Consider the following 263,049-nt stretch of genomic DNA (forward strand, 5'->3'; position numbering starts at 1 on the left):
AAACAACAACCAACACAAATAACCCAACCACCAGTCCTCTTTCTCAAGGAACTCAGTCTTAAAAAGAAGAAAACATACAAACAACTTTGTGCAAACAATAGGAAATGTGCAAACAATACATTGGGGAAAGTTTCAGAGGGAAGGCATTAAGAATTAAGGAGGACTGGAATAGACTTCTTGCAGAAGGTAGGACTTTAGCTGAAATTTAGAGGAAACTGAGAATTGGGGATAAGGAAGAGAGGGTTCCAGCCAAGGAAAACCCTCCAAGAAAAGGTTTGTGAAGGGAGGGGAGAAGAATAAAGATGGTAGATTAGGGGCAACCCAGATGGAATCTCAATATTCCCTTTCAAATAATTTTAAGATAATGCCTCAAATCAAATTTTGAAGTGGCAGGGTCAACAAAGGTCAGGGTGAAACATTTCTTAAGAAAACTTAAGTCAATAGGAGAAGTATGTGACAAAGAGGTGGAGGCCTGAGTCTATACATGCAGTGGTAGCAACAGTGGCCCTAGCAGCAGCAGATTCTGGAATTCTTAGCCCAAAGACATTCTGGGTCACAATTCTGGGGCAGAGAGCAGCACTGGGTAGGGGCATCTAGTCACAAGGAGGCAGGCAAAGAGAAGGCTGGCACTTGTGGCCACAGTGTTCTAAGGACCATTCCTAGGTAAGATCACAGTACAGACAAGGAAAGGAGTGACATTTCTCTACAGATAACACCACCTTGGACACACTTCTCATTATATGGTCAAAGTATTTAAGCTTCAGCTTCAATATTTGATCTGGTGAATAGCCTGAATTAATTTTTTTTAAGTTTTAACTGATTTTACTTCCTTATTTTCTAAGGGAAAATAAGCAACACAATTCAAAAGGCTTCATTTAAAACTACTCTGAATTCAATAAAACATCTATAAAATATTCTACAGAAGAAAAAAAAAGCATTTATATGAGCAAAATTTTCCCTCAGACAAAATCCTTCCTCCTTAAATTTAAGCTTTAGGTTCTTATTTAATTCTCAGTAGAAATGGAAAGAAACTGGTAATCAGTTTCTATACAGTCTTTTCTATACATAAAGACATTTATTCAATAACTCTTCAACCTTTTTTTCTCCACAATAAATCACACTAATTCCATTAACTTTTCTTATAGGACATACTTATTAACTTTTTTATCATTATAGTTATCTCTGAACTATTTTCTGGCTCATTTTCTGAACACATTAATCAAGACACCATAAAGGTCAACAATGAGCCAACATTATCTCCTTCCCCTATAACCTTCCTACTAAAGCTTCTTATTGGAACTCCTGGTGTCTTGCACAGTGTCACGGCCCAAAATTCAACAGTAGATAACAATAGTCTTAATTGTAGGCCTTCTAGCAACTAGTTTTTCTTGAGCATCAAATACCCATCCAAAACTGAATTTTTCCCATTAGTTTGGACTTTGTGGAAGTATGTCCAATAGTTAGAAAGATGCCATACTTTGTGATTTCTGAATAGCTCTCCTTTCCCAAGCTTTAACCTTAATTCTGCACTTAATAATTACAAAACTTTGGGCATATCACTTAACTAAAATGGACTTCAATTTCCTCATCTGTAAAGTCAGGTGTTTAAACTAATTAGCCTCTAAGATTCTTTCCAATTCTAAATTTATGACCCTGTAATCTGCTAATCCTTTCCCATTTTTCTCTAGTAGAAGGTAAGCTTCTTAAAGCAGTGACTATCTTGCTTTTGTATCTTTATCCTTAACAACTCTCCTAGCATCCAGCACATATTAGATGCTTGGCACTTAATAAATGTTTATTCATTGATTCTGGTATTGAATTTGAAAAAAATTATTGCTTTGATTTTTCACATCTTGAAGGGAAGCCATATAATTATAGCCCTTGGATGAAATGAATATTTGCATAAAACTCTCCCTATTGATAGAAATTGCTTATTCAAGCTCCTATTCACATGGCATTGGATTAAAGGAGAGATACTGGTTTTCTGGCTTTCAATTTTTAGAAAGTAAGCACAATGTGCCAGATTCTCTTCAGGTATCAGGAGAGGGGAAAATTACCAGAAGAAGTCAACTGGGCTTCTCTATGTGTTGGCTTTTCAAGAATCTTTCTCTGGTTGGCTAAGATGACAGGAACAAATAATGATGAATGTTGGAGGGGATGTGAGAAAACTGGGACACTGATACATTGTTGGTGGAGTTGTGAAAGAATCCAGCCATTCTATGGTTGGGTAAATTGTGGTATATGAAGGTTATGGAATATTATTGCTCGGTAAGAAATGACCAGCAGGAGGAATATAGAGAGGCCTGGAGAGACTTAAATCAACTGATGCTGAGTGAAATGAGCAGAACCAGAAGATCACTGTACACTTCAACAACAATACTGTATGGGGATGTATTCTGATGGAAGTGGAAATCTTCAACATAAAGAAGATCCAACTCACTTCCAGTTGATCAATGATGGACAGGGGTAGCTGCACCCAGAGAAGAAACACTGGGAGGGGAATGAAAATTGTTAGCACTAATATCTGTCTGCCCAGGTTGCATGTACCTTCGGATTCTAATGTTTATTGTGCAACAAGAAAATGATATTCGCACACATGTATTGTACCTAGACTATATGGTAACACATGTAAAATGTATGGTATTGCCTGTCGTCGGGGGGAGGGAATAGAGGGAGGGGGGGTAATTTGGAAAAATGAATACAAGGGATAATATTATAATATATATATATATATATATATAATAAAAAATAAAAATAAAAAAAAAAAAAAAAAAAAAAAAAAAAAAAAGAATCCAGCCATTCTGGAGAGCAATTTGGAACTATGCCCAAAAAGTTGTCAAACTGTGCATACCCTTTGACCCAGCATTGCTGTTATTGGGATTATATCCCAAAGAAATACTAAAGAGTGGAAAGGGACCTGTATGTGACAAAATGTTTGTGGCAGCTCTTTTTGTTGTAGCTAGAAACTGGAAGTTGAATGGATGTCCATCAATTGGAGAATGGTTGGGTAAATTGTGGTATATGAAGGTTATGGAATATTATTGCTCTGTAAGAAATGACCAGCAGGAGGAATACAGAGAGGCCTGGAGAGACTTAAATCAACTGTTGCTGAGTGAAATGAGCAGAACCAGAAGATCACTATACACTTCAACAACAATACTGTATGAGGATGTATTCTGATGGAAGTGGAAATCTTCAACATAAAGAAGATCCAACTCACTTCCAGTTGATCAATGATGGACAGAAATAACTACACCCAGAGAAGGAACACTGGGAAGTGAATGTAAACTGTTAGCACTACTGTCTATCTACCCAGGTTACTTATACCTTCGGAATCCAATACTTAATGTGCAACAAGAAAATGGTATTTACACACATATATTGGATCTAGGTTATATTGTAACATATATAAAATGTATGGGATTTCCTGTCATCAAGGGGAGGGGATAATTTGGAAAAATGAATAAAAAAAAAAAAAAAAAAGAATCTTTCTCTGGCAGAATGACTTTTCTTTCATAGCTAGAAGCCAAAAGACCAAGATTCTGCCTTCAATTTTTTTACCCCTATCAGCAGAAGCATTGCTTGCCTGATTTCAACACCACAGGAACAAAATACCCCTGGTGTCTGGTCTCTCTCCCCCACTTTTCCTGCCTCCTTTTTTTTAAGCGTCTTATTTTCAAAACACATGCATAGTTTTCAACATTCACCCCTGCAAAACCTTGTATTCCAAAATTTTTTCTCCCTTCCCCCTCACCCTCTCCCCTAATCACCTGCCTCCTTTTTTTTGTATCATTTCCTCTTTTAGATTGTAAACTCTTTTAGGGCAGGGATTGTTTTTCTTTTTATTAATTGTATCCCCAGCACTTAGCACAATACCTAACATGTAGTAGGAGTTTAATAAGTGTTCATAGCATTGGAATCATTGATTTGTTCTCTTTTTCCTGGTTCAAGTAGGGAAAACAAACTATAAGCTTCTGAATGAGGAGAGAGAACTTCACCTGAGCTGGCATGTGGCCTGTGAATCTGGGTCTCTGTTCTTTGCCTCTTTCCGTTTTTTCTTCCTTACTCTTAAATGAAAGAATATCCAACTAAGCTATGATTTATCAAGCTTTAAAAGGATAGTAGAACATGTGCAAAAATGTTTGTGGCAGCCCTTTTTGTAGTGGCAAGAAACTGGAAACTGAGTGAATGCTCATTAGTTGGAGGATGGCTGAATAAGTTATGGTATATGAATATTATGGAATATTATTGTTCTATAAGAAACAATCAAGAGGACGATTTCAGAGAAGTCTGGAAAGACTTACATGAACTGATGCTAAGTGAAATGAGCAGAATCAGGAGATCACTGTACATGGCAACAGCAATATTATTTGACAATCAGTTCTGATGGACTTGGCTCTTTCCAAACATGAGATGATTGGGGCTAGTTCCAACCATCTTGTGATGAAGAGAGCCATCTACACCCAGAGAGAGGACTATGGGAACTGAGTGTGGATCACAATATAACATTATCATTCTTTTTGCTGTTGTTCACTTGCATTTTGTTTTTTTATTCATTTTCTTTCCTTTTTGATCTGATTTTTCTTATGTAGCAAGATAAGTTTATAAATATGTATACATATAATAGAACTAAAATATATTTTAACATGTATAATGTATATTGGATTGAGTGCCACCTAGGGGAGGGAGAAGGAAGGGACAGTTTGGAACACAAGACTAGGCAAGAGTCAATGTTGAAAAATTATCTGTGTATATGTTTTGAAAATAAAAAGCTTTAATATATAGATGATAGGATAGGATAGGATAGGATAGGATAGAATAGGATAGGATAGGATAGGATAGCATAGGATAGCATAGGATAGGATAGGATAGCATAGGATAGCATAGGATAGGATAGGAGAGTGAACCACCAGAGATGTGGGAACTAAAGTCCATGCCAGATTTTGTAAACAGCCAAGCAAACAAGCAAAATCCTGGCATAACAGTAGACTAAAGTCAGCCAAGAAGGAGCAATAGCACTAGTTGTCCTGTCTTGAGAAAATTATGCATCTTAATAGGGGAAGCTACTTAGTAGAAAACTGCTTTAAGTTTAAACCCACCTTCTCCAAAGGCTACAATGGCATAGGGAAGAGTGGGCCCCTGAGTGTGAGGCTAGGAATGTTTGTATTTCTATTTTCACTTATCTTTTTGGCAAACATTCTTTTGTAAAAACTATTAATATTGTTTAAATGGCACTTGAGGTACTGATTACTGGAAGGTAAGAGAGATACCATGGCTGGCAATTGATATTGAGATAGGGGCTTGAGTTGATGACAAAAAGTTACTCATGACCCCTTGAGATCTCTGAAGGGGAGATATGCCCTTGCTTGGGAATCCTGCTGCTCAATAATAATAAAAATTGGGATAAGGAAACTAGTGTCTTTAAAGGCTATGAACAGTCATTTTAAACAAGTCTTCTTGTCATCATTCTTCTTAGATATTTATCATAAACAAGTTCAAGGAGTTCCTTAATCCTCTAAGATTCTCCAACTTCATATTATCTATCACTTCATTTGCTAAACTAAAGCTTAATTCTGGTGGCAACTCCAAAAAAAAGATATCAAATCCACTGTATTTGCCATAACCATTGCAATCAGGTTGCAACTGTTAACTGCTGAGAAAGACTAAGGAGATTGTAGCAGCTCTAGGGAGATATAAACTACCATTTGTTAGCCTAAAAAAAAAAAACCCAAAACCTTTGAACTCCAGGGAACAGTACACATTGTTCCACAAAGCTAAAAAGGCTTAGTTTTTAAAAAGTAATAAATGGTGAGGGTTTTTTTTTTTTTTTAATAAGGCAGGCATTGCCCAATCACATCAATCTCAGGCATCTTTTCCTGTGAGAGTGGTAAAAGTAGGGCTGCATTAACATTATCTAGTCAGACCAGAGGAAAAAAAGTTATTGAATTTGAGGAAAGGATGATCAATAATCATGAGAGCTTGTCTTTATGTGCTTAGCAGTAAACTAATTCCTGTAGTAGTATGCCATTAAATGCTTCCTGGAGACCTTTAAAAAAAAAAATCTTCCCGATTCTAAAGTTAGTTGAGATTTCATGGTAGAGATTGTCTCTGTAGAATTTGACCTTTGCACTGCTAATGGATGGCAGCAGGTAGGGGAAGGGGATTTTCCATCAGCTGTAGCATCAGGCAGCAAGATCTTTGTCTAGTGGGAAATCCTAAATCCAACAATTTGAGAGAATTCAGGACACAGCAGAGTTGCATGCAGTAGGGAGCAGAAACATACGTGCAGAAAGATCCAGTATTCAAGGGAGGAAACAGCTTTAAAGAGCAAACTTCTGATAGCAGAGAAGAAAGCTAACTGATGTTAAAGGATAAAAAGCCCCCAAAGTTAAAAGTAAGATGCAGAGGAGCAGAGCCAGGAAATGACCCACCCATCAGAGACACTGCTCTGGCTGTGGTGAGAAGAGACCAGCATAGAAGAGGAGCAGGATTCTAAGAAAAAGGACTTTGGAACCCTACAGTAACAGAGGCATGGATTGTATGTAGTCACACATGTTCCATGCAGGTGTGCTTCATTGCCAATACATTCTAAATCTGTGTCCTATCTTTTACACAAGTAACAAATGTATGTACTGAAGAATGTATTCCAGATTTTGTAAAGAGGATGAGTATTTGGAGCTATTCTTGTTACTGTGCCATCTTAGTAAAATTTAACCTTTGTTTTGTGTTTACTGTGGACTTTTAAAATTAAGTGCACTGGTAGGGGTATGTGAACTATGTAGTTTTAGGATTGTGGGCTCATAACTTACCACTTCCATACATTCTGCTTTTTACTTATACCTTGGTAATCTAATATTTATCCAACATCACTCCCATATGGTAAGTAGTACAAGTATTAAAATATCTCTAATTTACATAAAAGAAAGACCAAGGTTAAAAAAAAAAAGTTAAGGGACTTGTTCAAAGACACATATATTAGTGTCAAAACCAGGATTTCAACTCTCTCTTTATACCAAATCCAGTACTTTACTCCTTTAATACTGCTTTTCTCCTTCCCTCTCTCTGTCTCTGTCTGTTTCTATTTCTCTCTTTCTCTGTCTCTCTCTTTCTCTCTTCCTATTCCTCCCTCCCTCCCTCTTTTCCTTGCATCATTTGTTAAAATCCTATCCACACTTTAAAAATTGATACCTCTTCTATGAAGCTTTCTTTAATCTCACCAGCTAATAAAATCCTTTTGTCCCTTTTGACTATATTTTGATGTGTATATCTATCATTATGCATTATGATTACCTGTACATCTCATTCCCCTTCTACAGTGCTTTCCAAAATATTTGAGTTCTGTATTCCTGTTGATTAAAAAAATTAACATATATATCAAACATATATGTATGCACTCATTTATTTATAAATTATATGTATATGATTTTAAATTCAATTTATTTAAATACTTAGTTTTAATGGATGTCATTGCTAAAAAAAAAAGTTGTATCACAAAAATTCATAGCTTCATATGGAAGAAATGCACAAATACTCATTAAATCAATACAACTTTTTTTCAATCTCATCTACCAATTATGTAATGGAAGTTTTTGTTGAAGTTGGCCTACTAATGTCTTCTCTGACATTGGTCAATTATTCTTAAAAACAAACCCAAAGCAGTCACTTAATACTTCCTAGCTGTGTGATCCTGGGCGAGTCACAACCCCAATTGCCTCATCAAAAAATCAAAAAAACAACAAAGATATTGGTTGCATTTTAACATTGTTTAACAAATGAGCTCAAACTTACTGAAATTCTTAATTTGAAAGATTTTTTAAATGGTTAGAAAATTATGTTTCTTGTTTTGAAAGGTTTTTAAGTTGGTTAGAAAATTCTGTTTCTGGGATTTTAAAATATGCATATGAGACTTCTTACAGGTGATACATCATTTTTGGCAATAAAATTACATAATGATGTCAATACTTACAAACATCTATTTTCAAAAAGCTTTTTTGATAACATGGGCTTCTTTCAAAAAACAATTACTTTCTCATTGGGTATTAAAATGTCACCTTTTTTTCTACTTTCTAAAATATGTAGGAAACTAACAAATATGCTAACACCAGAAATTATTCCCCAGTAGATAAACAGAATATGAAGTTTTCAAAAGAATTACAGCCTGTTAAGGTAGGAAAAGGAAGAAAATGGTGGGATATTTTAGTAATTGTATTAAAGTAAAAAAATTGCAAACTACAATAATTGTATAAATATATATGCATCCATTAGATTCAACATATATTTCTACCATGTGTAACATATATTGGACTACTTGCCATCTAGGGGAAGGTGTGGGGGAAGGGAGGGAAAATTGGAACACAAAGTTTTGCAAAGGCTAATGTTGAAGAATTGTCTATGAATATGTTTTGAAAAGAAAAGCTTTAATAAAAAAATTGCAAACTATTAACAAAAGATTGCTCTAATTCATTATTAATAAGCAAAATGCAATTCAAAACAACTGAATTTTCAGTTAACATACAGCAATTTAGCAAAGATGACAAAAGATGTGAATGGTAAATTTTGTAAAGGTCATGGAAAGATAGGCATACTAAAACTATTTATGAATCTATGAATTAGTCCATTCCAGAAAGTAATTTGGTATCATGCTAAGACAATGATTAATATATACACATCTTCTGATTTAGAGCTTCCACTACTAAGCATTTACCCCCAGAATGTCAAAGAAAGAAAGTGTCCATATACATCAAAATGTTTATAGCAGCGCTTTTGTGTGATGGCAAAGTGCTGGAAACAAAATAGATGCTCATTGATTGCAGAATGGCTGAAGAGATTGTGGTATATGAATGTGAAGGAATATTACTGTACTGTAAGAAACAATGAATATGAAAAAATGGGAGGAATGAGAATACTTACACAAACTTATGCAAAGGGAAATAAGAAGAACCAGCAAGACAACATAAATGATGACTGCAACAATGTAAATATTAAAACAGCAAAGTATCAAATCTAAATGCAGCATAATAATATGACCAAATCTGGCTCCCCCAGATGGATATAGATAGGGAACATTGTACCTGATTATTTACTTTACTTACCTGATTACTGTATTTGATTAAAGTTAGTTACTTTTATTGAACTGCTTTTTTATTCTTTTTTCCTATTTTATTCCTTGTTTTAAAGAATGGTTTTCTGTGTAAAGGAGGGAGAGAGAGACAGATTGGGAAAAGAAAGTAATATATAAAAAAGGATGTCAAAAATTGTAAATAGTAATTGCTAGCATTTACATATAATCTTAAGATCTGCAAAACACTTTAAGAATACTATCTCCAGGATACAAAATAAACCCACATAAATCATCAGCATTCTTATATATCACTAACAAAATCCAACAGAGCTACAAAGAGAAATTCCATTTAGTAACTATTTATAGTATAGAATATTTAGGAATCTATCTGCCAAGGGAAAATCAGAAACTATATGAGCAAAACTAAAAAACACTTTCTACACAAATAAAGTCAGATATAACCAATTGGAAAAATATTAAATGCTCTTGGATTAGGTGAGCAAATATAATAAAGATGACAATACTACATAAACTAATCTATTTATTTAGCGCTATACCAATCAGATTCCCAAAAAATCATTTTAATGACCTAGAAAAAATAACAACAAAGTTCATATGGAAAAACAAAAGGTCAAGAATTTTAAGGGAATTAATGAAAAAAAAAAATCAAATGAAGGTGGCCTAGCTGTGTCAGATCTAAAATTATATTATAAAGCAGTGGTTACCGAAACCATTTGGTATTGGCTAAGAAATAGACTAGTTGATCAGTGGAATAGGTTAGGTCCAAAGGAAAAAGCAGCCAATAACTTCAATAATCTAGTGTTTGACAAAAGACCCCAGTTTTTGAGATAAGAACTCACTGTTTGACAAAATTTGCTGGGAAAATTGGAAATTAGTATGGCAGAAACTAGGCATTGACCCACACTTAACACCATACACCAAGCTCAGGTCAAAATGGGTTCATGACCTAGGCATATGAGATTATAAATAAATTAGAAGAACATAGGATAGTTTACCTCTCAGACCTGTGGAAAAGGAAGGAATTCATGATCAAAGAAGAATTAGAGGTCATTATTGATCACAAAATAGAAAAATTTGATTATATCAAATTAAAAAGTTTTTGTACAAACAATACTAATGCAGACAAGATTAGAAGGGAAGTAATAAACTGGGAAAATATTTTTACAGTCAAAGGTTCTGATAAAGGCCTCATTTATAATATACATATATAGAGAATTGACTCTAATTTATAAGAAATCAAGCCATTCTCCAATTGATAAATGGTCAAAAGATATGAACAGACAATTCTCAGACAAAGAAATTGAAACTATTTCTAGTCATATGAAAAGATACTCCAAGTCATTATTAATCGGAGAAATGCAAATTAAGACAATTCTGAGATACCACTACACACCTGTCAGATTGGCTAGAATGACAGGGAAAGATAATACAGAATGTTGGAGGGAATGTGGGAAAATTGGGACATGATACATTGTTGGTGGAATTGTGAACAGATCCAACCATTCTGGAGAGCAATTTGGAACTATGCTCAAAGAGTTATCAAACTGTGCATACCCTTGATCCAGCAGTGTTACTACTGGGTTTATATCCAAAGAGATTTTTAAAAAGGGAAAGGGACCTATATGTGCAAGAATGTTTGTGGCAGCCCTCTTTGCAGTGGCCAGAAACTGGAAGCTGAGTGGATGCCCATCAATTGGAGAATGGCTGAATAATATGAATATTATGGAATATTATTGCTCTGTAAGAAATGACAGGAGGATTTCGGAAAGGCTTGGAGAGACTTACATGAACTGCTGCTGAGTGAAATGAGAAGGACAAGGAGATTGTTATATATTTCAACAATAAGACTATATGATGATCAATTCTGATGGACGAGGCCCTCTCCAACAATGAGATGAGCCAAATCAGTTCCAATAGAGTAGTAATGAACTGAACCAGCTACACCCAGGGAAAGAATTCTGGGAGTTGACTATGAATCACTACATAGAATTCCCAATCCCTATATTTTTGTCTGCCTACATTTTTGACTTCCTTTATAGGCTAATTGTACACTGTTTCAAAGTCCAATTCTTTCTGTACAGCAAAATAACTGTTTGGACATGCATACATATCTTATATTTAACTTATACTTTCACATATTTAACATGTATTGGTTAACCTGCCATCTGGGGGAAGGGATGGGGGGAAAGAGGGGAAAAGTTGAAACAAAGGTTTTGCAATTGTCAATGATGGAAAATTACCTATGCATAAAATTTTTGTAAAATTAATTAATTAATTAATTAGTTAAAAAAAAAAAAAAAAAAAAAAGAATACTATCTCATTCTGTCCTTACAACCTCCTGGGAAGCAGATGCTCATTTTTATAGATGAGGAAACTGAGGTTGTTAAATGACTTCCTCAGTCTTGGGACGAACTAAGAGTAGATTTGAATTCAGTTCTTCCTGGCTCAAGGACAAATAAACTATCTACTGTTCCAACTAGCTTCCAATTTCATCTTTATCTTGAAGGTACCAATTAACTCTGTGTGTGTGTGTGTGTGTGTGTGTGTGTGTGTGTGTGTTTAAAATGTCTCCTTGGTAGGTATGTGACTGAAAGCTACTTGTCCACACATTAACAAGTCAGGAAATTTGAGGTAAAAATTCTTTTTGTAACAGAAGAATATGTAACATCTTTAAGATCAATACCTCTGTTATTCTGCTAAAATACATATATACTTAAAAATGTTTGGAGTAAAGGGCGTTGTTTTTTTTTTTTTGTTTGGTTTTTGTTTGTTTGTTTGGTTTTGGCTTGTTTGCTTTGGTAGCCCTTGCAAAAAAATATTTCACTATAAAATCTTTGCATTACTCTAATACTTAAACTTCAAGTATTTTTTAATACTTGAATTTTGAATATGTTTGTGCTGTACATTACATGTCTTCTCACATATTTTTCATACATACATATATAATTCACACTAAATTAATTTCATGAGTTTGAGGATTCAGTTTAGTTTATAGGTGTCAAAACTAAGAAGTTGAATCACTCAAACAGATCTGTGATTTCATCAATTTAGAAGTTTCCTATAGCGATCAATCCATAAATCATTCGAGAAGCATCTGTTATGCATCAGATACTATGCTAGGTCAAAAATGAAACTGTCCCTGACCTCAAGGAGCTTACATTTTTTGCAGAAGACAGCAGCCATATACATAAATAAATACATGTAACCTGCCTTTAGAGCAGAGAGACTTTGAGAATGGGCTTCCTCACTTTTGGAGAAAAAAAATAAAAAGATGTTACATCTAGGAGACATCAGAGCTGGACAAGCAGAAAGAAAGTACTTAAAGGCTAACTGTGGAAATTATCAACTACAAAGAGAGATAAGCCATGAAATCTATACTGATCATGTGCTATGATATATCAGTAAGGAAATTGAAGGGAGTAGGACAGGAAGTGCTTAATTGTGAGAATTAAGTGACTCCATTTGTGAGTCAATTCTGGACCTAACTCAGTTCCCTTTCTGTTCCAGTAAGAACCTAATCCAAATTCTGTCTTGTGAATTCAGCTGTGGAAATTGGGAGAAAACTTCATATTATTTGAACCTCTCCTTGCATGGGTAGGAAACTGCTGTTTAGAGAACCTTGACCAAGGATCTGTATTATTCTGACCAGAAATCTATTCAGACTGAAAGATGGATGCAAGGAGTTTTCTCACAATTAGACATTTTAAACAACCCATATATCTTATCTGAAAACTGGCCCCATCAATTATAATTTCCATGTTTCTTTCTATGAATTCAAGGAATTGCACCTGTTTTCTTTCCTCTTTCCAACTTGAAAAGTTCCCACTTTCCTCCAATTAGAAATCAGATTACTTAATATATTGTTTTTAGTTAATTAATCTTCCTTCAGGAATTGGAATTTGAATGGATGCCCATCAACTGGGGAATGGACTGAATAAATTATAGTATATGAATGTAAGGAGTACTATTGTTCTATAAGAAATGATGAGCAGGCTGATTTCAGAAAAGCCTGGAAAGACTTAAAAAGACTGATGCTGAGTGAAGTAAGCAAAACCAGGAGAACATTGTATATAGTAAAAGCAAGATGGTGTAGAGATTAGCTATGACAGACTTAGGTCTTCTCAGCAAAACAGTGATTCAAGACAAATCCAGTAGACTTGGAATGGAAAATGCCATCTGCATCTGGAGGAAAAATCATGGAGATTGCATGAGAATTGAAGCAGACTATTTTCACCTTTTTTTTCTTTCTCCTGTTTTTTCTTTTTTGTATTGATTTTTTGAAAACATGACCAATATGGAAATATATTTAAAATAATTGTACATCTACAACCTATATCAAATTGCTTGCTATCTTGAAGAGAGGAGAGGGGAGAAAAGGAAAAAGAGAGAAAAAAACTTGGAAGTCAAAATCCTACAAAAATGATGTTGAAAACTATTTTTACATGTAATTGGAAAAAATAAATTATTAAGTGAAAAAATGATTAATTAGCCTTATTTTATTGTTTTAATGTATGAAAGTCTGCGTCTGTCTCTAATTGGGATCCAACTCCAAGCTAAGGAAAAGTAAGAAAGCAATTCTTGATTGTTTGGAGAGAGAAGTGGTAAGGCAACTGGTAATTTAATTCAATGAATTTCAGTTCAATTCAACAAACATTTAATAAGCACTAGGTCCAAAAACTGGCAAAAGACTTTAAGTGACTTGCTTTTAAGGAATTTATGAGCCAGTGGGCTGGAGAATAGAGGTGAGTAGATAGCAAAATCTGGAAGTCTTGCATCTTATAGGAAATATGGTAATTAGTGATTCTTTGCTCATCCAAATGATGAAAGTATTTACCTGGTAAAAGAAGTGAAGCTAGAAGGGCCCAAACCACCATCACAAGGGAAAGGGTTTGAGAATTGAAATGGAGCAATCTCTAGATTTCTTCTGGTAATAGTACAGCTAGAAAAAAGGATATAGTATCAATCCAAGAGGGAGGAAAGGAAGGGGAAGGAAAAACTTAAAGGAAGAGCTTTATCTGAGGCAGTGATGGGACAGTGCACCTACTTAGAAGAGTTATTATGAGGATTTTATAAAATAATACTTGTAAAGAGTTTACTTAGCTTGGTATCTAACTAACTAAACCCTATGTAGTAAATGTTTCTTTCTTTTCCCTTCACTTTTGAATACCTGGCTTTCATTCTCAGAAGGTTGGGTTTAAGGGAAAGGTATTCCCATGAGTAAGGAGGTTGTGAAAGAAAACTCCAGCTCTATAAAGAAAGGAGTTCCCTACATCTTCTGTACAGCATCCCTTTGGCTTGCTTTGCTCACTAACGCCACTTGCTGCCTACATACAGTATAGCTACAAAATAAATATAAGATAATTTGGGTAGGGGAGGGGTCAGTTTTGGGAACCCCAGAAGAATTAGGAAAAGTGGAGAGTTAGTTCTGGAGAAAGTAAAGGATTTTAGGAAGCTGAGGGGAGTAGGGAGAGCTTTCCAGGTATGAGAGCCAAAGTGTCATATGTGTAAAATAGCAAGAAAACTATTTTGGATAAACCAAAAAATACAGGAAAGAGAACAAAATAAAATAAAGTTGGAAAAATAGATCTAGGTTGTGAAGAACCTTCATTTCTTTTTTTAAATAAAAAGTTTAAAAACTTTTTAATAATGGCTTTTTATTTTCAAAATAAATGCAAAGATAGTTTTCAACATTCACCCTTGCAAAACCTTGTTTTCCAAATTTTTCTCCCTCCTTTCTCCCTACCTCCCACCCCTAGAGAGCAAGTAATACAATATAGGTTAAACATGTGCAATTCTTCTAAACATATTTCCACATTTATCATGCTGCAATAGAAGAATCAGATCAAAAGGGAGAAAAAAATGAGAAAGAAAAAAAAGCAAGCAAACAACAAAAAAAAGGTGAAGATGCTATAGTAGTGGTCCACATTAAATTCACACAGCCCTCTTTCTGGATACAAATGGCTCTTTCCATCACAAGTCTATTGGAACTAACATGAATTACCTCATTGTTGAAAATAGCCACGTCTATCAGAGTTGATCATCCCATAATCTTGTTGCTATGTACAATGTTTTCTTGGATCAACTCAATTCATTTAGCATCAATTCACATAAATGTCTCCAGGCCTTTCTGAAATCATCCTGCTGTTCATTTCTTATAGAACAATAATATTCCATTACATTAATACTTATTCAACTATTCCCCAAATGATGGACATCCATTTGATTTCCATGAAACTTCAATTTTAAGAAAAGAAACATACTTTTGATCATAGAGTCAACAGGGACCCAGAAATTTATCAAATAAGAGAATGACATAGTCAGACTTACTCTTTAGGAAAATGACTTTAGCATCTTTATGGAGCTAGACTGAAAAATGAAGAAACTCAAAGCCTATAGACCAATTAGGAGGCTGTTAAAGTAGTCTAGATAAAAAGTGCTGTGGGATTGAGTTAGGATAATGGCTGTTTAAGTAGAAAGAAGGGAAAAAAACTAAGGAATTGTAGAAATTAAAACGATGTATTTTGTCAATGAATTGGTTATGAGTAGAAAGAATCTAGGATGTGAATATGGATAATTGCAAAGCTGAAGATGACTGACAGTAACTGGAAAATTTACAAATGTGGTAGGTTATGGGAAAAAACAAATAAGTATTGTACGAAACAGAAAACTTCAGTCATGTAAATCTTCATAATCCCATTTGAGGTTTTCTTGTGAAAGATATGGAAATGATTCACTATTTCCTTCTTCAATTCATTTTATAAATGAGGAAACTGAGGCAAACAGGGTGAAGTAAGTGTCTGAGGCCAGATTTGAATTTAGGAAGGTGAGTCTTTTTAACTCCAGGGCTAACATTCTATCTTCTGTGCCACCTAATTATTCAGCAATCCTTTCATACCTGCTAATCCTTTATCATTCCCTCCCTCTCACAAAAATTATAGGGGAAGGAATAGGCTTGCTCACCCACTGCTTCTGGATTACTCAGAGCCAGCTGAAGTATGCCTGCCTCAGCCATGTTATAATCTGGAGGTGGGATATTGTGATCAAAATAAGGCAAACTGAGGCACAAAGTTCTGAACACAATCAATTTATTAATAAAGCTCTAATTTACCAATTAATTGCATCTCATCTTCTTCAGTAAAGTTAAGATCACAAATGGAGAGTGATGACAGTTTTTGGGGAATACAGAACAAAGAAGAGAACTTTGTTGATGGGGAACAAGTTATGATTTGTTGAAAGGGCTCAATTTTGCATATTAGTGACTATTACCCTATTAAACTTTAAACTGCATGAAAGCAGAAATTGTGTCTTAAATAATAATACCATGCATTTTATGGCATTTTAAAATTTTCAAAGTGCTTAACAAATACTATTTCAATCCTGGGGTAGAGATTATTATTCCCATTTTATAAATGAGGAAACAGAAGCAAACACAGATTAAGTGATTTGCCCAGACTCAGATAGCTAGTAAGGGTCTGAGCCTAGATCTAAAGTCCTAATGATTTCAGGTCCAGCAGTCTAACTACTAATCCACCAAACAAAATGATATGCATATAGTAGGTGGTTAATAAATTTAACTTTAAAAACACAAAACTTCCTTATAAATTACAAATCAAATACTACATCGTGTAGATTGTTATTGCTGACCTATGTGAATACTGTGTCCACCTGAGGTAGGATGAAATATATTTTGAATAACACTAATTTTCTTGTGTTATGCCCTGGTCTTCTTCACTATGTGAAATAGGCAACTTTTAGGCTACTTGGCTGGGGAAGAAATTATTCTGATCAACTAATTCATGCTTCCAACTTTTATGATGTAAACTTTTTTTATTGTTTATTAGACATAGTTCTTGTACTCTGTCCTAGTTAGAATACCAAGGAAAGAAGACATTTGCAACTTCACTGTACTATCCACCTCCCTAAGGAAATTTCCTAGAATTAGACTATCCAAGTGGAAGGGAACTCAGAATCAAGCTCCTTTATTTTACAAATGTAATGGTTACACAATATCTCTAGCTCAGCTACAGAAGAAGACAGGAATAGTGAGATATTTGAAAAATAAAACATATTTAAAAAAACAACAATACATCATGGTGTTATAGAATGAGCACTGGACCAGTTAAAAGACTAATATTGTTGGAATTTACATAGCATTTTAAGATTAATAAAGTCTGAGATATAAATAGATAGGAACATCTATCCATCCATCCATATATATATATATAGAAAGAAAATGAGAGAACATACATGAATATATCTTTATAACTTATGTTTATAATTACCCTCTAAGTAGCTCTCACAAAAAAATCAATATTCCCATTTTAGTTAGAGGTGTGAAAAAATTGACCTTCAAAGAGACTTAATGATGTGACCAGAGTGATGCTGAGCCAGCTCAAACTGGCTTGAAAAACCCAATTATTAAATTTCCAATGTGAGCATTCACAACTCAGATATGGCCAGTATTTGATTTGTTGCTTTATTAATTGTTTAAACTTTTAAAAAATGATGAGAAAATGTTAATAATGCAGATTAAAGACCAGGGCATTGTGTGTATCTACATTTTCCCCCAGTGATCAATGGATGTGGTTCTTTTCAACAGTGAGGTGGGAACTGAATGTGGATTACAAAATAATATTCTCACCTTTTTTTGTTGTTGTTTGCTTACATTTTGTTTTTTTTCTTTCTTTTTTCCCTTTTTGATCTGATTTTTCTTGTGCAGCATGATAAATGTGGAAATATGTATAGAAGAATGTATAAAAGAATTAAATATGTCTAACTTATATTGGATTACTTACCATCGAGAGAAGGGAGAAAAAAATTGAAACACAAGGCTTTACAAGGCTGAATGTTGAAATGTATATGTTTTGGAAATAAAAAGCTCTAATTAAAAAAAAAAAAAAAAAAAAAAAGGAAAGAAAGTCTTAGCCAGCTAACCTTAAGCAACTTTTAGAAATAGAGATATTTACTAAAGTGTACAAGAGAAACAATTCTTACAAAACATTTTTTGAAAAGTTGAATAAAACTTTTCCTGATTCTAAACCCAGGGCTTGAGAAATTCTGTCCTTCTTTTTTTGACCCACGTTGAAGACCTGCTGGACAGGTCAGAGTAGGATTGTAGATTTAGTGTTAGAAGGGTCCTTCACACTTGAAGGATTTGAATTTAAGAACGCTTCAGAAAGGACAAGGACTAAGCTGCATTCAACTGGTGTAATGTATGCACATGCCCTAGAGATGTATAGCAGGGCAGAGCCAAGATGATAGAGCAAAGCCAGGATACTGCCTGAGCTCTCTCTAGAAAACTTCAGAGTTTTTGATTATGCCAGACCAAGCATCTGAATGGATTTTGGAGTGATAGAACCCACAAACATCCAGAATGAAATAATTTTCCAGCTTAAGATACTTTGGAAGGACTTCAGAAAAGATCTATCTCATTTGGAAAGGAGGGGAACATGGCCGGCAGCCCAGGTAGTATGGGGAATCCAATGGGAGACTCAGCCAAAGTATAGCAGTGTTGGCCACTCTTTCCTGGTTCAGAGGACCAGTGGCTTAGCAGACCATTGTGAGCTCTCCAACACAATCATAGAAGGCAAATTGGGAACCCCAATAGGCATAATTATGCATAATAGGCAGGACTAAGCCAGGTCAACCCAGTGCAGTGGGGAAGCCTGCAGCACTGCTGACCCCAGTGTAGAAAGTCAATGAGAACCCCATGTTCTCCTGCAAAAACAGCTTGGGACAATCTCCACTGTACCCCAGAAACAGAACTCAAATTTCAAAAATGAGCAGAAAAGCAAAAAGAGTCTGCCTCATAAAAAGCTACTATGGTGACAAGGAAGATAAGAACACACACCTAGATGAGGACAGCAAATGGCAAAATGCCTACATGTGAAGCCTCAAAGTAGGATATGATCTGCTCTCAAGCTCAAAAGGGCCTCTTGGAAGAGTTCAAAAAGAATTTTAAAAATCAAGTAAGAGAGATAGAAGAAAATGGGGAAAAGAAATGAGAGCTATGCAGGAGAATTAAGAAAGTTTTTTGAGAAAGCCAACAGGTTGGAAAAGGAAGCAGAGAAATTAATCGAAGAAAACAACTCCTTAAAAAAATGAATTGGTGAAGAGGAGATAGATAGCAATGATTATCAATGTGCTCTAGAGAAGCCAGCTTAGTTGAGCAGCAATTCATCCATAACTTAAGTCTGCAAGTAAATTTATTGAAAACTTCCCAGAAAAAGAAAGGACTCCAGCAGTTCCAGAGTTGTGAACTAGCTTGACCACATATATTTTTTACACATGTGCCTCCCTACCACAGTACTGCAAGCTTGAATATACCCTATTCCCATCCTCCCTCTAGACTATATCTATGAGAGAGTATGCCCCAGAGTTTTTTAGGAGAGGAATGTTTTATAACTGCTACTTTTACTATATTATTTGATTAAATGTTTTACTAAAAAAATGAATCTTCTGGCTGATTGCTAAGAGGCAGCACATCAGTAGAGGCTCAAGAGTTACCCACCTATAGTATTATTATCCCAAAGAGAGACTCCTAGGGATATTCTAAGGAGTAAGAAGAGCTACCACTTTGGGGACCCAACTTGACATTAGTGCCAGTGCAAGTTGGGGAAGTGGAGGAAAGAAGAGGACTGTTATAGCAACATAAAGAGTAAAGAAGATCAGGGAAAAATCAGATAAAATGCTCTAAGAGGAAGAGAGCACTAACAGGAAAAGCAGTCTTCAAAGGCTTCATGAAGATGCTACCTGAGCTGATTTAGTAAAGTAGAGGTGATTTTTTTTTTTTATTGTTGTTTGCTTGCATTTTGTTTTTTTTTCTCTTTTTTTTTTCCTTTTTGATTTGATTTTTTCTTGTGTACCATAATAATTGTAGAAATATGTATAGAATAATTGCACATGTTTAACAAATTAATTTACTTACCCTCTAGGGGAAAGATAGGGAGAAAGGAAGGAAAAACATTGGACACAATGTTTTGCAAAGGTGAATGTTGAAAATTATGCATATGTGTTGAAAATAAACAGCTTTAATTTAAAAAAAAAAGTAAAGTAGAGGTGAGAGGGGAATAAATGTAGGCCTTTGAATTGGTTCAAAGGTGGGAAATGGAATGTCAACATCAGTAAGATTTTGGGTGGAATATAGAATTTATGAAATTATCTAGTATAAGTCTAGAAAGTCTAGAGAGGGAGCCAAAGTCTTAGATGCTAACCTAAGGAGTATTTTAGTCTAAGAGGCCATGGAACCATGGAAGATTTTGGAACAGAGGAGTAATAAGTTCAGACATGTACCTTAGTTTGATGGGAGTAAACACAGGATAAGCAACTAATTCCATTTGGTTTTGATTTTGTAATTAAGTAACTGTTATGTGAGGTTTTTTTGTGATAAATACTTGAGAGTATAGTTTGACAATGATGTGTCCCCCAAATCTGCTAAACAACTACTAATGATATGTCCCCTAGATTTGATATACAATTACTAATAATCTATTTCTTTCAAATATGGCAAACAACTAATAAACATTTGCTAATGATGTTAGGAAACTAAAGCTTTCCTTTCATCACAAGCTTAGTTTGTCAATCTCCAAAAGAATTTAAATGTAATGCCCTTAGTGAGAATTTAAAAATTCCACAGAGATCTCTGTCATCAGATTGCTTCTGGGTAGACACTATAACTGACTCCTGTTTCCCACATTTACTTAAGAGAAGTACATATTAATGGAGGGTTGCCAGAATTCCATATTGTAGGAATAGAGAGGGAATGCTGATTATGATATATACTTTCTTTCTTCCTTATTCAAAATTTGTAATAATTTATTTAACATTTTCTCCATTTACATTTAAAACTTTTTTTTAACATTTCCTTTTAAAATGTTTGAGTTCCAGATTCTTTCTCTTATCCCTACCCCCAGCCTTCATTAAAAAACCGCATTTGAAGCTATGCAAGCATTTCCATAAAAGTCATTTGTGGAATAAAACATAGATCTCAGAGAGAGAGAGAGAGAGAGAGAGAGAGAGAGAGAGAGAGAGAGAGAGAGAGAGAGAGAGAGAGACAGAGAGAGAGAGACAGAGAGAGACAGAGACAGAGAGAGAGAGAGAGAGAGAGAAAGAGAAAGAGAGAGAGACAGACAGAAAGAGAGAGAGAGAAAGAGAGAGAGAGAGAGAGAGAGAGAGAGAGAGAGAGAGAGAGAGAGAGAGAGAGAACACAAATGGTTCAATTTGTTATTCAGTCACAATCAGTTCTTTCTCTATGTATGGATAGCATTTTTCACCCTAAATCTGCCAGAATAGTCTTAGATCTCAGCAATAACTGAGAATAGCAGTCTTTTACAGTTGATCATCCCACAATATTGCTATTATTTTATACATAGTACATTTCACTTTGCTTGAGTTCATGGAGGACTTTCCAGGTGTTTTTTTTTAAAGAGCATCTTGATCATTATTTCCCATAGAACAATAATATTCCATGACAATCACAAACTCCAATTTATTCAGCCATTTCTCAATTGAAGGGCATCCCCTCAATTTCCAATTTTTTGTTCTGAAAAGAGAGCTGCTATAAACATTTCCATACATATAGGCCCCTTTCCTTTCCCTTCAATTTCCTGTGGTATTTTTAGGTCAAAGGATAAGCATGAATTTATAGCCCTTTGGGCATCGAACATATCTTTTGATAATTTATAAATTGAAGCATGGCTCATTTTTTTAAAATAAATTTGACTCAGTTCTCTCTGTGTTCAAGAAATGAAGCCTTATGAGAGAAACTTGCTTCAAATTATTTATATAATTACTATTGCTAACTATATTTTCCTCCATTTATTCTATTCTCTCTCTTCTTTCACCCTTTTCCTCCTCAAAAGTGTCTTGCTACTGACCACTCCCTCCCAATATATCCTCTCTTTTATCACCCTTTCTCTTTCCTGTATCCCATTTCCCTCCTATTTTCCTACAGAATAAGATAGATTTCTATACCCATATTGAATTTGTGTTATTTCCATTTTGATTTAGTTCTGACGAGAGTTTAGATTCATCCATTCCTCCTTCCTTCCCCCCTTTCCCCTCCATTATAAAAGTTTTTTCTTGCCTTTTTTTGTGCCAAATAATTTACACCATTCCACTTCTCCCTTTCTCTTTCTCCTAGTACATTCCTTTCTTACCCCTTAATTTCATCATTTAAAAATATTATCCCTTCATATTCAACTCACACTTGTGCCCCCATTTATATATACTTTTTCAAACTGCCACAATAACAAGAAAGTTTTAATAAATTACAAGTATCATCTTCCCATGTAGAAATGTAAACAGATCAATTTTATTGCCCATTATGATATTACTTTCCTGATTACCTCCTTATGTTTCTCCTGAGTCCTACACTTGAAAATCAAATTTTCTCTTCAGCTTTGGTCCTCTCATCATGAATGCTTGAAAATCTTCTATTTCATTGAATATCCATCTTTTCCCCTCAAGAATTATACTCAAGTTTTGCTAGGTAGATGATTATTGGTTGTAATCCAAGCTCCACTGCTCTCAGTAATATCTTATTATAAACCCTCCAATCCTTGCTCCACTCTATTTGAATTGCTTTTTTTCTGGATGCTTGCAATATTTTCTCCTTGATCTAGGAGTTCCAGAATTTAGCTATTATGTTCCTGGGAGTTTTCATTTTGGAATCTCTTTCAGGAGGTGATTGATGGCTTCTTCCCATTTCTGTTTTACAGTCTAGTCGTAGAATATCAGGACAGTTTTCCTTGATAATTTCTTGAAAGATGATGTCCAGGATCTTTTTTTGATCATGACTTTCAGGTAGACCACTAATTTTAAATTTATTTCTGTTGGATCTGTTTTCCAGATCAGTTGTTTTTCCAATGAGATATTTCACATGGATTTTTTCTTTTTTTGGTTTGTGGTTTTGTTTTCATTTGGAGGAGGGTGTATTGATTTCTCATAAAATCATAAGCTTTCATTTCAGCAATTCTAATTTTTAAGGAATTATTTTCCTCAGTGAGCTTTGGTACCTCCTTTCTTAATTGGCCAATTTTACTTTTTAAGGCATTCTTCTCCTCATTAGCTTTTTTGCATTTCCTTTTGTACCACTCTCAATTATTTTCCTAATTTTTCCTCTCTTTCTCTCTCTCTTACTTGATTTTCAAAATCCCTTCTGAGCTCTTCCATAGTCTGAGACCAATTCTTATTTTTCTAGAAGGCTTTGGATGTAGGAGCTTTGACTTTGTTATCTTTTTCTGAATGTGTGATTTGATCCTCCTTATCAGCATAGTAATTTTCTATGGTCAAAAACTTTTTTTGTTGTCTGCTCATCTTCCTAGCCTATTACTCAGCTTTTAACTCTTTGTTAAAGTAGGGCTCTGTTTCCAGTATGAAGAGTACATTGTCCCAAGCTTTAAGAGTTTTGTGCAGCTGTTTTCAAAAATCCTTCTAGGACCTGAGTACACTCTTTTCTGCCCTGGAATTGTTAAGAAGTGTTCCTGCCCTACTGTAGCTTTTAGAGCAAGAGAGTCCTATGTTGCTTGCACTGGGGCCAGGGCTGCACTGGCATGGCTTGCATTGGAATTATATGTTGGACTCCTTCCAAATCCTCTTTGGAGTCTCTGGGCTGAGAGGTCAGAAAACCACCAATGCTGACATTAACTCAGAGGTCTCTAGACTTATTCCTGATTTATTATAAGACCTAGTGGGCTAAAGCAAGTGAATCCTGCCTTCCTGGGCTGCACTGGACTAGAATTGCATATGAGACTCCCACCCTGATGTCACAGACCTTTTCTAAGTTTTCTTCAGCTGGAAAATCTTTTATTCCTTCTTTCGCTCTATACATTGTTTAAAGTCGCTATTTAAAGGAATTTAGAGTGGTTAGGGAAAGAGGCTCCAATCATGATATAAACTTTCTAAGACCTTTAGGGGTTAGGTTAGTGGTTTGTTCCTAAAGGGGTTGATATTTTTTATTATTTATTTAAATACAGCCATTAATTATAATGTTCTGGCTAGCTCTCTGGAGGTCCTCCAAATGGGCCTTGGTTTCAGCAGAAAAATCACCACAAGAATAGTCAGGAATAAAGTCCAAAGTTTTTATTATCTCCTTCACAGTCTGTCTCCTTCACCTGGGGCCAGGTTAGCTTTCTGGGGGACTTTTAGATGGGTCTTGGTCTCAGTGGAGAAATGCAGAAGGCAGGAGAGCCACCAGGATAGTGAGAGATGGAATGTCTCTCTTCCAGTCTTTGTTGGCTCTTATATACTTTATTGTAAGCACACCATCATAGGTGTCAATCTTGTAGAATAGGTGACAGTATGTAGAAGTATACGAAGTACTAAGTACATGTAAACTAGAGAATCGTTATCTTAATTCCACTAAATTAATATTTTGTTGTTATAGGATTAAATCAATTATACTGAGCCTTAAGTATACTGTTTCAGAGTTCCTGCCCTTTACAATTAATAACATTTGATTATATTCATTGAGAAGTATAAGCAACAGTGTGCTGATAAATAACTAGTTCTCCACATAAAAAAAGAAAGAAAAACTTTATCCTTTTCAGAGTTCCTGCCCTTTACAATTAATAACATTTGATTATATTCATTGAGAAGTATAAGCAACAGTGTGCTGATAAATAACTAGTTCTCCACATAAAAAAAAGAAAGAAAGAAATACTTTATCCAGGACATACTTTTAAGTTTAGTTCTGCATTTTAAACACTTTCTTCATCACTTTCTTAAGATTAGACAGTCAATAAATCAATCTCATAAAGTGATAAATCAATCTCAATAAATCTTCTCTCCTTCCCAACTCCTGACTTCACATTTGGGGACTTTAACACACATATTGGCTCTCCCTCAAACATTCTAAGCATTTATTCACTTTCTAGGATCTGTTCTTCCACTCTACCTGAACCACAGAAAGATGGTCATATCCTTTAATTGCCACCCTTCACAAGTATACCTACTCCATGTTCAAGGATTCTGAAATCCCCTCATGAGGCCATAATTTATTGACTCCACCTCTTCCTTTGTCAGCTCTCTCCCAGACCATCACTCCTACACTAGACACTTCCCCCCCCCCTTCCTAACCTCTTGATGAATCATTTCAACTCTTTTTATAAATTATCCTCTTTTTATAAATCCCTAACCTTGTCAAGCCTCAGGCTAGAAACACTCTCACCATTTACCACCAACACTACTATATTTGAAGTAGTAGGAGTACCCATCAAAATGTAACTAAAGGTTCAAGGCACTTTCTAGATAATTACTCTTGAAAAGTCTGTCAGGATCACTAGCTAAAGGAAAGAAATAGATACTTAAAAGAGGGAGTGAACATTGATTCTCTACTTATTAGGTTCTTGTGTTTGAAATTACCATTAACTGACAGTGGTGGGAAATGGGAAAAAGAAATCCATTTATGTAGCCCCTTACTGAAAGTACTAGAGAGAAAGAGTTCCTAAATCATACATACAGAGAAGAAAAAGAAGATTGAAAAACAGAAGACAAAATCACTCCTTTTAAGGTCTACTGATGAAGGTCTTTTTGGCTCAGTTGTGAAGCACTGACATTCTGAAAGAAGGAATTTCTGCACATAGAACCCAACTAGAAACTTCTAATTGTACATATCTTTTGTTAAGAGGTTCTCTCAAAAAAAAAAAAAAAAAAAAAAAAAAAAAAAAAAAGCAAGAGATAATATGTTACCAAAAAGGACCCAGTTCCAAGGATATCACGTGTGGCCTTAGAAGGCATGCTCTATGAAATATCCATTGGCTAGAGGTGATAGGGGACGGGGTTCCTTGATTAAATCCTTTACACAGAGATCATTGATGAATCAGAGAAGGACATTTCTGTAGAATAAATAAGAGGGGTCAGAACCCAGCCTACAAGGACCTGAGAAATGAGTAGGTGATGAATGAGCAGATAGAAAGTAGGAGTTTGGCAGTAAAAGGAAGGATAATTTGGGGGTAGGGAGTGGGGAAGATAACAGAATCTAGTGAAAGTTTTTTAAGTATGAGAGGCACCTGAGAATGTTTTTAAGCAACTAGAAACTAGCAAGTTGACAGGGAGAGTGAAGATCAAGAAGGAATCATCAATTGGAAAAACTGCTAGGAATTCTAGAATGGAATTGGAACATTCAAAAATAGAAGTCTTAGTCTTTTGAACAGAAAGGATAAGATTACTCTCTGGGCCTGGAATAAAAGAAGTCAGGTAAAGATGTAGAAAAAGATTGAAGTGAGACATAGGAGAAATGAGGGAGCTCATGACAGTTACCCTTGATTTTTCATAAAGAAGCAAGGTCATCTGGTAAGAAGTGGGATTGCATTGGGGGCTTAAGAGAAGTTTTAGAACACTTCACATGGGCTGTGAGGTAAAGAGTCAATAAGAGAATAATAAAAGGATTATAGTGAGAGCTTCCTGGAGATTCAATTAGCTAGCATGAAATATAAGATAAATCATAGCTCACTTCAATCTATGCAACGGAGTCTTTCCTTGTTAGGAAATACCTTTTTATAAGGGCTTGTAGAGATCTGGCTTCAGTTAGGAAGGCCTGAGTACAAGTTCTAATTGTGAAACAAACTATTCACACAGATATCACATTTGATATTTGGGTTTCTAAGACTAAATTGCAGAGTTGGGGCTAATCTAAATTGGCAGAGCAAATTTCTTAAAGTCATAAAATCATAGACAGTTTCAAAAAAAAGACATTAATGTGAGTTTGATATGGATTCTAGATATATTTTTCTTCTTAGGTGCTTCCATTGCTTGGAAATAAGATAGCTACAAAATGTAAGTTTTAATAGCATAGTTATGCTATATCTTTTTAAATGGAAAAGAACAACAATAAATTAACCTATTATTATGATCCAGAAATTTTGGCCAGTTCTATCCAACATATCTCAAAGTAAAAAGCTGACAATTATCTTCCCCCCTCCCCACAGTTTTCTTCTTTTTTTGCAATTAGCAAGCATTTTTTAATAATCTTGCCACTCCCCCACCCCCAATTAAAAAGAAAAAGAAAGGAAAAAGTCAAGCAAAATAAATTCCCAAATTAGCATGTCCGGAAATGTATATTTCATTCTACATTTTGAGTCTATCACTCCTCTGTGAGAAGGTAGCTAGATAGTATGCTTTATTATTAGTCCTACTATTAAGCTTACTACTAGTAGTACAATAAGTACCACTGGGTTAATGAATATGCACAATTTAGTGAGTTTTTTCAGCATAGTTCAAAATTGCTTTCTAGAATGACTGGACTATTTAACAACTCCACAACATCATGTTCAACATTGTCAATTCCATCATAGTGCATTTATGTGCCTGTTTTCAGATAGCCCTTCTAATATTTGTCATTTTTTTTGTCATCTTTGCCAATTCAATGGATATTTAGTCGATGGAACCACTGAGTTGTTGGAATTTGCATTTCTCTTATTATTAATGATTTGGGACTTTTTTTTCATATGGTTATTGATAGCTTGATTCTTCTTTTGAAAATTGGTAATTACCTTTTCCCCACAACTCTGCTTTCCCACCTGACTTCACTGCTTCTGCCTACCATCATTCATTTAAACATCTATGTTTGAAATCTTGATATTATTTTGAACTCTTCTTATTCTTCACTCATATTGAATCAGGTACTAAGTCAATGTTTACCTTTGCTATAACACATCTTCCCTTCCTTTTTTATTCCTATTGTCATTATCCTGGTATGAGCCTTCATTACCATTGTTTGAAATACCACAACTGTCTTCAATCTTTTTACCTTAATTCTCTCCTCTTTTAAACTATCCTTCATATTGTTGCTGGATATATTTTCCTTATTTCATGAATGATAGAATGGCACATTTGGAAAAAAAATTCACAGACTGCTATTTCAACTTGTCCGGAACCAGTAGTCATCCAAGTTTTGTTTGAGAGAGAACCTGTTATCTCAAGAAGCAGTCTATGACACTTTTGGATATCTGTGATTGTTAGGGCCAACAAGTACTTAGTATCATCAACAAAGAGATAGATCCGAAGCCCTGGGAATGGCAGTACCCCCTGAGATCAGGGGCTGCTGCTTCCAGCTCAGCCCTCACAGCCATCCTCCAGGGAGGGGGCTAGTCATTCCAACTAGTACCAACCAACTACCATGCACAGGGTAGATAAGCCAGTTTAGCTGAAGCAATAAGACATGCTAAAGGAGAGATAGGAGGCAGCATTTACTAGGCAAGTTAAACCACCTCACTATTGCCACATTGACTATCATCCCCCCTCAGACTCTGATGGAGGCAGCCCAAGACCTTGAACCCTTTGGAATAGCAAAATTAAAGCAAGTATCCAGCCATGATTCTTGGAAGCAACCTCTGAGGGTCTAGCGGGGTAACTGCTCCTATAAAGGGTATAGACATAACTTTTGAAGCCTCCCAAAAGAAAGTTCTTGCCACCAAAGCCCTTGGTATTGTCAAATAGTTTAACATGTTCTGATGCTGAATCTGAAGAGGGCCCTTTCTATCCGACTTGCAGCTAAAACTTTCCATATTCATTTTTTTCCCCACTAGAATGTAAACTCCTTGAGAGCAGACAATAGCTTACTTTGCATCCCCAATGTGCAACATTTTGCATGTGGAAAGTACTTAATAAATGCTTCATTCATTTACTCATTAGATAATTTTTCCTAACATTATGCTCAAATCTGGCTCTTTTCTCCCCAATGCTCTCAATATTCTTTCTAGGATCAAAGGGAACAAGTCTAATTCTTCTATAATAGAATGAAATGTAGATATGATGTGTTCCACAAGATTTTTCTCTTCCAGACCAAATTTTCCTAAATCCTTAACTGATTCTCATGGAATTTTCTCTCAATGCCTTTCACCATCCAGCTTTCCCTCTTCTAGATGCCTTCCAATTGATCTATAAAATTCCTTAAATGTAGTGCTGAGATCTGAATAAAATATTTCAGTGTGGTCTGATCAGAACAGAACACAGTACAAAGACTTACATGGTCCTGAACTTAGACCTCTCATGATGCAGCCTTAGACTGCAGTGGAATATGTTTGACTGCAGGTATATTTTTTGATTCATATTTACCTTGTAGCCAAATCAGACCCTACAGCATTTTCAGATGACTATTTTCTAACCATATTTTCTTTTCTGTATTTAAGTTGTTTTTTTTTTTTTTTTAACAATCTAAGACTTTATATTTTATCCTTATTAAATTTTATTTTATCAAATTCAGCCAAAAAGAGCCCAGTGCTGGCTTGTGGGGATATTTTTGGATCTTAACTCTGTCATATACCACATTAACTATCCCAACAAGCTGTGTGTCATTTGTGAATTTGATTCATTGGAAAAAATGTTAAAAAAAAAAAAGAAAGAAAGAAAGGAAGGAAGGAAGGAAGGAAGGAAGGAAGGAAGGAAGGAAGGAAGGAAGGAAGGAAGGAAGGAAGGAAGGAAGGAAGGAAGGAAGGAAGGAAGGAAGGAAGGAAGGAAGGAAGGAAGGAAGGAAGGAAGGAAGGAAGCCAAACATGGATTCCTAGATCTCTGAACCAGAAACATTAGGCATTTCTTTCAGTACTCTGAGAAATCATTTGATTACTAAATCTGGTTACTACAATTCACTAGGAGTAGTCAGATGCTTTTACTATCTCCCCCATTAGCCATTTTTGTTCTGTTGTTTCTGCCCAAAGTAGGAGGAAATCAGAAGCAGAGATGAACATCCCATCTTCTTTCCCGTACCCCTTGTTACTGGCCCATCTCCCTTTCTACATTAAAATCCATTTTAAATTCTTAACACATAGTAGTATCTATATAATAAGCAGTCAAATTAAAAAAAGAAAAATTTTGATGGTGTTAGATTTCCAGATAGTATTAATTTCTCATCTAATAAGTTGTAATTCATTAAAATCTTTTACTTAATAATAATAATTTGGCACATTAAGGTTTGCAAAGCACTTTACAAATATCTTATTTGATCTTCCTATAACCTGAGATGTGGGCAGTCTTATCCTTATTTTACAGAAGAAGCAATTGGCTTGCTCAAGGTCAGGCAGCTAGATTAACTGTCTCAGCCTGGACAGAACCTCGTGTTTTCCTGATTCCAGATCCAGGAATACCTTCTCTCTCTTCCTTCCTTTATTCTTTTCTTTCTTTTTCTCCCAGATCCTTCCCTCTCTCATCCAGACTAGGCCAATGGTAACTCTCAGGCTGACTACTGCTGTTTCACTTCAGAACTGGGCTGGTTTGCCTCTCCTTTGGCAGCCTGGTGGCATCGGGCTTCTGGAAGGTCACAATGTTACTGCCATATTGAAGTGTGGACTGGCTTTGGCCTTAGTACTACAGTTCAAACCTCCCAATTCAAGTTATTCACCAGCCTCCTTATCCACCAATTCTTAGCAAGGATTACAGGAGTATGACATCATGTTTGGCAGGAACCAGCCTCTAACCTGTGGGTGGCTGGAGCCGAATAGAGCAGGCTGGAGACAGGAGAGTCAGGAATCAAACAGAAATTTAATTTCAGAGTGAGGAAAATGGCTTGCAAGCCAGAACACAAGTGCCAGAGCTCTACCCCAATGGAGGGGATTGGAGGCAGTGTGGGGAAATCTCCATACATATACCTAGTGCTACACAGTGAGCTATGGCCCTGACATCGAGGGTAACAGCAACAATGAGACAAGTTTGATTGACAGCAGAGCTTCATGATTGGAACATGGGTACTACAGGAACTAGTGTGAAAAAATTCTGGAATTTCTCTGTGGCGCAAATCATCCAGAGAGAACTAATGCCAAGTAAAGTAATTAGAGCCAAAAAAAATAATGTATACAGCCTCTAAGGATATAAAGAACCACCAAGAAAAAATTGGACAGTGAACGCTGCAAAATTACAAAGGACAAGGCCATCGCCAAAGAAAAAAATATATGAAGACAAGCACTGATGCTTCTTTGCATATTGCAAAATGGTATATTATATGAATTTTTAGATTTTTTTCTAATATATTGTTGAGCTTGGTTTTTTTTTCCTCTTTTTTTTTTTTTTTAAAACGAGATGGCAGGGAAGGGTTGTAGGGAAAAATTCTGGGAAAACTTACGCAGTGTAAAAACAAACGATTTCCCTAAAACAAGTTTTGTAAAAAAAAAAAAAAAAATTGGTGTAAAAGGGATTTAACAAGGAAAGGTTTATTGAGGAAGGAATGGAACTGAGTCTCGAAGGGGGTTCTAGGATTTTTTCCCCAAAGCAATGGATTTAAAATGTATTTCTAGCTCCCACCAGCACAAAACAAATCACTACTCTGTTTTGCAGCAGTGAGCAAGAATTTAAAGCACAACTCTTTCTGGAAGCGTCTGATTAGGAGACCAAGACATGAACTTCCAAAACCCCAGTTTTACACTAAAGCCACAAAACAAGGTAAAATGAACAATAATAAATAAATAGGCCTCTATATAGTGCTTTGACCATGTTCTCATTTGATTCTCACAACCCAGGGATGTAAGCGCTGTTACTATTATCCCTGTTTCACAGATAAAGAAAATGACGTAATCTGAGATGAAGTATTTTGCTAGTAAGCATCCTGGGATAAATTTGAACTCAGAGCTTCCCGCCTCCAGTTCTGTGATCTGAGCAGGCTAATGCCCTCAGACAGAGCACAGCCGGTTCGAAGGCGTGACCAAGTTGCGCAGACTCGGGAGACAAGCATAGGGCCTTTTCTGCGCCCGCGCATTGCTAGCTCACTGAGAAGCCCCACCCCTTATCCAAGCCCCTCCCCCGGGCTCGCTCGCTCGCGGTGCGCGGCTAGGAACAAGCCAGACTCCTTCCGGCCCCTGCTCTCTAGCTCGCGCCGGGTCCTCCTCCTTCCGCCCCACGTGGTTTGTCCGGTGTTGCACCCCGGCGGTCTGCGCCCTGCGCGCAGCGCTTCCTAAGATATCCACACAGGCTCGTCCCGACTCTTTGGCCATGGGAAACCCAAAGAGAAAAGCCCTTTCGGAAGCGAGCAAGGCCTCCTCGGCCGGTCCTGCGAAAAGGCCTCGCGGGGAAGATTTCACCGGGCAGCAATTTAAGGCACAGCTCAAAGACCCTCAAACTATGGTGTCAGGTACGCATCCCACGCTGCGGGATCGGGGGTCAGGGGTTAAAGGTCGGGGGAGGGGCGGAGCTCCAGCGGGCACGTGGGGCCGATTCCTGTTAGTTTCTGTGATACCTCTCCACGTGTGCGTCCTCTCTTGGGGCAATTCTAACATGCTGTTCCAAGTGACACCTTTGAAGCTCACTCCCGCGGTTGTTTCCTCATTTATAAAATTACGGAATACAGTTAGATTTTCTCCGAGGCCTCTTTTAGTTTCCGGATCTCGCGTCTGCTCATCCTCACCCAGCTGTCACATTGATGTTAAAAACCCAGATTGTATAGTTTCGCTCTCATAGTCAGTGAACGCCATCTTAATCCCCTCCTTATACCCTGAAGTACAGTCACCCCGCTTCCTCTCCTAGGCCCGCGGGCCAGGCTGAGGACGTTTATTCCGCTTGCCGGGTTATGGCAAATGGGCTGAGGGGCGGAGACAGTGTGAGATTTTGTTTTTACTCTAGTCGGGCCCTCCAACAGTCTGAGGGACAGTGAACAGGCCCCTATTTAAAAAGTTTGAGGACCGCTTCATCTCCCACCTCTGGGGATTTTCCCCTGGCTTTCCCTCATGCCGTGAACTCTCCTCTCGGCTTCTCTAGCTTTCTTCAACTCCATCCTAAAGTTCCACCTTCTAGAAGCCATATATATTCTTCCTTAATCTTAGTCCCTTCCCTTTGAGATTAATCCCATTTATTCTTCGTCTCTTGTTTGCACATAATTGTTAGCGTGTTTTTGCCCTTTGTATCCTCAGTGACTGGCACTTAGTAGGTGCTTAATACATTCTTGATAACTTGACAACTCTTGATAGTTATGATTTATTAGCATACTACAGCAAAAATTAGGACTTGATTAAAAAATATATTTAATAGGACCTTCATATAGTTGGAAAAAAAAAGTTTGCCTTTCATTTTAATGACCATCACTTAGAGCAGAAGCCCTGCATTTGAGGAGTTTATTTAATTAAATTCAGAGAACTTAGAGCTGGAGGAGACTTTGGAGATTGTCTGGTATGATATTTCCTTCCAGAAATTCTCAGGGCAGTGAACCAGAGTTAAATCTGGTGCTGTGATTCAAAACCAACTTCTCCCTTCAAATCTGGTGCCCTTTCCCTGTCCCACACTTAAGAATTTACACGATAAATCTAGGTTAAGATTTTAATAAACACTTCCTAGCTTTTTAATCCTGGACACTTCACTTTACCTTTCCAATTTGTAAAATGGGGAATAGATGTGCTACTACCTCAAAAGTTTTGGAGAAGAAATTTTATTAAGACCAAGCCATAGTTTGTCATTAGCCAAGTCTTTTTGGTTTTTGGATAACTCTAATTGTTACTCACAAATATTAATGTAGCAAATATATATATGAATTTTACATTTTATGGTATTCACATTTACAAATACAATATTTAATATATTTAACATATCATAAAATGTCTAGTATTTCAAACTATGAGATACTCCATTACTTCAAGCATTTGTGATTTCTTCTGTAGCTATATAATTGCCATCAATGGAAATAGCAACTCCATTATGTGGACTTAGTAAAAAGATTTTCGGAATTTCTGTGGCCGAAAATTTCCTTTTTTTTTTTTTTTTTCTTTGTAAATTTTTTTTTAATTTTTTAAAATTAATTTTATAATTATAACTTTTTTTTTTACAGTATATATGCATGGGTAATTTTTTACAACATTGTCCCTTGCACTCCCTTCTGTTCCGAATTTTCCCCTCCTTCCCTCCACCCCCTTCCCTAGATGGCAGGCATTCCCATACGTGTTAAATGTATTATAGTATATCCTAAATACAATATATATGTGCAGAACCGAATTTCTTTTTGTTGTTTTTGCAAAGGAAGAATTGGAATCAGAAGGTAAAAATAACCTGGGAAGAAAAACAAAAATGCAAATAGTTTACACTCATTTCCCAGTGTTCCTTTTCTGGGTGTAGCTGATTCTGTCCATCATTGATCAATTTGATCTGAATTAGCTCTTCTCTATGTTCCATCCTCATACAGTATCATTGTTGAAGTGTATAATGATCTCCTGATTCTGCACATTTCACTCAGCATCAGTTCAAGTAAGTCTCTCCAAACCTCTCTGTATTCCTCCTGCTGGTCATTTCTTACAGAGCAATAATATTCCATAACATTCATATACCATAATTTACCCAACCATTCTCCAATTGATGGACATCCATTCATTTTCCAGTTTCTAGCCACTACAAAAAGAGCTGCCACAAACATTTTGGCACATACAGATTCCTTTCCCTTCTTTAGTATTTCCTTGGGATATAAGCCCAGTAGTAGCACTGCTAGATCAAAGGGTATACACAGTTTGATAACTTTTCGGGCATAATTCCAGATTGCTCTCCAGAATGGTTGGATTCTTTCACAACTCCACCAACAATGCATCAGTGTCCCAGTTTTTTCTGTGGCTGAAAATTTCACTGGTCCATGGTCAACCTAATGATGAGCTTCTCCAGACAATTCAACTGGTTCTTAAATGATAGACATAGGAATTAGGCTCTAACTTAAAGCCTTTCCAGTTTGGTAGGACATATCAATGCTTAAATAAATAAGTAGTAGCAGCAGCAATATTAGTAGCAGCCAACATTTCTATAACATGAACTATTTTCCTGGTACTGTGCTGAGTACTTTACAAATATTATCTCATTTGATCCTTACAACAACCCTGAGAGTCAGGTGCTATTATTATTTCAGTTTTACAATTGAGGAAACTGAGACAAACAGGGATTTAATGACTTGCCCAGGATCACATAGCTAGTCAGTGGCTGGATTTGAAATTAGGTGTTTCTGACTTCTGGCTCAGTGATCTACCTAGTAGATTACCTTGTAATCTACCTAGCTGTTCAGTAAATTCCACTAGGCTTTGAAATTCCAAGATTATCTCCAAGCCAGAATGATGCATTGGACTATCATGTTAGTAGATTATACCGTAGTACCTCAAAATAATTCTTTTTTTTTTTTTTTACTTTTCATTTTATTTTATAATTATAACTTTTTTTTTGACAGTACATATGCATGGGTAATTTTTTACAACATTATCCCTTGCACTTACTTCTATTCAGATTTTTTCCCTTCCTCCCCCAACCCCGTCCCCCAGATGGCAAGCAGTCTTATGTTAAATATATTACAGTATATTCTAGATACAATATATGTGTGTAGAACCGAATTTTTTGTTGCACAGGAAGAATTGGATTCAGAAGGTAAAAATAACAGTTTACACTCATTTCCCAGTGTTCCTTTTCTGGATGTAGCTGATAATGTCCATCATTAATCAATTGGAATTGGATTAGCTCTTCTCTATGTTGAAGAAATCCACTTCCATCAGCATACATCCTCGTACAGTATCATTGTTGAAGTGTATAATGATCTTCTGGTTCTGCTCGTTTCACTCAGCATCAGTTGATGTAAGTCTCTCCAAGCCTCTCTGTATTTCTCCTGTTGATCATTTCTTATAGAACAATAATATTCCATAACATTCATATACCATAGTTTACCCAACCATTCTCCAATTGATGGACATCCATTCATCTTCCAGCTTCTAGCCACTATGAAAAGGGCTGCCACAAACATTTTGGCACATACAGGTCCCTTTCCCTTCTTTAGTAGTTCCTTGGGGTATAAGCCCAGTAGTAGTATGGCTGGGTCAAAGGGTATGCACATTTTGATAACTTTTTGGGCATAATTCCAGATTGCTCTCCAGAATGGTTGGATTCTTTCACAACTCCACCAACAATGTATCAGTGTCCCAGTTTTCCCACAGCCTCTCCAACATTCATCGTTATTTGTTCCTGTCATCTTAGCCAATCTGACAGGTGTGTAATGATACCTCAGAGTTGTCTTAATTTGCATTTCTCTGATCAATAGTGATTTGGAACACTCTTTCATATGAGTGGAAATAGTTTTAATTTCATCATCTGAAAATTGTCTGTTCATATCCTTTGATCAAAATAATTCTGAAGTAGGCAATGACAGCAATAATTATAACAGTAGCTGATATTTATATAGCCTTTTATGATTTTAAGTCAGGAAACATTTATTAAGCACTTACTATGTTCCAGTCACTTATAAAAACAATTACCTACAAGCATTACCTTACTTGATTCAGTCTTTCAGAAGCTTTTATTAAAAAGATTCACTATGTGCCAGGCACTGTGCAAGGTCCTAGGGGTACAAAGATAAAGGAAATAACTTTTGCCCTTGAAGAGCTTACATCTTATAACTGCAAATTGGATAATAGTGCCTATATTATATCCTTTATTGAATAGATAATGAATTTGAGACTCAGAAGTAAAGTGACTGCCCCACATCATATAGTTTATAAGTGACAGCTAGGATTTGAACCTGTGTCTTGACTGAAGTCCAGTGCTCTTTCTGCTCTGCTATGTTATATTTGCTTGGTGGTTATTACAATTTTTTCCATTATGAACTTTTTGGTTAAATTTTGTTTTAATTTGTAAGATATTGGAAAGCTGCCCCAGGCAGACCTGAATTCAAATACTACCCCTGCAAATTACTGGCTGTGTGTCCCTGTTCAAGTCACTTAACCTCTCAGTGCATTGGGCTATTATTCCATAACACTATTTGTTTCAAGCAAGTCGAAACACTTATTGGTAGAGGAATTAATTGAACATTATTAGATTGTAATTTCAAGAAGGCAAGAGTTGTCTTATTTATATCTCCAGCACTTAGCTTAGTTTGTGCCACATAATAGGTGCTTAATAAATATTTACTGATTGATTGAAATATGTGGTAAATACCAATGCTAGAACTATTCCAATCTATGTCTCATTCCTTTATTTCCTCTCCACTTCTCTCAGTAAGAACTCAGATATCCTCAATGAAGTCAGTCATGGATTATACTTTCTGTCCCCTGAATTTGACCTTTCATCTCTCCCTTATGTGCTCACATAAAAGCTGTTGTCATTGCCTGAACGTGACCTCATCTCACCTTTGCCTTTTGAAATCTTTGAAGCCTTCTCTTAGTTGCTGCTTCCTCTAAGAATCCTTCACTGACAAGCCTTCTCATTCTTCTTCAAGTGTGTGTGGTATTTTCTTATAGACTCCAAGCCTCTTGAATTGGAACTGGAACTGTTTTGGTTTCTTTCTTTCTTTTTTTTTTCTGAGGCTAGGGTCACACAGCTAGGAAGTGTTAAGTGTCTGAGACCAAATTTGAACTCTGGTCCTCCTGAATTCAAGGCTGGTGCTCTATCCACTGCGCCACCTAGCTGCCCCGGTTTCTTATTTTTAATCTCCAGCATACAACACAGTACCTTGTGTTTAATAATAATGTTTATTGAAATGACTTGAGGAATAGAAAAAAAGATGAAGACTGTTTTTCTTCCCTTTTCCCATGGCTCCCAATAGTCTTCTGTTTTTCAGAATCAGTTTTGGTACTTTGTTTGGATTTACTCACCACTCAAAGTTCTCCATAATTCAGTATTGCCCTTCTTTCCTCACTTTGCTTCCAGATGGATTTTTTTTCCCCCTCATAATTTCTTAGCTGGGGAAAGCACTTTGAGTAGACTTAGTAACACTAATATGTAAATGACTAGGTAATCAAATTGTAGGATCTTAGAACTAGAAGTTAATCTAAGCAGTCAACTAGTGTTATATAGTTTATCACTTTTTATAGGTGAACAAATAAAAGCCAGGGAGGTTAAATAACTTGCTGTGAAGTATTTTGTGTTTTTGAAGAGGAGATTCCTGTTAATCCACATACCTCTTAATTGGCAGGATTTCAGACAGTGTTAGAAAATGAAAGGGAAAAACTCAGATTAAGTGGGAGAAAATACTAAGGTTCTCAGATGTCTAACTTGCTAAGTCAGCACCTCCAAATTGTCTCCAATTTTTATACCTTTCTCCCTTTACTTTTGAATCTGCAGATTGCCCCAAACCCCCACTCCCCCTCCCCACTCCCATATTTGACTCCCAGGGCAAAAGTAGCTCTGGTGAGGTGGGAAGAGGAAAGGGAGAAGTATCAGTATATAGTTAACTGAGTAAAAGGTTACTTCTGTTAATGCCTACGTGTAACTTTTATTTCAGCTTTGGAAACTTTTGTCTCCATTGCCAAAATGTTACCACAAACTGGACTATATGATGTCGTGGAAGGATATATAAAAATTTCTGTTGAGTGCTCAGAAATTTTCCAACTTCTAAGTGGAGAAAAAAGAACTGAACATGAAGTAAGTTTCATTTAAACATTCATTACAAAGGAAAAATGATCTATCCTGTCGTCAGAGTTGGTATATGAAGAATAGGAACTGTATGTATCTAGTAAGACGTGATTTTTATTGTTATCCTTGTGGTTTCTAAAATCCATCTTTTTTTATTAAGATGTTTAAAAAATATTTTATTGATGCCCCTTTCTGTCCCAACTATCTTCAGATATACTCCTCTTCCCAGCAAACTTTGCCTAGTAACATTGTTAAAGTCAAAAACAACCAACACACTGACGGTGTATGGCAGCAGATGCCACATTTCATAACCTCGTTCCCTCTCTCTTTGATGAAAGGAGCATAACCCATTTCCTCATCTCGGACCGTTCTTGGTCATTGTAGTACAGAATGGCCTTTTTAATTTTGTCATTGTTCCCATTTCCATTTTTGTAGTTATTGTGTATATTATTTCCTTCTCTATGCTTACATTATCCTGAACTGATTCATATAAATCTTTGTTTCACTGAATTTGTATTCATAGTTTCTTATTGAACAGAATTATCCCATTGTACTCATATACCCATTTTTTTTAATCCTTTGCTATGATTTTTAAAAATGTTATTAATATGTTTGTCTATATGGGACTTTTTTTTTTCTAAATGCCCTAGGAGTGGAATCTCTGGGCCAAAATATATGAACATTTTAGTCAACTTTTTTTTTTTTTTTTTTTTTTTTTTTTTTTTTTTTTTTTTAAGCACAGTTCTAAATTGTTTTCTGGAATAGTTGGACCTATTCATCAATATCAATAGTGTATCATTTTGCCTATCTTTCTGTATATCCTCCAACATTAACTTTTTTTTTAACCTTTTTTTCATCTTTGTCAATTTGCTAAATGTGAAGTAAAACCTCAGAGTTGTTTTTGATGAAGCACTCTTTTATATGTCTGTTAATAGTTTGTAATTGTGTTGAGAGCTGTTTGTTTATATCCTTTGATTACCTAGGGATATTCATGTCTTTTTGAAAGAATTCTAATGGTGAATAGTTATTTATAGTGCTGAATATAATTTAGTGAAATAGCATTTTATTAAAGGTAGCTTTGAATATGATTAGTCATCAATACAGGAGACAAAAGACAGTTAAAGATGAGAACAGATTTAAAAAAAAAAAAACTAACAATAGTCCACAGATTTCAGAAATAGGTAGAGTTGACTTTGGTCTTTGCAGGATTTTATATAGTTGAAAATTTGGTTTTGAGATCCTTGGTAAACCATTTGAAATCTTGAGTATTTGTAAGAATCTTTAGTCATTAAGATATTAGAAGACAATAAGAAACAGTTATAATTAAGGGGGATTTATTTTTTTCTTTAGAAAGGAAAGAATGAAATTTGTGAAATGCTTAATTTTATCTTTTTCAGAGGATATTAATTTTTAAAACTTTAGAAGCCATATTACTGCGAACAGCAGGTGATCTTTCTCATTTTCATGTTGTGGGAACTAACATCATGAAAAAAGTTATGACTAGCCATATGAAACTGATTTATGAATCACTAAATGCTTCAAACTACAAGTAAGTCATTGTCCATGTATCTCACTTGTTTTTAACTTTTGTTTTTGCTGTTAACAAGGATCTTTTGCCTTCAGACTTTTCTAGTAAAAAATCTATTTGTCATTTTAGTTGACTGTACTTAGTACCATTCTGTTAAGTACTTTGATGGTACAACAAATAACAGCTTATATTTTGGTCAGGGAAACATGTTTATGTGAGATTATTTCTGAATTAAGCCAGTATCCAATAAGTATACAGCATCAAAAAACATCAAAAAAGTATGTCAGAGAAAGTATACAGCCTATAAAGTTGAAAACTGGAGTAGTGTGGGAATAGAAAAAACATGGTACTATCATTAGAAGGCCTGGGTTTGAGTTTCAACTTTTTGCTCTCCCTCTTTGACCTTGAGCAACTTCTTTCATCATTTTGGGCCTTTATTTCCTCATCTGCAAAATAAGTGGTAGATTAAATCATTTTTAAAGTTCCTTTTCACTCTGACAGTGTAAGGTCCTATAATATTAGTCATGTAATTGTTATCATACAATTATTATATATAGTATTGTCCTCTTAGGAAATACATGCTATCAAGAGATATTTTTTCTTTTTTTCTCCCAAATGCAGAAATAATGCATATGATTATTTACATAAGGTTCATATACTCATTTTTAAAATCTCATGGCAGTGAATCATTATAATTGTGTCTTTTAGCACTTTTGTCCTCAGTTTCCCTAAAAGCAGGAGTTTCTGTTTATAGGTATTTTAGAGACAGAAGGAATTTTAGATTTGGGGTCCAAACACATCATTTTTTAGATGAGAACGTTTAGGGTTACAGAAGAGTCACACAATTGGTAATTAGAACCAGTATTTGAAACTAGGTAGATATCAGATACAATGATATTTCAGTTATACTACTTTATCTCCCTGTGAATATCCCTTTTTTCTCTAAGCATATAATGTCTTCTCCTTTTTTCCCCCATTTCTCCTTTGGAGACCTCTCCCCTCTGATACCATTGCCATCCTGGTTCTGACCCTTATTGCCTCTCTTCTGGACCATTGTGGTGGCCTTCTAATAAGTCTACTTACTTTAGGTCTTCTCATTTCAGTCCCTCTTAAATTCTGCCGTCAAAGTAATTTTACCTTAAGTTTAAATTTGACCATGTAAACTTCATTTCAACATTCAACATTCTCCATTCTTTCTAAGATCAAATATGAAATTTTCTGGCATTTAAAACTCTTCATAGCTTGACCCCTTTCTACTTTTCCAGTCTTCTTATTCTGTGATCTGTGATCATGTGATAGGCTATACCCTGTATCTGGAATTCTTTTCCCTCTTCATTCTTGCCTCTTTCAAGTTTCAGCTAAAATTCTTTCTTCCTGTCCTAGGGACTAATTTTTTGCTTTTCTTTGTATCCTCAGTACTTAGGATAGTGCCTGGCACACAGTTTCTGCTTAGTAAATTTTTATTATTTAACTGATTAGCTGATAATATTAATGTACCTTGCACATGGAAGAGTTGTTCTTACTGTAAAATCATATATATATAAACGTTATTTTGAATTAACTTTATATTTTCTTTTACTGTACACACAGAATGAGTCAAACCTGTTTGAACCTTATGTCAGCTATGGTGGCGCAGGGTCCAGATGCTGCCAGGGATTTCTATAGCCGATTTGACTTCAACAAAAATTCATTGTATGGTTTGGTGAAAATAAGAAGTCCAAAGGTAAAGAACATTTAACTTCTCTTTTAAAATTCTATTTGGTTATTCCACAGTTTTCTTAAAAATACTTACTTTCCTTTCTCTTGTTTTTATTTTCCTCTGTTTTAAACTAAAATGTAAGAAGTAGTATGAAAAAGGTGTATTTTGTGAATATGGGGGTTATTCGGGTGTTTGAGAATGGAGTCTAATCTGGTGATTTAATTTTCACACTGAAACCAAATGAGGCACACACTCATGGATCATTCAATAGTCAACAAAAGAAGATTTACTTAATCTTATCTAGAGAAGAATCAATAAGGACAGACATTGAGAATTTTTTGAATTGATTTAGCTGAGATGATATCCCATCTCAATCTACCAGCCAGCCATCTCAGAGCCTCTCTAGCTCTTTTGGGCCACTTTGTCCTCAGGCAGTAAAGTGCTACCCATAGTATAAGTTTCCCTGAGGAAACCAAGTCTCAAGGAATATCTTTATACCTTTTAAAGAAAAAGTAGCTTCACTTGCATGAGTAAAAGATTTGTGCTACCTAGGAAGTGAATTGTGGGTTAGGTTGAATTATTTTTTTTTCCAAGTAACAGAAAAAATAATTTTTTTTCAAAATCACCTTTTTCCCTTTCTTCCTTGGTCAGAAATAAATGTTAAATATTGTAGAATGTGTGCTTGATAAACTAAAACTCACTCCTAACCAGTATTAAGCTTGAAATAATAGAATGGATGAATAAACTTTGTCTAACCTAATTTGACCAATCCCAAATTAACAAAAGAGAGATATTAAAGTAAAGGAAGAGCCAGCTTCATTTTGAAGACATATTGGGAAGAGAAAATTCTATTTGTGGCAGATGGAAAAATGCATCTCTACTAGGCAAGTTCTCTTAGCCTGGTAAATGGCTAAATGGGGAGTGAAGCATGGTTCTGGGATGATTAGATATAGAATGGTTTAGATGAGATTTCACACATACTCACCAATCAGAGCTCAGTCCTAGGATAGAAATCTTAAAACTAAATGAATTAATTCTTTCAGATGTACTTCAGATTTCCATGCCCTTAGACATTATTTCTGAATTTATACACTCTCTGCTTATATGCAGTTCCATTTAAAACACCTACCCACACAAACTAGATGGTAAGCAGAAGGGAAAAAGAAAGAAAAGGGTTTGGTTTTGTTGTCAGTATGCATAAAGGAAGTGGTAGCAGTGAAGGATATGTAATTAGGGACCTTGTGAGGGCAGATCTTAGAATCTAGAGAGTTAAGCTAGCTTGGTATCTCAAATCACACTTTAGAAATCTTTAAGGTTTAGTTTACAATGTTACAGGGTAAAGAGTTGATCGCACTGCTAAGTGAAATGAATTGAACCAGGAAATCATTATACAGGGTAACAAGAAGATTATAAAATGATCAATTTTGATGGACATGGCCCTCTTCAACAATGAAAGGATTCAAACCAGTTCCAATTATTTAGTGGTAAAGAGAGCCATCTACACCCAGAGGGAGAACCATGGGAACAGAGTGTGGAACACAATATAGCATTTTCACTCTTTCTGTTGTTTGTCTGCTTTTTATTTTGCTTCTCTCTGGTTTTGTTTTGTTTTGTTTTTACTAGTCTGATTTGATTTTTTTTTTTTTGTGGCATGATGATTCTATAAATATATATATATATGTGCATATGTTGGATTTAACATATTTCTACCATGTTTAACATATATTGGACTACTTGTCATCTAGGAGAGGGAGTGGGAGAAGGGGGTGGGGAAATTGGAAAACAAGGTTTTGCAAGGGCTAATGTTGAAGAATTGTCCATGCATATGTTTTGAAAAATAAAAAGCTTTAATAAAGAAAAAAAAAAGAGTTGATCATACTCATTTTTAGCCTCTAACGGCTCCTCAGCTTGCTGCTTTACTCATCATGTTTATTCTTACCATCTTTTTGATTACTAAAATTAAAACACTTCTCAATAATTAGCTTGAAGCCTTTCCTAAGATTATTAAATATTAAACATGATATTATTAAATGCTAATATTAAACAAATTGAAGAAATTTGTTGTTATAAACATATATGCATACATATGGGGATAATAATATTTATATATACATATGTAAATGCAGATATACTAATTCTTCTAATCTTATTTACTGAAATTTTTGAGAGCCATTCTTCTCACTTCTGCAGTAGATATCAGAGCCTTGTATTGTCCCAGTCTGTATTTTCCGAGGTCCTTCTACTTTCTTCTTTGGGTATGTTCTTTGAGGATCAAGGATGGCTCAGTCTAGGGATATAGCAAAATTCTAAGCAGTCTGATCATTTCCTTCCTGGACTGAGCTTTCCAGACTCTAGATTTTGGTTTTTGGTCCTAGGCAACACATTACAAACTTGCTTCTGCATGGTAATCAAAGAGGACAGTTGGTGGCTCCAGTCCCTTTTAACTTACTGATAGGACCTACATATTTAGAGTGATAGAACTTTAGACCCCTAGGTTCCTTAACCCTTGCTCTGATCACTCAGCCCTGATCTGAGTCCTAGATACAGCTCTTTGTTATGATAGCGCTACCAGCCTTTCTTGGTCTGTGCTAGTGAGTTGAAGCTAAAATTGTTCTGACTATAAAGATGCTGGTCTATCCCTGGTCTTTGCCCTGGAGATGAAACCAGAATCCTACTTGTATGTCAGAGCTTCAGACCTGCAGTTTCAGCCTAGAATCTGGGATCCTGCTTGGCCTACCCCCGTTCCATAGTTTTAGCCCTGGTTACTTGCCTATGAGTTGATTTTATGATCTTGTCCTAGAAAAATGACCTATTGTGGTTTCTCTTTGGATTTCTCTGATCGATACTTGGTTTGGTGCCCTACTTAAAATTTTTTTTTTGTTGGAAGCATTCTTCTTTGATTCTTCAACTCTACTTTTTTTTGCTGGTTTTTCTTCAAACAGTTTTATTTATAGATGACATATTCTGTAGTTCCATTATTGTTTTCCTCTTTGCGTTTTGATTTATTCTTGTTGTTGCTATATAATATTATTGCTGAATATGAAGGATGGTGCCAGTGGTGGTTGATCTTGATTATATATTAGCCAATACATTTTAGATTTTCTTTGCAATGGAATGACTTCAAAAGCCAAGGGTTCCTTTATAGGAAAGGCAAATTTGGAAGCTAATGTCCATGGAAGATCACTGACCCTCTACTCTTCTTTCTAGCTCAGAGAATGTGCCATAGCATGTGGTGAAGAGTTATTATTCACTTAGCAGGAAGAAATGATTTCTTTTCCTGAAGTAAGCAAGTTACTTTTTAGAAAGATGATTTTCTTCTGTGGAAATTTTTAGAGCTTATTTTCTTTTATGGAAATCAGTCCCTTTAATCCTAGGTAGAATAAGACCCTTGGAAATCATAACTTCAGAGAAGGTTTTCGTGATGTTCATTATGTGCAAGTTTATGTTTTTTGTTTGCAGCTATTAAATAGTTTTAATTATGGTTGATGGGTTCTGCCCAAGGGAGATAGCAAGTGTGAATGATGGGTTTATAAGAAGGCTATAAAACTATTTCAGATGGCTCCATTTCACATATCCTGTCTCCAATGGAATTTCTGTTTTTAAATAGAAAACATGAAATTGAACATTTTTATTATTTAGTGAGGATATTCATCAGGCATACATATTAGCAACAGATTATTTAAGTGCTTTTTTTCATTTGCCAAATTGGTTTCTTTCATCTTCCAAGTGTTCTGAAAGCTTCAAGTAAACTCTCTCCAAATCTTTCTTAGTGAGTATTAAAAGTAGATAAAGATTTACAGCAAATTTTTTAAAACCTTGTTATTTCAACTAGAAGGAACTATCTCTAGTTTATTTGACCAAATACTTCTTTATTCTTTTTAGGATTTCTCTTAGATTTAAAATTTTTCAAATACTAATGTATTATTCATTTATCATTGCATTTAGAAGTAGAAGGAACTTTAAAGATCAGCTAGGCCAGGTGTACCTTTCATTGTAATCATGAGTGCTGATTCATATTTAGCTTACAGTCCACTATAATTCTGACATCTTTTTTAGGTGAATTGCTATCTAGTCATCTTCCTACATCATGTGTTTGTGAAGCTGATTTTTTTTGTATATTCAAACATACATACACATACACACACATACACATATATATCGGTGCTTTAAAGTTCTTATTGCACAATATAATATTGTAAGGCTTAGAATGAAGAAATCTGAGCTCTAGACTAGTTCAGAAACTTTTTATTTTTGTGACTCTGGGTAAGTCACCCACCTTTTCTGCACTTCAATGCCTTTATTTTTGAAAAGGGTAATTCAAATACTGTTATCCCTACCTTTAGGGCTTTTGTGAGAAAATTGCTTTGTGTATCTTTAAAAAGCCCTATAACTGTGACCTATAGTTTTATAGATTATGAAGTAGATTATGAATAATCTAGAGAGAAGGAACTACATTTTTTTTCTCTTTCTAACCCTTCACAGTAACTCTTACTATATTGTTGTGTTCAGAATTGTAAGCCATGACATTGGCCAGCCTTTTCTTCAGCCAGCTTTAAGAACTTTGTAATTTAGCCTGGTGAACATTGATTTCTTTCATCTTGTGTCATTTGGAATTATCTTGGATCATTTTATTGATCAGAGCACCTAAGTCTTTCACAGTTGATCATCACTACAGCAAAGCTGTTGTTGTGTACAATGATCTCCTGGTTCTTCTCATTTCACTTTGTATCAGCTCATGTAAATCCTGCCATGTTTTCTTCTGAAACCACTCCTCTTGTTATTTCCCACAACACACTAGTACTTCATCACAATCATATGCCATAATTTGTTCAGCTTTTTCCCAATTGATGAGCATCCCAGAATTTTTATTATTTTTGCCACTACAAAAAGAGCTGCTGGGAATATTTTTGTACATATAGTTCCTTTTCCTTTGATCTCTTTGGGACATAGATTTAGTAGTGGTATTGCTGGATCAAAGAATGCAAAGGTTTAAAGCTTTTGGGGTCTAGTTCCAAATTGTTCTCCAGAATGGTTTTACCAGTTCACTACTTTATCAACAGTTCATTAATGTTAACTAATTTTTTTTCCTTATCCCCTCTAATCTTTGTCATTTCTGATAGATGTGAGATAGTACTTTAGTGTTGTTTGAATTTACCTTTCTCTAATCAATAATGATTTAGAGCATTTTTTCATATAACTACAGATAACTTTGATTTTTTTCTTCTTTTTTATGGATGAGTTCATCCAATTCATGTTCATGGTTATGATGACTATGTATTTTCCTCCATTCCATTATCTTCTGTTTCTTTCTCTCTCTCTTTTCTTTTTTATCTTGTCCTTCCTCGAAAAATCTATTTTGCTTCTAACTACTGCCTTCTTAATCTGCCCTCCCCTTTATTACCTCCTTTCCCACCCCTTCCCACCTGTCCATATCTCTTATCCCTTTCCTCTTCTATTTCCCTATTGGATAAGTCACATTTCTATATGCAACTGAGTGTGTGTGTGTGTGTGTGTGTATAGATATATACGTGTATATGTATATGCATGTATCTAAATAGATGTGTATGTATTCATGTATTTTTAATTTCTTTCAACCAGTTCTTTCAATCATTAGTTTCTTTTTTTTCTTTCAGATAAACTATTATCTTCCATACCCTCATTTTCCCCTCCATTGTGAAAGTTCTTCCTTATGCCACCCTTTTTATGTGAGAAAAATTTCCTCATTCTATCTCCCCCTTCCACCTTCTCCCACTACATCCCTCTTTCTCATCCCTTCATTTTTTTTTGGAGAACATTCCGACATAATCAACTCATTCACTTGCTCTCTATGTAATTTGTCCTAGAATGATAAAGTTCTCAGGAGTTCCAAATATCATCTTCCCATATAGTTCCCATAGGAATATAAATATTTTCACCATATTAAATCCTTTAAGATTTCTCTTTTATGTTGAACTTTTATACTTCTTGAGTTTTTAGTTTGTCAAATTTTCTATTCGGCTCTGGTCTTTTTATCAGGAATGCTTGAAAGTCTTCTATTTCATTAAATGTTCTTTTTTTTTTTTTTTTTTCCCTCCTTGAAGGATTATGTTGTTTTGTTGAGTAGGTTATTCTTAGTTTCATATTCTAAGCCCTCTGCTCCTTTAATATGGAAGCTGCTAAATCTTCTGTGATCCTGTGACTTCATGATATCTGCATTGTTTCTTTCTGCTCCATAAGGAGTTCTTCTGTGAGTTCTTTTACCATTAAGCCGATTCTGTTTTTTAAGATGTTATTTTTTTCAGTAATTTTTTTGTGCCTCTTTTTACTAGCCTGTTAATTCTATTTTCATAACTTTCTTGATTCATTCTCATTTCTTTCCCTAATTTCTCCCCTCCTCCCCATTTATGTCTCTTTAACTCTTTCAGGAATTCTTGCTGGATTTTGGTCCAAATAGCATTTTTCTTTGTGACTTCCTAGTGGTTTCACATTAATTTCTTTTTTTTTTTTCCTCCATCTTCCCTGTCACCATAGTAGCTTTTTATGGTCAAGTTCTTTTGTTGCACATTTTCCTAATCTGTCTTGACTTTGAACTTTATGTTTAAGGTGGATTCTGTCATTTGGTGATAGGATAGCCACTGTTCCAAGCATTGGACTTTTTCAAGTTGCTTTTTTCAGAACTAGTTCTGAAGTTCTGCTGATTTTTAGAATTTTCAAGGTGGTATAGTCCACGGAGAGAAACACTTGTTGCTCCCCTGGCCTACAATCCAGTCTTTACCCAGAAATGACCCTTACGTTGTTGTTGTTGTTGTTGTTGTTGTTGTTGTTGTTGTTGTTGTTGTTGTTGTTGTTGTTCTTCTTCTTCTTCTTCTTCTTCTTTCTTCTTCTTCTTTCTTCTTCTTCTTCTTCTTTCTTCTTCTTCTTCTTCTTCTTCTTCTTCTTCTTCTTCTTCTTCTTCTTCTTCTTCTTCTTCTTCTTCTTCTTCTTCTTCTTCTTCTTCTTCTTCTTCTTCTTTCTTCTCTTTTTTTTTTTTTTTTTTTTTTTTTTTTAAACCAGAAGCATATAACGTTTAATGTCAGAGACCAAAGGGCTTTAGAACATGGAATGTCAGAGCCAGAAAGGATCTTAGACCAAGGGACCTTATAACATGGAATTCTGGAGCTAGGAATTAAGGTGATAGACTTACTGGATTACTTGCCATCTAAGTGATGGGGTAGAGTGTGGGGTGGGGGGTAGAGGGATTGGAACACAAGATTTTGCAAGGATCAATGTTGAAAAATTATCCCTGCATATGTTTTGAAAATAAAAAGCTTTAATAGAAAATAAATAAATAAAAGAAAAAATATAGACTGTTAAAACTAAAGGAAAATTAGAATATGAGCTTATTGTATCTGAACTATAGGGACTTTAGAATATAAAATGTTAGAGCTAGAATTCGATTCTATTCAGCAATTATTTTTCCAAGGCCCCTAAGTTTTATGGCATTTGGCTGGATACTAGGCTTACAAAGACAAAAATAACACAATCCTTGCTCTTTAGGAGTTTATATTCTCTTGGGGGTGGGGTTGTGTGAAAGTGATTACAATATAATACAACACAAATAAATAATAGTATAAGGGAAAATGACTGACTTTCATGGAAGAGGTACTTGAGCACAGCTTTGAGGGACCCTTGCTTTCTTGTAGTTGACAGTACCAGTTCTCCTCTTGGCTCTGGAACAAGAACCAGGTCCCCTGCTGTCCTACACCCACAAGTACAAAAAATCTTCTTGACTTTAAAGCAACAGGGCCCTTGCTTCCTTATGAACAACAAGCAGTATTCTTTCTGCCATGTACTCAGTATCAACAAAATATCCCTTATAATTTCTTTCTGACCAATTGTGTTTGTCCCATCCCACCCCCAACAATTTTTCTTTTCTCTCATTTGCCTATCTCTATAGTTATGCTACTACTTCTATATTCCATGATCTTTCAAATTACACTAATAGAGTTTCAGCAAACACATCTGCCACTTCCTTTCAGTGCCTAAGAAGCTAGTACATCTGAGCTAGGTGACTTGCATTCATCAAAAGAAAGTAGATGTTTTTGTTCTCGTTTTACTTTTTTCAATGTCAGCTTCCTGTGAATCTTTTTTATTCTGCTGTTCTTATGCAGTGATCATTCTCCTTGGTAGAGAAAATAGAAGTAAGAGTAAAAGTTGGTAAACTCTGCCTTCTCCTTGTTGTCTTTTATTAGTCTCATCCACCTATCTATATAGGTCCTACCCATCTATCTTCCTTTTCTTCCAACAAATACGCTATTGTCATTTAGCATTCCTGACTGTTTTCACAGGATTGTGATTTGTTACCTCCCCTTTTTTAATCTTCTCTGCATTTTTTTTTTCAAAATTTGTGTAATTAGATTTCCTCTGTATCCATAGTTTTGATTTCTTAGTCAAGACTTTGTAAGCATTGGCATCATATTGAAGTTTTCTTTTGACTGTCATTTGTGCCCACAAGAATCACAAGGTGGATATACCAAGATAAGATCAAAATGGGTCCATGATTTAGGCATAAAGAATGAGATAATAAATAGATTAGAGAAACAGAGAATAGTCTACCTCTCAGACCTGTGGAGGAGGAAGGAATTTATGACCAGAGGAGAACTAGAGATCATTATTGATCACAAAATAGAAGATTTCGATTACATCAAACTAAAAAGTTTCTGTACAAACAATACTAATGCAAACAGGATTAGAAGGGAAGTAACAAATTGGGAAAATATTTTTAAAGTTAAAGGTTCTGACAAAGGTTTCATTTCCAAAATATATAGAGAACTGACCCTAATTTATAAGAAATCAAACCATTCTCCAATTGATAAATGGTCAAAGGATATGAACAGACAATTCTCCGATGATGAAATTGAAATTATATCCACTCATATGAAAGAGTGTTCCAAATCACTACTGATCAGAGAAATGCAAATTAAGACAACTCTGAGATACCACTACACACCTGTCAGATTGGCTAAGATGACAGGAACAAATAATGATGAATGTTGGAGGGGATGTGGGAAAACTGGGACACTAATACATTGCTGGTGGAGTTGTGAAAGAATCCAGCCATTCTGGAGAGCAATTTGGAACTATGCCCAAAAAGTTATCAAACTGTGCATACCCTTTGATCCAGCAGTGCTACTACTGGGCTTATATCCCAAAGAAATACTAAAGAGCAGAAAGGGACCTGTATGTGCCAAAATGTTTGTGGCAGCTCTTTTTGTAGTGGCTAGAAACTGGAAGGTGAATGGATGTCCATCAATTGGAGAATGGTTGGGTAAATTATGGTATATGAAGGTTATGGAATATTATTGCTCTGTAAGAAATGACCAGCAGGAGGAATACAGAGAGGCTTAGAGAGACTTACATCAACTGATGCTGAGTGAAATGAATAGAACCAGAAGATCGCTGTACACTTCAGTGTTGTATGAAGATGTATTCTGATGGAAGTGGAAATCTTCAACATAAAGAAGATCCAACTCACTTCCAGCTGATCAATGATGGACAGAAATAACTACACCCAGAGAAGGAACACTGGGAAGTGAATGTAAATTGTTAGCACTACTGTCTATCTACCCAGGTTACTTATACCTTCGGAATCCAATACTTAATGTGCAACAAGAAAATGGTATTTACACACATATATTGTATCTAGGTTATATTGTAACATATGTAAAATGTATGGGATTTCCTGTTATCAAGGGGAGGGAGTAGAGGGAGGGAGGGGATAATTTGGAAAAATGAATACAAGGGATAATATTATTTTAAAAAATTACTCATGCATATATAATGTGAAAAAAAATTAAAAAAAAAAAAAAAAAGAATCACAAGGTGGATAGTTGTCATTTATTTTGGTAAGTTCTCTGTTAGTCTTGAATACATGTCCTGGAAGGACATCTGATGATCACTGAGTCAGAGAATCATTTATTGCTACTATTGTTCTTACTCCAACTGTACCAAGTAATCTCTTATTAGATCGTTTGATGATGTTCATGATGTTCTATGTACCTAAAAATTAGTGCTCGCCGCAAGTGCCTAGTTTCTCCTTGTTGAAAATATATATGCTAAATTTGACTGATTAAATGCTTTTAACAACCTATATCATGTATGCTGTTTGTTCACATGTATTTATATAATATCTGTTGGATGTAAAAAAACTAATAATAGTATAAATCTTTTCAGAATGATAACATTCAGAAGGAGGGAAATCTACTAGTATTTATTGTATTCATGTGCAAGGTAGATGTACCATGCACATGTCTTTTGCTAAAAGCCTGTTGGAGCACAAATTATGACAGATCCTAAATTAGAAGAAAAGCTTTTGGTAAAACCTAACCATAGATCTTCAGTTGGGCCTTGAGTTGAGCCCAACTAAGTTTGGAGAGATTTAGCACCAAAAGGTTGCCATATGTAATGATTTATTTTTTTGGCCATAGCAATACATGAAAACCTGGAGGTATTGTGAACTGTGTTTTTAGAAGTACCTGTGCTGATCAAACCCTGCATTATCAACATTTTAAAATTATATCCATGTACCTATGTATGTAACATATCTCTTTCCTTTTCCAATAGGGGCTGCCAGATGTTCGATTGGCATATATCCAGTTTGCCCTTTCCTTTTTAATTGCTGGTGATGATAATACCATAGCACGAGTGTTGGAGTTGAAAGGTATTCATGTATTCATGTATTTCTAAGGGAAGGATGTTAATACTTTTGGGAAAAAACTCATTTGAATAGCTTTGATTAGAAAAAAAGAACTAGAGTTACCAGCTACTATTTATAAAAACATAAAAGAAGCTTTTGTTGCGTTAATAGCATTGACCAAAAATAACAGTGGTATATTAAAGTCTTACTATCTGGAATGTTGAGAGATGACCTAACAAAGAACAAACAAATACCTTCCATAGTTTGGAAGCAAAGATGTCTTTGTGGCTTTCACAAGTACTGCTTGCATGACTTTCCCTAGTGCTGATGTTTAAAAAACTGAAACTCAGGTAATTGTGCTGTTAAGACCATTGTGCTGCTTATTAGAACTAAAAATAAACTTTTTAGAAACCTGTTTCATGTGAATTGAGTACTATCTGGTTGCCTCCCTTTGTCTAAGAATGAGCAAAATTTGAGACTCATTCCTTTATTGTTTCTTGGGCTGGGCAGACTTGAAGCTTTTGACTTAGAAGCAGCACAGGGCTACTACCGTCTCAGAAATAGGCTTCACCTTTGACCCAGTCTATACTTCCTGAACAAGCAGGGCCTGGTATGAGACTCTAGCCTATTTGCATCTCTAGTCCTCCTCATCCTCCCCGAGGAACCAGAGGGGAAGTTGCAGGACAAGAGACCTCCTGGAACCTTGAACTAGACCTGAAATGTGATGATGATTTGTGGGTCAGGGGGACCTCTTCAGCCTGAGGGATTGTTGAATTATCTATGGAGTGTGAAAGGAGAATGCTAGTGCTATAATGTTAACAGGAAGCTCCTTTTTTTGTAAAACTTGAGCCCAAAATATATATATTTTTTCTTTAAAAGGAGATGCTACATTGTTTATCCTAGTTGTCTATTCCTATTATCCTAACATTTTTGTCTAAATCATCACTTTATCAGGAAAAGAGGAATCTTTTTTCAGCTTTCTTTATTTCAGAAAGTCTTTAAAATTTTTTTAAATTTTATTTATTTATTTATTTACAAAGCATATGCATGGGTAATTTTTCCAATATTGACTCTTGCAAAACCTTTTATTCCAAATTTTCCTCACCTTACCCCCATCCCCTCTCCTAATGGGCAGGTAGTCCAATACATGTTAAATATGTTGAAATACATGTTAAATCCAACATATGTATACATATTTATACAATTATCTTGCTGCACAAGCAAAATCAGATCAAGAAGGAAGGAAAATAAAAATTGAGAAAGAAAACAAAATGCAAACAAATAACGACAGAGAATGAGAATGCTATGTTGTGTTCCACACTCTATTCCCATGGTTCTCTTTGGGTGTAGATGGCTTTCTTCATCACTGAACAAGTGGAACTGGTTTGAATCCTCTCATTGTTGAAGAGAGCCATGTTCATCAGAATTGATCATCGTATAGTCTTGTTTCCATGTATGATGATCTCCTCATTCTGGTCATTTCACTTTGCACCAATTCATGTAGGTTTCTCCAGGCCTCTCTGAACTCACCCTGCTGGTTGTTTCTTACAGAACAATAATATTCCATAACATTCATATACTCTAACTTATAAAGCCATTCTCCAGTTGATGGGCATCCACTCAGTTTCCAGTTTCATGCCACTTTACAAAAAGGGCTGTCACAAATATTTTTGCACATGTGGGTCCCTTTCCCTCATTTAAGATCTCTTTGGGATATAATCCCAGTAGAAAAATTGCTGGGTCAAAGGTTATGCACAGCATGCTAGCTTTTTGAGCAAAGTTTCAGATTGCTCTCCAGAAGGGTTGGATCTGTTCACAATTCCACCAACAATGTATCAGTGTCCCAGTTTTCCCACATCCCCTCCAACATTCATCATTATCTTTTGCTGTCATCTTAGCCAATCTGACAGGTGTGTAGTGGTATCTTAGAGTTGTCTTAATTTGCATTTCTCTGATTATTAGTGACCTTTTCATGTGATTACATATAGTTTTAATTTCTTCATCTGAAAATTGTCTGTTCATATCCTTTGACCATTTATCAATTGGAGAATGGCTTGAACTATTACAAATCTGAATCAATTCTCTATATATTTTAGAAATGAGGCCTTTATCAGATCCTTTGGATGTAAAAAGAAAGTCCTTAAATTGAATTTAACCTTTGACAATTTTGTTTTCAGAATTCCTCCCTGTCATTTTTGCGACAGGCTTGAAGGAAGACAGAATTTCTACTATCAATCTTTTGTTGTCCACCCTGAAAACCAAGGTGTGTTTTAATAGAGAAAACATTTTCCAAATGAGGAAAATTATAAAATATAATTCCATTGATGATCTTGTTCATTAATTTTTAGTTTGTCTAGAATAAGTTCTCAAACTTTTTTTTTTAGTCTCTAGACCCCTTCATTCTCTTAGAAATCAAGGACCTCAAAGGGGTTTTGTTTATATGCATTATATAAATATAAGTAACATCTCAAATGGGGCAGCTAGGTGGCGCAGTGGATGGAGTGCCAGACCTGGAGCTCAAATCTGGCCTTGAATTCTAACTGTATGATCCTGGGCAAATCACTTACTCTTGTTTGCCTCAGTTTCCTCATCTGTAAAATGGGCTGGAAAAGGAAATGGCAAACTACTCCAGTGTCTTTGCATAGAAAACCCGAAATTGGATCACAAAGAGTCAGACATAACTAAAAGAAGACTGAAAAACAACAAAAACATCTCAATATTGTTATGAAAAAAGTTTTGATGTTATGGACTGACTATAGATTATAGTTCAGGGTGAGAATTTTTGTTCATGTACAAATTCTGGAGCTATACAGCTGTAAAAATTCTAACCCAACCCTTCTTAATTCCCTGACATACATATGTTATACACTTTGTGTTCTTACCCAGTGGGATATTAGTAATAATGGAGTTAAAAAGGGAAAAAAAAAAGTAGTCTGAGCTCTAAAGTATATAAGTATGTTTTGATTTCATAATAAATTGGATATATTTTGTCTGATAAAATAGTAGTTTGGACATTTTCAAAAATTTTGTCTTTTAAAAATAATAGCAATTTAAAAAAAATAAGTCAAGTTTCACATACTTTGCATTACTTTGCTTTATTACTCTTAGGTGATTCACAATGTTGGTGTTACAAAGACTCAGAAAGTTCGTTTCTTTACTGGATATTTGTTAAATAATGTGGCTTCTCTCTATCGTTGGAATGGAATTGCTGATGTCAGCACAGAAAATATCAAGGTACAGTAGTAACTTTGGAATTAAGATTTTAGTGTCATTTTTATGTTTTGAAAAATGAAATTAGGTATTACTTAAAAATTCTAGCATGCTTTTTTGACTCTTTTACATTGATACTTTCCCTTGGCTAGTAATAAGATAACAGGATACTATTTTTTTCATTGCAGAAAAAGTTTTTCTTTTGGACAAATAATTTCATGCTTAACCCTCAAATGATTGGCCAGTGCATTTTGGTCTTACAGAATTACTCAAAACTTATTCTGCTCCTTTTTTTCTTACACTGTTGTTTTCTACTATGGCTAACTTCCATCCACATTTTTGAAGATTTCCTGATCCCTGCTTCTAAGTTCTTAAGTTATAGGACATAAAATTTGTTATCTAATGCTTTATTGATAGGATTATTAACAGTTCTGTACTTAAAATGACCAAAGATATATAATACTTTGTTCAGTTTTACTTTATTTATATGCTCTTGAAGTTAAACATAGCTAAAGAAGTGAAAATTTTATATTCAAATTTCTTTGTAGAACTTTTAAATTAAATCTTAAGATATTCAATAATCCTACCTTCCTTTTATAATAGTGATTTGCATGTGTTCTCTTTTAAAAATACTGTTAGGAAAAATTAAAAAAAATACTTTGTTGTTCAAAAAGACTCATAATAGAAAAGGCCATCCACAACCTTAAGAATTGAAGAATCCAAAGGCATCTTGAAGCAGTTTTCACTTGGTTTTATGAGGTTTTTTCTCTTTTGTTCTGTTTTTTCCTTCTTGTTCTGTTTTTTCCTTCATAATGTGACTGATGTAGAAATGTTTTACATGGTTGCACATATATAGCCTATATCGGATTATTTGCCATATTTTGGGTGGGAGAAGGAAAAAAATTGGGAACTCAGAATTTTTTAAAAAATGAGTATTGAAAATTGTATTTACATGTAATTGGAAAAAATACTTCTAAGTTAAAAACAAAACAAAACAAAGTAAAAATATTTTGTGGGTTTGGAAAGATTATTTGACTCTCTTGCATGCCAGAAAACTTCAGGTACTTAATAAAACACTCCTAAGTGTGGAATCTTATTTATGAGTAAAATAAATTTGATATGTTAAAGAGGTATTAAACTTGTTTTAGAGTAAAAAATGCCATTTAACTTGTCTTTTAACAAAAATTCTGTCCTAATTATGTCACACTTTGAGATAAAATGTATATATTTAGAAAATTTGTTTTTGTCTATTTTATCCTCTAGTCATTGAATGTTTTGGTTTTCTCCTTTCTCTTTTTTCTGTTCCCCCCCCCCCCCCCATTCCTCCCCTTTTCTTCCTCCCTAATAGCCTACTGAAGAAGCAGGCAAGACCATGGTAAGGGAACTGGTTCACAACTTCTTAATGGATCTTTGCTGTTCTCTGAAGCATGGCATTAACTTCTATGATGCATCTTTTGGTACTCTGGGAAGGTAAAACTCAATATGGTTATATATATATAGTAGTCTGTATTGTTTAGAAGCCATTATATATGTGAAAAACAGTAAATTCAGTTAATTACAGAATTTTAGGATTCAGAGAGACCTTAGAAGTTATATTGTCTTTCCTCTTTTAATTTTTCCTTCCAAACCAGGAAACTGCCCAAAGAGATTTTTATTGAGTTTTTATGAAGATATTCAAGGGTAGATTATACCTGTAATAACTTAAATTGGAATCCCATTTGCTCTAGTTGCTATCAACTGAATCCTGTGCGTTTTGAAGCAAAGTAGTATATATATATATATATATATATAATTATGGGAACCTGTGTCATTCTTGGAACTAGATGTCCTAAGGAAGCTGGGTTGCGTTTTATGAATTCATTCTTCTCTTAGTAGACTGAGATTAGCCTGGAGGGAAGCAGAGCTCAAAAACTACAATGAAATGACTCAGACCCTTCTTGAGTCCTTTGAACTAATCTGAATTACAATCAAGTATCTGGTGGCAAATAAATGTGTCCATGACACACTTTTAAGTTTAATCTGCATTATTAACATTTTCATAAGTCTAGAAATCAACAAAACAATAAATTATTCTATGGTTTTTAGCTTTGCTAATTTTCAAAGGGTTAAAGTTCACAGTGAAAATTTAAAAATTGGCTCTTGTGAGTTGGTATGAGCTGGTTCCAACACAATCCCTTAGATAAGGCAACAAAGTTCAGGTGAAGTGACTTATCCTCCCTTTATTGTTTCCTCAGAATCAACTTGGGAGGCACATTAATTTTGAAAGTAGTTTCCTAAGATGTTGATTGAACCATGTAATTCAATTTACCTTCTTTTTAAAGTATTCATTACTGCTGAAATTTTAAAAAGTTGATATCTCGTGATTTTTCCTGGTTTATGAGAAGCATGTTAAAATATTGTCAATAAATATAATAAAATAAAGGTGTATACATTGTATATATTATTAGCACATATGTATATATACATACTAATCTATAAGTATATGTAATATATGTGTATAGACATGTAAACATATTTATTAAATTTGATATTCTCTATAGTATCGGTCATATAAAATTAATTTTCAGACAAAGTGATGAATGGAGGAAAGAGAAAGAAAATTCCTAAAATTTATTGGCTACAACTTTGTCTGCATCTCATTTTCCATATTATTATCATTAGTACTTTTTATTCTGATTTTCATCCCACTGAAAAATTTATTTTAATTGGAAGTTTGCTTGGTTTAGGATAAAATCTACTCCTTCAAATATTTGTTTCTTGATTTAGTCTCAGCATTTCCAAACCTAGACTAAGAAATTTCTTAAAATCTAAGTTGTACCATGCTACAAGCTTTTTAGAAATTATTTTGGGTAAAATGACATATTTTAGACATCTTATTTAGTGCTTTAAAAACTTTCTTGTAGAGTTAGAATAGTGTTTTTCTTCTCTAACCTTTTCTGATCTGATTTGAGTACTTATTTAGAACAATCCAGATGTGAAAGAGAAAAAAGAAGCAGAAATAGTTTTTTAATACGTCTTTGGAGGGAATAAGGGAGAAGAATAAGGAGAAAAACAAAACAGGAGATCAGTTTTCATCTATGCAGATGTAGTAAAAATAAGATTTAAAAACCCCAAAAGAATTGAAGGTGTTTTTTTTGTTGTTTTTGTTTTTTAATATTTTAATAGTTTTTATTTACCAGGTATATGCATGGGTAATTTTACAACATTGACAATTGCCAAATCTTTTGTTCTAATTTTTCCCCTCCTCCCCTTGACCAATACATGTTAAATATGTTAGAGTATAAATTAAATACAATATATATATATATACATGTCCAAACAGTTGTTTTGCTGTATAAAAAGAATCTGACTTTGAAATAGTGTACAATTAGCCTGTGAAGGAAATCTAAAATGCAGGCGGACAAAATTAGAGGGATTGGGAGGAATTGAAGTTTAGACTAGTCTAAATTCCCCCATGCTGTAGTGTTGGTTTTCTTTACTCCTACAGGGGAATTGGCATTTATTATACTAATCACTGGCTTATTATTGGAGTTTTTGGAAATTTTTACACAGACCTGATGGTTTCCCCCCCCCCCCCCCATTATTTATCAGAGGAGGGAACTTGACTCTCTTGAACTTCTTACTGGGTTTGAAGACAGCAGCGGATGATGACTTGGTGGCTGAACTTGTAGTGAACATCCTAAAAGTATGCCCAGACTTACTTACAAAGTACTTTAAGGAGGTGACCTATTCCTTTGTTCCAAGGATGAAGTCGGCTTGGTTAAACAATATCAGGCTACTAAGGAAGGTAAGGAAAAGAATGAAATGGAGATGAAGAGTAACATGTTTTATTTCTTACTACACCTCTAGTGTGGAGCACTTAGAATTATTGTATTTGTATGTACATAAATTCAATGTGTTCAAATAATCCAGAATGTCCTCCAACTTCCCCCGCTTTGCTTACCAAGCAGATGCAGCCCATCAGCACAGAAGATATGGAGGGTGCCCCATCATGCTGAGGAACCTGTGATAACTTAACAAAATTTCAGTGGATATGGGTGTTTTTCTTCCTCTTTTAACCTTTAATTGTTTAAATTATACTGACCCTTTTGAGATACTCCATGTAATCCTTAAGAAAGGGAGACCTTGAAATGTTTCATAAGTAGTCAGTGGTAAGTGCCACAGGGAATCAATCACAGCATTAATGGAAAGTTCCTGGATTAGCAGGAAATTCATGCTGAGGATGTTATATTTTTTGAGAAGTTTGCTTCAGGGTCTCCAGTGCTGGTGTGTGTGATGGATGGCACAGAAAGACTGTACAGGATGTGATTCTTAATCTTTTTGTGTGTGTGTGTGTCAGAAACTGCACTATCATACACATATCTCTGATAGGTAGGTAGGTGAATTAGTTCTGTTTCGGCACTTCTAGTAACTCTCATAAAGGCAAGTCAGAGTTCTCATTGTTCTTCCTTCTGTGCACCCAAATCTGTGTTTGTATCTTCCATTGTTTGGTCTTTGTTTTGTCCTACAGAGTAGCACAGAAAAAAAAAAAGTTGACCTTTAATATTGTAATTATTGCTTTTTTTTTTTTTTTTTTTTTTTTGAGGCTGGGGTTAAGTGACTTGCTCAGGGTCACACAGCTAGTTAGTGTTAAGTGTCTGAGATCAGATTTGAACTCGGGTCCTCCTGAATTCAGGGCTGGTGCTCTATCCACTGCACCACCTACCTGCCCCTAATTGACACCGTAATGGTGTCATCATTCAATATTGATACATAGAATTAACCTCAGCATTTATTCTTAGCTCAGGCATTACCTAAATGTTATTTTTTCTACAGATTTATGAGGCTCAGCCAGAGATTTCCCCAGCATTTAAAACTAAAGAGTTTATACCCTTGACTAGATTGCTTTCCATGGTCATGGTGACAACAGTACCCAGCGTGTGCAACAAAATCATGTTTACTCAAGGATTAAAAGTAAGGTGATTTTATTGCTGTTAATCTAAATAGAAATTGTATAACTTTTGAAAGTAATATGTTGGCTATATTTATTTCTGTCAATTCATTGTTAGGTTACTAGGAAGGAAATCTTACTTAAAATACTATACTTCCTTACAGCAAACCATAATTTCATTTGTATGGGCACTACTGCTTATGCAGGTGCAGCTTCTCCACATTTTAGTAAAGTATTTGATGAGTTCCTATGTCCAGCTCTCTAGTCACGAGTCTTTCCAGATTTAGCAGAATTGGTTTTTGGAGGACAAATCATTCAGTGGGGAAACAGTTGCGTTATAATCATGTTGGCTCCTTTGAATGAGATTGTGAGTTTAAAATTTCTTTTGGTACTTTTCCAGCATGTGGTCTGGAAGCGGGTAATGGGAAGAGGCAGATAGGGGTTGTAGGGGCACCAATCAAAAGGGACTTTTGTTCTGTTTGCCAAATAAGTGAAATTAGGACTCAGATTGTTTGCCTTGTTCTTTGTGGGAGACAATATTTTATCCTAGAGCCTGGCATGAAAATATGTTTGTAAGGAATTTGTCAGATACCTCCTTCCTCCTTTATAGGCAGAACTTGGAAGAGGATTTGAAGTTTCTAAAAAAGTTTGATCTTGCTGGCAGTGTATACTCCCTTGTAAGATCTTTATTCTGACTGTCTCAGACAGTTAAGATTAATTTTATACCCTAAATACCTACTGCTAAAATTGCAAGCAGTACTATGAATGGTACCCTTCCTTATATAGATGACCCATTTCTCAAGATTCTTGCAGTCATCATATGAGTGAATGTTAGCGGCTATGGATATTTTTTTACCTTCTGCTTTTTGACATCTCTTACCATGTGCAATTAAGGGAGGAAGCCTGATCCATAAGCAACAAATGAGAAGTCTGCTTTGTCCTTCTCATACTTGTTTTTTCTTGATTGGGCTTTAAAAAGAATTGGAACCTTTATATATTTGTCATTTCTTTTTTTGAAAACAAGATTTATAGCAGTTGGCTCATCATCTTGCTTTAATTTAGTTTAGGTTGTGAATTTAAAGTTTTATTGGGTCCCTTAATCTTTCTGCTTTTGATGTAATTAAAAGGCAAAATTTTTGTTATTAATTAACATAATATATAGTGTATACCTTATATGTGATACAATGAAATCCCAGTTAATTGTAATGCTTAGAAAACAGAATTTTTTCTTTTTTGGAATGTTGTTACTATAACCAGATGACCATTTTTATTTAAACTTTTGTCAAAAGTATTTCCACTTTCTGTTTTCCTGTTTTGATAAGTATATGTCTAAAGGATTTGAGAGACTTGCAGTGTATTAAGACCATCACTTTGTACATGTTTGATTATCATAAGAAATTGTAGCAAAGTATGATGAATAATTTCTGACTCCATGACTTATCCATGAAGTTATTTCTTAAAATAAATATCTAATATGAACTTGATGTTTTGACACTTGTGTATTTATAAATAAAGTGCCCCCCCCCAAAAAAAAATTCTAGTTGGGAAGGTTCTAACTAATGCAGCTTTATTACTCTATGATAAAGCACATTGTATCAAGAACATCATTGGCACATGGGCAATCCATATCACATGACTCCAGAAAAAGTCTGTCTTGTAACCTAAACTCTTTCAGTAATTTTCCCTTCAAGGGAGAAAAAAAATCATTGATTGATGACCCTGGGATAGTCCTCTAAAGGATCCTTGAGTTCTAAAAGTCTTATATTTTATCTTGGGTTCTATTAGTTAGATTCCACCTTGTGAATTTACAGTTTATGTGTCTTATAAAGAAGTGTCATTGATTGACCTTTTTCTCTTTCGTTCTTCTCAGTTGGAAAACAAATCAGTAAATCACACAATTTTATCACTTATTTCCACAATTTTGAAGAGAGCATTAAAAAACATTGATCATTGTCTCAATAAGGATGTGTGGCAGGAGTCAAGCATCTATACTCCTGTGATGATGGAGGAATTTGTGCATATGTACAGAGAAGCTGTGAGCAAGGTAAGAAAGGAAGCAGTGTGGTTCTTTCCAAAGTAATTTTAAAACACAGATGTGAATAGCAGGTAGCTATGTAGCAGCAGCTGGTAAAGGTAGGTAAGTTGTCCTGAGTGAAAAACACCAGAAAACCAGAACAGGGAAAAGCCTAGAGATGGAAGGTCTTACATAGCAAGAAGTGCAAGACACAGAGTCCCATTGTTGGATTTAAGCTCCCAGCTTTGTGATTATGGGCAAGTCATGGAACCAGCTGCAACATCTTCAGTTTCTTTTAGCTTCTACCAATGGAATACAAGTATCCAAATACTTCTAAAAATAAAGTCTAAAAAAAATTTGATGGATTATATAGTTTGCATTTTAAAAGTATATATTAATTTTAAAGTGACAATGGTGTAATGGATAAAGAACCACCCTTATGGTGAGGAAACCATTTAACGTATACTAGCTATGACCTTCATTTCTTCTGAAATTCCCTAAGATTAATGTGCAGAGCAGCTCCTTATCTGCATTGATAGAGAGAATATTTCCAGTGGGAATTCCTTATACTAGTAAATCCCAGGTATGTTCTTTGTATCTTCTTCTTTCCACATTTTGTTTTGGTTCTTTCTGAATTTATTTTTGTGTGTATTTATCTGAGTCTTATCTCTCCTATTTTTACAAATGTAGTTGGGGTCAGTAAATATATTGTTTTGGTTTTACTTTTTTCACTTTGTGTCATTTGTTGTGTCTTGCCATTGTGTTTCTCAAATATTTGTTGTTTTTTCCAGTGCAGTAATATTCCATTTCATTCAGATACCTCTGTTTGTTCTACTGTTTTCCAGTAATTTGACACATGTTTTCAGTTTTTTAACTTATAAATTATTTTGCTGACAATATACTCATAAAGCTTTTCAAATGAGTCAGTAATAAAGAAGGGCAAGATCTAGAAATGAGTAGGATCAATTTTATGGTTCATGTGACATGATTTCATATTGCTTTCCAATAAGATTGTACTAATTCATAACTCTGCTAGCTATATAATTTGTATCATACTTTCACGTTATATACATTATCTCACTTGAACTTCACTATTTCTCTGTTTTTATTGTTCAGTCATATCTGATTCATTATCCCTTTTGAGGTTTACTTGGCAAAGTTACTAAAGTGGTTTGCCATTTCCTTCTAGATCATTTGACAGATGAGAAAATTGAGTCAAACAGGGTTAAGTGATTTGCTTGTGGTCACATAGCAAGTAAGTGTCCTAGGTCAGAGTTGAACTCAAGAAGATGAATCTTCTGATTCTCAGCTTGACTCTTTATCCACTGTACCGTTTAGACTTTCTTATGTCATACAGCTACTAAGTATCATAAGCAGAATGGCAACCTGATCTTGCTGTCCAGTACTCTATTGCCCTAAATCACACTTCTTCAGAGTGGACCTGTTCTGTTACACGGAGCCAGGAATAGTCAGGCCACCTGCCTCAAAGGGTTGTTATCAGTGTTGTGGAGAAAGTGCTTTATAGACCCTTAAAATGCCATAGAAGTGTGAGCTATTAGTATTCTTTACCCAGGGATTATGCTGAATGTACTAAAGTCTGAGAAAGTGGTATGAACATCAGATCAGCTTTTTTCATGTATAGTTTAGAAACATAGGTGGTCTTTCATCAGATTATCCACAGGTTCTGTGTTAAAAATTCATTTTTAAGTGAATCATTTAAAATTCATAGCCTGTTCACAGGACAAAATAGTCAATAACTATGGTAATCTAGTGTTTGACAGGCCCAAAGTCCCCAGTTTTTAGGATAAGAACTCAATATTTGACAAAAACTGCTAGGAAATTTGGAAACTAGTATAGCAGAAACTTGGCATTGACCCACACCTAACACCATATACAAGATAAGGTCAAAATGGGTTCATGATCTAGACATAAAGAATGAGATGATAAATACATTAGAAGAACACAGGATGGTTTTATCTTTCAGTTCTGTGAAGAAGGAAGAAATTTGTGACCAAAGAAAAACTAGAGATCATTATTGATCACAAAATAGAAAATTTTGATTATATTAAATTAAAAAGATTTTGTACAAACAAAACCGATGCAAACAAGATTAGAAGGGAAGCAATAAATTGGGAAAGCATTTTTACATTCAAAGGTTCTAATAAAGGCCTCTTTTATTAGAACCTTTGAATGTAAAAATGTAAAAATAGAGAATTAACTCAAATTTATAAAAATTCAAGCCATTCTCCAATTGATAAATGATCAAAAGCTATTAACAAACAATTTTCAGATGAAGAAATTGAAACTATTTGTAGTCATATGAAAAGGTGCTCCAAATCACTATTGATCAGAGAGATGTAAATTAAGACAACTCTGAGATGCCACTACACACCTGTCAGATTGGCTAAGATGACAGGAAAAGATAATGACGAATATTGGAGGGGATGTGGGAAAACTGGTACACTGATACATTGTTGGTGGAATTGTGAACAGATCCAACCCTTCTGGAGAGCAATCTGAAACTTTGCTCAAAAAGCTAGCACGCTGTGCATAACCTTTGACCCAGCAGTGTTTCTATTGGGCTTATATCCCAAAGAGATCTTCAAGGAGGGAAAGGAACCCACATGTGCAAAAATGTTTGTGGCAACCTTTTTTGTAGTGGCTAGAAACTGGAAACTGAGTAGATGTCCATCAATTGGAAAATAGTTGCATAATTTATAGTATATAAAATGTTATGGAATATTGAAATGACCAACAGAATGATTTCAGAGAGTCCTGGAGCGACTTACATAAACTGATGCTAAGTGAAATGAGCAGAACCAGGAGATCATTATGCAAGGCCACAAGACTGTACAATGATCAGTTCTGAAGGACGTAGCTCTCTCCAATAGTGAGATGATTCAAACCAGTTCCAATTGTTCAGTGATGAAGAGAGCCATATACACTCAGAGAGAGAGCTGTGGGAACTGAATGTGGACCATAACATAACATTTTCACGTTGTTTGATGTTTGCTTGCATTTTGTTTTCCTTCTCAGGTTTTCTTTCTAGATCTATTTTTTCTTGTGTAGCAAGATAACTGTATGTATGTGTGTGTATATATATATTGGATTTAACATATTTTACATATTTAACATGTATTGGATTACTTGCCACCTAGGAGAGGGGGGTAGGGGGAAGAAGGGAAAAAATTTGGAACAGAAAGTTTTTCAAGGGTCAATGTTGAAAAATTACTCTTGCATATGTTTTGTAAATAAAAAGCTTTAATAAAATAAAATTCATAGCCCATTTTCTTGAGGGAACTTCAAAGTATTTTCCTAGAGAAACAATATTATAAATGGTGGTTCAGTATTTTTATAAATCTTATAGAGGAAAAAGACCATAATGAAGACAAATCCACCCAGAACATAGATTCCTTGGAACATGGCAGAAAGGGGCTCCTTGTTGGCACTCTTGAATTTTTGTTTTAGTCTTTGCTCCACTGTGATGAATGAAAATTCTGAGAGAAAAATTAATGGTTTTATTAATTATGGTTAGGAAATAATAAAATGATGGTTCTTGGCTCTCTTTCGTAAACCAAAGTCCTCCCTCAGGGAACATTCAAGGATTTAAGAACTTTGGAAAAGGGGATATACCTGAGGATGGAAATCAACTCTAATTGGTTAACAATCAATGAGGGCATACACATTAATGATGAGGTGGGCAGAAAATTTTCATTTCTTTCTGATGAGAATGAGACCAGAACATGGGATTCAACTTCCAGCAATCTGGACAAAATAACCTACCCATATTATGCTAACTGATTTTCCCCTTCATAAGCTTCATAAGATCATCTTAAATTCTAATGAAGATCTTAAGGAAAGATATTTATTTCTTCAGAGCAAGATCTTGACTAGACTGGATTCTATTTGTTAAGACCTAGTTGAGAAGGGTCCCACTCAAGATCAAAAATCATGTTCCCTGGGAATTTGGGCAGTTTCAACTATCAGCAATGTCCTTTTAGAAACTGGCTGAATAACCTACAGGAGTTGGTTTCATATGAGGAAATAGAAAGGGAAAAGCTTAATCTTAATAACTGGTTATTTGTATATGAGAAAAATAATCATTTCTCTCATCATCCTAGCTGTGATGAGAAGGGAGGTTTAGAGAATTTGTGTTGACTCTTTCCTTTTTCTATACAGCTTTTGCCAGATCTGAACAATATTGTATGTGTGTGGCAATCACTTGGAAAGCAAAAAACAGATGAAGATGGTGGGTTAGGAAAGAAAAATTCACTTGAAGATGAGAAAACTGAAACTATAGAAATAGACCACAAACATGGTGAGTGTATGTATGGATTCTTCAAGTACATGCAAATGACTTGGTTTTTTACCTTTTGGAAAAAACAAAAAATCTAGGAAAATATAGTGTAGTATTAAACATATTCTAATTAAAAGACAGAGTAAATCCAGCTATTTCTGGATTTTGTAAATGGATGTTATATATTATTTTTCAATTTTGGGAGGAGAAAAAATAAGGAATAGGTTACATGACAGTTTTATCTTGAATCATCTGCATTGAAACATTAATTTTCATAAGTTATTTATTTCAAAGAAATACATAAAAAATAGCTAGCTGTTTTCCTGTCTAAGAATTTGGCTTGTAAAATTTAGTTTAACATTTACTCTTTATCAGGAAAAACTATAAATACCTCATTCAACTCACATACCTTCAGTTACCAAATCTTGCCATTTTTATCTTTACAAAATTTCATGTATATATCTCAATACTCAACAGCTACCATCTTAATTCAGCCCCCCATCACTTCTCTTCTGGACTATTTCAGTAGTCTCCTAGTTGGTCTTTCTGCCTTAAAATTCTCTCCATTCCAATTCCTCTTCCATATAACACTAAAGTGTTTTTCTAAGACTCATGTCTGATTGTGTCAATCATTTCTCTTCCCTCTCCCCCAATTCCAAACTTAAATTACATTAAATTACAGTGGTTCCCTATTAGCTATAGGATAAAAAATAATTCTTCTCTTTGGGATTTAAGTGTCTTTACCATTTGGCCCCTTCTTACCTTTCCAGTGTTCTTTCACATTATTTTTCTTCCATAAACTCTGCAATTCAGCTATTTGGGTCTGCTCACTGATCCAAACACAGTGTATTCCATTCCTATCTCTGTACTGTCTTTCTCCAATACCTGGAATGTACTTCCTCCTCCCCTATTTATTATGCCTTCCTTCAAGACTCATTTTCAGCTCTATCTCCTTTGTGATGCTTTTCCTGATTCTTCTCAATTGCTGTAGTATCTCAAAATTACCATTGTTCATTGTTTATATAGTTATATATGTATATGTTACTTGCCTTATTAGAATGCAAGTTTTTTGAGAATATGGTCTGTTTCACTTCTCTCTGTATCCCCAACACAGTATCTGGTTCATAGAAGTAAGCATTTGATAAATGCTTTTTGATTGCTATACTGTGATGACTCTTGACCCATCTGCTAACCCCTGTACAGCCCAGCACAATCTGGCTCCCCACAGCTGTACTCTGAACAAAATTCTGTTGCTGTTTTATGTATCTTTTCTTTTTTTAACAATGGTACAGTTTTATATGATTAATGATGAAACTTGTTTTAATTAATATTTGAAGAAATTTTTTTCTCTCTAGGTCTTAGCAACATTATAAAAATGAGTATTTTATTGGTATTAGAATTGATATGATTACTAAAGTGTAACTGATTAAAAGAAAAAAATGACTGTTCTCTAATTTATTTTGGTCTTATTTGACTTAGATGATGCAAAAACAACTCTTTTGAAGGCTATTTTACTTCAGGTCATTTGTCTTTATCAGATGGTTGTTCCCCATGTTGTCATTCAATGTACATTTGACTTCAGCAAGCTTCTAAAAGGTATGTCTGAGATGATTACAGTTATTCCTTAGTTATCTATGCCTCCAGCATTGAGCAGTACTGCAAATAGTCCAGAAGAGTAGGCAAATTTCTTGATGTGCTTTGATATGAATTATATATTTTTTCCCTCTAACAAATTTGTCTTCTTGACTATATTTACCTAGCTAAATATTAAATAAGCGTGTCTTCCTTTCCCTATGAAGGGTTGATGAAGGGTTATTGTTATTACAGAAATATTCCTGGGAGTGTTGAGATATTTGTTATGGATGATACGCAGATGGATCTACAAAAGTATATTGTAAATCCTCTGTGAATTTATCTGAAATCCAGGCCAACTTGCTCAGTAGATAAAAGTTCATTAGGAAGATAGACTACTAGCTGTTATATTTTGTTCTTTTTCAGCATAACAATACACAAAAGGGACAAAAATGCATATGTGTCAGTCCTGTGAAATTCCATTCCTCTTTTGCCATGATAATGCAAGAAAAGTAGTGAATGATCATCAGATCTTAGACCATTTATGAGTATTAATTTAACTTCCGGTACATTTAACCTGTGATCTTGTTCTGATGACCAAGTTGACAATATTGGAGGAATTTGAACTATATGTTGTTTTTATGCCCTAAATGTAAATGAAATCAATAGATCCAAAGAAGTGTCAAATGAATGTTGGCTTTCACTTTCTCCTCATGGTTTGGGGACTTGATTGCTTCAGGTGCTGAGAAGCAAACAGATATTATCATAGCATACTGATCCTTTTTTGCCTTATAGTATTCTGATGAAAATAACAAGACCACTGCTTATTAACTACCATTCATTGAACTGGATAAAATAGAGAGCTTTTAGAAAACTTGATAAAATTCTGTTCCCTTCAGTTATCATATACTTTGATATTTGATAACTTAATTTTGAAAATCTTGCAGGAGGATGGGAAAAAGCTAGATTGGAGAGTTTGTGAAGGCTGGTGGCCTCAGGAAGATCACTTTGACAGTAAAATGGAGGATGATTTAGAGTAGAATAGATCTGTGGCAGAGAGATCAATGAATAGACTATTGGAACAGTCTGGCCATGAGGTAATGAGGGCATGCACCAGGGTAGTCAATCAATTATCTCCCATCCCAGAATATTTCTAGATGTATTGTGACATGATTATCAAGTATGCAGGCTTAAATGGAAAATAGTTAATTGAAAAGTTGAAAAAAGATTCAGATTAGAATAGTCCACACTTGAGGTAGTAATATGCTACAATAGTGGTAGCTTTGGGAATGGTCAGCAAAGGGCGAAAACAAGATACTGGGAAAGAAGAATCAAAAGAACCATGAGTGACTGAATGTAGGGAGTGAAACAGAATTACTGTAGGAATCAAAGATGCTACCATATAATACTGATTGCTTAGCTTCCTTTTCTTTTGTGAAAACCAAGTCTTTTGTCTTGTTCATCTAACTGTAGGAATTAGAATCATCTGAATTAGTTCATCTACTGTGGTAGCAGCTGCTATCTTCAGAAATTTCTAACATAGCTATTCTCCCAAGAATCATTTTTTTTTTTCTTCAAACTCTAGGTATCATTTCAGAAGAGGGATTTCAAGAGGAAGTTCCTCCTGTCCTTCAGTACTATATTCTGAAAGTGGCCCTGGAATTGCCTGTCAGCAAATTTGCCTGGTTAAAAGGACAGGTGGGGCCAGTTGTCTATTGTCAATCATATAATTTCATAGTCTAAAATTGATATAATGTATCATAAATCTTATGTAGGTGCTAACTAGATATATTTCTAAAAGAAACATGAATTTTTATAGGGAGTAGAAGAGTGAAGAAAATGTTGGTTGAAGTTGAACAATATATCAACCATATTGTTTAGAAGTTTATGTCCAGATCTATGAAAAGAAAAACCATCTTGTGTGCTTAATGGCAACATGAACTATGAAATTTGTCTTCAGGCATTTTGCCTATTAAGTTCAAGGGGTTTGTGATATAATTGAACAAGAAATAGAACATATTTTTAGTGATCCATAATGTCATTGTGGTACATACTCTTCAGTGACAATGGTAACTCATACTTTCTTATTCAGTATAACTCTTGTCCTTGCCCTCCTATTACAGTTCTTATGGAAGAAAGACCTTCTAGATCCTGTGACATTGTATGGACAGTAGTGGACCATATAGGCTGTCTGATATTTATTAATCCATCAATATTACTGCCATGACCAGAGCACTACCTTTCTAGTCTTATACATCTTTGATGTTATCTTTTATGATCTTTTTGCATAATTATTTATGGTAATTTGATCTAGTTTGCTCATAGCTATTATGTATCTCTGTTTCCCTTGAATTGATCTGCAGTTTAACTCTTCAAAGACTGACATTTCATATTATATCTATAATTAACTATAGTATAAAGTAGAACTTGATACGTCCAAAAGAGAGGGCCATATAAAATTCTGTGAGAAGTCTGAGAAAAGACAATTAATTCACTTGCAGCTTGGGGATTGGGACAGCATAATGGGAATGAGGTTACCTCCATTGGAACTTGAAAGAAAGTATAGGGGGTAGCTAGATGGTGCAGTGGATAGAGCACCAACCCTGAAGTCAGAAGGATTGATCTCAGACAGTTAACACTTCCTAGCTGTGTGACCCTGGCCAAGTCACTTAACCCCAATTCCTCAGCAAAAAAAAAAAAGAAAGAAAGAAAGAAAGCAGAGATGAGGAGGAAGAAATGAGCCCATTTTGGGCATGAGACTAGTAGGAGAGAAGGTGTAAAGAGTGACAAAAGGTAGATTGAAAAGGGATAAGTGAGTGGTCCTGTAGGGAGAAAAAAAGTACATGAAAAGGCATCCCCTAAGAGAAGGCTAGAATGGTAGGTTGAAGCTATAGTGTCAATGAAATCATGGACTTTTGGATATAGAGGAAGACTTTTTCTAGTTCAACTCCCTTGTTTTATAGTTGAGGACACAGATTATTACTTGTTAGGATCACATGAATAGTAATTATGAGGCATATTCAGAATTCTAATCTAAGTCTTCTATTTACTTCTAAATTTACTACTTTTTCTGCTGTACCATGTGAAGGTTCTTGAATTTCAAAATTACAAGTTTATGTTTTACTCAGTAGACAGTAGGGAGTCCCTACGAATGACTATAAAAACAAATTTAATTTTAATTGTTATGTGGTAATGTCTATCAGAATCAACAATGTGGAAATAATATCAGATACAGTATTTTTAAGTAATCTCCAAAAATACTTGAGAATGGTATGGCATTTTGACTCCTAAATATACAGATACTTGGGTTTAACTTCTTGAGGCTTACCTTCATTGTAATAGAATTCACACACCAAGGATATTAAGCCATAGGTTTTCAATTCTTTGCTATTAGGAAAGAGCTGTTTATATATTTTATATAAACATATTATAGCCATTATTGTATAGTATATTACATAACAAATATTTTGTGTTTATATATGTGTATATATGTATATTTGTACAAACGAGTCTTGTTTTCTCTTGCTTTAAACACTTTGGGATTTAGATATAGTAGTGATATCACTGGGTCAAAGAATATGCACAGTTTAGTGACTTTTTCAAATTTCTCTCCAAAATGGATAGGCCAATTCACAGGTTCACCATTGGTTCTTTAATATATATGTTTCTTATCTTCCTTCCTTTGCTTCTCTTCTTTTACTTCTTTCTCTCTAGCATTTGGGGTTAAGTGACCTGGGTCTTAACCTTGGTCAAGTGACTTTGCCGATCTGATGGGTGATAGATAAAACCTCAGAGTTGCTTTAATTATAATTTCTTTAATTACCAATTCTTTCAAATAAGTGAATAAACATTTTTAAGTGTTTATTTATATGCATATATTTATGTATATATATACATATATACATACATATATACACATATATATATATATATATATGTTCCTGTGCTAAGCACTGGAGATACAAAGAAAGGAAAAAATAGTCTTCTTCAAGGTATTTAAAGCTTACTGATGGTGACAACATACAGGCAACTATATACAAATAAGATGCATTGAGATGTATTTGAGACAATCTGCTTTATGTTGATAAAGCACTAGCTTTAGTTGGGGGCTGAGAAAAGTTTCTAGAAAATGAGATTTTACCTGAGACTTGTAGGAAACAAAAAGGGAGAGATGAAGAGGGAGAGCATTCCAGCTGCTGGAAATGTAGGGAACCAGGAGATGTAAGGTCTTGTGGGAGCAACAGCTTGGAGGGGAGGATATGTTGAGTTTAGCATCTGTCTATTAGACATTCAATTTAAAATATACAATGGGCATTTGGAAATACAAGACTGGAGGTTAGAATAGAAATTAGAACTGGGCAAGAGGATCTTAGAATTATATGTGCAGAGATGATAATTTATCCATAAGACATGATGAAGTCTTTAAGTTATTTAAAGAGAAGAGAAGACAGCCCAATACATTCACTCACTTTAAGAAGGCATGTGATGCTCTAACACAGGAAACTGAGAAAGAGTCGCCAGGAGAGAGGAACATATAGACCTAGAGGGAAGAGACTGATGGACAGTGTCAGAGGTTGCAGAGGTCAGGAAGAGTGAAGGGGAGAAAGGGTCAATTTTGCAATCAAGAGATCACTGGTAACTTGAGAAAGAGCAGTTTTAATTGAATGATGAGGTCAAAAGATAGGAGAGGATTTAGAAGATAATGGAAGGAAAGGAAGCAGAGACATTAATCACACATAACTTTTTCTTTTTTTTTTTTTTTTTAATTCATTTTTCCAAATTATCCCCTCCCTCCTCCACTCCCTCCCCCCGATGGCAGGTAATCCCATACATTTTACATGTGTTACAATATAACCTAGATACAATATATGTGTATTTTCTTATTGCACATTAATTATTAGCTTCCGAAGGTATAAGTAACCTGGGTAGATAGACAGTAGTGCTAACAATTTACATTCGCTTCCCAGTGTTCCTTCTCTGGGTATAGTTATTTCTGTCCATCATTGATCAACTGGAAGTGAGTTGGATCTTCTCACACATAACTTTTTCAAGGTGTTTAGCCATGAAAGGAAGGATTGATATAGAAGGACAGTAGAGATAAATGGATCAGTTTTTATCAAATGTGGATTCTTACTCTAGTTGTTAAAGTTTATTTTGTTTCTGTATGTGTATCTAATCTAAGCCACTGAAAAATCTATATCTTATTGCTTTGATTACTACTGTTTTTCATTATGTAGTTTGAGATCTGATAGTGCTAAAACCCCTTCTTTCCTAGTATTTTTTTCATTATTCCTCTTGACATTCTTGACCTTTTAGGCTTTCAAATTTCTTTCTTTTTTTCTTTTTTTTTTTTTCCCTAATTCTCTAAAGTAATCCTTTTATATTTTTATTCCTATGGCCCTGAATAAATCAATTTAACTAGTATTGCTATTGTTATTATTTAGGCTTGATCTATTTTCATTATTTTTATTGAGTCCTCATTTCATTCCTTCTACGCCTTCTTCCTCTTTTCATCTTTTAGCATTTGCTTTTCTTTGCCTTTTCCTTCTCTTTTAAATTTAAGACTCTTACAAATTTATACTTTTCTTCCAACTTCAATCTCTGACTTTGAACTTCCAAAACTCTCCAAATTACTTTCTCATTTTTCTTCAATTTCTGTCTTTCCATTTCTTTCTATAGAAATTAGATGTGTAATGAATCAATCATAAATCAATACATTAGGAAGAATCCTTGGCATTGTCAATTGATTTTCCTTACCCTCTACATATCCAATGCTACTTGCTTCCTCACTTTGCTTGGCAGAACTCTGTTCAGCTTTACATTTTGAAGTGTTGCTTTCTCACAAATAAAAGCCACAGTGAATCTTGAGTTTAAAAATGCAGACTTGGCAATTTTTTTGGTCAGAAATCAATAATGGACAATGCTTCTCTTTCATGAGTGATCTTCCCTTGTGGGTTATTTCAAAAGGAATAAATTATATCTAAAATGCCCTATCCCTGTTTCCTTTAGGAAAGTCCAAATGGTGGAGAAAGATCTGTGTTTTATTTGCTGATGAAAATGTTTGTGACAAGTAAACACTCACAACTTAAAGCATCAACAAAACTATTGATTACAAAGGTAAGTATTTCCCATTGTTTTATATTCAAAGTAGTATATTTCATCACATATTTGCTTCTAGGTTTTAAAGCTTCTGTTGTCTTTAAACTTAAAAATATGATTTTTTGTTGTATGTCTCAGTTTTAACTTACATGCTCTTTGTAAGGACTGTTTAATGATTCATAGGAATACTCTTTCTATATTCCAGAAACTCCTAGGTCTTTGATGAAGGCACTAAATTAAGATGATTTCAGCTGTTATGAAAGGCATCATGGAATAATAGATAGGCTTTTAGCCTTGGCATCATAAATATCTGAGTTCAAATTCTGCCTTTAACTTTAACCAGCTGTGTGACCCCTAGCAAATCATTTTATCTTTATGGCTTAGACAGCTTACTAGAACTTATCTATTAAGGCATAAATAGATTTTAATTTGCACTAGTAGAGGAAATTTAAAAACTGGAACTTTCTTAGGCTTACGGACTTGCAGATCCTTCCTATTTACCTTTTTCTCTGACACATTTTCTATAAATCAACATAATGATATCTATCTTGTTCCTTAAGTAGGGTTCTTTAAGTATAGTTTAATAACTAGTTCTCTGAGGGAAAATGTGTACATAATGCACTTTTCTGTTTAATTTCTATTACTGACATTTTTTCTATCACTTTTTTAAGGTAATCAAAACAACCAGTCAACCCTTGGTTTATTAGTATATATTAGTAGGGTTGGTTGATTTCTGATGTGTAAATGCTTGTTCTCAAAATTCAACAAATGTTTTTCAGAAACAGGTTAAAGTTGGTTCTAGCACACTTCTGGCTTTAACATTTGCAAAATACTTTATTATTTCACTTAATCTTTACAACTGTTCATAAGATAAGTGCTATAACTGTAATTATCTCTTTTTTATATTTAAAGAAATTGAGACTTAGAGAAGTTAATTGTCTTACCCATGAGCACATAGCTAGGGAGGGTCTCAAAGAGAATTTGAACCTAGGAATTCCTGACTCCCAGTTCCAGCACTCGATCTACTATGTTACCTAGCTGCCTCAAAGGTGAGCTTCAGCCCAATCCAGAATTCCCGCTTTCTTTTGGTTTAGACCGCAGGTGGTCTTGCCATCCCTGACTTTTCAGGGAAGTGAGAACCCCAAAAAGGAGGTGATCATGCCCCCCTGACTTCTCAGGAGGGGAGATGAAAGCACTAAAAAGGAGATAATCACGCCCTCCCTGATATCTCAGGAAGGGAGATGAAAAGCACCAAAGAGAAGTGGGGATTTGCTAGCGGGTTTCTGGGTTGAAGGGCCTTATTAGAGACAAGTATGCACAAACCCATCAGCATGGGAATTATTACACAAGCACATAGCAATAACGCAGAGGCTATTAGTGATGACTCTCCCCACAGTCAGTGCAGACTCAATGTGGTGTAACAAACAGAAATTGTACATGCAAGTAGTGATATAACAAACAATATAAATCAACATGGTATTGTAAGAGATTTCCAGAAGTCCTAGAAGGAGGGTATGTAAGCAACAGTCACACGTACACCTTCTTCAGCAACCAAGAGATAGTCCAAAACCAATCTATTGTCCATTGCTTCACGTATTAGGGAATCCAATGATCCCCGCAAGTTTTTGAAGTCCCACATCAGTCTTTTTATATGTTAGGGAATCCAATGATCCCTACAGGTTTTGAAGTCTTGCAACAGTCTTATGATGCCTCAGAGAATCCAATGATTCCTGAGGACTTTCAGTCCTGCAACAATCTTATGATGTCTCAGAGAATCCAATGATTTCTGAGAATTTCAAACGTCTTTATTCTTGATCTTTCACAGTCAAGGTCAGGGGATTAGGCCTACCTACCTCACACACACCTTCCTCCCTCAAACGCCAAGAGAGACTGAGTCAGCTTCTGCGTCTTACTTCCACTTCCTCCTCCTCTTCCTTCCCCACACGTCACTACCCCCTCTTTGTCCCACCAATCAAGTCAGCACAGAACAGCTTGGGAGGGTCAACCTTCAAACAAGTTAATAGGGAACTGTCCAATTGGCAATTAGTCTCACATGCTTCATTATCCAAGTGCATTGCTCAGTTCTAGCCCTTTACATCAATGAAATATCAAAATTTTCAATCTGAATTAATAGGTTTTTGCTGTGTTATACACAGTATTTGTTGCTTTGTTTTTTATTGTCATAAGAACCCATGCTGTAGTTCCACTTTAGTGGTGAGACTTCTCTGGGTTCTGAGATAGTCTTGACTTGTCTTAGATTCTGTTCTGTGATACATAGATTCTATTATAAATCATCACTGTGGTACCATGATTGGATCAGAACAAATAGAGAGGTCAAAACATGCATTCTTTTCTATTCAGTCCCTATTTTAAAAATATTGAAGTTAACCCCTATTTGATTTGCACTCATTATTTATGCTTATTCAGTGATTTTTTTAATTTATCTTTAATACATATTGCTTTAGGAATCATGATAGGAGAGAAAAATTAGAGCAAAAAGAGAAAAAAAAAACATGGGAAAGATTTAAAAAAAAAAAAAACAGAAAGAAGTGAACATAGCATGTGTTGATTTACATTCAGTCTCCATAGTTCTTTTTCTGGATGCAGATGGCATTTTCTGTTCAAAGTCTATTGGGATTGCTTTGAATGACTGATAAGAACCAAATATTTCATAATTGATCATTGCACATTCTTGCTATTATTGTTGAGAGATGTGAGGTGATACCTGAGAGTTGTTTTTTAATTTGTATTTCTCTTGGATTTCATCTTTCTGACAGATTTTGCGTGACACTGGAGTATTTGAATACACATGGAAAGAGCTAGAACTATGGTTGGAGCAATTAGATAACACGGCAGAAGATGGAAAAGAAGTTGTGATTCAGTTTTTGGAATGTGTAAGACTTTATTTCATATCTCTAAATGTGAAAGGAGACTGAACAAGGATTTTTTTTTTTAACTTTTTCAATTAAAACTTTTATTTTTTTAAAGTAGCTTTTAAATGAAGATTTTGAATTTTGGTTTAAAAATTTGTTTCTGTAATGTAACAAAATTTAGATTTTCTTCATGGTGCTACTTGATTATTTTAAGTATCAGGAAGGCATTATTAAGCTTGCTGAAAATGCCCTAAAGGCATTATAGCTTAAAGGCAGGATAGCTTAAAAAGTCAATGGTGTAACAAATGGGAAACAGTATTAACCTGTCTGGGTCAATGACTTTTAGGCACATCTTGGTCCACTTGAAAGCTCTATTCATTCAATGAGTTAGTGATATTATAGTCTTTAAAATGGTATAGTATTTGAAGTTTCCACAGATATTTAAAAAAAAAAAAAAAAAAAAAAAAAAAAAAAAAAAAAAAAAGGAAAAAACTGCAAGTTGTTTTCATTAGTAGAAAGAAATATTTTTAGGAATTAATCCTTGCTTGCAAGCATTAATACTTTTTATATATATCTATATAACCAATGGTAAAGACTTGTTTTTTTGTCTTTGATGTACAGGTTTTGTTGCAATTGGTAACAAATCCCTATTCATATACAGACAAGGCAGCAGATTTTGTTCAGGAAGCTAGTACACTGCAAGCTACTATGATGAAGCAAGATGCTGATAATGTTAGCATACCTGTATCCCACATTGATGGTATGTACTCATGTGTCACTCTTGTCCTCTGGCTTTAATCCAAGATTTTAGAGCTCAAATTGCAGAAAGCTCTTGTAGAGCAAAAAAAAGAGAAATTTAATGATTTTTGGCATTTTCCTTAAAGGTATATGTTAATTATAGTAAACTTGAGGAATATCATAGTGTAATGCAAAGTATACTTGATTTGTGGTAGAGTCCTGGGTTTAAATCTTCATTCATCTCCTTAAGCTTATATGGCCTTAGGCAAGCCATATAACCTCTTGGGATTCCACTTTTCTCATCTTTAAAAATGATAGGATTTTAGGATTTGATGATTGCTTTAGATCTTAGTTTGTAATCCTGTGTCATAACTGGCAAAGCCATAACTTTTCCAGATATAGATTCAGTTAATGTTAGAAATGAAATAAATGCTTTTTTTTTTGTTATTTTTATCATAAAATTTAATAGCAAATACAAGTTCTTTGTATTATTTGGTAGTCACTTTAATTTGTTGGAGAGGTATATTGATATGATGGAGGAAATGCCTAGTGAGGAAACTCAATCTGTCAGTTCAGATTGGCAGTCATTCTGCATCTTTGAATCTTAGACAGTTATTTAGGATGCTGACAAGTTTAGTAAGTTACAGTGTGTCGGAAGCAGAATGTGAACTTAAGTCTCTTTGACCCCAAAGCCAACTCTAGCCATTACTTCATGTTTATTTTTGTTTTGTCATTTTTCTCCCCCAGAGTCTCTTCTGTGAATTTCAGATTAGAGAAAGCTTATGTTATCTGCTCAAATAAATATCATGTATTTTATTAGTCATGGGCTTTTTTTTTTTTTTTTAATTTATTTAACCAAAAGCAATTTTCTCTCTTTTGTTACCCCACCCTTTGCCAAAATGAGGAAAAAAAAACAAAAAACCCAACCTTTTAAACAAAATGTTTGGTCAAACAAAACAAATTCCTACATTGGTTACATCAGAAAAACAATGTCTTACTTTACTATCTTTTGGTCAGATAGTAACACTGTTTTATCATTATTCCTCTAGTATTATAGTTAGTCATTATTTTGATCAAAGTTTTTAATGATTTTTCAAAATGATTTATTTTTTACATTGTTGTTATTATTGTATAAACTATTCTGGTTTTGCTCAATTCATTCTTCATTAGTTCATATAAGTTCCCAGTTGCCTCTGAGACAGTCCCCTTTATTACTCCATATGGCACAATATAGTAATAATCCATTATATTCATATGTTATAATGTATTCATTCATTCTCTACTTGATGCACACTCCCTTAGTTTGTAGTTCTTTTCTATTAGAAAAAGAGCCACTATAAATATTTTTGTGTATAAGGGTTGTTTTTCTCTTGTTTTGATTTTTTTAGGAAACAATACTAGTAGTATTGTTGCTGAGTCTAAGGATATGACTAGTTCAGTGACTTCTTGAACATAGTTCCATATTGCTTTCCAGAACTTCCAGTTACCTCATAATTCTACCAGCAATGTATTAATGTGTCTGTTTTCTCATAACTCCTCTGGTATTTGTCATTTTTCTTTTATTGTCAGCTTTGACAATCGGATGGGTGTAAGATGGGGCATCAGAATTGCTTTAATTAGGAAAATAATCTCTTATTATAGTGGATGAAGTATTGTATCGAGTTTTTCTTCTTTCCTGTTCCCAAACAGTTATTGTTTGCATTCTCTTATTCATACTTCTCATGGAACTGTTTGGATTTTAGTCCTGTAGCTGTGTTTATTTGGATTTGATAATTTCTTGTAGACATCCTGGATATGGTGGATGTCCTCATGGAGGACAGTGAAGGCTTAGATGAAGAAGTTGGTTTCTCTTTAAATGAAGATATGATTCTGCTGACATTCCCATTCAGTGCCATAGTTCCTACAGCTCTGGACAGCAGGAATAAATTACTTTTTGAGAATGGAAATGATTCAGGTACCTTTTTATTTTCTTCATGTTAGCTGCTTAACAGTGGCTGTGTCTTTGTAGGTTAATATGTTAATAATAATATCACATTTGTATACACCCCAATTAACTTCATGCTATAACATAGCATGTTAACACAGTTCAAATGTGGTCATATAGCACAGTTCATTTATTGCTAGGGACAATTTAGTTCTGGAAATAGAGTTCAGACTTCCTCAGCTGATATTCCCTATAGTTTATAAATTTCTACACCCATGTAACATGTACAAGATGAATATATATGACTTGTGCTTCGCTTCATGTGTCCAGGGGTCTCAGTTTCTTTTCCATAAGGAACTGGAATCTGTAAATATAGTGACTATTTAAAGATAGTTGTTTAGCATCTAATCTATTTAAAAAAAGAAGCAGTGATATCCACGCTCATTTCCTTTTTTGATTAAGTTATATTAGACTGATTGGTGTGTTTGGAAGCCATAAGTAATAATAATGATAATAGTCTGCATTTAAAAAACAACAACAGACTTTGTGGTTTGCAAAACACTTGCTTGTGTTATCTCACTTGAATTTCACGACAATCTTGTTAAATAATTTCTCATCATTACCTAATTTTACAGAGGAAGAAACTATGACTGTAAGAAAGATTAGTTAAATGATTTGTTCAGGGTTGCACAGCTAGTGTACGAGGCAAGATTCAACTTGATGTCTTCCTGAAACTAGCACTCTAATTTTCTAGCTTCATCTAGTAGATGATTTATTTCAGGAAATGTTTTACACTATCTTGTTAATGCTGGTTTGATAATGGGTAATTTGAACAAATCATATTAAATGAGTAGTTTTTAGGGGTGTGTCACCTAACCACATTTGAACTATGTTGAACATGCTATGTTTCAGAATGAAGTTAATTTGGGTGTATAAGTATGTGATGGAAATTGAATTGATTAGTCACAGGCTCTATTGGACAAACATCCTAAATGTGTTATTACCTTTGTAGGCAAAAGCATAGTGGAATATCTGATAGCCGTTCTGACAGACCTTCTACATACACAGCGAGATCCTTTGGCTCTTTGTCTGATGCTTCAGTCTTATGACAGTTTACAACTTTCAAGTACATCTTTGTGTGCTCGACTTTACCAGTTTAACAGATACTACAGCCTGTGGATACCTGAGCAAGCCAGAGAAACTTTGGTGAGACTTAACCTGCAATTATTTTATTGTATTTAATTTAACTGCTTGGTAGTGAAATTTATGTTCTATCCTAAAATGTATGCAGATACTCTTATTTCTTGTATGCTACATATATGGTTGCAATAAAACTATATTGTATCCCACTTGCTTAAGAACCAAATAGTATGCTTATTTTGTAGGTGATGAAAACAAGTCACAGATTCATTAAAAATATAATGAAATGAAATTCACTACTCCCCACTAATAATCGTCACTTTAATACCACTGCAGTTTAGAACAGAGGTTCTTAACCTGGGGCCCATAGATAATCAGGGAGTCCATGAACTTGTATAAATAAAAATAGTTGTATCTTTATGTTGATTAACTTTTAATTAAAATTAAAATTTCCTTTAGTAATTTAAAAACATTCTGAAAAGGTATCCATAATCTTTACCAGACTACCAAAGGGATCCATGACACAAAAAAGTTTAAGAATCCCTTGTTTATAAGATTAGGATTTTAAAAAAAATTTTTTTTTGTTTTGTTTTTTTTAACAAATATAAGTTTGGATTAAACTTCTCAAAGAAGACTAATATGTTGTTGCATCATCTGAGTTTAATAGTTCCACACAGCTGCTGAAAGACAAACAGCAGAATCCTGCTAAAATTGAGGAACTGAAAAAAGAAAGAATTGATTCTCTTCTCTAGTTAAGGATTAACTCTTTGTAATGTGATGCTATAATATCAACTCAGATCATGTATCTTTCAGAACACTTGCCATTCATCATTATAAGTTTTTAGATAGATGGGTTTGTTTATTAAAATTGTGAAAGTATTCCAAAAAATCTGTGCATTTAGGGCATTGAATTAAGCCCTTTTGTAGATTCATAATGGCTAAATTACTCAGTATAAGCAAACAGCTAAATAAATGGAGGTATCAGTAGCAAGTGGAGGTTCTCAAAGGTGTTCTATAAATACTTTTGTCAGGTTTCCACTAAATTTATGTTATTACTTTTCATGAGAGTCAGGAAATCACATCCATAGTATCTTTATAGAACAGTCTTGGGAAGTAGAAATTTATTAATTACGAATTGATTAGATTTAACAACTTCAGAATTCATCTTTATTCCATTTTTCTCTTATTCTATGCAACATATTAAAATTAAGGATTACTGATTTCTTCTTTTTTTTCTTTTTTTGCTGAGATAATTGGGGGTAAGTGACTTGCCCAGGATCACACAGCTAGGAAGTATTAAGTGTCTGAGGTTAGATTTGAGTTCAGGTCCTCCTGACTTCAGGGCTAATGCTCTATCCACTGTGCCACCTAGCTGCCTCTTGCTGATTTCTTTTAAAGGCATAGTAGTTGTAAATTCTGTGACCGTTGTTCCTATAGTGTTTTAAATATTCCTGGAACAATGTATAATTAAGTATGTAATTATAATGTTACCACATTAATTTTAGTTTATTCATTATAATAAAATACCTATAATTATAGTAATACGAAAGCTTGATGTACTAATGCGTTACCACAATTACACTTTAGAAGGATATTCACATTGATCAGTTTAAAAGTTTGGGATTTAGTCTTTGTTTCCTTTTTGATTTTTTTTCCTTTTGTTTTTGCTGTTTTTCCAAAGGAATTTCAAGCTACCAGACCCACTGAGGCATCACTTGTGGTTGGCTCTGCCTTTTCCACCTTATTAACAGATACCTATGAGAGGGGAGTTACCCTCCTCTTAGAAGAGAATATCCAGGGAAAACTGAGAGAAAGGATTGCTCAGCTCCCAATGCAGAAGGTGCTGCTCTCTGTGAAGCAGGTGATGCTGTATCTTACAACCACTGTGGAAAACTTTGCCAAGGTAAAGCTGCTTTTCTTTACACTATTTTTTTCACCAACTTTCTGAGGAATGAATGTTTTGGGTAAGCTAGAATTGTGCTAATTTGTATCCTTTGGGGGGGAAAAATGTTTCCTCAAGGATTGTTCAGGCACAATGAATTGATTCATATAATCACTGAATTTTAGAGCCAGAATTAAGTTTAATCTAACCTCTTGATTTTACAAAGAGAGCTTATGTGCTTTTTATCTGTGATATATTTCATCCCTTTCCACTGTCTTCCAATAGCATGTAAGCTGCTTGAAAGAAGGATTCTTTTTTATTCATAGCCTTAGTGCCTGTCAGGCACATAGTAATTGCTTAATACTTGCTGATTGATTGAAGTCTTCTGACTCATAAATTGATGTTTTTGACTGTGCCTGTCCATCCTACTTATTGATGTCCATCCTACTTACTGATAATATCACTCAACAAACATTAGTGCCTGGTGTATGTAGAACACTGTGCTGAATACTACATAATAAACAAGAGACCAAAGCCAGACCCTAGAGAAGGAAGGGTGGTGGTGATTATCTCTCAGAAGGGGGTCTTACTTCATTGGCATTGATGGATAGTTCCCCAGATGGCAGAGACCCAAGTTCAAAGGCCAAGATTTGGCTAGGCCTGATGTGCCATTGTTGAAATTGTCACAGATAACAGGGCCAGGTAATTCCCAGTGTCCTAGTTTATTGGTTATTAAGTGTTTCTTACCCATTGTCTGACAGTCATCTTACTAGATCACAGCTTCTTAAACTGTGAGTTGCATAACTGAATGTGGGGGGTTGTGAAAAATTTGACAACCAGTAAAAGTTTTCTGAATGCAGTGACCAAAAATTAATTCAAAATCAAACATGTAATGAATCCGATGCGTTTCTGACAGCATTTGCCTGTGGTACATTGTATGACTTCACTGCAGCTTTGGATCTGAACATACAACATGTGCACTTTGCAACTTCAAGATGGAGTTATGTAAAAATTTCTTGGATGGAAAGGAGTTGCAAATGGAAAAAGTTTAATAAGCTTTCTGCTAGTTACTTGAAATTAGGCTGCAGTCATAAAATTGACATTTGGGAAGAATAAATTCAACTGGTAGCATTGTGTCTTTTCAGTGGCTGTCCCATGCCTAGAATGCTCTCCTCCTTCTTCATCTTCTAGCTTCCCTTCATATATATATATGAGGTCTTTCCCAGTCTTTCTTCTCACTCCCCAATTCCTAGTACCTTCCCTTCTGATATTACCTTCTATTTGTACTATATATATTTTGTGTGTATAATTTTTGCATCCCTAATATTTAGATATAATAAGCTTTTAATAAATACTTATTGTCTCTTTCTCAGTGTCTCATCTTCTTTCCTGAGCTGATCTTTCAGTAGATTCCTGAAGGATAAACAAAATTGATCCCAGTTTCTCAGGCTAGGACAAGAAATCAAGTTCTTAAGTTAATTGTGGATCACAAAGAGACCTATCTCTAGTTTTTCCAATTTTTTTTTTTTACCCCATTACTTCTGTGGTTAACATTTACTTAGTTTGGATTTTAAATTATACCTTTTTTCTCCTTTTAGGCAAAATAATTTTTTGAAATTAGTATTACATATTAAGAGGATTTGAGCCCCTCTTGCTCATTATTTTCTAGTATATCTAAAAGGCAGTTATGTTTTTTTTATTCCATAGCTTGGTAAAAGTTCAGGTCCTGCTTTGCTTCAGCTCTTCATGAATTTGCTCAGTCACCTGTTGAACCATTGTTATCATTTGGACACATGTAACCAGCAAAAATGTGAAGCTGCTCAGGCTGAATCTGCAATCTTTTTGGATGAGGAGTCTTTGGCCACACTGGAATTAGCCAATGATAAGGTAGTGATGTTCTTGAGATTTTACCCCATGAAAGCAATTTTTCTCTTGTGACAGGTGAAATGAGCATCTTTAGAAAATTAATTAGAAAGTGGGTTTTTTTCCTAATTGTTGCAACTTGAATTGAAGAAACTTTCTAGAACTGTTGCCCTGAGAAGACAAATAAAATTATTGTTCTCTTTGTTATTCATTAATTGGTTCTACATAGACTCCACCTCAAGATTTACAGTTGATTGGGTCTAAGAAGCAAACTTACATCTCATTTCACAATTTAATAAGATCTGGGCCTTCTGCATATCACTTAATTGACGTTCTGAAAGTATTTATTACAATAACATTTGCTACTACATAACTGTCAAAATTCTATTCTATAATCATTCTCTTGTTTATAGCTAGAAATTTATTTTTAGGTATTTGAATTTCTCTCTTTCCTTGGAAATAAGGAAGGAAAGAAAATTGCTTCTCTCTATGAGACTAAGTGTAACTCCATTTGATAGGAATAACTTTTAGCAAGACTGCTTAAACAGTCGCATCATTCTATTTATTTATTTATTTATTTGGCTTAATAGTGTCTATTCAGCCATACAGACGAAATAAACTTGAAAATCGTCAGCATAGAGATGACAATTAAATTCATGGCAGTTGATGAGATCACCAAGTAAAGTGGTATAAAGGGGAGGGAAAGCAGAACCATTTGGGAGACCCTTTCAACATATCTACTTAGAAGGTACGATCTGAAAGAAGATTCCACAAAAGAGACTGAAAAAGAGATGTCAGAATGCTAGGAAGAGCAAAAAGGCCAGCTTAGCTGTACTACAGACTTCTTATAGGGATAAGAAGTGATGGCAAATGAAGCTGGAAAAATAGACCGGGGATAGGTTAGGAAAGTTTTATCTCAGGGACAATATGGAGTTAGTGGAATTAACTGGAATTTATTGAGTCATATTGGTCAGATCTATGCTTAAAGAAAATAGCTTAGGCTGCCATGGAGATGAAAGATTGAACTAGATCTGAGACAGGGAATCTAGTTAGGATGCTGCCACAGTAGTCTCAAGAGGTATCGGGGACAGACCTAAGTTGGTAGCTCTAGAGATAGATGTCAAAGACATATACATAAAGGTCACATATTGGCAGCTCATTGGAGCGAGGAATTGAGGATAATACAGACTTGAAATTCTGAAAGAGTTGTCCTGGCCTTGACAGAACCAGAGAAGTCTGGAAAAGGAGTAGGATCATGTGGGAAAGACAGTTCATTCTTTTTTTGACATATTGAGCTTGAGATGAATCACATGCATCCTATTTGAAATGTGCAGTAGTCAGCTGGTATAACAGAACTAGAATTCAAGAGGTAGCCTCAGCTCATCAATAGAAGTGTTCCCTTTTCTACTTGAATTCTAGACTATTATCAGAGGTATATAGTTTTTCTTTCAGTTTGTACTATTCCTTCCCTGTCTTAGCTTTCTTTGATTTTATTTGTATAAAAGCTTTTCAGTTTCATATAATCAAAATTGCCTATTTTATTGTAATTTCCTTTGTGATAAATTTTTAATCCCAGACTGACTTCCCATTGACATAGCCTACTTGAGACTACTTATCACTTCATCGTATTAGGAAATACAAACTTATTTCAGTATGATCTAGTATGGGTAGAAGAGTAGATATGTTGAAAATTAAATAGAAATTTAAATTATTTAATTTTATTCATTGTTTTGCATGAGATGTTTTATTGCTCCATTACAGTCATTCAAATCATTGAGAATGACTGGAACTGGAACTGACATGAGAGGTCATCATTTATAAAAGAGGAACTGAAGCTGACATCCCATAAATGACATGTTCACGGTCATCCAACTAGTAGGAATCAGGAAGGCTTTTATGACCGTGTCTTCTAATTCCAGAGCCAATGCTGTTTCTGTTGTGCTCTACAATAGTGAACCTGTGCAAGATGAAAGGGACCTAGGCCAGTAGTCTTCTCCTAAATCCTACTGTTTGTGAATTAAAGAATTTGTATTCATTCAGTAGCATTTAGCACAAGCATTTATTCAGTACATTGTGATGCATAAATAACTGGGTAAATGATACCTGGTCACTTTCCTCAAATATTGCTTACAGTATTATTCAGAAATAAAATGTCTTCATAGAAGAAAAGGATGGATAGTGTTTCAGAAAGCAGAGTTGAGAAGGCATTTGGGCATAGCTCCTTATGATATGGATAAAAATAGAAAAACATGTGGATAGGAGCATATAAAGTATATCAGTAAAGTAGTGAGCTCTTTGAAGAGAGCTTCAAGGATATGACTAAGGTGGTTGGACTTTATTTGGGAGGCAGTAGGGGACCATTATAGGTTCTTGGACAGAGAAATGAAGAACTACTTAATTAACTGATCAGATTTTTATATATTATTATAATATGTACTCTATTTCAGACTCTGGAAGACGTGTTGATAATAATCTTTAGACACCCCACGTTGGAGAGCTGGTACTTAGCGCTGGAGCAGCAGACACTTCCCTCACATAACCTCAATCCAATCCTTGTAAAGCTTTTAGCAACTCATTTCAATGCTGGGGTCCTCTCACTCCTGAAAGTGAGTGCCCCAATTCTGCAGGAAATGCAACGTATGGACATCCTTTCTAAGTATTTAGAAGCCATTACCAAGAGTGTCTTGAAAGAACTACACACCCTGAAGAAGACAGATCCTCCCACTGCATATGAAAAACCTTCAGCTCAGCTGGAAGCTTTGTACCAACTACATCTCTACATGGATGGAACCCAGCTTAGGGACATTATGCTTGCACTCCTGGCTCTTCCCAAATCAACCCTTTTGGGTCAGGAATCTAAGAAATCTCACCAAAAAGAAAAACATCTGAGCTTTTTAGGGGAAATCCTCAAACAGATCACTGAATCCTACCAGGAACAACCCCAGCAAGGAGAATTACTGTTGTCTTTAGAATACGTGAAGGGAATGAGTATCCTATTACCTGTGTTGGTCATTGAAGAATTAGAAACTGTGTTCTTCCAAGCTTTACAGAAAGAGCCAGTTCTGGTCCATGTAGTTGAGTTAGATTTATTGACTTACTGTCTAAATCGGAGGACAGAAACTTCTCTTTCTATTGTAGCTTTGTTGATTCAGCAAAGTAGTACTCACCTGCTACACTTTGAGTTGTGGTGCTTACAGGGCCTAGGGCCCTGCCTTCCAGAAAACTTCAGCCTCTTTCTTCCACTTATCCATACCTATTTACAGTCTCGTATGCACGGAGACTTTACACGTCCTTCCAAAGGTAAACCACATTCCTGGATTGGTTGGGAAATAATTTAAATTTAAAATTCCAAGTCTTTAAACTTTTAGATTATAGCGTAACATGATCCTTATTCTAAATGAACTTTTAAAGTAGAAGTTCTTAGCCCCTGGGGTCCCTTGATCCCCTATATAATGATTAAAGGCAGGGGGAACCCATGAACTTTGATGGGAAAAATCACATCTTTATTTTTACTATGTTCTAACTAATATTTGGCATTTCTCTTATTATTTAAAAACGTTATCCTAAGAAAGGAGTTTTTGTGATTTTTTTGAGTTCTATACATGTTCCTAGATGTCCCATGAATTGGTATGAGAACAAGAGGATAAAGGGTCAATGCCAGGGAAACCATGTTTCTTTTTGCCTGTACTCTTATAGAAAATCAATGTCTGTTCTTCAGCTATCCCAGCTTTTATGGCAATTTCTAGTTGATAGGAAAAGTCAGGCCTTAATATAGACAAGCCCTATGCTCTATGTCCTCAGCCCCCTTCCCCTAAGTATCCTGTGGTCTTCCACTTGGTTCTAAGAACAAGTAAATAGGGAGGTTGTGTTTTATGGTAGAATTTAATCTGCCTTTGATATTCTCTAACTTGTTAGGTGAATAGTTTGAATTATTTTGTCTCTATATAGCAACAGATTAGTTAAACACTTAATAAATAAGTGTCTGTCGATCAACCCTTTGTCATTTTTAAAATGTGTTTTTCTTTTCAAGCTGGCTGATGTCTATTTTTACTTTTTATCCTTCTGTCACCCTATAGTTTTTCAAGAACAAATCAAATTATTTTAGGCTGAAGGGATACTTAGAGATCAATCATGATCATCTTAGTAGCATAAGATTTTTACTATTAGTAAGCCTGAAAGTATACTTTTTTTGTTCTGAAAGGGCAAGTAGGGGGAGAGGTGATGGGGAGGAGCTTGAGTTAACAAGCTGTACTTGACTTTTTTTTTTTTTTTTTTCTTCATGTTTATATCTGCCTCAGTGTCTAGAAATGTCATGAATGTGTTGAGAAAGGTCCTGTGGAGAGAGCTTCAAAACAGTCTTTTAGGAGATGTTCCTCAGCATTTTGGGATTCAAGAAGAGGTCCTTTCTAAATTGATTCCATATTCAAGAGCAAAGGAACTTCGACTTCTCATTGACAAGCTGCCCAGTATTCTTCAAAAGCCAGAGAAATCGAAGAGGTAAGATAAACATCAATGATGGCCCATCAAAAAGACCTTTTGTTTTAAAAACTGAAGTGGCCCCCAAAAAAGGGAATGCAAGTGAAGAGTTTAGGGGAGGGAATGGGAGGAAGAGTTGAACAGTATGAAAATAAATTTTTAGAGTATTTCTTCACTCTAAGGCTACATGCATGCATCCTTGTTAGATAGGCTAGGGAGAAATTTAGAATAAGTTGGCCTCCATGACCTGAGTTACTTCTGTGGAGAAGACTCACATTAGCATCTTTATTCATGAATGCTTTAATGCTGACTTGCTGCCTGTAGTTTTATGACTCTGTCCAGGCACAATTTATTTTTATTTATTTACTTATTTTGGAATATATTCATTATTTTTTATTTATTTAATTTTTACAAAAATTTTATGCGTAAGTAATTTTTCAGCATTGACCGTTGCAAAAACTTTTGTTCCAACTTTTCCCCTCCTTCCTCCCACCCCTTCCCCCAGATGGCAGGTCGACCAATACATGTTAAATATGTTAAAGTATAATTTAAATACAATATGTATACATGTCCAAACAGTTATTTTGCTGTACAAAAAGAATTGGACTTTGAAACAGTGTACAGTTAGCCTGTGAAGGAAATTAAAAATGCAGGTAGACAAAAATAGAGGGATTGGGAATTCTATGTAGTGGTTCATAGTCATCTCCCAGAGTTCTTTCCCTGGGTGTAGCTGCTTCAGTTCATTACTGCTCTATTGGAACTGATTTGGTTCATCTCATTGTTGAAGAGGGCCTCGTCCATCAGAATTGATCATCATATAGTATTGTTGTTGACATATATAATGATCTCCTGGTCCAGGTACAATTTATTGAGAATTCACACACACAAAAACAAAGAAATAAAGATACTTGTTAAGTATCTATGTGAAGGAGCAGCTAGGTGATGCAGTGGATAGAGCACCAGCCCTGAAGTCAGGAGGATCTGAGTTCAAATCTGGTCTTAGACACTTAACACTTCACACTTCCTTGTTGTGTGACCTTGAGCAAGTCACTTAACCCCAATTGCCTCAGCAAAAAAAAAAAAAAAAGTATCTAAGTGAAAGCCATCTTTTTAGCCACTTAGGGAATTATAATGAAGTATATACCATGATTCCTGCTCTCAGGGAACTTGGAATCTAGTTGATCATGTAAGACAGTGTGAGAAAAGAACTGTTAGTTTAACATTTTGGGAAGAAATAATCCCTCATTGGAGTGAAAAGTAACCCTTTTACTCCTCCCTAATTTACCCCTCTCAATAGCAATAGACCCTCACCCCCCTCCCTGATCACCATCATTTTATACATATCCTCCTTTAGATTGTAAGTTCCATAAGAGCAGGGACTATGTCAGTTTGTATTTATATGCCCAAGTGGTTAGCAGGAGGCTTGATGCATATAATAAATGCTTTTCATTCAATTCTTTCTCTCCTTAAGCTTCTAATACCATCCCTTCCTATACTCATACCTGAACATTTCACTTCCTACTTTCCCAAAAAAAGTTGGGTTGGGTTGGCAATTGTAGTTATTGTAGATTGGCCAGAGTTTTTGTACTTGACTTCTAGAATGCAATGGTGCTGCTATCTCTATCTTTTTCTTTTTTAAATCCCATCCTTAAATGTGGTATTCTTGTGTTTGTTTATTTGGGGTTTTTTTAAGAATGAAAGAGAACATGTTATCTCTGGGTATTTTTAGCCCAATGTAGTTATTATGACTATACTGGTGTTCTCTGGAGCCTATTTTAAACACTTGTGAATTATAAGTATAAAATTCTTTCAGCCTCTAGTTCTTAACATAATTCACATTTGTTGCAGCTGGATTGTATCAGATGCCATATCATTAGTACTGGAAAAATCTGTGGAAGAGCTGGGTGTTTGGAAAAAGACTTTGTTGGGGTCATGTATAAAATGGCTAATAGCTTCATACAGCAGTAGTAACAAAGAAGAAAATACCCAGGATGCAGAGAAGTCTATGTTGTCGCGATTTAATGAATTATTGGTGAGTTCCTTTTCCTTTCATAATTTTATAACTTTTATTACAATTTATATTTTTATTAAATTTAAAGTAATTATCATACTTATTGCTGTAATGTTAATATTAATATAATTGTATTTAATTATATTATATATAATTATGATAAATATATTATTTAATTATATTAATTATATGTTAAATTTAATTTAATTTATAATTTTTATGATTTTATAATTTTACATGTCAGTTTTTACTTTGAACACAATTTTCTTCTTAAATTGTCTGTCATGATACAGATACAGAATTATACATGTATCATGTATGGATTTTTGCCCAAAATGAAATCCCAACCCAAACTTTAGTTAAGTGATATACTATGAACATTTGTTGAAGAACATCCATATACATCCTAACCTATCAGTGAGCTCCGAAGGAGATTGGGACTGAAGAGTGGTAGAAATCTAGCATTATTGTTGCCCTTAGTTCCTCTTCCTCCCCCCCCCCCCCCCCCACCAAAAGAAGAGTTAATTAAAAAGAAATTATGCAGAGAAAAACAGAAGGAATTTTGAAAGAAAACATTGACATGCAGAACATTCATTCTTGTAAACTTTTAAAAAGCAAATTGTATGTAATAGAAATATATGAAAATGATAATTGGACTTTTTTATATTAAATGTAATTTTTTAAAAAGCCATTCAAAAGAAAATTTCAAGTGTTTTTCAAGGACACTAATTACATAAAATCACAACAGATCAGATTAAGTGGCAAGCAACTTCAAGATTAATATTATATGTTTTAGGGCATTTAAGTACTTGGAATTGCTGGCTTTTGAAAATGAGAACTTTGGAAACGCAAAAATTAAAGAGCAAAGAATTAAGAGAAATACTCAGATCATACAGATATTTAATGACATTAAATTTAATCTAATAGATATTAACTGCAAAGAAAAATGATGCTTTTTTACTTCAGAATAATCGAGTAATCTTTGTTTTCCATTCTTATGAAAAAACACTATATTTACTAAATGATAGCATTAGTTATTCATCATGTGACAGCACTTAGAGGGAATTATGAAGGTCTAACTGGTTTTATAGTTTTTCTACTTAGAATGTACTGTCATGGTATTTTCTATTACTGTACTTAACCATCATAGAAGTTGGATTGGTTAAGAGAAGCACCATGGAAATACTGTTTCTATCCTGATCTAACTTCTTGATATTCACAGAAACCTGTCTTGCCATTTGATAGAGCATTGCATGAAGATATCTGCCATTCTTAGTTATGTGATCCTTATTTGTCTTTTATTAAAAATTGCTTGTATTATACTCCTTTGTTTAGATGGTAGCATTTTTTTTAAATTGTCATTTCAGACAGATGTGAGATGATAACCTCAAAGTTTTAATTTTCATTTCTCTAATTATTAGTGATTTAGAGCATTTTTTATGCCTATAGTTAGCTCTTGTGAAAACTGCCTGTTCATATCCTTTCAGAATAATTTCAGAAATTGTTCAATTGAATAACTGAGGTATGACTTCTGTAAATTTGATTCCATTCTTTAAATATTTGAGAAATGATATTTTTATAAGAAATTTTCTCTAAATGATTAGTATGTATTTCTCTGCATCATATTCCCCACCCTGTTTATCACACAATCTTCTTTCACTGTCCCTTGTCAAGTGTTTTGCTTCTGACTTTTAACTTCCTCATTCACTCTCTCTTCTGTCAGTACCACCCTCGTTTTCTCTTTCATTATGAAAGTTCTTTCGTATTAGATAATTTACCTTTTCCCCTTCTCCCAGTGTATATGCTTTTTTCAAACTCTTTAATTAAAATAATCATCCCATCATATTCAACCCATACCTCTAACTTCTATTTTAGTAGTTATAATGATCTTTTTCCCATGTAGGAATGTAAACAGTTTAACTTTATTAAATTCCTTATGATTTCTCTTTCCTGTTTACCTTTTTATGCTTCTCCTTAAGTTTTGTGATTGTTAAATTTCCTATTTAGCTTTGATCTTTTCATCAGGAATTCTTGAAATTTCTCTATTTAACTTTATGTCCATTTTTTTTTTCTCCTGAAAAAATACTTAGTTTTGTTAAATAAATGATTCTTGGGGCAGCTAGGTGGCGCAGTGGATAGAGCACCAGCTCGGGAGGACCCGAGTTCAAATTTGATCTCAGACACTTAACACTTTCCCAGCTGTGTGACCCTGGGCAAGTCACTTAACCCCAGCCCAAGGTGGGGGGGATAAATGATTCTTAGTTATAATCTTATCTTTTTTGCCCTCCACAATATCATAATTTAAGCCTTTGATTCTTTTTTTTTTTTTTTTTTTTTTTTTCCCCTGGGATTAAGTGACTTGCTCAGGGTCACACAACTAGGACGTGTTAAGTGTCTGAGACCAGATTTGAACTCAGGTCCTCCCAAATTCAGGGCTGGTGCTCTATCCACTGCGCCACCTAGCTGCCCCCAGTCTTTGATTCTTTAGTTCTAAATATTTGATTGTTAAAATCCTTTTTGAGCTCTTCCATGATCTGATGTCAATCCATTTTTTTCTCTGAGGCTTTGGATAGAGCATTTTTGACTGTTGTCATCTTCTGCATTTGTGTTTTGAGCTTTCTTGTCAACATAGTAACTTTCAATAGCCAGAGTATTTTTCTGCTGTTTTCTCATTTTCTCAAACAATTTGACTTTTAATTCTATGTTACTAAAGTGGGACTCTACTTCCAAGTTTCAGGGGTTTTTGTGCAGCTGTTTTTAGAAATAATTCTGTAGACCTGAAAACTTTTGGTTCTTTTAAGATGGTATGATCTAGAAAGAGATGGTTTACTGCTCTCCTGGCCTGTGCTCTGGTCTGTAAGTGACCACAAACACTCTTCTGCCCTGGAACTATGAGGATGATCCCAACTCCCCTACGACTCCAAGCTTTGACATGCTAGTGCTCCTCTTCATCCTAGGATTGAGACCTAATAATGAAATCCAAATTCAAGTCCTGCCCCTATAATCTCTTTTTGACCTCTTTATACCATTATTTGTATACCGTGTTATTTGTAATATGTTTTAATTATTGCATTTGTTCTTTATTTTGTTTTCTAAAACTCAATTCTTCTTCTAACCAGTTTCATATTCCTTAATAATAACAAAATGGCTTTCATTTATCACTTTTTTATCAATAATTGTACAGATACTTTTAAAAAGAAACATTGGATAGACACATAGAATTGGAAAAGGATCTTGGATATCTGGCCTTGGATATCATTTAGTTGAACTTCTCAAATTTACAAATGAGATAACAATCCCTGAGAGGTGAGGTGATTTGTTCTCAGGTGGTCCACAAGTGGAACCCAGGTTTTCCGTCTTCTTGCCCTGTGCTCTTTCCATTGTCAAACTTTTCTTCTAAAAGAAATATTTTTACATTTTTGTCATGTGTTCTCTGGACAATTAGATGTGCCCTAAGAACCTCTCTTTAGCATTGGTTCTCTCAAGGCAGAAGGGAGCTGTGATTGATTTATAGTTTAGTTATTCATATTTAATACCTCTTTAATATTGAGGCTGTTTATAGAATAAAAACCATTGGGATAAGAAGGACACATACTTTTCCTCCAATGCAACTCCATTCAGCATACAGAAGAGCTTTTAGTCAACAAGTAGTTCCTGTTAAGCTTTTATTTTCCAAATGCTTACTATGAACCGGGTAGTATGCTAAGTGCTGAGAATATAAAAACAAAAAAAAGTCCGTCCTCTGAAGGAATTCAAAGCCTAATGAGTATCAATAGTATTTATATTTCCTTCAAGGTTTGCAAAATGCTTTTTATATGTTATCTCATTTGATCCTCTGGATAGCTGAGTCAAGTCAATGCTGTTATTATCCCCACTTTGTAGATAAGGAAACTGAGGCACAGAAAAAGGTTATATGCCATACTAAGGGTTGTAGAATTAATAAGTGTTTGATGCAGGATTCAAATTCAGCTCTTCCCAACTCTTCAGGAAGCTGTCCTGTTGCAAGAGTTTTCCTGAAGAATTAAGCAATTCTGCATACTAGTAGAAAGTGTACCTTATTGTCTACCATCATGTTTATTGTTTCTCTTTGCTTACTTTCTTTCTAGAACTCAATTAATGAAGTTGATCCTGTTGATTGGCAGAAGTTTGTGAAGACAGGCCTTAAGTAAGCTGATTTTATTTTACTGGAAAAATTTTCTTTCATTGTAAAATCTGTTGACTGAGAAAAAAAAACACCTCATTTTAAAAAATTCAATTGATGATTAGAGGGGAAATGTAAAGTAAAAATAGGTTATTCTGTTTATATTTTAATAATATTTAATAAATTTAATAAATAAAATATAATAAATTTATTATATATTAATTTTATATTATAATTTTATTATGTGTAATATATTATAACATGATATATTATAATATATTATAATTACATTATAATTATATAGTATATAAAACAAATTTTTAAAATTTAATAAAATGAATGTGTTATCATTTATAATAATATTAATACCATTAATTAATATGAATTTATTAAATATATGTTATGCATTTTTGAGTGACTATCATGTTGGTATGTTGGTAGGTATGATTCTTCTTAATTTAAATGTTATTAGATTAGGAGCCCCTTTTGCTTCTCCACCACTACCTGAGGACTTTGCCATATATTCCCCTTATGTGGTTTGAAGGTCTAGAAAAAATTTCCTGTTGCTAAATGGTTAGTTGTCTCTTCTGAAATGCACAAGTAGCTTAAAAATTGTTTCTTTATTGTGGAAGCATCGTGGAAACAACAGCTTTTACCTACCTTGATTTCTCACTGTAATTTATAGTCTTATTAAACAAAATTTACAAAATAATTTGGAGATTTGAGAAACTGAATAGAATGGAAAGAAACAGGTTTGGCTGATAAGTAAGCTAGTTATTATGAGAGAAGCCCTTTCTTTTCTAAAACTGTGTATCTTTTAGGTTCTGCTCTTCTAGTGAATCTTCAGACTTTAGATTGTTCACCATGTTAGTAGCCTCAAGAAAATAAATGCATTTCCACTTCTCAGACCTTTTGTGAATGTATTATTAGTCATTCAGTATGTGCCAGGAACTATGCTTGGGATGCAAACAAAAAATTGAAGATAATCTCTGCCCCAAGAAGCTTATATTACATATGAAAGGAAGAGGCAATATATTTAGGAGAGCAGACCCTTGAAGGTGTAAATTGTCATACTCTTTGTAGGAGTAATGACAGAATTGATTGCATTATGGTTCCAAAAGTAGAAAATGGTGGAAAGAGAGACAGACAAAAGAGGGTACTTGAAAAAGTTTTAGACAGCATGGCAGGAGATGAGTCTGGAAGGTAGTACCAATCAGCATGGCAGGAGTTCCAGCAATGTAAGCCTTAAAGCTACTAAGCTGCTTGGTCTCTAGATTGCATTACATGTGATGGTTAGAAGTTTAGGGAATGAAGTGTAATATAAAAAGCTACTTTCTGTATTTGTTGAATAGTATCTTCATTTAGTACAGCCTTTTAAAAATTGAATTCTTGCTTTTTTTAGGTTCCGCTACCACGATTACACATTTTTAAAGACTCTACATGCTTGTGTACTGTTGTTATATAAGCCTGAAAATTCCCTTTGCAAAAACTTAGTGCAGCTGCCATTAATATACGTGATGATCACACAGCACTCTATGTTTTTGCCAACGATATTGCAAACAAAAGAAGATGACACAAATATCCAAGTAAAAGGTTTCATTATGTGTTTATATATGTATTTTATTGTATGTTTTACCCTCTGATTTCATCAAACTAGCTTCTCATCCATATGATTGTTAAAACAGTATGTTATGGTCCTGTTCTATTCAAACTTTGACTTGTTTTCTTAGACTTAGAAATGATTTGGGGTTTTTCTCTCTTGTCCCTCCCCCAAATATATACCATTCTAAGTCCATAAATTTAGAACTGAAGGAAGAAGTTGTCAAATCAAACTACCCCTTTATTACTCTGTTTTACTGGGGAGGGATGCAGGGGAAGAGGGATTAAGTGATTTTTCCAGGATGACACAGTTAATATCTGAGGCTAAATTTGAATTTGAGTCCTCCTGACTCTAAGCCCAGCATTTTACTAAGCTCCTGAAATCACCTTTAATGCTAAACATTTCGGTTTATTTTTTCCCTAGAAATGTTAGTGGACCTAATATCAACTATTGTAAAACTTTGCCCTTCCGTCTGTGAAAGCAACCACTTTGCGGTGCTACTAGGAGGCTATGGTGCAACCCTCAGTGTTCTAGGTAAGCATATAAAGCATAGCATTTTATGTTGGGTTTGTTTGTTTTCGTATATAAATACCATGCTTCCTTATGATACTTACTTCATTCTAAATAGAACTTCATTTACTTTCTAGATCAGAAGATATTGCTGCTTCTTAGATTGTATGAAAAAAATGATCTGAGCCTCATAAACTTCAGGTGAGTTTTTGGATGAAGTAAGTCAGTGTATCAAATCAATGATTCCATTGTTTCTGAAAAGTGTTTATCAACCAACTATTTTATAAACCAACTTGTCCTACTCTCCTTTCCTTGATCATCATTTCCATGTGTGTCCTACTGAATTCAGGGCTGGTGCTCTATCCACTGTGACACCTAGCTGCCCCCTAATTCCATGTATGTGCTATTAAATTGTAAACTTCCTGAGGGCATAGATTCTAACTTTTGAATATATGTCCCCAGTGCTTAATGAAGGTATCTATCACATACTAACTGTCACATAACTTATAAGTTTTTATTTGAGGAACATGCATGACCTTTACAAGAATTCGTTAGAATCAATGTGAAAAAAAAAAATTTCTTATGGTGTATTTGTTTCTTGAAAGAGATGGGAGGTTGAAATTGTCAAGCAGTGAATATCTAGTAGAAAACTTCTCTAAAAATACCTTACTTTTTGAGGTGCTTCTGGGTTCTAAAATTAGTATCAAACTACTACTAGGGATATGTTTGTAAAAATTTTTATGTTTCTTGTACTAATTCACCTTCCATTTAGTTTGACAATAGTACTTGAATTATTGAAAAGGTTTGTCATTCCCATTTTAAATTTTGACTGGATTTTGAGCTTGCTATCTTGAAGAAGCAGGATGAGGAGTAGGCAATAATTAGGGCAGCCCTTCCCATGCATGGTACTGATGTGCATGCTCAGTGATAATTGACCTACCTTGTTTGTGTTTTCCAGAACCTAGTAACCACATGAACTTTGTCCCGTCTCAGATTTTGAGGGATGGTGGTGGTACCACAGTCATTTCAATAATGTTTAATTCTGTATTTCAATTCCACAAGCAATTTATTTTATTTTATTTTATTTTTTATTCATTTTTCCAAATTATCCCCTCCACTCCCTCCCCCCCGATGACAGGTAATCCCATACATTTTACATGTGTTACAATATAACCTAGATACAATATATGTGTGTAAATACCATTTTCTTGTTGCACATTAATTATTAGCTTCCGAAGGTATAAGTAACCTGGGTAGGTAGACAGTAGTGCTAACAATTTACATTCACTTCCCAGTGTTCCTTCTCTGGGTGTAGTTATTTCTGTCCATCATTGATCAACTGGAAGTAGTTGGATCTTCTTTATGTTGAAGATTTCCACTTCCATCAGAATACATCCTCATACAGTATTGTTGTTGAAGTGTATAGTGATCTTCTGGTTCTGCTCATTTCACTCAGCAACAGTTGATTTAAGTCTCTCCAAGCCTCTCTGTATTCCTCCTGCTGGTCATTTCTTACAGAGCAATAATATTCCATAATCTTCATATACCACAATTTACCCAACATTCTCCAATTGATGGACATCCATTCAACTTCCAGTTTCTAGCTACAACAAAAAGAGCTGCCACAAACATTTTGGCACATATATGACTTTCCGCTCTTTAGTATTTCTTTGGGATATAATCCCAATAACAGCAATGCTGGGTCAAAGGGTATGCACAGTTTGATAACTTTTTGGGCATAGTTCCAAATTGCTCTCCAGAATGGCTGGATTCTTTCACAACTCCACCAACAATGTATCAGTGTCCCAGTTTTCCCACATCCCCTCCAACATTCATCATTATTTGTTCCTGTCATCTTAGCCAATCTGACAGGTGTGTAGTGGTATCTCAGAGTTATCTTAATTTGCATTTCTCTGATCGTAGTGATTTGGAACACTTTTTCATATGAGTGGAAATAGTTTCAATTTCATCATCTGAGAATTGTCTGTTCATATCCCTCCACAAGCAATTTATTAAGCATCTACTATATGTAAGACAGTGAGTGCTAAATGTTGGGAGTACCAAAACAAAATGTAAAACAATCTCTACTCCCCAAAGAACTCTCATTCTTAGGGATATACTATTTACATAGATAAGGGGGAAAGAATACAGAACTGAAGAGGATCTAGAATAACTTTCTAGATGGAAGTTAAAGTAAACTTTGAAAAAGATTTTATTAGGCATTGACCCACACCTAACACCACATCTCAAGATAAGGTCGAAATGGGTTCATGATTTAGACATGAAGAATTATATTGGAGAATGGCTTAATAAGTTATGTTGTATGAATGTTATGGAATATTATTGTTCTATAAGAAATTATTAGGAGGATGATTTCAGAGAGGCCTGGAGATATTTACATGAACTAATGCTAAGTGAAATGAGCAGAACCCAGAGAACATTGTTGTACATGGCAAATACAAGATTATATGATAATCAATTCTGATGGGTGTGGCTCTTTTCAACATGATTCAGGCCAGTTCCAATGATCTTGTGATGAAGAGAGCCATCTACGCACAAAGAAAGGATTGTGGAAACAACTTGGCTTTTTCACCCTTTTTGTTGTGGTTTGCTTGAATTTTATTTTCTTTCTCACTTTTTTCTTTTTGATCTGATTTTTCTTGTGCAACAAGATAATTGTATAAATATGTATACCTATATTGGACTTATATATTTTTTACCATGTTTAACATATATTGGATTACTTACCATCTAGGGGAGGAGGTAGGAAGGGGGAAGAACTGGAATTATTCTGTCCAAAGACATAGAGGTTAGATTTGGAATGCTTAGTTCAGGAAATGGCAATCAGCTTGATTATAGAGTATGTGAAGGGGAATCTGGGGAGTCTTTTTTTTTTTTTTTCCCTCTGAGGCTGGGGTTAAGTGACTTGCCCAGAGTCACACAGCTAGGAAGTGCTAAGTGTCTGAGACCAGATTTGAACTTTGGTCCTCCTGAATTCATGGCTGGTGCTCTATCCACTGCACCACCTAGCTGCCCCAATCTGGGGAGTCTTATGAAAGATTTGGAAAGATAGGTTGGAGTCAGCTTATGAAGGACTTTAAATGTCTGGCTGATCTTCCTAAGTTCAAACTGACTTTGTGACTCCAAGCAAGTCACTCAACCCTGTTTTGTCTTAGTTCTTCATCTGTAAAATGAGCTAGAAAAGGAAATAGAAATTCACTCCTCTAGCTTTGCCAATAAAACCCCAAAAGTCTCCATGTCTCCATGACAAACAGAAATAAAGATAAAGTCTACCTTGGCATAAGTGGATAGAGAGTTGGCCTCAGACACACCTGGGTTTAAGACCCATTTCTGACACATACTTTGAGATCTTGAGCAAAACACTTCTCAGTACTGTAGACATTTTCTAAGACTTTAAGTTGCAAAGAAGATACTGATTTACATTAGTAAAGACAGTTCCCTCATTAGAAGAATTACTCCATCCCCCTGAAATCATAGATTCTGGCACCATTCCCATCACAATAAACAAATGTAAAATGATATTGCTTTATTAGTTATAGGAAGAGGAACAAACCTGAAATAATAGGAAAAAGTCATTATCTCATTATGAACTACGAGATATGTGATTAAATTTTTTTAGATTAATCTGGTGCTGCCACTATCATGATAGTGTCTTTGAGAACATATATAATGTCTTTCATAGCTGTTTTCTTCCTAGAATAATTGTTAAAGGAAAACATACTTCAAGGAAAACTAAGAAGTTTAAAGAAGTCCTTCTTGCTATTGTTAATTTAATGGAAATTGATAAATTCCCTTTTTATAAGATGAAGAGACTGACAGTGGACTGAGTGCTCTTAGGATTGAATTTACAGAGATTTGTTGTTACATTTGTTTGTGGGAGAGTATCAATTAAAAATCAGAATTTTTTAGCAGATATTACTTTACTTTCAGTTGAATTGTTGATCAGTTTTATTATAAGTTCCAAAAAGTGAGTGTAAATATTTAAGAATAAGAATTTTTTTTCTTCTAAGATAATAAGTTAGTACAGATAACTGATAGTAGGTAACAAAAGACTTGGATTTTTGGTTGCTTCTGAAAGTTTTGAGAAAAACAATTATGAGTAACTGTTAAGAAAAGGAAAACTTTTTTTGGGGAAAAAAAGTGCCAAGACTCATTTTCCTTCAGTCAGATAGGTTTAGCCATTTTTCCTTTGTGCTGGAGAATCCTACAATAATTCAACTGTTAAATTACCCAATTTTAGAATGCTGCTATGGGGCCCTGCTGCTGTGGAACATCACAAGACGTGTAAGAGCCTGGGAAAGTCACTATGGCAGCAGCCAAGTGTGGGAGAAATCTTATGTCTCCTGGATCGAGAGAGAATGATGAAGACTATTCTTCACTTCCCACAGAATCGAAAACTTCTGCTAAAGGAGGTATGGTTCTTAAGGGTTGTTTCTGCCTGTTTTTGATAGGGGAGTTATTTTCTTTTGCTTATTTCAATAATGATACATATTTTTCTCATGGTTTCATCTGTTTTAAGTCTAGACCTCCTTCCATTTACAGTGCTGTGCCAAAACAAGATTGTCCTAGAACTAACTTGATTTGGCTGACAAGAGCTAATTGTTCAATTTTCTGTGTAAAGATTTACCTTGGAAATTTACAAATACTACAAATCAAGGCTTAATTTATCATTCTGATCATTATCTAGATTTACAAAAATGACAAAGACAATGTTCATGTAAATCAGTGGTCCTCAAACTTTTTAAATAGGGGGCCAGTTCACTGTCCCTCAGACTGTTGGAGGGCCGGACACTGTCTCCGCCACCTCAGCCCAGTGCCGGAAGTGTGTGTTGCTAATGCGAGTTTAGGTCAAATGTCACTTCCAGTCTGATTTTGTCATAACCCGGAGGGCTGCATAAACGTCCTCAATGGGCCGTATCTGGCCCGCGGGCTGTAGTTTGAGGACCCCTGATGTGAATTAAACTTAAAAGTGTCACACTTTTTTTTTTTTTTTGTAAAATTGCTTATTAGCAATTTATTAGCATAACCCTGTCCAAAATATATAAACTAATGAATGAACTCTATTAAACATCCACTCATCTGTGTATCCAGTCTGGACAACTAGTAACCTATGAAAAATATACCATATTAATAGTGCTTTTTCAAAATAATGATAGCATTTTTGCTTTTAAAATCTCCTTGTCTGTTTCAGTCTCAGAAATGGTGACCCTGAAGTTCTAAAATTGTGAAAAGTCATTGAGTTTTCTAGAATGAGATGGCACTTCAACTTAAGACCTTTATTTTTTGGCTTTATCTATTTTAGGATGCACAGGATATATTCAAAGACAAAAGCAAAGTAGACTTTGATGAACTTTATGATCCCTGTTTTCTACTTCACCTTTTCAGTGAACTTACCAGACCAGGTAAAGCATGCTATCTCTTTATAGACCATTTTTTGCTATCTACTACCTATGCTTTATTCATTTCATTTCCTTTGATGCACAAATCAGAAAAATTCTCATTGGAAGGAGCATTAACAACTATTGCATAGTCTAATATATGCCTGAACAGAAAATCCCTCTCAACCTTCCTACTAGCTAGTCATTTAGTTTAATCATAAAATTCTACATCTAAGAAAATCCTAGATCTAAAAATGGCCATCTAGACTTCATTTTAGATATGAGGAAACTGAGGGCCAGAAAGATTAAACAATTTATCCATGATTACCAAGATAGGAAATAACAAAGATTAAGATTTGAACCATATCTTTTTATTTTATTTTATTTTTTTAATTAATTTTATAATTATAACTTTTTTTGACAGTACATATGCATAGGTAATTTTTTACAACATTATCCCTTGTACTCCCTTCTGTTCCGAATTTTCCCCTCCTTCCCTCCACCCCCTCCCCTAGATGGCAGGCATTCCCATACATATTAAATATCTTATAGTATATCCTAGATACAATATATGTGTGCAGAACTGAATTTTTTTTTTTTTTTTTTTTTTTTTTTTTTTTGTTACAAAGGAAGAATTGGATTCAGAAGGTAAACATAACCTGGGAAGAAAAACAAAAAATGCAAACAGTTCACACTCATTTCCCAGTGTTCCTTCTCTGGATGTAGCTGATTCTGTCCATCATTGATCAATTGGAACTGGATTAGTTCTTCTCTATGTTGAAGATATCCACTTCCATCAGAATACATCCTCATACAGTATTGTTGTTGAAGTGTATAATGATCTCCTAGTTCTGCTCATTTTACTCAGTATGAGTTTATGTAAGTTTCTCCAAGCCTGCTGGTCATTTCTTACAGAACAATAATATTCCATAACATTCATATACCATAATTTACCCAACCATTCTCCAATTGTTGGGCATCCATTCATTTTCCAGTTTCTAGCCACTACAAAAAGGGCTGTCACAAACATTTTGGCACATACAGGTCCCTTTCCCTTCTTTAGTATTTTCTTGGGATATAAGCCCAGTATATCTTTTCATTTAGACTCAGTGTTTATTCTTCTGTCTTTCAGGCCTTTGTTGAAGGGGAATACACTGTTTCCCAATGCATTTTATTCCATTTTTGTATATTTCTAATTGTTTGGAAACTTTTCTTAACATTAAGCTAAGTTTTTCCTTTTGATTTCTGGTAATAGTCTCTTAATTCTAGGTGAATAATAGTTACCATATTCTTCATCAGTCTAGTAATCCTGATAAAGAAGAAAATAAGGTTAATATGTTTTGCTCTGTTCTGTGGGATTTCATTAATGTAGGTAGAAAGTGTTCAGTGAGACATTTTTACTAGTGCAGTTCCACTGAGGATCAGAAACAAGACTTAAATCCAGGTCTTCCTAACTGAGGCCAGTTCTTAATTCACTATACTTCCATGGCACGACCTCTTCATGCTGGCTCCTTATGATCATGGCCTCCTTTTCCAGATATTTGTGTATAATTACTTTTGTAATACATTCTAGAATTTTCCCTGGAATTAAAGTCAGGTTATTTTGATCATTTGCAAACTCCCTTTTTTTTCCATTTTTTAAACTGAGATACTGCTTTCCCTTCTCTAAATTCTTTAGTACCTTTTCCCATTCACCATCATTCAGATATTATTAATAGATGCTCAAAAGTTACCTCTGCTGGTGCTATTGGTGTTCTAGGAAGATTATCTTCATAGGCAGAGAAAAAAGAGACAAAATAATGGTTCAGCAGTTTTGTCTTCTCTACGTAATCTGTTTTCTTTATCCTACTCATTCCAAGAAGTGGTCCTATGATCCTTCTTTCCCCAGTATAACTAAGGAAACTCTTTTTTGTTTAGCCTTTTTTCATCAACTACAACTTATCCTGAGCTTTGGCATACCTGGAATTATCCATATAGGATTAGGCTGCACTTTCATATTGATCTTATCTTGCCTGCCCTTGATTCTCTCATCTGTAAGTGACTTTAAATTCAAGTTGGTTCATGAGTCATGTCTTTCTAACATTTGTAGCTGTCCGTCAAGGTAAGTTTCTTTGAATTGTTTCTTCAGAATTTTATTCTTGAGATCTTTTTCTCTTGGACTGGCAAGCAATCTCTATCCCATTCTCTTCCTAGTATACCACCCTATTCTTGATGATTAAATAACAATCACTTTTTAAAAATAATTAAAGAGAGAAACAAAAAGCAGACATTTATAAAGTGCCTACTCTGTGCCAAGTATTTTGCTCAGTGCTAGAGATAAAAATTCAGATAACCAAGATAGCTCCTATCTTCAAAGAGATATCATTCCAGTAGAAGACAGTATCTAAAGAAGAGTCTTTTCAATGATAGAAAGGGCAAGGAAATAGCATGAAAGTCTAGTTCTGGGCAAGATAAGGTGGAAAGTCCACCATCAGAGCCTGTTGTTCAGGGCTGGATCCAAGGTGGTAAGAAAATAAGTTAAGGGTTGAAAGTGAAGCCAACACATAAAGAACGAGATCATAAATAAATTAGAGGAACATAGGATTGTTTACCTCTCAGACTTGTGGAAGAGGAAGGAATTTGTGTCCCAAGGAGAACTAGAGATCATTATTGATCACAAAATAGAAAATTTTGATTACATCAAATTAAAAAGCTTTTATACAAACAAAACTAATGCAAACAAGATTAGAAGGGAAGTAACAAATTGGGAAAACATTTTTACAGTAAAAGGTTCTGATAAAGGCCTCATCTCCAAAATATACAGAGAATTGACTCTAATTTATAAGAAATCAAACCATTCTCCAATTGATATTGATCAAAGGATATGAACAGACAATTTTCAGAGGATGAAATTGAAACTATTTCCACTCATATGAAAGAGTGTTCCAAATCACTATTGATCAGAGAAATGCAAATTAAGACAACTCTGAGATACCACTACACACTTGTCAGATTGGCTAAAATGACAGGAACAAATAACGATGAATGTTGGAGGGAATGTGGGAAAACTGGGAGACTGATGCATTGTTGGTGGAGTTGTGAAAGAATCCAGCCATTCTGGAGAGCAATTTGGAATTATGCCCAAAAAGTTATCAAACTGTGCATACCCTTTGATCCAGCAGTGCTACTACTGGGCTTATATCCCAAGGAAATACTAAAGAAGGGAAAGGGACCTGTATGTGCCAAAATGTTTGTGGCAGCCCTTTTCATAGTGGCTAGAAGCTGGAAGATGAATGGATGCCCATCAATTGGAGAATGGTTGGGTAAATTATGGTATATGAAGGTTATGGAATATTATTGCTCTGTAAGAAATGACCAGCAGGATGAATACAGAGAGGCTTGGAGAGACTTACATGAATTGATGCTGAGTGAAATGAGCAGAACTAGGAGATCACTATACACTTCAACAATGATACTGTATGAGGATGTATTCTGATGGAAGTGGAAATCTTCAACATAGAGAAGAGCTAATCCAATTCCAGTTGATCAATGATGGACAGAATCAGCTACACCCAGAGAAGGAACACTGAGAAATGAGTATAAACTGTTTGCATTTTTTGTTTTTCTCCCCAGGTTATTTTTACCTTCCGAATCCAATTCTTCCTTTGTAACAACAACAACAATAAAAAAAAAATTTGATTCTGCACACATATATTGTATCTAGGATATACTGTAACATATTTAATATGTATGGGAATGCCTGCCATCTAGGGGAGGGGGTGGAGGGAAGGAGGGGAAAATTCGGAACAGAAGGGAGTACAAGGGATAATGTTGTAAAAAATTACCTATGCATATGTATTGTCAAAAAAAAGTTATAATTCTAAAATTAATTTTTAAAATTTAATTTAAAAAATGAAACCAACACTGGTGATGGACACACTCTTTTATTATTTTAATTGGGAATATAAAATATTTAGATACATGTGACTGTTAATTTGTCCTTTGTTCTCAAAAAGGACCATGACATGCAAGTAATTTGGATTTAAGGAAGGGAGAGAGAGCTGGGTAAGGTCACCTGCCTCACTTTCCCCTCCAGAGCCATCTGGGTCCAATGGCAAGATATGGATCAAGACCACTGGAGATGTCTTGGATGAAATGGGAGACCTTGGCCTTTTTAAGCTAAGGTCTTCAATAGATTTCACTTTGTACTCATTCAGTGATTAAGGCTAGGTAGCAATTGAGATAGAGAATCTCCTATTTTATCTAGAACACATCTTCCCCCTGATGGGGGTTGAGGTCCCTTTAAGATTCCTTTCTGATTTCCCAACCCCCATGGCTGACCTTTGATTTACAAATCCTGGTCATCCAGGCTTTCCCAACCCCCACTGGATCTGAGCTAATTTGGGCTTTTCCCAGTCCCCACTACCTGCTCAGGTTTCCCCAACCCCCACAGACAGCTTCTTCCTTATCTAAAAACCCACCAGCAGCCTGGGACTTCACCCACTTTTAAGATCACCAAGAGCCCCCATTATAAAAGGGGCAACCCTGGAGTCCACATTTTACAGAAGTCCCTAACATGGCATCTTTATGTCAGTCATGTCAAGGGTTTCTGCCCACTGGATCTATTCCAGTGCCCTTTTTTTCTCTACCCTCAACTTTACTAACTAAACTTTACTTCCAAACCCCTACAATAAGCCATTTTTATCAATCTAGATTTTTGGGGCTGTAAATTCCTTCTGCACCATCACTGGACTATCCTTGCACCAACCCAAAAGGGGTTCCCCCTTTTCTAACTCTCATCACCCCTTCCCCATATAAATAAATGAATTAGTTAATCTGAAAAAGGGAAGACCTTCAGGGTTTCTGGCAAAAGTAGAAATAATTACTATTTACATTCAATCTTAGTCAATCAGGACCCAAACATATTTGAGTCTTGTATGGTGGCAAAGCTGTCAAAAGTCACAAAACAGTAGTGTAAAAGTCAAAGGTATCAAGAACTGAGTCTGGTTTTTTTAAGCTAAAAATATTATGTTTTATTTATTTTTGCCTTTGTCATGATGATTTATTCTTTCTTTCTCATTTCCAAGATTTGATTTTGGGACCACAGTACTGTGTACTTTCGTTGCTTTTCAAAGAGCCTTGTTTAGGTTCTCTCTGTAAGGATTTATTAATTTCTCATGGTTCTGGTTCTTGTGACCCTGAGTACATAAGCATATGAGTTCAGAAAAATCTCATTTTGTTGAAGATGGATGGCCATGCTCTTTTCTTTTCTCTCTGGAACCTTGGCCCAGATACAGCTCATCCAAAATTGCTTAATAGTGACAATGACAGATATTTTTTTCCATAATGGATTCTAATTTCCACAGAATTAGACTGAAACTTCTAGGTTATTTTTCACAAACCAAAGAATCATGATAACGACAGACTCAACCAGAGTCCAGAGGCTCACTCTCTAGGTTAATCCTCCCTCCATGCCTTCCCTCGTTGAAGTGATCACAGTGGCAGATTTTACTGCTTCGGTAGTCTTTGTTTAAAGATTGGCAAGGACATCAAATAGCATATTTCTGGAATCTTACCATCCTCCAAATTTTATTATTTTATCCCACTTGTGACTATAACTCTATGAGAGTTTACTGAGAAAAGACTTCATCACAGTTATTTAAATTCAACTTTAAGGCTGATAAGCCTGTCACCAGAAGTCTTCAGTGGTACTTTGCAAGGTTCTTTAAACAAATGTGATGTCATTGATTGTGTTTAACTTTTTTTTTAAATAGCTTTTTATTTGGCAACTGTTTGCATATTTTGAACACCACAAGGGCATTTGTTTCCCAGGGGAAAGAATATTACTAAAGCAAGATTTTTAGAAAGTGCCAGGGTGGCCATAAAACAAAGAATCAGAATTTCACATGGAAAATGTACATGTATTAATAGGAAAATATCAGTGATTACTAAAAATAATCCTAGTTAAAGAAATCCTTTTTTTCCCCCCCTTTGGAAATGAAGTCTTACATGTAGGCCATTACTAGATCTTTACTTTGCTATTGTTTTCCAGTCTAGCTAACTTCAGAGAAGTTCATTGCTAGATTCCTTGGGTATATATTGTATCTCATTTGGTGGTTTTCTAAAAATAGTGGAAAATTAATTCAGATTAGCACATAGGAGCTACTTTCATTACTTGAGGGCTACTTTATTAGTGAACTTGGGATATAACACTAATTTGGGAGTTCAGAGTTTGAACCTTGGCTTTGAAATTTAATGTCTCACAAATCACTTAGCTTATTTTTCAATTTCTTCATTTGTAATAGGTATAATACTACCTATATTATCTACCTGGGGATTACTGTGAATACTAAATGACATAATTAGTGTCCAACACTTGGTAAAGTGAATTTGAAAGGGCACTGCTATTCCTGTCTTTGAAATTTATAAAAGGTCTTCTTTTCAATTCAGTTTTTCATTCTTTTCTCTTCTGCTAATCTTCTGTCAGGCTCCTACTCCTGGGAAGGAGAACTCCTTATTTGATTTACAAATAAAAGCTCAGGTTAAGTAAAGGAGATGATTATAGAGTACCTAACAACAATTTGATGAATCCAGGTCACTTGGCATAAACAAATTATATCCTCAGTTACTGAAAAATCTAAATTACATAATTGCTGAATCACTGACAAATGAAAGTACCAGTGAAATCAGGGTAGCAATTCCTAGTTCTAAATAGCACACGGGATAAATTCACAATGGCCATTCTCTTTGCCAAAAGATATTTTTGTGTTAAGAGATTATAGACAAAATAAAGAGGTAAAATAGCCACCAAGAATGATAAACATGAAATAGATTTGGAGAGCAATAGTTATCATGAAAAGGAGTTTGGTAAGAGGTATGAGTAAACCATCAACTGGCAGGCTAAATCCATAAAGGAGCATAGCACTCTAACCAAAATTAGCTAGTAAGGAGAAAAATGCCATTAAAAGGAAGATAAGATGAGGAGGGAGAGAGAGCATACCTCATAGGGAAATTAGTCCTGAAAAGGATTTAATAAAGATCTTCATTTTGAATACATCTTTTAAAGGTAAAATATAACCTGGGGGGAGGAGAATTAGGAAGTTTGGTAGCTTTGAGGGAGGGATCAAGGAGGAGCCAAATGGAATCACCTAGCTGAATAGGATGCTAACCAGTGTAAAGATATGCTAATCAAAATCTCTAAGGTTGTTTAAAGATGTTCAGAGGTTGGAGGGATAGACACTAGAGGCTGATACCATCCTTACCACCACTTTATACAAACTATAGTCTAGGATTTGGTTATGCCTGATAATAGCTGAATGGGCTACTTCCTGATTTGGGAAGAAGATAAGTTCCTTTCAAAGTCCTCATCTATACCTGGACTGAAGAGCGGCAGATATTTTGGTTTTTAATAAAAGAAAAGAGTAGAATGTATGAATTATAGGGCTGAGTGCTTGACTCTGTTTCATAGGAAATTCTAGAATATAATGTTAGGGAAATGGTTAATGAATCCTAGAAAAAAAAAGTATTACAAAGATCCAGCCATGGATAGTCTCACCTTATTTTTTTAAAAGCATTAATGAATTAGTAGATGGGAAGAGTAATATAGATACAAGTTATCTATATTTTTCAAAATTTTTGAGAAAGCCTCATACTATTGATGAGACAAATTCATAGAGGTGAATGTGTAGTTTTACATTTGAGTCATACACTTGTAATAGGCATTAGGATCACTGCCCTCCAGGAGCTTTTATTCCTATAAGATGATTGACATTTTAAAAACTTTTATTGTTTAAAACAGTAGTAAGTTTCAGTAGTAGATATATTGTAACCTTGCTTTATGGTCTTATCTTATGGTTTTATGTTTTAGGAAGTTCTCTGTTAAGGAAGACTGGTAGCTTTTCTTAAATTTAGAGTATTAGAGAGTTGAATTGTGTGGGGCATTGGGAAGGTTCAGTAACTTGCCAAGGATCACACAGCCAGTATATGTTAGGGGCAGAACTTGAACCCATATTTTCCTGACTCTGAAATTTCTTTTCTTTTCTTTTTTTTTTTTTTTTTTTTAATAGTTTTTATTTACCAGATATATGCATGGGTAATTTTACAACACTGACAATTGCCAAACACCTTGTTCCAACTTTTCCCCTACTTCCCCCCCCCCCCCAGATGGGAGGTTGACCAACACATGTTAAATATGTTAAAGTATAAAATTAGATACTATATATATATATATACATGTCCAAACAGTTGTTTTGCTGTACAAAAAGAATCGGACTTTGAAATAGTGTACAATTAGCCTGTGAAGGAAATCCAAAATGCAGGCGGACAAAAATAGAGAAATTGGGAATTCTATGTAGTGCTTCATAGTCATCTCCCAGAGTTCTTTTGCTGGGTATAGCTGGTTCAGTTCATTACTGCTCTATTGGAACTGATTTGGTTCTCCCATGGAGAAGGCCTCATCCATCAGAATTGATCATCATATAGTATTGTTGTTGAAATATATAATGGTCTCCTGGTCCTGCTCATTTCACTCAGCATCAGTTTATGTAAGTCTCAACAGGCCTTTCTGAAATCATCCTGCTGATCATTTCTTACAGAACAATAATATTCATATACCACAATTTATTCAGCCATTCTCCAATTGATGGGCATCCATTTAGTTTCTAGTTTCTGGCCACTACAAAGAGGGCTGCCACAAGCATTCTTGCACATACAGGCCCCTTTCCTTTCTTTAATATCTCTTTGGGATATAAGCCCAGTAGTAACACTGCTGGGTCAAAGGGTATGCACAGTTGGATAACTTTTTGAACATAGTTCTAAATTGCTCTCCAGAATGGCTGGATGTATTCACAATTCCACCAACAATGTATCAATGTTCCTGTTTTCCCACATTCCCGCCAACATTGCGCATTATCTTTCCCTGTCATTCTAGCCAATCTGACCGGTGTGTAGTGGTATCTCAGAGTTGTCTTAATTTGCATTTCTCTGATTAATAATGATTTGGAGCATCTTTTCATATGGCTAGAAATAATTTCAATTTCTTCATCTGAGAATTGTCTGTTCATATCCTTTGACCATTTATAAATTGGAGAATGGATTGATTTCTTATAAATTAGACTGACTCTGAAATTTCTACTGTGCCACATTGCTTCACTAATCTCGATTTTTCTTTGTTTCCTATAGAATTTATAGTGGATTGCCACAAATTTGTTGATTCCAATGCCCTGGGCCTCACAGTTTCTGCCCTTAGCAGTTACGATCCTCAGATGCGAGCAGCAGCTTATTATGTTCTGGCTTCCTATTATTCCCATTTGGAAGGGGCTCGATTTCGAGAACAGCCACAGGTAAAATTAGTGGTGCTGAAAGAAGTCCTTAGACAACAGAATCTCCACTGGGGGGAAAAAAATGATGGATGAATGTTGCCATGAAGTTTTATAAGAAAGGATCAAAAGGTCACTTTTGTAAAATGATTTGGAAAGCTGACTTTGAGTCACAAATGCATGTTTGGTTTTGAAATGTATTTTTGGTCTAAACTTTAAAGATCAAATTGTTCTCTTCCTCTCCTTCCCCCAACTTGACAATTGTGACATCTGGTTGGATGCTAGCTTCCAACAGTAATAAGTATGTGAATTTACAATGCTGTTTTGCACTCCTGGATCATTGTGTTAAGGGAAAACTTGGTCTGGAGGAGAAGAAGTAGAAAAGGGAGAAGTAAGGAGGAGGAAGTTAGAAAGAAGTGAAAAAACGTGAAAAGTGTAGGGTAAATTTAAAAAGGGAGAAAAGGTGGGAGTGTGTAGAATGGGGGAGACCAAAACTTTGAAATTGCTCTCATTGATGAAATGGCAGCAGTTGAATTCTTGAGTCATGGAACTGTCTTTGGACATTTATTTGCCTCATGATATAGTTGGTCGACTAGATCTGCAGTGAAGAGGGTGTGCCATTACCAGCAGTATTTTTTAATATTATTCCCATAATCAAGAGAATGTCGGGTTCTGCCTTATTCTGCCTTAGAGAAAAGCTTACATTCTAACTGTATACAACTTGATTCCATTCCCTAGTGATGAGGTTGAGGTAGGAAGACCTAAGACTTAGTTCAAAATAAATGTGACAAACTCGCAATGGCCATTCTCTTTGCCAAAAAGAAGGTTTATTTAGAAGAGTTTATAGAAGAAAATAAAGAAATACAGTAGGTACTAGGAATGGCAAATATGAAAGAGAATTGGGAAAGCATGTAGTTAGAAAGGAGAGGAATTTGGAAATTAAAGGAATATGCTATTGATTGGCAGGTTAGATCCATAGAGGAGTTTAGCAGACTAATCAAAGTTAGCCAGAGTAAGGAGAAATGTGCCATTAAAAGAGGACAGATCTTCATCATAAACAGATGTTTCATAGGGGAAAATGTAGCCTTATTAAAGTTTCTCAGGTGCAAAGGCAGGAAATCAAGAGGGAGGCTCCAGAAATGGTACTTCTCTTCATTTGATGAAGAACTAGATGAAATGCACCTGGTAAAACCAGGTCTCAGACCTTTCTATATGTCAAACAAGATAGTCTGAGAAAACTTTCTTTTTATATGCACTTATAGGTGATAGAGTTTACAATTTTCTTAACAGAGCAATAAGATAGTCTGGGAAAACTATATTCTATTTAGATTGTTTCTAAGGTTGTAGTGAATGTCTTTAAAGATGCTAACCAGATTGATTTTACATTTTTCATTAAGAACAGGATTTGGGGTTCTTCCTGATAGAGGAAGAAGATAAGTCACATCACTAGGATCCTCATTTCTCTTTTTTTTTTTTTTCTTCAAGCTGCTCTATCTCTTGGACATAGTACAAAATGGAATCAGAAAACAGAATCTCAGATTAACCTATACCTTGACACTGTTTATTGCCAAAACTGCCTTGCAGATTCTGAAAACAGGTATTATTGATTCATTTGTGTTTGGGGTATAAATAAAAAAATGAAAGCTGATCACAGTGACTCATGAATATGTGAATTACTATTAAGATTTGTAATTTTAAGATTGCTTAGCAAAGGTCATTATTGCTAGAACTGAAAAGTAGTATGGCTTCAAGTAAGAAAATATAATTCATGAACATAATGAATATTGCATTACTTTCATATTTCTCTCTCCATGTGGTCACTGATAGCAGATGTGGTGTCATACTTTGATTGTGGGAGTAGGATTATTTTATCTATCATAAGAGACCTTTGTGATATTTTAGAACTTGACCTGAGAAATCATCTTAGCCAATTTTCACTATATAGGTGAAGAAACTATGGTTCAGAAAGGGCAAGAATAACTTATCAAAAATTATAAGGCTATTAATGGCTGGGCTAATATATAATCAAGTATAATCAAGTTTTTTGATTCCTCAGTGTTCTCTCTAGTAGAACATTCTGTACCACTAGATCTAGTTCTAAAAGAAAAGAAAAAAATCTATGGTAGATGTTTGACCTTTTGTGGACAGTAGAGAAAAATGTATTTTTCTTATTGTTTCTTATTGTTACAAAAGACCATTAAATGAAAATTCTAAGTGCATAATAATAGATATATAGAGCATTAAAATTTACCTATCTTATTTCTTTATCCTCTCAACAACCCTGAGATAAATGCTATTATTATCCTTCTTTTACAGAAGAAAAACTCAGACAGAATTTGATCTCTGTTCTTGTTAATTCCAGGTCCAGGATCTATCCACTACATTTTCTTACTGCCTGCTTGTGGGGGGGGGAGGGGGAAGGAAGCAATCTTCATCTGTTTTAGCTAAAATAATTAGGCATAATTTTAAAATGTATTAGTATTCTGTTTGGGCAGTCTATCTAAATTCTCCTGCTAATCAGAAAATCCCCAAGCAATTTCCTTCAAAATCTTTTTACATTTACTTTTGCTAACTGTATTTCCCCCCATGTATTCTATTCTCTCTCCTCTTTCATCCTGTCCCTCCTCAAAATTATTTGCTACTGAATACACCCTCACCCAATATGCCCTTATATCACCCTCTTCTCTTCCTGTATTCTATTTTCTTCTTATTTTCCTGTGGGGTAAGAGATTTCTATACCCATATTAAGTGTGTAAATTATTTCCTCTTTAAGCCAATTCTGATAAGGGTAAGGTAAACTCCCTCTTCTTCTCCCCCTTTTCCCTTTCACTGTAAAAGCTTTTTCTTGTCTCTTTTAATGACAGATAATTTACAGCATTCCACTTCTCCCTTTCTCTTTCTCCTAATACATTCCTCTCTCACCTCTTAATTTCATCATTTTAAAAAATGTTATCCCTTCATATTCAATTTACACCTGTACTTCTGTCTATATATACTCCTTCAAGTCACTATACTACTGAAAAAGTTTCCCCAAGCAATTTCCAGTTCACAATAATTATAATCTTGAAATAAAAAGTGAAGAAATTCTGTAGTAAGATATAACAAAAGTGCATAATTTTCACATAGAAATTTGAATTACTCATCAAAGGAAGCAATGAAGTACTAGTGGGGTTATGGAATGAGAGGAAGAGCTACATTTCTGAAAGTTCTCCCTGTTTTGGTATGGTCCAGATAAACAAAAATGGCACTTCTCTTCTTTTAATGAACAAAAGGACATTTCCAGTCCTGTGGAAGGACGTTGGAGAAGTGGCATTAATTAAGTACACTGTTTCATTTGCTTAGGGCATTTATTTAGAGTTAAACCCATCCTAGAACTTCTAGAAGGAGAGAAGGACAGAGAGAACAATTATTAGACACTTAGCACTGCATCAAATGCTCAGAATATACATTTTATGGAAACAAAATAGTTCCTCCTCTCAAGAAGTAGTCTTAATGTCTGTGTTGGGGAGAGATGATTATAAAGAAAAGGCTTCCTGCTGGGGTAGGGGGGCAAGTCTGTTGCAGAGTGAGCAGAGAAGTCTAGAGGGGAGGAATGTAGAAGCTGTGGGAGCTTGGGGGGAGAAGAGAGTCATAATGTAAAATTGCAGCAGCATGGCAGAGATGATTAAGCATTGGAAACCAACCAAAAAACTTATATTCAAATTCTACATTATGTGCTTCATGATCAAGTATGAGGTGTTATTACTATTATTTGCAAACTTTATAGCATTATAAAGCAAATACATTTATGCTTTTGGTGAGAAATTAGTGCAACAAAAGCTAAAATGATGTTTCTGATAACGCATGGTGTGAGTCACCTTCATCTTTCATCAGCTATGAATCTTTTTGCTGGTAATAGTGAAGGATCAGGTTTGAGATTCATGATTGAGTCTGTTAAGAATGTAAACTTAAGTTGTCTTCCGTTTGGCACTTTATTAACTGAAAATCTTTATGCAATATTTCTGAACTCAGGAGAAAAGAAGATAATTTATTAAGCTCTTTGTAAACTATGAAAAACACTAGGAAAACTTAAGAAATCTTAATTTACAGAGACACCCTTATGCCCTTAAATATTTGTATTGACAGAGGAGGATTACATTAATTATATTAAGTTCTGTTCATCATTAAATGTGTTCTGTTGCAACCTAATTCTTTGAAATATAATTAACTATATTATGTTATTTTAAAAATCCCATTTCCTAACTATGGCCGAAAAGAAGAAACCTTTGTCATGTGTGACTGTTGAGATTTAAAATTTTAAATAACTGCTTGAATCTCTTTCCAGAGGAGCATATGTACATGAAGATAAACAAATTCCTTTTGTCACATCAGGACTTATACTTGAACAAAGTACCGGGATTCTATAACTTTTTCTACAGCTCTGACTCAGAGGTAATTCATTTCAACAAATGTTATTTAAGCACCTACTATGGGGATACCAATGTCAATTAGGTGTCTCAGTGGATAGAATCAGGAAGGCCTGGAGTCAGGAAGACCTGAATTCAAATCTGGCCTCAGACATGTAATTGTTGTGGGAGCCTGGGCAATCTCTGTTGGCCTTAAACCATTGGAGAAGGAAATAGCAAACCACTCCAATATCTGCAAGAAAACTCTGTGGGTGGTATAGTTCACAAGTCACAGAGATTGGGATACAACTGAACAACAATGGGGATATTAAATGGTTCTGGACTATCTTGGGCCTCTAGTCATTGACGTGTAAGAGTTAAAAGATGTTTAGATCTACCAGTACTTTGATTTCCTGGAATTTTGTTTCTCTTTTGGGTTTTAAAGTAGGAACAAAAGGCCATGAGACCTCTTTAATTCTGAAGGCCTGAATTTTTTTTAATATTGTTCTAAAGTTTAAATTTTCACCAGAAATCTGATGAAAATTCCTGAGTTAAACATAATGTAAGCTTTTAGTCAAGTTTTGACTTGGTCCTTTGTTTTGATCTGAAGGAATGGACTCTAAAGTGAGATATAGAAGGACTACTGTTTTTCATTTTGCCTTTGTAATCCTAGCACCTATCACTAGGTTCACAAATCCTAATTCATTTGCATTAAAGATAAGGGTATAGGAAAACTCCCAATGAGGAAATTTCCTTTTCCAAAGTTTATCAGCAATTGTTCTATAATTTAAATGGGTTTAGAAAGTTGACCAGTATAATTAAAATGTAAAATGGCTAAGTCTTCCTGATTTTGTAGTTGGCTCTCTAGCCACTGTGTCACTGAAAGAAAATGCCTAAAATCAGAAATAGTTTAATTATTGAGGGCTGTGGCATAGTACTAGTCACTTCTTGGAAATAGTATACTTTGACAAAAGAACAATTTGCACAGCTTGGCACCTATTTGCATAATTCCTGAGTGTCCCTGACACATTAAATGACTTAGCTAGGATGTATCAGAAGGGAGACTGGAATCCAAATTGTTTTGACTCTGAAGTCAACTCTCTATCTCCTGTTCTATATTTCTTTGAGTCACACGTTATTATAAATAAAAAAGATAACTATGAGGAAGCAGACCTATGAGTACAGGAATTGCCAGGAACATCTCAGAAAAAAGATAATGCAGCATAGCCATCTATTCTCCCCAGAGAGACTGGGGACCACCAGGGCAGACAGAGTGTTATTTCCATTGTCAGATGTCACTTGCAGTTATTTTTGCTTTACAGGTTGTTGTTTTTTTGTTTAATTTTTTTTTTACCAGTGAGGATTCAATTTTGGTGTTTTGGAGATAGGATAAAAAGCATCCAAAAAATTCTTTAAAATATTCTAAAACTCTAATTAATAAAAATTTTGCTGTAAATAACATAGACCTTTTTTGCTTGAATTATAGTATAAAATAGAACAGGAGTGGATATTTGAACTTTTGAGACAAGGAATTCGAGACACACACTGCTATGATTTGTATTCCTCTCAGAGAATTTTCCATATCATCCTGTCCTTCTTCAACAGCCCATTATGTGATGAAACAATGCAGGTAAGATGTACTTCCAAAAGCTTATTTAATAAAGAACAGTATGTCATCTGAAAGCTAGAACTGTACATTCTAATCCTGACCTGGATGTGAATACTTTCCTGGTTTACTACTATGACCTTTCACTTAGTTTTTAGTGTGAGGAAAATAAGATACTATTTATAATGCCTTCCTTATTACACAGCCTTCCTAATTACAGTTGAGTTCTTGAACAGACTTAGTGCAGTTTGTGTTTAATATTTGCCTTTTGCCCATTTCTAAAAACATATTCTCTAAAACATTTTGTACTGCTGCCCCTTTATGCTGTTACCCCTCTGTTAATAAAGGGCCTTTTATTTGCCCAAGAGGAGAGACATATTTAGTCATCTTTATTCTTTTTGAGACTAATGAAAACATAAGTTTTGCCATCTAAGTTGATAATTAAGCTTCTTGCTTCAGGAACTCTCAAGCCACTTAGTTCTACATTAGCTTTTGAAACTTGTATGATACCCACTGAGAGCCTAAAAGTCTGTGCTCCCAGAATGCCACACTGACTTGGATAGAGTGATTCAGGGATCAGGAGAATGTATTCATTCATCTTTTCCTCCTTGGAATTCAATCCAGATTGAATAATCAACAGACTATTGGAAGAAATAAAAGTGACAAAACTCTTGTACTCTCTAGTGCCTCTTTACTTCTAGCTTAAATTTATAAATATCCTGAAATATGACTTTTGGTTTCTAAAGTGATACTAGATTTGGTGAGTAGAAGCTAAAGGAGCAGTTAACACAAGTCCGAAGGAACAGAATATTTTTATTCAAATTCAACTCACTAAGATTTTTATATCTGTGCTCCTTAGCTCACAAATATCTAGGGATTCTGTACCTCTTAAATAATCTGTACAGGTTAAGAAACTGAGGTATAGAGAAAGAAAAATGAATTCTCCTAGTTAACTTGGTAGCAGAGCTAGAAACATAATACTAAATTCATAATCCATGGCCTGATTTTGTTGAGTTTTGCATTTTACAAGCTATTACCTATGTGCTAATTCCGGATAGGGTACTGTTTGTTATTTTGTCTTTCCATCTTCCATATAGTGCAAGGCACATAGTAGGAATGTAACAAATGCTTGTTGGATTGGATTGAACTAGAATGTATCAATATAAGTTGTATCAATGTATCAATATATAACAGATTCAGTGATTAAAGTGAAAATTTAATGATACTATGATATTCTTCATTATAGATACTTTGTTTTCCAAAAACATCCAGAAACTATAGCACACTTTTTAAAAGTTTATCATTTGGTTAAATGATAAATGATTTTTCTATATTGAGGATTTACTTTTTGTTTGTTTTGTCTTCAGAACTGGATAATAGAAATCTTACAAAGTGCTGCCCAGATTACCAAAGCCGCCTTTGAAATTGTGCAGGAACATAGTCTTTTAACTTGGATTTTGCATATCCTTGGGAAAAAGTGAGTGATTATTCTCTTTTCTATGTATTTGTCCATATTGGGAGAAAACACTGTAACTCATCTACTTATATTAGTGTGGGGTAGAATTTTCACAAATTCTCAGAGTGGCCCTTGGAGACTGAGTCCAGCCATTCCCCCCAGAAATCCCCTATGTGGTATCTTTTCCTATTGGTAAATCAGCCAGTCACACAAAGATAAATGAATGAATGAAGTCATTGAAATGTTCCATTGAATTCATAGCATCACTTAATATTACTGAAATGATGTCTTCCTGACTTTTAAAATGTTATTTGTGTTTCTTGCTTATGCCCATGTAATGTCTCAAGCCTTGACTCATCAGCTTCATAACAGATCCTTTAATTTCCTTTATGTATGCAGTGGATTAGTCCTGTTCTGAAAGATAATTCACCAATTTTAAATTTCAAAATAATAGTTCTTTAATGGCAGCTTTTATGTTACCAGAAAATATTAAGTTTGGATTTAGAACAACATAAGTGACTTAGTAAGTATCCGAGGCTGAATTTGAGTTCATGTCTTCCTGACTTCAGAGCCAGCACTATGTTGACAGCACCACCCAGCTGTCTTTATCCCAGTGTTAGACAAAATCAAAGGGAGGAAAAAAAAAAGAAAGAAAACTATAAACCAATGTCCCTAATGCATATTAATGCAAATATTTTAAATAAAATATATTTAAAACCATGAGTCAGCATTATATGTGATATAGATAAACCAGAGCTCTTTTCTATAAAATCAGGGCTGACAAAAAGATGGTCCTCATCTTTTTTGTCCTCAAAGGGCAATGATAGCAATAAGACAATAACAAGAAAAAAATTGAAGAAGCAAAAATAAAGAAAAATCAAACCATCATTTTTTGCAAATGATGTAATTCTTAGGGAAGCCTAGAGAATCAATTAAAAGTTTGAATGAAACAATAACTTTAGCAAAATTACAAGGTATAAAATTAATCCACAGAAATTATCAGCATTTTTGAGAGAATCAACTCATTTGTAACATAAGAAGATTGGACTAAGTGGTCTCTGAAGCTCATGTCCAAGTAAACTTCTTTTACTTCAGTAGATCTGTTATCTCATTGATGTGGGTATTCTGTCAGCTGATCATTCAGTCTTTTGTAGCAGAAAAAAGCACCTCAACTTTGTCTTTTTGGAAGGAGATTAATAAAATTTCACATACAATTTGTCAGCAATAAGAAATTGACATTACCCATTTTGTGAACTACACAAAAGGATATGTCATCTTTAATGTACACTTAAGTTTGTTTGGTATTACAAAAAAGAGAAGAATAATTCTGGTAGTCCAAGAACTCAGAAAGATAGATGAATAGTGTAACAAACTTTTCAAGATATTAAATGACCTATTTTAGATTTTATGAAATACTCCTTGGTTAGCAATATTATTTTTTCCTGATTAAAAAATAGCATCATTTACCAATCCTATACTAGGAAACATACTGTGTTTAAATAAACTTAAAATTCTTTTTAGCTTCTCTGGGTCTCAGTTTCTGACTGAAAAATAAGAGGTGTATAATCGTCAAAAACTAGAATAGTTTTTTAAAAGCATATGTCTATGCATTAACTCTGAATTATACCCTGGAAGTATTTATTTTCCCCTATGCAAGAGTGGAACTAGAAAGAGTCTGTTGCGCTGCTGGGTTCCTGACTATTTAAGAAGTAGAAAAATATAGAATTTTAGATTTAGAGCTCAGCATCCATCTAGTTCCACCCTCTTTTTTTTTAATAGGTGAGAAATTTGAGATCCAAGGGGACTTGTCCAGAATCACGCATGTAGTAAATGGCAAAGCTGCTATTTGAACAGAGGTCTTCTCCTCTACTTTCCATTGTATTGTACTACCTGTTCAGAAGGGGAAACAGGGATATTCAAAACATCATGCAAATATATTGGTGGTGGACAGTTCTAAAATGTCTGTGAAAGTGTTTTGAAAACTCCTACACAAATATAAGGTGGTATTATTGATATTTTTATAATAAGCAGCATATGTATTATAAACTGCAGAAGTATAAGGGACTGCTTTACAAGTTAAGAAAATTGTCAGGAAAGATGTTACATTTATCTTTAGCATAATTGAAACTGAAAAGTGAGAATTTATTCAGGACATAATCACTTTAATAAAACAGAAGCTATCTTTTCTATAACTTATGTATCATATTGATCAGGTATTCAACTTCATGTGTATCTAATGAAACATTCCAAGATAATATTGATTAATATTTTCCAAAGTTTTTCTTTGGTAAGAAACATTTCACATTCAGTATATGTATTTTACAAAGTTAATTTAAAACTTAATTTAAAATCATATTCTTGATGTTATTAAAAGAACAAAACATAACTAAATAAATTAATTAATAGGCCCATCAATACTACAAATTAAGTATGCATCATAGTGAAAGAAGCAAATGACTCTAGCATCTCCAGTATTGGATAAATCCAAAGATCTATAATGCTGTCGGGGTGGAGGCCAAGGTGTAAATTTGTTTTCTATGCTTGTTAGATGAGTTTCTTATTTTTAAATACAAAATATTAATACTAAATGGTTTAGAGTTGATTTGTTATATTTACTCACATATGGTGCTTTCTTCACTTTCAGCTTTTAATTAAGATAAAGTCTGAAGAGAGACCTTGTGTGAGAAATAAGAAACAAACTTTTCATATATTTGGCAGTAACAGAATCTTTATATAGACTTTCTCAGAGATTTTAAATGTATTTTATATCATTAAAAAAAAAAAAAAGAAGAAATATGTAATCTTAAATCTAAGGTCCTAAGTCTACTTTGATACTTTATAAATCATCCTGGTTGATGTTTTTAGATTTCTGGACAATATAAAATTAACCTACTTCATTTCCCACTTTTAGAAAATAGTAGAAAATAGCATCATTTTTCTTTGGTGTTTTTTTTTGTTTTGTTTTGTTTTTTAGTCTATTTTAGCTGACCGATTTAGTTGGAAGGCAGCAATCTTGAAAAAAGTGCTGAGAGTTGGGTGTCTTTGGTTGTAGGTTTTTGGAAAACCAGATGCTATCCAACATTATATGCTTGCTGCATACTCTCTGGATATCCAACTTGGGGAACAAAAGAATGGAAATACAGGAAGACCATTCCTGTGAGCTTGTGGCTACACAGTCACCAAAGCTGCTTCCTCTACAATTTGTCAATGAATTTCTCTATGTTTTGGTTGTGTTGGCGAAATATCTTCGGTAAGTGCTCTGATTCTATGTGGTTGGGGATATCCTATTCATGAACATGTTGGCTCACCATATGACCTCAGGAAGACTTAAATCCCTGCCTTTATTTCTTCCTTTATGTAGTTTTTACTGGATTTGTAAAAACTTTAAAAGTACTTATTTTAAAATGTATTAGGGCAAACTAATGATCCATCCAGTTTAGTGTGCCAGGGATGCTAAGAAATATTTTGTAAATGGGCAGACTTGTCTGCCAGAATTTCAGCCTAATAAAGTTAAGGATGTTATCATAAGCTTTATTCTTATCCCTTAATAACCAGTTAGGGATTAATCATGTATGATTTTGCTTAAAACTTCAAATCCATCTGTATTTTTAGTACTTATGCTTTTGTTTTGTTTCAAATAGTTCATCCTCACTAAACACTCATAAGATGAGATGAAAAACATTATCATTCAATAACTGTTTTTGTTGACAAAAGAATTTAAGACCTAGAATTTGTGATTTAACTAAGTAACACAAATCAAAATAACAAATTGATCACAATACCTTGATAGATCTCTTGAAAAAATTAGGAACAGAATTTGAATTTTTTGTATATGGGTTCATAATTTAAGTTGCTAAGTAGCCATCTTTATTTAGGGTAAGTAAAGACTGGGAAAAGCATATTGACCAGAGGAATTGACTTAGTCACTTATGTAAATATTTGGATCTTTTATTTTTAAAAACAAAACTTGTTGTGTTACATGGATATTTGAGTTTACATGGAGAGTTCAGAAGGCTATGTTTATCCATGATCAATAGAACCCTGTCTATTTTCTGCCATGTTTGATAATAACTGAAAAAGTTTAGAGGACACTTTAGTGGTTTCTCAGAAAGAAAGATAGAGTACAGTATTGGAGGGATCCCTATGGAACATTTTTTACTTAGAAATTAAGTTTACATCATTATTCAGTTCCATAGCTCATGGCGGCAAAAGACAACTAATGCTCTTTGGACAGAAATCTATTTAAGCTGCAAGAGTCTTGGCCTACAAGATTTTTTCTGCCAAATCTGTCAAGATTTCTTGACAGAGCTTACATCTGTTTTGTACCACTAGAAACTAAACCTAGAGAAAAGAATCTTTTGAATAAGTGTCTGTCATTTTTTGATCCTTAAATAGGCCCACCTTGGACCCTATCCAGATCACTCACTATTTTAGTACTTTGAGCTCTGTGCTGAGGTACCGAGAAACTGTTTTAGAAGCCTTTAAGGATATGGACCGATTGACTGTGAATGAAAATGTATTTTCTACCAAGGATATTCTCATGCTCTTACATAAGTGGAGCATAATTATGGGAGATGTTAAACTCCAAGAAGACTTGAAAACAGTGATTGAAAAATACCAAGTCAAGGAATTAATGAGTAAGTTTTAAAGTTGATGTCTGTTTATGTTACAGTGTTATTTCATCCAAACTATATATATCTTCTAGATCCTGAAGAGCAGGTAGCAGGAAAGTTTCAAATTATAGGACTGCCCCCTAAGTAAAAGTCTCTTTTACTCTTCCCTTTCAGCTTTTTTGCTATATCCTCTATTACCTAAAATCTCCTAGACTGAGGTCTTCTTATTCAAGGGGCAATTCTTAAGGTATCTCAGTTTCATTTAGCATGGGAGGAGAATTCCATAGCTAGGAGGATTCTTTCCTATACTTCATCTTTTTTGTTTTATCTTTTATATAAACTTTTTTAATTTTTTGAATTAAAAAAAATATTTTGAACTTAACAATAGATACCTTAAAAACTTTGGATGAGAAGGAATAGGTTATACTCAAAGCCTTGCATGTATACCTTTCATGATTTTTCATTTAGGATCATTCTTTGTACCAGAAAGAACAGTTTGTACACAAAGCCCTGCATGTATACCTTTTCATATCTTTTCATTTAGGTTCATTCATTTAAAGCGAAATAGAACCCTAGAGCTCATATAATCCAAACTTCTAGTACGGATTGGGAAACTGATGCCCAGAGGGAAGTGATTTGCCTGAGATCACATTAACTAGACAGTGACAGACTAAAATTTAAATCTAAGTCCTCTAACTCTTTCATTCCACTCTTTCAATTTATTTCATTGCCCCTAGAGCCAGAGGGGAAATAGGTTAAACAAACCTATGTTGTTTTTAGAGTATTAGAAAGTTACCACTCCATCAACGTAGTTATTTTTGTATATCTTCCTACAATTCGTTCTTCATATATGCTGCACTTTAGACTATTTACTACACCAACCTGAGTTTTTCTGCCATCTTCCCTTGGATTGTTCTGTTCCTTGCCCTGAAAAAGCTCCTTTTCCCCCCACCCCTTTCTCCCAAACTTTTACTTTCAAAAACTACCCATTCTTCTGTGGCCCATCTCAAATACCACCTCACCCATAGTTCTGCTCTTACCCTGTCTCCTTGCCACATGTAATAATCTGTCTGAATTCCCAGAGCATTATGTAACTCTTTAATGAACTTAAATAACCTTTCTTGACTACTTTGATATTTATTTGTCTCCTTCATGGGGACTCTAAGTAAGCTCCATAAAAGTAGGGATCGTGTCTTGCTTCTTACGTTCTTCAGGTGCTCAATAAATATGTCTAATAGTGAGTACTGGGAGTCATTCATATTACTTATGGTATTGTGTGTATGTGTGTGTGTGACAGAAATTATTAAAGATAGGAACAAACCCCCTGCACCAGCTCGATCTAAAGCTCAGCGTAACAAAAAAAAGATGGAGGTGGATCCAGAGGAAACAATCGATCCAGACTTAAAGGCTTCCAACCTGATGAAATGCCGAGGTCTCCTGAGATCCATACTGACCCACTGGGACCCCACCTTTGCTGTGGTAGAGACAGAGCCAAAGCAAGAGCAAGTCTGCTTAGCTCTTGGCCCAGAGAGAGAAGCTGTGGATCTGGTTGAGGCCACCGCTGTCCTGGTGGCCCGATGGGAGATCGGCTCCCTCATGGACCCAGCGCTGGATGTCCAAGGAGTTCCAGAGGTCCTCAGGTGGTTTAAAAGCAGCATTTTGCTTCATCCTGTGGTTGTCACAGAACTTGTCAGAGATGTTACGTGGAGAAATAGCATCTTTAAGCTGTACAGCCAGCTTTCCCATGCCAGAGAACTGAAAGCAGCCTCTCAGAGCATCTTCTGTCTCTTCAATATAGTCATGCTTCACTTAATGACATCCCAGGGACCAATAGAGAACTCTTTTCATGAAGTGGTAGAAACAATCGCTCTTTCTTCTACAGATGAAGAAGACAAAACAAAACAAGGTAATATACTTTCATTTTGATCAGCAAACAAGCATTTAGTAAGCACTTGCTGTGTGCTAGGCATTGTACAAAGTTCTGGGTGTACAAAGACAAAAACAAAAGTTACTGCTTTAGGGAACTAACACTCTACTGAGGAAGACAACATAGACATGATGCATGTACAAAACAAATAGGAAGGAAGAAGTGTTTATGAAATGCCTACAAGGTGCCGGCCATTGGGTTAAGTGTTTTACAGTCATCTTATTGAGCTCCACAAGAGCCCTGAGAAGTAGATGCTGTTATTATCCTTTAATTTTCCCTATTTATTTACAGTTAAGGAAATTGGAGCAGACAGAGGCTAAGTCACTATATATAGCTACATATCTAATCATATAGCTAATGTCAGGCTAGATTTGAACTTGGACCTTCCTGATTCCAGGCCCACTGCTGCATTAATTGTGCCACCTAAATACAAAACAGTTTAGGGAGGAAGGGCACCATATTACTTGGAGTTACCAGCAAAGACTTCTTGTAGAAGGTGGAGCCTGAGCAGAGGTGGCGAGAAGAAGCTATGAGCACAGGTTGTGCTGAGTGAGTTGGGGTGCTATGTATGAGGAATAGCAAGAAAGTGAGTTTGAACAGAATACAAGAAGGAAATAATATATAATAAGACAGGAAAGGAAACAAGTTGTAAAGGGCTTTAAAAGCAGGGCCAGAGCTTATGCTTTGTCTTCAAGGCAATAGGGAACCACTAAAGTTAATTGAGTAAGGGAGTGATGTGGTCTAATTATTGCTTAAGGAAAATCAGTTTGGCCACTTTGTGAAGGATCCATGAGAATGGGAAGAGACACCAATTAAAAAGCATTGCCATAAGAGGTAATGAAGGCCCAAATTAAAGTGGTGATTGTGTTAGTGGAGATAAGTAGGAGAGAAGAAACATGCAAGTTGTTAGAAGAGCAGAAATGGCAAGATTTAGTTACTGATTGGGGAGCAAAGCTGAGCATAAGGTACTAGTAAACCTTGATGGGAATAACAATGATATTTTTGAAATAAAGAAATAGAGAAGTTCAAGAAATGAGGAGGTTTGAGGGAAAATAATGAATTTTGTTTTAGACATGTTGTATTTAGGAGGCTGGAAAACATCCACTTTTAAATGTGATCGGTGATTTGGGACTAGAGCTTAAGAGAGACTGGGGCTAGATAGTTCTGGGAACTATTTCTTTAGAGCTGATAATCTAACTCTGACTAAATCACATTGAGAGTATAGAAAGAAAAGAACCTAAATTGAGCCTTGGAATATATCCTAGTAGTTGATGTGGATGATGAACTAGCAAAGGAAAACTGAAAAGAAGCCTTTAGACAGGCAGGAGCAAAACTAGGAGAAGGCAGTGAATTTAAAAAACAAACACACAACCCCAGAAAACAGAGGGGAGAGTTGGTTCATCAACATTGTTAAATGTTGCAGAAATTAAGGAGGATAAAGACTAAGGAAAAAATGATTAGATTTGGCAGTTCAATGAGTAATCATCAATAACTTTAGAAAGGGCAGTTTCACTTGAGGATAGAAGATGAAAGGAGTGAATGAGAAGAGAAGTAAAAGTAAAGTGTAAATACTTTTTAGAGGAGGTTGTCTGAGAAATGAAAAAGATATGCAAGATCATAACTTGAAGGGGGGGATGATAGGATATAGAAATTGTTTTTAAGGATGAAGGAGAATTGGGAATGTTTGCAGGCAGCAGGTCAAAACAAAGGGAGAAATGAAAGGTTAGTTAGAAAAAGGTGGTGATTGAGGGGGCAATCTGCTGTAGAAAACAGGGAATGGGATAAGGGACACAAGTAGAAGTGTTGGCTTCGATATTAGAGATTAGAATAAAGAAGTAAAGAAAGAATGATGTCAAGAGGTTATGAAATGAAGTAAAGGGGAGAAAAGGAAACTCAGGATTAAGCTCTTTTTTCAATAAAATATGAATCACAAGTCCTAAGAGAGTTGGGTCAAGGAAAACATGGGAAATTTGAGGAGAGTTTGTTTAGATAAAAGAATTCCTAATGGACCTCGTCATCTGTGTTGGTTTATTTCTAGTATCACTCTCAACACCTGAGTAGGATTAGAATGGGTGGAAGATAGGAATAATAAGCAGGAATTTGGAAAGACATTAGCAGCAATAGGAAGGACAAGAACTTTCAGAGAACTGTAGAGTTGGAGTAATGAAGTCAAGATAGGAGTAATGTTATGAGAGAGATCTACAAGGTAGAGGAATTGGAAGTCATCATGAGGAAAAAGAGTAAGTGAAAAACATATAGAGAGATGAAATGAAAAGGAATGCCAGAGTTTTGATCATGTAATTGGAGTACCTTGGATAGTAATGAAATCTATGGTGTGACCATTCCTTAGTGTACCACGGTTAGGGTAAAAAAAAAAAAATCTAAGTCATGGAACTTGGGGAATTGGGAGGTCAAGGTATTTGAGGAAGCAAATAAGTGGTCATCAAGCTAGAGCTGGAAGGGACCTGAGAAGCTTCTCCAAATTCCTTGTTTTATAAATCAGGAAACTGAGGCTCAGGAAAGTTATGTCAACAAATATTAAGTGTGTACTGTGCTAAGTGCTAGGGATGCAAAGGCCTGTTATCAAGGAGTTCACAATTTAATGGAGGAAATAATGCGCAAACAATTGTGTACAAACAAGATATACATATAGATAGATAGATAGATAGATAGATAGATAGATAGATATAGATAGACATGCATATTTGGTTGTGTATGATATTCTGGAGATGATTAGCATTAGGAAGATTGAGAAAGGTTTCCTGTAAAAGATGGGATTTTATCTGGGACTTAAAGAAACCCAGAACAATGTGATAAAGGAATAGAGAATTCTAGGCCAGTGACAGTATCCAAACTCAGAAAATAGAAGTATCTTGTTTGAGAAGGCCATGGAGAAGGATAAGACAGAAGCAGCACTAGCTTGTGAAGGACTTTTAAAACCCAATAGAATTTTCTGTTTTATCCTAAATGTAATAAAGGATTTGCTACAGGAAGTAAATGAGGAGGCCAGGTATATGGAGAAGAGGAGGAAAGATACAGATAAGACAGTCTCTCCCTCCATAGTTTCAGTCCAATAAGGAGATATTATAAACATACAATGAACTAAAATACAAATAACCTTGAGAAATATGTGTATCTAGGAGATCCGAAGGAGAAAAGAGCCATCTATATTTATGGCCATATGTGGGTCCCACTTTAGACTATCCACCCTTTTTCTAGCAAAGGAATTGATTTAAGTAGAAATATAACCACATTGGTGTGCAAATGAACAAGTGACAAAGGTAAAAATTAAATTTATTGACTTCTACAAACAGCTTACATTTTACATATTTGAAATGTTTTTATAATGTCCCTTGGTGGCAAGCACTTGTTTTATACAACTTCACATTGAGTTAAAAAATTTTAATATATTTTAAAAATTTTAATATGAAACCACACTTTTATGACTGTGTGTAAGTGTACATTTTTTAAGGAACAGCAAAAAAAAAATTTCCCCCTTTATTTTCCAACTTCAGGAAGCCCAATACCAGGAATCACTAAGCAGCCTTCCAGCTACTAGTTCCCTCTGAATAGCTTTGCTTGTCTTCTGAGAATTAGAGGGGGTTTTGGTAGTATTAGTTTGCTAGTTTTCAAAGTTTTCTGTTTTGTATAGTCCTTTTCTTTATGCTTTAGCACAACTGATCCTTTTTTTTTTTTTTTTTTAAGCATTGTTGATTTGAATGATTCTTGGAACTTTTGACTTCCCTGTGCCAACAGCCATTGGAATGTCTCTAATAGTTATTGAAACATACTCTTTCAAAAGTTCTTGGAGTTACAAATATCCATCCTTAAAAACCACAGAATAAAAAAAGTCAGCAAAAGAGAGCACTAATCATGCACGTGTCCTAAAATGTGTCTCAGCCAGAAAGAAATAAAGGTGGGAAACCAGTTCAATCCAGGCAGCTTTTTGTCAGTAGACGCAAGCATGTGTCACCATTACTGTGACTAAATGAAACCCTCTCAAAATTGTTGATTGTCACAAGTAATATACACTGAATGTGTATAAGAAAAACCATTCTGGCAGTAGTATAAAATATGGGCTGAAGCAAGGAGAGAGGCAAAACATGTTAGAAAGCTACTTCAATAGTCCACTTGGGTAGCCATAAAGAGCCTGTCATAAGATGGTGAATATGGTAATGAAAAATAGAGGGTAGATATGAAGGTGTTGTGGAGATGGAAATCCCAGTGTATCTGATATTTATTTTTAACATTAGTTGTTAAAACCAAGGAGATTCAAATTATCAACCCACCCACAATTATTCTAAGTATGAGGAAGTGTCATTTTGATTTACATCAAAGCCAAAGTTAGGCATGAGCATGATCAATTTTTAATCATCTATATTATCAAGTAGTATTTGTTAAAATGCTTCCAGGTGCACATAAACATGTTTTGAAATTGAGGTAATGCCTTTGAGTCACTGAATTGTTTTCAGTCTGAATGATTTTCGTATTCTGATGACTATGTAATCTTTCATTTTTCAGCTGCTGCAGTGTTCCTGGTATCTCTTTATATTAAAGATATCTGGCCAGGGACAAAGCCAGTGAATACCTTCCTGACTCACATCCGAATGATCTGTGATGCCACAGAGTTGTTCAGTGGGGATGAAGAGAAGGCTCGGGACCAAGAAGAAGCAATAGTCGCACTGTGCGAGAATATCACTGTTGCCACCTGAGACTATTAATTTTGTGTATAGCATAGTGTGTACTAATAAAGTTTTATTGTGTCTGATTTTAACTAATGAAGCCTAATTTTAAGATAAAGATTGTAGAGATGATGGAATTCCAGAAAGGATTATTAAGAACAATTTTTTATTAAGCACTATCATTTCTCATGATGTTTTTAATATTATCATTAGATAGTCTCTCATTTCCATAAAATGGGGGTTTTTTTGTTTGTTTATTTGTTTGTTTTCTTCAGGTAGGCAGAGCCTGACTCCACTTTGTGGTATTGAAGTAGGTACAGAAAAGTGGAGAAAAGGGGGCTGAATGACAGATGACAGAAAGAATGAAAAAGAGCCTGAGTACATATTATGTAGGTATAATATCAATAAAGGTCAAAGTAGGGGAAAGAGAAAACCAGTTCAGTTTGTACTCCTTTTTCCTCTTCCATAAGAGGAGTCTTTCTTTTCATCTAGATAAAATTCTTAACATTCTGCACATAACAACCTAGTGAATCTCATGAATTGAATTTTAAATTTTCATTATAGAGCTATCCTCCTATAACAGATACACAAACATCAACTAACCTACTTGAGTATCCTACATAAAATCAGCAGCATTCTTTATTTGTAAAATTGTAGTAACTTTTTTTTTTTTAATTATAGCTTTTTATTGACAGAACATATGCATAGGTAACTTTTTATAGCATTGTCCCTTGCACTCACTTCTGTTCCGACTTTTCCCTTCCCTCCCTCTACCCCCACCTCTAGATGGCAGGCAGTCTTATACATGTTAAATATGTTAAAGTATATCTTAGATAGAATATATGTGTGCAGATCCGTATACTCTTGTTGCACAAGAAAAATCAGATTCAGAAAGTAAAAATAACCTGGGAAGAAAAACAAAAATGCAAGTAGTCCACATTCATTTCCCAGTGTTCCTTCTCTGGGTGTAGCTGATTCATCATTGATCAATTGGAATTGAATTAGATTTTCTCATTGTCGAAAAGACCCACTTCCATCAGAATCCATCCTCATACAGTATTGTTGTTGAAGTGTATAATGATTTCCTGGTTCTGCTCATTTCACTCAACATCAGTTCATGTAAGTCTCTCCAGACCTTTCTGAAATCATCCTGCTGGTCATTTCTTACAGAACAATAATATTCCATTACATTCATATACCATAATTTACCCAACCATTCTCCAATTGATGGGCATCCGTTCATTTTCCAATTTCTAGCCACTATAAAAAGGGCTGCCACACACATTTTGGCACACACAGGTCCCTTTCCCTTCTTTAGTATTTCTTTGGGATATAAGCCCAGTAGTAGATCAAAGGGTATGCACAGTTTGATAACTTTCTGGGCATAGTTCCAAATTGCTCTCCAGAATGGCTGGATTCTTTCACAACTTCATCAACAATGCATCAGTGTCCCAGTTTTTCCACATCCCCTCCAGAATTCATCATTATCTTTTCCTGTCATCTTAGCCAATCTGACAGGTGTATGTATAGTGGTATCTCAGAGTTGTCTTAATTTGCATTTCTCGATCAGTAGCGATTTGGAACACTCATATGAGTGGATATAGTTTCAATTTTATCATCTGAAAATTGTCTGTTCATATCCTTTGACCATTTATTAATTGGAGAACTGGGTTGGTAATAACATGTTCTAATTTTCCTAATTGACCTGGCTAGACCTATTGTTGTACCTAAATGATTTAAAATTTTTTGGTTTTTGGTTTTTTTTAAGCCACCAAGTGTATGATTAGTTTGGTTGATTCATACTGTTCTTTTTGCTGAAGTTACTGCTTTTCTTCCACCCTTCAGTCTTCAGTCTAGATTGAAGGGAATATCATGCTTGTTTTTTAAAATAAGGCAATTTTACTATCAGCTCAGACCATCAAGCCTCTATAATGTTCATTTTCTTGTAAAGGAGGAGTATTTTGAGGGGCAATGATTAGAACAGAATCCAGGATATAGTTATTACCCTGTGGCTGCTCATAGCTAGAGCTTCCATCTTCTAATTCTTTGATTTGGCCTTGAGGCTGTGAGGTGCTGGTGAGGCTGTTTTGAAAGTTTCTGGCCTTTTGGACGAAGAAGACCAAGTTGAAGATGTAATTCCATGGACATTTACAGTGTGAACGGGAACTCCTGTGGATAGGTCAGAATAGGATATTGGTATTGGCTAGGCAGTACATCATCATTAGGGCAGTTTTTCATATTTTATTTTTCCACTATAAATAAGGAAAGGGGAACTGAGGGAAAGAAAAACATAAGGGACAACCTCCAAGAATTTAAGGATAATAATGACTTACTAAGTGCCATTCCTTGGCTTTCTGTCCCACTCCCCAGTCACCTCTGAGCTTCAGAATTCTAGCATACTGAAAATTTCTTTTGAAGTAGGCTTTGGGGTTTCAAAGTGGATGTGAAGGGGATAAGTGTCCATACACAGGAATCAGATTTTAGAATTTTATTGGAATTAGAATTAGTCTTTGAGTTTCTGACTCTAATTTAGCTTACCGAGTGCCCCCATCTCTGATAAAGTATTTACTAGAAGTCTTGTGTGCACAATAGGTTTTTGAAAAACATTACTGATGTCCAAGTTAATTTCATCCTCACCTAGCATGACAACTATCACATAGGATGATTGTGACTTTACTAGTGTTAATTTATATACCTGAGCTTACATAGCATGGCAGACTTACCTTGTTGGAACTGAGCCAGACCAGGACATGTAGAGCAAAATTAGGAAGAGAAGTACCACAAAAGCTGCAAGACTAACCCAAAAAGCAATGACGATTGAATCTGTTGGCAGGAAGAAAGGACATTTCAGTGTTAGATTGATGCTGTCCAAAAGGGAATGGAATTGAACCAAAGATAGCTAAAATAATGCTCTGTGAGAGAGAAAATTTTGCCAACAACAACAAAAAAAATAAGATTATAAAAATTTGTCTGTCTTTCAAGCTGGCAACCCAACTGGTGACAGCTTTCCTCTTTTAAAGAAACTTCATTGAAGAAGAGAAGATTGTGGGACATGTTCAGGTATCTAAAGCTATCGTGTTAGAGGAGAGAATTAGGGATAAACCCAGAAACTGTGGGTAAAAATTGCAGAAGTAAATAAATACGGTTGAAGTTAAGAAAAACTTCATGACAATTGAAGTGTTAAAAAATGAAGTGGATTGCTGGGGGAAGTGATAAGTTCCCTCTCCACTCCCTTCTCTCCTCAAACTTCAGTCTTTAAGCACAGGCTGGATGATCACTTGTCTGATATTTATAATGGAGATTACTTTTGTGAATTACTTGGATCAGATGATTGCCAACTCTCAAAATTCTGTGATTGTGTTCCTTTTAAAATCTTTGTTACAAGAGATGGTTCACTAAATAGGGGAAGGGAAGGAATACATACATACATACATACATTCACACACACACACACACACACACACACACACACACACACACACACCAAAACAAAACAAAACAATAAAAAGATTTAAAAAGCAGAGAAGATCTAAGAAAAATAACTTTTGCTTAGGACTATTTGGCAGATCATAGCAATTATAGGATTGAAAAAGAACTTCAAGGCAATTTAATACACCCCTTCCATTATTTTATAGATGAAAAAAGATCAGACCCCAAGAAGTTTTGACTTCCCCAATTCACATAAGTGGATAGTACTGGAATTAGAAATCATTTCCAACACTTGGTTCTTTTTACTATACTATGAGATCTTTCTTCATTTGTGGATCAAATGTCCCTACCCCCATAAAAAAAGGAGAATCATGGAATATATTCAAATTTGGCCTTAATTGACATTAAATGCAAGTCAACAAGCACTTATTAAGTACATAATATGTGCCAGGATTATGCTAGGCATCTGGTTACAAATGCAAAAATGAAAGTTCCTGCCCTCATGGATTTTACAATCTACTGATATGACATGTTCACAGATATACACAAATAAGAACCCAGTAATTTGAATAGGCAACACAAACTGGAGAAATTGGAGATTCAGAAGTTAGCATTTGAGGAGAGCTTTGAAGGCAGTGACAGATTCTGAGATACAGATTTTACAAGAGATAAGCAATCCAGGCTTGGAAGATAATTTGTGCAGAGGCTAGGAGATGGAATGTTTTCTATAGGGAGTAGCAAGTAGACTAGTCTGGCTAGAGCACAGAAGACCTAGATCTGGAGGAAGGGAGTAATATGTGATCAGCCTAGAAAGAGTTTAGAGCTAGGTTGTGAGGAGCTTTAAATGCTAGGAGAAATTATTATTTTCTATTTATGAAAAACCCATTATTAATTAGGATCCAGGCTATTATTTCCTCATTTAGGGCTCAGCCTCTGTAGAAAGTCAGTCTTTGATGGTCATGACTAATGAATGGATGGCCCTAAAACTTGGGGGAACATGCTCTTCAGTCTTGAGCAGGACCCCACCCAACTAGGAGACCTTACTTTTGGCTAAAGTATAAACAGAATCTAATCTAGATGGATTCTTGCTCTTAGGAAATAAGCTTATGTCCTTGTATCCTTCCATTGGAATCTAGGGTGATCCAATTCATGAAGGAGAAAAACAACTACAGTGGTCTGGATAGAGGTGGATTCTCTTGTCAGATTGCTAGAGAATCATAATCATGCCATAATCTTAGCAGGAAGAGCTAAATAATTTTAGCTCATTTCCTTATTAAATACAGCAATCAGGGTTGATTTCTTCTGATGGAGACTTCCCTTTCAAAAAATACATAGATAGCATTCAGTGCCTCCATTTGTTATCTTTGGTTACTAAGAGAAATTATTGGCATAATTTATTGATTATTAGCTGGTCTGATTTTTATTTAGATTATTATTTAGCCAGAAACTCTTTCTCTTGGGTTTTTTATTCATTGTAATTCCAAAGGAGATTTAGAATTTTGTCCTAATAATGAATCACTAAGAGAATCAATTAAACATTGATGAACCACCAAAGCTTTTTAGATGAATTACATACTCAGAATTGTCTTTTAGGAATTTTAATTTGACAGTTGTGTGGAGGCTGGATTGCAACAGGGAAAAACTGGTTACAGGGAGATCAATTATAAAAGATGTAGAAATAGTTCAAGTAAATAGTAATAAATACCTGGAATTGAATAATTGTGTAAATAGTAAAAAGTAGTTGTAAAGAGTTTTGAAGGAATCAGCAAGATTTAGTAATTGATAGGACATGGGAGAGGAATATAAGTTAGTGTGAAATCAAGGACTGAACAAATTTTATCATGAGGGTGCCCCTAACAGAAATGGAATTTTGATTTAGTGGTGGGTTTGAGGGGGAAAATGATGAGTTCTGCCTTTAAAAATGAGATGCCTGCAAAACATCCAAGGTGGCAGCTGGAGATGTAGAACTAGAGCTTGAGAGAGATGAGGCTTGGATAAGTAGATTTGGAAGTCATCAGCATAGAGATGCAAGTTAAATCCCTGATACCTAATGAGATTGCTTTTTATGGTTTAGTCTTTTTTATTAGGTTCTGACTTTTCATGATGTCTTTTGGGATTTTCTTGACAAAGATGTTTGCCCTTTCCTTTTCCAGTTCATTTTTACAGATAAGGAAACTGAAGCAAATAGGGTTAAATGATTTGCCCAGAGTCACAAAGCTATTCAGGGTTAGGAATACCTGCTTGAGGGCAGATTTGAAGTCATAAAGATAAGTCTTCCTGACTACAGTCTTAGAACTCTATCCACTGTATCACCTAGCTATCCTACCCTGTGAATTCACTAAAAGAATATAGAGAGGAGAACACAGTAAAGAACCCTGGAGGACATATAGATTACAGGACAAGGATCCTTTCCTGCAGAAGGGACCAAGATATAGCCATCCATCAACTAGGAAGAGAACTATGATACAACAGTGTCATGGACACCCAGGAAGGAGAAAATATCCAGAAAGAGGGGGTAAAGAACAACATCAAATACTGCAGAGAGGTCAAGAAAGATGACTAAGAAAGAACATCTATTGAATATAACAAAAAAGAAATTAGTGATGACCTCAGAGAGAGGTTTCAGTTGATTTGTGAAAATAGAAGCCAATAGCAAAGAACTGAAAAATGATGGGGCAATGGGAGTGTGGAAAGTGAAAGTAAGAGTAGACAACTTTTCCTAGGGAGAAGGAGAGAGAAATGAAAATGAAAGGGAGGAGAAATAAAGCAGGACAGAATTAAGGAATAGTAGAGTCAAATGAAGATTTGTTTTTGTTTTGTTTTTAAGGGGAGGAATATGGGCATAAGAAGAATCCGTAGATAGAGGTTAAAAATGAGGGAAAGAGGTTTGATTAAAGAGGCAAACTGCTGGAGGAAATGAGAGGAGGTGGGATCAAGAACATAAGTAAAGGGAATGGTATTGGCAAGGAAAAGGACTACCTCATCCTTTAAGACTAGAGCAAAGGAGGAGAGAATAAGGGATGGTTCTCAAAGTAAATTAAGGAATAGAATCAGGGAAAACACGGATCTTAGAAAGATGCCTTTAATTTTTTTTTTTTTTCAGTGAATTACCTGGTAGGGAAATGGTATAGTGGGAATCCCATTCCAAGGCCCCATCTTACACATTAGGCTAGTTTTTACTAAATATCTCTGAATAAGAATTTAATATACAAGATATATAGTACAATATATGACCAAAAAGTGATTTCCTAGTGGGGAAATAGTTAAAAGATATAAACAAGCTTCTTAAAAGAACTTGTAAACTATAAACAATCATTTGAAAAAATGTACCAGATCACTAATAAGAGAAATGCTAAAAAACAAACAAACAAACAAAAAACCTAAATAGCAACAACAAAACAACTCTAAAGTTTCATATCCAACATATGGGTAAAGATGATGGAAAAAATAAATGATTAATGTTGGTGGGGCTGGGAAAGACTAGTGCATTTTGAAATGACTGTTAGTGGTAGCACAAAAATTATGCAAATAAGCTAAATGTTTATAGTCAAATGTTTGACTAAAATGTCTAAACCCTTTTTTGACCCAGAGATTGCATTTCTAGTCATCCCAAAAATATCACTGACAAAAAAAAGGCTCCAAAATATTTATAGTAGCATTTTTTTAATGGGGTAAAGAACTAAAAACAAACTAAATGCCTTTCAACTTTCAACTTTTCAATGGCTAAACAAATTGTAAGATATGACAAACATGAATACATAAAAGCATGGAAAGAGTTACATCAACTGATGCAAAGGGAAGTAAACAGATCCAAAAAACAAAATGCTCAATGACTGAAGCAATGTAAATGGAAGGAACAACCAAATAATCAAAATAAAGGTTGTAAAATTACAGAGAACAAGATTGGCTCCAAACAAAATAAGATATCTCCACATGTATTACTTTGTAGAGCTAGGGTTCCATGGTATGAACTATTTATTATGTGTAATGTCAGAGATTTTTGATGTTTTAATGATCAGTTTTGTTGGGTTTTTTCCATGCCCTAGTAAAGTATACTATTACCTCAAGGTCCTTTTTATAAGGAATGGTAAGTTATGAAAATAAAAAAAATTATTGTGTAAAGGAATAGATTTATATTGATTATCAAATGGTGTGGGATATCAATATTATTGAAGAGTATTCTGATGCCTAGTATGAATGGAAAAAACATTTTATTTTAACGTACATTGACAAAATAAGCTTATGAAGACAGATTTCTGATGAGGTTTGAAGAGAAAATGATCTCAGTATATACATTTGGAGACTGACATCTCTCTCTCTCTCTCTTTCTCTTTTTTTCTTTCTCTCCTCCCTCCCCCCTTTTTCTTTCATTTTCAGTAGCATTTTATTTTCCTAATTTCATGTGAAAATAATTTTTAACATTCATTTTAAATAGAATTTTGAATTCCAAATTTTTCTCTTCCCTCACTCAAACATTCCCATGATGGAAAGCAATTTGATATGTTACATATGTGTAATTATGTAAAACATAGGTATATATTAGTCATCTTGTGAAAGAAGAAACAGAACAAAAGGGAAAAAATGAAAAAATTTTAAAAGTGAAAATAGCATATATTGATTTGCATTCAGACACCGTAGTTCTTTCTCTGGAAGTGGGTAGCAATTTCCATCATGATTCTTTTAAAATTGTGTTGAATCATGGTATTGCTAAGAAAAGCTGTCATTGTATGATCATCATACAGTGTTACAATTACTATGTATAAAGTTCTCCTGGTTCTGATTATTTTATTATGTATCAGTTCATGTAAGTCTTTCCAGGTTTTTCTGAAAGCATCCTGTTTGTCATTTCTTACAGCACAATAGTATCCTATTTCATATACCACAACTTGCTCAGATATTTCCCCTTTGTCTCTACCAATTTCCAGTTCTCTACCATGTGGGATCTCTTTGTCAACAAGGTACAGCAATGTTTCAGTAGTGTGGAAACAATTTAATGTTATAAATAGTAGAGTAATAATATCTTTTTTTTTTTTTAAAGTAGACAAATGTGTGAAGCAAGAGCACCAAAGAAATATACTACCTTGTTAGAGATTTAAGAGCTGACACATGATTTCAAAAGAGTTGTCACTTTGATAGGAGAAAGTTTAGGACTTTTAAAGTAAAAAGGTTGAGTCACTGAGAGTCAAGAGGAATCCCACAAGCAGAGGAGGAAGAAGAGTCTAAAAAAAAAAAAAAAGCTGAATATTTAGGTGCTGCCTTGGAACTGTCTTGGAAGCAGTCAGATGAGAGAAGGCTTCAGCTGAGCACTGTCCAGTTGGTTGGGGAGATAAATGACTATGCTGGTTCAGTTGCAAGGAAAAAATTAATTTAATAATAATAATAATAAACATTGTAGTGGTGGCTTTTGTCTACCAAGAGTTAGAGAAAAATGAAGCTTTTTGTACGAGATTGTTTTCTATTGTCACCTTTGGTTTGAAAGCAGAAAAGTTTTTGCAATTGTTCTGGTATCTTGAACACTGAGATCTGAACCGGTGCTGCCATGAACTCCATTCATCCAGATGAGTGAATAGCTCCCTGGAGTACCCCAGAGAAAGCCAGTGTGGTAAGCTTTGTCTTTTCTTAGCTTAAAGAGAACTGCTATTCACATTAAGAGCTAATGCTTTCTAAATGCCTTTTTTTTTTTTTTTATTAAGAATAATGGTTTATGACAATTTTCAGATAAAGAAATTAAAACTATTTTTAGTCATATGGGAAAATGCTCTAAATCACTATTGATACAAATTAAGACAACTCTGAGGTACCACTACTCACTTCTCAGATTGGGCTAAAATGACAAGATAAGATAATGATGAATATTGAAGGAAATGGGGGAAAACTGGGACACTAAAACATTGTTAATGGAGTTGTGAACTAGTTCAACCATTCTGGAGTACAATATGGAATTATGCCCAAAGAGTGATCAAACTGTGATCTTTTTGATCCAGTATCTTTATAGGATCTGCATCCCAAAGAGATCATAAAGGAGGGAAAGGGACCCATATGTGTAAAAATGTTTGTAGCAGCCCTTTGTGTATAGTGGCAAGGAACTGGAAACTGAGTGGATGCCCATTAGTTGGAGAATGGCTGAATAAGTTATGGTATATGAATGTTATGGAATATTATTGTTCTACAAGAAATGACCAGCAGGATGATTTCAGAGAGGCCTGGAGAGACTTACATGAACTGAGACTAAATGAAATGAGCAGAACCAGGAGATCATTGCACACAGCAACAAGATTATGTAATGATCAAATGTGAAGAATTTGACTCTTTTCAACAAGAAGGTGATTTGAGCCAATTCCAGAGCACTTGTGATGAAGAACGCCATTTGTATCCAGAAAGAGAACTATGGAGTCTGAATGTGGACCACAATATATTATTTTCATCTTTTTTATTGTTATTGTTACTTCCTTTGTTTTTGTTTTCTTTCTCTTTTTTTTTCTTTTTGATTTGATTTTTCTCATGCAGCATGATAAATGTGGAAATATGTATAGAAGAATTCCACATATTTAATATATATTGGATTATTTGCTGTTTAGGGGAGGGGAGGGGAAGGGAGAGAGAAAAAATTTGGAACACAAAGTTTTCCAAGTATGAATGTCAATAACTATGCATATGTTTTGAAAATAAAAAGCTTTAATTAAAAAAAAAAAAGAATGATGGTTTAAGAATAAAAGAGCTTATTATTCTGTGTTCAAGAAATGAGATTTTCCCCATATGAAAAATGAACAGTGAGAATCAATAGTCAAGAAATGACCAGAGAAGCAATTTCTTGTACTGCAGATGTTTCTGAATGACCAATTACATTGAAACCTACAGACTAGAGTTGTGGGTTGTTGTTTTTTTCTTGATTGTTTTCCCTGCCAGATTCCTAAAAATGTGGGGTGAATCTTTATTATAGCTATTAAATACATTGATAGCAGAGTGTAATCTGTGTTTATATGAGTATTATGAATTATTTTTCTCATTTCTATATTTTTTAATATGTTAGTACTATAATAGTATTTATTTTGCCTTGTTTTTAGTAAATGGTTATGTGTAAGACCTAAAAATGTCATTATTGTGAGTGACTGTTTGCATAGAAAAAATATTGGGTAAGTGCTCAATAGCCAGGGTGATTAAGAGAAATGTATTTCCCCTCAAAAGGGTCCTAAGACCCTCAAGGAATTTAAACTAGATAGTGATAATCTATTTCTGGGAGTATCTAACATTGAGTTAGAGATATAGACATCAAGAGTTCATAAGATTGGGTCCCATCATGATCATATATGGTATTATATTGTGGGGCATTGGAATAGACCATGTACTTCAATTAAAGCTGTTTTTATTTTTTAAGAAGAAAATTGATCAGGTAAATAAATTGATATGCAGCAGTGAGGGCTCAGTTGAGATTTGCTAACATAAATATGTAATGGACCTAATTGGCATGGTTGTAAGACTGACTTTCTCTAGTGGTATTCAGCAATCTGGGATAAGACCTGAGAAGTAATCCAGTATTGAAAGAACGAGATTGAATAGGAAGAACAAGTGACTGATAGTATATTTTTACTAGAATAAACTATACTATAGTTAAAAGGTTGTAAAAGGACTATAATGTAATTTGTTAAGATTCTCCTACATGAAAAGCAGTTTAATAGGTGATAAGGAAACAAAATTTAATTATGATACAAACTGGTAAGAGGAAAAATACAAGAAAATAAAGTGCGATAAATGCAAAGGGCAGGTCTCAACAAGGTACTCCAAAAACTTAGAAGAAATATCATTTTCACTGGGATGGGCTTTATGTCTATGGTAGCTATTGAAAAAATAGCTATTGAAAAGACCTTTGGAATAAGAGAGTTCATTCTAAATCCCCTCTGGGGAACAGATAAGAAGTTAAGAAATGATAATTAACCATCTTTAGTCATCTTTCCAGGATATACATACATAAACACACACACACACACACACACACACACACACACACACACACACACACACACATTAAATCTTTTGGTTCTAATTATTACTTTGATTTACCACAAAGCAACTGTGTTCTGCCGCAGAGGGCCTTGAATCTCTACTAGGGGTTTGAAAACTGTCTGACATTATGGGTTCTGCAATTCAGAGAGACAGGCATTCCCTCTACATCCTGAGAATGATTTGGATTGTCAAGATCTTTGAACCAGAAGGCACATTTGGGTTAACTTGAGGTGTGCTGGTGAATATTTAATAATTGACTCAAAATAATAACACCCCAAAATAAACAACCAGAGGAGACACTTTTATATTTAATCTGCATTATTAATATTATTATACATCTCTTTCTTAAGTTTAGACTTCAAAGGAAACAAATCAAGCCCTGATTAATATCATTTGCTGATTTCCAAAGGGTTTCCAAAGCTACATTCAAAAATTTTTTTTTATTAAAGCTGTTTATTTTCACTACATATGCATAAAATAAAGGTGGCCTACCTGTGCCAGATCTAAAACTACATTATAAAGCAGTGATCATCAAAACCACTTGGTACTGGCTAAAAAACAGAGTAGTTGATCAGTGGAATAGGTTAGGTTCACAGGACAAAATAGTCACTGACTATAATAATCTAGTGTTTCATTTAATATGTATGGGATTGCCTGTCATCTAGGTGAGGGAGTAGAGAGAGGGAGGGGAAAATTTGGAAAAATGAATACAAGGGATAATGTAAAAAAAAATTACTCATGCATATGTACTGTCAAAAAATTATAAGTATAAAATTAATAATAATAATAATAATCTAGTGTTTGACAAAACCAAAGACCCCAGCTTTTGGGATAAGAATTTACTATTTGACAAAAACTGCTGGGAAAATTGGAAACTAGTATGGCAGAAACTAGGCATTGACTAACATCTAATACCTTATACCAAGATAAGGTCAAAATGGGTTCATGATCTAGACATAAATAATGATATTATAAAAAAATTAGAAGAACATAGGATAGTTTACCTCTCAGATATGTGGAAGAGGAAGGAATTTGTGACCAAAGAAGAACTAGAGATCATTATTGATCACAAAATAGAAAATTTTGATTATATTAAGTTTAAAAGTTTTTGTACAAACAAAACTAATGCAGACAAGATTAGAAGGGAAACAATAAACTGGGAAAATATTGTTACATTCAAAGATTCTGATAAAGGCCTCATTTCTAAAATATATAGAGAATTAACTCAAATTTATAAAAATTCAAGCCATTTTCCAATTGATAAATGGTCAAAGGATATGAACAGACAATTTTCAGATGAAGAAATTGAAACTATTTGTAGTCATATGAAAAGGTGATCAGAGAAATGCAAATTAAGACAACTCTGAGATACCACTACACTAAGATGACAGGAAAAGATAATGATGAATTTTGGAGGGGCTGTGGGAAAACTGGGACACTGATATATTGTTGATGGAGTTGTAAACGAATCCAACCATTCTGGAGAACAATTTGGAATTATGCCCCAAAAGTTATCAAACTGTGCATACCCTTTGACCCATCAGTGTTTCTACTGGGCTTATATCCCAAAGAGATCTTAAAGGAGGGAAAGCGATCCACATGTGCGAAAATATTTGTGGCAGCCCTTTTTGTAGTGGCCAGAAACTGGAAATTGAGTGGATGCCAATCAATTGGAGAATGGTTGAATAAATTATGACATATAAAATGTTAAGGAATATTATTGATCTGTAAGAAATGACCAGCAGGATGAATACTGAGAGGCTTGGAGAGACTTACATGAACTGATGCTGAGTGAAATGAGCAGAACCAGGACATCATTATGCAAGGCAACAAGACAATATGATGATCAATTCTGATGGACATGGCTGTCTTCAACAATGAGAGGATTCAAACCAGTTCTACTTGTTTAGTGGTGAAAAAAGCCATCTATACCCAGAAAGAGGCCTGTGGGAACTGAATGTGGAGCACAACAAAACATTTTCATATTTTCTGTTGATGTTTGCTTGTATTTTATTTTCTCAGGTTTTTTTTTTCTTCCTAGATCCAATTTTTCTTGTGCAGCAAGATAACTGTGTAAATATATATATATATATATATATATATATATATACATATATATATATATATGCATATATATATATATATATATACATATATATACACATATATTGGATTTAACATATATTTTAACATACTTAACATGTATTGGACTACCTGCCATCTAGGGTAGGGGATGGGGAGAAGGAGGGGAAAAGTTGGAACAGAAAGCTTTGTAATTGTCAATGTTCAAAAATTACTTATGCATATGTTTTATAAATAAAGTTTTAATAAAAAACATGCATAATTTTTAACATTCACCTTTGCAAAACCTTGTGTTCCAATTTTTTTTCCTTTCCTTCCCCCCACCCTAGATGACAAGTAATCCAATGTGTCAAACATGTGCAATTTTTTATATATATTTCCACAATGATGGCACACAGGAAAAATGAGATCAAAAAGTAAAAAAAATGAGAAAGAAAACAAAATGCAAACAGCAATAGAAAAGGTGAAAATGTTGTGTTGTGATTCACACTTAGTCCATACATCCTCTTTCTGAGTGCAAATGACTATCTCTATCACCAGTCTATTGGAACTGGCCTAAATAATCTCATTGCTGAAAAGAGCCATGTCCATCAGAATTGATCATCAGTTTTATTGCCATGTACAATGATCCCCTGGTTCTGCTCATTTCACTTTAATCCATGGCTACCATAATATATCCATGAAATACACTGAAGCTAAGAGTTCAGATAGCATGGGACATAATATTAAATGATTTTGTTGATGTAGACATACTGAGTATAATAATTTTTACAATAAATTTTAAAATTAATTTTTCCAATCAATGAAAAGCTGTTTTCTCGAGCTTTTGAATTTCCCCACCCTTGACTGAGAAAGGAAGAAAAGTAAAATTCCTGCTCCACTCAAGTATTGGCATTTAAGTGAAGGAAAACAAATACTTCCATTGCCCATCTCAGGGATAGGGGGGAGAATGTAACATTGAATACTCTAGATTCATGGTTTGCCATTGCATCAATCAGAATTTCTTTTAAAATTATTTGTTTTGGGGCAGCTAGATGGCACAGTGGATAGAGCACCAACCCTAAAGTCAGGAGGATCTAAATTCAAATCTGACCTCTGATACTTTATACTTCCTAGCTAGTGACCCTGGGCAAGTCACTTAATCCCAATTGCCTTAGGGGGAAAAAGTTATTTGTCTTTACAACATTGTTGTTGTCATAATTTCTTATCTTGGTTCTCCTCACTTCATCCCACATCAATTCCTACAAATCTTCCTGGATTTCTCTGAAATTTTCCTTTTTATCATTTCTCCATTACAATCATATATCATAAATTGTTCAGCTATTTCCCAATTGATAAGTAACTCCCTAAATTTCCAATTCTTTAACATAAACAGAGCTGACATAAATATTTTTGTGCATATGGATCCTTTTACTCTCTCTCTCTCTCTCTCTCTCTCTCTCTCTCTCTCTCTCTTCTCTCTCTCTCTCTCTCTCTCTCTCTCTCTCTCTTTCTCTCTCTCACTCTCTCTCTCTCTCTTTCTCTCTCTCTCTCTCTCTCTCTCTCTCTTTCTCTCTCTCTCTCTCTCTCTCTCTTTCTCTCTCTCTCTCTCTCTCTCTCTCTCTCTCTCTCTCTCTCTCTCTCTTTGCTTTTTGTAGTAGAGACAAAGAAGTGGTATTGCTAGGTCAAAATTATGGATTGTTTAATAACTTTAGAGGCATTAATTATACTAACTTGGGTAGAGATTAAGTCTGCCAGTAACACAACAAACTTGTTCTGCTGATCCCAATTTATATTCTAGCTTTGTCACCATTCCAACATATATCATAGCAAGATAGGATTTGTCATCTGCTAAGCTTGCTTCACATTCTCTTGCTTCTTGACTTTTCTTTACTCATGCCATTTTCCACACCAGTAATAACTTCACCTTCTATTATCCCGTGCAGAATTCCTATCCATCCTACAATATTTAGATTTTTTAACAATTTCTATTTTGAAGTCTTCCCTGATCTCCCTAGTCAAGAGTGACTTCTACTTCTGGCAGCTGGTGGCACAGTGGATACATATCTGACCTGGATTCAAAAAGACTTGAGTTAAAATATGGCCTTAGACACTAGATGTATAACTTCCTTTGTAAGAAGACTTTTACCCTCCTCTAAATGAAAGGTCTCTGAGCTTCTGGGGAGGCTCAAGAATTGTCCTTTTAAATCCCTCTCCTAGTTTGTTGCAATAGAGTGACGACAAATTTTATATCATTCCCAATGGCCTCTCAAATTCCATTCTTTAGGGAGGGACCAAGCCCAATGAATACTGACAAAATTTTAACAACTATATTTCCAAAAAGGAAAAAAAAAAGATAAGCAGGATACACTTTTAAGTTTCATGTTATTAATATTTTCTCCATTTTTTCCTTTATCTAAACAATTAACAAAACAACAAATCAAACTCTGATTTGTAGATTGCTAATTTCCAAAGTATAAATGTTTCAGAAAATTTTACAATTGGCTTTTTTGAATCAATTGGAGTTGGTTCTTACACATCTCTAGCCCAAGTCTACTATAGTGTTTGGCATGCACAATATAATCTCCCCAAAATAAACATGAAGTAAGCTAAGCAAACAACAGTTTATAGCATTTATGGTCATCAGGACATGGTTCTTAAATGTTCTTAAAGATACAACACATAGTCTTATTTATCTCTGCTAAATTCCTTCAGATTTCTAATCTTGTTCTTGTTTGTCCTTCATTCTGGAAGACAATCATGACATCAGGGTAGTGGTGTTGTGACTTTCAAGTGCATTGGATTTGAGTGAGGAAGACTGTACAAAGTCAGCAGCTTCATTTACTTCTCCAGGACCAACTGGCTCCAGTGACAAAACATAGATCAGGATGATTAGAGAAGGCCCTAGAGGCAGTGTGAGACCTTGGCTAGTTATGTGACTAGGCATTTAAATCCCTTAAGAGTAAGTTTTTTTCATCTGTAAAATGGAAAAAAAAATTTTTTTCATTGCTGCCCCACAAGGTTGCTGTGAAGAAAGCATTAGGGGAACATTAATTTCTATTTTTATAATATGAAAACAATGGGTAAGATGTAAGTTGAATGCAAAAGTTGAATTTAGCACATTTCTCTGACAGGTAATAATAGTGTATACTATAGAAGGCTAATCTATGTTTGTGTTTGACTTACAACTTTCTGTAACTAGGTTTGATATTTCATTTATGAAGACTTAAGATCACCTCCCTTTATGGGACTTGATGGTTCCCAGGATACTGATAAATATGAAGGGATTTTGGATTGGATTCAGAGTATAGATGACTTCCAAAGCTAAAAAGAAATTACTCTTAGATTATAGGTAACTATCTGCCTTTCTTATCTCCTGCTCTTCAATCAGAGCAGAATTCTGTTAATCTGAAATCTTTTAAACAATAAAAATCTGTTAAAACTGCTTTGTTTGTCAAAAGAGAAATAAAAATACATTTGGAAATTAAAAACAATTTAATGAATTTAGTGAAGAAGAAATATACCCTGGATGAAACATTGATTACTTAGGAATCTTAAAGATTATTCTGGGCTATGGTCATAATTTAATGGGGCAAATTCTCAGAGGGTCTGTTCATGTACCAAAGCATCATAGCATCAATAATTAATTTTCATCTGTGAAGCCTCAATATCTTATCTCTTTCTGAGTTGACATTTCATTCATAAAGCCCCTTATTATTAATGGAACTTTATATAGCCTTTGGTTGAGAACTTTTAATGGGAAATGCATTGAAGGTAATCAAAGGTTTCCTTGCTGTATCCCATAAATTGCTCAGTGAACATTTATAGCCCTGCCACATTCAAATAGTTCAGGATGGTCTTCCAAATCTCACATTAGAAAATTAGAGTTCAGATAATAGTCACATAATGTGGTAAGGTTTTTTTTTGGGGGGGGTAATATTAAGCTAAGAATCTCAGTTAATTAACTCAGGTTGATCAAAAAAAGATTTTGCTAAGTTCAAAATTATTTCCTTCTACAAATTGAACAGATCATAGACTATCATTATATTTCTGTAATCATAGAATTTCAGAGTTGGGAAGGGCTATTTTCCCCTATTTTTCCAAATTAGGGAATTGAAACTCAGAAAGATTTGTATCCAAGTAATCTGACAATAGTAACTAGAACCTTGGTTTCCTGATTCCCAAGTCAGTGCTATTTCTATTATACCAACTCTGAGCAAGCTAATCGATAAGTTAGATCAAGAGAAGGATGTTATGATTACTGTAAGTTCTCCTAATAGATTAGTGGTATCCTCTCATTAAAACTGTGCTTTTGACAACATGTAGAGATCTTTATATATACCCTTTGCCCTTCATGGCCATTATTATACTTTTAATTTTAGATAAGATGCCATTCCTCAAGATGGTGATAGTGTGATTATTGTATTTGCCAAGAATAAAAGATACCGAAGAGAGTGATTAGCATCTATCATAGAGGTAGGCATATAGCATATATTCAGCATATCCAGACTGACTGATAATACTAAAAAACACATACTAAGCTCTGGAAATAGTAAATTAAACTGAAAGCTTATTTAAATGCTCTTTTAAATAAGGTGGCCTTGATGGAAATCATCAATGTTCCATCAGCCTGCCACATTTTTAATAAAAACATACCAGTCAAGGATAGTACAGTTTTAGACTAAAGTATACCATCCCTTTACACAAGAAGAACACACAAGGTCATTTCCTTTTAGTGACTACATTTATATTCTGACAGAGACAGGATGATTATGCTGAATATGTAGTATCCAAGGTGACCAAGCTTCCTTATGTGCTTAAGTTAAGCTCAGGTTTCTGGAAGTGTTGCTCAATATTCTGTGCCCATTACCTCTATTTATTGTTTGACATGCTGGCTTAGTCTATAGTGCAAAACTAGCATGAAGCACCTTACAAAAGAGATGAAGATCAACAAGTAGGGAACCGGGAATAAGGCTGACAAAATGGATGCTGAACTAAACTAGATGTGAGGCTGTTTTTAATCTAGTTGTTATGGTTGAATAATTTGAGGTAATTTTGGGGAAAATATGTACATTGTTTAAGATTTGCTTGCTAGAAAATACTAAAAATACAATTTGAAGTAATACATAATTACTTCGTAGCAAAATTAAGTTTAATTCTGTTAGGAAACACTTTAAAAAATCCCCACTGCTAAAGTGCTTGTTTTTAAAATTATATTCTTTAACAAGTTTGAAGAGAGAAAGCATGGGATAGTAGCAGAGAATTGTTTTTGGAGTTGAGAGGACCTCATTCATGTCCTGTCTCTGATATATACTGGCTGTGTCTGACATATTCTGGCTGTGTGACCATGGGTAATCATTTATTCTTGTGGTGTCCAGAAAGATAGTTGAGATAATAAAACAATTGAGAAGCCAGTCAGCAAACATGCTTACCATGTATCTGGGGGATACAAAGAAAGAAAAAAAACATGGTTTTACACTCAAAGAGGATACATTCTAATGGGTTTTGGGGAGTATAACACATAATCTCACACACATATAATTGGTGATTTGTATAAGGAGGAGTTTCTACACTAATAAAATTACAAAAAAAAGTTTGTAGTCACTTATACAAAAAATATATCAATATCAATTCATAGATGGCATTATACTGGCATTATATAGCACATATTCAATCATAAAAAATGTAAGGGTTCTCTCAACCTCTGTATTTTAATATTTCCTTAACAGATTTAATTGAATGTTCAATACTTACGTTTGTTAGCCTTCAACTTTCTTTCATCTACTTGAGGAAGGTCCACGTAGTCCATATAGTATTCATAGCCATAGTAGGAGTTAGAGTCAGTAGAATTAGTTCTGTTTGCCATTTCAGTTATGCCTCCAGAGTGCTGTGAAAGAGAAGCAGGGCCCTTTTAAGCAGAGCTAGCTACGCTCACTGGCCCTGGACATTGCATAATTGATTTCTGGGTAAATAATTCCAAGTATGTCTTTGGGTCTCCAAGCTCAGCAGCCTCAAGGACTGACTCCACAGCAGAGTAATTTAGCAAGAATAAATGCCTGGGTAAAATCGACCCTTTCAATGTCACATCAAAAAGAAGATTGGAATCAGAGTACCTAGGCTCAAATAGGTCTGTCTGACACTATCTGTGTATTTCTGGGCAAACCTTTTAACTTCTCTGGGTCTCAGTTTATTCAACTGTAAAATGAGGGATTGGAGTGGATGGCATTTGATTATGTTTACTTACATGCACACATTTTGGCTTTAACCTTTTAGGAACTAAGCCTATAAATTTCAAAGAAGCTATTGATCTGCACTGGGAGAATTTTCTCAGCTAGGCATTCCTTATAGCAATAAAATATAGTCAAGAGAATGTTGAACCTGGAGTTAGGAAGACCTGAGTTTTGACTGTTGGTTGTATAACTGTAGTTAGTGCAATACATAAAGTGACAGGCTTAGAGTCAAAAAGACCTGAGTTCAAATGTGATCCCAAACACTGATATTATGTGTATGATCCTGGGTAAGTCACTAAATCCTGTTTGTCTCAGTTAACTCATCTGTAAATTGAATTGACTTTGCCAAGAAAACCATAAATAAGGTCATGAAGCATCAAAGACAATTGAAAACTAATGAAGAACAACAATAATAAGGCACTTAAAACTCTATCAGTCTTATTTTCCTCATCTAGCAAAACAGGAATAATAACAGCACCTGCCTCTCAGAGTTGTTTTAGTATAAAATAGAGTAATATTTGTAAAACTTATATATATATATATATATATATATATATATATATATATATATATATATATACTACTTAATATTATTAAATCTCAGGTTCAGTTCCTGTCCTAAGTAATGAGGTGTGAGAACGTAGCAATTCCGAAGAAATCCTAAGGCTACCTGGCCTTGGGAGTGCCACAAACAATGCTGGCTGTCAGAGAACAATCTGTTGGTCAGTAAGCCATAGAATACATAGATCGGAACTATTTCACCCCTACTACTCTTCAATTGTACTTCTAAGCCATAATATTAGCATATTAACCTAATCTTTGTTTTTCTTTCCTATAAAATTATCTTCTTGATTCTGACTCTTTTAAATTGCCTCAGAAGTTAGCCCACTAAATATTATTGTTCTGTAAGAAATGACCAGCAGGATGATTTCAGAAAGTCCTGGAGAGACTTACATGAACTGATGCTGAGTGAAATGAGCAGGACCAGGAGATCATTATATACTTCAACAACAATACTATAGGATGATCAATTCTGATGGATGTGGCCCTCTTCAACAATGAGATGAACCAAATCAGTTCCAATAGAGCAATAATGAACTGAACCAGCTACACCCAGCGACAGAACTCTGGGAGATGACTATGAACCACTACATAGAATTCCCAATCCCTCTATTTTTGTCCGCCTGCATTCTGGATTTCCTTCACAAACTAATTATACATTATTCAAAGTCCGATTCCTTTTGCACAGAAAAATAACTGTATGGACATGTATATATATATATTGTATTTAACTTATACTTTTATACGTTTAACATATTTTGGGTCAACCTGCCATCTGGGGGAGGGGGTGGGAGGAAGGAGGGGAAAAATTGGAACAAAAGGTATTGCAATTGTCAATGCTGAAAAGTTACCATGCATATATCTTGTAAATAAAAAGCTATATAAAAAAAGAAGAAGTTAGCCCACTATCAAGCAGCATAATATCTTCTTACTTTTGGCTTTTGCTATATTCCCTTGGAACTTTTACCTCACTTCAAATGGTATCACATTAAAGAGCCCCTTAACTTGGAGCAAACTGGGCATGCATATTCTTTCACCAAAATAATCAGGGGACCCGAATATTGTTGGGATATCTTCTGCCTCAACAATAAATACAACAAAAAATAGTCCCTCCCTTGAAGAGGTATATAACAGGAAAAGAGATAGGGATATATATGATTATTTGGGTAGAAAGAGAAAACTAATTAGCAGTACAGGGAATCAAGAAAGGCTTTCTATTAGATATGTCTTGGACTTATATTGAGGTAGTATGTTGATATTGATGAGCTTGGGGGCAGGACAGAGAGTTGTAGGAACCTTCTTCTGGTCGGTGCAAGTCCTTTGTAAATGAATTTACTAACCCAAAAAGTTAGACTGGCAAAAGAAATTTATTGGCAGTTGGCATTGGGAAGTTAGCCTTTGCTAGGAAAGACTGACTTCCAAGTGGCAAGATCGGGACAGAGAAGTAAAGGTCTAGCAGAGGAATCTTCTAGCAGAAAAAGACAAAATTTCTAGCAGAGAAATCCCGATAGGTAAAGAAAGGTAAGGTCCTGTTAGGAAAATGTGTGATAGATAAAGAGAGGTTAACACTGAAAAGAATATGTCTTTTCAACGGGCAGAGAGTCCATTGCAAGCAGCTATGCCAAGGGAGGTTCCCTTGGCCTGGCATGATTCTTGCTTTTGCCCTCTCTGCAAGGAATTGATCTGAAGGAAGCTTGTTATATGGGCAGCTCTTGGTGGGGGTCTGGGGGCAGTTTGAGTTGGAATCAGAATAGAGAATCTTGGAATTGAATGAGTGTCCCTGGACTAATCTCCAACTCAATAGAGTTGGATAGAAATCTCAATCTCCAGCTGGGGCTAAGTAGGAGTGGTCCTGGACTCAACTAGTCCCAGCCAGATAACAGAATGAAAGCACTTTATCTTGATTCCCTGGGACAGGTCTCTCAGGGGAGAGCTTCTCTGAGGGAGTTTCCCAAGCTTTCCCCCCAAAGTCTGAGAGAGAGAGAGTGAGAGTTTTGGGGCTCCTCTCCTCAGTATTATTAAGCAATGATGACTCATTGGTGGGGAATCTATGCTTGTGGATAGTGCTGTCTATCCAGGAGTTAGCAATTCCTTACAGGCACCATTAAAAAGGAAAAGGAAAAAGCTGTGAATATTAGCTTGACCCTTAGGTCCTGTTTTTTCATATCAGCTTAAGTCAATAAGTATGGTAGCGATGTGTTGGCCTAGATGTAAATTTACTAGTGGGTTTACTCGATGGAAGATATGTGTGAAATATCCTAGTAAATTTGAGAAGTTGTGAGTATGGATTAGAGATTTGTTTGGTATTTTGTTTGTAAGTGAGTTTAGTTCTATAGCTATCAAGATGCCTAAGATTGTAACAATAAGGGCGGACAGTTTTGTAAAAGTGGGTATAGTCATAGGGATTGTTGTGGTTGGAGGTAAATTAGAAGTTAGTAAAAACCCTACAAAAATGCTTCCTAAGGCGAGTCGTATGATTGGGTTAATTACTTCACAAGAAGATATAATGCTCTCCTCCCATTTATCTGTGTTTCAAATTCCACATGGTATATTAACATTTGTCAAAGTTAAAGATGTCTGTTTATTTGGGCAGTGTTCCCAGACTATATTATGCTCTTGAGAGATAGGATCCTATGATAGTTTACTAAGTTCTTTGCTGATGTAATATGTGATGAGATTGCTTTTGAGTTTCTGCCTTGTCTGACACCAAGTTGTGTCCTATCTGTTCTTAAGGCTAGGACTTTAATGAGCTAGGACTTAGTGGAAGCTTGGATAGGATCTAGATCTTTTTATTTTTTCAAATACTTGGAAGAAGCTGGAATAAATGTAGATGATTCTTGGAATTATCTATGGAAAATAAGGAAGAAGTTAGAATCTAAAAATAGAAGGTGGCCTCTTGAATATTCTGCACGTGGAGACATAGTTTTTTTCCATCCTCCCCACACACACACACAGACACACACATTCAGGGGTTGGGGAGAAGGCAGTTGGGATTAAGTGACTTGCTTGGGATCACATAGCTAGTAAATGTTAAGTATTGAAGGCCAAATTTGAACTCAGATCCTCCTGAGCCTCTGTGCTTTATCCACCAAGCCACCTAGTTGCCCCAAGGCATAAGTTTTGATTCACTTCTTCACAGTCCTCGTATGGATCTACAGAAATAGAGTAAAGCAGAGTTGGGGATAGTATGTAGATAGTCAATTTAGTTAAAATGCAATCCTTTGTGCAACTCTTATGTTTGTATTGATAATGCAGATCAAATTTTTATTCTACAAAATTCAATTAAGAAAATCTTCAGTTACATTCAATGATAACTGAACTGGTTAAGTTTGTGCAACAGATATAATTAATTTCCACATAGTGCATTTTCAAGGTTACTTCCCACACCCCTAACTTGTATTCATGATTTGGTTCTCCCTAGGGATAGCTACTCTAAGTTCAAAGTATTCTGTATGGGTCCACACTCTTAAAACTAGAGCTTGCAGGCCCAAATAGTACATTCATTTTTGATACAATCAGATTAAATTTGAACCATTTTCATAAATGGTATAGCATGGAAAATTGTTAAAGATAGAAAGAGAGAGAGAGAGAGAGGGAAGGAGACAGGGAGGGAGGGAGGGAGAGAAGAAGAAAGGAAGGAAGGAAGGAAGGAAGGAAGGAAGGAAGGAAGGAAGGAAGGAAGGAAGGAAGGAAGGAAGGAAGGAAGGAAGGAAGGAAGGAAGGAAGGAAGGAAGGAAGGAAGGAAGAGCTCTCATTCCCATAAACCTGGGGGCATTACTTCACAAATATGTTTCACAGTAGTGATACTGAATAGTGGATGTAGTTAGCAGAGAGAACCTGTAGCATCCATAACATTATTTCCTGGGACAGGCAGGAAGAAGTTTTTGATAAATGAGATCACTTAGAGGATTATCTCTGTGGAGGTAGTCCTGTGAGAAATATGAGTTATGTGAAGTCCCTGAAGCTAACCTTTCCCTATTAAATGTCTTATGGCCCAAACCATGTTGATTGATCCCCTTTGGATCAGTTTGCCACAGAACTCTACAATATTGTATCGTTCCATGCCACATGGTATCTCTCCTGACCCCACTATGCTTCTCGACCCCATTTCTTTTTTTTAATTTTTAATAGTTTTTATTTATCAGATATTTTCATGGGTAATTTAACAGCATTGACAATTGCCAAACCATTTGTTCCAATTTTTCCCCTCCTTCCCCCCCTCCCCAGATGGCAGGTCGACCAATACATGTTAACTATATTAGAGTATGAATTAAATACAATATATGTATACATGTCCAAACAGTTGTTTTGCTGAACAAAAAGAATAGGACTTTGAAATAGTTCGACCCCATTTCTAACTAACTTTTAGGGTGCTAAATTCCTTTCAGAATTTAGCCTTCCAGAACTAGGAAATCATTATACACAGCAACATCAATATTATATGATAATCAATTCTGATGGACGTGACTCTTTCCAACTATGAGATGATTGATGCCAATTCCAATGATGAAAAAAAGGAAGAAAATGAGTAAGAAAACAAAATGCAAGCAAATAACAACAAAAAGAGTGAGAATATTATACTGTAGTCCACACTCAGTTCCCACAGTTCTCAGTTCCCACAGTTCTCTCTCTGGGTGTACATGGCTCTCTTCATCACAGGATCATTGGAACTGGTCTGAATCATCTCACTGTTGAAGAGAGTCACGTCCATCAGAATTGATCATTGTACAGTCTTGTTGTTCCCATGTATAATGATATCATGGTTCTGCTCACTTCACTCAGCATCAGTTCATGTAAACAAACAAACTTTAACCCTAAAATAGAAGAGCCTCTAAATAAAGACAATGAAATACCAATTCAAAGAATTCACAGATCACCTCTAGAAGGAAAAAAAAAAAAGGCTACTAACTCCAAGGCACTAAAGTTCATTAAATTGAATAATTCAATTCAGAAACAACAAGTTCAGCAGGTCATCAGGAGAAAGACCTTAAAATACAATGGTAGGGATATTCAAATAAGTAACATATTAGAAAAAGGAGGAAGGAATATAATAATATGTTCCAGAAAACTTTGGAGCTCAGGATGCAGCCCAGGATGATTATTCTATAAATCTCAGCTAAATCAGGACAAAAGATGGACATTCAATAATAAAGGATTAGAAACATTTTTAGAGAGAAAATCAGAACTGAAGAGACTATTTGCTTCTTGAACACTCCAAGAGAAGTGCAAGAGAAATGAGTAAATGTAGCAGGTAAAAACAATGGAATGACAACAGGAAGATCAGTAAGAAATTTCTTTCTAAATGTACATAAGGAGAGAGTGATGTGATTTATGATGTGGGGTTTGGCACTGAAATGTGGCTCAAGGACCAACATGATGTAGGTGCTGTAGACACCACATGATGATAGGCACCAAAAGTTGGAATTCTATCATGTAAAGAATTCACAATGGCCATTGTCTTTGGCAAAAAGTAGATTTGTTTAGAAGGGGTTACAGACAAAATAAAGGGATACAATTGATACTAGGAATGGTTCCCTAGTGGAACTTGCCACTTACCAAGAGAAAGGAAACACCCCATGAGGTTGGGACAAATCCTTAGTTGGCAGGCGAAATCCTGAAATAGACAGCACCCCAAAAGAGCTAGATATAAGGAGAAGTACAATTGGGAATCATAGTTGAATTAGAAGAGATATCACATGACATGGGGAAAGGGGAATGGAAAAGACACCATGAGGCAGAGTGCCACAGTGGACTGACCCAAAGGAAAGCAGCAGCCGTGAGATGGCCCAAAGCAGAGCTTGTAGGGAAAATTTAACCACAGGGATGACTGGACTTCTGACAAGGCATGGCAAGGTGAGACTGTTGAGATTGGGAAGAGGACCCCAAAATTTGGGGTCACAGATCAGTGTCACAAAGTATCTCAACAGAATTTGCAGGCTTGAACCTATTTCCTGGTCAAGGGGCAAAGTTTATTGTAATTGTAATGCCATTACAAAGTGAGCTGAATTCTAAAAGAAATTAGCAGAGAAACAGAAGCAAGGAGACACATTTATCCAGCTTTCTATCATTGACATGCTAATTCTATGACTCAAAGGTAGGATTGAGGAGTGCTCATCTCCAGAATTTGGTTCTCCCTGACAAAATTATCAGTCAGCAATTAATTGAGGAGTAGTTTCAGGAATTTGGTTCTCACTGACCAACAGATTATTTGACTTTGGAATCAGATTGCCAGAACAGAAACCCCTTAAAATCACCACTATATATCCCTAGAAGTACTCCTTCAAGACTGCTGGAGACCTCTACAGAGGATGGATCTCAGGAGTTTGACATAGCTTGGATTTTAGACTGGACTATGTCCCCAAAAAGTGGAACTGATGCGGGTTTAGTGATAGAGAATTGATGTGAGCATCCCCTCTGGTCAGTGCATAGGTCCAACGTGAAAGAATTCATGAGCCCAAAAAGTCTGAATGGTAAAAGGGATTTTTATTGGCACTGAGAAGCTAGCTTTGCTAAGAAGACAGACTTCTCAGTGGCAAGAGGTCTTGGCAGAGAAATAATAAAAGGTTATCACTGAGAAGAGAATGTCTTCACAGAAGGCAAGAGTCTTGGTAGGCAGCTGTGCCAAGAAGAGAGGTCCCTTGGTAAAGTATAATCCTACTTTGGACTTCTGCAGAGATTTGGAGTTCAAAATTATCTTTTTATTGGCAATCTTGGTTCCAGTTGAAAAGAGAGTCAATGCCCCCAGGCCTAGAAACTTGGAGTTTCAAGCCACTCAACAGACCCAGATCTCCAACTGATTAAAATCATTTTGAAGGCTTTTTTTTCCAGAGCCTGGAATTTCCTGAAGAGGATTGGGCTACCCCCAAAAGATCAATGGAGAGTGATTTGACCAAGATCTCCATTTGAATGAAGTTACTTAATTTGTCTAGGAAAATATGCTTTCCCAGACTTTTCAGAGTCTGAGACTCCGAATCTTCCTTCTTTTACAGATCAAAGGGGACACAGTTTCATATTCACCCTCATTGCTTCCCCATAAAATCAAGGGGGACAGTTTCAGGGTTCACCCTGTCAGGACCATGAGCTAATTGATATATATCAGTGCCTTCCCCTTTCTGCTTCATTAATTTTTATCAATTCTTCAGCTAACCACACCTAACATTGAAGAACTCATCAACAGGATTGAAGATGGCAATCTGGTAGAGGTAACCATAAAGAGGTGGATGAAGATATTATGAACAGAACCTGGAGAGCTCCTACCTCAGGTGAATCCTTCTTTTGTGAAGACAACATTATAATAGGAGAGGGTACACAAAAAGGAAGAGAGGAGTAGGAGAATAGAAAAGAAAGCGTTATCCACCAGAGCTAAATCAAAGCCTAGCAAAAAGGGGAAGGTAATCTTTCTGGTCTCAGAAAGAGAACAGAGGAGATCACCACAGGGAAATGAGAAAGTGAAGTGGTAAAAAAAAGGTGTCAGGTACCAGGAGTGGTGATATGGAATAGAAATATGAAATACATTTTGGAGAACATAATAGTGCAACAGACACAAAGAAGTTATGTCATGGGCATCCAGCACAAGTGATGGAGATATTGCTATTTATTACTTGAATAGCACACTGGCTCAAACCAACCAGAACTAAGAACGGTAGACTTATAGGTGATTTGGGCAATTTGCTTTTGGGGAATACAATTTTTTATAGCACAGGGGAGACAAAGGAGTGGGAGGAGTACAGGACCGAGGGGGTAAGGAAAAGAACCAGGAAGGAATTTGATTGCTCAGAGGGAGGAAGAGAAAATGAAGGCAAGATCTAGGAAGTGACTGAGGATATATATATTGAGATGTTGAGACTGCCTTACAGACTGTCTGGGAAAATCTGAATTCCTATCAAAGTGGTCTCAAAATTTGGAGACAGAATGGATGAATTAACAATAGACTGGGAGAACTGACCCAATTATGATTAATAAGGAACAGGATAGGTTTTTTCCTTTTCTTTTTTCCTTCCTTTCATTTCCTTTCTTTTTCTCTTTCTTTTTTCCTTCCTTCCTTCCATTCTCTGTCCCTTCCTTCCTTCTTTCTTTCCTCTTTCTGTCTTTCTTTCTTTCTTTTTTTTTAATCAATTCCTGAGAATAAGCTGGTCCAGCCCACAAGCACATCCACAATTCCCTTCAGAAAAGTGAGGAAGAAGAGAGAAAGATTGAAAAGGGAGGGAAAGAAGTGGGCCTTACTTTAAAGAAAAAAGGGGTTTCACTAATTAATGCTTCTGTAAGAAATTGATGGGCATTTGTTTTCCACAGTTATGAAAATTAAATCATCTTGCCTCTCATGGCAGAGTGAAAAATTCCAAAATCCAGAGACTATAGTGGCAGGTATTGAGAGTAGCTCCGGAAATTTCTCAGGGATGAGCATACCACAAGCAAACCTTGGGTAGTATTGTGGAGGCAGACACTCTCAAATCTGCTTTGCCTGGAAAATGAGTGGGCACCTATGGAATTGGCTATTCCTTTTATTTTGGTATTCGATGAAGTATTAAAGACTGAATCAGGCAGAATTAAGTCAAGGATAGTAACTGTTGAATTTAAGGCTATAAATCTAGTTCTGTTTTGGGTCACTCCTATTCTGGTGAACAAATATTATTAATTAAGTTACACTAGAGAAGCAGTGAAGAAAATAGCCGCATAATTAGATAGATACCACTAACAGAATGGCATGGGAAAATAGAATGAGTCTAGGAATGTTATTGGCAGGAAAAGGAAGAACGTGTTTTAGTTGGAAGTAGTTTTGTTTAGGGGTGAGACACCCTAACAGTGTTTGGGGGTTTACAGGCTGGTGTCACAGATTTTGCAAAAGAATTCTCAGCCCTAATTTCTTAGATGAGGTTTGGCAAAAAGGGTTTATTTACTCTGAGCAGTTCTCAGTAGGCTAGTTCCTGATTAGGAACTTTAGCAAAGATTTGGGAGAGTTCAATTTTATTTAGCCTTATGTGGCCAGGGGCTAGGGATGATCTCCAGATGAATTGAGGGAGTAATCCCCAAGTCAATAATGGGTGGTGATTATTCCCAAAGCCAGGCTCTCCAAGTGAATTGAAGGTGGAGATTATTTTAGAAGTTTCCTGGGGCCAGGCCAAGTAAAAGGGTGGGGAGGGGTTGTCAGAAGATTCAGGGTTTTATAATCTAGGCCCCCCCCACAAAGATCAAGGGACCAGAGAATCCTATTATACATCATTCCCCCTTAAGCAATCACCCCTAAATTCATTTGGGGCAAAGGGACAGAAGTCTCATCTTCTGGAGCTACTTCAATCTGATAAGGGTTGTAGAGCTGTCCCTATGCTCAAGGGGGGTTCAGGCCAAGAAGGGAAGTATGATATCTGAAGATGGCAGCAGCAACATCTAGAGGATATTGACTGTACCAGTGAGTTGTCCCATGAAGACTGAAGTTGGAAGTTCATAGCTTGGAGCCTGGAGGTAACAAATCTCACAAGTAAGGTGGAGATGGTGACATTTGGGAATGCAGCCTTTGAAAATAATGCATCAGGACTGATTACATAGAATTCCCAATCCCTCTATTTTTGTCCACCTGCATTTTTGATTTCCTTCAGAGGTTAATGGTACACTATTTCAAAGTCCAATTCTTTTTGTACAACAAAATAACTGTATGGACATGTATGCATATATTGTATTTAACATAAACTTTAACATATTTAACATGTATTGGTCAGCCTGCTATCTGGGAGAGGGGGTGAGGGGAAGGAGGGAAAAAATTGAAACAAAAGGTTTTGCAATTGTCAATGCTGAAAAATTATTTTGCATATATCTTGCAAATATATATATATATATATATATATATATATATATATATATATATATATATATACATATAAAAGGTTTGTTGCAAGAAAAAAAGAAAAAGAAAATAATGCATTAGGTCCCATCTGTGGGTTGCCTTGAGAATGTTGATGGCTGGCCCAACAATGAATGCTCTTGAATGCCCCTACTGCCACGGAGCTCCCTAGCTGAAAGGCTAAGAAGAAATTAATACCCTACTGGCAGGGGTCACAGAATGACATCAAGAAAAGCCATAGAGAAAGTGCTAGGAGCAAAGTTCTCATCCTTGGAGTGGGAAAGAGTAAGGAAGAAGATTATGATAAGGGGAGCCCCAAAACACTCACACATACACACACACACTCTCTCTCTCTCTCTCTCTCTCTCTCTCTCTCTCTCTCTCTCTCTCGTAGACTTTGGGGGAAAGCTTGGGAAAGTCCCTCAGAGAAGCTCTCCCCTGAGAGACCTGTCCCAGGGAATCAAGATAAAGTGGTTTCATTCTATTATCTGGGTGGGACTAGTTGAGTCCAGGACCACTTCTACTTATCCCATGCTGGAGATTTCTATCTGACAATATTGAGTTGGAAATTAGCCTAGGGACACTCATTGGATTCCAAGATTCGCTATTCTGATTCCAGCTCAAACTGCTCCCACCCCTCCACCAAAAGCTGCCCATAAAACAAGTCCTTCAGCTTAATCCCTTGCAGAAGACCTAAAGCAGAGGACCTAATCATGCCAAGGAACCTCTCTCTCCCCTTGGCATAGCTGCAGCCCTCTGCCTTCTGAAAAGACATTCTCTTTCAGCATTACTCCCTCTTTATCTCTCCCACCTATTTCCCTAACAGGACCTTATTTGCCTCTCTGTCGGGATTTCTCTGCTAGATCTTTAATAATAAACTTCTTTTGCCAGTTTAACTTTTCAGGTTCATAAATTCATTTACGAAAAACCTACACTGACCAGAAGGGGGTTCCCACAACTCCCTGCCCTGCACTAAACCTCATCAATTAAAGTGAGAGAAAGGACACAGACAATTTCACCCTTCTTTCTCGAGAGAGTGTTTTCAGAGGTCCTGTGGAAGATAAACTTCAGGTCCTCTAAGGGTTCACAGGAATATTCTTAAATACCTGAAGGAGAGGTAGAAGCAGCATTTTTAATCCTAGAAATATGAGTCCAGCTGGGGAACTTTCCAGTTTGACTGACATGGAGTAGTCAGAATGACCTTATACGGTCCTTTCCACTTTACACCCAGAGGGTCAGTACCTTGAGGCTTCCAAGTTTTCAAGTATACCATGTCCCCAGGACATGAGGTTTAGGGAGATGCTCATTTGCATTTTCAGAAAGGGCCTTCTGGATTGCACCAAGCTGTGTGGCAAACTGAGTGACCAGATGCTGTTCTGGATCCACAAGAATGTTGATGGTTAAGAAGGGCTTTCGACACAGAAGTGCAAGGAGCTCAGCTTAATGTTCTCCCAAGGTGCCCAGCTTAATGTTCTCCCAAGGTGCCATACAGACTCTAAGAAGTCCTAATGGGAGATTCTTCATCCAATCTCTTGAGTCTCTAAGCAGTTTAGTAAGGACTTGCTTGAGGGTGTGATTCATTTTATCCACCTTCCCAGAAGCGTGAGGATGCCAGGCAGAGTGCAGGTGGTAGGTGATTTTAAGTGCCTTGGCCACATTTTGGGTTACCTGGGATGATCTCTTTTAGGAGCACTTTGGTAAAGGTGTCAACAGAGACCAAAAGCAATTTGAAACCTCTGCAAGGGGGCATGTGTGTAAAGTCTGTTTGCCAATCTTCCCCTGGTTATGTGCTCCTTCTCTGAACTAGCTTCAGGAGATGGGGAGAGGCTTAATGGCTCCTTCAGGATTTACTTGGGCACAGACTGCTCAGGCCTGTCAGACTTATCTGATTGTTCCTCCCAGTTTGTTACCAATAAAAATGCATTTTACAAGAGATTGGAGAACATTTTTTCCTAAGGGGTAGCTTGGTATAGGACAAAAACAAGTTTCCACTGGCTTGCCTCTGGATTAGAAGCTGTCCTGAGGGTATTTGAAAACATCCAGAAGAAGAAAGGGTGTGCCCCTTCCCCCCCAAAAAAAAGAGCTATATGAAGGTATAAGAGTCAGAGAGCTGGGGAATTAAGGGTACCATGGTCAGGGCAAATGTGTAGCATCACAGGCAGCTGAATCTGCAAGCCTGTTTCCTTGGCCTGAAGTGAATCTTCCTTCTGGTGTCCTTTACAAACATAACAAAAATTTCTCTAGGTTCCTAGACAGCTTGCAATGATTGTAGCATTTCCCTTGCATATTAATAGGAGAATTTTTTTGCCATCAAAAGTCCCCTTTCTTTCCATATAGCCCCATAAGCACGCAAAATATGAAAAGCATATTTAGAGTCTGTATAGATTTCACTCTCATTCCTTTCTCTAGTTCCAAAACCCTAATAAGGGCAATGAGTTCAGCTTTTTGGGCAGAAGTCCCAGGGGGCAGTAGCTTAGCTTCCAGGATGCTACTGAGGGTCACCACAGAATAACCTGTCTTCATTTCTCCATTTTCAAGAAAACTGAATCCATCTGCAAACTATTTTATATCTAGGTTGTCAAGAGGAACGTCCCTCAAGTCAGGCTGACTGGAGTAGACAGAATCTAAACCTTCTTTACAATTACGAATAATGTCACCTGACTGAGTGATGTTAGGGAGCAGGGTTAAGAATGTGGACATTGGGCGAGTCAAGTCAAGGGTGTCTCACAGGAGAGCCTGATACCTGGTAAGCTTTCTATTAGCAAGCTACTGATGACCTTTGGCTTCCAAAATGCTCGGAATCTGGTGGGGGATTAGAACCTCTAACGGTTGGCCTAGGGTGAGCATGGAGGCGTCCTCAATTAGAAGGCTGTGGCAGCTACTATTCTAAGGCAGGAGGGCCACCCCAAGGACACTGAGTCAAGTTGCTTTGGAAGTAAGCAAGGGGTCTGGGATGGAGTTCCAAAGACTGAGTCAAGAACCCCTAGGACTTGGCCCTGCTTTCCACCAATGTACAGTGTAAAAGGCTTTAGGTAGGGCTAAAGCGGGGACAAGAGATTAGTTTAGCTTTCAGGGTCTTAACAGATTGAGAGGCTGTGTTGGCCGTCTTTAGATAAAGAAACTCCATAGCCCTGGGTGGGGGAGGGAGACTGGAAGTGAGGGGTTGGTATGTATAGCTGCAGCAGAGAAGCCCCTCAGTGGGGCTGCAGATCAAGATATCATCTCCATACTGGATATCCAGGGCTTGCCCAAATATGCGTGGAGCTGTCACGGAAGACCTGAGCTACCTCCATGTTAGGGACATGACTGTCCATGTTAATTGATGGGGGTTATGTTTCCCTGGGTTTGCCCTTTCAAAGGCAAAAAGAAATTGTGAGCCTTTATGCAATGGTATGCAAATAAAAGCATCTTTAAGATTTAAGGTATAAAAAGCTTCAGTAATAATAATAATAATAATAACAATAATAAAGATCTAAGGTAGAAAACCATTTTGACCTCTGGAATACTTGTATTGGGCTCATGGCTTCTACTGACCATTTGCTCTGATTACAGAAATTTGTTATGAGAGGAAAAAGCAGGGATATGATTCTAATAGCATTAAAACAGGTCTTTCAGGCTTTAGCCTGAGAGAACAGACATGACAGGATAAGTCATCCTTAGATTTGTGTGACAACTGATCAATAATTCAGTAATAATTCTACTTCACAGCCATAGTCAGGAATAATCAGGTGGGAAACAAAGAAACAAAGAATTTCAAAACTGAGTCAGAAGGATTCCACCTTAAGCAGAGACTAAGGTTGTCCTCCCAAGTCTTATTCAAATAAGACTTCCATCTAGACAATTTAGGAAGGCATTCCTCTGAGTAACTTATGGCATTTTTCTCCAATGACTTAATGATCAGGCAATCAAATTCAAAACTCAAAAGAATATCAGTTTATAGATTTTATCTCTAAAAGCAAATTCTACTAATAGCAGTTTAGGCCTAGATAAATCATTTTAAAAGTTTACCAGGACTTACACACATAGGAGATTTTGTTTAACATGTTTTATATGTTTAAATGTATCCTGGGTGCAAAGGATCAATCATTAAATAAGCTTATAGATTTTTTGTATTTTCTAAATGTAAATAAATACTTTTCTTGTTTAGAAACTATAAATTCTAAACAGACTTATTCTCAGGGCTGATGACCTTGCTTATCCTGATAGTTTCAAGAAAACTGGCAAGCTTACAAATTAAGGGGAAGGAGATGAGCTTGCTATTGCCCATAGCAGTTATTTTTAGTGTTTTCATGAGCTGTGCTTTTTGATACCTCTCTCCACTCTGTGGAGGGGGAAAAGGTGTTGCACATCTCATACTTGATAACTGATAAGACTTTCACTTCATCCCTCTTGTTCCACACAGTAATTACTAATTTTAGGCTTAACATGATGAATAATTCCAAATAACTTAGTTAACAATTTAAAATTTTTTCTGAATAACTAAATAGTTTTAGCTGTAATTTCAATTCCCTAAAATAAGTTTCCCTTTTGTTTTAAGGAGAAAACAAGACAATTTTTAAAACTGAGATAAAATAGATTTTAAAATTGACTTAACTTTAGTTAATGAGATTCCCTAATTTCTGATTAAATGTTCTACACAAACTAAATTGCATTTGGTTATTTTCCAATTCAGACAAATCACTTCTCTTTTATGAGTGAGGAAAGGGGTTAAGGTGCCTGATTTTACTGACAGGGCCCTTGGAAGTCTGACTCTGGATAACTTAAAAGCAGAGAATTGGTAGCCAGAGTTTTTAAAGTTGTAGCAAACTGCTTTTCTGTTTTTCTAAAGTTCCCAAACTCTTCTGTTAACACTATCAGTGTAGATTACAATTTACATATCTCTTTAGTGGACTTTAATTAGAGCCTCTTTACAATTGCTTTTACTATCATATCTCAAACAAATTTCCAAATTACTTTACACACACATATAAATAATTTATCTGTTGGTCATATCTAAAAAAACCCCACAAAGTTATCAAATATGAAACAATTATATCCAATAAAGCAGCTAACATTTTTATAGCATGTTTTATCTAAGCACTTTTGCAATCATATGATCTTCACAACAATTATTATTTCTCTTTACAAATCAGAAAACTGGTCAAGATAAAATAATTTGCTACAAATTACATAGCTAAAACATTTCCACAACTAAAATAGAGAATGGTGAGCTTACCAAATGCAGAGGCTGACTGGCTTTCTCACCTCACACTGCCATGCTGGGTGGTACCAGGGGGTACTCTGATCCTTCCCAGACAGTTACTGGACAGAACATGCTGAAGGCTGGGGTAACTTTTACCAGGATCTCCCTTTAATGGTAGTTTCGGGTGCCAGAATCAGGGAATGCTGACCATGGAGCTTTAAGACCAACTCCATCCCCATTCAGAGTTTCCTTACAAAACTTTAGCATTCACTTTTCTTTTTCTTTTTTTTTAATTAAATTAAATTTTAATTAATTAATTCACAAAACATATGCATGGATAATTTTTCCAACATTGATCCTTGCAAAATCTTTTGTTCCAAATTTTCATTTCCTTCTTTTGTTCCAAATTTTCATTTCCTTCCCCTCCCCCCCTCCCCTAGCTGTCAAGTAGTTCAATACATGTTAAATATGTTGAAATACATATTAGATCCAATATAGGTATACATATTTATACAGTTATCTTGCTACACAAGAAAAATCAGATCAAGAAGGAAGGAAAAAAAAAAACTGAGAAAGAAAACACAATGCAAGCAAATAACAAAAGAGAGAGTGAGAATGCTATACTGTGTTCCACATTCTGTTCCCACGGTTCTCTCTCTGGGTGTAGATGGTTCTCTTCATCACTGCACAAGTGGAACTGGTTTGAATCCTGTCATTGTTGAAGAGAGCCACCTCCATCAGAATCGATCATAGTATATAGTCTTGTTGTTGTCATGTATAATGATCTCCTGGTTCTGCTCTTTTCATTCAACATCAGTTCATCTAAGTCTCTCCAGGCTTCTCTGAAATTATCCTGCTGGTAGTTTCTTACGGAACAATAATATTCCATAATATTCATATACCATAATTTATTAAGCAATTCTCCAATTGATGGGCATCCATTCATTTTCCAGTTTCTAGCCACTACAAAAAGGGTTGCCACAAACATTTTTGTACATACAGATCTCTTTCCCTCTTTGAAGAACTCTTTGGGATATAAGCCCAGTAGAAACACTGCTGGATCAAAGGGTATGCACAGTTTGATAGCTTTTTGAGCATAGTTGCAAACTGCTCTCCAGAATGGTTAGATCCCTTCACAACTCCACCAATAATGTATCAGTGTCCCAGTTTTCCCCCGCATCCCCTCCAACATTTGTTGTTATCTTTTCCTATCATTTTAGCTAATCTGACAGGTGTGTAATGGTATCTTAGAGTTGTATCAATTTGCATTTCTGCATTCACTTTTCTTAATCTGATCTGAGAGGGGAAGAGTTAGTAAACAGAGGGACTTGGGCTGTATGTTGATCTTGCTACCAATCCCCACAACTGAGAAAAACTCAGAACTCCCAGGGAGTGGAGTGGAAAGGATCCCTTAATACCTTCTAGGGTGCTTTCCCAAAAGATCAGAAGGGGACTCCAGACAAGATAGGAGACAAGAAAGGGTTAGCATAAAGTTGCTATTTACTTAGTTTGTTTTGTTCTTTTTCTTTTCTTTCAGAATAGGATAAATTCCTGGAATTATAACCAATGTTTCAGGAATTTTTCTTGCAATCTTAAGATGACTATTGCCAAACTTCTTAATCATTGCTCTCAAAACTTTGGGAATCTGCTATGGGGTTATTTTAATTTTAATTAACTAACTTTTTGTGTAGCCCCCCAGCTTGACCAGAGCTGAGGTCCCCAGAAAAAATGTTAGGCTTTTAAAGAAATCTTTCCAGCATTCTAACTATAACATAGAAGTTTTTTCTTTCTGGTTGCATTTTAAAACTTTCCAGATAACAAAATCAGACTCATAGAACAAACATGACATTCTGCACAGGGATGCAGACACAGACAAAAACAAAATGAAATTGGACTGTTCCATTTTTGCCAAAAGCCATCCTATAGGACTTTGTCTCTTCTGGAATCCCAGGGGCAAAAAGGTGGCAAATGTTCCCTAGGAATTTTGTTGAAAATCGCAAGAATTTCTAAGTCTGGGTGTCCCCAATTAAGGAAAACTTGTTGAGCATGGAGTTGACAATGACTCAGACAAGTCTAATGGCCTTCTTCTAGTGGCCTAACTATAGGATTGAGGGAGGAAAAAAATGGGGGTCTTACGTTGACAAGGAGTCCAGAATCTCTCTGTACTGTGCAAGCAAATGTTAAGGTTGGGAAGGGAACTCAAAAAGTTGGGTGTCACAGACTGGTGTCACAAGGTGTCTCAAAAGAACTTATAGGCTTGACCCCAACTCTAAGCCTAGGGGCAAATTTTATTGTAATTGTATCACCAATTGAAGTGGGCTAAAATCCAAGAGAATTTAGCAAGGAAGCTGAAGCAAGGAGACATATTTTTCTAGTTCTTCATGTTACTGATATGCTAATTTTATGGCCTAAAGGTAGGACTGAAGAGTGGTCTTAGGAATTTGGTTATCACTGACCAGCAGACCTAGGAATATCCTAAAGTCAGAAGACTTTAGAATCATTAACAGATAAGAATGTCAGAAAGATAGTTAAAGAGTCTCAGGATCACTAATAGATCTTCTCTAAAGTTTAAAAGAAGTAATATCATTATTCCTATGCCAGAAGATTTTTACAATCATTGATAGAACAATAGCATTCTTAGATTATAGTGCCTTGAGGTCATAGATTCTAAAACTAGAAGATTTAGAATCACTGAGAGATTGTTAGAGCAGAAGTATCTTAAAGTCAGCAAGACCTTATTATTGCTGTCTCCTCTAGAAAGTATATTCCATCATATGTACCCCCCCTCTCTCCATATATATATATATATATATATATATATATATATATATATATATATATATATATATATATATATATATATATACATACACAAATGAAGTAGTCTTTAGGAGAGACGACACTAAGGAAGGTTCCTCCCCATCCTGGCCTTAGTGGCTTCTGTCCTAATAATCTGTCAATGATTCTAAAGTCTTTTGGCTTTGAAATCTGTGATCTGGAGGGCCTCCCCCCTCTACCCAACCTTGGAATGGTATTGATATGGCAATCTGTTTGTCAATGGTTGTAAAAGTCTTCTGACATAGGAATATAATAATATTTCTTCCCATACATTTTAGGGAAAATATATTAGTGATCTTGAGGCTCTCTGACCTAAGAATGCTATTTTTCTAATAATTTGTCTGTTAATGATTTCAAAATCTTCTTGTTTTAGAATAGTCCTAGAATAGTTTTAGAATAGTTCTCCAGGAAAGACTCAGCACCCCAAAGAGCTAATTAGCCACAAGGAGAAATGGGATTGAGAAGCATAGAGTTAGGGAAGATATCACATGCATAGGGGAAAGGGAAAGACACCACACAATAACACCAGTTAAAGCAGGCTAAGTTCCAAAAGGATTTAGCAAAAAACCAGGAGCAAGAAGATAAATTTATAGGAAAACATAGAGAGACCAGAGTTCCATCTTACTTATTTGTTAATTTTATAATTTACAGATATGTTTGAGGAATGGTCTATTTACTAATGTCTAAGGACCTTGGGTCCTGAGCAACAGATTAATTATCTGACAGTCAGCAATGTTTGTAGGACTGTACTATAGTATTTCTAAGGCCAGGAGACTTTAGAATAATTGACACACAGATTGTTAGAATAGCACTCTAAGGTCAAGGTATCTCAGGATTATCGCTGTATTTCCCCTAGAACCTATACCCAGGTTTAAGGACAGGGAAAAATTACAGCCAGAAGAATTTCTCTTTGTTCTGTCCTTGACTCTGTTCTATTGCATTGCTAATGCACTGGTAGGAAGAATGGCTCAAAGTCTCATATATTCAAGATGTCCCATACAATTCAGTGATTTATACTGAAGCAACTGCGAATAGAAAAACAGCAGGATCAAAAGCTGATCCAAGTTCTTGAATTTCCCAATTGCTTTGACTTTTACCCATTGAGGACTGTGGAGAAAAACAAGATACTTGTAAGAAACAAAATATTTTACCAAGAATTCTATTGACCCATTGATGAATTCAGGCAAGATTTATTTTACATTCTTTTTTTTTCCCCCTGAGGCTGGGGTTAAGTGACTTGCTTAGGGTCATACAGCTAGGAACTGTTAAGTGTCTGAGACCAGATTTTGAACTCAAGTCTTCTTGACTTCAGGACTGGTGCTCTACCCTCTTCACCAAGTAGCTGCCCCTATTTTACATTCTTCCAAGAATAGGTGCCTAGGTGAGTAGACCAGAATGTCCACCCCTCATTATGTAGCCAGTCCCTGGTCAAAGAAGCTTCCATCTTGCTGAGAGGAGGTAAAAGAGGAGGCCTAAGGGCAAAGAGCAAAAGATTCTTTTCAAATCTCAGGCCATATTTGATTACAGCCCTGATTACAAAAGTCCCCCCCTGCCCTTCGAGGAACTTGCATTCTTTGGGGGGAAGATAACTAACTTGCACCCTTGATTATTCTTTGATGTCCTTGTGAGTTTCAGTTTTCTAATTTTAAGTTTCAGTTCTCCAATTTAATTTTCCTAACTGTGGAAAACAAAGGAATGCCCAAAATTTCTCATATTTGGCAATATCAAATGTTGGAAATACTTTCTAACTCCAATTTTGAAAGTTTATGCAAACATTCCAGCATTGTAGTTGCTTATAGCTTCTACTGGGAGTAGCCATATCCAGATACTTGAACTATGACAAGGGGTTTGAGTCATGGCTATAGACAGGTTATGGGTTGCTACTTGGGTCTTAAAGAAATCATGGAAGTACAATCTGTATGTTAGTCATTTTAAGTTATTGTATTTTATTTCCGTTGATTCTGTGATAATGAATACATCCCTGTATACAATTCATGACAATGTGATGAATCCATTGCAATGTAATAGAGGAGGAAAGAACTGATGAGGTCTTCAATGTTAGATGTGGTTAACAGAATTGATAAAAAATTACTTCCTGAGGCAGTCAGGGAGAAGGCTCTGGTAGATATCAGTTCAAATCTAAGGTCCTCTCCTCTGTAAAGGTCTCCAGCAGTCTCACCTTGCCATGCTTGTCAGAAATTCCAGTTATGGCATGTGTTGATTTATATTTAATAATTCTTTTTTTCTGGATGCAGATGGCATTTTCTGTTTAAAGTCTATTGAGATTGTTTTGGATCACTTAATCACTGAGAAGAATCAAGTCTTTCATAGTTGCTCAACACATATTCTTGCTATTATTGTATATAATATATTCCTGGTTCTGCTTGTTTCGTTCATTATCAGTTTGTGTAAATCTTTCTAGGCTTTTCTAAAATCAGATTATCATTTTTTATAAAATAATAATATTCTATTATCTTCATATGCCACAGTCTATTTAGCCATTCCCCAACTGATGGGCATCTACTCATTTTCTAATTCTTTATTACCACAAAAAGAGCTGCTACACCCGTTTTTTGTATATGTGAATCCTTTTCCCTCATGATTTCCTTGGGATACAGGCCCAGTAATCTTACTGCTGGGTCAAAAGATATGCACAGTTTTATAGCCCTTTGGTATGTATAGTTCCAGATTGTTCTTCAGAATGGTTGGATCTTTTCACAACTTCACCAATGATCCATTGGTGTTCCAATTTTCCTACATCCCTTTCAACATTTATTATTATCTTTTCCTGTCATCTTAGCCAACTTGACAGGGATGAGGTGGTACCTGAGAATTGTTTTATTTTTCATTTCTCTAATCAATAGTGATTTAGAGCATTTTTAAATATGACTATAGATGGTTTTAATTTCATCATCTGAAAATTATTCATATCCTTTAGCCATTTATTAATCAGGGAATGACTTGTATTTTTATAACAATACAATGACTTGTATTCCTTTTTTTAATTTATTTAATACTTTTTAATTTACCAGATATATGCATGGGTAATTTTACAACATTGACAATTGCCAAACCTTTTGTTCTAATTCTTCCCCTCCTTCTCCCCCCCCCCTCCCAGATGGCAGGTTGACCAATACATGTTAAATGTGTTAAAGTATAAATTAAATACAATATAGGTACACATGTCCAAACAGTTGTTTTGCTGTTACAAAAAGAATTGGACTTTGAAATAGTGTACAATTAGCCTGTGAAGGAAAAAAAAATGCAGGCAAACAAAAACAGAGGGACTGGAAATTCCATGTAGTGGTTCATAATCGTCTCCCAGAGTTCTTTCAATGGGTGTAGCTGGTTCAGTTCATTACTGCTCTATTGGAATTGATTTGGTTCATCTCATTGTTGAAGAGGGCCACATCCATCAGAATTGATCATCATATAGTATTGTTGTTGAAGTATATAATGATCTCCTGGTCCTGCTCATTTCACTCAGCATCAGTTCATGTAAGTCTCTCCAGGCCTTTCTGAAATCATCCTGTTGGCCATTTCTTACAGAACAATAATATTCATATGCCACAATTTATTCAGCCATTCTCTAATTGATGGGCATCCACATAGTTTCCAGTTTCTGGCCACCACAAAGAGGGCTGCCACAAACATTCTTGCACATACAGGTCCCTTGCCCTTGATAAAGATCTCTTTGGGATATAAGCCCAGTAGTAACCCTGCTGGGTCAAAGGGTATGCATAGTTGGATAACTTTTTGAGCATAGTTCCAAATTGCTCTTCAGAATTGGCTGGTTGTATTCACAATTCCACCAACAATGTATCAATGAATGATTTGTATTCTTATAAATTTGACACAGTTCTTTATATATTTTAGAAATGAGACCTTTTAAAAAAACAAATGAAAAAGCATCAAAAGTAAAAGTCAAAAAAAAAAAAAAAGAAAGATCCTGACATCAGGAACAAAGCATCAGTATCTCCTCAATTCTTAAAAAAAAGGGGGGGAAAAAGAAAAAGAAATGAGAACTTTATCAGAAATATTGGCTGTAAAGATTTCCCCCCAACTTTGTACTTCTCTTTCAATCTTGTTTCTGTTGTTTTTTTCTTGTGCAAAAACTATTTAATTTAATTTAATATAATCAAAGTTATCCATTTTGCCTTTTATAATGTTCTCTAGTTTTTCTTAGGTCATAAATTACTCCCTTCTCCAAAGATCTGGTAGGATTTCTCCCTTTTATCATCATTTCTACCTTCATCTTTCAGTTATTTTCTTATTTACTGGCTGTGTCCTTACTGCTTATAACCATGCCTAAGTCTCTTCCATCTTCCCCAAATCATCCCTTAATCCAGGGATTCTCAAACTACAGCCAGTGGGCCAGACGCGACTGCTGAGGACGTTTATGGGGCCCACCGGGTTATGGCAAATGGGCTGAGGGGCGGAGACAGAGTGTGAGTTTTTGTTTTTACTATAGTCCAGCCCTCCAACAGTCTGAGGGACAGTGAACTGGCCCCCTATTTAAAAGTTTGAGGACCACTGCAAGTGTCTATTCTCATTAGCTATCATTCAATATTTCTCCTCACTTTTGTGGTTAAACTCTTTGAGAAGACTATCCACAATTGGTACCTTTACTTTCTTTTCTTACTATTAAGTTTCTACGGCTGACTTCTACTTCATTTAAACTCAACATATTGCTCTCTCAAAAGTTACTTAATTGCCAGATCTAATGTCTATTTCTCTTTTTTTTCCCTCTGAGTCTGGGGTTAAGTGACTTGCCCGGGGTCACACAGCTAGGAAGTGTGAAGTATTAAGTGTCTGAGACCACATTTGAATTCTGGTCCTCCTGAATTCAGGGATGGTGCTCTATCCACTGCGCCACCTGGCTGCCCCTAATGTCTATTTCTCAATTCTCATTCTTCTTGACTTTTGTTACTGTTGATTACCCTCTTCTCTTTGATACTTTCTTTTTTCTGTTTTTGTGTGACACTATCTATCCTAGTTTTCCTATCTGTCTGACTCCTCCTTTTCTGGTTCTTCATCCAGGTCACTTCTGTTACTCTTGAATATACCACATTGCCTCTATCTCATTTATATAATATCATCTCCCATGGATTTAATTATATTTCTATGTAGATAATGCTCACATTTACCTACTTCTCTCCTAATCTTTAGTTTTGCATCTCCAGTGACCATCACAATGGTCATCACAAACTGTATTCCAATAGACATTTTATACTCATTCTCTTTCTCCCCAAATTTCCCCCTTTCTCTATTCTCTTATTACTCTCAAGAGCACCAACATTTTTTTCAGCTCAAGTTCTGGTAAACCTAAGTGTCACCTTCGACTACCTGCTCCCTCTTACTTCCCATATCCGATCTGTTGCCAAGGTCTGTTCCACTTCCTCAACATTTTTCATACACATCCTCTTCTGTCTTTAATTTGCATGCCTCTGGTGCAGATCATTATTTGATCCTTGGACTATCTGCAATAACCTAGTAGAGATCTTCCTAAACTCCAGTGTCTCCCTATAACTTCCAAGGTCAAAAATAAAGTCCTGTTTGGGATTTAAAAGTCTTCATAACCTGGCACTAATATTCTTACACCTGGCACAACACAATGTGGTCTGTGATCCAGTTACACTGGCTTCCTTGCTATCAACAAGGGATTCCTCCCAACTCCTGCATTTTTATTCTGTCGCTCTTGCTTGTGAGTGTAACAGGAAACTGAGGACTTCTCAGAACAGTCACTTGATAATTCCAGACTCAATTTCAAAGGTCTGTTCATCTTTAAGATTCTAGGAAGGAGAACAAAAGGCTTGCTCTTCTAGTAGAAATATCTGAGATGATCTTCTGGACCTTTAACTATTTAGAGAGGAATCTAACTATTTAATGCCCTGGAGATGTTCTAAGAGGTCTAATAAACTGGCTGATCTCTATTTGTTGATAGAGGAAGCCAGAGGGAAATTAAGTCTCATTGGTTATTCTGGCTTAATGGACTACTTACCTCTAAGCAAATCTCCTTATTGTGTGTGTGTGTGGGGGGGTTATATGGTTTCTTATAAAATCATTAACTAAGGCAGATTGAATTTATAACTTAGATTCAGTTTATCTGGGGAATTTGGGAAAATGAAATAGGGACTCATACTGGCTCAAGTAAACAGGTGTAAACCTTGTGAAACTGACCACCATACATCCATACACTTAGGAAAACACCCCTGCAAAACTGTTCATATGGGCCTGGCCGGAATTTGGCAATATTGTATCACTAAGTGGGAAAGTGAGAACTGGTCGAGAAGGGGAGGAGGGGGTCCTGGATTCTTGTGGTCACGACTTCAATATCTGTGGAAATTAACCTCTCCTCACGGGTGGAGCTCCAGTGGAGAGATGCTCGCTTCTTGCAAGATTCTAAAATAAACGCTCCTGTTCTTCACTCTCTCTGAGCATTTGTAGCCTGGACTCCCCGTACCACACATTTGGAATTTTCTCCTTTCCTTTTCTGGTTTCCTTGAAGACTCCACTAGCATGCTGCCTGCTCGCTTCTCCCGTTCTCCTGAATCTTGCGCCTTCCCTTGGAGAGTATCTCCAGTTTCGGAGCCCGTTTGCATGCTCCATTCATTAGACTGAGAGCTTCTCTAGGATACAGCTTATTTATTTACCTTCCTTTGGACCAGGGGTTCTCAAACTACAGCCTCGGGCCAGATGCGGCCCCCGGGGTTATGGCAAATGGGCTGAGGGCGGAGCAGAGTGTGAGCTTTTTTTACTTTAGTCCGGCCCTCCCACAGTCTGAGGGCAGTGAACTGGCCCCCTCTTTTAAAAAGTTTGAGGACCGCTATTTTAGAGCTTAAAACAGTGTCTAACACAGAGCACACGCTTAATGAATGCTTATTGACTGGAACTCTTTCGATCAACAGCGGTAAACGTGTATTCCAACGCATATTCTTTGTCTTTTAATTTTTGTAGGACAATTTCGGAAAGAAACCACTATCAATGGAGGAAGGGAGTCCGAGGTTTAGTTTAGAATTGGAACATCAAAATTCTTTTTTTTTTTTTTTTTTTTTTAATTTTTTAATTTTTTATTTTATTTTATAATTATAACATTTTTTGACAGTACATATGCATGGGTAATTTTTTACAACATTATCCCTTGCACTTACTTCTATTCAGATTTTTTCCCTTCCTCCCCCAACCCCCTCCCCCAGATGGCAAGCAGTCTTATATATGTTAAATATATTACAGTATAATTTAGATACAATATATGTGTGTAGAACCGAATTTCTTGTTGCACAGGAAGAATTGGATTCAGAAGGTAAAAATAACAGTTTACACTCATTTCCCAGTGTTCCTTTTCTGGATGTAGCTGGTTCTGTCCATCATTAATCAATTGGAATTGGATTAGCTCTTCTCTATGTTGAAGAAATCCACTTCCATCAGCATACATCCTCGTACAGTATCATTGTTGAAGTGTATAATGATCTTCTGGTTCTGCTCGTTTCACTCAGCATCAGTTGATGTAAGTCTCTCCAAGCCTCTCTGTATTTCTCCTGTTGGTCATTTCTTATAGAACAATAATATTCCATAACATTCATATACCATAGTTTACCCAACCATTCTCCAATTGATGGGCATCCATTCATCTTCCAGCTTCTAGCCACTATGAAAAGGGCTGCCACAAACATGTTGGCACATACAGGACCCTTTCCCTTCTCTAGTAGTTCCTTGGGGTATAAGCCCAGTAGTAGTATGGCTGGTTCAAAGGGTATGCACATTTTGATAACTTTTTGGGCATAATTCCAGATTGCTCTCCAGAATGGTTGGATTCTTTCACAACTCCACCAACAATGCATCAGTGTCCCAGTTTTCCCACAGCCCCTCCAACATTCATCGTTATTTGTTCCTGTCATCTTAGCCAATCTGACAGGTGTGTAATGATACCTCAGAGTTGTCTTAATTTGCATTTCTCTGATCAATAGTGATTTGGAACACTCTTTCATATGAGTGGAAATAGTTTTAATTTCATCATCTGAAAATTGTCTGGAACATCAAAATTCAATCGCAGAGCACAGGACCGCCCTTTTTCTATTTAAATTAGAGAAGGCAAGCCTGAACAGATCTGAAGCATGCGCAGTGAGGCCGAGGACCCCCTTCCCCTCCCAACAGCTGGGGTTAAAGGCGGAAACTAGTAGGTAGCTTCCGCTCGTCTCTCCGCCCCTTCCCCGCCCCCACACTCTTTCTTACCCTGCCTTCCTCTGGGCACGCATGCGCCCCTCCGGGGCTTCAGAACCGCGCCCACTTCCTTGGTTGCGCGCGGGCGGGCGGGCAGTTTGAAAGCTATGGCGGAGTCGGATTCCTTGGAGACTACCTTCCAGAAGTCCTTACACATTCAGAAGCTGAAGGCCCGAGAAGTTACGGAGGAGGACGTCCTGCGGTGTATGCAGAAGCAGTCCAAGATCATCAATGGCCCCGGGACTGGCAACGACGTGGACGCGCGGCGGCCGGAGATGCCGTGCGTATTCCTGTGCTCTCGCTGCCAGCGGCCCTTGGGGGACTCCCTGAGCTGGGAGGGCACGGACTTTGACGGCAACTGCTTCTTCCTCAGAGGTGAGCCGGGGGGAGGGGGGTGGGGGGATGGGGGGTGGGGAGAGAAGTGGGAGCCTTGGGGAGAAAAGGAGGAGCAGGGAGCTGCGAGTGGGAAGGGAGGGGAGGGGAGAGGAGAGTAGAATAGAAGAGGGATTAGGAAGGGGGCGGGGAAGGGGAGGGAGTGACGGATGGTACTCCTGACTAGAAAAATATTTGGGTTTCCTCCCAAGGATTTGTTAAAACAAGTTTTGAGTTCCAGATTCTCTCTCCTTATCCGAGTGTAGTAGCTTCGGGGACCCCTTGGCTCCCCTCCCCCCCATGGGAATTATTGCACCTGCCTCCTAGGGCATTGTCATGAGGATTAAATGAGAATAATCGTGAAGCTCGGTGCCCGGCACTTTGTGAAATTAATTGTTAGTTTTATTATTGTAGCCCTTAGATCCTAGCTATGGTGATGAGGGTGTGATTTTTGGAGTCTCTTACCTCTCTGGGCCTCAGTTTTCTGTAAATTATAAGGTTAGGCTAGGCCATTCTCCATTTTTGCCTAGGGACCTTTTTCTCATATCAATCCTAGGAGGTTTATATAAGGGTTTTACACTGTTTAAAGATGAGTAAGACGTTCCCTGCGTGGACCATTTTGGGTAAATCAGATAACCTCTCTCGCCTGATTTTCCTAAATTTTTTTTTTTTATTTTTGGATTTTTATTTTTCAAAAAAACATGAGTAGACAATTCTTCAACATTGACCCTTTAAATACGTAGGAAAAAAATTAAATACATAGAATTGTAAAAGAAATCAAATAAATTGAAATAGTTAATCAAAATATTGCCAAAAAATTTATGGACCACAAATTAAGGACCACATGGACTAAATATTGCCTCCTTTCTAGTATTTTATATGCTATCTACATTTTAAAGTGAAGAAAAAAACTCAAGAGCTGACTTATTTCCACAAGTTTTTGGCTCAGTAACTTAGGTCCTCTGACCAGTGCATTTTTCAATGCATTGTGTGAACACATTTTCTTGGGTTCTCACAGTTCAGATCATTCTAGACCATTTTGTTTATAATATGTTTATTCACAAGCTAAAATTTTTTAGTTAGTTTTAGAGTTACTAGTAGTTGCATTAATGTATTTTACTCTGACAATGCAATTACTAAAAATTACTTTTGGTGAATGAATAATTTTATTTCCAAGGAATCCTTATCTAGTCACTTATTTCAGAAGCATCAGGAAAAAAAAAATCTCCACTTCCTCCCACCCCCATCCCAAGAGTTAAGTACCTATTTTGTGCAGAGCACTGTGCTGGGAGAGATTTAGAGTTTAGAACATACCTGCTACCTACTTTGTAGGAGATAATAGTCTAATAAGGAGAGAAGATAGCTGCCCTGTGATATTGTAGATTATAGTCACATTAGACCAAGTGCTACATGAGAGCCAAGCTTAGTTTTAGTACGAGCTCAAGTACTATGTAAGCACTGAGCTGTGTTGTGATATTGTTGGTATAATATTATGTGTGATGTGTGCCAACCCTATAAAGTAGATCTAGCTGTAACCGACATAAATTATGGTCTCCAAATAATTTTTAAATAACAAAGCATTTTTCTTTGCAGGCATTGTCAAGTTTTTGACATTTATGGAAAGAATATTTTGAAAAATATTGTGTAAAATTTTAAGAAATAAGAAAGAGACTAAATTATGCAACCAACTGGGGACCATGTAGTTCTAACTCAAGTACACCCCATTGCAGACATATTAATCCACTTTATAGGATTGTCTAAGAAAATGGCTGTTATGATTGGTGCCATTATACTAGTAAAACCTACTTTTTGAATGAGTTATTTGTTAAATGAAAACATTGGATTAGATAAAATATTACATCTTGCATTGCTCTAAAAATTCCGTGACGATGTCAATAACCAGCTGTTACCTTTTTCTCATTCTAGCAGTCTCAGCTAATGTTTATGTGGATAAAGAACAGAAGCTATCAACTAGAAAAAATGAATATGGCTGGTAAGATGAAAGTTAAATAATTATCCATGTATAATGCTTAATTCAATAAAAGTTTTTTAAACATGCACAGGCCATTGTAATAGGTACTAGGCATTAAAAGAAAAATTAAAGGGGGCAGCTAGGTGGCACAGTGGGTAGAGCCCTGAAGTCAGGAAAATCTTGAGTTCAAATGTGGCCTCAGCCACTTAAGACTTCTTAGCTCTGTGACCCTGGGCAAGTCACTTGACCCCAATTACCTCAGCAAAAAAGAAAAAGGAAAAAAAAAACACATTAGTCCTAAAAGTGCTTTAATATTCTGTTGGAGCAATAATAACTATGTACAAGGTAATTTGAGGACGAGAAAGAGCATTAACAACTATCAGGATGAGGAAAGGTCTTTAATTAATTTTTTATAAAATAAAATTTCTTTTATTGTGAACTTGATTCATACATATTTTCATATGCAAAAAAATTCCCAGAAAAAGGCAGTGTATATAGAACTGAATTTCTGTAAAGTATAGCTTGGCTTTTAAAAAGTCTACTTTATTATGGTAGTACCAGTGCTGGCCTTTTATGTGCCCTCCTTCTCTCTTCTGTTTATATTTTAAATTAGTCATTAATTTTTTTTCTTTTTCTTTTTTTTTTTTTTTTTTTTGGCATTACTATGCTATCCCTACAGCCTTTTATAAGTTTCCTTTTCTCTCCTTTTCCATTGTAATAGCACAATAATAGTCCATCACATTCATATATAATAACTTGTTCAGCCATTCCCCCAGGTGATGGGTACTTCCTTTAATTTCTAGTTCCTTACTGCTACAGTAAGAGCCACTATAAATATTTCTGTATATATAGATCCTTTTCTTCTTTCTTTAATTGTTTTGCTGTTTAGAATACATGGGGCAAATAGTATGCACACTTAGTAACTTTTGGGGCATAGTTCCAAATTGCTATGCAGAATGGCTAGACCAAGTGTTCACAGGTTCTACCACCAATAGTGCATTAATGTGCCTGTTCCCCTCAGCCCATTCAACATTTGTTGTTATCCTTTTATCTTTATCATATATCAGTTGGAGAATGGCTTCTATTCTTACGAATTTGAATCATTTTCTTCCCGTATTTTAGAAATAAAACCTTTATCAAAGAAACCTGCTACAAAGATTTTTCTCCTCAATTACTGATTTCCCTTCTAATTTTGACTGCATTGGTTTTACTTTTATATAATAAAATTGTTCATTTTTTTTGCTGTATCTTCTCTATTCCCTCTTCAGCCATGGACTTTCTCCTATTCATAGATATGAAAGGTATTTTCTTTCTTACTTTTTATGTAATATTTTATATCTAGGTCATACAGCTAGTAGAAGCTTATCTTGGTAGTTTATGTGAGATGTTGGTATCTACCTATTTTCTACCAAACCATTACCCAGTTTTCAAGTAGTTTGACTTAAAGTGAGTCTTTACCCCCAGCAGTTGGGGTCTTTGGTTTTCATTTGCTTCTTTATATATTATACCTAAATCTCATCTACAGATTGACCTCTCTGTTTTTTTAAGCCAAATCAACCTGATAATTGTTGCTTTATCATGTAACTTGAGATCTGGTACTGCTAGATCCCCTTCTTTTTTTTTCTCTTTACTTTCCTTGATATTCTTGATTTTTTTGTTGCTCTAGAAGAATCTTGTTATTATTTATTACTATACAGTATTTATTTTGTAGTTTGATTGGTATGACACAATATTTAGATTTTTATTACTTTATTATATTGGTTTAGTATACATATGAGTAGTTAATATTTCCCTAATTATTTTTTGGCCGATATTTCCATAAAGAGTGTTTAATTTTAGTTATGTTCAGAGTTTTTCTGTGTTCTAGTAGATAGTCTTCTGAAAATTTTGTACATTCTTTATTTAGTTAGAGCCCTAAAGAAAAGATTCAACTAAAAATTATTTGAAACAATAACTTCAACATAGTTGCAAGAAATAAAATAAATGCACAGAAATCCTCATTTTGGCCATTTCAGATAAATAAGTTTCATTAAGTCCTACCTCCCCAGTTTCATATATCATGTTCATATATTCTTTTGGGGGCCCTAGTTTTGAGAAGTAGTGTGTTTTTCTCTTTCCTTCCTTTCTTATTTATTCCCCAGTTTATTCATTTTTCCCCTCCCCTTTTTCCCCTCATTTGACATATATGGGACAATCAAACCTTCCTAGGGTCTTTTAGTTCTTTCTATGACCTGTAAAGTCAATGAGACTCTAAGGGGCCTTTTCACTTTTCTCCAGCTATTAGCATGTACACTTCCTTCTTTAGCCACTTAAAATTGCTTAAATTATTTAATTTTCTGGCTCTTTTGAATTTCAAAGTTTTTGTCCAGCTAGTCTTTTCATCAAGAATTCTTGAAAGCTCTTTCTTCTCTTAAAAATCTTATTCTCAATAGGAATACATTCATTTTTGCAGAGTAAGCTATCCTTGGTGATAAGTCTTTGTCTATTGCTTTTTGGATTGTCATTCCAAAATTTTTACTCCTTATAGGAGTTTGACTTGGGTGGTGCAGTGGATAGAGCCCTGGGCTGGGAGTCAGGAAGACTTGAGTTCATATCCAGTCTCAGAGATTTACTTGCTATTAAGATTTGAGGTAAATCACTTAATATCTCTTTGCCATAGTTTCCTCATCTGTAAAATGGAGATAATGAAAGCACCTACCTTTTAGGGTTGTTGAGGATCAATTGAGGTAATTGTAAAGCACTTAGCACAATGCCTAGTACATAGTGTTATATAAATGTTAGCTGTTATTGTTATTATTATGTTCCTGACACTATACTGAGTCCTGGAGATACAAAAAGAGGCAAAAGAGTCCTAGATAGTCCCTGCCCTCTAGAAGCTTACATTGTACTATACTAAGAAGTTACTTAACCTCTGTCTACCTCATTATTTCTCGACGGTGAAATAGAGATATTAACACCTTGTTGTGAGGATCAGATGAGATATTATTTCTAAAGTGCTTTACAAACATTAAAACTTATATAAATGCTAACTAATATTACCCTGAATATGGGTTTCTTCATATTTGAACTTTTTCTTCTCGGCTGCTTGTACTATTTTTTCTTTTACTTAGAAGCCCTGGATTCAGATGTTTAGAATTTGGGGTTTTCTTAAGGTGGCTTTTTTATATTTTCACTTTGCCTTCTGTTTTCTGATAGATCTGGACAGTTTTCTTATGGGACTTGTCGAAGTGTGGTATCCTGGTTTTTTGTTTGCTGTGGTTTTCAAGGAATTTGATGATTTGTTATTTTTCCTTGACCTCTTTTCTTGTTAATTGGTTTTTATATTCTTTTCCGTTTTTTCAATCTTTTGACTTTATTTTTATTTCTTGATTACTAGTTGAATTATTTGGTTTTGTGTATTCTGTTTTTCAGGAAGCTTATTTGAGTAAAATTTTCAATTTTTTGTTTTAACTTACTCTTAATTTTTTCCTAAGAGCTCTCATTTAATATTTTATCTTTTGTTTAATTTTTTATGACTACTTTTGGAGGACTTCTAAATTATTTATTTCTGTTTTCTTTTGAGTTAATCTTTTGTTATTTCTTGAACCACATTTTTTCATAGTGTTCTTTGTGTTTATTTTTTTCCTTATTCTCAACTTCAGTTCTTAAATTGGGACTTTGTACTAGAGACATTCTTTACTTCATAAAATATTTAATGATGGTGGAGACAAGCCCTGTTTCTTTTTGTGTCTTCTGTAGTTTAGATGTACTGCCATTGCTGTTTTAGATGGGTATCTGGGGCCAGATCCTTCCTTTTGTAGCATAGTCCAAGGGTTGATCCCAGCTCTTTTCTGTCTCTTTGCACATTCCCTAATTGGGAATTCCTTCTGTGTTTTACTGTGATTCTCTTAAGTCCAGTCCAGTGTTGGAAAACCTTTTGTTCTCAGGCCTCCTGCAAATCTTCCTGGGCCTTTAAGCTGGCCTTGTTTTCTGTTCTTGATGTGAATGGGGACAGGTTTTGTCCCTTGCTGCTGCCAAAACAGGTCAGGGCCAAGATCCAACGGGCTTCAGGCCCTGAGTATTGAATAGTTCCTCTTGCACAGTGCCCTTTCATAATTTCAGCATCTGAGAAATTAGTCTGAGTTGGGGGCATTTGCCCAAAGCACTCATGAACTATTATCTCCATGTGATTGAGCTTCTTTCAGGTACTTTTGATGGGTCCTGTCTCAGAGAGCTCACCAAATTATTGACCTATCTGCACTTAAGATGCCAACTGACTTCAGATCTTTTTACATTATTTGCTCTATTTTTGAGACTCTTTGAAGATTTTTTGACTTTCTGTAGTCCTGGATCAGATGGAAGCACTTAACTGCTGTTTTTCTTTGGTACTCTTGATCATTGATCTTTCTGATATTCTTTTAAATGTGTTTGTTCTGTGTGCTTCTCTTTGATCTTTTATGGTTCTCTCTTAGCCAGAAGCTAAGAATTGAGTCTTAAAAGGAGTTAAGGACTCTGATAGGCCAAGGTAAAGGTGTGAATTCTAGTCATAGGGAATCCAAATTCAGAAAAGTTGTGGGGAAAGGGAGTTGGAGTGTTCAGTATAGCTGAAACAAACAGTTTGGGGCATACCATGAGAAGTCGGATATGTGAGCTTAAGTCAGATTTATGGACTTTAGAGGACTTCAAACACCAAAGTTAGAAATTTATATTTTATGCTATAGGCAATAGGGATTCATTAAAAGCTTTTGCTTGGGGGTGTGACATGGTATAAAGGGTAGATTGGAGAAGGAGACAGATTGGAAGCAGTGAGGCCATTATATTATTATTATTCTGGTGAGAGAGATGATGAAACTTAACAAATATTCATATAATGCATAACATGCATATAACAATAATTATTTTTTTATGGTTTTGACATCAGTAGCAACTTTTTTAAAGTTGGGATTTTTAAAGTGGGGGATTTAGGGTTGGGTTAGCAAATATTGACTGATAACTAGTTTTCTCATTGGCAGAAGCCAGATTAAAGAGTCTTGAAGTGTAGCTGACAGCTCTACTATTCTTTCTAACTGATGGGGGAGACAGACAATATTTCCACAGAAATGCTATGAATGGATCCATTTATCTCTTCTTTTGTGAATCAGCTTCCTCAATTCTCATTGGTTGTTGATCTGCCTGGGAGACTCTTACTACCTATTATTAAATTCTGTAGTTTAAGAGGATCCAAAATGATTTTACTGAACTGAGATTTTATTGTATGTTTACAAATGTTGAAAGAATATGGGTTAAATGGGATGTCAAAGCTGGATAAGGTTAGTTAAGGAAGGCTTAACTGCAGAAGATATTTTCTTATTGATGAAGGATTAAGGATAAAGTAAAAGACTTGGAATAATAGGGAATAAGGAGAATGAAATGTAAACAGGCTCAAAATAGAGAATCATGGGGCTTTTTTGTGTATGTAATAACATAAATTTTATTAGAAGGGAGAATATAGAATTATTCCAGTATTTAAGTGCTTACTACATGCATATATCCATATATAGCTTGATTGTAAATCCCTAGACTCCTTCAAGCTCCACTAAAGTCCTGTCTCTTCTACTTGAAGCCTTTCCTCATCCCCTTAGTTGCTAGTGTCCCACTTCCACCCTGAAATTACTTCATATTTACTATGTGTGTTTATTTTACACACACACACACACACACACACACACACACACACACACACACACACACACATATTTATATAATTATATTACATATAATATGCATATTATATATTACGTACACATACACACATGGTGTTCCAAAAGTCTTTATTTGTTTTTTCTTAATGTATCTATGTGTAACTTACAAAACTTGATGTTTGATTGATTATTTTGATCAGTATGTTTGAAGAATTTTAATTTTAAAGAATAGTTTATGGTTTTATAATAGTTGAAATCTTTTTAAATATCTTAACAAGCATAGTCTTTTCTAAAGCAATGATTTTTCTTTAGCATGATTGAGACTTTGAGTTGTAATGGATGTTCACTGAATATTGGCCAAATATACAGATGTACACCCAGACATCTTGATTATAAGCGAGACTTGTTTTGCTTCGATGTTTCATCAGTTGATGGGTAAGTCTATTTTATTGAGTGTTACTTAAAATTGATCCTTGGAAAATGAAAGGATGTAAAATGAATTTGTAAGTATTTACATACAGTTCTCACTTTGCAAAAATTCGCCTTACAAATGCTTCCATAACTGGTGATGAGTGGCTTCTGGTGCAGCCCCATTAAGAATCTTCCAGCTTCCTACTCTGGCTGTGGGGGCTGCAGAACTATGGATGGGGTAGGACCATGCAATCCTGCCTAGGAAAGTTAAGTGAGAACTGGCTGTAGTTTAATTTCTGTCGCAAACCCAAAAGTTTTATTATTTAAGTAGGCTCTAATCTTTGACATGATTTGTCAGAAGGGACTATTAGCCAATTTAAACAAATGTTTATGACTTTGGTTAGGAATATGAAGGCTTTCTTTTATTTTAAGAATATTGTAATTTGTGTATTTTTATATATTTAGATGTGTTGTCAGTTTGGAATCAACTTTGTGCTTTATTGGGGGTATACATCTGAATCCCTCGGTTTTCTTTCCCCTCGCCATACAGCACATTTCAGGGCCATAGCCCTATGAAATATACTTGGAGAAGGGAAGTTCATTGGAATCTTAGCATAAAGTATAATTAATAGTATGATAGTTAGCAAAATAATCATGTGAATACTGATATATAACCATTAATTCTCAAGTTTGGGTATTCAAGTCTCGTGTCCCAAATTTCTTAAGATAATCAGAATATTTTAGGTTGTTTTGGAAGCTGAAAAACTTAAAAAACAAACAAACAAACAATTTTTTGTTGAGAGTGGAGGAGAGGAGAATTGATGTAAATGAATCTGGTATGTGACCAAAAAGGAGCTATTTTAAACTCATTTTGAATCCTAGAAACAGAGGAGGTCCACAGTTGTATTACTCTGACTCTAGGAGGGAATTGAGATCTCAGACCAGCACTGCTCTGCTACACTGTCACTAACCTAGAGGGAGGACTTTGGACTTAGATCCTAGGTGAAATTTGGTGCTGCAGCAGGTCTGTCACTAATCCAGAGCTATTCTCTCAGTGAGAAAACAAGACTAACACTGTCACTGACTCCAGAAAAGAGAGAATAAAAGTAAGCAGACAATATGTTGCTTTGAATCTCTAGAACCTTCCTGCTAGTTGATAAGAGTTGGGACCAACAACTTCCTCCTAGAACTCCATTTAAGGGCAAATTTGCAGGTTTATTGTCTAGTTCCCAGCCATGTTTGGGAAAATGGAAAGCCAGGAGGGCAAAGAACAGATAATGCCCTTGATCAGACCACTTAAGAGTTCTCTGAAAGTTTGCATTTTCATGCCACTCATCTGATCCTTGAAGAATCCAGTGTAAAATGTCCAAGAAATGTTAATTGCAGACCACCAGATAAGACAGGCTAGGACTAGACAAGACTATAATGCATAAAGCCTCACAATAAAAAATGACTGCCACATAATCAAAATAAAGATCCTAAACAGCAAAAATATATAGATATTCTTTAAGAACAATATGAGATTAGAATAACCATTGATACCCATCCTAAATCCAGCATAGTCTGCCTCATAATTAGTTTAGAAACATAGAAGAACTAAGGAGTATTTCTTGACCTGCTGAAAGAAATGAGAAAGAGGCAGAATTTCCAAAAAGCTTCTTTGTTCAGTTCAAAGAAGAGTGAGAAAACCTGATGGTTTAGACCAGAACTTGTCCTTAATAATCTTTCTTGCCTTTATCTAATCTGACTGAAATGAAAATTGAGATTGTATTACAATGCAAATGTTTGAATGTTTTATGTGATCTTAAGATGTCTCTGAAATCAGTTTTCAGACGAAGTATAATACTCTACTAAAGTTCAATTTATATTCTTTTTTTTTGAGAAATTGTTTTCTGTAGCACAAGTACCCTTGAAGGTTACTTTCTTCAGAAACTAAAAAAATTAGCCTTTAAAAAATTCTTTAATTTGACCCAGAAGCTTTGAATTGTTTTAATTGATTTCTTTTATTTATTTCCAGCACTGTATTTTTGAGATTGGAAAAAAACAACACATAAACCAATCTGGATAGAATTAAATTAACCAGAAGAAGAATGTTTTCTGGGTAAATGTCTAAGATGCTTCTAATGGCAAAACTAGTCCCTGCTTTTCCTTCAGTGGTAATAGAATGCTAAGAAGTAGAGCATTATGCTTTTAGCTTTAATGTTAACATTTACTGTTTTGTCTACATTTTAACTTTATGTGCATTGTGACCATGCTGTATTTCAGTTATATTCTAGGTTCTGCTGAAAATGAAGCTTTGCCTGAAAATGAGGAGCCTGTAACTCTTGATAAGCAAGATGTAATGGAAAGCCTTTTAAAGAAGGTGATTAGTTTCATTTACACGTTTTATCTCTTTGCCTGTAAAAGACTTTATGTTAAACTAACAAATATTCTCCAGAAGATGATATTCCCTATTAACTTCACTGTTTTGATGTATTAGCCCACCTTCACAATTGATTTATATACTGTTTCACATTAGTTTGTTATTGGGCTATTAAGGGTAAAATGATTTTTTTTCCCCTCCTATATTGTGCTGCCATATGACAGGGAGAAAATTAATTATATGCCTGATTTTCTATAGCTAAATCTGTATATAATAAGAGGCATTGTGACGTAATGAAAAGAATGCTGGATTTGAAGTTCAATCATCAGTAATAATTGATAAGCAATTCTTAAGCTCCTATTATGTTCCACGTGCTGTGCTAAATGACTAAGGAGTTCAAAGAAAGGCAAAAGACAGCCCCTGGGCTCAAGGAACCCTCAGTCTATTAGGAAAAAGCAACACACAAAAAAGAAACTGAAAAGGGATGGGGGCATGATGACCTCTAAGACCTAATGCTAAGTTCCATATACCCATGAGTGACAAGCAATAACTGTAAAAAACCAAAAACTGGCAGTTTTTTTCTCCCCAGAATCTAACCCTCAATTTTAAAAATGATTGAACTGAAATGTCCATGTACACCTTGAATTAAAGCAATATTTCACTTGTTTTAAGTTCTTGAAAAAGAATAAAAAAGCTTTACTATATGACTTATAAAGTTGTATAAAGTGATAGATTCTTGACAAAATGAGGTTTTTCCATATTTTTTTCAGCAGAGTCTGATGGAATCTTCACACTTAAAAAAAAAAATTAGTTTTTGGGATAGCTAGGTTGCACAGTGAATACAGCATCAGCCCTGAAGTCAGAAGGACCTGAGTTCAAATGTGGCCTCAGAAAGTTAATACTTCTTAGCTGTATGCCCCTGGGCAAGTCACTTAATCCCAATTGCCTCAGCCAAAAAAAAAAAAATTTTTAGTTTTTAATTGCACATGTTTAACATATATCGGATTACTTGCTGTCTAGGGGAAGGAGTGAGGGGAAAGGAGGAAAAATTTGGAACACAAAGTTTTCCAAGGATCAATATTGAAAAATTATCCATGTATATGTTTGAAAATTAAAAGATTTAATAAAAAAAAGAAAAGAAAAATTAGCTTTTTAAAAAGTTCCAAGATACATGCAAAGATAGTTTTCAACATTCACCTTTGCAAAACCCTGTCTTCTATTCCCCCACCCCCTTCCCTAGACGACAAGCAATTTAATATATGTTAAACATGTGCAATTCTTCTATACATTTTTCCACATTTATTATGCTGCCCAAGAAAAATCGGATATATTGTGATCTACATTCAGTCTCCACAGTGGAAGCTTCACATTTAAAGAAAACATTTTAACTTCAATATGTTTTTATTATAGAATAAGGTTAGATTTGCTGGTTCATTCATAAATTCATAAGATAATTTTATCATGTCTCTTATAATTTTTTTTTTTCTAATTTATCCAACAGCTGCAAGTTATCATGCATGGATTGGAGCTAAGGGTGTCCCTGGTTGAATCAATTGTTTCAGGTCTTTGTGACACAACATGAAAGAAATTTCCCTTTATTATTATTTTTTTACTACTATTTTTTTCCCCTTTGTGTGTATTGTAATTTGTTGGTATACTGTTTTAGCAGGAGTTACGAGTGCTCCGTAATTTTATCCCCAAGTTATATTTAAGTGAAAAGATCTTAATCAATTTTATAACTATTGATGTTATTTTATAACTTAATTATGGGATAAAAAGTTTCTCTTTTTTGAATTACAGTGCTAAAATTATGTTTATAAAATGTCACTTCTAGAAACCTCTAAAGTGTGGAATTTAAGAATTTATTATGGATCCCTCGCCCTTCTTTTCTCCTTTGTATCATTTTTATATTCCTTGACCTCATCTTGCTTATACTTTTTGTTGTCTGTTCATCTTAATATCTGACAGTTTGACAAGAGGTGGGGGAGTGGGGGAAAGCATGTTATAGAAAAATCAAGTTTGGCTATTATCATGAACAAATAAATTCCTTATGACAGCTTTTGAGTATGTTGGTCACAATTTAAATTTAGTTGGAATTTAGATTTTTTTTTCTTATGATAAGTTAGAATGTTCTTTGGAATTAACATTATAAAATTTTTAAATCATTAGTTTCATGTAGAAGCATTGATTGAATTATGTATCTTTGCCATTTAAAATTAGGTGGAAAATATGTTCACAAAGTTAAGTGTAGGAGTATGAGCAGAAATCCTAGTCAAAAAGTATTTGCTGATCATTTTCCATGTGCAGAGTGCTCTGCTGGCTGATATTACTGCCAAATTAAGGTCCCTTGAGGTATCAGTACAATTGTCTGATTAATGAAAGTTTCTTTGTATGAATAAAGTCCAGAAAAGAGGGAAACCCCACTTAGTCTATTTATTCTTTACTGTTCTTACCAGCTAGGAGTGGATTTGGAAATACTGGATTTGGAATCAGTATCCAATTTTGCATTCTGGCTCTGTTACATTCTACTTATGTGTCAGCAGAAGGGAAGAATAAAAGGAGGAAGCTTCAGGGGATAATTATCTGCAATTCTAGGTCTTAAGTTTTAAGAGTTAGAATGGATCAAATGAAGAGTTAAAAGGCTAGTCTGGAATAGTAATTTTATAGAAACATGGAAAGAATGCAATTGTTAGAGGATGAGGACATGCAGGAGAGACAGTACCAAAATAAAATAACTTGAAACATAGTGCTGTCCTATTTATACTCCCACCCCTCATTCATCTAAATATTAACAAAGGGAACAGTGATGAAAACCTATAATAAAGGAAACTCTCTGACAAGATGGTTGAGTGAGTGGTGATGACTAAGTCCAGTCTTGTTCCATCAAAATAACAATAAATACACCAAATAAGCAGAATAAAGGGGAGATAGGAAAGAAATTATCAAGGGACCCATTATTTCAGAAAAGAAAATGAACTGCTGGAAAAATGAATAAATTGAAAAAAGCCCCAGTATAATGAATGAAAATGGATTAAAAAAAAAAGTTAGCAACTCCAGAAGAAAAGAACAGGAATATCTAGAGGCAAAATTGGATTACTACAAGAACTTTCAGAGTAGTCAATGATAACTAATGTTTGACATTTAAAGCTTTGATAACCACTTATATTGTTACATTTGAGCTCCATAACTATCCTGTGAAATCAGTAGCACAGATGTTACACCTTTTTATCAATCCAGAAATGACTTGGGATAAGAAACATATGTAAAATCATATAGCAGTTACATTTTAGGGGTAGGCTTCAAGACCAAGGTAAGACTGGCATTCTTTCTACTATACTAATCCACCTTTTAATAAGATAAATGACAGAAAATCTGGTACCTCTAAACAGGGATTTAAAACCAATGAAAGCTACCCTCCACTCTCTTATTTGATATGATTCTATATATATTAAAGTAATAAGACAAAAGGAAGTAATTAAAAATATAAATAAAAACATCAGGGGAAATGGTTATTTCTATTAGTAGATGACATGATGATGTACTTAGAAAACTCATGGAAGAAACAGAATAGTTACATGAAAGTAGTCAACGCTATAAAAATTATTTCTAAAGAGTATTAATAAAAAGTGTGTGGGAGGGGAAGAATCCATTCAAAGTAATTAGAAAACAAACAGTATAAAGCCATACGCAAGAGTTACAAAATACAACTACAGAGTAGAGAAATAAAGGGAGAATTTAAGAGATTGGTTGGAACAATTACATTATAGCAAAAACATAACCTAAATGTATAGATCAGATTACCCAGCAGATCTAGAATTGGGAAAAAACATCTGACAAGAAAAAGGTTTAGAATCTAAAAGGACAGTGAGAAAATGATGAAATGAAAGACTCCATTTTTGACAGCTGCTCAGAATTAAGAACCAAGTTTAGGCCTATATACCACATAACAATAAATTCTAATGAAATGAATAGAAAAGAACTTTTAAAAATTTATTAAACTTTTTATTTATATAACATATGCGTGGGTAATTTTTCAACTTTGACCCTTGCAAAACCACCTGTTCCAAATTTTCTCCTCCCCCCCCACCCCATTCCCTAGATGGCAGGTTGTCCAATACAAGTTAAATATGTTAAAATATATGTTAAATCCAGTATATGTATGCATATTTATACAATTATCTTGCTGCACAAGAAAAACTGATCAAGAAACTTTCCTGAAAACTTGAGAAAAAAACCTGAGAAAAAACAATGCAAGCAAACAACAGAGAGTGCAAATGCTATGTTGTGTTCCATACTCTGTTCTCATGATTCTCTTTTTCTTTTCTTTTCTTTTTTTTTTTTTTCCTTTTTCTGAGGCTGGGGTTAAGTGACTTGCCCAGGGTCACACAGCTAGGAAGTGTTAAGTGTCTGAGACCAGATTTGAACTCGGGTCCTCCTGAATTCAGGGCTGGTGCTCTATCCACTGCGCTACCTAGCTGCCCCACATGATTCTCTTTTTGGGTGTAGATGGTTCTCTTTATCACCGAACAAGTGAAACTGGTTTGAATCATCTCATTGTTGAAAAGAGCCACGTTCCATTAGAATTCATCATCTTACAATCTTATTGTTCAATGATCTGGTTCTGCTCACTTCACTCAGTATCAGTTCATGTAAGTCTTTACAATCTTCTCTGAAATCATCCTATTGGTCATTTCTTACAGAACAATAATATTCCATAACATTCATATACAATAATTTCCTCAGCCATTCTCCAATTGAGTTTCCAGTTTCCAGCCACTACAAAAAGGGCATCCACAAACATTTTTGCACAAGTGGGGCCCTCTCCCTCCTTTAAGATCTCTTTGGGATATAAGCCCAGTAGAAACACTGCTGATTTAAAGGATATGTACAGTTTGATAACTCTTTGAACATAGTTCCAAATTGCTCACTAGAATAGCTGAATCCCTTCACAATTCCATCAACAATGTATTAGCCTCCCAGTTTTCTCCCCTCCCCTCCAACATTTGTCTATCTTTTCCTGTCATCTTAGCCAATCTGAGAGCTGTGTAGTGGTATTTCAGAGTAATCTTAATTTGCATTTTTCTGATCAATAGTGATTTGGAGCACCTTAGAAAAGAACTTTTAAAGAATCTTAGAACTACTGTGTTAAGGGGAAATTTTTACAGTATCTTCATTTTAAAATATGACCTTACACTCAGACACGCCTTTTAATATTTTTTTTTTTTTTTAAGTTCAGCTGAACTAAGACATTAAGTTGATAGTATATGCTGTAGAATTAAGTAAAAAAAAAAGTCATGGACATTTTTGACTTAACCTTTTGCATAAACAAAAGTTAATGAAGTAATACAGAGTGGGAGAATATTTGTATCAAGTATTAAGAGATACACACTTTACTATATACTGTGTATATAAATAAAAAGAATGAACCAACCCCTATTTTTGAGCTTGCATTCTAATGAAGACAACTATGTATGTAAGCTCATCCTGGAGTCCAAATCTTATATCTCAAGATCCTAGCTGTGTGTGAACCTGGGCAAGCCAATCATAGCTTCAATATTCTCATCTATAAAGTGATAATACTAGCACATTTCTCACAGAATTGATGTGAAGAGTAAATGAGGGAACATGTAACTATGTTGAATAAAACAGTAAATAAATACAAAGAAAGAATTTAGGAAAACTTCATGTAGAAGGTAACATTGGTCTTAAGGAATAGACAGTGTGAGGTAGAGGTAAGGGAACCAATGTAAAAGCGCAGAAATGGCATGTGAAGTACCATGTGTTCAGGGACAGAGGTCTACTTAAATCAGAGATTGGGAAAGGAAACAAGGTATGCTAAGCCTGGGAAAATAGATTGGGGGTAAATTTATAAAGGATTTTAGGAGATAAACAAGTTTCTCCTAGAGATAATGGGTTGCTGTTGTAATTGATTGGGTAGGGGAACAATTATTGTCAGATCTGTTTAACAGCTGTGTGAAGAATGGATTTTAGGCCATTGTAACAGTCTAGTCAAGAGATGACCAGGACCTGAACAAAGTTGGCCATGTGAATAAGGAGAACACAAATGTTGCAAAGATGGAAACAAGATTTGGCAACTAATAAGGGATGGGGGATGATGATGAATGGGGAGGTAAGGATAAGATTAAGGTTATGAAGCTGTGGCTGGAAGAATGGTAGAAGCAGAGATACGGAAGTTTGGAAGGAGGATGGGTTTAGGCAAAAGGAGAATGGAGACAAATATAAAACCAAGAGCAATTTTCCAGTGTATGACTGGTCATAGGCTATGAACATAGGCAAATGAGTTGCAACCTATAAACAACCATCTGAAAACATGTTCCAGTTTACTAATAATAAATATACAATTGGATGATTTAAATGCCTTCATACTCTTCAAATTGACAAAGATGATCCAAAAAATATATATAACTAAAGCGAGGGGTTGTAGGAAGATAGGCTCATATAGTTGGTGGATCTGGGAGTTGATCTAAAGCAATTGGTCTATTTTGGATATCAGTTTGGAATTATGCAAGAAAAAAGACATTATACTTAAAAAAATTATTAGGAATATATGCCAAGGAAATTATAATAACCATTCCAATATTAGTGTACTCAGGTATGAAGAACTGGAAATAGTGGGGACACCCATCAATTGGGTGAAAAAACTTAACAGAGATGTAATGGGATATTATTGTTGGAATATGATGAAAGGGGATTTGAAGAAACATGGGAACTTTTAATTGATGCTGAATGAAGTAGGACCTGAAAATAGCACATATGATGACTACAGCAATGTAAATGAAAAGATACAAAAAGGAAGTTGAATTCTGAGTAATTAAAAAAAAACAAAAAAAAAAACCTAGTGAAATTTCTGGTTAAGACGGCAACGTGAAACATGAAGCCCAGCTGTCCCACATAAACTAGCAGGTACCTGAAAAGGACTCCAAAAGTATTCAAGTTAAAGAAACTTCAAAGAAACAAGTAGACTCCTCCAATCCTGAATGTACAGAAGTATTGGCAGAGGCAGAGAGGGAGCTATGTCTGGGTAATCAGCCCAAGTATGGGTAAAGGAAGGGGAAAGAATATCTAATTAGAAAATCAGCATATAGATCTGAAACCAGCCAAGACTGAGCAGTGGTCATTGCAGTGGTCACTCACAGGTCATTGCACAAGGAAACTGAGCTGACTAAATGGAGACTAGCATTGAGATGGCTGAGAAAGAGCCTTGAAATCAGTGTGATCTCCAACATCTCCCTGGTGCTTGTTGGGGACAAAGGAGAACCAATTCCTGATTGAGGAATGTGAAAAGATAGAAATTGAGGCCATTGCCATTGGGGCCACTAAGAGATCAGGAATTGAGACAGAAGATTTCACATAATACCCGAAATCTCATCTAAATCAGTGTCACGAAAAATTAGAATATAAAAATGGAAGAGGGTAGTCACCCATATGTAGAGACATCAAGAAGAATGGGAAGATATAATGAATTCCGTTTTGAATATGTTGAATGGCTCTATAGGACATGCAGTTCAAAATGTACTGAGGTCAGGAAAGAGGATCTGGATAAAAGAATCTAAGAATCATCTATAGAGATGTGGTGAAATCACCAAACAAAATAATATATAGGTTCTCTACTTGAGCCCTATTGGGATTGAAGCATTTACACAAGAGAGATTCTTATTTATTTTTTTTAATCTCTAAAAATAGTCAAATTTCACTCTGGCTCCAATCCCCCAGGAGCTAAAAATAGTTACTCTAGGAGTTCTATGCACACATGCATAGAAGATTTTTCTAGGTTTTTGAGGAGGCAAATGAATAGGTTTTCCACTCTCATCTTTAGCCCCAAGGATATCCCATAGGAAGGGGAAGAGATAGCTGCACAGGACTATATCTGCAATCCAAAAACATGGGCCAAAGGAAGGAATAGTTAGCTTCCTTCACTTTATAGGGTTGATCCTCATGGATACCTGAGCACACAGGGACAATAAAATATGGTTTTGTTTCATCATGTAGAATGATAGCATTACACTATAGACCAGAAGAAGAATGGTCAAAGTTGAGCTGTAAACATTTTTTATGGTGCTGATCTAAATTTGAAAAGTATTTATTGAAATAAAATAGTATATATATGTGTGTATAAGAATGCTTCCTAAGTTCATAATTAGATCAAGATAAGCATACAATTGTATATAGTTAGTAAACACCTTTTGAATTGTTTTGGCTCAGTTTCCTTGCATTAGTTTCCCCGAATTGTTCTGCCTCAGTCTCTCTGGTGGCAACCCCCCTTCCTGGCCATTAGGAGTAAGATAGGCTGGGAGCCCTGGCCACTAGAATTCAAAAGAGTCATAAAACTCCAATTTGCTTATCTCAATATTTGGGTATCTTCTGCCTCAGACATCCTGGCTCCTAGAATTTATGCTCCTCCTTCACCCCCAACCTGTCAGAACTAAATTTATGGTCCTTTCCTGGAAGTTTCCACTCACCGTGGAAACTCCCCTCTGCCTTTGGGAGCACTATAAGAGTCTCTGGAATTCCTCACTCCTTGCTGGATACTTTGAGACAAGAGTCTGATCCAGTCATCTGGGCTCAACATGGATCCTGTTTTGCCCCCAGTCCAAACTCTCCCTCTAATAAAATATTAAAAACATTCTAATCTCTATCTTGCCTCAGTTTATCAGAGGGATTTATTTCTAGGGTTTGGAAATTGAAGTTTCTGATTACTGAATAATAAAATATTTCAATTGTGATAAAATAAAAAATTAGAGGCTGTCTTTAAATTATCCCATCTTAGAAAGTTTCCAGCACCTGCCACTATTCAGAATGATTGACATGGTTCAAATTAGTGTTTTTTTAAACTAGAGGGACTAGCATCTTTTTTCTCCCTGCAACTTCGCACCTGAAACTGTGTTAAGCTCAGTTCTCCAAAGCAGCTACTTTTCCCCAGCCAGGTGGCAGTCTAGTCCCATTGTTGTCATACTGACCCAAGTCTCTGTTATCTTTTCCTCTTCCCCCTCTCTTTGAGAATTAATACTGAGAATAGGGGAGGAGGAGGGAAATAAAGTTAGAAGCATGTAGCCCTCTAAATTTCCTCACTTCTCCAATTCCATCTGTGTCCTAAAGGGCATGCTACATTTTTCCCCAGGGCAGAATTTTTGTAGTTAGTCCTTTACATTTGTGGAGGGATACTTGGAATCTGAAAATATATACCACTAGTATCAACAGAAACATTAGTGTTTCAAAGAGCAAGGAGGATTATCCCAGTGTAATAAATAGTCATGAGGCAGAGAGATACATTTGTTGCAGTTGAAAGACTTAGTCAGAAGACCTGAGTTTTAATTCTATTTTTGCCTCTTACTGACATCACCATCTACAAGTGATTTAATCTTTCTGGGATAGATCATACCTCTCAGGTTTTTTTCAGCTCTAAATATGTAATCATCTCTCACATTCCCTGTAAATATACATCAAATAAAACATGAGTAAACTTTAATATACACACAAATTAACTAACAGCACACCCAGATATTGCTATAGAATATGAATAACATTGGTACACTGACTTATCTTGGCATTCCATCTCCATCCCATCCCACCTCCACTTCGTGATGGCCAGGTGTTGTTACATTTCATTCATTACTCAAGGTTTTTGCCAGTATCCAAAAAGGATATTTTTTGGGGTGACTAGACTGTCAATGACTTCAACCCTCAAGGATGGTAACCTTTTAATTGTAGTGGTGTCCCTCCACATTTATTTTTTTTTTAGATTCATTTTTGCAAAGGAATATTTACTTCAAAAGGAATATAAAATAAACTTGCTCTCCTCAAAAGGTACAAGGCATAATTTCCTTCGAACCATGTACTACCTGAGCCTTTGGGAAGCCGAAGGGAATTAAGACTCACAGGTTAGCTCAGTTTCTATAAAGCATAATCCCATTTCTAACTGATTGAGTCCCAGGCACTTCGATTGCTTAGGGTTTTGGACCTGGACAGCAAGCTGCAACCTCCTACCTGGAATCCTGATTCCAAGGTTATCATGGCTTTAACCTTTTATGAGGTAGAGCTCCTGAAAATGAGAAACTAAGAAAGACAAATTACATGGAACAGAAATAAATAGCCTAGGTTTATTTCAGATTAAAAAGTCAGATTAAAAAGATGGGGAAGAAATCTTTCCTCTTTCACTGGTTCAGTTCATGGTACTTTTCTCTATGGGTGAATAGTGATCTTGATCTTTCCCCTCTGGTCACAGCTGGAAGGACGAAGGGTGCTTCCATGTTAGCAGATCATCGAATGTCTAGAGAAGCCTCTTCACAATTAATAAAGTCTCTTTATTTGGAACAAGCAGGAATTGACAAGTGCATCAATAAACATGTAATTTACATGCAAAACACATATCACATGGGCAGATAATTATTTTCATCTGACTGAATGTGTAATTGCTTCTCCAGTTTCAGCTTCAGCATTGCAAATTAAACAGATCACAGGTCAGATAGACCTGGCTGTCTTGTTATTTGCTTGTCTATCTGCTTCACTTCAAGGGGTATATAGAACAGCATTCTGTGCCTATAATCTAACCTGAACTTGTGGAGCGTTCCAGACTAGTTAGCAGATGGTCTAGCCTGTGGTGATTTCGTGTACCCTAAGACTCTCAATGGTGGAAATTGTAGACCATATAGGTGCAGTCTCTAGGTTCAGGGTAGTTATTGTGATGGAACAAGGCCCACCCAAATTTTTTAGGTTTCAGCATGTTTTAGGTTTTCATCCAAGTGATACAATGGATGAAGTACCAGACTTCATGTATCTTGAATTCAAATCTAATTTCAAAGACTTACTAGCTGTGTGACCTGGGCCAAGTCACTTAATTGCCTCAGTTTCTTCATCTGTAAAAAGAGTTGGAGAAAGAAATGACAAATCATTCCAGTATCTTATTTATTTAAAACTTAAATGCAAAATTATAAAAAGGGAAAAAAAAATTCCCTGTACATAGTAGAACCTAAGAAAAGATTCAAAACATAAAGAGATAAATTTCCATTTAAGAAAGCCTATATAGTAAATATTACATATTTCGTTTTTGGTGGTGGGGGGGTTCCTTGTAGATTTTGTTTTGTCAACTAGGCTGGCACCTGACTCTAAACTGTAGGTGGCTGCGTCCTCACAAAGCAGGATAGAGACAGGATGCAACAGAAGTTTACTTAATTTCGGAGTGAGGAAAAAGACATCTCCAAGTGAAAGTTCCCCTTTCCCCTTTCTAAGGAGGGTTTAATGCTGCTGATGCTGGAGCCATAGATACACAGCACAACATTCTTAGACACACAACACAATCATTCTTAGATCTTGAGATCGTTTTCATTATTAGCATGTCTTGGGACAATACAGGTATTCTTTGAGTTTCATGGGAACAATAATTGTCTCAAGTTTTGGGGGATTGTGGCCACCTGCAGGGCATAGAACCCAGTGTCTATGATAGTAGTACCTGTCAGTGACAAGGAACAGGGATTATGAACTTGTGATGGATGACCTTGGGAAAGAAAGGGAGCTAAATCCCTCAATGAACACCTGGTGCCTATCCAAGCAACACACTGTCAGAGGGTGATGTCATTCTGAGAGTAATGAATTATTGTTATGGCAGTAGGCAAGCCTACTGGCTGGGTCTTAGTTCTGGGAAACAGGCTATCTGCAAAATATGTTGATGGTTCTCTGCTGTGCATGTCTTACTTCTTTTTTTTCTCACCTTCCCTCCAGAATGCTACAATTAAACACAGGCATATTTATATATATATACATGCAAACACATAAACATACATATACACAGATATCTATAATCATATATAGACATTTATTTGCACCTGTGTAAAACTTACTGTGTAAAAATACTATGCTTATTTATCCTCTGTTTCTCTGAAGGTGAATAACATCTTCCTTCATAAGTCCAAGTCCTTCCATAGTTTCTAAATCTACCAACTCATCATTTCATATATTTCATACACCACAACAATATTCTAACTTTATACTCCAGTATCTTTGGCAAGAAAACCTCAAATAGGGTCATGAAGAGTCAGACATGACTGAACAACTAAATCTGCTTCATTGGAAACATTACTTTTTGAGCCTTTGTCTAGTTCAGACAATCTTTGTCCTTGGGTGAGTGAAATCTGTTATTTAAAGTCTTTTGAATGAGTCTATCTGCTAATCACAATCCAATTAACTCTCCTCTGGACACTTAAGTGGCTGTGATATATTGGAATAGTGGGAAGCTTTAGAGGAGGTTCAGGTGCTTCCAACTTTATTATCTCTTCTAGTTCCAAATGAAACATCTCTTGAAAGGGGTCATCCCCATCTTGAAGGGCATGCTATACTTTGGGGGCACTCATTTAAATGGAGGAGAATTTGACTCAAAATACATCATTTGAGTAGGAAATTTAACAAGCAAAAAGTCCCCACTATGTGTCTGGCATTCTACTTAGTGCCTTACAAATATTTAATTTGATTCTCAGAACACTTCTGGGAGTTAGATGTTATTTCTCTTCCCCCCACCCCCATTTTACAATTGAGGAAACCAAGGTTAAGTAGCTTACCCAAAGTCACACACCCTGTAAGTATTTGAGGCCAAATTTAAATTTAGATTTTTCTCCTTCCAGGCCTGAATTTATAATGATCTCAGTTGCTCCTGTAGTGGAAAAAGTCATATGTAAGGAACCTCTCTTTCTTTCTTTACAAAAAGATAACTAGTCTCTTTTTCTTTGTGTGTCTCTCTGTCTCTGTCTCCTTTGTCTGTCTGTCTGTCTGTCTCTGTCTCTGTCTCTGTCTCTGTCCCTCTGTCTCTGTCTCTCTGTCTCTCTGTCTCTGTCTCTGTCTCTGTCTCTCTCTCTCACACACACACACACACACACACACACACACACACACACACACACACACACACACACTGTAAAATAGGGATAATAACAGTACCTACCACACAGGGATATTATGAGGATCAAATGAGATAGTATTTGTAAAAAGCACTTAGCCCAGGGCTTAGCACATAGTAGGTACTACATAAATGCTTATTTTTTTCCTCCCGCCCCATGATTACCCACTCCCTTCTCCCCCTTTCATTACTAGAATGTGAAAACAAAAAATTAACTATCTTTCCTTTTATGATTTTACAGCAATTGAGAAGATGAAAATATCCAGGATATAGTATCTTATTTTTTGAAAACAAACTAAAAAAACACTATTTTTTTCTGACAAAAATTTTTTACTAGATTCCTTACTAAAGGCAAAAAACTTTCCCTAAGCACACAATACTTTAATTAGTCTCCTAAACTTTAATTTTTTAGCCTGTTTGTTATAATTTAGCATCTAACATAGTTGTTGTATAGTTTTTTCTTTAGAATTGAATGACAGCTGAAAAAGTCAGTTTTTGTTATTAAGGAATCCAATCTACTTTCTTCCTTTTCATCAATCTAATTGAGGAAAATTGCAAAAATATTCTAGGAGAAAAATATATTCTTCCAGCTCTTAGATGGTATGGCTAGCATTTAAGCTGCAATAAAACAAGAAATATTCACCAGGTTAACATCTGTTGCTAAGCAAAGAACAGGACCAAGAAAAAAAAATTGTGTACAAAGTTGTAACTAGCACTTTTTAGTGCCCTGTAGCACACATGGCACATGGTGAAGAACTTTCTTGACATGCCTTTTGTTTGCATTTCTTGCTTCTCAGAACTGCTCCCAGGCTACCATTCCCAGGAGCCCCTCTAAACTCTTTGAAAGACAGCTTTTCCCTCCACCAGAGCAACTCTACTTATGAGTAAACTGTTTTCTCTCTTCCTACACACCCCAGATCACACTTCTTTTTTCAAATTATTTTTTTCCTAGCTGAAAAAATTCTTAGGTATAATTTTGTTTGTATCTATTGCTTAAGGGAAAACTGTCCCAACTAATTTGATATCTCCACTGTTCCTTACACATATGTTTATGTGAACTATAGACAATGAAGCAGTATTCATATTTACTATATATGTAATATCTGGCATGATATCTAAATTTACAGAGAAAAAGTTAACTGTTGTTAAAAAAAACATACACAGTAGTATAATAATTGAAGGTGACTTTAATGTTCCCTTATCAAATCTAGACAAAACTAACAAAAAGATAAATGTAAAGAAACATTCATAATTGAACAAACTATTGTAGAATTTAGACAGCTTCTAAATGGAAATATTAATCAATATACATACTTTTCAGTACTACAAAAAGATAATGTGTAATAGAAACAATAATTTTATTTATTTATAAAGTACTTATATGTGGTAGGCACTGTGCCAAGTATTTTATTTATTTGCTGAGGTAATTGGGGGTTAAGTGACTTTTCCAGGGTCACACAGCCAGGAAGTGTCAGGTATCTGAGGCTAAATTTGAACTCAGGTCCTCCTGATATCAGGGCTGGTCTCTATTCACTGTGCTCTTAGCTGCCCCTCAAATACTTTACAATTATCTCATTTGATCCTCTCACAGCAACTTTGGGGCAGTAGGTGCTATTGTTATCCTCATTTTGCCAATAAAGAAATTAAGCAGAGAGGCTAAATGATTTTTCTGGAGTCATGCACTACTAAGTATCTGAAGGTTAATTTAAAAAAATATTATGCAAATGAAGATGGCCTAGATGTACCAGACCTAAAACTATATTATAAAACAGTGGTCATCGAAACCATTTGGTATTGGCTAAGAAATAAAAATAGTTGATCAGTGGAGTAGGTTAGGTTCACAAGACACAATAGTCAATGTCTAATAGTAATCTAGTGTTTCTAAATCCAAAGACTCCATCTTCTGGGATAAGAACTCAGTATTTGATAAAAATTGCTGGGAAAATTAGAAAACAGTATGGCAGAAACTAGGCATTGACCCATACTTAACACTCTATACCAAGATAAGGTTAAAATGTGTTCATAATTTAGACATAAAGAGTGATACTATAAGCAAATTAGGAGAACAAAGGATAGGCTACCTCTCAGATCTGTGGAGAAAGAAGGAATTTATGGCCAAAGAGCTACAGAACATTGTGAAATACAAAATGAATAATTTTGATTATATTAAGTTAAAAAGTTCTTTTACTAACAAAAACAATGCACCCAAGATTAGAAAGGAAGCAGAAAGCTGGGAAAATTTTTTTACACCTAAGGACTCTGTTAAAGAACTCATTTCTAAAATATATAGAGAATTGACTCCAATTTATAAAAATACAAGCCTTCCAGTTGATAAAAGGTCAAAGGATAAGAACAGACAATTTTTAAATGAAATTAAAGCCATTTCTAGCCATATAAAAAAATGCTCTAAATTACTATTGATTGGAGAAATGCAAATTAAGATAACTGTGAGATATCTCTACCTATCTCTCAGGTTGGCTTAGATAACAGGAAAAGATAATAATAAATATTGGAGGGGATGTGAGAAAACTGAGACACTAATACATTGTTGGTGGAATTGCGAACTGATCCAATCATTCTGGAAAGAAATTTGGAACTATGCCCAAAGGGCTATCATAATGCATATGATCCAGCAGTGTCTCTACTGGGTTTGTATCCCAAAGAGATTATAAAAAAAGGAAAAAGGAATCACATGTTCAAAAATGTTTGTGGCAGCCCTTTTTGTAGTGGTAAGTAAGGAACTGGAAACTGAGTGGATACCCATCAGTTGGAGAATGGCTGAATAAGTTATGGTATATGAATGTTATGGAATATTGTTTTATAAGAAACAGGATGATTTCAGAAAGGCCTGGAGAAACTTACATGAACTGATGCTAAGTGAAATGAGTAGAACCAGGAGAACATTGTATACAGCAACAACAAGATTATGTGATGATCAAATGTGATGGACTTGACTCTTTTCAATAATGAGGTGATTTGGGCCAATTCCAGTGAACTTGTGATGGAGAGAGCCATTTGTACCCAGAAAGAGTATTATGGGGACTGAATGTAGATCACAACAAAGTATTTTCACCTTTTTTGTTGTTGTTTGCTTGCTTTTTTCTTCTTTTTCAATTTTTTTTTTCTTTTTGATCTGATTTGCGTATGTGTGTGTGTGTGCATGCGCGCGCGCGCGTGTGTGTGTGTGTGTGTGTGTGCAGCAGGATAAATGTGGAGATTATGTTTAGAAGAATTGCACATGTTTAACTTATATGACATTACTTGCTATTTAGGAGAGGGACAAGGAGAGAAAGGAGAGAGAAAAATATGGAACACAAGGTTTTGCAAGAGTGAATGTTGAAAACTATTTTTGTCTGTATTTTGAAAATAAAAGGCTATTATTAAAATTATTTTATTTTTAATTTTTTGAATAAAAAAGCACTTCAGTAATTATTAAAACTAGTTGGTACTGTCTAAGTAATAGATAGATCAGTGTAATGGTATGGACATACAATTTTTTTATAATAGTTCTTATTTACCAGATATATGCATAGGTAATTTTACAACATTGACAATTGCCAAACCTTTTGTTCTAATTTTTCCCCTCCTTCCCCCCCCCCAGATGGTAGGTTGACCAATACATGTTAAATATGTTAAAGTATAAATTAGATACAATATATGTATACATGATGGACATACAATTTACAGCAACAAGTATTGTATTTGACAAGTGTAAAGTCTTGAGACTTAGGAATGAGGATTCATTATTTAGCAAAAATTGTTGAAAAAGTTGGAAAGTCGTAAGGTAAAAATGACATAGATCAGTATCTTACACCATTTACCAAGATAAAGTCAAAATGGATATATGACTTAGATTTAGAGAAAGATTTTATAAGAAAATTAGAACACCTTGGAACAGTTACTTATGAGACTTACGGAAAGGAAAACAGTTTATGAATAAACAAGAGAGAGTACAATGTTAGGTTTAAAGTGGATAGTTTTGATTACATTAAATCAAAGAGTTTTATAAAAATTAAAAAAAATGAAATCAAGAACAGAAAAAATGCAGAAAATTGGAGGGAGGAAATATGTAAAAAGTTCCGCATAGGTCTCATATCTAAAATATATGAAGAACCCGAGGATCAATTTAAACAAACTCAAATCTTTCTGACTCCTGGATTGTGCTATATCCTGGTGGCTCCTATACAGCTTGATTTTTTTTTTTTTTTATTCATTTTTCCAAATTATCCCCTCCCTCCCTCCACTCCCTCCCCCCCCCCCCATGGCAGGTAATCCCATACATTTTACATGTGTTACAATATAACCTAGATACAATATATGTGTGTAAATACCATTTTCTTGTTGCACATTAATTATTAGCTTCCGAAGGTATAAGTAACCTGGGTAGATAGACAGTAGTGCTAACAATTTACATTCGCTTCCCAGTGTTCCTTCTCTGGGTATAGTTATTTCTGTCCATCATTGATCAACTGGAAGTGAGTTGGATCTTCTTTATGTTGAAGATTTCCACTTCCATCAGAATACATCCTCATACAGTATTGTTGTTGAAGTGTATAGTGATCTTCTGGTTCTGCTCATTTCACTCAGCAACAGTTGATTTAAGTCTCTCCAAGCCTCTCTGTATTCCTCCTGCTGGTCATTTCTTACAGATATACAGCTTGATTTTTATAAAATAGCAATAAAAATAAGGAACACAAACAAGATACCAATCTAAATGAAGACTAATTACCGCCTGAAAAATCATGCATCAAAGAAAAAGTTAACTAAATGAGCAGAAATAATTATGTGAAAGAAGGAAGAAAACAAATATTAAGCACCTATTACATGTCTGACATTGTGCCAAGTGCGTTACAAGTACCTCATTTTATCCTCACAAAAAATCCAAGGAAGGTAAACAAAACTAAATAAGCCCAGTGTCACTAGGTTGAAGCAGAAATGTGAAGATAAAAAGATGTCACAGGAGGTGATAAGCGAATTTATCGAGTAAGGAATGACATGATCAGACTTGCACTTTAGGAAAATCATTTTGGTGATTGAATGGGGAGTGGACTGGAGTAAGGAGAGATTTGTGGCAGGCAGACCAATTGGCAAGCTATTGCAATAATCCCTTGATTAGATGAAGACCTGCAGCAGGATGGTGGGAGTATCAGAACAGAGAAAGGGATATATTCTAGAATTGTTGGAAAGGTAGAGTTAATAGGCTTTGGCCACAGATTAGAGATGGAAGGTGAGAGATGGTGAGAAATTGAAGCTGATACCTCAGATGCAAGCTTGGGGGATTAGGAAGATTGTAATGTCCTCAAAATTTAAAAAAAAAAGGAAATTGTGAAGGGGATGGGGAATGTATGGGAGAAAAGATAATGAGTTCAGTTTTGAACATATTGAGTTTAAGACATCTGGTTTGGGATTTTTAATTGGCAGTTGGAGATATGAAACTGGAGGTCAGCAGAGAGGTTAGGGCTGGATAAGTAGACTTGAAAATCATCAGCATAGACGTAATAATCTAATTTATGGGCAATTTTAGGTCACCAGTGCTACAGTATATAGGGAGAAAATAAGAGAGCTTAGGATAGAGTCCTATCCAATTACAGAAAAAGAAATTGAATTAATTTGTTGTGAATGAATTGAAGTGTATGTGTGTGGAATAAACCTAGCCCAATTGGATTTACAGCTGAATTCTATCAAATTTCCAAAGAATTAACTTATACTTAACTCATACCAATAGAACATAAGTTCCTCTGAAAAATTGAGAAAGGAAATGCTCTATCAAGTTCAAATATCTAATTCAGGGCAGACAAAACAGAATTATAAGTCAATATCATTAATTAATATCAGTCCAAACATTTTAAGTAAAATAACAAAAATCACAGAACTTGATATTTGAAAGAGACCCCAGTGGCCATTTAGCCCAACTCATACTGGTAAAGAGTTCCCATTACAATGTACCTGATAAATGATAATACAGTCTCTGTTTGAAGACCTCCAAAGAGAGAGAACCCATTGTGTCCCACTTTTAAACTGCTCTGATGTTAAAAAGTTTTGATAACATGCTTGAATTTGTCTCTGCAACTTCCCCTTTTTTCTCTTAGTTCTGCCCTCAAAAGCAACAAATATAACATCTTGTAACTATGACTTGAAGACAATTATGTCTCTCCAGAGTCTTATCTTCCCCAACCCAAACACATTCAGCTCCTACAAATCAATCCTTATATCACTTGGTCCTTCATCATCCTAATTACCTTCCCCTGAACCAAATCTCCAACTTGCCAGTGGCATTCAGAATTGAACACAAAATTCAAGATAAGGTTTATTGAGGGCAGAGTACAATGGGATTTGCCCCTGTCTATTACAGGAAGTTACATCCCTCTTCATGGAGCCCAAGATTGAGGTGGTTCTTTTTGTTTGTTTGTTTTTTGACTATCATACCACTCTGACTTATATTGAACTTTCTGTATTCTAAAATTCCGACAGCTTTTTCTTTTCCAGAACTGCTTTAAAATCTACACATCTTATATTTGTGAAGTTTTTTTTTTAATCTAAACAATTGCATTTTTCCTTGTAACATTTCATTGAATTAGATTTAGCTCAGTGTTCTGTCGTCCAATGTATACATACACTACTGCTCTGAGCTAGATGCCATCTGCAAATCTGATGAGTTTGCCATCTGTGTCTTTGCCCAAGTCATTGATAAAAATATTAAGCATCACCAGTGCTTGTAGCCCTTTATTGAAGACCTTGTGTGACACTGATCATTAACAACTACACTTTGAGTCCAGCCATGCAGTCAATTCCAAATCCAATAATGGATTTATTTTATTATCATTTAGTATATCTCTCCATCTTCTCCATGACAATATTATGAGATAATTTAAAAAAGTTTTGCTAAAATCTAGGCAAGCTATATCTACTCATTATTTATTTCCTCCTGATAATTACCCTTTAATGGGGAAGTAGTATCTCAACTTATAAATCTAAGGTTTGGTTCCTTTCCTACCAGATGCCATTTCCACAGTGAACACAAATAATAAATAGCAGATAAATTCATTTGTTCAGGCAGCAAACAGAAATCAGAGGAAGTATATGTAGCAGAATATATCCCAGATAAGGAGTCCCACTAGGAATGAGAGCATTCAGCTCAGACTAGAGAGAATCTCAGGGCCTTGAAGAAAGTCTAGAATGGCATGACTTCTTTCTGAAAACTGAGCCACAGAACACCAGAATCTTTTCTCTCAAAAGCTCACATCAATTCCACCCTTCATGCAGGCTTGGAGCATTGAGTAATCAATTTCCAGCAATAAAAAAAAAAAATCCCATGTAAATAGACTTTGAAGTTCAGGTTACATTTCTCATGACCCTCTGTGGTTGACCCTGTCCTAAAAATCCCATTGTTTGAGACATGAGAGTGAGAGGACAATACAAGAGAATGATTTTTTCTATCTAGGACTGGGATCCTGACCTCCTAGCTCATTATTGGAAAGTTTTTGCAATAACTAGAGCATAATCACAAATCATTCATATGTTTCATATTTTCTTCTTCTTGTTCTCCTTGTTTTTGTTCTTGTTCTTATTCTTCTTGTTCTTCTTCTTTCTTCTCATTTTTCACCTCTTCCCCTACTTCTTTTTGTCTTTTCTTTTAAAAAATTATTTTATTTATTTATTTTTTTATTTATAGCTTTTTTATTTGCAAGATATATGCATGGGTAATTTTTGTTCCAATTTTTCCCCTCCTTACCCTCACCCCTTCCCCTAGATGCCAGGTAGACAAATACATGTTAAAGTATAAGTTAAATACAAGTATGTATACATGCCCATACAGTTATTTTACTGCACAAAAAGATCGGACTTTGAAATAATGTACAATTAGCCTGTGAAGGAAATAAAAAATGCAGGAGGACAAAAACAGAGGTATTGGGAATTCTATGTAGTGGTTCATAGTCATCTCCCAGAGTCCTTTCGCTGGGTGTAGCTGGTTCAGTTCATTACTGCTCTATTGGAACTGATTTGGTTCATCTCATTGTTGAAGAGGGCCACATCCATCAGAATTGATCATCCTATAGTATTGTTGTTATATAATGATCTCCTGGTCCTGCTCATTTCACTCAGCATCAGATCATATAAATCTCTCCAGGACTTTCTGAAATCATCCTGCTGGTCATTTCTTACAGAACAATAACATTCATATACCATAATTTATTCAGCCATTCTCCAACTGATGGACATCCACTCACTTTCCAGTTTCTGGCCACTACAAAGAGGGCTGCCACAAACATTCTTGCACATACAGGTCCCTTTCTCTTATTTAAGATCTCTTTGGGATATAAGCCCAGTAGTAACCCTGCTGGGTCAAAGGGTATGCACAGTTTGATAACTTTTTGAGCATAGTTCCAAACTGATCTTCAGAATGGTTAGATCTGTTCACAGTTCCACCAACAATGCATCAGTGTCCCAGTTTCCCACACCCCCTCCAACATTGCGCATTATCTTTCCCTGTCATTTTAGCCAATCTGACAGGTGTGTAATGGTATCTCAGAGGTGTCTTAATTTCATTTCTCTGATTAATAATTTGTCTTTCCTCTTACATCAACTGATGCTGAGTGAAATGAATAGAACCAGAAGATCGCTGTACACTTCAATGTTGTATGAAGATGTATTCTGATGGAAGTGGATATCTTCAACATAAAGAAGATTCAACTCACTTCCAGTTGATCAATGATGGACAGAAACAACTACACCCAGAGAAGGAACACTGGGAAGTGAATGTAAATTGTTAGCACTACTGTATCTACCCAGGTTACTTATACCTTCGGAATCTAATACTTAATGTGCAATAAGAAAATGGTATTTACACACATATATTGTATCTAGGTTATATTGTAACACATGTAAAATGTATGGGATTGCCTGTCATTGGGGGGAGGGAGTGGAGGGAAGGGGGGATAATTTGGAAAAATGAATACAAGGGATAATATTATAAAAAAAATTCTAAATAAAAAAAATAATTTGTCTTTCCTTTTAAGAGAAGTCATATGAACTTAGGACTTTTAAAAATCTGCCTTATCAGACACAAACTTAATGTGGTGGTAATAGGTGGTACCTAGAGTTACATTAACAAAAAAAATTGCAAAAATAATTCTACTGAGGAAAATGGGTCTAAAAATGTAGCAGCTTTTTTTTTTTTTTTTTTTTTTTTTTTTTTTTTTTTTGTGGCAAGGAATTGGAAATTGAATGGATGCTCATTGTTTGGAGAATGGGTAGATAAGTTATGGTATATGAGTGTAATGGAAAAATACTGTTCTATTAGAAATGATGAGCAGGCTGATTTCAGAAAAATCTGGAGAGACTGAAATGAATTGATACTGAGTGAACTGAACAGAATAAAGAGAACATTGTACATTGTAACAGCAAGATTATGTGATGAGAAATTGCGATAGATTTGGCTCTTCTCAGCAATTCAGTGAATCAAGACAATTCTAATAGACTTGGGATGGAAAATGCCAAAAGAGAAAGAATTACGGAGACTGAATGTGGATTGAAGTATAGCATTTTCACTTTTTTGTTTGTTTGCTTTTTCTTTCTCATGGGTTTTTCCCCTTTGATCTGATTTTTCTTGCACAATAAGACAAATATGGAAATATGTGTAAAAAGATTGCTTGCTGTTTTGAGGAGGGGGGAGATAAGGGAGGGAGGGAGAAAAATTTGGAATACAAAGTCTTATAAAAATGAATGTTGAAAACTATTTTTACATGCATTTGGAAAAAATGCTCGAGAAAAAATAGAAAGTAAAATTGTAAGAAAAAGAAAGGAATTCTAGAAAAAAGAATCATAGCAATAAAGCAAAAAAATATATATAGAATGAAGTTGTATTTCTACAATATTTGGTGAAAGACTTGTCCAAGGACTTTACTCCACACAGACTAGGCTAATTTTTGGTACCGAAATTTTGCTGGGGCTAAATTGAAGAATGAGACTATCTGGTAGCTGGAGATTGCCTGTTACTCAGGGCTACTCTAAAGCACCATTCTCAGGGCTGAAGTCTGCCCATTTTCCTGGCTATTGCTAAGGTAACTTGGAAGGTCCTGATGTTGGGGTTTGTATGTTCCAGCAGTCTGGGGTTCAGGATCTTTGCTGGCTTACTGACTCAGGGAATTAAAGGCTCAGCTATTTTCATGGCTTCCTGGTGCTCTGTGGACAAAGGCTAGATCATGGATAATCACTTGGCTTCTTCCTTAGGTTTCTGACCTGAAGACCAGAATGTGGCTTTCAAGATCCATAATTTTTCCCATTTCTAACACTTACCAGACCTCTTTATAGTGGAGTTCTTTTCTTTCAGATTTACCCATTCTAATATTTGCCTTACCTTTAGGTCAAACTTTATCATACTACTAAGAACATCATGAAGCTGTTGTTTTCCTCTCTGTTTCTAAGCTGTAAAGAGTTCTCTGAATCAGACTACCTTATCTCCTTATGTCAATCTAGAATTCTGAAATCATCTCCCACCTGGAAAAGAGGATTCTCCTTCTGAATGCTCAAGTCAACCCCAACTCACTTGAAAGATAGAACTGGTTCTAATAGGTGAAGCAAGTTTTGTTCACGCCTTTTCTAGTTTGCAAATGTTCTATCCAAAGAATTATATTTTTCTAGAATCTGATAATGAAAATCAGGTACTTGATTCTTCATTTCAGTGGACTTCCTAGAATCCATTCTTTGTTTTGCGTGTATTTAAATATTCTCTTATCTTCTATTTTTCTTATACGTATCCAGAAAGCACCATTGTATTCTATTTTAAAGCAAGTCACTTAGTTTTCAAGCAGAATTATTTTATGACTTTTTTCCCATAATTAATTCAACAATGTATTAGTGAGGAAACTGAACCAGAGAGGTTAAGTGATTTAACACAGCTGAAACGCATACCATTAGATATGTAAGGGACCTTAGAGATACTTTGTTTAACCTCTCATTTAAAAAAACACAAAAACTTGTATATAGAATGATTCTTCAAATGCTCTCACCTCCATTACTGCATATTCCTCCTACTATTGTTGCCACAGTTGGACAAATTCTAGATAAACAAATAGAAAAATATGGTATTGAACAAACTAGTGCACAATTTAGAAGTAAAAGATTTATAGTGCCTTCTGAATGGATACTGTGAAGAATGTACATAGATATCAACATATAACTTTTACAAAAAATAGATCATGTATTACAGTAGAGAATAATTACAAATAAATATGAAAAAGAAGAAATATTAAATACATCATTAACAGATTGTAATGCAATTAATGAAGGACAAGCAAAAGACGTAACTATATAAAGATAATACTAAGGGTTTTGTGTTGAGAATGACTTCTAAAGAACAAATAGAATGAATAATTGTGTGAAATACAATAAAAATAGAAAAGGACTTATGGGAGAAAAAGGACTCTAGTAGAGTAAGCAGTAAATTGTCATAACTCTTCCATCTTAACTTCCAAACAACTGTAAAATAGCACCCCAAAGCAAAGCCTGGAATATCAGAACCAGCAAAAAAGATGAGATGAAGGAATCTTTTAGTCCCCAAAACATGGAAGACTATCCCACTCACATAAAAGGGAAATGTAGTTTAGTATGGGAAGCATCCTAATAAACTGTCAGCAAGCCCCCCCTCAGCAAACCAGTAAGAGATCCTGAGCCCCAGGCTGGTGGAATCCCAACACCAGGACCTCCCATATTGCCTCAGTAAATGCAGGAGAATGGACAAACTTCAGTTGTGAGAATGGTGCTTTAGGGTAGCCCTAAGTAAACAGGCAATCTTCAGTGTCCAGAGAGTCTCATGCTTCAGTGCAGTCCCAGGGAAATACAGAAACATCCACAGGCCTCAGCACACCAAGCACCAAGCTTTATGTTTTCAACATAAATGACCCTTGTTTAGTACCAAGTAGGCTACTAGACTCTATGGCCTCCATCAGTGCCAGCTGTATGCCTCAGCAAAACATCAAAGTCACCCATGGGTCTTAGGACAGTATCAAGGCAGCACCAGGCAAATAGCCAGGGCTTGCAGCCCCTAGCACAAGAAGCCAGATCCAACGTTCCTCCTACTATGGGGGAAGAACTCAAATTTAAAAGAAAGGAAAAAGGCCAAAAAATGATAAGCAAAACCAAACCAACAATAGAATCTGACCAAAAAAGTTATTATGATGATAGGGAAGATCAAGATACAACTCAGGAGAGGACAACAGTCCTCAAAACAGCTATGAGCAAAGCCCAAAGAAAAATGGGAAATGGTCTCAAATCCAGAAAGAACTCATGGAATAGCTTAAAAAGGAGTTTTTAAAAAACCATATAAGAGAGATAAAAGAAAAATTCAGGAAAGAAATGAGAATGATGCAAGAGACTTACGAGAAAGAGTCAACAGCAGGAAAAAGAAAACAACTGCTTAAAAAATAGAATTGGCTAAATGGAAAAAAGAGATACAAAAATCCATTGAAGAAAACAACTCCTTAGAAAGTACTATTGGCCAAATGGAAAAGAAAGTACAAAAGCTAACTGAGGAGAACAACTCTTTAAAAGCTTGAATTGAGTAAGTGGAAGCTAATGACTTTATGAGACATTAAGATTCAATCAAACAAATTCAAAAGAATGAAAAAAAAACATAAGGAAAATATTGGAAAAATTATTGGCCTGGAAAATAGACCTAGGAAAGACAGTCAGAATTTTTGAACAACCTGAAAACCTCAATCAAAACAAAACAAAACAAAAAAACCCTCAAATAGCCCCTTTCAAGAAATTATCAAAGAAAATAGCCTTGATATCCTGGAACCAGAGGGCAAAATAGCCATTGAGAGAATCTACTAATTACTTCAGAAAAGAGATCCCAAAATAGAAACTCTAAATAACATTATAGCCAAATTAGAGTGCTAAAAGGTCAAGGAAAGTACTGTAAGTATCCATAAAGAAACTATTCAAATATCAGAAAGCAACAATCAGTATTACATAGGACTTAGTAAATGCAACATTAAAGGATTGGAGAACATGGAAAAATGACATTCTAGAAGGCAAAGGAGCTAGGACTATGATTAAGAATCACCTATTTAACAACATTAAACATAATACTTTGAGAGAGAGCTAATACAATAAAAATGACACATTTACCCAAATTGGTCTACTTGTTCAGTGCCATACCAACGAAACTGCCAAAAATTATTTTATAGAGCTAAAAAAAAAAAAAAAAAAAAGAAAATTCATCTGGAAGAGCAAAAGTTCAGGAAAAGCAAGGGAATTAATGGAAAAAAATACAAAGGATGGTGATCCAGCAATATAACACCTAAAACTATATTATAAAGCAGTAGTCATCAAAATCATTTGGTACTGGTTAAGAAATAGAGTGATGAATCAGTGGAAAAGGTTAGATACACATGACACAATAATCAACACCTATAGTGATCTAGTCTAGTATTTGATAAATCCCCAAACTCCAGCTTCTGAGATAAGAACTCACTATTTCACAAAAATTTTTGGGAAAACTGGTAAATAATATAAGAAACTTGGCCCAGATCTACGTCTCACCTCATACCAAAATAAGGTCAAAATGGGTGCATGATTTGGGTGTAAAGGGATACCATAAACAAATTAGGAGAACAAGGGATAATTTACCTATCAGATCTTTGGAGAAGGAAGGAATTTATAACTAGAGAAGAACTAGAGAATATTTTGTACAAAACAAGATTAAAAGGAAAGCACAAAACTCGGAAAATTTTTACAGCCAATATTTCTGATAAAGGTCTCATTTCTAAAATATATAAAAATGGTGTCAAATTTATAAGAATTCCTCAATTGATAAATGATCAAAGTATATAAACAATTTTCAGATGATGAAATTAAAGCCATCTATAATCATATGAAAAGATGCTCTAAACTACTACTGATTATAGAAATGCAAATTAAAACACCTCACATCTCTCAAATTGGCTAAGATACAGAAGAAGATAATGATAAATGTTGGGAAAATTGGGACACTAATGCATTGTTGATAGAGTAGTGAAATGATCCAAACATTCTGGAGAGCAATTTGGAACTGTGCCCGAAGGGCTATAAAACTATGTATACACTTTGATTTAGCAGTATTACCACTGGGTCTGTATCCCAAGGAAATCATAAAGAAGCGAAAAGGATCCACGTATGCAAAAATATTTGTAGCAGCTCTTTTTGTGGTGGCAAAGAATTGGGAAATGAATAGATGCCCATCAATTGGGGAATGGCTGAATAAGTTATGGTATACGAAAGTAATGAAATATTGTTGTTATATAAAAAAATGATGAACAAGCTGATTTTAGAAAAATCTGGAAAGATTTATACAAACTGATGCTGAGCTAAGCAAGCAGAACTAGGAATACATTGTACACAGTAACACCAAGATAGTGCAAAGATTAACTAAGAAAAATTTGTTCTTTTCAGCAGTTCAGTGAGCCAAGGCAGTCCCAATAAACTCTGGATAGAACACACCATCTGCAACCAGAGAGAGAACTATGGAGACTGAATGTAAATCAGCTCATGCTATGTTCACTTTTTTTTTTCCTTGTTCTTTTTTTTTTTTTTTTTTCCTCTCATGGTTTTTTCTTTTGTTCTGATTTTTCTCTCCTAACATAATTCATAAAGAAATGTGTATTAAAAATGAATAAACATATATAATGAGAAAAAATTAAAGAAGCAAAAAAAAATATTTCAAGGGAAAATAGTCATTCAATGAAATAGAAAGGTTTTAAGCTTTCATAAGATCAGAATTAAAAAAAATTGATCTCCAATATCAAGGTCCAAGAGAAACCTAAAAAAAAAAAAAGGAATGTGTGTGAAACAAGCCATGAGGGATTCAATAGAGCTGAACTGTTCACATTCTTTTATGGGAAGATTAAGCTTGTAATTCTTAAAAATTGATCACTAATTGTACAATCAGAAGAAATATACATAGAGGTATAAGATGAATTTGAGACAATGACAAAAATTAAGGGATGAGAAAGAGAAGTACATTGGGCGCAGAAAGAAGGGAGAGGTAGAATGGGGGAAATTATGAAGATGTGAAAAAAACCTATTACAGTAGAAGGGAAGATAGGAGAGTGGGTGATGGGCATTGCTCAAACCTTGCCTTCATCAAAATTGGCTCATGGAAGGAATAATATATATAAGCAATTGAATACTGAAACTTATCCAACAGGGAAGCAGAAGTGGAGGAGATTAAATAAAGGACAGAGGACTGACAGAAAAGAAGGAAGATCGAGGGAGGTGGTAAAAAAAAAAAAAAGCAAAACACTGGTGAGGAGGAAAAGGATGAAGGGAGGAGGGGGACAAACAGGTGGAAAAATAGGATGGAAGGAAATACACAGTGAAAGCAAGTAACAGAATGGATCAAAAACCAGAATCCTACAATATGTTGTTTACAAGAAATACACTTGAAGCAGAGAGACACAAATAGAGTAAAGGTAAGGAGTGCAGAATCTATTATGCTTTGATTGAAGTTAAAAAGAGAAGGGGTAGCAGTCCTGATCTCAGACAAAACAAAAGCAAAAATAGATCTAATTAAAAGATATAAGGAAAGAAACATCTTGCTAAAAAGGTACCATAGACAACAAAGTAATATCAACACTAAACATAAATGCAAGAATCCAAATTGGGTTTTTTTTAGCTTTTTATTTTCAAAATATATACATAGATAGTTTTCAACATTCACCCCTGCAAAATCCTGTTTTCCATTTTTTCTCTTTCTCTTCCCACCACTCCCTCCCCTAAATAACAAGCAATTCAATATATGTTAAACATCTGCAATTCTTCTATCCATATTCCCATAATTATCATGTTATACAAGAAAAATCAGATCAGAAAGGAAAAATAATTGAGAAAGAAAACAAAGAAAGCAAACAACAATAAAAAAGTGAAAATACTATGTTGTGATCCACATTCGGTCCCCAATGTCCTCTCTCTCTGGATGCAGATGCCTCTCTCCATTATAAATTCATTGGAACTGGTCTGAATCACCTCACTGTTTGATAGCCCTTTGGACATAGTTCCATATTGCTCTCCAGAATGATTGGATCAGTTCACAACTCCAGAAGCAATGTATCAGTGTTATGCTTTTCTCACATCTCCTCCAACATTCACCATTATCTTTTTTTTTTTTTTTGTCATCTTAGCCAATCTGAGAGGAGTATGGTGGTCCTTCAGAATTGTCTTAATTTGCATTTTTCTGATCAATAGTGATTTAGGACATTTTTTTGTATGACTAGAAATGGTGATAATTTTCAGATGAAGAAATTAAAACCATAGATAATTTTGATTGCATTAAATGAAAAAAAACTTCTGTACAAACAATATCAATATAACCAAGATTAGAAGGAAAGCAGAAAGCTGGGAAATAATCTTTACAGCTAGTGTCTCTGAGAAAGACCTAATTTCTCAAATATATAGAGAACTGAATTTAGTAGAATACATGCCACATGATACAGAATACAAGCCCATTTGATAAATGGTCAAGAGATATATAGTTTTTAGATGATGAAATCAAAGCTCTCTATGAATATGTGAAGTTTTCTAAATCATTTTTGATTAGAGAAATGTACATTAAAACAACTTTGAGATACTCCTTACACTTATCAGATTGGTTAAGACAAAAAAGGAAAATTACACATGTTGGAGAAGATGTGGAAAATTGGGATGCTAATGCATTGTTGATGGAATTGTAAAGTCATCCAACCATTCTGGATAACAATTTTGAACTATGCTCAAAGGGCAACCAGACTCTGCATAGCTTTTGACACAGTAATATCACTACTCATTCTGTATACTAAAGAGAAAATCTACATGTGCAAAAATAATTATAGCAACTGTTTTCACAGTAGCGAAATATTGAGGGGATGGCCATTGATTGGGGAATGGCTGTGATATATGAATGCATTGGAATACTATTGTTCAAAAAAGAAATGAATAGGCAGAATTCAGAAAAACCTGGAAAGACTTGTATGAACTGAGGCAAAGTGAAATGAGCAGAACTAGAAAAACATTGTACATAGTATCAGCAACCTTGTATAATAGTCAACTATGAACAACAGCTCTTCTCAGCAATATAATACTGCAAGATAGGTACAAAGGGTTCCTAATGGAAAATGCTGTCTACATCCAAATAAAGAACTGCTGAACTTTATAAATCAAAGCATACTTTTTTTTTCTCTTACTTTATTCTTTTTTGAGTGTTTTGCCCTTTTGATCTATTTCTTCTTTCATGACTGTAACTAATATGGAAATATGTTCTACATGATAGTACATGTATAACCCATATCAAATTCCCTACCATTTTAGGAAGAGATGAGGGGAGAGAGAGAAGGAGAAAATTTTGGAACTCAAAAACTTGTGAAAATGAAACTAAAAACTGTCTTGATATTTAATTGGGAAATGCCATTAAAATGATGAGAAAAAAACAAAATACCTAGGAAAATAGCTAAAACAGTTTTCAGAGAAAACCTTATACCTCCAAAAGTGCATTAGCAAAATATAGAAAATCAGAATTGTGAATTAAATATGTAAGTAAAAATTGGAAAATAAACTCAGAGTAATTATGAAATAAGTGCAAGACAAGAACTGACAAACCAAAATAAAAATATTCATAAAATTGATGAATCTTTAGCCTCACCAGTTAAGCAATAAAAAAATAAAATTAATAACAAAAAAGAAAACAGGCAAAATAATGAGAAATTCAGAAGAAATTAAAAGATTTGTCAGAATACTTTACACTTGGTAATATGCCAATAAAACTGAGAACTCTAAAGAAAATGATCTATAAAAACTATAGTACAAACAAACAGACACTCAAAAATGCTCCAAAAATACTTCTTCAAAAGAAAATTGAACCAGCTATAAAGGAAATATAAAGGGAAGGCACATTTTTTTTTCAAATGCATATATAGAATAATTCTATAAAATAAAGCAATGCTTATAATACAAAAATTATTCTTAAAATTGAGAATACATTCTGACTTTTAAAATGAAATATAACTTTTGAAAATATTTCCCCTAAGATTTTAATGTGAGACTTTTAGCTTGATGAGATATAACTTTTAAAAGTTTTTTCAATTACATGTAAAAAATTTTAATATTCATTTTTTAAAACTTTGAGTTCCAAATTCTTTTTGTCCCTCCATCCTTTATTCATTCATTGAGAAAGCAAACAATTTGATGCAGGTTATATGCTTGGGTACTGTGCACAATATATATCTATGATTGTTAGGTTGTGACAGAAACATGAACCAAAAAAACAAATTCATTCAATACTCTAATCAACCATTAGAGTCTCAAATTTCTCACATCCCTTACGACAAAAAATAGAAGAATAAAGTAGTTAAAGAGAACATTATACCAATATTGATAATAATTTAAGAATTTTAAATAAAATCTTGGCAAAAAGACTACAGCAATTTATCTAAAAATCATTTAACATAATCAAATTGCATTCATCCCAAAGATGCAAAGATAGTTCAAAATTAGAAATTTTTTGATATAATTAAATTATATTAAAAACAAAAAATTCTAAATCATATGATTGTCTCAATAGAGGTAGGACTTTGAAAAAATATAATAATAATTTATAATTAAATCCCTTCAATGAAAAGGCACAGAGAGTTTCTTTTTTAAAAAATAAATACATAAAGCAAAAAGCTAGAAACTCCATAAACTTTTCCTAATAAACTGGCAAAGTAAGGGTATCCCCTTTCCTATTACTTTTCAATATAGATCCAGAAATGCTAGCAAAAACAATAAAACACAAGAAAGGAATAAAGATAGGTAAAGTGGAGCCTATTTTTTCCTATTTGCTAATAGCATAATTTTACTTAGAGAACATTAGAGAATATGTAAATCCCCCCCCCCAAAAAAAAGCCTCCAACTAATTGAGATAATAATTTTACTAAAACTGCTGGCTACTCACATCAATGGCATTTATAGATGCTACATAGGAAGATATAGGAGGTAATAGAAATAATAGAAAGGAAGTAAAAATAGGGAATAGAATGTAAAGTCCCATTCAAACTAAATATAAAATGAATAAAATATCAGGGAGGCAATATACCAAAGTCTACCAGCATTTATGAAATGCCTACTATGTGGCAGGCACTATGCTAAGTGCCAGGGTTATAAAGAAAGATAAAAAAACAGTCCCTGCTTTCAAGGATCTCACATTTTAATGGATGAAAGCAACATGCAAATAACAATATGCCAAAAACATATATGTGAGGTGAACAGAGGAAAGTTACTAAGATTAGGGAAAACCGAGAAAGGCTTCTTGCAGAAGACAGGACCTTAGCTGAGACTTGAAGGAGGCTAGGGAACCAGGTGTAAAAAGTATGAGACATGAGTATCAGATGTGAGAGACCCCCAGTGAAAATGCCTAGAGTCAGGAGATAAGAGTACAGTGTAAAAAGAAACAGTAAGGGAGCCACTGCCACTGGATTCATGGAGAGGAGTGAGGTATATAAAAAAGTAGCAAGGGGCCAGTTATGAAGACAGTTGGAAGTGAGAGACTGGAAGTCAGGGCTAGGCAAAGAGATCTGAGAGTCATTTGTATAGAAATGATAATTGGACCTGGTTGCTGATGAAAATCACCAAATGAAATAATAAGAGAATGAAGAGAAGGGGGCTCAGGACAGAACTTTTAAGGAATAATAGTGGTTAGTGGGCATAATCAGGAGATTGAGAAGGATCAGTCAGACTTGTAGGAGGAGAACCAAGAGAGAACATTGTCATAAAAACTTAATAAGACAAGAATATCAAGAAGAGGGTAACTGTTAGTGACAAAGACCCTAGAGAAGTCAAGATCGATAAGGACTAAGAAAAGACTTTTAAGAGTTGGCAATGAAGCATACTTTGATATTTGTGTGTGTGTGTGTGGTGTGTGTGTATTTTATAACATTGTAAAAAATTCCATAAAGAACAATTTAAATAGCTGAATGAATATTCAATGGTCCAGTAATATAATGCATATACATATATACACACATATATATATCAATACCTAAATACTTAAATGACAGAGGAATAAAACAATGAAAGAAAACTTTATAATAATATTGTAGATAATAGTGCTTTAAGGTCACTGCCAATATAATACAAATGATAAGTCTACCAAAATTAATTTACAAATTTAGTACTAGAACTATCAATCTACCAAAGAGATATTTTAATAGACAAAACAAGAACTAAAATCATTTAAAGGGATAAAAGATTTAGAATATCAAGGGGAATAGTAAAAAGTTAGAAATGAAGGAGGGATAGCATTTATAGACTTCAAATTATATTATTGTTATTATTATTTTTTGAGAGACAATTGAGGTTAAGTATCTTGACTAAGGTCACACAACTAGTAAGTATTAAGTGTGTGAGGCTGGATTTGAATTCAGGTTTTCCTGACTCCAGGAGAGGTGCTCTATCCACAGTTCCATTTAGTTGTCCCTGTGTTATTATTTTAAAAATAACTTTTTTTTTATTATCATCTAAATTTCACTACTAAATTTCCTGCTTTCCTAGAGAGGGCATTCCATATAGCAAAGATTTTTTAAAGGAAAAATGGGGGGGGGGAGAGGAAGGAAAAAACCAATTAGCAAAACTTAACAATTTATCAAAACAAAATCTAAAAATATATGCAATGTCCTACACCGTTAGCTGAAAAGTGAAGTAAGCAGAACCATGAAAATAATGTAGATAATGGTTACTACAATGTAAATAGAAAAAACCCACAAAACAATTGAAATAGTATGCTGAAAAATGATAATGATCAAGGTTTGTCCCAAAAAAGAGTTATGAGAAGGTATCTCTCCTACTTCTTTGCAGAGGTAGAGGACTATAAGTATGGAACAGCACAAACAAGTCATATTATTTTGTGCTATATTGCTTAGTTTTGCTGAACTTTTCCCTGTCTTTTAAATTTTCTGTCAAAAGTGATTATTGGAAGGAGTGGGAGTAGAAAGGAACACATTGAGAATCTGCATGAATGATATAAAAACAAAAGATAAAAATAAAATTTATTTTTAAAAAACTGAACTATGTTTTTATGACCAAACAGTAAGGTATGTGAATTCATTCACCAAGTTACCAGACTGAGTGTATTTCAGGGACCATGGGAAGGGTTTTTTTTTTCTGTCCTCAATCAACTTATCAACCACATTTGAGTGCCTTGTTTGGTGCTGGATGGGAGTGGAACTGGACCTAGAAAGTTGATGGTATTTGAGTTGCCTCCAGCAGTCTCCTCTATTCTGCCTCCATTTTCCAACCTCTATTGTCTGGTTGAATGAAATTCAACCTTAGACATGTCTAAAACAAGCCTATATGTATTTTGGGGAGGAGCAAGGGAATGAAGGACGGGTCAGGGGAGGAAGACTGAGCCAGCAGGGTACGGCATGAAAATTTCTGTTACCTAATCTGAAATCAATGACTCTGAGGATGTCAAATGATATTAGAATCCAGCTGTCACTGATTTGATTAGCTATGTTATAGCTGCCATTTCCGTTTATAAAATTGTGAGGCTCAGCAGCCTGTGACAAACCATTTGTGTCCTTGAGGCCACTTTTCCTTCCCCCCGATTAAGCTGATCTCCCAAACTCCTGCTGCCCTTTGTCATCCATTCATTTCAGTCTCCTGAGTTCTTTTCTCACTGTAGCTAACAGACCTTTATAGGGAGGAGGAGGTGGGCTTGGGGCAGAATGTTGTGGTTTGGGTGGTAAACAATTCTTTCCATGACCCCTCCAACCAGTGATCTAGAGAATGGTATTTAAGGCAAGAATAGACTACTTGCTGTTTATAATAATTCTTTGTAATCTTATAAAGGTTTATAAAATTCTTTCTATCCAACTACATTTTGAGGTTTTTTGTTTTTGTCCAAATCTATGATTTCATTAGCAGGGAAAACTCTAGGGAGTTTGTGGCTATTCCTTTTCACCAGTGTAGATTAGTAATTACTCTAGATCTTAAAGTCATCTAAGTCAGGGCACTGAGAAGGAGTTGGTCTATGTTTACCCAAGTTAATATGCTTCAAAGACAGGACCAGAACCTGGATCTTTCTGATACTGAACATCCCTCTTTAAGGTGTATTACTGTTTTCGGATTCTCTGTAAGAAGCCTATGAGAAAAGGAATGAGAGAAGAGTGGATTAGAGTCAAATAAAGAGAAGAAAATTGTGTTGGTGACTTGGAGGGATTTTGACGTGAAGTTGTCAAGTTAAAACTATAAACATTTACTAAGCATCTCCTGTGTTATTAGGCAGTATGCAAGTCCTGGAGATTTAAAGAAAGGCATAGAAAGGTGTCTGAACTCAAGGAGCTCATAGTATAATATAGTAATTGTAATTATGATATAGAAAGGATAAATTAGATATAATCCCAGAGGGAAAACACTAGCATTAAAATAGTTTAGGAAATTCTTCTTGCAGAAGGTAGAATTTTAGCTGAAACTTGAAAAAGCCAGAAAAGGCAGGAGGAGAGATGAGGAAGGAGAGCACTCCAAACAGAAGGAGAATCAGTGAAAATACAGTCAGGATTTGGAGTGTGCCTTGTCTGACAGACAGCTAGAACACCAATGTCACTGGATTAAAAAGTATATGGAGGGTATGAATATGTAAGGAAACTGGAAATATAAGAAGGGGCAATGTTCGGAAGGGCTTTAAAATCCAAACATGAGACTGTATATTTAGATCTGTAGGTAATAGGAAGACACTGGAGTTTATTGAAGGAGGGGAAGGTGGGGTATCAGGGAAGATCTGGACTTTATGTAGGTCAACCTGACAGCTGGTTGGAAGATACACTGGAATGGGGGAGAAGCTTGAAATAAAGAAACCAATGAGAAGAATATTGTAATAGTCCAGGTGTGAAATAATGATTGCCCATATCAGAGTAGTGACAATATCAGGGAAGAGAGCATAAAAGAAATATTTGTTGATAGAATCGACAGAACTTACATTAGATTGGCTGGAAGATGAAAGAATCAACGATGATATGTGGGTAGCAAGCCTGGATCACTGGGAGAATGGTATCCTTGACAATAATATAAAAATGGGGAAGAGAGAAGATAATAAATTCAATTTGGGGTATTTTTGGTATTTCAATTTGGAGCTGAATGTAAGGTGTCTACAAAATATCTAGCTTGAGATGTCTAGCCAGAGAATTAGAGATGTAAGACTGGAGGTCAAGAATGGGGTTAGGACTGGATAAATAGATTTGAAATAATTTGCGTAGAGATGATAATTGAATTGGTAGGAACTGATGAAATAAAACAGTGGAATAATATAAAAAAGAGAAGAAAGCCTAGGATAGAGCCTTGTGTAATATTCAAGGCTAGCAGGAATAATAAACATCCAGCAAAGGAGACTGAGAAGGAGTGGTCAGACAGGAAAGAGAGGCAAAAAATTGATAGACTGATAGTTGAACAAAATAGTGAAAGATGGAGGACAGTGGTACAAGGTTAAAGGATTGTGAGTGTGGTTGTGGCTATTGAGTTTTTTGAGAAGAACAAAAGGAATTCAAATAAGGTAGTTGAGGTATTAAAAGAAATAATAATTGGCTATACATTTTTAAAACAAATTCTTAGGGTTGAAGATTAAACATCTATACTAGTTGAACAAAACCAGTCTGAAAATCTCAACCATTTTGAAAAGTAGGGGAAATTGTTCAGTGACTTGCATCAAGTGTGTGATATTTGTATTTCTGCTATAGCCAAGTAACTGTCATCTGTGCTCCAAGTGTAGGCTGATCTTCTTCCTGGAGGAGAAAGTGAAGGGACTTAAAGGGTTCCTTCCCACACTCTGGTTTTAAGAGAGAATATTTCCTAAAGAAAACCAAAAAGAGACTTCAATAGAAGAAAAAAAAGGGGGGGGAACCTGAGATACAAGAGGGAAGACTTGACTCTTGTCATAACAGACAATGAAATAACATATAGTCTTGGTCAATAAACCAAAGATCATAGTGGTATAGATTGTGTTTTCCACACTGTTGCTTATTGAAGGAAAGCTATGGAAGGAAAAAAATAATTTGGAAAGTGAATAGGTAGTTAAGAAGATGTTATTTGACAGTGGGATTTGTATGTCTGGATGATAGCTTCTATTATAAGGATGCCAGAATCCTGGCCTAAAATGGAGTACAGTTGCTAAATGTTGGTAAGAATGCATTTATCACATGATGCAAATATAATCCAAAGGACTTTAAATTTAAAAAAAGAAGATGTGGAAGAAAAAAGGTTTCCTATGTATAACTCCAAAGTTATAAAGAATAGCTGAGGAGAAGGAAGAATAACAACTGAGACACTCAAAAATTCAATAGGAGACAATATACAAAAGAGACAGGGATAAAATCTATGATCCTCATGGGTCTATACACAAATGCCCAAAGTTTAGGCAATAAATAAGCAGGAAGAAATGGTGGTCTTAAGATCTGGTCATAAGTGGACCCTGGCTCTAGATTGGTAACTTTATTCAAAAGAAACAGAGTAGGAGAAAATGGAGGTTGTGTAATGTTATATATTAAGAAGCAATATTCATGTGAGAAAATCCAGGAATCAGGGATTAGGCAGCACACAAGAAAATATTTGGGCAAAAGTCAAATTGTTCAATCATTTCAGTCATATCTGACTCTTGGTGACTCCCTTTGGGGTTTTCTTGACAAAAATACTAGAATGGTTTGCCATTTCCTTCTTCAGCTCATTTTACAGATGAAGAAATGGAGGCAAACAGAATGAAGTGCCTTGCCCAAGTCCCACAGGCAGCAAGTGCATGAGGTCAGATTTGAAGTCAGGTCTTCCTGACCCCAGACTCTATCCACTGTCCTACCCAGCCACCCATGACAGTCAAAGGACAGAGGAAATGGAAGTGATGTGGTTTCTGGAGTTAAGTATAAACCACTGTGACAGAAAGAAGAAATAGAAAAATGTGGGAAACAGATCACAGGCCTGGCATAGAAGCTTGATATGGTAATGCTGAAGGAAGTCAGTTATCCAATCACCTTCACTCTCTGGCCATCTTCTTACTATTTTCTTGTGCTGGAGAAACTTCCGCCTTGGGACACTACTGTTGTGATTCTCTTAGGCCATTATTTCAACCACTTCACTCCCTACACCTTGACTAAGTCCTAGTCACCAACTCCTTGTTTCCACTTGCATATTTTCTTTCTCATTCCTCCATTTCCTGTTTCCTCTTTATACATCCCCTTCACCATTATCCCTGCACGAATTCTGGTACCATGAATCATAACTGAAACACTCTTCCACTACTCCTGGATGGGGGACATTAATTTATCTCCTTATTGCTCCATGTACCTCCCCTGTAACTTTCTGGACTAAAGTACCCCATCCATAGCTAACACGCTTTGTGTCTTGTTTCCCTTGTTAGAATATAAGTTCCTCAAGGGCAGAGATAAACTTGATTTTGTAATTATATCTCTGCAGGTTGTAACAGAGTGCTTGAGTGATTTTTTTCACTTATTCATCTCTCTTTTAGAGCTCTCTATCTCTTTTTCTGCCAAAAGCAGAGCACCTGATAAATTCTTTGCTTGTTCTAGTGACAACTTCATTCCCCAAAAGCTGAAGGAAGACAACAAGGGGATATTCTATTCAGGATATTTTCAGTTCAGGGAAGAACTGTTGGTTGAAGAGGGAACTGAAGTGACTCCTCAATTCTAGATTTTATGATAGAAAAAAAAAGGTCATCCAAGCATAGTCTGACCTGCAGTCTAGATTTTAGGAAAGCAGATTTCAAAAGGTTCAAAGAAAAGTAGATAAGATATTATGGAGTTAAATCCCCAGGAGAACTTACCTCAGAAGAAATGGTAGATATAAATGAAGTTTTGAAGACATAAAGGGAAACAACTCCAGCAATCAGGAAAAGTGAGATTTGTCTGATGATAGAGCATTGGGTTGAATGCTAAAGATACAAAAATAAACTTCACAAATATAAGATGGTGTAGGCATGGTTATAAAGTAATTGTTTTGCATCAGATGTAGGAGACTGAAAGCTCAATATAATTCAGTGCTGTGATGTGGCAGCCAAAAAGGCTTGAATTTCTGTAAGAGGGGTGGAACTTCCAGGAAGAAGGACATGATATTTCCACTTTGTCTTCCTCACCTCTCATCTGGAGTATTAGGTTCAATTCTGGGTACTATGATATAAGAAGGATATTGGTAAGCTGGACAGTATACAGAGGAAGGTAAATCAGATGGTAAAGGACTTTGAAGATTGTTTGAAGGAACTGGGCATGTCCAGCCTAGAGAAGACAAAATTCAAGGCAAAGCTTGATGATGGCCTTGAAATTTTTTAAAGATTGTCAAGGAAAAAGGGTCAACTTGTTCTGTTTGATTCCAGACAACAGAACTAAGAGAAAGTATAGAAGTTACAAAGAAGCAAATTTCAACTTGGTTTCTGGAAACTTCTTAACAATTAGAGTGGACTAAAATTGGAATGGGATGCTTTGAGACATGCTGAGTTTTCCCAACTTAAGGGTCTTTGAGTTCCTCTCTAACTGAAATATTACTTGTAAGAGATCTTAGGCTTAGAGACATTTAACTAATTTGTACTATGTCAATCTGATGAAGTTTGGTATCCAGTTCCCAAGTCAAGAGCTCTTTTAATTATATCATATTAGAGTTAGAATTTGACTGGCCTCAAATAACCCTGAGTATCAGAGAATTGAACATCTCATGCCCATTATTGATTTTTATATGATGACTTCTGGTATTTACCCAAAGAAGACAAAACTGGGCCTGGAGAGCAGAGTAAAGCATCCTCTAAAGCCCCTTCAATTTCCATGAATATGAAGGGGAATTGTGCAAATGGTTTGAAACACCATTTCTTTGTTCATAGGAATAGAGGAAATAGCTATGAATAACAGCATGAAAAAATTAGGTGGACCACTGGAAGAATTCCCTGACAATAAAGATTATGAGATGCTGGAGTGTATTTAATTTCCTGTCTTGGATATTTTTAAGAAAAGCTCAATATAGTGCAAAGTGTCAGAGAGAAAATCCAGTTAGAACAGATGAAATTCCTGTAAGATTCTTTAAAACTCTTTTTTTCTCTGAATGTTTCATGCAGTAAAAACTAGAATTCCATTCTGAGAACAGGCTGTTCTAGTTACTGGGAATTTCATAGGAAACAAAACTAAAACTAAATGTTCTTTTGGCCCAGGTGAAGTTTTTTTTTGACTTTATTATTATGTGGTTATTCTGCATTTGCTGATGTCTGTCTTCTAAGGAAGGCACAACTTGATGACTGGCTTTATTTTTAAAAACTGATTAAATAGGTTTATCCTTTATTTCATCTATTAAATTCTGGTTTTTATGTATGAGAAAAATATTCTATTGACCCCAAGTCCCTTCCAGGCAAGTTAGAACTTGTGGCACAGTTAATTTAAGTTTTGATTTTTACTTCTATTCCTTCCCTTTCCTTTTCTCCTTTCCCTTGTCTTTCCCCTTCTTTCCCCCTTCATTTTCTTCATTTCTTTCCCCTTCATCTTTATTAGAGATGAAGACGCCATCTGACAAGCTATAGACTAGAATTCTTGTTTGTTGAGGTTCTTAAAGTATACCCTTTTCCAGCTTCCTTCCCTATTTTCCAAATTCTGCTTGATTTGGCTGATATACTGAACATGAACAGTCTTAGATATGGTGAGACATATCCCCAAGCTTGAAATGCTTTGATCCAACCAGCAATAAACTACAAATAGGGCAGCTTATAATGTTTGCTCTTTGACTTGATGGCAAAGACTATCTTGTGCTGGGTGTCCAAATTTATTCTATTCCAGTGCTTTGAATCCCACCCATTTAAAGTTTTAATGTTGGTAAAGGACACATCTCCATTGGTCACTGTCATCACTTTGCCATAACTTGTTACTCCCAGGCAGGAAGGAGGTCAAGATCAGAATTGTGCTTTTTGTCCAAGAAGTTTGCAGGGAGCTGGTGAGAGGCAGGGTGGGGAAGCTAGGTGTTACAGTGGATAGAGCACCAGCCCTGAAGTCAGGAGGATCTGAGTTCAAATCTATTCTCAGACACAACACTTCCTAGCTGTGTGACCCTGAGCAAGTCACTTAATCCCAATTGCCACAGCAAAAATAAATAAATAAATAAAAAATAAATAAAAAAAATAAAAAGTAAAAAAATAAAAATTAAATAAAAAAAAAGAAGTTTGCCAGACCCTCTGAATAATGATACTCCAGGAATAATAGGTAGATAGCATGCAACATGGCCAAAATGGTATCAGGGACAACATCCCCCTGATATTTGTTTGTTTGGTTTTTGGCAGTTTTTGGACGATGGGGTCATTGACAGCATGAGTCTACAATGTGTTTGATGCTCTTCAGGAACTTATTCTTTTTGGCCAGTGATTTTGTTCTGGTATTCTAGGGCTCCACAGCACTTAATGTCGTGTAACTTGTGTATCCCAGGGCCCAAATGGATTCTTCTCAGAGGAAGCTGTTGCCTCTAATGGGAGTGTTTTCCGTTTCTCTGGTTCTGCTCTTACTCTGAAGTATCTCCAGGGAAATCTCCAAAATAAAACTTAGAGCTCATATCTAAAGTTTCCCTAAAATATGAGTAATAGGTTTACTCTAAAATATATATACAGTTTATATAATCTAGGTATCAAATTCTGGTCAACTAATTTCTTCCATTGTAGAAGTTGCATAAGACAATCTAGACAGAAAAGCAAATATGGGAGATGTAATTCATCTCAAATAGTCCATTGCACTCATGATGTGTCAAAATAAATTTTATTTGATTATAACACTGGATACTCAGTCTTTTGTTATTGATGTGGCATTTATTTAAAAATTAATTAGAATATTCTTTGCTTGGGCAGGCTGTGTGGGTAAAAGTAAAGAAGTCAATTTTGGATGGATTAAGGATTCCACCAGTCCTAGAAGTTGACCTCCATCTCACTCAGAAGTGAAGATATCCAAATCTATCCAGGAGTTTGATTATCTTTGATTAACATTCATCCAAATAGACTGAAACAAGAAGGAATAACCAGAGATTAATTGTTTCCAAACAGGACCAACTGATTTCATTTTGTGATTCAATTTGAGTTATTTGACACAGCAAAAATCCAGTTTGGGGCTTCTGTGTCTCATTATTTTTTACTGTTTACACACACACACACACACACACACACACACACACACACACACAGATGTGTGTGTGTGTGTGTGTGTGTGTGTGTGTGTGTGTGTGTGTGTGTGTGTGTAAACCAAATCTTCAATTGACTGATAGAGACCAGTTCTAATGCTAGTAGCAGAAATTTGTTCCATAACTGGGGTAGATAAAGTGTTAGAAACTAAATGAGACAAGCCAAGCCAACTGTCAACTTTCTCTCACCAGAACGAACAATCACTCTTACCCACATTGAAAAGTAGAACAGTTAGCTAGTTAGTGCATGACTCCTTTCTCAGGGCACACTAAATTCTCATCCTCATAGTGTATTATGTGACATTTAACCTTCTTGAGGAATCCAAATCCTCCAGTAACCTCCTTTATCAAACTTCCTTCCTAATCCAAATAACACCCTCATCTTGATAGAAGTCAGGGAGCTAAGCCAGTCACCATCTTTTTCATGTCATCTTTTCCCCTTTTGATTTGACTTGACTGTTCTGTGACTACCTTATATACTTATTTATAAAGCAAAGCAAACAGTCCACAATCATCCTCTGGTAAGAACGATTTTTCATTTTTGGCTTTTCTCTTTTTCATTTATCAAATTATTGTTTATGTACCTTTGTCACACTAACAAAGTCTTTTAAAATTAACCAGATGTCCCTGGAGTGGAAGATTGTATTATGTGTATGTCCAGAAAAGAGACAGATGAACTCTTCTCCCCTCCTTTCACAAGAATCATACGTAGTGCTTTCCTTGTACCAAGGTGATATGTTTATCAAGGATGCCTACTGTCCATGTACTTTTATTTAGATATGTGAAATGCCTCCTTACTAGAGTGTATGATCTCTTAGGGAAAGATCTCTATGTCAAATAAGTTTTGTATCTACTCTAATAGTAAGTACCTTGTATTTAAATATTTAATTAAATTTAGATCTGGAGAAAATTGCCTATATTTGTATTTACTTGGGTGTACTCTTGTGGAGGTTGATATAAGAAGAAGATGAAAACATTTTTGTGATTTATGATATTTTATGATTCTTAAAATTTTTTTCATTTATCTTTCATTTTTAACATTCTTTTAATCTCTGAAGAGAGGTAATCTGGTGAAGTGGATAGAGAACTTGTCTTGAAACCAGGAAGATGCAAGTTCATGTTATGTTTCTTACATATACTAGCTATGTAGTCCTGGGCAAATTATTTAACCTCTCAGTACTCTAGACCAGAGTTGTATATACTCAGGGCAGCAGTCTCTCCTGAGTGGAAGCAATCACATTAAAATGTCATTTGGAAATATTTAACAAAATAAAAGTAGCATAAAACATTAATAAAGTTAAATGGTAGTTTTCTAAGTCAATATGCAGTCAGCAAGATGCTTTTTCTATGATACCACTGTTCTAGGCAATTTTTTGATTCTTAAATTGAAGAAAACTGCTGAAATGGATTGGGACAGGATTTCTTCTCATTCAGATATTTCTTATGTCACTGAAATCACAGTTCTAGTTCCAATTCCTTCTCAGTTCATTTCTAAATATCACTTTCTTTCCTTCTATACTCAAAGAACCATATCCTTTGTAAGAAAAACTCAAAAAAAAAAAAGATGGGGGGGAGGAAAGAAATTCATCAAACCAACCAACATACCAACTGAGCCTGAGAATGCTGAGCCCAAGAATGTATCCAATATTCCATACTTACAAGAGAAAGGAGGCAGATGAATTATTTCAACTCTTCTCATATGGTCAAGCTTCTTGGTCTAAGTACAACACAATACTAAGTACAAGTACCATAGCTAAATACAATAGTATCTTTCAATTTTTTTTATCCATGTACACTATTATATTTAGTATACATACTGTTTTCATGATTTAAATTCATTATATATTTCATGTCTTCTAATGCTTCTTTTAATTCAGTTACATTCCTATAATCCTGGGCTCTCCTTTTCCCAGAGGCATTTTCATGGAAATTTGAGCCATCGACATAGGTAGATAGACATGAACTCAAATTTCTCTAAGTGTCTATGACTTTAAATCTAATGTGCTTAGAGAGCACAGATAAGATGCGGGAACTTGTAAGGTCTGAACTATATTCTGAATTGTCTGAGCAAGAAGCTGAGTAATGACCAATGGCCATCACCTGACTTATAGTCTTGAATATAGTTTACAGAGCCCAAGGTACAGAGAGGAGTAAACTGAGGAAAGATGCATACCAAGCAGTAAGTGGAGGTAGCAGACTGTTGAGGGAACGGAAAAACCCTTTTCATTTCCACATTTCTATTCTTGAAGGGTAACTCATCCTTAATTTATAACAATCTAAACTAATTTCTTTCATTACCACCTGTTCCCATCAATGAGGGAAGAGAAGAAAAAGGAGAGAAGAAAGGCCAATTTGATTCCTTATAGTTAGGTCTCTATGCAAATAGAAATCTGCTTTATTGTTTTTCTGATTACTCATATTTGCTCTTTATTCTATGTGATGTTTTTCTAAAAACATTTGCCAACTATTAACTTGCGATTGCTTGGTTTTTGAATGCATGTAGTCTAAGAGTGAGAAAGGGAAATTCATTCCTTAAAAGATGGACTCTCTTTTCCCTCTTCATTGAAAGTTGGGTTTTCTTGGACATAGTCAAAGACAGAAAATAAATCTGAAATTTTCATAATCTTTCAAAATGTATATGAATTCTGTTGATACCAGACAGAGAGAAAGAACTGAAAGGAAAACAAGCTGAAGTGTGTATGAGGGAAGGCTTGGAGTCACTGCTTTATCAATGTACACTGAAACTATCACCTTGAGGATATAAGTGGCTGAGGTACTAGGGCTGCTGCTGACTGTAGCTGGTATATGAAGACTTCTAACTCAAATACCAGTCCTAACATAAGAACAAGAAACTTATATTCTACTATGCTCATGTATTGCGATCTGTTTAGCCACTTTTCATTTGATGGACTTTATGTCCAATTTTTTTGCTACCACAAAAGTTATGTTTAATGGGATGTTTATTTTTTATGTATTTTTCTGTATTTGTTTATGATGCTTTTATGCTTTAAAGTATAGCCAATTTTTGCAAAGGTGTCATGCATAGATGAAAAATATGTATTTCATTCCTATTTCCATTTATTAATTGCTAGAACTTTCAGGTCCTTAACTTATTTATTGTTAGGTTTTCTAAGTTTGGTAGGAGTACATTTAAGTCCCCAACTATTATAGTTTTATTATTTATTTTTCTCTGTAATTCAATTAAATTTTCATTTAAATATTTAGATGTTATACCATTTGGGGAATATATGTTAAGCATTGACATTATTTTATTGTCTACAATGTTTTAAATCATAACAAGACTTTTCCTATTTATCTCTTTTAATCATAAGTCTCTTTACTGTTGCCTTGTATGGATATAGGGCAGTTATGTGGCACAGTGAAGGGTGTGCTAGCTCTGGAGTTAGGAACAGACATCTTTGTGAGTTCAATTTGGCTTCAGATGCTTACTAGCGGTGTGACTCTGGGCAAATCATTTAACCTTGTTTGCCTCAGTTTCCTCATCTGTAAAATGAGCTGGAGAAAGAAATAGCAAACCACTCCAATCTTTTTGTTATGAAAATCCCATATAGGGATCATGAATAATTAGATTAGACTGAACAGCAACAATACCAGCAGTGAAAATGCTGGCTAAATCTGGTTTTCCTTCTTCCAGGATTTTTTGTTGATCAGTTGTGTCTTACTCTTTGTGACCCCATTTGGGATTTTCTTAGCAAAGAAACTGGAATTGTTTGTCATTTCCTTCTCCAGCTCATTTTATGGAAACTGAGGCAAACAAGGTTAAATGTCTTACCCATGGTCACACAGCTAATAAGTATCTAACGCCAGATTTAAATCCAGCAAGATGAATGATGCTGACTCCAGACCCAGTACTCTATCTGTTCTGCCTCCTTTATGCCATTTTAGTAGTTCTTTTTCTCTAAACTCACATAGCACTTTGTTTTATAACTTTTTAATGTACTTATTACAGTGGATATTATAGGATATAATGTCCATTAAAGTTACTCTATCTAGTGACCCAATTCCTTGAGGGCTAGGGGCTGCATCCTATCTAAAAGCTGTGACTCCACAATAAATTTAGATGTTGTCTTTATTAACCTTGAAACAATGCTCTGCACATAGTTGGTAGTTAACCAATGTTTCTTGGTCCTTCAAATTTATAAATATATTTACTAATAGTAATACTATATAGTAAGTAAGGTCCTCAGGTATTGGTTTATTTTGTTTTTCCATCTTTGAATCCCTAGCCTGGAAGCACACAGTATGGGTTTCATCAGAATTTATTGAGTTGAATTACCCAGAGGCTGAGCCTCTTGATGTTTCTTTCAAATGCATATCAATTTGAATGATATGTCTAGCAACATATTCTGCTATAAACACCAATAAGGCAAAGGTCTTTGGCTGTCTTGTGGGTTTTCCATAAAAGGAGCTTACTTATATTTGCTTAATGAGAAATTCACCTCAACAGTCTCAAATTTATCCACAGCTCAGAACCCAGGAGGTTCTCTTATTCCAGGCATTACTTCTCTAGCTCTAGTCAAGGTAATTTTTACTGTATTTCCAAGTGGGTCTCTTTGAGACTTTAGCTGAAATTTCCCAAGTCCAGGAAGTGAGATCAACAAAATCTAAACATGTTTTTAAGAGGACAACTGACTTAAGGTGTTTGCTTTTCTTGTATTCAAGGGTCATGTCAAATACTAAAATGACTAGACATAAAGCACACAGCATGATCACCCTATAGTGAGAGAAGGCCTAATTGGAGTTTGTGCCCCTCCTTCCCCAGGAAGTTCTTTCTATCAACATTTCCATCATAAATCCCTTGCTCCATGTGTTTATACTATGTCACTTGGGATTAAGATTCAGAGTATGAAACCTCAGTCTAAGAATCATTGCTTCCTCTCTTTTCCTGAACAGTTTAAGAGAATATATTTTGCTTTCTTGAAGTCATAAAATGGAAATAAAGAAAACTAATGCGTTCCAGATGCTTTTATTTTCTCATTTTTATGCTTAGAAAAAATAAAATACAGCCCAGGTTTTAAATTCAGAATCACTGGGGGGAGCTAACAAGCCTTTGCTCCTATACAAGGTAGACACACTTTAAAAACCACATACATATCTGGGGAATCACATTATTCTTTTGCATTATATAAAATCATAGTTTCCTTTAACCTGATCTTATTAGTACTGTTGGGGATAATAACTCATATTTACGTAATGTTCTAAAAATCTTAGTACATTTTAAGCTTTAATATCTTTAAGCTTATTTAAGAGCTTAATAGCTACATTAAGACTGTAGGGCTATTCTATATAGCATCTTCCTGACAATACTTCGATGGGGCAGATAGTTTAAAGTCCTGCTATCTCCATTTTCAGATGATTTAAAGCTAGAAAGGACTTTATAGACCAATTAATCTAACTTCATTTTGTAAACAATGAAGAAACTAAAGCTTAATGTGGCTAAATGACACAACTGAATAAATGATAAAGATAGGATTCCAACCCTGACTGCCTGACTTCCATTCTATTATTCTCTCTCTATAGTGCCATGATGCTGTTCTTACTTAATAGATGAGGAATTTAAGGCTTGGTAAAAACTGAGGCTTAGAGAGGCTAGCATTACTAATAACACTAATAATAATAATAATAATAACTAATAATTTCTTCTTTCCCTCATTAAAACTTCCTTGTGACAACAACAATAATAACAACAACTAGTTAAGTAAAACCAATAGACAGAGTGGCCTCTTCTGACAATCTGTGCCATATTTAAAAATATGCTGCTTTCCCAAGACTAGGGAAGTATATTTAACTACTTGTTCCCCATGACCAAAATTAGACATTATGATTAACCAGAATTTTGCTGTATTTTAGTATTATTTTCATTACATTATTATTTATAATCATTGTGAATATTATTTCCTTGATTCTGCTTACTTCAAAATCATTCCAATTTCTTCAATTCATTATAATCTCAATATTCATCATTTCTTATATCACAGAAATTTTCCAAGACATGTATATACCTGATTTGTTCAGACATTTTCCACTTTGTTTCCAGTTTTTTCTAGCACAAAATTTCTACTATGACTATATAGCAGAATTTATATATTGCTTTTTGTCTTAAATTTCTTGGCCTAGCAGGGAGGTTGCCAGGTCAATGGATAAAAATATTTTAGTGATTTTTCTTGCACAATTCCAAATTATTTTCCATAATGAGAAAACCAGTTCATAATTTCATCAAAGGATGCAAATCTTCAAATACCGTGTTATGGGGAAAATATCTCCTCAGAGTTTATATGATGGATAACTTCTGCCAAAAATACACAAACACACACACACACACATATATACACATACCATAGTGCAGGAATCATGGAGGGAAAAAAGCAGGTTTTACTATGGGAATTAAAATTGCCCAATCTACAAGACAAACCACTGAGACAGAGCTCCAAGACAATAACACTTTATTAAAGGTTACCTCTAATGAAGTGGACCTTTTCTTCACAATTTGAGATGCTCCCTTATTTTATATTATTTTATATTTATATTTATTTTAAAATGTATATAATATATATTATATATATGACATATATATATATAATATAATATAAATATATTTAACATATATTTATATTATATTATAAAGTTTTGATAAGGCCTAGATTTAGGGAACCAAAATGAGATTAGGGTTTCTGGTGGTCAGGGAATTAAATGATAAGTTCTAGTGGCAGGTTCGGGGTTTAGGGAACCAAATGGAGATGTTTGGCTCCCCTGCAACCCCTTGGGATTCAGTACAAGGGTAGGGAGTTTTGGGGACTCCCTTCTGGCAGTGCAGAGATTCTCTGTAAAGGAATTTACCGACCCGAAAATCTAGATTGATAAAAAAGATTTATTATGGGAATTGGAAATAAGGTTAGAAATCCTGACAGAGAGCCATAAAATCTGGTTAGGGGAATAGGTGAGGATAAAGAGAAGATAACACTGGAAAAGAATATTATTCCAGGGGGCAGATCTATGGAAAATGGAGGTTTGCACTGAGAATGCAGTTCTCAGTAGACAGAAGGTCCTGGCAGCAAAGGGAGCTACCAAGGTCCATCTGCAAAGACCTTAGTTGATGGAAGCTCATTATATTGCTTGTCTTGGTGGGGGGTTGGGAAACCAGAGCAGATCAGAACCAGTGGGGGCTGGGAGAGCCCAAATTGGCTCAGAACCAGTGGGGGCTGGGACAATCCCGGATCTCCTATTGGAATTCAAAGAAGTGCTTTTGACCAAGATTTGTGAATCAAAGGCTCTGGCTTCCTGGACTGGGGAGGATATGCCTCAGACAGGAGGAGCTGGGAATATGAAAGGAATCACAGATCAATAGGAAATATAGTTTCTTAAAGGGACCACAACCCTCTTCAGTTTGATATCAGATTTGATACCTGAACATTCTAAAGAGGATATACAAAGTACAGAATTTCATTGGTTAATAGATCTTGCTTCTCAGGCCAAAAAATGATGCATCCACTAGAAATAGTATATCAGAAGAGTGGTCTCAAGCTGGGCAATTCATGAAGCATCTCCAGTGACAAGTGGTCATAAGATGGTCACATGCTCATGTTGGACAAAAGAGAATGATCTAGAGGTATAAAAATAAGTTGGAGTACTTTCCAAAGCATTAGAGAATCCCACCCATGCTGGTTTTGGATCTGCAATTTGAGCCAAACTGGATGAAGGTATCTTTGTCAACATTCTTGTGTTATACAAGTGAGCCTCATAACTTGGTAAAAAAGTTCAGAACATTAGATTAAAGTTTGAGACCTACTAAAATCTATTTATCCTTATATAATTTATGTAAAATGTCAAATTGATTGATACTGATTGGAATAGAGTAGAGGTACAAATGAATTTTTTCTCACACCTCAGCAAACATATGAACTATTATGATGATTTTTACATGTCATCAAGGAGTCTAGGATACTTGATATTCTTCCTCTTGATGAGGTATGGGACCAGAGGTGGGGTTCTTTCTGCTCAGAGACACTCCTTATCAGTTCTGAAGCGAAAGAAAGAATTCGCTAAGTCCCAGAGGCTATGGCAAAGAGGAGGCATTATTGTTTAAGGAAAACACCAAGAGGCATTCGTTTAGTGAGCATATTTTTCTCAATGGAGAGAGATCTTCAAAGAATCATTTTTAGAAGACCTATTTTATGTATAAGTCTAGGGGACATTTGATAATTCTCAACTGAATGTGAAATCTCTCCTGGGATTGTGATTTCCTGACAAGATCAATAGGAGCTTGATTTGCTCTCAGATTTAGATAAGGTGTGCCATTCAAGAGCAAATCAAGCTCCTATTGATCTTGTCAGGAAATCACAATCCCAAGTCAGGTCATACAGAGTTCACCCATATCATTCTGACTTTTCAAAAGAATACTTAAGATCCTAAATAATTTTTCTCATCCCATGGAACAGGTTTTGATCAGGTGAGGCTGGCCTTTTAGTTAACCAAAATTTGCAAGAGGAATGGCCCTGAGTCACAAATAATAAAAGGAAATGAAAAATTTCCACAATGCGTATTTCCATCATCTATTAGCTTTATCATTTAGTGATTTGGAGGATTCTTTTATATTTATTGACAGTTTGTAACTCTTGAAAATTGTTCAAATCCCTTGATCTTTTATCTATTGGGGAATCTCTTGGTTATATATATTTGTACCCATTCCCATTTGTTTTGGATAGGGATAGGGATTAGATCTATGATTTCACTGATGTAGGGAACTCTCAGGCAAGGAAATCCTTTTATTGATGCAAGTTGGCACATTTTAGCCTATAGTCTTAGAAAGACATTTTGTATATCAGATTTTTGAAAGATATATTTAAAACCATCTCTAATTTCTTACCATTCCAGAGAGGGATAAAGATCCTAAGAGCTAAATTCCCTAAGAGAACTCACAATTAACCAGAGGAGAATTCATAACTAGATATATTTGCTGCCATAAGGTAGGTGGTTCCTAATGAATTGGCAAAACATTGGGGGCTTATTCCATTGACTGAAGGGCATGGATTAACAAAAAGGATTAACATCCTAAAAGAAGTTGTGAGGGGGAGTAAGGAAATAGGGCTGAAGAGGGGATCTAGGAACTTTGAAAATCCTTGAAGGAGAAAATCTCCTTCAACTCTGCCTCAATAAGGGACACTGTCCCAAGTCTTTTTCCTTTAAATGAATTTAAGTTTTGGGTGGTTGAGGGGGGAATGAAGAGGAAACCCCAAAACTCTGAAAAATCCTTAAAGGAGAAAACCTTCTTTGACTCTGCCTCAGGGAGGGGACTCCACCCCAAGCACAGTTTCATCTTTGTTATCTGGTTGGGGATGGCTCAGTCCTGAAACCCACTGAATTCAATTCAAATTCTAACCCTGGCTGAAACCCAGCCAGGAGCCAACCGGGACTCCACCCACAGCCCCCTTCAGCTTGTAGTCAAGCCCCCTATTATAAAAGAGCCAGACTGGAGACCTCTCTTTGCAGAGGTTCCAAACATGGCAGCCCACACTTGGCATGCCAAGGATCCCTGCCCACTGGAACACTGTTTTCGGTGCCCTCTTATCTCTAGCTTCAATTTTATTAATTAGACTTTAACTTTATTTCCAAACCCCATAATAAACCTCTTTTATTAATCTAGGTTTTCAGGTCAGTAAATTCCTTTACAGGGGACTCTTGCACCGCCACTAGACCTCATTTAACTCAGTATCCTTGTTCTGAATCCAAAGGAGTTGTAGGGGAGCTCTATGTGACTCCCTGTACCCCTAATCTGCTACTAGACTTCAATTAAACCTAATTTTATTTAGGTACTCCAATTCTAGACCTCATCAGGGCTGACAAAAATAAAACCAAAATATCTGAAGAGATAAGCTCTGTGTTTACAGCAACAACAACAACAAAAATCATAATACTGAAAAAAAGTCCACCTGATATTAGTGACAAATGGAAGGAAATGTCATGAGAGAAATTCTAAGAGACAAAGTTCCAAGCATGATCCATTTATTTTCTAGGCTAGGAATTGTCGATAAATGGGGTCAATGGCCTCTTAATGACCAAAGATACCCAATGGGGACTGACAAGATCTCTTAAATAGCTGTCAAAACAAAATATCAAGAGTATAAATGTGTCTTCTTTTGATGAGTCAGACTGTAAAAATCTCCCCATCAACTTGATATGACATTTGGATCTTCTTTTTTTAAACCCCCCTTAACCACAGATAAGACATGAATTAGGTGACTTGGGAGTTTCCACTTAGATTGCTTAAATTGAATTAGTTTTCATACTTCTTTAAAATGTGAGAGAAGAGTGAATTTACAAGGATAGAGGTATGAATCAAAAGACAAGGGTCAACATACAAGTCACAAGAAGAGAATCAAGATCCATATGACCTGTAATTACCTGAGAAAACTTGCAAGGTGAAAGAATAGCAAGGGGAAATGTTAAATCTAGCTTGATTAAGTCTTAACCAAAATAGAATTAAAAATAAAATTTTAATTTTACAATTCTTCCCTATGATTCTTGGAAGTCTTGTCTCCCATGAATCATTTAGCCTAACTATATCAAGATATAGTAAAAATTATGTATCACTCACTTCATAATATTTAATAAAGCTGAAGTAATGATTATAGAAGAAAAATATTGTGAATAAAAATTTGGACCATTGTGAGACACCATGAATTTCTTAGGGATCAATTTGTTAAAACTAAGAGGCAAGTATGAGATCTAGGGATAGAAAAGTCTTATAGTTTTATATTAAGGAAAGTCTTATGTATATATAAGAACATATGACTATATATATATAATCTCATATATAGTTAAGTCTTATATTAAGAGACACAGGTCTTTTAGATATACTCACATGTAGTTGGGGCCAGTATCTCTGCTTGTCCTAATGCTATATAACCCCAATATATGGTAACAAGGACTTAAGATATTTTATCACAGAAATTCTACTTTAATGGAACTAATTTAAGAAAGGATGGCTATAAAACTATAACAATTTACCCTTTTTTATTTAAGAAAAATAAATTAAAATACTCCATTTGGAGAAATCCCTGTTGATAAGTAGACCTCACAAAGACAGAAGCATATAGGGAAGGAAGGAAGGAAAGAAGGAAAGAAAAAAAGGCTAACATTAAGTATTCTTCTGATATTCTATTCTTAATGTTTATTTCATCAGTACATCATCTCTTAGGGTTCAGGTGGTTGAAAATATCTCTTCTTGGTACATTCTGGAATGTACTTGGCTTCAAAGCAGCTCTAGAGGGGTTTCTTTTAGAAGATCTACCTTTCTGGTTCAGATCACTTGCAGAAATTTTTAGATTTTTTTTTTTCCCTACTATATTCTTTTGCAAAACAGACAGTACAATTTAGTAAAATCTCCTAAATTTAGTTTGTCAATAACTAGTTCAAGCATCAGGAATGTATAATTTACCCAAATCTTCAGGGAATTTAAGGCTTTACATCTCACCTATTGTTTCCTAAACCTTGTATCTAATGTGAATATTGCTATCAACCGGCTAAAGAAAGTCTTAAAAAAATCCATGAGGGCCTGACTCATGAGATGAACCCTTCTGAGTAAAGATGAATATTTATCAATGCAGACATGTAAACTAAGATGCATAAAAGAAAAACTTTTAGTTTTACTACATATAACTGCCTTGTGATATGTTAGCAAATTGTTTTGCTGTCAGAAAATTAAAAAAAAAAAGCCCAAAACATTTTAAAATATCACATAAGCCAGGGTAATGAAACTCTTTAAGTTAAATTTTAAAAATAAATCTTCCACTCCATTCAATTTTGAAAACTTTTGTGTTACATCTCTATCTAGTATCTTTATCTAAATCTAATTATTCCTTTAGGAATATATTATCACTATATTATCTTGAAAGAATGAATTATTTCCAAAACTTATTCTCAAATATGAACACACTTTTTTAAAGAGGGTGACAAGATAAAAAAAAATTTTTTATATTTACTTGGTTAAGAATTGATATCATCTACTGGCATCTTAATATTTTTAATATGAGCCCTTTGTTACTCAGATGTCTTAGTGTTCAATATTTAACAATAAAAATTTATCCCAATTGGCCAACTATTTTTAAAGCTAATGAGTCCCCCACTCCCTGGAGGAAATAATCTCTATATTATCAAAACTACTGGAATACATATAGTGCCAATTAGTGAATGTAATTTAAAGAGCACACATCAAGGCAGCAGTTTGGAAGGCATGTTAATTAAATATCTAATAGGTTTATCTGGTAATAGAAACCTTGGAGAGCAGTGGGTTATCTGCAGAAAATCCCAGACCATAGAGACATTGTAAACAAGATAAAGGGAGTCCTCAGAAATCTCCAGGGACAAAGAGCTATCAGAGAAGCATGAAATAATGGTAAAATAACAGATTTTGGCATGAGGAGAAAAAAAGTGCTTTATTGAAAGACAACAGTGACCCTAGCAAGTAAATGTAAGAAGAAGAACTTATAATACTCAAATGTTTAATGAAGATATCAATATATTTGGCACTGGTATACATGGGTGTCATAGGTCATCTGCCTTGAGGATAGAAATTTATTCTGAAAAGAGGGATATATTATCTGAAGGAAACAGACTGATGTGACATAAGTCATAACAGCAAAAACTCCTTAACTCTGATTCTTACGCACAAGTTATATTTAACAACCAATCACAAACAAAATTCCACATTTGTTAACAGATTATTATAGCTGTGTTCAAAATTAACCAAAAAGGGAAATTTCCTGTTTAGAAAAGAAATCATACAATGGGGAAACTGAATCAAAAAGATCTCAACTTTGCCCACGCTATCAACTTTCCCCAGGGACAGATATCCACCCATAGCATGTCACAGCCTGCAGCAGGACATATCCCTTGAATAGTGAGTTATTAATTTGACAACACTTCAGGCAACCATAATGCATATCAAACCCAGAATAATATCAAATTATAGTCCCAAGAGATTTTATCTCAAATAGCAAAATTTCACTAATCATGCTTTAGGGCTAGATTATTATTATAATAATAATTCACAATGTGTATGCATGGACATTTCATTTGTCCTTCATATACAATTTAAGAATAATCATATTCTGAATACATGTAGTAAATATCCAATAGCTGACTCAAAACCCAAAGAAAATGCTTAATACTGTAGATGTCCAGATTAACAGATCCACATTTCCTATTAACCTCTAAGGAAAAGTAAAACATCTGAATTTAAGCATTTACTTACAAAGCTGATTCAAAATGTAATTTCAGTAATACTATTTTATTAGCATCTACAATTTAATAATTTTCATAAGTGATAACCAAAAAATTGATCAGATAAAATTCCCTTTTTATAAGAGAACCAAGCAACTTTCCCCATTCTAACTAAAGAATGGACTTTACTTTTCAAACTCCAATACGTGGTCAGCAGGTCATAGACAAGACCTTATGACCAAACCCAAGCACAAAGCCTCAGAGAACACTCAGAAAAGAATAAGTTACAGAGGATTTTGTTACTTTTTCTCTGAACAGCAAGCCATCATTATCCATTCTAAAACAAAATATGTCCAAGTAAATACTTTATAATTTTAAAATATTTTATTCATTCTTTTAGCAATTCAATTCATAAACTAAGAACATTTATATTAAAAAAGCATTTCTGATTTAAAGGTTCAGCAAATTTCATAATACCAGAAAAGATTTTAAAAGCACAATAACAACATATACAATATCATTTATTTAAAACATGAAGCCAAACTCATTACCAGTCAGATGATACCAATTTAGCTGAATTCATTTCCAGCTTTTCTTACGTAGAAATTTATTCATTTTGTACTTTTATCATTAAGTCACTTTAAGTAATGTCCGACTCTCCATGATCTCATTTTGGGTTTTCTTGGCAGAGATACTTAAGTGGTTTTCCATTTTCTTCTCATATTCATGTTACAGTTGAAGAATTGAGGTAAATGAGACAGCCAGGTGGCGTAATGGATCGAGCACCAGCCCTGAAGTCAGGAGGCCCTGAGTTCAAAATCTGCCTCACACACTTAACACTTCCTAGCTGTGTCACCTGGGCAAGTCTTAACCCCACTGCCTCAGCAAAAAAAAAAAAAAAAAAAAAAAAAAAAAAGAAAGAAAGAAATGAAGTAAACAAGGTTAAGTAATATGACCAGAGTCACATAGCTAGTAAGTGTTCTGAGGCCAGATTTGAACTCATGAAGATAAATCTTCTTTAATCCAGGTCTAGCACTCACCACCAGCTGCTCATATTAATCATATCTAAAACTCAGTGTGAAGTAATTACATTCAATTAAAGAAATAGTAATAATAGTTATGATTGTAGTCGTTAAAATTTATATAGTACTTACCCCATGCTAGGCACTGTGACAAACATTTCACAATTATGACATCCCCACAACAATCCTGGGAGATGCTGCTATTATTATTATTTCCTTTATCAATTATGAAACTGAGGTAAACAAAGGTAAAGTAACTTGCTTAAAGTTCTTGATAATGAATAATAAATTCTTGATAATGAATTTTAATTTGTTTTTTGATCCACGTATTTCCCAGTATAATGCCTTAATGACCAAGAGAAAATGTACTTTGCATTATGTTCTGATTTCCTATAATGACCCTAATAAGAGGATATATTTTATTCTAAGACCATATTATGATTTTGTTTTTAGAATGAATTTTTTTTTATTCATTTTTCCAAATTATCCCCTCCCTCCCTCCACTCCCTCCCCCCATGACAGGTAATCCCATACATTTTACATGTGTTACAATATAACCTAGATACAATATATGTGTGTAAATACCATTTTCTTGTTGCACATTAATTATTAGATTCCGAAGGTATAAGTAACCTGGGTAGATAGGCAGTAGTGCTAACAATTTACATTCACTTCCCAGTGTTCCTTCTCTGGGTGTAGTTATTTCTGTCCATCATTGATCAGCTGGAAGTGAGTTGGATCTTCTTTATGTTGAAGATTTCCACTTCTATCAGAATACATCCTCATACAGTATTGTTGTTGAAGTGTGCAGCGATCTTCTGGTTCCGCTCATTTCACTCAGCATCAGTTGATGTAAGTTTGTCCAGGCCTCTCTATATTCCTCCTGCTGGCCATTTCTTATAGAGCAATAATATTCCATAACATTCATATACCATAATTTACCCAACCATTCTCCAATTGATGGACATCCATTCAACTTCCAGTTTCTAGCTACAACAAAAAGAGCTGCCACAAACATTTTGGCACATACAGGTCCCTTTCCGCTCTTTAGTATTTCTTTGGGATATAATCCCAATAACAGCAATGCTGGGTCAAAGGGTATGCACAGTTTGATAACTTTTTGGGCATAATTCCAAATTGCTCTCCAGAATGGCTGGATTCTTTCACAACTCCACCAACAATGCATCAGTGTCCCAGTTTTCCCACATCCCCTCCAACATTCATCATTATTTGTTCCTGTCATCTTAGCCAATCTGACAGGTGTGTAATGATACCTCAGAGTTGTCTTAATTTGCATTTCTCTGATCAGTAGTGATTTGGAACACTCTTTCATATGAGTGGAAATAGTTTCAATTTCATCATCTGAGAATTGTCTGTTCATATCCCTTGACCATTTATCAATAGGATAGAATGAATTTTGAGCAATCATATCTGGATTTTTAACCACTAATAGTAATATTTAAAATCTCAATTTCCCCAAAGGTCCACTGTTTTCAGCTAACTCAGGTTCAATTTTTTTTGTAGTGACACTTTTTTCTTCTGTTTTTTTTTCCTTTAAAATAATCCAAAGGGCCAATCAATTACTTGTGTTTTTTTCAACCTAATCCCACCTAGATATCTCACTCTAAGATTTTTCAGTTGTAACCCTGAGAGGGTCAAAGAGGACCCGCACTTAGGCAGGCAAAAGCTACTTGTTTTATTATTATTTCTTTTTACAAAGGCTTTTAGCATAACTAATCACCAAAACCAATATTCTCTATATCAGCCAGTTAATTAATTAGAATTTATTAGGCTTTTGCTATATGTTTTATTAGATAGGGTAAAGAAAGGGGGGTGAGTTCCTGGTCCTATTAAAAACTTCATGAATTTTATTACATAATCTTAAACTGATTGGGGAAAAGGAGATGCTGAAGAAAACATTCAGTACTTGTTAAAGAAACATTTCTAAAAATTTCATCAAACTTTCCTAAACTTCTATCCCAACTTTAAATCCTTTTCTTCACATTAATCTCAACTAATGATTCCACCTTTCTTTAGCATTCTGCCTATTCTTTTTTTCTTTTTGTTTAAACTTTTTTCACTTCCTCTTATATAAAATTCTTTGAAATTGCCTCTATTAGAATGATGTCCTCTAGGGAGGAGAGAGAAAGACCTATAGTTCTTAAACTTTCAGTTTAGGTGGCCTTTATTTTATAGCTCTGTGGCTATGAGAGTATAGACAAGTGATATACAGCTGCAGTTCTATGTCATAAATATTTCTAGGAGAGTTCTAAGTTTGTGAAGACTTTAAAACTATCATATATTTTTCTTCCTGATTGTAAACTTACTCCTTTTCTGTGGTTAAGAGAAATATTCTATAGAGGTCCCACTCTTTAAAACTCAATTTTACAGAGTGGTGCTTTACTTAGATAACACTCTTTTCCTTGGGCTGAGAAAGCTGCAGAAAAAAAGTTAATTTGTTTTATATAAAACAGATGGCGGTAAAGCAGACATACACTTGCTAGCAGCTTTTAGGTCATATTAAAATCCAGATATTACAATAAACCTAGGAAAGAAGTCTTATATATCCCTCTTTCAGGATCATTATTAAAGGATTTGTCTCCCAAGTAGAGAGAGCAGAGGGATAAAAGGTTGGTGATATCTAGTGTGCATCATTATATCTGCTGATTTTGGGAGGGAAGGATGCCAGTAATGAAGCCTTCATGTTCAAATTCTACAATAGTAGAGGGAAAAGAAGAAGAAAGGGTAAAAGGTGGAGAAGATAAGAAGACTTCAGAAAGATCAAGCAATAGCAGTGCATAATCTAATAGTATGTTCTCAGTTACATTTGCAGTTTCTCCAGACCCTAAGTTGTATTTAATTTTTCCAGAGAGATTCCTATGGATATGCTATCATGGAGTCCATTTTTCTTTTGAAGGAATTTGAAAATTCCCTTTTTCAAAGATGTATTATCCAAATAGTTAAAATTTTGTGAAGACATTTTAGTATTTGAAAAAACATAATACAACTTAGAAATTTAGCGTTCACAAATTTTGTCTCTATTTAGTCTTTAAAAGATCCCTTCTTTCCGATCTGTTTGTCTTCTGCTTTTAATTTGCATAGAATTAGAGAGGAGAGGGAGAGAGAGAATTGTTCAGTCATTCAGTTATGTCCAGCTCTTTGTGACCTTATGACCATAACTTTCCAGACCCTTCTGTCTTCCACTATCTCTTGAAGTCTATGATATTATTTCTATGTTTCTATGTTCTATTTCATATGTTTCTATGATATTATCCATCTCTCTCATCCCCTGCCATTCCCCTTTCCTTAATATAATTTCCTTAATCTAATTTATTTTCATTAATCTTTCCCAACCTCAGGGTCTTTTTTATTGAGTTCCATTTTCACATTATATGACTTCAGCTTCAATATTTGACAATCTAGTGAATAGCTTGAATTTATTTCTTTAAGTATTGACTGATTTGATCTCCTTGATGTTCAGAGGATTCTTAAAGGTCTTCTCTACACTTCCCTTCAATTCAAATTGTACTACAATTCAAAAGCATTGATTCTGCAGTGCTCTTTTTCCTTATGGTCCATCTCTCATAGGCATATGGTAAAAATACCATACTTTGATTTTGCAGACTTTTGTCAGCAAGGTGATGTCTCTACTTTTTTAGTATGTTGTTGCCATAATTTTCCTTCAAGGAGCAAATGTCTTAATTTCTTAGCTGCAGTTGCCATCTACAGTGATACCTGAACCCAAGAATATAAAATCAGACATTGCTTCCATTTCTTCCCAAAACAGGGACAATTAGCTCTTTCATCTCGTGTAATTTTCTTTTATGATTTTTTGAAATACAGCTCTGAAAAACTAGGGTTTGATAAAACTCACTGGGATTCAAATGTAACTACTTGACTATGTCTTTAAACCCAAATTACTCTGGCTCCCACAGATTGGACAACAACAGGTCCCAGCTCAAGCCTGACTTCCTCATTGTTTGAGTTTTGATTGCACAGAGTGTGTGTAAATAACAATTGTTTCTGTTCTGGTCTGAAACTCTAGAGTCTTTTTCTCCTACATTGATTTTTTGGTGAAATAGGTCATCTTTTGCCTCATTTCTTACCTAGCCTTTAACTCTTAAATGAGTGTTGCTTCAGAGAAACTAAGAGGAATTAGATGAAAAAGGCCAAGGTCTCCCTCTGCATCAGTGATCCTGACATATCTTGTCAATGGACTGCAATGACTGAAGGAGAGACTGGGGGTGATTATTTTGCCCCTACTTAACTCTGCCCCTACTTACATCCAATTCACTAACAAGTCAAGACATCACCTTCCTGATTTCACTGGTCCTCTGAGAATGAAGGAGGAATAACAACCACAACATTTGCAAGGAAGTTATGGGACCAGTTGCCAAAGTTTTCTTGTTTTTGGTATTAATGCTTTAAGCCAGCTTTTAGTTTCATTCTGTTATCTTAGTGGGACTAGTTGAGTCGAAGAATACTCCTACTTAGCCCAAACTGGAGATCTAGATTTCTAAACACCTCTATGGAGTTGGACTACTCATTCAATTGGGAAATTTCTATTCAATTCCCAAAGAGCTTGGTCTGATTTCAATTCAAACTGTCCTCAGGCCCTAGCCAAAGTTTCAAATTATAAAAAGGGGAAACTTGGGGCACTTTCTTGCAGAGATCCAAAGCAAGAACAAGCCATGCCAAGGAACCTTTCTCTCTCCTTGGCAAAGCTGCCTGCAAGTGATGTGGGCTTAGTCCCCTTTAAGATTCCTTTTCTGATCTCCAATTTCCTTTGGGACTGACCTTTGATTTACAAGATCTGGTCAAAACCACCCTATTGTATTCTAAAGGGAGAGATCCGTATCTGACCTGATTTGGGCTGTACCCAGCCCCCATTCTAATGATCTGCTCAGGTAGCCCAATCCCCACCTGGTGGGTTCTGGCCCTTGAGGAATCAACCTGGAACTCCACCCTAGGCCCCTTCAAGCAAATAAAAGAGCCAAGCTGGAATCATCTCTGGGCAGAGAATTGAAACATGCAAGCATTATGCTTTGCATCACAGACTCTCTGTCCACCACTTATGGTGTATTTCTTCCTCTATCTAATACCTTTTACTAACCAGACTTTAATCTTGCTTCCAAACCCTACATTAAACCTCTTTTTACCAATCTAGGTTTTCGGGCCTGTAAATTCATTTACAGGGGACTCTTGCCGCCCCTAGAACTCATTTAACTTTGTATCCTTGTGCCGAATCCAAAAGGGTTGCAGAGGAGCTCCGTTTGACTCCTTGTACCCCAAACCTGCCACTAGACCTCAATTAACCCTAATTTTATTTAGATATCTCTTAGCTAGACCTCAACATTTGAGTATACCTCATCACAAGGCTCTTCTGCCCAATGAGAAGGCATTCTCTTCTCAGTGCCAGCCTTCATTTCCCAAACAGGACTACAACCCTCTTTACCTCTCCGTTGGGATTTCTCTGCTAGAAACTTTATCTCTGTCACCTAACAGGACTATATCCCTCTTTACTTTTCTGTCATGATTTCTCTGCTAGGAACTTTACTTGCCACTGAGGAAGTCAGTCTTCCTAGCAAAGGCTATGCCGACCAGAAGGGGTTCTCACAACTCTCTGTCCTGAGGCAAACCTCATCATTATCAGTTTCAAACCTAGATTTAGAAACGTAGAGAGACAGAGAGAAACAGAGAGAGAGAGAGAGAGAGAGAGAGAGAGAGAGAGAGAGAGAGAGAGAGAGAGAGAGAGAGAGAAAGAAACAGGGAGACAGAGAACAGAGACAGAGACCCAGATAGAGACAGAAAACAGAGATAGAGATAGAGATAGACAGAGAGAGAGAGAGAGAGAGAGAGAGAGAGAGAGAGAGAGAGAGAGAGAGAGAGAGAGAGAGAAAGAAACAGGGAGACAGAGAACAGAGACAGAGACCCAGATAGAGACAGAAAACAGAGATAGAGATAGAGATAGACAGACAGAGAGAGAGAGAGAGAGAGAGAGAGAGAGAGAGAGAGAGAGAGAGAGAGAGAGAGAGAGAGAGAGAGAGATTGTCTATTACTTCTGCCGGAAAATTTTTATTCTATCTTTCCTTTGGCTGAAGAAGTCACAGGAAGATGTTAGCAAAAGCAGAACAAATAAGATAGATATGTATTTGCTGGCAAGGTTTCCTTCTAACAAGTGGGCAAAATTTTCTTAAAGCCTACAGGCAAAGCATGAACTTTCTTAGAAAAAGTTTTTTATTATATTTAGGCAGCAGAAAAGGGAAGTTGATTTAATTTACCAGGATGCAGAAAAACACAGATGATGCTTGCTGACAGACTTGGCAACTGATTTTAAATTAAACAGACAAGACAGGTGGGGTGTTTAGTGCAGATTCTCTGGCATAAGGGAATTTCTCCTGGGAGGACACAGGGTTCATCTATTGACCTTTGCTTTCTATCCCTAAACTCAGTACTAGATTTTCCCAGTGTAGATGCAGCTGTTAATAGGTTGTCTTTGTCAGGGTACCCTGAAAAGCCCATGGGTTTAAACAGAGATGTCAGAGAAAATAAGCCTGTGGATATTTTATAGACTTTGCACAGATGTGGTGTCTGAGATTGCTTTGTGGCTAGAAAAGTAGAGCTGCTTTTGTTTTTCTGTAGATGTAAAAACAGAACTCATTGTAAAAGTGAGATTTAAGCAGATAAATGAAAGCTCACTGATGCTGACACAAAAGCACAGACACACAGAAGCATTTGCTGGCAAAATTCTCCTTCTTAACGCTCAGCAATTTAAGAGTTAAGTGCTGAGAGGAAGAGCTGTTTGCAAACTCACCTGAATGGCTTGTTGCACACATACAGACAATACCAAAGACTTTAATTTGTGATAGAGAGTCCCTTTTTCAGGCCCAATTTGGTACATTTTAGTAGTTATAGTCTCAATTAATTTAAACCCCTTTTTTGCTTTGTGCACAATCTCTGGATTTTAGAAGTGTGAAAAATGCTGAAAAGTTGGGTTTCCACAGCAAGCTTTGAGGTGGTGTGGAATAGTGGGTACCACCACTGACCAAAAGATTTTCAGAATGTAAGAAGTTAAGGAAGGTTAATATTCACAGAACAATTAAGTGATCAATACAAGCCTTGAGCAAACAAGGAATTGGGGGGCCAAGAAGACATAGATGGATTCAGCCAATCAGAAAGAGTTTTGTGGTTTTGAGAAAAACATAAACTTAAGATAATAGCTAATGCAGTACAAACTAGTTGGGGTCAATGACCTGACATGACCACATCATACCACATTATAGGTTAATTGAATATTAACACATCACAGAGGAGGAGTTTTCCCTCCATTTTTGAACATGGGATATATGATAGGGGGGGGGAGTATGTTATTAGGGAAAAACATGTAGTAGACGTATCAGGAGGACTGTAACCCAGATAAAATAGACCAATCTGCTTTCTGAAAAGAGGGGCTGCACCACTGAGCAATTACAAAGGTTCTCCCGCTTCTGTGCACAGGGGTCCCTCTTCCCTAAAAAGAGTGAGGCCTGCTTCTGGTCAGAAACTTTAGGACATTTACTTAAGATTCTTTTTTTTTGTTGTTGTTGTTGAGACAGTTGGGGTTAAATGTCTTGCCCAGGGTCACACAGCTAGGAAGTGTTAAGTGTCTGAGACCAGATTTGAACTCAGGTCCTCCTGACTTCAGGGCTGGTGTTCTATCCACTGTGCCACCTAGCCACCCCAAGATTCTTCTTTCATAAATTTTCCTTAATATCTGATTTTCAGTGTCAAGAGTGTGTTTCTAATAGGAACCTCTCATAAACCAGTCTTTTCCTGGGTCCTACCATCTGTCTCAACAACATGACAGGAAGAGAGGGAAGTGTACATATTCTCTAATCCTTGTAGAGATTCTTGGAACTTAAACCCAGGTCCTTCTATCTTTTAGACCACTGAGCAAGAGAGCTTACCTACTTCATTATTATTGAAGAGTTCCCAAGCCTGAATTTGTGATGCTCCAAAGAAAAGTCCCTTGGGGAAATCAATGGGAGTGAGAGTGGGCTATCCTGGGGGTTGGAGTCCCATACTTGAAGCTTTTTGTGATTGTTAACTGAGAGAACTTCTGAAAGACAAAATTCTAAGCATGATCCATGTATTGTCGAGACTAATAAATAATAAAAATCACCAATAAATGGGGCCAATGGCCTCTCAGTGACCAAAGATCTTGAATGAGGACTGACAGAATTGATTATCTATTATATCTATTATTATTATTAGTATTGTTATATAAATTGGTTAGAGACTGATAAAGCAAAATTTTGAGCAGCATATGAGTGTTTTCTTCTGATGGTCTAGAAAGTAAGAACTCTCATGTTAGATTGATATTACAATATTTGGATTTCTCCTTTTGAAATTGCCTTAACTATAAACAAGACATGTGAATTGGGGAATTGGGGAGTTGCTACAACAGTTTAGATTGAATCAGTTTAATCTTTTGGTTAAACAAGTTTCTCTAGAATTTGAAGGAGGGATGAAATTACAAGGGTGGAGGTGACATAATATAGCTTCTAGGAGAGACAGCAATGATTTTGAGATCCTAGCCTTGTTATTGTTCTGGCCATCTGTCAATAACTGTAAAAGTCCTGTGCCCTAGGAATATAATATTTCTTCCCTTAGATTTTAAGGAAGATATATTAGTGATCCTGAAGCCCTCTGACCTTACAGTGCTATTGTTCTGGCAATGTCTGTCAATAATTGTATTATTGGCCTTAGAATAGTCCTACAAACATTATTTATTGACATAGGTATTGGGAAAACTGAAAAGTAGCCTGATTTTGGAAAAAAAAAAAAAACAAGGCATAGACTATAATATTTCCCACAGTACATCAAGAGAAGCTCAAAATGGATACATGATTTAGTCATAAAGGATGATATTATAAGCAAATTAGGGAAAGAAGTTACCTTTCAAATCTGTGGATAAGGGAAGAATTCATGACTAAAGAAGAAATAAGGAGGCTCACAGGAAGCAAAATGGGTAATTTTGATTAGATAAAATTAAGTTGTTTTTTTTTAAATATAAACAAAATCAATATAGCCAAAAATAAAAGCAAGAAACAGAGGAAAATACTTGTAGCAAATGCCTCTAATAAAGGTCTTATTTCTAAAATATCAGTGTACTGAATCAAATTTACAAAAATAAAAGTCACTTTCCAATTGATAAATGGTTAAAAGATACAAATCAGCAGTTTTCAAGAAGAAATCAAAGCCATCAATACCTACATTTTAAAAATGTATTAAATTATTAATAATTAAAGAAATGCAAATAATTCAATTCTGAGTTACCACCTCACACTCTCCAGTTTGGCTAAAATGACAAAAAAAGAAGATGATAATGCTGAAGAGGATATGGGGAAATAGGTGCGCTAACATATTGTTGGTAGAGCTGTAAACTTAAGCCATTCTTTTTTTTTTTTTAATTTAAATTTTTTTATAATAGTCTTTTTATTTTTCTAAATACATGCAAAGATAATTTAAAACATTCACTTTTGCAAAACCTTGTGTACCAATTTTTTCTTCTCCCTTCTCCCCTTTCCCCTCTCCTGGACAGCAAGCAATCCAATATAGATTAAACATGTGCAATTCTTCTAAACATATTTCCACATTCAGCATGCTGGGAAAGAAAAATCAGATCAAAAGGGGAAAAAAACACAAGAAAAAAACCCAAGCTACAAAAAAGTCTCTATAGTTCTCTCTCTTTCCATCACAAGTCTATTGAAATTGCCTTGAATCATCCCATTGTTGAAAAGAGCCAAGTCCATTACAATTACTCATCACATACTCTTATTGATGTGTACAATGTTCTCTTGGTTCTATTCACAGCATCAGTTCATGTTAGTCTCTCCAGTCCTCTCTGAAATCATCCTGCTGGTCATTTCTTAAAAAACAATAATATTCCATAACATTTATGTACTTTAACTTATTCAGCCATTCTCCAACTGATGTGCATCCACTCAATTTCTAGTTCCTTGCCACTACAAAAAGGGCTGCTGCCCAAACATTTTTGCACATGTGGGTCCTTTTACCTTTTTTATGATCTCTTTGAGATATAAGCCAGTAGAAACACAGTTGGATTAAAGGATAGGCACAGTTTGATAGCACTTTGGGCATAGTTCCATATTACTCTCCAAAATGGTTGGATCAGTTTACAACTCCATCAACAATGTATTAATGTCCCACATCCCCTTCAACATTTATCATAATCTTTTCCTGTTATCTTAGCCAATCTTGCAGTTAAATATTAAACAAAGAGTGGATCCAAAAATGAGAACATGAAAAAATGAAGGAATACTTTAAAAAATGTACAATATCTGATACTAACAGAGGACCAGAGATATTAAATAGTTCATTCTCAGAAAAGGTAATAGAATTAGTTTTAAAGGAATTCTAAAGAAAAAACTCCTATTCCTTACAAATTCATAAGAGAATTTAATGAAATATTTAAAGAATCATTAGTGGTCACACATTACAAATTAGTCTAAAAAATTGAGAAAAAAGCACCCTACCAAATCTTCTTAAATAATTATTAGTCCTAATACTTAGTATCAAAAAAGATAAAATGTAGAATGAAAACTATAGAAAATATCACTGAGTATCAATTAAACATTTTAAAATAAATTTCTGTCAAAAAGATTGCACCAACAATTAAAAGAAATATTCAGTTGAGTTTATATCAGGGATGCAAGGATATTTTAGGGAAACTAGGAAACTAGGAAACTAATTCCCAAGCTAGCAGTAGCCAGCAAATTGAGTCAGTGGGCTCTCTCAAAGATGAAAGACCCCAAGCCTTGTAAACTTGGGTATGGCTTCCTTTTCATTAGCCAGATACTGCATCATTTGGACCTCTTCTGTCAAACATAAAGCAATCCTGGTTGGTAGACAGTTTATATAATGAGGAGATTCTCAGCTTCTCCCCATTTCTGTGGGAAACATAAAAAATAATCAGACAATTCCTGTCCTCAAAGAGTTTACAATCATACCATTTGTTATTCCCTGAATCTTAAGTTCATGCCACTATACATCCTCTTAGAAAGAAGCAAGTCGATAATATAATTTTTACTTAGTAGTAAGACTACTAGAGCAATGGGAGGTTCACTGGATGTGAGAAATGCTATAGACCTGGGTCTTGTGGGCCAGAAGGAAAAGATGAAAGGTCACCTTAGTAAATCAAGGAATATTAGTTAGTCTTTTGAAGAACTCATCTTTTAATGGAGGAAACAATATGTGAACAAGTATTTTACACACATGCACATATGATATGTACAATATATATAGGAAGTACAGTTGGGTCCCAATTAGTTCAAATAATGAATTCCCTGAAGAAGTAAAATGTATTCAGATTTATAATATTAAAAGTTATAATTATATAAAATACAGTAATTGATTTTAGCCCAGTTGAAACATATAGTATGAATTTGAATGATGTAATTACTTCAGAACACTCATTATTTTAACTAATGAGATTTAATAGGAATTCCAGAATGTAGGCATTATCAATGATGGGAAGGAAAGAGGGAACAGAAAAGACCTCTTTCAGAAGATGGGATTTGGATTGAGTTTTGAAAGAAACCAAAAAGACCAGAAGTGAAGGTGAAGAAAGAGAATATTACAGGCATGGAAGACCAGGCAACTGACAGATATCATAAGGAGATAAGTGTTGTATTTAAGTTAAAATGAGTGTAAGCGTCTATGGAAGGGTAAGAAGACTGAAAAAGTAGAAAGTTAATGAAAGTCAAGCAGAAAATTTCATATTTGATCCTTGAGGCAGCAGGGAGTCATTAGAGTTTAATTGAGTAGGGTGTGGGGTGTAGCCACATGATCAGATTGTGTTTTAGAAAGATTACTTTAACATCTGAGTAAAGGATAGATTGTAATGGGACAATATTCGAGGAGGGAGACAATCCAGAAGACTATTATAATAATATGAGCATAGGATAATGAGGGTCTCTTCCAAGGTGGTAGCTATCTGTGTGAATGGGGTGTGGGTAGCCAAGAAAACTAAAACAATTCCATTTAGTTAGTTCCCCTATCTTATTTCTGACACTATTTGTATTGCAGCCCCCCACCTGTATATGGCCTTTCTTTATGCTGAAACATCAATGATAGACATCTATTAGGGAATTACAAGAACTCCAGCAGTAGGCCCTGTCCAACCCAGAGATACTCCATATCTGATTAATCTCCCGCCTAAATTGAAATCTTTTTGAGGTTGTCTTTGTTCTTTTGGAGAATCTCTACCTGGGCAGATAGGGCTTCTTTGCTGGTGAATTCAACAAACCCTCCATAATTGTAGGTAGCAAAGTAACCAAAGCAACTCCATTTTGTAAAGTTCCTCCATATTGTTGCTAGTCCCTTTCTTGCTTCAAGGTCTTCCTTACTTCTATAGTTCTTCCAATATTTCAATAACCAAATCTCTTACAAAGTTGGAGCAGCTTTTCCCAAACCAAGGAATATTTTATTTGTATGCCTTTCAGATAACCATAAGACAGCCTAAAATCACCTATAAAGTCCTTCCTTCTTTACTTTTGTATTTCTCCTCTCTCTCCAATTATCTCTTGCTGTGAACATAAATTCTTGGTGACTACTATTGCAGAAATTTTCAATATAATTCTAATATTTTCTTCTCAAACATTTGTGGTGTCAGCTTTATGATCCATCAAGAGTAAGGTGTTGACCAGGTCATTAGCGTAGATGATTGGGAGGATGTTGATGCCTTTGACAATAATAGGGAAGTTCAGAAGAAGGAAGAATTTGTTGTTGTTGTTGTTGTTGTTGCTGAGGCAATTGGGGGTTAAGTGACTTGCCCAGGGTCACACAGCTGTGAAGTGTTAAGTGTCTGAGACCAGATTTGAACTCAGGTCCTCCTGACTTCAGGGCTAGTGCTCTATCTACTGCACCACCTAGCTGCCCCCAAGGAAGAATTTTTTGGAAAAGATAATGACATGTTTTATACATGTCCAGTTTCAAATGCTTATGGGATGTGAGAGCTATCCACAAAGAAAGTGATAATATTACTATAGGTAAGGAAAGAGATAATAATTTAACCCTTGGGAGTTTATGATATCATCAAGGAGGGAATATCATATAATGGACAGAGAGAGTTTGATGGTTAAAAGATATGAATTGGATCAAGAATCAGAAAAAGGAATCTTAATGGTGAAATTGAGTAAACAATAATTAGGCTTACAAAGTGTTACCCTTTACATTTATATTTATTTATATTTCATAATATTCATATTTCATAATTTGTTTTTATAATTTCATATTTCATAAAATTCATGTTTAGTAAGAGAGAGAAAACATACCATCTCAAGAAAAGCAATGATGATATCAAATACTGCAAAAGAAAGGTGTCTAACCTAACAGGTAGGCACCCAATAGCCCTCAATCAAAGATTCTATGATATGCTCTGAAGAGGTGAGAGAATTTCAAATTCTCATAATTAAATTTCTTCTAAAAGAGAATTAAAAAAATTAAAAAGCAAGATGATTACTACTTTGTTTCTTAGAATTAAAACAATACATTAAAATATATACATTATTTCTACAAAATATAGGGTTTGTTTCCAAATAAATTTTTTCTATTTAATTTTAATTTGAAATTATGCATTCTATGTCATAAAACATACAGATGCAAAGAGGACCTCAGCAGTTGCAACAATGTAGGCCTCTCATGAGAAAACAAAATCACTGTTTGTTAAGAGAATACTTGTTAAGGAGCTAGCTAGGTGGCCCAGTGGATAGAGCACCAGCCCTGAAGTCAGGAAGAGCTGAGTTTAAATCTGGCCTCAGACACTTAACACTTCCTAGCTGTGTGACTCTGGGCAAGTCACTTGACCCCAATTGCCTCAGGTAAAAAAAAAAAAGGGAATACTTGTTAAGATGTTTGTGTGTACCCCAGAATGTAAACCAAGGCTTTTGCTTGAAAGCCTTTACTGAAATCCCCATTAGGCTGAGCATTAAGTAATGAATTCTTGGGTCTTTGCAACATACAAAATAAGGGGAAATACAAAATGAATCCCAATTCTATATGTTCCCTTTGGGCTTCTTCAGTGGTAGAAGCAAAGTGGATAAAGCAGAGACAGAGGGTGCTCTTAGAGGAATTGAGATCTATAATTATTTATATATCTTTCCTACAAATGAAATTATAAGGCAGAAATTGCAACTAAATGGAAAGATGCTTCAAAGGTCTTCTTTGGGGAAACAAATCACCTTTCTAAGTTATCAAGAGATACACTTAATTGAATTTTTAGTCACCCTATTTTGAAGTACTGATGATAAACATTTATAAATAGACTATCATGAGAATAATTATAGTTTATACACCAACATCTACTATTTAAAATGAGGTGGTAGAGGAACTCTCTGAAGAACTCAATCAGAAAGCCCAAATTAAATTAATTAATAGTCAATGACTAGTGCAAAGGAAGGTAAAGAGGAGGACTGTGAAAAATATGGTTCAGGAATTATATATGAGAGAAACCTAAGGATAATGGACTAAAAGATAAATCACTATATCATCACATCTATGAATCATAAATACTGTTTTTAAGAATGAAGTAGGAAAGCCCCAAGCATCAGATAGAAGTTCTGTCTCTGTCTGTCTCTATTTTACCTCACTACCCTCCTAATGCAATTGATTATATTATGAATAGAAAGGAAAAGACTGGGAATTATTTTAAAATTAGTTGTTTGTGTTCAATCCGATCATGAATTTATTATAGCAAAGGCAAAAAATCTATACAAAATTCACGGAAGAAAAAAACAAGGTATAAAATTAGTAGTTCCAACCTGCATTAAGTGAATAAGATGTTGATAATGAAAAACAGGAAATGGCTAAAGGTATTGACACATCATAGATGCTTAAAACTTCTATTGAAGTTCAATTCCCATAAGTAAATTTGGAAATTACCTTGGATTGCAGACACTTGATGTCTTTGCTCACTGGAGAAATATAGAAGCCAAAGGCAAAATAAACTTATTCGCAAAATTCTAAAAAGAATTCATTCAATTCAAATTAAAAAGCATTTATCAAAAATCTATTATGTGCTTTGCAGTGTGCTAGGTGCTTGGGATATAAAGACACTATCCTCAAGAAGTTCATATTTTCAGCCAAGATCAGGTGGAGTACAAGAAAGCAGCTTCCTCTCTCCCACTTGTGGAAATAAGGCAGTTAATTTTTATTAACCATCTTGATTTGCTGGAGCTCCCCTACTATTCAGAGGCCAGAGTGATCTGGGATTCAGAATCAGCCCAGCAGTAGACAAAATGAACCTTCCTTAAGCTGAGTTATGTCAAGAAGAGAATCCCAGCCCAGATTCTTGAGGAACAGCACAGCATGGAGAACAAACCAGATAAAGCCATAAAGTATCTTCTAAGAAACACCCCAAAATTTGTGGCTGAACTTGATAAGATGGATTGATTATCCCTTACCCCCTAACTTGTGTTTTTCATTTTTATAATCTCTGCTGCCTATGACCATCCTGAGCTCAGTTTGAACAGTGTTTCCATATATGAATGACTTTCTGCCTGCTTAGGAGAAAAAAAAGACCAGCAACAACTTAATTCTGTCTTTCTTAGACCAAACTCTGGAAAAAGTTGACACCCCACATACACATTCACAATTACTCCAAAAAGACCTGTAAAATGCATTAAACTAAGTGCTGATCATGAATTGTTCCCCCTCCCCCAAATATCATAGTGGGTCATTTTTTTTTTTTCAGTTCAGATTGGCATAATGTGCTAGACAAAGGTCTCAAACTCTGGGAATAGGGTCTACTGTGCAGAACCTTATAGTGTGGAGACTAAGCTAAGGCTATCATCTAAGACTATAAATTGTAAAGAGGTGCCAACTTGCATTCGTGGAAGTAGCTTCCTTACTCAGAAGATCCGTATACTGATGATCACAGATTTGTATTTATTTAACAAGTTATACCACACAAGTACTTATTTTAGAAATGAAAAGCAAATTATATAACTCAATCACAAAATGAAAACTTCAAAACAAGGTAGAGTTATTTAGACTATATTGTTCTCAAGATAGCAGGGGAACTCATGGAGAAAAACTCCTTTCAAAAGAACTACAGAAGGGCAGCTAGGTGGTGCAGTGGATAGGACACCAGACTTGAAGTCAGAAGGATCTGAGTTCAAATTTGATCTCAGACACTTAACAGTTCCTAGCTGTGTGACCCTGGGCAAGTCACTTATCCCCAATTCCTCAGCTAAAAAACAAAAACAAACAAACAAAAAAACCCCAAACTACAGAATGTCTATAACAGTTAGAAATCTATGACATATAAAAGAATATTGAACTATTTCAGGACAGTTTGGTGGTGCAGTGGATAGAAGGCCTGGAGTCAATAAGACTCACCATCCTGAGTTCAAATGTGACGTTAGGCACTAGTTGTGTGGCCCTGAGTAAATCACTTATCCTGTTTGTCTTAATTTCCTTATCTATAAAATGTGCTGGAGAAGGGTATGGTAAATCACTCCCAGTGTTTTTTCCAAGAAAGAATGAAGAGTCGAATTTGACCAAACTGAACAAATTATTCCTAAATAAATGGACAGATATTAATTGTTCATTAGTGGGTCATCACATATAGTAAAAAAAGAAAACAAAACAAAAAAATCAAAATTAAATTTTTTTTTTCAGAACATAAGATAAAAGGTTACTTTATAGAGCCAGGAAAAAATGTTTTTAAAAAATTCATCTAGAGGAACAAAAGTTCAAGAATCTCAAGAGAAATAGTGCACTAATACAAGATGAAAGAATTGTACTAGAGAATAATTCTTCAGGAAAAAGACATGGGGTTTTTCTTAGATTGCAATTCCAATATAAACCAGCAATTTGTTATGGCAACCAACAAAAGCTAATGTGATTTAGGATAAACTAATGTAAGTAGGAACATTGAGGTTTCAGAGCTTCAAAGCACTTAGGCTTTTCTGCTGACAGATTTGCATAATAAAGGCAGGAATTTGGACTGTGTGTGTCTCCTTAGCCCCCTTTTTGTTCTGGCTTAAATTTCTTCAGTCATAAAGCCTGAGAGGATTTTGTGAACATATAAGATTGTCAGAACTCTAAATTAGATTGTTATCTGTAATGGAAGGCTTTGATTTCTAAACCAGATAAAGGGGTTGCAACAGAGAGACTTAATCTTAGTCTGGTAAGAGCTGTCAGCCTGTATTTAGGCAGACATTCCTCAGGGACCTCATTTCAGTTGACTGAAGCTGAGTTGGCTTGGCTCATCCTGAGGAGATGAGTGCATGGACAGTGGCACTGAGGAACTCCAGTACAGATTTTAAAGTAAAGACGGTGTTGTGAGACCAAAGAATCCATCAGAGAAAAGGTGCTATGTCCAGAAAGGAGCAGGAGCAGAGAGTCCAATAGAAATCACATGCTTAGCAAGGAGCTAACCTTGTGATAGCGGTGTGATGACCCCATCAAAAGGCATCAGGGATTTTACAGTGCAAGAGGTATGAACTGCCCTCCACATGCCCCATGTATATAATAATCTGAATGCACGTTCACTTCCCTACTGATGTATATTTGTGGTAAACTCTGGGTTTATGAAAAGTAATGTCCTATTGCAGATCTTACTTGGCAAATTCATTAAATATTTTTTCTTTGAAATTATTTTATTTTCTAAGTGAGGAAAAAGGAAAATACATTAGTGGGTAATTACAAGTTTTGTTCTGAGTAGATATGGACCCACAGAATATTTTGAACTCAGGTAGCTGATCTGGAGATTTCATTTGTGTCATAATTAGAAGATATAAATAGTGTTTTGTATTATACATAGTAACAGCAACATTGTAAGATGATCAACTATGACTGACTTAGCTTTTCTCAGCAATACCATGATCAAAGATAATTCCAAAAAACTCGTGATGGAAAATGCTAGCCACACACAGAGAAACAACTGATGAGCCTGAATGCAGATCGAAGCATACTGTTTTCTCATTTTTCCCCGTGATTTTTTACTTTTGTTCTGTTTCTTTTTTCTCAAGACGTGCAAATATGCTTTACATGATTGCACATGTATGACCAATAATCTTCTCTGGAAGGGGATAATGGAAGGAGGGAGGGAGAAAAAATTGGAACTAGATAAAATCTTATAAAATTAATATTGAAAATTGCACATGCAACTAGAAAAATAAAATACTATTTACATAAAATGTCTTACAGAATCAGAAAAGTGATAATCCCGTATTCTGTCTAGATCAGACTACACGTAGATTATTGTCTTTTATTCTAAATTCTAAGTGTTAGGATGGATATTAATAAATGAGTGAATACAATGGTAGAGCACCCAGGTGTTACAATTGGAGACTATGCCATGTATGCACTGGGGATTTATAAATAAGGACTGGGGCTATTTAGTCCGGAGGATAGAGGAGCTAAATTAACTATCTTCAAGTATTTTGAAGAGTTGTCTTAAGTGAAGACAGATTAGATTTGTTTTTATTGACTTTGGAGGGCTGAGCCAGGTACCGTGGATCTAAGTTAGAGAAACAGATTTAGGCTCTATGTAAGAACAATTTCCTAACCCAATCTGTTGCTCTGGGTGAAGGGGGAGTTTACGATAGCTTTTGGGGGAAGGGAGTCAAGAAAAACCTAGATATCCACCTTCAAGGATATGTTTTATTTCCGAGTCTACACACATTTTTGATTCTTT

The 263,049-nt window shown here is 35.3% G+C and overlaps 3 protein-coding genes across 3 annotated transcripts; 2 read left to right on the forward strand and 1 right to left on the reverse strand.

Annotated features, from left to right (window-relative positions):
- The first annotated feature begins 31,847 nt into the window (after positions 1–31,847).
- URB1 (URB1 ribosome biogenesis homolog) lies at positions 31,848–130,970 on the forward strand. The gene is made up of 39 exons (XM_074300780.1): positions 31,848–32,135; positions 38,223–38,362; positions 39,751–39,902; positions 41,472–41,604; positions 52,162–52,258; positions 54,412–54,497; positions 55,343–55,468; positions 56,793–56,914; positions 59,036–59,231; positions 60,260–60,397; positions 62,245–62,418; positions 66,568–66,706; positions 68,165–68,281; positions 69,843–69,955; positions 74,267–74,374; positions 77,134–77,250; positions 77,851–77,989; positions 79,751–79,921; positions 80,904–81,097; positions 82,713–82,934; positions 84,621–84,800; positions 87,224–88,076; positions 89,075–89,273; positions 91,101–91,284; positions 95,370–95,428; positions 96,807–96,997; positions 97,428–97,538; positions 97,652–97,715; positions 101,776–101,947; positions 102,838–102,937; positions 112,073–112,233; positions 113,695–113,806; positions 116,534–116,640; positions 118,081–118,224; positions 119,568–119,677; positions 122,709–122,906; positions 124,052–124,293; positions 125,567–126,175; positions 130,718–130,970. Exons 1-39 carry the CDS (start codon positions 31,997–31,999, stop codon positions 130,906–130,908), a joined length of 6,810 nt encoding a protein of 2,269 aa, XP_074156881.1. The 5' UTR covers positions 31,848–31,996; the 3' UTR covers positions 130,909–130,970.
- A 592-nt stretch (positions 130,971–131,562) lies between these two features.
- MRAP (melanocortin 2 receptor accessory protein) lies at positions 131,563–177,387 on the reverse strand. Its single transcript, XM_074300781.1, has 4 exons — positions 177,248–177,387; positions 150,124–150,256; positions 133,602–133,701; positions 131,563–133,047 (listed from the first exon to the last, which is right to left on the reverse strand). The coding sequence occupies exons 2-4, from the start codon at positions 150,233–150,235 to the stop codon at positions 132,789–132,791; spliced, it is 471 nt and encodes a 156-aa protein (XP_074156882.1). The 5' UTR covers positions 150,236–150,256; positions 177,248–177,387; the 3' UTR covers positions 131,563–132,788.
- Positions 177,265–190,079, forward strand: MIS18A (MIS18 kinetochore protein A). The gene is made up of 5 exons (XM_074300782.1): positions 177,265–177,610; positions 179,534–179,600; positions 185,552–185,674; positions 187,916–188,012; positions 189,514–190,079. The coding sequence occupies exons 1-5, from the start codon at positions 177,343–177,345 to the stop codon at positions 189,592–189,594; spliced, it is 636 nt and encodes a 211-aa protein (XP_074156883.1). The 5' UTR covers positions 177,265–177,342; the 3' UTR covers positions 189,595–190,079.
- The last annotated feature ends 72,970 nt before the right edge of the window (positions 190,080–263,049 follow it).

The sequence above is a fragment of the Sminthopsis crassicaudata genome, chromosome 3 (assembly GCF_048593235.1).
Source record: "Sminthopsis crassicaudata isolate SCR6 chromosome 3, ASM4859323v1, whole genome shotgun sequence".
Taxonomy (NCBI): Eukaryota; Metazoa; Chordata; class Mammalia; order Dasyuromorphia; family Dasyuridae; genus Sminthopsis; species Sminthopsis crassicaudata.

Excerpts from the sequence above, each read along its gene's own strand:
- URB1 (XM_074300780.1), top strand. The coding sequence starts at position 31,997 with ATGGGAAACCCAAAGAGAAAAGCCCTTTCGGAAGCGAGCAAGGCCTCC. Across the intron at positions 56,915-59,035 it reads TCTTTTGGTACTCTGGGAAG|AGGAGGGAACTTGACTCTCT; the intron begins GTAAAACTCAAT and ends ATTATTTATCAG. Across the intron at positions 102,938-112,072 it reads CAGTGAACTTACCAGACCAG|AATTTATAGTGGATTGCCAC; the intron begins GTAAAGCATGCT and ends TGTTTCCTATAG.
- MRAP (XM_074300781.1), bottom strand. The coding sequence starts at position 150,235 with ATGGCAAACAGAACTAATTCTACTGACTCTAACTCCTACTATGGCTAT. Across the intron at positions 133,702-150,123 it reads AAAGTTGAAGGCTAACAAAC|ATTCAATCGTCATTGCTTTT; the intron begins GTAAGTATTGAA and ends TCCTGCCAACAG. Across the intron at positions 133,048-133,601 it reads TCTGGCTCAGTTCCAACAAG|GAGTTCCCGTTCACACTGTA; the intron begins GTAAGTCTGCCA and ends ACCTATCCACAG.
- MIS18A (XM_074300782.1), top strand. The coding sequence starts at position 177,343 with ATGGCGGAGTCGGATTCCTTGGAGACTACCTTCCAGAAGTCCTTACAC. Across the intron at positions 179,601-185,551 it reads AGAAAAAATGAATATGGCTG|CATGATTGAGACTTTGAGTT; the intron begins GTAAGATGAAAG and ends ATTTTTCTTTAG. Across the intron at positions 185,675-187,915 it reads GATGTTTCATCAGTTGATGG|TTATATTCTAGGTTCTGCTG; the intron begins GTAAGTCTATTT and ends GCTGTATTTCAG.